We start from the raw sequence: 259,288 nt of genomic DNA on the forward strand, positions 1-259,288 counted from the left end.
TGTGATCTTAGTTGTTTGTTAAGCTTTTAAGCTATTTGGCCCAGGATAGCTCCCTCTCCAGCCTGGAGTCTTCAAGACGTGTCACGTGGCATCTGGAAATGTGGCCCCCCACTCTCTGAGATTGCTGAGCTTTGCTCCCCTCCCTCTCCTTTGCTTGTTCCTTCTCCTTCTTGTCTCTGGTCCCTGTCCTGCTCAATTTCAGCAGCTTCCTGTCAGTGTGGACCCCGACCTGGAGGGCGCCCCGGCAGTTCTGAGGGTTCGAGGGGGCCCAGCCCCCATACCTCCCTGCAGTCCTTTCCACCTGCCTTCAGACAGGTGAGGCCCCTTGTGGTTCAAGCTCCTGTCCTCAGATGGCTCCCTATGCTGCAGGTGACCATGGGCATGGCAGGGGGTCGTTTGGGGCTCACCTGCTCTCAGGCCCTTCAGCTGCCCACTCATGTCCTCCTTCCTCCCACTTGGATATAGAGACCTGACATGCAGATCTGGTCTCCTTTGGAAAAACCTGGTCAACTCACCTCCCAGGCTGCCCCAGGCTGGGGTGGGTGGTGAAACTGCAGATAGATTTAGGTAAACTGAGATCAGAGGGGCCAGAGCCCCCTTTCCTGGGTAGAACCTGAAAACCCTAGAATTATTCCCACCTACTTGTAATCTGGGCCTTAGAAAGCATCACTACGAACAAAGCTAGTGGAGGTGATGGAATTCCAATTGAGCTATTTCAAATCCTGAAAGATGATGCTGTGAAAGTGCTGCACTCAATATACCAGCAAATTTGGAAAACTCAGCAGTGCCCACAGGACTGGAAAAGGTCAGTTTTCATTCCAATCCCAAAGAAAGGCAATGCCAAAGAATGCTCAAACTACCGCACAATTGCACTCATCTCACACGCTAGTAAAGTAATGCTCAAAATTCTCCAAGCCAGGCTTCGGCAATACGTGAACCGTGAACTTCCTGATGTTCAAGCTGGTTTTAGAAAAGGCAGAAGAACCAGAGATCAAATTGCCAACATCTGCTGGATCATGGAAAAATCAAGAAAGTTCCAGAAAAACATCTATTTCTGCTTTATTGACTATGCCAAAGCCTTTGACTGTGTGTATCACAATAAACTGTGGGAAATTCTGAAAGAGATAGGAATACCAGACCACCTGACCTGCCTCTTGAGAAATCTGTATGCAGGTCAGGAAGCAACAGTTAGAACTGGACATGGAACAACAGACTGGTTCCAAATAGGAAAAGGAGTACGTCAAGGCTGTGTATTGTCACCTTGCTTATTTAACTTATATGCAGAGTACATCATGAGAAACACTGGGCTGGATGAAGCACAAGCTGGAATCAAGATTGCCGGGAGAAATATCAATAACCTCAGATATGCAGATGACACCACCCTTATGGCAGAAAGTGAAGAGGAACTAAAAAGCCTCTGATGAAAGTGAAAGAGGAGAGTGGAAAAGTTGGCTTAAAGCTCAACATTCAGAAAACGAAGATCATGGCATCCGGTCCCATCATTTCATGGGAATTAGATGGGGAAACAGTGTCAGACTTTATTTTTGGGGGCTCCAAAATCACTGCAGATGGTGACTGCAGCCATGAAATTAAAAGACGCTTACTCCTTGGAAGGAAAGTTATGACCAACCTAGATAGCATATTCAAAAGCAGAGACATTACTTTGCCAACAAAGGTCCGTCTAGTCAAGGCTATGGTTTTTCCAGTGATCACGTATGGATGTGAGAGTTGGACTGTGAAGAAAGCTGAGTGCCGAAGAATTGATGCTTTTGAACTGTGGTGTTGGAGAAGACTCTTGAGAGTCCCTTGGACTGCAAGGAGATCCAACCAGTCCATTCTGAAGGAGATCAGCCCTGGGATTTCTTTGGAGGGAATGATGCTAAAGCTGAAACTCCAGTACTTTGGCCACCTCATGTGAAGAGTTGACTCATTGGAAAAGACTCTGATGCTGGAGGGATTGGGGGCAGGAGAAGAAGGGGACGACAGAGGATGAGATGGCTGGATGGCATCACTGACTCGATGGACGTGAGTCTCAGTGAACTCCGGGAGTTGGTGATGGACAGGGAGGCCTGGCGTGCTGCTGCAATTCATGGGGTCACGAAGAGTCGGACATGACTGAGCGACTGAACCGAACTGAACTGAACTTGTAATCTGGGGCTCAGGAGGAATTCTTTGGCCAAGTCTGTTTGTAAACACTATTCTTTTGGGGGTTTTCTAGCTAATTATTTGTCCAGTTCAGATGCCTCTGCCATTTATACCCCCTGATCGCCCTGCAGGGATGATCAACCAGGTGCCAGGCTCAGAGAGTGGAGCAACTTGCCAAGGACCCTCAGCTGGCGTGAGGCCAGGAGGACTCTGCCTCCAGAGATGACATCGTGGGCTGTGAAAGCGCCTGCAGCACGCCTGACACCGAGTGGGCCAAGAGGCTCCCCTCACTTACTGAGCTCCTACTGTGCGCCTGGCACTGGGCCAGGATGGAGGTGGGGGAGGCGCCTGATTCTCCCAGTAACTCAGACTGTACTGCCCCTCCCTACTGAATCTGCACTCAGACCCCTCATCCACCTGCCACTGCCCAAGTTAGGCTCTGTGCCCTCTCTCCCTGGACCATCAAAGCACCCCCCCATTCAATATCCATGCAGGCTTCCCACCCCCAATAAGAACAGGACTGGCCCCTCAGAGAGGGGATCGGGCCCCTCAGGAGCAGTGCCTGGGCTGTCCCTTGTCACCCCCGTCTCTCTGGCCACATCTGAGTCGGTGCTATAAATGGGCTGATATTCTTGAGATATTAACCACCGCGGGTTTCCCCAGACTTCCTGCACCCACGAGCCTTCCCGGATCTGCTACAGCTGGGGTGAGTGTTCAAGGTTCCCAGCCTGGGGAAGGGATGACAGAGCCACTCACAGGGAGATGAAGAGCTGAAGCAGGGCCGCTTCTCACCTCCAGGCTCAGCAGGGCCCCATAGATGAGGCGTGTGTGCGCCAGGCTCCACACCCGCCCCCTGGGATGTTCAGGCAGAGGCAGGGCCAGCTCGCCCTGCCCTGCCCCCAGCCAAGTCCCTGGTGACAGCACTGCAGAAAACCCGGAGGAGACTAAGGGCAGAGGGGAAGCTGGGCCTTCACTCCAGGCCTGAGTCACGTCTGTATCTGGGCGCTTCCCGGGCAGCCCAGGTGGTAAAGAATCCATCTGCCAAAGCAGGAGACCCAGGTTCCATTCCTGTGTCAGGAAGATCCCCTGGAGGAGGAGATGGCGGCCCACTCCAGTGTTCTTGCCTGGAGAATCCCATGGTCGGAGGAGCCTGGTGGGCTACGGTCCATGGGGTTGCAAAGAGTCACGACTGAGTCACACGACTGAGCGACTGAACAGCATCACCATGATAGAGCACAGGTCCCCAGGGCCCAGGCATAGCAGGGGCAACCCCACAGGGGTTCCGAGGTCCAGCCCCGAGTGCACGGCCAGAGGTGTGCACCTGTGCCCAGAGGTGACCAGAACAGGGCCATCTCCGCATTTGTCAGCCAGGACAGGTGTGATCCAGACAGGTGAGACGTCTGGGCAGACCCCATGGCCTGCCCCTGGGGCAGAGTCTAGGACACAGCAGTGGCCCCAGAGGGACTAAGACAAGCACCAAAGTCAGGAACCACCCACGTGGCGTCCAGCCCCAGAGCTTTCCCCAGAAATATCTGCAGAACTGGAAACCCCACTAACGACCACGGAGGATGGGCTGCCTCTGTCCGACATATCGGGGAGCCTGGCGACTTGCCAGGATCACCCAGCAAGAAAATGGGGGCGCTGGGGTCTGACCTGGGGATTCTCTGATCCAGGAGCCCAGCTTCTGCCACGTGTCCACTGAGCACCGCCCCCCGGCCCAGCCTGCCTCCTGGCTGGTCCAGATGTGGCCTCATGGTCTGGGCAGGCCACAGGGGCACTGGGGTCAGACCAAGGTGCCTGATGCCACTTGGGAAGGGAGCGGGGTGGAACTGAGGTTGCGGGCTGCAGGGCTCAGCTTCCAGAGTTTTGAGGAGAGACCCTCCCCAAAACTGGAACAGGAAGAGACTCTCAAACCAGGTCCCCAGGGTCTGGCCTGACCCAGTTGTTGGCACTCCTGACCTGAGCCAGGCTGAGCCAGGTTTGACTTCCTGCTAGATGGGAGAGGCCCTAGGGCTACCTGGGCCCCTCACACTCTAAATTCAAGCCCAAGAAGCTTCCAGGGGTGGCTCATTCATTCCACAAATTCTGTGTGTGCATCAGCTGTGAGGGGGCCTTCCCAGGGTGAGGGTGCGGTGGAGAGCAGACTGAGGAGGGTCCCGCCCTGGTTGGGGAGACGGATGACCAGAGAGACTCGGCATTAACGCTCACAGTTGGGAGGATGTTTATACTAAGTCTTGTGACTGTCACAGCACAGTAAGGCGGTGCATTCCTATCCCCTCTCAGCAGCTGGTAGATGAGGCCCCCGAGTGTGGGAGTTCCCGGTTCACACAGCACCAGTACAGCTGGTACACGGCTCTTACGGCCTGCCTGCTGTGTCCCCTAAAGTGAACGTCATTCAGGCAGGTCTACTCTTTGGACCCCATGGGCTATACAGTCCATGGAATTTTCCAGAATACTGGAGTGGGTAGCCATTCCCTTCTCCAGGGGATCTTCCCAACCCAGGGATAGAACCCAGGTCTCCCACATTGCAGGCGGATTCTTTACCAGCTGAGTCACCTGGGAAGCCCCTAAAGTCTGTGCCAAAAGTTTTGTGTCCCTTAAGTTCTGTGCCAAAACCCTAAGCCCCATGGAATGGAATAAGGACCTGGGACTTTGGGGAGGTCATAGGTCAGGAAGGCGGGGCCTCCACCAAAGAGGAGGAGGAGCTAGCCTGTCTGCACACCTAGAAGGGGCTCACCAAACCCGGCCATGAGGGCAGCCTGGCTGTGGGCTGCTTGTACCCAGGACCGGGCAAAATAAACATTGTTGCTTAAGCCGCCAAGTCTGTGGCATTCTGTTACAGCAGCAGTGGCGGAGCCAGCCTATGGTCCCGGGAGGTGTGAACCAGAGTTTGTGAAAAATACGCAAAATAACAGTGTGTTAAATGGTGACACATGCAGAGCAGAAAAGTAAAGCAGCAGAGAGGAGTCTGTCTGTGTGTGCACATGTAAGTGTGTACATATTTGTATCTATGTGTACATGTATGTGTGTCTGTGTGTACACATATGCCTGCTTGTATGTGCGTGTGTGTATACATATGTGTCTGCCTGTGTATGTGCCCGTATGTACATCTGTGTGTGTCTGGCAGTGTGTGTGCATGTGTGTCTGTGTGTGTGCATTTATATCTTGTGTATGTGTATACATATGTGGCTGCCTGTGTGCACATGTGTGTGTGTGTGTGCACATGCGTGTTCATAGACCTGTTGGCCAGTTTGGTTGAGGGATTTAGGAACTTGATCTCGGGGCTGGCACTGGCCCTCTGGGGATGCTCCCTCGTGACCCTGCTCATGCCTGGGGTCTCCCCCAGACCCTGGGGGCAGACTCTGCACCTTATTCATTTCTGGGCTCTTACATGCCTGGCGAGGGCACCTCACAAGCTCTCCATCAGCCTCATGCTGGAGGGGTTGCGTAGACGGCCCCCGACAGTGGGGACTGGTGCAAACGAGCATCCGTAGGGCACCTGCCACTCGGGGACGTTGCGTTTGGGGCCTTGGGGGCATCTCATTCAATCACCCTGAGAACCCGGGGAACCTCACCCAGCGGCCTGCCAGATGGGGAAGTGGGGTAACGTGACCGAGGTTGCAGAGAGCAGGCTTCCGCTCAACAGCCACCCCTCCCAGACCTGAGCATGCGGACCTGGCAGCCGGCCACCTTCTTGTGCTGTGGCACAAGAGCCAGGGCTGCAGGGAGCCCACTCCTTCATTCATTCACTCATTCATTCTCCCGAGGGGCTCACCCTGAGCCCAGAGGGAGCAGACAGTGTCGCTGGGACACAATCGGACCCTAGGCCAGCTTCTGCATCTGTGACTGGGGGCCCAGAATGCCCCCTGGGAAAGCTGGCCTGGGGTTGGGGCTGCACTGGGTCCTCCCCTTCCCCTGGCGCAATCATAACCACATAGCCCCCAGCTGGCGCTTTCACAGCCTGGGGGAAGGCCTTGACCCCTCCCTCCTGTCCTGGGTCTGCAGGGGAGCCTTGGACCACCCCTCACCCTCCCTGCAGGCCTGGGTGGGGGGCTGGCAGCCCACTGCCTCTGAAGAGGAGATGCCCGACAGCAGAAGCAGGTGCCTCAGATGGGCAAAGTTGGGAGGGTCCCAGAATGGGGAACCACAGCCCAGAGGAGGGCAGTATGTCACCCACACACCCCAGACTCACCCTGACAGCTGGGCTTCGCTCCGGGGCAGATGGGATTGTGCCTTGGTGCACTGGGCCAGGAGATCTGCCATGTGGTAGCCCCTCCTGCCCCCTGTCTAAATGACACCCACCAGGGAGGTTCCTGGGGGCCTTCTGCTTTGAGATACCCCTGGCAAGGCAGCCACAGGCTTCCTAGGTGGCCTAACAGTAAAGAATCCACATGCCAATGCAGGAGATGCAGGAGACGCAGGTTCGGTCCCTGGGTCAGGAAGATCCCCTGGAGGAGGAAATGGCAACCCACTCCAGAATTCTTGCCTGGGAAATCCCACGGACAGAGGAGAGTCAGACACGACCGGGCGACTGAGCACGCACACACAGGTGGCACGCCATGACGTATTGTCGGATGAGGTGACGTCATACCAGAGCCCCTCTCTATACATGAATGTTTGTTTTTTCTGTTGCCATCCCCTCCAGATTTGACAATGCCCAGCACATAGTAGGTCCTCAATAAATGTGGATAAACTCTGAATGGATAAATAAATGAACAAAGGATTTTTACCACTGGGTGGCAGTGGGATTATAAGCGATTTTTTTTTTGCTTTAAAGTATTTTTTGCAAAAATTATATAGAATTTCTAACGTGAGAAAAAATGCAGTTATTGCAAAACCTGCACAGCTGGTGTGGCCACAGGGAAATGAAGGGGCTTTTGGCTGAAAGCAGTCCTGCAACCTAGGGTCACAATGACTAATGCGACCTCCACACGTGGCTTGGATGTGGACAGAGCCCAGAAAGAACCAAGCAGTGGGGAGCTGGGGTGGGGCTTCTCCTTTCTCGTCTCTCTCTCTCATTTCCTCTCTGGTTATCACATCGCTGGGCAATCAGTGCAACTCAGGAAGGAAAGCAGGATGGTGGTGCAGCTGGTCACAGTGGTGTTGGGCTATGGGGTACGAGAGATGCAGGGGTCCAGGCAGCTCATTTTACCTTCAGGAGCTTCCTCAGTTTTTCCACCTGTAGAATGGGGTGAAGGCATGGACCTCTGGCTTTTATGAGGAGTGCTGGCTCCCCTCCTGCGCTTAATACTCACCATGTCCTCAGAGCGGCCCCGTTTCCTTCCCTTTTTCCTGCCCCGCTGCTCACAGGGTTAAGCAAGACTTTGCTGGTTCTTGTTTGCCGGCTGCAAGATCAAACCCTGTAGCAGCTGGCACCTAAAATAGGCCGTTGCTGAAGCTGGCCCTGTGAGCAGAGGAGAGGAGCATCCCAAGGAGCGAGGGTCTTCGGCCAGGAACGGGGCTCATCCCTCAGCCTGGGGCCGAGTCTCAGCTCTGTCACTTAGCAGTGGGCACTGCACCCTCTGAAAGTGGCACAGCAGGGCCCGCCTCCCAGCACTTTTGACAGGGCTCACTCTTCCGACGGGGGCCGCGCCCAGAGGACCCTCTGTCCCCAGTCCTTCCCTGCCACGCAGAGCAGCAGCTCTGCCCCCAGCCTCTGCCTCTGGGGCCCTGCCCCCTCGTCCTCCACCCCTTTCCAGAAGGCCCTGAGCCGGCCCGGAGCAAAGCTGGGGCTGTGCTCTTCTCTCAAAGCTGAAATCAAAGGCTTGAATCGTGGGAGCATCTATGTTACTTGGAGAGTCAGGGCCCATCTCCATGTTAAACTGCTCTGAGCCTTTTCTGTGCCAAATATCCTATAGCATGACCCTGCTGTGATATCATTGTAGGTAAGCCTCACCTTACAGAGGAGACCAGGTTTATCGCACAGTCAGCACAGAGTCTGGCTCCTAATAGACTTCGAAAAACATTTGTTGAATTGGTAGATGGATGAATGATGGATGATGGATGGACAGAAATGTGGATGAACGGATAGATGAGTGGATGAAAGGTGAGTGGATGAGTGGCCAGATGGGTGGTGAATAGCTCGGGGGATGGAGGAGTGGGTAGTCAGGTGGATGGGTGGGTGATGAATGGATAGGCAGATAGGTAAGTGGGTAGATGGGTGGACGGGTGGGTGAACAGGTGGGCGGAGAGAAGGTGGATGGGCGGATGATGGATGAGTCGGTAGATGGATGGGTAGGGATGGGTGACTTGGTGGATGGAGGGGTAGATGGGTGGACGGCTGAGAGTTGCCTCTATGAGCTTGTCAGTGGCAGAGCTGGCAAGGGTCTGACTTCAAGGGCAGACCCTTCCTACTCGTCTGGAGTCTGTCACTGAATCTACGTCAGCAACTCGCACACGTTTACCCCTCCACTGAGTCCCAGCACCCTCTGTATAAGGATATGTTTAGTTTCTCCTCCTGGACGTTTCGGGACAGGACCAGTTTCATGGACGTGCAATGCGCCCAGTCACACTGACCCCACCCCCACAGCTCGTCTGCTGTCACCATCACGAAATCATTCATAATTTTTCCTTTAAGCTCGTGTTTCAAGAGTGAAGTGTGGCGGGACGGTGGAAGGGGCACAGGAGCAGGGGAAGCCCAGGCAGGACACGTATTTGTGGTGCCCTGCGTGCACACGGCGTCTGAGCACAGAGCTATGGTGGACGCACCCTCTGCCCATCCACCCACTCGTCTCCAGCATCCGTCCATCCTCGCACCCTCCTGACCACCGTCCACCCGTCCACCTGTGAGCAGAACGAGCGCCTGCCAACTGAAACGGTGAGTGAGTTCTATGCACTGCTCTCCTGGTGAAAACGAAATACATCTGCACATACAAACAAATACAAACGGTGTAATTTTGATGAGCCCACGTACAAGCTAAACACTTCACAACACAGTGTGCATAGCGCAACACAGACGAACAGCAAAAAACGCGAAACTTTGTTTTACTAGTATTATTAATTTTATTGGTGTTTATTCAAAATGCCAATGATGTCAGTTTTTAACTTTTCTTTACTTAGAACAGCACTAAATAGCAAATTCAAAACATCCCGACAAGTCAGGAGGAATAAAAGGGAATGGATGAGGCCCCCCAGAGGGCGGGGACCCTGGGTTTGGCCCTCCTGGGGCGCGGGCGGACCCGGCCCCCATCTTGCCCAGGACAGCAGGTGAGGGTCCAGTTGGAAGGGCTTGAGGAGGGCCAGCTCTTGGACTCGCACCTTGTACCGAGACCTGCCGCCCCAAGACCAGCCCGCACAAGGGAAGAGACCAACTGCTCTCTCCAGCTCTGGGAAGCCCGGCCCCGCCTCCCCGCCCCCGCCTGCCCTTCCTACGGTGGGACGCTGCGCCCCCTGGTGGGGATGGGGAGAAGAGCCAGGCTGCGTGAACCTGGGGGTCGTTCAGCTCTGAGCCCCACAGCCCAGATTTCTGGCCCCTCTGACCCTGCCATCCCGCTTCTAGGAAAGCATCTCCACAGGCACACGGGCCGCATGATGGAGATGACATGTGTGCACGATTATCATAGAATGAATAAGCAGAGTCAGGTCAGCACAATGGAAATAACGCCATGCCACGCAGGGGCACTGGGGGTCTTGGCTCCTGTCCCCAGCAGTGCCCCCTGGACGACGATTCCTGGGGACGCGGGGGTGGGAATTGGGGGGGAGATGCCAGGCGGAGGGCTCTCAGGGGATGTTCCAGGAGGGGACTCCGGAGAGTGATACTCATAACCCTGGGGATGAGTTACACCCGCCTCCCCGCCACCCCCCCCACCGCCCCCCACCCCCCACCGCCCCCCATCCCCCACCACCCAAGGCCCGGGAGGAGGGCTTTGATCTCCCTTACCTCTCGGTCATTGCCCCAAGGTCAGAGCTCCAAGTAACGGCCCAGGGCAGCCCTGGGGACCCTCCCACTCTGCTGGTGAGAGGCTTGGTTCACCATTCCCAGCCTCAGGAAAAGTCAGCCTAAGATGGGCTTTTGAAACCCATGGATCTTTTTTTCATTATTATTGAAGCAAGATATACATAACACAAAAAAGTGACAGTCGCTCAGTCGTGTCCAACTCTTTGCGACCCATGGACTATACAGTCCATGGAATTCTCCAGGCCAGAATACTGGAGTGGGTAGCCATTCCCTTCTCCAGGGGATCTTCCCAACCCAGGGATCAAACCCAGGTCTCCCGCACTGCAGTTGGATTCTTTTCCAGCTGAGCCACAGGGGAAGCCGGCATAACACAACTGTACAGTATGTCTCAGTAGCCATCTCAATGGCATTAAGTACATTCCCATTGTTACTGTAAAAAGGCTATCCACTTTGCTGTGCAGCCCTCATCATATCGTCCTCCAGAAACTTCCCATCTTCCTAAACTGAAACTCTGTCCCCATGAAGTACCAACTCCTCAGCCCACCTTGTCCCGTCCCCTGGCCCCCGTCATCCCGCTTTCTGTCTCCGTGAACAAGACTACATTGGGTCCCTTATGTAAGTGGGATCCTACAGCATTTGGCCTTTTGTGACCGGCTTATCTCACTGAGCATACTGCCCTCAAGGTTCATCCAGGCTGTAGCATCTGCCAGAACTTCTTTTTTAAAGGCTGAATATTAATATCTTCTAGTGTGTGTGGATCCCTGTTACTCATCCGCTCATTGGTCTGTGTGTGGACCCTCTTTGCTTATCCATTCATTGGCCTGTGGGTAAATAGGGTGTCTCCCCTTTGGGCCATTGAGAATAACGATGCTGTGAACAGCTGCACAGACATTTGATTGAGTCCCCGCTTTTAATGATTTTGGGTGTATACTCAGAAAGGGGGTCTGTAGATCTACATTTAGTTTTTTGAAGAATTCCCATACTGTTTTCCACGGTGAAGCCAAGGGATATGGAGGGCTTCATAGACAGAGCAGCTCTCCTGGATCCTCGCAGGAGGGAAGGGGGACTGTCCCCTGCCCGGCTGGGCTCAGCTGGTCAGAGGTCATCTGTAGGGATGAGGACCGTGAGCATGGACTTGGCATCACACAGATCCTGGTGCACAGCTCTGCCACTTGGAACCAGGAGCTCCGTGGATCTGGTTCTCCGGCCTTGCACAGCTCTGGGAGATTTAAGCAAGCCGGTGTGTGCAGGGGCCCAGCCGGCTCCCTCACTGCCGAGGACCAGAGCTGTTGCTGATTTTGTTGAATCTCCTTCAAAATTCAGCCAGCCAGACAAAACCAATACTCACAAAGCAGGTTAACAATAAACTGACCACATGGGACACCTCTGAGGGCGTATAAACCAAGTCATGGGATATGAGGCCACTGTCTCCAGCGACATCTCCAGCTCTGTGAACCAAGAAGATGCAAAGGCTGTGGCAGGATACAGGTCCTCAAATCAAACATGAAATCCTAACCTTTGCTGGGCAGCTCTGTGACACAGCACACTGGCCTGGAGTTTCAGGGGGTTCAAACCTAGTTGAGCACTTCTAGGTGTGAGCCCTTAAGCTTTTCTCCTCCTCTCTATGTGCGTGCACGCCAAGTTACTTCAATCATGTCCGATTCTTTGCTGCCCTACGGACTGTATGTAGCCTTCCAGGCTCCTCTGTCCATGGGATTTCCCAGGCAAGAAGACTGGCATTGGTTGCCATTTCCTTCTCCAGGGGATCTTCCCGACCCAGAGATCAAACCCAGGTCTCCTGTGGTTCCCACGCTGCAGGTGGATTCTTTACCACTGAGCCACTGGAGAAGCCCCATTCTCTGTAAATTGGAGCCAATAGCAGCCACCTAAGGGGCCGTCATCAGAGAAGGCAATGGCAACCCTACTCCAGTACTCTTGCCTGGAAAACCCCATGTACAAAGGAGCCTGGTGGGCTGCAGTCCATGGGGTCACGAAGAGTCGGACACGACTGAGCGACTTCACTTTCACTTTTCTCTTTCATGCATTGGAGAAGGAAAATGGCAACCCACTCCAGTGTTCTTGACTAGAGAATCCCGGGGACGGCGGAGACTGGTGGGCTGCCGTCTAGGCAGTTGCACAGAGTCGGGCACGATTGAAGCGACTTAGCAGCAGCAGCAGCAGCAGCAAGGGGCCGTCATGAAGGTTAAATGAGGAGACGCAAGTGACCGATGAGCTTGAAGCCCACCTCTGCATCAGGGCTTAAGCCCTTGGCCTGGTATGACCCCATCTGGCCTCTCCAGGCTCCTAGATGACCCCATTCCCCCCAGTGCCTCAGCCCCAGGGCATCAGGCCTTCTGTGATGACCCCCAAACATCTCTAGCATCTTCACTCACCTACTCTGCCTCCTTGGCTCTCCCCAATTTGACCCCCAATCTTCTCATATGTGAACTAGTCTCCCCAACCTCCACACCTTCACTTACTGTAACAAGTCCAATTGTGTCTCCTCCCCGCTAAAGGTACCCCCTGGTACCTTGAATGTGACCTTATTGGGAAGTAGGATCTTTGCAGATGATGGGTTACAATCCATGGGGCCACAGAGAGTCTGACATGATGGAACCACCGAGCACGCACATGCACAGATGGAATAAGGAGGACCCTATAAGGTGGATTCAGAGAAGGCAATGGCACCCCACTCCAGTACTCTTGCCTGGAAAATCCCATGGATGGAGGAGCCTGGTAGGCTGCAGTCCATGGGGTTGCTAGGAGTCAGACACAACTGAGTGACTTCACTTTCACTTTTCACTTTCATGCATTGGAGAAGGAAACGGCAACCCACTCCAGTGTTCTTTCCTGGAGAATCCCAGGGATGGGGGAGCCTGGTAGGCTGCCGTCTATGGGGTCGCACAGAATCGGACACGACTGAAGCGACTTAGCAGCAGCAGCAGCATAAGGTGGATTTGTCCTTATAAGGGGGATTTGGACACAGGCACACACGGAGGAAAGAGAAGGTGGAGTAACGACTCCAAGGCAGGAACTCCAAGAGCCGCTGGCAGCAGGCAGGAGCCGGGAGGAGGCAAGGGAGGATCATCTCCCAGAGCCTTCAGAGGGAGCACAGTCAACATTTGATTTCACACAACCAGTTTCTGTTGCCCTAAGCCACCCGGTTTGTGGTATTTTGAGGGCAACCCGAGGTGAGCAGCTCCCTTACCCAGTCCCCTCCATAGCATCACCAGCCTCCAATATGTCCCCCTTCCCGGCTAGTTCCAAAACCTACCCCTTCCTCCAAGAAGCCTCCCCTGAGCACCTTCACTCCTCCTCCTCCGTTGCTGTTTCTGCAAGTGACTGCCCCCACAGCGCTTTGTTTGCAGCGTCTTCCCCTAGAGTGAAATGCGCTCGGAGACCTGTTTGAAGGGTTTCAGAATAGGCTTCCTTTCTGGAAGAGGTGACCCTGAACAGGGATTTGACGGATGAGTAAGAGTTTACTAATGGGAGAGACGACAGCTGTGTGCCAGTCGCTGAGTACACTTACTTAGCCGTGTAGTCATCCAACCAGCATACTGAGTGACTCCTGCGCTGACTTGTTCACCAGAGTGTGGCCCCAGAAGCAGGACAGCACCTCATTTATCTCTGGCTGCACTGACCCTCACTCTCCAGGAGCTCCTAGCAGCCCTGGGTTGGCCTGAGTTCATGCCCAGCCCAGGGATGTGACTTGGGGGGGCCTTGGGATGGGCACATTTGGCAAGAGGAAGGGAGGGCAGATGGTTTCCCAGCTGGCACTAGTGGTAAAGAATCCTCCTGCCAATGCAGGAGATGTAAGAGATGTAGGTTCAATCCCTGGGTTGGGAAGATCCCTGTAGGAAGAAATGGCAACCCACTCCAGTATTCTTGCCTGGAGAATCCCATGGACAGAGGAGCCTGGTGGGCTACTGTCCCTAGGGTCGCAAAGAGTTGAACACGACTGAAGAGACTTAGCACACAGGGAAGGCAGAGGGACTCAGAGCTTCCTGGGGAAGCAAAAACAGGAACCCTCGTATCAGCTGGGGCATCAGTCCTGATTCCAAATCCAGGCTCTGCCACTTTCCAACTGAGTGAGCTGGCGGCTCTAAGGCCTGCTTCTTACCTCCGAAGTGAGGACATCTGGCCAAGGTCGTCATTCATTGGTGAAAACCTTCTGCAGTAAAGAGCACCAGCCACCAGGGGACGCCGGTCCCTGCTGCATCAGGAGAGACTGGAGACTGGAGAGCTATGGGGGTGGAGACCGCAACAGTTACGGTTTGGGGGTGGGGAGGGCATGGGAGGCTGGAAACTGGTTTGGAGTCAGGCGGTCACTGCGCTGCCCAAGGCCCGTCCCCCTTGCCACATGTGGACAGGTCCCAGTTGAGCTCTGGGGTGCCGCTGGCCTCAGGACCAGGCCCTGCGCACAGTGCTGGGAGAGGCCAGGGTCTGCCTCCAGGAGGTCCCCGTCGGGGCCATCATCTCCCAGGGCCACAGGCCGCGGGCTCTGATGGTAACAACACCTCATGCTCTGCAGAGCTGCCCAGGTGCAGACACACGCCTAACTCACCACAGCCGCCCGGCAGCCCGTGGGGGCAGTTATTCTCACTTGTACCCATGAGGAACCGAGACACAGAGAGGTGTGGGAGCTTGCCTGAGATCGCGCGGTAAGGGGCAGAGTTGGGGTGAGCACACAGGTGGTGTGGCAGCACCCACACGCTCACCGTCCTGCCTTATGCCCCGTAGGAGCGGCCTGGCTTCGAGGACAGGTGCTGATGATGGGCAAGGAGGTGAGGAGGACAGGAAAGGCGTTCCATCAGAGGAAACCACATGAATGGAGGCCCAGAGGCATGAAAAAGTGGGCAGAGGCACAGGGCGTTCAGAATTGCTGCCCCAGGGGGAGGCTCCGGAGGGGCGGGCAGAGGCTGCTAGTCACGGAGAACCGCTGGCGGGCTGAACACAAGGGGGTATATAGGCCAGGGCTGGGCTTGGAACCTTTCTGTGGCCTAGGGTTGGAGAGGGACTGGAGGGGGCCAGAGGGGAGACAGGAGGACCAGCGAAAAGGCCAGTGCCATCCAGGTCAGGGGCAGAGAAGCCTCTGGACCCTTCAGCTGCCGTCGGCAGGCTCCTTGGTCAGGCCTCTCTTGGTGACCGGCGACAGAGGTCGGCCAAAGACAACTTAGTGAAAGGCCGCAGGGGGACCTCCAGGGGCAGCAGGCAACGGCCCTGGGAACGAGATCAGGGCGCAGAATGCGTGGGGACCCTCTCGTCTACGGATCCCGCCCTCTCCTCCCCAGCAGGAGCTGCGGCTCCTCCAGGGGGCCGGCTGTCAACTCCACCAGGCACCATCTCTCCTCAGTTAGTGCAGGAAGTCAGCTGGGTGGTTTGTGCAGAATCCAGAATCCATCTTCTTTTCAAGGTAAAAAAAAAAAAAAATCTGCCAGAGCAGCAGGCAAGCGGAAGCCAAAGAATAAATAATGGTCTTTCGTCATCTGAGCCACAGATGGAGAGGGAAGGGGGCAGTCTCCACATGAGGCCCCCACCTCACCAGAGCCAAGGGCACCAGCTGGGGGGACACGGCGGGACAGAGGGCAGACTGCCAGGTGCCAGGGTGAGGGAGGGGCTTCCCTTGCTGGGCCCAAGCCGAGGCCTGCTCTGACCCAGCACCCCAGTATCTCCAAACTGTCAATGGTTAGGCCTGCACAAGGGTCCCCACTCGGCCGTCAGGGGGCGTAGTATCCGTTTGCTAGGAGAGTGCAGCTCCAGGTGGGTGGGGAGCGGGATTTCACAGGCCGCCCCGCCCTGGCCACCCGCTTCCTGCACAAGAACCAAGGAGAGCGTCTCAGGACCCAGACGGTGCGCCTGGGGCTGAGCGGTGGGCCCTGGTGGGGGCTGCTGTCACTGTTAGCGCTGACAGGGATGGGGACCCGGGGCCAGGGGAGGGCGGCTGTGCAGGGAGCGCTGGGTGTGGGGAGGTTGTGGGAGGCCAGGTGAGAACCTGGGGTGCCCCGGGCCTCCCCAGATGAACTTGGCCTGGGAGGGGCCTGGCAGCCGGGAGCTGGACTCCTGTGGCCCTACTGTGTGCAGCCCACGTCCGCCCGGCTTCACAGGCCCCCACCTGCCTCATTCCGCCTCGTTCCCAGACGTTCCTGGGAAGGGAGGAGGAAGGGAGGCAGTGGGGTGGGCCGGGAGCTGCCTGTTCTCAGAGTTCCACTGGGAAGACCCGGAAACTGGGGCAGGAGGAGGGCGGGAGGGCAGGAGAGGCCCCATGCAGAAGAAGGGGAGGAGAGCAGGAGGGGCTGGGGAGGGGCTGGGGAGGAGAGCAGGGGGAGGGGCAGGGAAGGAAAGCAGGGGGAGGAGCTGGGGGAGGGGCTGGGGAGGAGAGCAGGGGGAGGGGTTGGGGAGGGACTGGGGTGGAGAGCAGGAGGAGGGGCGGGGAAGGGCTGGGGGAGGGGCTGGGGAAGGACTGGGGCGGGGCTGGGGAGGAGAGCATGGGGAGGGGAGCAGGGGGAAGGGCTAGGGAGGAGAGCAGGGGGAGGGGCTGGGGATCGGAGTAGGGAGAGGGGCTGGGGGAGGGGCTGGGGAGGGGCTGGGGAGGGGTGGGAGGAACTGGGGAGGGGCTGGGGGAGGGCTGGGAGGGACTGGGGAGGGGCTGGGGAGGGGTGGGGGAGGGGAAGGGGATGGACTGGGGAGGAGATGGGGAGGGGCTGGGGAGGAGATGGGGAGGGGCTGGGGAGGGGAAGGCGGAGGGGAAGCGGGGAGGGGAAGGAGGTCTGCACCCGGGGCTCTGCCTGCTCAGCCCCGCATTGGGTGGCCCCAGCTTCTTCACAGGTCCCTCATCCCTCCTGGAGCAGGGCTGCTCCTGGACTGGAGTCACTCCCAGTCCCCCTGTGGAGCCTCCAACCCCTCACAGTGTTACCCCATCTGGCTGAGGAGGCAACTGCGGCTCCAGGGGGGTAGCCTGGGGGGGCACACCCCTTGTCGGGCACACCCCTTGTCACCCACCCCCTGTCCAGGTGAGGCACCCACATTTCTGGGCCCAGGGTCACACTGGGCCTCAGAGTCACTGGCTGGGGCTTGGGAGGAGCCTCCAGGGACAGCAGGAGGGAGGTCCTGGCCGTGGGGGGCAAAATGGGAAATGACACTGCCCTGTGTGCCTGTGTGTGCATGCATGTGTGCATGTGTATACGTGTGTGTACATGTGGGTGTGTGTATACATGTACGCATGTACGTTTGTGTACATGTGCGCGCACATGTGTGGACCTGTGTGTGTTTGTGTACATGTGGGGGGGTGTACATGTGGGGGGGTGTACGAGTGTGTGTGGCAGGGTGGGCAGGTGGGGCAGGGACCCTCCTGGCTCAGTCCCACCTTCTGTCTGCCAGTTCTTTCCACACACACACACTGACCCGCTCCCACCTCAAAAAACAGACTCCAGCCCACGTTCTGGGTCCCCTGATCATCACCCCAAGGGCCCTCCCCAGGACCCTAGCTTCACACTGGCCTGGGGCTCCCACCCATGCTGCCCAAATGAGGCTTGTAGTGGGTTGAAGAGTGTGCCCCCACAATTCATGATCACCCAGAACCACAACATGTGACTGTATGTGGAAACAGCCTTGGCAGATGTCAGTGGTTAAGGTGAGGTCAGATCGGGTGGGGCGGGAGCTGGATCCAGGGACTGGTGTCCTTGTAAGAAGAGGAGGGACAGAGACCCAGGAGGAGGCCACGTGAGGACAGAGGCAGAGACTCGAGTGAGGTGGCCTCAGCCACGCGACATGGGGAGCCACCAGAGCAGGGAGGGGCAGGGAGGACCGTGCCCTGGAAGCTTCCGGAGAGAACTGGGTCCTGCTGGCACCTTGATTTCAGATTCCTGCCTCCAAAGGATGAATTTCTGGGTTTTCAAGTCCATCTCAGGCATTCGTTCAGCAGCCCCAGGACAGACACAGGGCTCATCCCTCTCCCATCTCCTCAGCCCTGGTACTCTGGCCAGGGGGATGGATCTGGGTAGTGGGGCGCCCAGGAGACCCCCACTCAGACCTCCAACTGTGGGTGGCAGACCGGGACCCGCCTGCCCTCTCTGAACCCTGGCGCTCCATTCAAGCCACACCCCGTCTCCTCTGGGCTCCTGGGCCTCAGAGATGAGCCCAGCGGGTGTGGAGACTTCTGTGTGGCCACGTGGCTCAAGGTCTCCCCGATGGCGATGCCCTCCCCTCCTCCGCCCTGAACACTGAGATTCAGGGAGGGGAGGGCTGCTCAGGGTGCTCCCCTAATTAACCCTGCTGGGATGTCTGCTTCCCAGAGAACCTGGGCTGGATACTGCATTGTTACCCCCATATTACAGACCCCAAAACTGAGGCTCAGACAGGGGGAGCGGCATGCCCAGCCCCCAGAGCCGCCCTCTCCCTCTCCCTGGGCTGGGCCGGCGGGGAGTGAGAGCAAGAGGTCTTTGCCCCCAGCCCGGCTCACCCCCATCCAAGCAGCTCCAAGGCTCCCACCCCCGCAGGCAGCTCCCCCAGCTGCAGCCTGGTTGCCATGGTGTCGGAGGAGGAGCAGATTCCTGAACGGAATCCAGAACTTCACCCCAGCCCCTCCTTCCTCACTCCCTTCTCCAACATCAAAGCCTCCTTCTGTCAGCTGAGGCCTGGCTACTTCCTCCCCAAGCAGCCAGGGAGCACAGGAGGTCAAGGAGGCAGAGGGTCCCGGATGTGAGTCACAGGACTCCGGCCCAGCCCTTTCCCGGAGCAAGGGCTCCAGACCCCCACCCCCAACCTCCCCACTGGACCGGCCTGACTCCCCATCACCAATCACAGGGAAGAGTCCTGGGCAGTTTGCAGGCCAGGCGGGCTCCTTTCAGCCTCTGTGCCTGCAGTTCCCTCCACCTGCAATGCCCTTCCTCGTCCTGGCTTCCCTGAGTCCAGAGGCTCCCGCTGCCTCCCACACCCGCCTTCATCACAGCCATTCCCTTGCTGCACTTGGACGCGACGCTCCCATGGGATTGGGAGGTCTTAGGGATACAAACTTCCATGTCGGCCTTTTCCTGAACCTCCAGCCCCTGGGCCAGGCAGATGCTCAGTGAAGACGCAAGGTGGGAAAGGAGGGAGGGAGGCAGGAAAGAGGGAGGGGAGACGGGAGCTGTACATCCTTCAGGCCACCCTCCCCCATTCACACGGACTCACCCAGGCAGGCTGCTCCTGCTCACCAGCCAGGCAGGCTGCTCCTGCTCACCGCTGCCCCTCACACTTGCCAGCACAGATCTCACCCCTCTGTGGCCGACGACAGCTTCCTCCCCGGTCCCGGCTCACTGGGCTCTGTTCCCTGAGGATCCAGAGTGGAATCAACAGGTTATAGACTGTCACCATGGTTGGATGGCATCACCGACTCGATGGACCTGAGTCTGGGCAAGCTCTGGGAGTTGGTGACGGACAGGGCTGCAGGCCATGGGGTCGCGAAGAGTCTGACACGACTGAGCCACTGAACGGAGCTGAGACCGCCGCTGGGTTCAGGAGGCTTCTGTAAACGCACACATTCATCAACACCTCGAGACTTGAAGCACAAGCAGGCCTGCTACTTCCAAGCCCATCATAGGTCACAGGCGGGCTGAAGGTGGGAAAAGGAAGTAAAAGATGGGTATTTATCAAGGTCTGAGCCGGGTCTCAGCCCCCACAACCACCCTGGCAGTTAGTTTGAGGAGTTGCAGATGAAGAGATCAAGGGTCAGGGAGGCAAGGTCACTGGCCACGAGCAGACTCTGCGCCAGCCACCTGGAGAGGAGGAGCAGGTTATGCCCAGAAGCCCTCGGCAGTGGGGCCGGCCAGCTGGGGCACAGGCAGCGCTGAGAGGGACACATGGGCCAAGGCAAAGGGTGTTACGTGTGCACCTCGGAGCCCCTCTTGCAAGCTGGACCCATCTCAAGTGGGGAGCAGAACTGGTCAGACCCATCGGTCTCCCCAGACTTTCCACTGAAGACAAGTAGGTCCAGCAGAAGTCACCTCTGAAGACAGAATGGGAACCAGGGTTGGGAGGAAAGAACAGTGCGTAGCACTCACTTTGCACAGTTCTGTTACTACCTGAATTTTACCGAGAATGTCATTATTATTACTGAAAAGAAAAAGTGAAAGTGTTAGTCACTCAGTCGTGTCCAACCCTTTGCGACCACATGGACTGTAGCCTGCCAGGCTCCTCTGTCCATGGGATTCTCCAGGCAAGAATACTGAAGTGGGTCACTATTCCCTTCTCTAGGGGATCTTCCCCACCCAGGGATTGAACCCAGGTTTCCTGCACTGCAGGCAGATTCTTTACTGTCTGAGCCACCAGGGATCAGAAGAAAATGAACATCCGATGACCCCGAGGTGCTTCTGCACCTTGAGACAGTCATGGCAAAGCCCCAGAGAGGCTGCCTTCCCCCGGCCCTCCACCTCCTGTGGAAGTGCATCCCACAAGCTAGGCCCCAGACCCAAAGGTGGCCTTCCATCATTCATTCTTTCACAACTCTGTGTTAGGCCCGTGCCCCCCAAAAGTCGCTAGTCTAATGGGGAGACAAGCACAAGGACCACACACCACAGAATAAGGCAACTGGCTCTGATGAATGTGGTGCAGGAGTGTGCCTGTGGGAGCAGACAGGGAGGGCTGCACAGAGGAGACAGCTTTGAGTGCACACCTCATAGGATCAGCGATCTTGAGCGTGAGGACCTGGGCTCTGGGCCGGCCGGAGCGGAGCCCCAGCAGAGCTCGCCCCCTTCCTTCAGCCTCCACACACTCCTGGCCGCCTGCACGTTCTGCCTCATCTGTTTGGAGCCAGCTCACTGGGGAGTTTTCCATACCCGCAGGCCTGTGTCTGCTACCAATTAGGAGGCAAGGTAATTACACCGTGATTACAGACATGCTCTTCCACTTCTTAATGAGCTATGTGGGCTTAGGCAGAAAGGTCTCTGCTGTCTGAAACTCGGGGACCACGCAAAGCTGCAAGGCCCGTGTGCTAGCCCAGGGGAGTGGTTTTCCAACTGCTTTCAACCCCCTTGAAACAGATGAAACCGAAGAAAACCAAGCTATTTGGGTTGGGGTGGGGGTGTTGAAGGGGGCCCTGGGAGAAGGATCCAGGGTCCCCTTTGCTCTGTAGCTGTGGATCCTGGGGAGACGGGGGCTGGGACTGGTCCTGGGGGTGGGACCAGGGTGGCCAGGACAGGGGGAGAGTGCTGGGGAGAGGGTCCACCGCCCACGTCTCCCAGCTGGCACACACAAGGACTTCAGGATCTTCAGAACTGTGTGCTCGTGCCCACGTGTCTGGCCCAGTTAGCTCATCTTTCACAGCAAGCAGTGAGTCTATACAAATAGAAATAGAAATATGACCTTGAAAGATGTCATAAAGGACTTCAACCTTTTAATAACTCCACAGTTTCCTTTCTTAAATTTAGAGGGATGTTTAAGGGAAAATGTCTCTTCTATAGAAGGAATATTTATATGAATTCAACAATTCTATGAACTCCCTTTTCTTTTTCTTCTGTTCAAGTCAAGTAAAATTAGATTAAAAATAGAATCCAAGATATGAGTCTTCTGGTTTTATAAAATCATTTCCACCCATCTGTCCCTTACTCACCCTTCTGGTTTTTGTGTATTTGTGGAGTTGTTCAAAATGATGTTCATCTAATGTTAATGGGTCTTTTTTTTTTTTTGGCCCCACGCAGCACTCGGGGTACTAGCTCCCTGACAAGGGGTCAAAGCCAGGCCCGCTGCAGTGGAAATAAGGAGTCTTAAGCACTGGGCCCCCAAGGAAGTCCCTTCTAATGGTTATTTTCAGCTGGTTGGATTTGGGTTGGTTTTTTATTTCTGTTTTGGAGATTTACAGCATGTTTTGAATTCTTTATAATGAACCGGTGTCACTTATTTTTTAATATGACTTTTTTTCCTTAAAAAGAGAGATGGGAAGGAAACTTATCAAACTTGTCAGCCAGAATTAGTAGTGGAAACTGAGTACTGAGATGACGAGATGATGGATGATTGCTATTTCTCCCCTTTAATTTCTAAAAGAAAACAACTTACTTTTAAAATAGGGAAAAAAGAAATCATGGGCACTGTGAAACAAGACCAGTGGCAGACCACTTGGCAATGATCTCTTCATATTTACTGAACAACTTGATGCCAGGTTCCAACGTTTACTGTCTCTCTATTTAGGTTTTTGGTTACTCGGTAAAACGTCCTCATACACTCTCCTTGCAATTATATATGCCGCCACTAGTTGGCAGTAGGCATATCAGTATTCTGGAAGGTGTGTGTTTTGTCCGTGTCTCAGATAAGAAGGCATCTATTACAGTTCGACTTTTTTGAGAATTTCTTTACAATTGATAGCCCAATTGAGGCCGCTCAATTTCTTGTCTTCCTCAAATAAATACTTCAGACACAAGTCAAGTTCAGTTCAGTTCAGTTCAGTCGCTCAGTCGTGTCCGACTCTTTGTGACCCCATGAATCGCAGCACTCCAGGCCTCCCTGTCCATCACCAACTCCCGGAGTTCACTCAAACCCATGTCCATCGAGTGGGTGATGCCATCCAGCCATCTCATCCTCTGTCGTCCCCTTCTCCTCCTGCCCCCAATCCCTCCCAGCATCAGGGTCTTTTCCAATGAGTCAACTCTTCGCATGAGGTGGCCAAAGTATTGGAATTTCAGCTTTAGCATCAGTCCTTCCAGTGAACACCCAGGACTGATCTCTTTTAGGATGGACTGGTTGGCTCTCCTTGCAGTCCAAGGGAGTCTCAGACACAAGTCAAACAAGTGATTAAAACAAGCAAACGTGACGCCTATTACACATGAGACAGGGTAGCCTCCAGGTAAAGCACCCAGCTCTGGAAGCAGACAGATCTCAGTCCAAACCCTGGATTCATCACTCACTGGCTTCATCATCTTAGTCAAACTACCTCAGCTCTTTTGGCCTCAGCATCCTCATTTAAATGCTGGGAATTTAACAAGCCCACATCACAGGATTGTTGTAGGAGTTGAGTGATGTGGTATAAGCAAAGGATTCAGGAAATAGTTCTTATTATTCCTGCTGTAAGTCCATCTAGAAAACTCCTGCTCAGCCTTGAGGACCCAGCTGAAACCCCTCCTCCTCAGTGAAGCCTCTGTTAACCTCCTGGCAGCAATTAGTTGCTGGCTCCTCTAATCCTATATCCTAATCCTTAACTTTAGGGTGCCAGTTTTTTCTTTATATCTCTTGAGGGTATGTTATCAGGTGAGTGAAAATGTAAGATTTTACATCTTAATCTTGGGTCATGGAATAACCCGAGGACTTGGACTCTAGAGCCCACGTTCTAGTCCTGGCCTCCCTGACCCAGGGCTGTGACCTCGAGTTCCCTCTGTAAGCAGTTGTTTCTCCATCTACAAAACATCTCCTGGGGGTTCAGAGGCTCAGATGAGGTAATCAATATGGAAAGATTTGGAGACAGAAAAACTGCTGTACACATGGTGAATGCCAATGTCCAAGTAAGGGCCGTGGGGTCAGAGCCTTGTCGGTTATTCTGAACAAACAGCAACACACACACAGCACATATATACACACACATTCGCACAGTACACACATACACACAACACACGCATCACATGTATGCACACAGCACACATGCACACAACGCACACATCGCGTGTATATACACATAGCACACACACATACACGCATGCACGCACACAGGCATGAGCAGGTCTCTTAAGCCAAAGCAACTTGAACTGCCCTTGGAAGCTGCCCAAACCAACCTTAAGCACAAGCCGTCCACGCCCAGTGCTTGGTGCTGGCTTGAGGGCTAGCCAGGCTCCGCTAGGTTGTCTTCTTTGAACCACACATGGTTATCATCACCTCGTATGTCAGCATTTGGCGCTTGCTTCCACCCCAAGACTTAAAAGAAGCCTTTACAGAGCTCAACAGGTGAGCGACGGGGAACAAGGAACCTTCCACCGAGGCTGCCTAAGCGGGGCTGGAAGGACACGCGCTGGTCCGCCGCCTGCGGTCCGGAGTGACAGGGGGACCCTCTGTCTGTCTCTCCCTCCCTCCGTCTTTCTCCCTCCTTCTCCCTCCGTCTCCTTCCCTCTCTCTCCATCTCTGTCTCTCTCCGTCTGTCTCTCCTCTCTCTCTGCACCCGCGCCTGCAAGAGCTGGAAAGCCAGGCCTGGCTCAGGGCCACTCCAGGTGACCAGCCAGGGCCCCGCCGCTCTCCCTCGTGAGCGGAGCTGCTCAGCACCCAGGCTGGCTGTGCACTTAACAGACACTGCCTGAGCGCCCACTGTCTGTCAGCCCTGCTCGGCCCTGGGGGCACAGACTGGATGCTCAGGGTGGTGGAGGCCTGAGGAAGCAATGGAAAAGAAACAGATGTGGGGACCTCCCTGGTGATCCAGTGGCTGAGACTCCGTGCTCCCCATGCAGGGGGCTCAGGTTCGACCCTAAGACCCAACACAGCCAAATAAATAAACATTAAAGAAAAAAAATGTGTGGGCTGCCCTCTCCGGCCAGGCACTGTGGTGTTGCTCTCAACATTGGACTTAATTCCTGCACCAGCCTGTGAGGTATTTAAAGGTAAGAGGCAAAGTGTTAGTCGCTCAGTCATGTCCAGCTCTTTGTGACCTGCCAAAACTGTGGCCTGCCAAGCTCCTCTGTCCCTGGAATTCTCCAGGCAAGAATATTGGAGTGAGTTGCCATTCCCTTCTCCAGGGAATTCTTCCCAATCCAGGGATGGAACCCAGGTCTCCTGCATTACCGGCCGATTCTTTACCATCTGAGCCACCAGGGAAGCCCAAGAGGTATTTACTTACTTAAATAGGTTCCACCAAATCTACCAGCTTAAGATACAAACACAGCTATTTTAATATTCAAATTATTCTCTCACCAGCACCTCCCACACCAACAGAAAGGCCATCATTTTTCTGTCTGTCTTTCTCCATCTTTGCCTCTGTCATTGTCTCCCCATCCAATCCAGCAATCCCACTTCTGGGTCAAAAGAAGTGAAAGCCGAGTCTCAAAGCTACAGGCACCCCTGTGCTCACAGCAGCATTATCCACAGACACCCAAAGGTGAGACAACACGAATGTCCATGGCTCACAGAAGTGGGCCACACCGAGGAATATGACTAAGCCTTTAAAAGCAGGGGAATGCTGGCACTGGACTAGCCTTGAGGTCACTATCCTCAGTGAGATGAGTCAGTCACCCAAGGACTGACACTTGTGATCCAACTTATGTGAGATCCCTAGAGCAGACAAATTCATGGAGTCGGGAAAGAGGATGGGGCTGCTGGGAGTTGTATGGGTGGGGAGCCAGTGTTTAATGAAGACAGAGCTTCAGTGTGGGAAGATGGAAGAGTTCTGGAGGTGGAGGCTGGTGCCTGCTGCACGAGGTGAGTGCACTCAGCGCTGCGGAGCTGTGCGCTTAAAATGGTGAAAATGGCAAATTCTATGTCATTTGCATTTTACCACAATTAAAGCAACAACAGCCATGGTGGTCTCTGTCGGTGTGGAGGGTCTGTGGGCGTGGGTGTGGGAAGAGGCCCCTGAGGAGTTCTGGACGGTTCCAAGTGATCTAGCCCTGGGGTCTTCCATCACAGCCTTATCTCCTAACTGAGTCACAGTTATCTCAGGGTCCCCAGCCTGTGTGTGTTGACTGACTAACCGACTGACTGGTTGCATAATGCACTCCCCGCCCGGGAGCCTCCGGAATAGTCCAGACCCTGGGCAGCTCTGCAACCCAGGCCCCCTGCCAAGACGGAAGTGCCAAACAATAGCCCTCAAGAGGCCTCCCTGCAGCCAGCCGGATTTGCACCTCCATGGATAAAGCAGGCTTCCTCCGAAGGAAGTGATACTCGAGGGAGGGGAGCGAGGGAGGGGAGCACAGCTTCCGCTGGAGCGAGCTGGAGAGAGGGGCCCAGAAGGACAGGCAGGAGGGTGGGGAATCCTGGATGCCCACTACCCCTGGCCCTGAGCACCACAGGCCGCAGCGGGCAGCTCCTCCCCAGGGCGCTAAGGACACCCTCGTCCTGTGAAGCGCTGACTTTTTTGAGCCTGAAGGTCAGAGTCAGCACAGGAGGGTTGGGGGACGTGCGCAGCTCCCCATTGAGGGCTGTGTGGCCCCACGGCCCCAGCTGCACCCTCTCTCCCCTTGAAGGGGACAGGCGTCACCCTGCAATCACTGTGCATCTAGGCGCTGCCACCCCAAATCACCCAGACCCAGGGCTGCCCTCTTGCACCTCTTCCTTCTCTATGGCGAAAACAGACAAAAATAAACAGAGACAGAAAAAGAAACAGCCATGAATCCCAAGGTGGGGTGGCTGACGGAGGTGATTACTCCCCCGCCTCCCCTCCCCTCAGCGTTCTGAATCAATTGAGAGCCTGAGTCGGGAGGCGGAGAGGGACCGAATCTGTTGTTGGAAAGCAGAAGTTCTGACTCAGAACCAGATGGGTCCCTGTGTTCCAGGTAACCACCCGGGAAGGAGCCAGGAGTCCTGCTGCCTGGAGGGGCAGAAGCGGGGTGGGTTCACACCCCAAGAGTGGAGTTGCCGGCCTCCATGGACCCCTCGGAGGGGAGAGGCTGCCTGGGTAACAGGTGCAAGAAAGGAGCTGGAGCGTTCTGGGACCTGAGGTCTGGAGGGAGGCTAGGGCAGGAAGAGGGGGGTCACTGAGCTGGCAGGGAACTGCTGGGCGTGCTGGGGGTTCAGGAGACATGCACCGATGGAGGGAGAAGGTGCCTCAGTGAGGTCAAGGGGTGCTGACAGAGGGGAGGCCGGCCCGGCCCACAGCAACCTAGTGACCGAGGGTGGCTGTGGCCAGAAGCTCAGGACAGGGTGACCTTCCCTCCGGCCTTCACTACCACTGGGGGCCTCCCAAGAGGGCTCCCAGCAGACAGCCTTCACCTTCTGCCTGGAGGAAGAAAAAGGGGAGAGGTCAGGAAGGGGAGCTGAGAGAGGGCAGGGGGCGAGGAAGGGAGGAGGGAGACAGCCGGGAATTTACAAAGGAAGGGGAACAGTTGGAGCAGGGAGAGGGTGGGGCTGGAGCCCCTGCACAGCTGCCCCTCCTCACCCCTTGCACAGAGCTGCCTGGAGATGCACCCTCACCCCCCACCCCCCAGGAGCACGCCTTCTGTGCAGACAGGCAGAGGAGAGGCAGGGCAGGCAGATCCGTGCCTGGCGGACCCTGGGGTGGGGGGTGGGGGGGCTGCTGCTGGGGGAGGGGGACACTGAACCCCTCCCTCCTGCAGGTGTGGAGCAGCCCTCTTGCTTCCCGCCCTGCCCCCTCCCCATCCATGGTGGTGGTGGTGGTTTAGTGGCTAAGTCGTGTCTGTAGCCTGCCAGGCTCCTCTGTCCGTGGGATTCTCCAGGCGTCAGATCATTGTCCCCGCGTGCAGGGGGCTGAAGTGTGTCTCCCCACAGATATGTTCAAGTCCTAACCACCCCTCAGTCCCCGTGAACATGGAAAAAGCCTGTCTGTTAAGGATCTTGAGATGGTCCTGTATTTAGGGTGAAACTTCGATCCAGCGACGGGTGTCCCTGTGGGAAGAGGCAGGATGCAGACCCAGAGGGAGGAAGACCTGTGAAGACGGGGAAGAGGCTGGGGTGACGCAGGCCAGGAGCCCACCCTGGAGCCTGAGTCCCGAGCCCGAGCGTGCTGCGCACACTTGGTCTTGGATTCTGGCCTCCAGGTCAGCGGCAGGACACAGTTCTCAGGGTTCGTTACAGCAGCTTTGAGGATGGATACTCCTGGACTCCCAGGCCCATTCCTGTCACCAGGCTACGAACAAGTGACAGAATGCAGGTGTCCCTGACCCCGCTTTCAGCTCCCTTCCTTGCACCCTGCACGGGACAGAAGCTGGCCCAGGCTGGTGCAGCTGCAGCCAAGCCAGCCGTGAGCCGGACTGCCCCAGCTTCCTCGCCTCTGCAGACCTGCCCACCTCGAGGGGAAGCAATCTTGGTGAAAGTGCTGTCTGCGGTCGGTCGCGGTCAGAGCCAGGAGGAAGTGGGGAGATGACCCAGGCCTCGCAGCCCTGCAGGGAGTGTCTCTTTGCACCTAAACCCACAACTACACTTCTCCCAACAGAGGGGAACTTGCTGCCTTGCCCCCGGGGCTCACTATGACTGGTCCCAGTGTCGTCTCCAAGGCTAGGGTTTTCGGAGCAGGTTCCCATGGACATAGGAGCCAGGTGGGCTACAGTTTCATAGGGTTGCACAGAGTTGGACACGACTGAAGCAACTGAACACGCACAAAGAGAAAACAATCCTTCCTGGGTGTCTCCCTCTGTCCTGCTTCCAGCAAGTTCTGAGTGCTGAGTGAGAACCTTTCGATCCCTGGGCTTGGACTTGGCCGTGGGCTCCCCACTACTGGGTCCTGGGTTCCAGGAGGCTCTGGTTGGCTGCCACACCCAAGCTTGGTGCCCGGAGGTGGTCCTCACCAGACCCTCTTCCAGTTCCACTCCCAAGACCCTTCCCCACCCTTGCCCCTGGTCTGTCTCTGGGTCAGGTGGGGCGGCCTAGGGGAGGGATGTGGACATGTGCAGGCCCTTGGGCTCCAACTTCAGGGTCATTCTCAACCGCCTGCTCCAGACCTTGCTATCCGATCAGTCTCCATGTGCTGTGGAAGGGGCCCATGGTGCTTCTCAGGTTTGGGTTTTGTCTGCTTGGGGGCCACGTTTCCAGCAGATGGGGTCACAGGTCATGCACACAGAAGCGGGGTTCGCTTCACCCGTGTTTGCACAAGGAGCCGACTGGGCCCTGGGAGGCTGCACCTTCCCCCAACCTTTGTCTCATCTCGCTCTGGCAGCTCAAGCAGGATTCAGGCTTGGAGAAGGGTGAAGGGGGAGACCACCAAGTAGGGCCTGGGCTGGCCTGTGGGCTCCAGGAGAGCCACTTGTGAAGGGATAGGCGACCTGATGCAGAGCAAGTCACTGCCGCGGGGCACCGTGTCCACAGTGCCGTCCAGCTGACTCTCACCCTAGCATTCTCTCTCCATCCCCTTAGAGTGTGTGCTACAGCCTCGGGGTCTGCCAGGCTGGACTTCAGCATTCCCAGACAGCTGGCCCCTCCATCCGCAGCGGCACGTGGTTCAGGAAGTCCTCCCAACACACAAGAGAACTTCAGAGGTGAGTTTGTACCAGTACATCAGTCAGGTTGCTTTGACCCCTTAGTGACAGTCAAGGGCTTACGCTGTAGAGCAGGGCGGGCTTGCCTCAGCTCCTTCTTCCCTTTCCTTCCAGCTGGATGAGCCTGGGGATTTAACACCTCTTAGCACCCTTTCTCATCTTTAAAAAGAAAATAATTGTGGTTCCTCCTCCTAAATCCATTGCAAAGAGTGAGATAATACATGTGAAGGGTCTCTTGGAGTTCCCAGAACATGCTATATATTCTGTAGGAAAATGATTATTATTGTTAGAATGAAGGGCAGGCCTATGGAGCCCCAGAAGTTTGAATATATTGGGGCCTTTGATTCAAATATACAGATTTTTTTCACCTCCATGGAAAGTAGATGAAAGTAGGGGATTGATGGGCTTGAAAATGGAATCTTGGAGATAAACTAACAGGACCGATGTTTTTGTATGGCGAATCCCCGCCCTTGTGGATGACACAAAATCCCATCACTAAAACCTACCTTGCCCATCAGTGCAAATCTCGTCCCTGTTGCTTCTTCCTCTTCTGTCACTCTGGGACAGTAAATGCACACTTTCAAGGGATTTCACAGGCGCCCACTGTTTACTCTTATGCCGCTGAAACGTCACCTCTGCTTTGTGCAGAAGTCCCCTGGACGTGAGCACGAGACGGGGCAGCATGTGGAGGGTTTGGTCTCCCAGGTGGTCCGCTCTCTGGGCTGGCAAATTCCAGCCTGGCTTCCTCTGCTGTTGTCACGGAGTTGCGGTTGCCATGGCGTCTGTGTGTGCGGGAGACAACTCTGCATCCCTCCAGCTTCTGGAACACTCATCCTGAGCCTTGAATCAGGTGGTGGGAAGTCTGTGTGCAGAGAAAAAGAAGGAGGCGTGGCGTGTGGGAGGGAGTCGATCTGGGCCCTGCACCTGTGTTAGTGGAGCTGCGGAAGGAGGGGCGATGCCTCTGAACCGGGAGAGACGCACGGAGGCGGAGGCCGCACTGGCCAGGGGGGCTGCAAGGCACGCTGGGAGCTTCCGCTGCACAGGCCGGCGGGGCTGGGGAGCCAGGCCGAGGCCCCCTCTCTGGTTTCTGTGGTTCTCTGCTGCTCCTGCCTTGACAGCCACTTCCGACTGCTGTCCCAAAGTCACTCTAAGTGCAGCCCCCTGATTGAACATGTGCCCCTAATAAATAGATGAATAAACATTTAACGAGCTGCCTGCGATGCTCTTGTCTCCGAGTTTTACCCAGCTGGCTTGTTCTTAATATTCTGTACTTTGCTCAAAAGACTTATTTGAGAGAAGGCTTTCCTGACCGCTGATCGGTCCCCGCCAGAGTCCTTTGCCATTTCTTACGGCACTTTGTAGCATCTGAAACCACCTGCATAAGCTCCAGTAGCGCCTGTGTGGCATGTGTGTGGATATCTCCATGACTAGCTCTTTGTAGATACTAATAACATTGGGTGAATAGAGTAGTGAACTGGCATGTTCTGAAATCACCGTAGGTTTCCGGGCAGGTCCCTCGGAAAGAGATTTCTCTATGGCCACGTGGCCCTGGGAGAGTCACCTACCTGCCTTCCTAGCCTGTAGAATGGGGACAGTGTAACTACTCAGTAAGGCGGCTCTAAAGCACCCACGAGGACCCCCGCACAGCGCTCCCCAGCCCCCTCGCCTTGTCTGGAGGAAGCCGGGCTCCAGTGTGGCTCAGCCCCAGAGGCACCACGCACACACCCAGGGATGGAGCAGGGCGTGGAGCCAAGGGCGTGAGTGAGGAGGGCCTTGGTGGTCACTGCGGGCAGCAGGGACGGCCTTGTCTGTGTCGGGGGAGCGGGGAGGCCATCAGGACGAGCCTGCCCGTGGGTTCCCTGCTCTCCCTCCTGGCCTGGTCTGCTCATTGCGTGTCTCAGGTCGCCAGGACCAGCACCCTACTCTGGCTGCCAAGGGGCTGGGACCAGGATGGGACACAGGAACGCCAGGAGGCTGAGGAGAGCACGGAACCTTTGGGCCTGGCTTCTCCAGAGCCAGGAGGGGCACTCAGGGGCCCCCGTCTCCCCCCAGGGCTCCTGCTGCCAAAAGCGGCCTTCTCACCCCAGGTTTCCTACACCTGCTCCTTCCTCTTGGTCTATCTGCCCCTCCTGCCTCAGGGTTGCTCGCTGTGGAGCCTCTGAACTCTGCTCCCACTACTAGCGCCAGCGCTGTTTCCATATCTCCAGCCTCAGCTCCTGGGACAGACCAGCCGGCCTGCTTGGACAGCTCTAGGTACAGCAAGCTGGCGGCATGGCCACCCCACGGGCTTGTCTCCGAGTGTGAGCTGCCCACCCTGAGCTGCTCTCGCAAGCTGGGGCTTTGACAGGCACCGCGATAGGTGTGCCTGTGAATCCTCTCTACTCTCCCGATGCACACTCAGCGCCTCGCTCTCCCATGGCAGCCTCGGCCTCCCCACTTCCACATGCACCTCGGCTCGTGGGTTGCCTCCTGCCCAGAATGCTCGCCACTCTGTCATCTCAGCTCAGAGACCACCTCCTCCACGGAGTCCTCCCAGATCGCCACAGTCAAATGTCACGGCTCCCTTTTTAGACCACTAAATCCCTTTGTCCCACGTTGATACTTTGACTTGTTTGTCATCCTGAGTGCAGTAGACAGTGATAATCCTCCAAAGAGGTCCGTGTCCTAATCCCTGGGCATGTGGAGATGTGGCCTTACATGAACGAAGTGCCTCTGCTGATGAGAGTAAGCTACAGACCATGAGGAGGGAAGATCACCCTGGATTATCCAGGTGGCCCAGTGTCATTACAAGGGTCTTTATAAGACGGAGGTTAGAGGGTCAGTCAGCAAAGGAGATGTGATCAGAAGCAGAGTCTGGAGCGATGCATTTGGAAGATGGAAGAAGAGTCCATCAGTCAAGGACTGCAGGCAGCCTCTGGAAGCCGGAAAGCCAAGGAATCAGAATCTCCTCTGCAGCCTTTAGAAGGAACCAGCATCTTTAGAAGGAACCAGCATCTTTAGAAGGAACCAGCATCTTGATTTTAGCCCTCCGGGACTCATATCAGACATCTGACCTCCAGACCTGTAAGAGAATAAATTTGTGATTCTCTAAGCCACTAAATGCGTGGTCCTTTGTTATGGCAACTGTAAGAAATGAATATAATCAGCACATGTGGGATTGTTCCTTTACTAGAATGTCAGCATCTTATGGAGAGACTGTGTCTTATGCATCTTTGCACATCCATGGCCATATTTGAAAACACCTGTTTATGACTGCACAGCTCTACCAGTTCCTGACTGTGTCGATCATCCATCCATTACCCTCCCTCGACCCCTCCCTGGGCTTCTCCCCCGAGAGGAAGTGTTTCCTAGAGGAGAGGAAGGTTTTTCTCCCCTGGAGCACCTGCATCACTCTGACCTTCCAGATATTTTTTATAATAAAACAAAGCTCGGGGCTCTTACGCAATACGACTCACATATTTGTCAGGAAACGTTATGAAACTTCAAGGAAATGTCTTGTTTCAATAAAGCCACTTTGGCCTCTGCTCCTGGGCGGCTGATGAAGTTTGAGATCTGGCCAGAAAGATAAAATCCAAACTTCTGTGGCTCTTGTGTAAGGCCAGGCAGTCTGGGCCTGTCTTCCTCCGCCCCGTCAGCAGCTTCCCCTGCCATGTAGCCTCAGTCTGGTCCAGCCCAGCACCGGATGCCCTGAACACCAGGAAGGTGCCAAGCTTAGGAATCGAAGCAAGTGTTCCTCCAGCCTGGAGAGCACCTTTCTCAGCCCGGCCAGGCACTGCTCCTCCTGGAAGCTGTAATGTAGTCTGCATAGGCCCTAGGAAGCGTCCTTCTGCATGTGGACATCACCCAGTGGTGGCTCCAAGCGGAGGCTGAGAAGTTTACGGGATGAGCCACGCTGTTGCCCTGTGGAGGGGCAGAGGGTGAGCCCTCCCTCCTGCGGGGGACAGCACAGAGCCGCCTTTAAGGTGGTGGCTCCTCTGTCTCGCCCCAGCCACACTGGGCCGGCTAAGCAATTTGCAGGACCCAGGGCAAAAGGAAGGCAGGAAACCTCTCTCCCCTTCCCATGGGCCATCACCCCAACCCTCACAGGAGGTACCCTCAGCACGGGGACACATTTGGTACTTAGAGCAGAGGGGGATCCTGTGGTACTGCCAGCTGAGAGCAGGGACAGCCACCGCCGTGCCCCACCCTTGGGGGTGGGGGCAGGAAGGATGTGGCTGGACTGGGCCCTGGGCACTAAGAGGCAGGGAGGTGCCTGGGGAAGCGTGGGGCCCAGGGCGGGGGAGTGGGCAGGGATGAGCCTCTCCCCGGAGCCTGCTTTGTTATCCCTGGACCTCACTTACAAAACACAGGTTCAAAGATAAAATTATTGAGAATTCAGCACGGTGACTGCAGAGCCTTGAACCCCAGGCATGAATCCCCCTTCGGTGCACACGGCCCTCTGGGACTGCACCGGTCACACGCCAGGGAAGCCAGCCCTCCAGCCAGCCTTCTGCCCGGATAGGGTGGGCCTGGGCCGGGCCACCCACCTCCTGGGGCCGTGGCCCTGCCCATCGGTCAGGGTGGCAGCGCCAGGCCAGTGGCCAGGCCCCCGTGGCGCTCTGTGAGGGCTCGTCCACGCGCTCCAGGAGGTCACTGTTTGCTCGGGCCTCTCTGGCTCCAGGGGAACAACCAGGGAGTCTGAGGTCCTGCTGGAAACACTTCTCTTTTTTTTTTTTTTTCTCTAATTTTATTTTATTTTTAAACTTTACATAATTGTATTAGTTTTGCCAAATATCAAAATGAATCTGCCACAGGTATACATGTGCTCCCCATCCCGAACCCTCCTCCCTCCTCCCTCCCCATACCATCCCTCTGGGCCGTCCCAGTGCACCAGCCCCCAGCATCCAGCATCATGCATCGAACCTGGACTGGCAACTCGTTTCCTACATGATAGTTTACATGTTTCATTGCCATTCTCCCAAATCTTCCCACCCTCTCCCTCTCCCACAGAGTCCATAAGACTGTTCTATACATCAGTGTCTCTTTTGCTGTCTCGTACACCGGGTTATTGTTACCATCTTTCTAAATTCCATATATATGCGTTAGTATACTGTATTTATGTTTTTCCTTCTGGCTTACTTCACTCTGTATAATAGGCTCCAGTTTCATCCACCTAATTAGAACTGATTCAAATGTATTCTTTTTAATGGCTGAGTAATACTCCATTGTGTATATGTACCACAGCTTTCTTATCCATTCATCTGCTGATGGACATCTAGGTTGCTTCCATGTCTTGGCTATTATAAACAGTGCTGCGATGAACATTGGGGTACACGTGTCTCTTTCCCTTCTGGTTTCCTCAGTGTGTATGCCCAGCAGTGGGGTTGCTGGATCATAAGGCAGTTCTATTTCCAGTTTTTTAAGGAATCTCCACACTGTTCTCCATAGTGGCTGTACTAGTTTGCATTCCCACCAACAGTGTAAAAGGGTTCCCTTTTCTCCACACCCTCTCCAGCATTTATTATTTGTAGACTTTTGGATCGCAGCCATTCTGACTGGGGAAACACTTCTCTTATCCCCACCCAGTCTGACCGGATTCCATCCCGCCCCTCGAACCACACCCTCCAGACCTGCAGGAACAGTGAGGCCACAGTGGCAGCCGGTGTGGAGCGCGCTCTAGAGGGCCCTCCCCCCAGATGGAGGCACTGGAGGTTCCCGGTCACGCAGCCGGGAGCGGCAAAGCCGTCAGACCTGCCCAGCTCTGCGCTCCAGGCCCTCCCGGCTCGGGCCAGCGAGGTCACAGCACAGCCTCTTCTCGCTGCAGCGACTGCTGCTAGTCCTTCCTGTGCCTGTGCACCCGGCCGCTCGATTTACATTAATCGGACCACACGCTTCTGAATAGCGAACCTGTCTCCTCGGCATTGGGACTTCCGAGGTGCTTCCTCCCAGGACTGCGGGGTCCCGGGCCCCTGCTCACACTGCTGCCGGCCTTTGGTTTGCAGTGACGTTTCCCCCCTTTTCTCTTCTGCTGTATTTCCATGTGTTTATTAAATTTGTTCACAGTGGCGCTTGTATTTTGAAGTCCGGTTGGTCATTTCCGCCTCCAGGCGTGCAGACGAAGGGGGGACCCCCGGGTACTCCTGTGACCCCTCTCTCGGGACCTACCCGTCTCCTGCTCAGAGTTACCCTGATCCTCACTGATGGCAGAGTCTGCCAGACCCAGAGCTCCAGGAAGCACGTGTTCCTTATCTCTTTCCTCCCAGCCTCTGCTTTGTCTTAAAAGAGGGATATATATAAGACTAATGTATTCTCCAGGTCAAAATGCTTGGTGGATTGAATCAATGTTAGAGGAGCAGTGGCAAAGAGGGTGGATTCGGAGCCGGGCCTGGCAACTAAAAAAATTGTCACAGCCTAAAAGTCGTGGGCTTCCTCTGTGGCTCAGACTGTAAAGAATCTGCCTGCAATGCAGGAGACCCAGGTTCGATCCCTGGGTCTGGAAGATCCCCTGGAGAAGGAAATAGCAACCCACTCCAGTATTTTTATCTGGAGAATCCCAAGGACAGAGGAGCCTGGTGGGCTACATACAGTCCATGGGGTCACAAAGAGACAGATATGACTGGGCAGCTAACAAAAGTTGAGAGTTAATGTTTTATTTGGTGGGAGTTTTTAGGACTTCGAGTCTGGGAGACAGCATCTCAAATGACCCTGAGAGAACTGCTCAGAGGAGGCGGGGGAGGAGTCAATTTACATAGAAGTTTGCAGCAAAGGGCAGGGTGTCTGAACATCAAAAGTATTTTGTGAATTAAAGAAAACCAGATATCTCAAGTTGAGGAATTTAGTGCTTTTCTATGTATGGGAAGATGCAAGAGTCTAGGCTCAGTGAAATCGGTCGTCTCATATGCATCTTCCCTGATGGCTGAGGTGGTAAAGAATCCGCCTGCAATGCAGGAGACCTGGGTTTGATCCCTGGGTTGGGAACATCCCCTGGAGGAGGAAATGGCAACCCTCTCCAGTATGCTTGCCTGGAGAATTCCATGGACAGAGGAGCCTGGCGGATTACAGTCCATGTGATCACAAAGAGCTGGACATGAATGAGTGGCTAACATTCACACAAGCATATGCATCTCGGCTACCTGGGGCCAGTATCCTGTGTTTTGACATCCTGAGTTCCTCAGGGCTCACCATAGGGAGTGGCTACAGCCCGAGAGCTGGCTGTCAGATAGCGCAGGTATTCTCCTTCCAGAGTGCCCTTTGGGCTCAGGAATTCACATTTGGAGGGCTGGAGTCACTGATGACTGTGACATCCTTGTCTACTGATATGGCAGGAAATAGCTCCTTTTCACAACTTCCTGGGTTCAAACCCTGGCTCAGGCACTTCTGAGCGCTGGGCCCTGCAACCAGCTGCCCTCTCTGGTCCTCAGTGTCCTCATCTGTAAAATGGGGGTTATAGTACTAACTATTAATACCTCATAGGCCAAAAAAAAAAAAAAAAAATTGGAGAAGGAAATGGCAACCCCCTCCAGTATTCTTGCCTGGAGAATCCCATGGACAGAGGAGCCTTGCGGGCTACAGTCCATGGGGTCACAAGAGTCAGACACGACTGAGTAACTTTCACTTCACTTCACTAGGCCAAAAATGGGTTAAGATTGCTAAAGTGCTTAGAATAGGGCAGGGCACACGTTAACGCTATCCAAGCAGTTGCTAAATCAGTGACACTTTCCTCTTTCCCTCCTGAGTTCAAGACCAAGTGAGAAAGACACTGGAGATTCAAATAGCAGGTTTATTATGAATAACACTGAACATGAGTAGAAGGCTTGACTCACGGCCACCATTATATACCCTGGTACGAATTACACTTGGTCACGCCCCAGGCTTCCCAGGACCTGTCCTATAACCCTGCATTGTCCACTCCTCCGTCTCCTGTGACCAGAGGGCAGGGTGGGCCAGGCAGAGAAGGAGAGTGGGAAGCAAGCCTGCTCAAGGCAGCGGCCAGCCTCCTCGCTCCTCGCTCAATGGGAAAGGCTGCGGAGAGGCCAGAGTTGCCCCAGCCCTTGTTTCAAATGCCCGGATGAAGGGCGGGGGGTAGGAGGCAGACGGTCGGGGAGTTTTCCCATTTGCCAAGGACCAGTCATGGCTGTCATTTGTCAAACGCCTTCTGTGCACCTCATGTGACCTTGCTCCCTCCTCATAACTGTCTTAAAAGAAAGTTCCACTAATTTTTCATGGGACTCAGAAACCTTAGGTGACTGTCCAAGGTCACACAGTTAAGAAGCAGCGAAAAAAAAAAAAAAGAAGCAGCGGAGACAAGATGCACTCTTCCCCTTTGCCAGGCTGGCTGACTCTGGCTCCCCGGACAGTTGCGCACGGCTGGTTAGCTATGGTTCTAGGGGAGGTAGTGGCTTCAGTAACTGGTACCCCCCGGCAGCAAGGACTGTCTATTTCCTTGGGAGAATCTGCCTGGGCACTGACGCTTTGTGAGGCATGAGGTGGGTGCAGGTGACGGTTTTATCTACTGCCATCGTGCCTTAGGCATGTCTGGGCACAGACTGATGGGAGGGGTGCTCGTAGGGCCCTGAGGGGCTCCTGAGAGGCAGAGTCCCCCACTGAGTTGACCAGACTGAGTCACAGAAGCCTTTCTGCCTTTGAGATCTGGACACGGAGTGACTGTCGCTGTCCTAAGGAAGCAGGAGGAAGAGTGAGGCAAAGAGTGAGAACCCTGAGTCTGCCAAGAGACACAACGACTTGCCAGGTGGCCAAGCTTGGTGAGGGCTCGCTGTGCAGGGGGCCTGAGAGGGAGCTGATTCTGGTCATCTGGGCACAGGCAACAGAAAGGGACTCTGGATGACTTTAGTGCAAAAGGAGTGTACTGGACGGATACAGATTAGCCCTCATGTCAGGGGACGATGCAGAGACCCAGGCCAGGAACCACACTGGCCCTGGGGAATCCAGGTGGGTGACCACCTAGGGATGAAGACAGCGGGATGGATGAGAAAAGATTCTGGGGGTAAAAGAGACAGAGACTGGTAATGGGTTGGGTGGAGGGAACTGGGGCAGAGGGAGGAGTTGAGGATGCAGGACAGAGGCTTTGAAGAGAGGCTGTTCCAGGAGCAAGGACCACCTGGTGCGAGAGGAGGGCTTCCTTTTGGGATACGTCGAGTTTGATATGCCCCTTGGCCTCTCAGCTAGGCATTCTGGCCAAGAGCCTGGTCCAAGGTGTCAATATGAGGGTCGCCCCGCAGGGTGACCATGGAGGCTGAGTGAGAACCCACAAGGAGCCACAGAATGGAGGGGGAGGGGCTGGGCCGAGGACCGCGCCGCTAGGAGCGGCTCCCGCCTGCCCCATCCCACCAGCTGGTGCCCCTGGGGTCCGCACAGGCCTTGGGCACTGCAGGTGGCGGACTTCCTTGTCCTTCCACGGCACTCGGCCTAGCGTCTCACACCTGGCAGGTGTTCAATGAATGTTTGTAGCTCAGTTTAACAGTTGGAAGGAGAGCTGGAAGCAGAAGTTGCCCCAGGTTTGACAGGCCTCAAGGATGACACAGAAGGCGGCGTCTCAGTGGTGCCTGGGGTCCTCGGAGGTCACAGCTTCTGCTTCCCGACCCTTCAAGGCAAACGACCAAGCTTCTGTGAACGGGAGCCCTTGACTTGGGTATCGGTGCCCAGAGAGGAGACAATGGATGACACATCCCTCCTGCTCCAAAGCCTCTGTTCTCTTGAGGAATGCAAACAAATCCCCATATTTAAATACAGGCCACCCACTTGCATCAAAGTGGGTGGATCCCCTGGGAGATAAGTACACACGGTTCTGCCTGGGTTTACATCAAAGTCCTTCCCACAATCCCTCATTCACGGCCGCGTTGGCCTGCCACGGTCCTAATTCAGCATCCTTTGTTCCAGATGCCCGTGTCAAGGTTGCCTTCTCATGGGCCGATTTGGGGCTCTGGTCTAATGTGCATAAGACCTCAGCTGGTTTGTAACATCAAGTGCCTCGTGATTTGTTTGTCCTCGAAATCTGCCCGCTGCCGCAAGTCAGTCCGGTGGAGGTGTGGGAATTTTCTTAGAGCATTGTTTTCAAGCAGGCAAAATGGCTTATTTATGGAGCACTCACTGCCGGCTTTGTGATTTGTGTGAGAACAAGGCTGTCCTTGCCCCCGGAGAGCTCCCTGTGGGGGACTGCTAATGCCTGTCACAGACTAAATGTCACCCTTTTGTGAATTCACAGGATTTCAGAGCTCAAGGCCTCCCCCCCTCCCCACCGCCCTGGAGCTCACGGAAGTCCATGGACAGAGGGGGGCTGAGGGACTGCTGGGCGGGAGAAGCAGCTGGCAGCTTCCATGCTGTGCTCTTTCCTGCAAAGCACGGGGAGTCCGCGTTGACATCCCCAGGGCGCTGCCTCCAAGGTCCCAGCTCTTTTCCTGTCCCCGAGGCATAGGTGGCATCTCCACCCAGCTGAGTCACCAGGGTTTTTTCCAGGTGGAGATGGTAATTACCAACCCAGGCCAGCCTGGATGTCCTCAGCCCCTAGTGGAGGCATCTCTGGGTTGCCAAACGAGTCTCTCCATGTCAAAATGTATCTTCAGAGCCCATTTGTAGGTGGTCAGAGTCCTGGGCGCTGTGGATGAATCACAAACTATGGACACAGTAAAGCAAAAATGATGATTGCTAACATAGCATTCCTGTGTCCATCCAACAGGAATTTTAGGTGCCTCCTATCAGAGGGCTTCCCTCATAGCTCAGTCAGCAAAGAATCTGCCTGCAATGCAGGAGACCTGGGTTTGATTCCTGGGTCGGGAAGATCAACCCAGGGGGAAGATCCCTTGGAGAAGGAAATGGCACCCCACTCCAGTATCTTTGCTTGGAAAATCCCATGGACAGAGGAGCCTGGTGGGCTACAATCCATGGGGTCGCAAGAGTCGGACACAACTCAATGACTAAACCGCCACCTATCAGAGGATGTCATGCAAGTGAGAGGTACCATGAGGAAGCCAGGAGTTCTTTCCCACGCACATGTGGTCCACTCGTTACAACACCCCTCGGAGGCGGCTGGGACAACGGTCTCCATTGTGAAGACAGAGGAACTCCCTTTTCTTTTTAGGAAGTTCAAGTCACTTTGTTTCTCCTCCTAAGGATTTTACAGCTTAGGCAAGTTGAGAAATACAAAGTCAGAGCACCTAAGTTCAGTCATTCAGGAAACACTGGGTTCAGCATGAAGTGATCCCTGTTCTTGGTTGGGTTTTGCCCATTTCTCTTATCCCCCTCGTGTCTCTGGTGCTAATTTGCTGATGCCCTCAGGGAGCCACGGACCTTGCCCGGCCTCAGCCTCTGCTCAGAGTGACCTCACTACCAGCTATACTGTTGACAAGGAGGCTGTAAGAACCAGGGGATGGTGTTTGTGGTATGCGTCTTCCGAGGGTGGGGGCAGGCCTTTCTCCTGTTACTTAGCTTTCGCTCTGATACTTGTGAATACCTTCCAACCCCGCTGCTGAAGTGTGTGCAGGGCCTGTGGGTTGTCACGCACATTCATTATCCATTGAAGGTTAGAGAATACCACTGACTTTGGCTTGATAACTTTACAGAAAAAGCCGTTATCGCTGTCACAGTTAAATGCAAGAGCACAAAGCTGGAGCCGATGAAAAGGAAAAGAGCCTCAACCAAAGGATAAATGACATTTCAGGAAAAGCAGAAGCGGTAGATGCGAAGACCCATTGTAATTCAAAGCAGTAACATGTCCGATGACTTTTAGGTGGTTTCGGGTTAGAAAGGGGCAAGTACACGCCCAGCCACATGGGGGGCCCTGTGGCAGGAGCAGATTTGACCTTGGGCAGTCTCGCAACCTCTCTGTGCCTGTTCTCTCCTCCATAAACCGGGATAATAATAACATCTAACTTGAAAGTGATGATAAGAGATTATGGATTCATATGCCTAGTATCTAACAGATGCTTAAAACTGTAGCATGATTATTAAGAGGCTCACTAAGAGAAAGCAAAAAGTGGGTACAGAATTGACAGGTGCTTAGAATGAATTTTGTTTTGTCAGACTAAAAAGAAGCTTTGTTTTTTACATCCTCGTGTTATTTGTTTCCAAATCTTGACAATATCATCTCATCAGATGGAACAGCGTATACACAGAGAGTGGTGTGCTACCAAGTGTTCAGCTACAGGCTCCTGGGAAGGGGAGAACCCTGACTGGCAGGGTTTGCCAGTTTTCACGGTGTAACTATTCCCACCATGGCCGAATTCAAGTTTCCAGTGTAGTGTCAGGAGACGATAACTAAATGCAACGTGGGTTCCCACAGGGGACCCTGGAACAGAAAAATGGAGAAAACAAAGGAAGTCTGAATGATTATGGACTTCAGTTAATAACAATGCATCAGTGCTGGTTAACGAATTACGACAAATATACTAATGTAAGATGCTAATAACAGGGGAAACTGGGCGCAGGGCATATGGGAACTCTGTTCTATTGTTCTGTAAATCTAAAACTGTTCTAAAAATCAGACCCGAAGAAGAAACGATGTCAAAAGACACTTTGGGAAGAGACAGTAGTGTTAATATTTATTTTTAATTGAGGGCTTGCTGTGTGTCCGTAATTTTACATGCTGACTCTGGCTCACGTAAGGGAGGCATGAGCAGCACATCCCCAAAACTGAAAGAGGAACGGCAGGCTGGTCAGCAGTGAGCTGTCTCCTAGGCTGGGCCTGCTTCCCACTCTGTTGGATGCCAGGGCTATATCCTGGGAGACAGCCACCCGCCTGGGGAAGAGGGGACCACAGTCCCCGGACCATGTGAAATGTGGGCAGTGCGTGTCCTGAGGGGCAAGCGGGGTCCTATGACCAGAGGAGAGGGGTGAGGAGGAACAGTTGCTGTTCTGCCTGCTCACAGCCCTTCCCTTCGCACCACCTCTAGGTCTGGTTTGAGCGAGGCTGCTTGCTCTCCGTTCCGTGGTGGGCATGGGACCTGGCAAAGCCTGGCCAGCCAGACCCATTGAGACTTGGGTTGAAACTACAGGAAAAGGGGCTGGCTCTCCTCCAGAGTTTGCTGAGGGGACAGAAGGGGACCACTTTGCTATTACAACAGAAAACCTATGTGAGACCAGAACCTGGAGCTGCAAGGCATAGTCAGGCCTCGTCACCCTGAAGCTGCAGTTTCAGGACCTGAAGTGAGTCGGATCCCTCTTTTTTTCATGAAAAAGTATAATTCAATGTCTTTTAGTGCCTTCAGAGTTGTGCGATCATCTCCCCATCTCAGTGTGGTATTCACAATGGTTCACAAAGAGGTTGAAGAATACTTTGCCATATTCCATCATTTCTGGTACTCTAACTGTGTAGATGTGTGTATATGCAGATATCACACATGTTGAATGGATGCAGAAGCACCGCATATCAAAAGAGATACCAATTGTTTATACTGGTGACTGGAAGAACAGGGAAAATGTACATATTCTTTTTTGGATTCTTTGCCATTACACGTTATTACAAGATATTGAATATAGTGTTTGGTGCTATACAGTAGGTTTTGTTGTTTATTTTATATACAGTAGTATATGTCTATTAATTGGGCTTCCTAGGTGGCACAGTGGAAAAGAATTTGCCTGCCAATGCAGGAAACACAAGAGATGTGGGTTGGATCACTCAGTCAGGATGATCCCCTCGAGTAAGAAATGGCAGCCCACTCCAGTATTCTTGCCTGGAGAATCCCATGGACAGAGGAGCCTGGTGGGCTACAGTCCATGGGGTTGCAAAGAGTCAGATATGACTGAGCATGCACACGCATTTATCTGTTAATCACTTATTTCTAATAATTTATTTTTGTTGCATTTTACAAAAGTATCAGTTCACATGGACTGGAAGAAAAAAAAGCTGATCTTTTACTTGAGGTAGTTTTCCCAAACTATTGCTCTGGATCACTGAGAATTAGCATAAGTCAAGATCTTGATGGAAATGGAAAATATGAGCATGGAGCTGGGAACTCAGTGCCTGAGAGCAGCTTCAGAGCCACACAAGCTGGTTTGGGTCCTGTGTCTGTCACTTACTTGCTGGGTAGACTTGAGCTGGGTAGCCGTCCCCTTCTAGCCTCAGTTTATTCATCTATAAAATGCACTTACTGGGATGTAGCCAAGGTGGTTGTGAGAATTAAATGAGATTATAGATAGTCTGGGGGCAGAATTTCCCAGGAAATATGGCCCCCTTTCTTCTGTGGAGGCTGGTGAGGGGCAGCAGCTGGGGCATGGGAGCTCTGGACACTCTGATTTGAGCTTTAACTGCCAATTCTGGGCCAAAGGGCTATCTCAGGTCAGGAGGGGCAAGGGGTTGTCCCTGGCCTGGGCCTGTTCAGCACCGTACAGGGGAAGGGTGTCCCCTCTGTGTGTGTGTGTGTGTGTGTGTGTGTGTGCCGTGGGGGTGGGGGTTGGGAAGTGAGCAGGGGGCCCAGGCCTGAGAGCAGAAGCCCTGGGACGCGGCACCACACCTGTGTCTGCTGCTGGACGCAGGGTCCCTTCACTTTCACTAAGAGGGGAGGCTGAGGGTGTGGAGTGGAGGCGGCGCCTGGAAGAGGTCCCGCTAGAGCTCCTTGTATCAGAGGAACCAGGAACAGCCTGAGGGTGGGGTGGGGCGGGTGATCTGTATGAGCAGGGGGGCTGGGGCGCCCCTAACTTCAGCTGGGGACACTCCTCCCATCTGGGATGAATTGCTCCCAGATGCTCACAGGAGACACGTGCCCACTGCAGGCACTGCTGGGGGGCGTGACCCTTTCTCCCCACCCTAGTGGTCGAGAAGAACCCCACATGCCTACTTCCTACATTAAATTCCCTAGGGAAGTGAAACCTCAAACATGTAGTGAAACATGCGTACACTGTCTAGGCGTCCTGTGAGCCCAAAAGTTTCCTGGCAGGAGAGCCACACCCTGTGGTGGGGGCCCATCTCGTCTCTACTTCGGTCAGAGCGTGGAGGACGGACTCTGCCTTCTGGCCACTCGTGCTGCCTCTCCTTTGGCCTGCTTCCCCTCGGGACATCTTTCCTAGGGATACCCCCGACCCTTTCCTTCTGGTCTTGCAGTCACCTCCCCTCCCCATTTTACAGATGAAGAGGTTGAGGCAAAGAGGTTGAGTGGCTACTTTAGGACCACTGGGTAGTCATGTGGGGGAGCTGGAATTTGAACCCAGGTTTCCTGGCCTCGTCTCTTCTTCCCCTGCTTCCTGCTGCCTGGTCCCTGAGTAGTCTCCGATCCTTGGCACTCCAGGGCCAGGCCCACAGCTCCCAGGGGCACATCTTAATGGGCCTAGTGGTGGGCCAGACACCTGTCTTCCGGGTCCCACTTTTTGTCACCGCAGCCTCTTTAGGCAGATGGCAGGCTGGTCAATGCCACGAAGTGGGCAGAAACCTGGGACTCGGTCATCAGCTTGCGTGCTCTTGTTACCGTGCATCCACCTTCTGACCTTAAATCTGTTTCTGCTTCCCTGTGGTGAGCGAGTCCCTCCTGGGGGCAAGCGCCCTCCAGATGAGAGAACCAAGGGGCTTCTCCAGGGAGACCTGTTCCCAGGGTCGGTGCAGCTGCTCTGCCACCACACAGGAAGCCCTTACTGAAAGCTTCCCACACAAGGTCAGCGCTTGGCCCATCTGGCGCAGTGCAGAAAGGGAGAAGCCAAATGGCGTTCTGTATTTTGTTTTTTGTACAGGGCCGAGTGCAGCAGAGGCTCGCGGGGAGAGGGAGGAGCACAGACTTCACAGTTGGACAGATTGGGGCTTTGAATTCCAGCCGTGCTGTTTGTCTGATGGCTTCGCTTTTTTTCTGAGCCACAGTTTTCACATCAATAAAATGGGGATGATGATCACAGCATCCATGGGGCAGAGTTGCTAGGAGGTTTGGAGAGTGTCTACAGGATCTGACTCACAGAGCCCAAGTACAGTTGACCTTTGGCAACACTATGCTCTGTGGGGTCCTTTGGGTATCCTGTCTGTGATCAAGATTGGTAATCTGTACATTGATGCTGCAGCTAAGCAAGAACACTCGCTGAGGGTATACAATGCCAAGCACTTTGCTGAATGTTTTACGGGATGGTCCATTTGCTCCCCATCCTTTGTAAGCCCCGGTTACAGAGGAGTGAGGCTCAGAGATGCTATGCAACCTACGGCATCAGACGCTGGTGAACTTGAGCCTGGGTCAGCTCTGTTGTTCCTCCATCTCCAGAGGTTGAGCACTTAGGCACCGCAGGTATGCTCCAGGGATAAGAAGCGTCTGTTAGACAGTGCGTTCCTCACTATTTACCTTCCTCCTTTTGTACCTCTTTGCCCTTCTTATTTGCATTGCTTCTTCCTCTCACCCTTTCCCTATTTTCTTTCTTTATTAAGTGAGAGTTAAACATCAAGTTCAAACATATCATGATAAAGTTGAGGAAACAAAGTATCAGTTGTCTATGGCTGTGTAACAAAATGAGAGACTTAAAACCACAATATTTTATTTTATTGGCTTATAACTGTCTGGCTAGGCAGTCTGGGTGCAGCTGGAAGTTCTAGGTTTCTCTGGGTCTCAGGTGGCTGCAGTTGTCAGACAGCTTCTCTGGGGCTGGGTGGCCCAGTGCAGCGTCATTCATCTTCCTGGTGGTTGGCAGCCTGTTGACCTGGGTGCCTCAGTCACCACTCAGTAGGCACACTTGGGCTTAAGACAGTGAAAACTGCACGGCCCCTTGAGGCTTCAGCTCAGAAATCATACATCACCTGTGACACATTTTAGTGGTCAAAGCAAGTTAACAAGATCGGTCCAAATGCGTGCATGCTCAGTCGCTTTGTCGTGTCCGACTCTTTGCGACCCTATGGATTGTATCTTGCTGTGCTCCTCTGTCCAAGGGATTCTCCAGGTAAGAATACTGGAATGAGTTGCCATGCCTTCCTCCAGTGGATCTTCCTGACCCAGGGATCGAACCCGTGTCTCTTATGTCTCCTACATCGGTAGGCGGGTTCTTTACCACTAGTACCACCTGAAAAAGTAGATTCCACTTCTTTCAGGGAGAAGTATAAAAAATTTGGTGCCCATTTTTAGTCTACACATTAAGCACAATCCCCCAAAGATATCATTAATATAACTCCTTTTTGTCCTTCAGTCCTCTTCTATTCTCATTCCATCCTTATACTTCTGAAAATAATTCCTTACTTCACACCACGCAAAGCTTCATTCACCACTCAACAAATATTTTATTATGTGCCAGGGTCCCAGAAGTGAACAAAACAAATCCGCTCTAGAGAATCTACTATTCTAGTGGAGGGAGGAGACAATGCAGAAATAAGCAAGCACACACTGTAGGGCTGTGATGTCCAAAGCACAGAGCACATGAGGCGGTAGAGCCTGTGTGTCAAAGGGTGGGGGGTGGTGGGTGGTTCCTATTACAGAGAGAGAGGGTTGACATCTAATGAGGTGACATCTGAGCCTAAAGGAAGTGAGGGAGTAAGATCCAAGCAGAGGGGAAGATTTCCAAGTAGAGCAAACAGCCAGTGCAAAGGCCCTGGGGCTAACATCAAGAGACACCATTTCTTAAGATCTTAAATGTAGTTTTAAAAAAACCTTACATATTCACGAAAGAACGATAAAAGGAAACGTTTAAAAATTGCAGAACTCTTGCTAAGCGAAAGCATTTTATTCTACCTGATTTAGTGATAACGGGATTACAGCTTCTCAGAAGGGAACAGAGGGTCACCTCTCTGAGCTTCAGGGAGTTCACCTTTCAAAAGGAGAACTGTGTGCCTATCCCGCCTCTCGCCTTGTGGCGGGGATCAAAGGGACACTATGAAAAATGAAAGTTGCTCTGCTTCTGGTTTCGTTTCCTACCGCAAGGGTGCCCGTGATTTTTTTTTTTTAAAGAACACAAATCAGATTATCACTTCCGCTTAAAATCTTCCAAAGGATCCCTGCTGCCTAAAGTATAGGAGATCCAGGTACCTGAGCAAGATTGCGAGGCTCCTAGCCATCTGCATTTCTTACCCAGCACCCCCACCCCGCCACTCCACACCCCCGTCGTACTCCTGGCAAAACCTGCTCTCATCGCAGCTGCCTCCCTGCCATCCCCTCGTGAGTCTCAAGCCTCAGCCCCTCGGGGACCCGCGCCATCGGGGTTCCGGGCCCAGGTCAGCGCCCCGCGGGTGCTCAGGCAGAGGTCCACCTTCCAAGATCAAACCTGGGTCCGCCCAGCACTAGCTCTGACGCCCCTGAACCCGCTCCCTCTCTGCAAAGGGTCCCCAGTAGGGTGGGCGTGAAGCCTGGAGGGGACCCGGGCCGGCGCGGGCACACAGCGGGGCTCCACACCCGTGCCTCGGCCCCTGGGGACCGGCTGTGGGGCTGCCGACCGGGGGAGCGGTGCCTCCAGAAGGGCTGCGTCTGGGGCTCCGGGCAGGGAAAGGGTGCGAGGGCTCCCCCGTAGTCCCCTCAACTCCGTCGGCCCAGAGCTGCTGCCTCGGGGCGTCCGCTTGGCCGGGTGCCGCTCCCGCCCCCAGCCAGGGCTTCCCCCGGGCCTGCCGTTCGGGGTCGCAGCCACGCCCGCGGCCGCCCGCAGCCCGGCTCCGGCGTCTCCCCAGCGCGAGCCCGGTGGGTCGAGCCCGGCCGCGCGCTGGGCATGCGCGGGCCGCGGCGCGCCTGCGCGGTACTCCCGGGAGGCGGAAGCTCGGGGCAGGGACGCGGCCGAGCGCGCGCAGCGGCGGGGGTGGGGCGGGGGCGCGCCTCAGCCGGCCGCCGCGCACGCGCGGCCCGCGCCGACGCAGCACGGCCCCGAGGGCGCGAGCCCGCCGCCGCCGCCGCCGCCGCCGGGCCGGGACCGCTGTGCGCCCGCGGCGTGAGGCGTGGGAGGGAGCGCGGCCCGTCAGCCGCGGCGCCGCCCGGTCGTCGTCCGCTTTCGCCTGCCGGCACCGCCGCGGTCGGAGTGAGTGAGGGGCCCGGGCCGGGGCCGGGGCGTGGGGCCGACTCGCGGAGCTGCTGGTTGGCAGGGCGGCGGCCCCAGGGCTGAGGGGCCGAGCGGGGCCGGACCGCCCTGTCCCGGCGGCGGGTGCGGCGGGGACAGGCCCCTCCCGCGCCGGCCAAGGCCCGGGGAGGCAGGGGCGTGAGGGAAGCCGGGGCGCCCCGGCGGGCCGAGGGGTGCGGGGCCCGGACAGTCTGAGGGTCTCCAGGCCAGGGGCTGGTGGGGGAGGCCGGGGGCTCCGGGAAGCATGGGCTCTGGGGGGACGCAAGGAGGCCGGGGGTCCGCGGGCTCGAGAGTCCGAGGGTCTGGAGGCCGTGCGGGCTCGGGAAGGGAGGCCGGCTGGCCTGTGCCGGAGCGGGCCGAGGGCCTCCACAACAAAAGGGCCGGGAGAGGACTCGGCCGGGGCCGGGCCGGGCGGGCCTCGAGCCCGCGTGCGGGGCGGCCGGCCGCCCGCGGCCCCGCGGCCCGCGCTCAAGTTTTCTGCCGCCCGGAGCTTTTCCGGCGGCCGCCGTAGACCTGGCCGGACTCGCTGCGCTTCCCAAGTTTCCTCCTCTTCCCGCCCCAGCCCCCAACTCCGCTGCGAGCTGGCTCTGTCTCTGTCTCTCTCTCCGGGTCCTTCCCTAGCACCTCTTTCTTCCTCAGAGGAGGATGGATGTGTGTGTGTGTGTACGTGTACGCTGCTATTAATACTTGGTTTTATTTGACTGCAGCATTTTGTAGCTTAATGCACTAAGGGTAAAGGTTTTTTCCTGTTGTTGATGTTGTTTTTTGAGCCATTTCAGCAGTCTTCTTGTTCAGTTAGCCTGCAGCTGGGTTTTTGGCAGTGAGACTAACATAATAGTAATATTGTGGTAATATGGGAACCGCTTGAAATACGGTCAAGTTGAAGGCTGTGTCAGAGTTTGAGAATCTGCACTTATCTGAATCTGCACGACCATCATTGGGATTCTTACTTAGGATGTAAACTTCTTCGTGGTTGGAAAAACAGGCCATCACTGTTCGAGATGAAATACCAGAGCCTCACCCTTAAAACTTTTTGTCAAACGGGTAATGAAAATAAGTCTCTTCTTTGAAATGACGCAGCCAAGCCCTCAGGTTAGTCGTCCTGTCTTTTGACAACCTCTGAAAAGCGGGAGGAAAGTATGTGGATGACGTGATTTAAGGTTCACAGTAAGTTAGCATTCAGCTTACTTTGTTGAGCTGTAGTCTGGATAATATTTTGGTCCAATTGTGCTGTTCAGTTAATTTTTAAAACCCTGTAGTATTTAAACACATGAAACTTTGAAAGGAAGTTTGTGTTTCAACTTTCAATTCATAAAAATACTGTCTCAGTATCTTTATGAGTATATGGTTTCATGTTTTTGGCTGTCTTTGGAGGGGAAAAGCTAGGCAAGTTTACCATTAGCATCTTCTGAACACTCATGTACTAAAGATAAATATTATAGATTCTTCTCTGGAGAATTTTTCAGGTCATTATCAAATAATCCAGTTTAATGATGAGCACCGGAAAATACTGTTTAAAACACATGTTCCATTTTAAACGCGCCCGCACATAACACTTAAGGAAAGGACTAAACAGAAGGACTTGTACATCATTCAGAGGTGATGCATTGAGGAGCAAGTGCTTGGCTAAATAAAGACCCTGCATCCAAAACTTAGTATTTATGAAGCTGAGGCCGTGGGTCCCCGAAAGTGAGTCATGAAGTGTTAGATCAGGAGTGATGTTCCACTAGTGTAATCGTCTAAAGTGTCTGGGAAAGGTGGGAGTTAGGAGTAGCAGTAAGGGTCATGAAAATGTTATTAGTGAGTAGTGAAAGTCGCTCAGTTGCGACCCCACGGGCTATACAGCCCATGGAATTCTCCAGGCCAGAACACTGGAGTGGTGGCCTTTTCCTTCTCTAGGGGATCTTCCCTACCCAGGGATTGAACCCCAGTCTTCTGCATTGTGGGTGGATTCTTTACCAGCTGAGCCACAAGGGAAGCCCAAGAACACTGGAATGGGTAGCCTGTCCTTTCTCCAGCAGATCTTCTTGATCCAGGAATCGCACCAAGGTCTTCTGCATTGCAAGTGGATTCTTTACCAACTGAACTATCAGGGAAGCCCAGTTTAGTTTTTAACGAAACTCATTTCTGTAACGCTGTGTCCTTTGTTGGAAAGTACAGACATTAATGTTCCAATTCTCAAAACTAGGTTCTTCAGCTAGATAACTTTTCTTACTAGAAGGTTGGCAAAATTGTCTAAATAACAAAATTGTATTGTTAAAGCCTACCCTTTTAAGAGAAATACTGGTGAGTTCCCTCAGAAGAAATTACTCTGTTGTATTTTGTGATACATATGTAGTCTGTGATGTAATAAAGTGGTATGGATAGTAAAAGAAAACTTTGAAAGTTACTGTCTTTGCATGTTATTTTGAATTAGGGAGGTGGGATCTTAGCTCATATCTCTAAAGGTTTTATGGAAACCTTTTTTCATGTACTTTGAGGTGTCTTAATTTTCAAAAAAATAATTAAATATTGTTTTAAGGATAACAAAAGATGCAATTCAAGTAGCTAATACAATATATAAATCTTTAACTTTTAAAATAAAACATTTTCAGTTTAGATATATTTTCATCTAGAATAAATCTGGTTTTAAATTTCAGTGGCATGAAAAGTTCTATTATTTTTTATTACTGTAGCTTTATAGTATAGTCTGAAGTCAGGAAGCCTGATTCCTCCAACTCTGTTTTTCTTTCTCAAGATTGCTTTGGCTACTTGAGGTCTTTTGTATTTCCATACAGATTTTTAGAATTTTTGTTGTTATTTTTGTTCTAGATCTGCAAAAAATGCCATTGGTAAAACGTTCTGTTATTTTTATCATATTTGTGAAATGAGGTTTTTTTTTTTTTTTTTTTTTTCTGGCTAGTAAATCAGAAAAATTTAGTTTCTGAAGTACTTTACTTTGCCTTAATGCTCTAGTTTAAGAACATATTTTCATTAGTTTTCCCCTTACTAAAATCCCTTAAATAATTAGCAAGAAATTACTGTAGGAATCTTTGAGAATTTTCAATGCCATCTGTATAGATTATTTAAAATGTTCGCGTAAGAAAGTTTGGGCAAAGCAAATGGCCTTACTTGAGTCGATAGTACTAAGCTCCAAGAAGTTTATGTACGCACAGAAAGCTTCAGATGCTGCATTGCTCACCCGTCCTCAGAAGGACCCTGGGTGAGGGAGGTGGGGGGAGAGCAGGTGTGGGTCCCCTTGGGCCACCTGTGTTTTTCTCGCTCACCCAGCCACGTTCAGGAGTTAGGGTTTTTTTCCCCCTTCTTTTCAGTGTTTGCTGCTGCTGCTGTGTTGCTTCAGCCGTGTCCAACTCTGTGTGACCCCGTAGACGGTAGCCCACCAGGCTCCCCCATCCCTAGGATTCTCCAGGCAAGAAAACTGGAGTGGGTTGCCATTTCCTTCTCCAATGCGTGAAAGTGAAGTCCCTCAGTCATGTCTGACTCTTCGAGACCCCATGGACTGAAGCCTACCAGGCTCCTCCGTCCATGGGATTTTCCAGGCAAGAGTACTGGAGTGGGGTGCCGTTGCCTTCTCCATTTTCAGTGTTTACTAGTGGATTTATTTGAGTCTTTTATTGCTTTTTCTCTCTACTGACATTTTGGCAGATTTTTTTTTTTCCCCTTTTTTTCATGACTACCAAAAGACAACTCAATGCAAGAGAAATGAAATTCATGTCTACCAGTTTCTGGTATTAATTTCTAGGAATTCTGCCAAATCTTACCATTTAGAATTACACAAGTGTGTTTCTGATTGGAAATCTGTAGAGGAACCCCCTCTGTTCATAGCTATAACAATTGCATTTTTTTTTTTTGATTAGGCTCAATGATGGAAATAAAATTCAGATGCACAAATACAGTTACAATTTCAGTTTAAATAGAATTTTTAGGGAGTTGCCTAGTGGTCTAGTGGTTAGGACTCCATGCTTTCACTGCAGAATACCTGGGTTCAGTCCCTGGTCAGGGAACTAAGATACTGCAAGCTACATGGTGTGGCCAAAAAAAAAAAAAAGGAATATTTTAGCAAAACTGTTAAGTCTAGTGTGCTTTGCATAAACACTAATGAAGTGATTTATAGACAGAAGTAGGAAGTGTTTCCCCAAGTGGCACCGTCGCCACTCTTCAGCAGTTGGAAACCTCAGAGGGAAACGCTCGTGGCATCACCACAAGGACATGAAGGACGTGCAGGCTTTTGCTTACACACTTTGCATTTAACTGAAGCGGCCCTACCTAAATCTTACTTACGTACCTTGCCGTGTACTGTAAACTCATTTTTCAGATCCAGAAGAATGACTTAAGTTATATATTTGAATATTATCCAGTGAGAGGGGAAGAACATCGCTGGGCACCTGGTGGGTGCCCATGTTGTTGGTGGGTGTCACTGCCTTTTTATAGATGAGTTAAGTACTGGAGAAGCTCTGCCCTGTAAGCTGCACGTGTTAGACGCCGTATGCCAGGGCAGAGCCAAGTGCTGTAGTGCTCTATCTGCTTTATTCCTTGAGAAAACTAGAGCGGTACTTGGGTCTGCAGCTTCCTTTTGCAGATGAAACAGTGGAAGCCTAGAGGTACAGTCGCTCATTGTGGGTCTTCAGCCCACAGGGGTGGACCCAGCTTGGCTGGACCTGGGGGACTGCAGTGTGAGCTCCTGACAGCCTGCGTGCAGCCTCCCTGGTGGGAAGAGCAGCAGCCAGTAAAACTCTAACCCGGTCTCCTGCGGTGGGAGTAAATAGAGTGCTAGTGTAATGACCACGTCTGGGAAAGTCTAGGTAATTATATTTTCACTTGAACCTGACACTTTGGATTATGAAGTGCTCATCTGGTTAACATAGTGTAAGTAACCATTTTGATGAATATACCAAGATTGTTTCATTATTTGACATCTGTTTAGAATCAGGTAGATAAAATGTATAATGCATGATGCAGTGACTGATCCTTCTTATTTATCAAAGGATGTGCGTTAGTAACCTCCACGTTTACAGTTTTTTCATTGGTGACTTTTTTTGAAGGGTGGGTGTTGTTTGAAGACAGTTTTGTGGGAAGCAAGGGGTATGTAAAGGGAAAAACAAATTGCACATGTCTCACACAGGTATGAGCCCCTTGTGGTAATCCTGGTATTTATAATCTCTGACACACTGCTGCTCTATAAATGTTTCTGAAATTAATGTGCTCATTCTCACCAACTTAGAATTTTCCATTCTTCTTTTAAGAGTCGGCACATACTCTGCTCCTTTATTTGGGGCCTGTGAACCAAAACCAAGGGTTAGAAGGACCTAAGCTTTCCTGTCTGTGGGCTCTCTGTGCCTGGGATCTCCTTTCTGCCTCCATTGTCTATACTGAAAGTCCTGTAGCTTGGATTCTGCTGTGAGCCGTGGTGCTTGTGTCTACTGGTAACCAAAGCACCGTGTAATTGTCTTTGCTGGCCTGAAGGAAGAGCTTACAGTTGTACACATTATATATATTTAGTGGCTTGTGTGTCTTCTCATGAGAATTTAAGCACCATGAAGGCAGACACTTGGTTTTTCACACTGTTGGGTCACCAGTGCTCAGCACAATATTTATTGAGAAGAACTGAAACTTGTTAATAGTTGTGTGTGTGTGTTAGTCACTCAGTTGTGTCCCACTCTTTGCGACCCCATGGACTATACCTTGCCAGGCTTCTCTGTGCATGGAATTCTCCAGTCAAGAATGCTGGCGTGGGTTGCCATTCGGTTCTCCAGGGGATCTTCCCATCCTAGGGATCAAACCTGGGTCCTCCACATTGCAGGCGTATTCTTCACCACTGAGCCACCTGGGTTGGAGGACAGCTATTACATCAGCCAGTCATCTGTGGCTTTGCTTGCCTTGGTGAAGGACCTCCCTTTAAAACCATGTAAAACTCGATACTAGGGAAGAATTGGATTATCTTTGTTTCACTCCGTCTGCTTTATTTTAGATTACTGCTATCATCATACTTGGACTAGGGAAAACATACTGCTGTTCCCCTTTACGTTTTTGAAGTGTTCTTTTATAGAAACTTATCCTGTATTAATTGATCTTGTGTTCATTAGGAGGCATCCTAAATTCTGCAGGCATAGAAGACTACTCAAGGTGACACAGAATGAGTGGGGTTTATAAAAGCTCCTTGATTACTGGTCCAGAAGCTCTAGTGTGTCTTTTACTAATCAGCTGGATTCATTGGCTGCCGTACAAGAGTTTTACATTATGCCCTGAAACCATTTTTAAAAACCCATTTCCTGTTGCTGCCTGCCAGTTATATAGTATGCCAGCTTTTGCTTGCCATGACAGGTCCCTTACCTTTCGGTCATTTGGGGTGTCAGCATTTGGATAGCAGAGAGTAGTTTGTTCTGCTTCATCGAGTTCCCCCTTAGTCCCGCTGTACCGTGGGGGGAAACACACACTTGCAGGGTCTGGGGAGCTCCAGGTTGTTGGCAGTGCTTCTCAGGGTTGTCCCAGGTCAGAAGTGCAGAGGCTCCAGCCTGATTTCTGACCCACTGACTCCGGCTCTGGGGGCAGGGCCGGCTGTCAGTTCCAGCTTGCTGTGCTTTCAGTGCGTGCTGTTTGTGAACCACTGCCTTAGAGGGCTTAAGAGAAACACAAGTTGTAGCAGGCAAACATAAGCCATAAATGGCAGAGGTATGTATGAGTATGGTCTCTTTGACCTCTTTAGATTTGCTAACAAGGTTGTTTTCCGAACAGTACTCTTAAATATGTTTTTGGAGTCTTGAGAAGACCTCATAGTTCCTTTTGTGTAGAGATTTTGAAGGTTTTCTGCTGAGCCCACTCAGTTCTTTTGAATCCTGGTGTGGATTTTAAATGAACAATCTCGTGTTGCAGTAGCAGTTTGTATGGCTCCTGGACTTGTGGCTTTTGGCAAATAGCAGGGGAGTGTGTGCATGCGTGCATATAGCAGGGGAGTGTGTGCATGTGAGTGTGAAGGCTCACGTTCCTTGGTGGTTTTGTTTTGGTGCTGAAGAATTGGCTAGCTTTTGCTAGAATCAGGGTGATTGCCAAGTCTTGGGGTGACTGATGAAGTGGTATTGTGTGAATTGATTCTATGCCTAGCATTACATTTGTACCTGAATTTCATGAATTTGGTTTTGCCTCTCTTTTTTCTTGAGAGGCAGCCTGAGTAAAAGTTAGTGTACCACCGTGGGATCGACCCTGGGCCTTGTGCAGAGTTTGATGCATGTGTTGGTAAATAGCATATTGTCAGCCTGGGAACAAGGATTCTCTGTTGTCTTTTCTCGTGCTACGTGGTCGGTCAGTAATTGTGTAATGATGGAAGGAGGGTACCTCCTGCTGGGGTCCTGGGAGGAGTCAGTCACCCAGACTAAACCAAGTAGCTCTGTTGTGGGGGCTTTGTGGGAAGGGGGTCTGTAACTGTGAAAGTTGTTACAGAGGTAGAGAAGCACTTATCAAAGGCGATGGAATTAAATGTAGTCTCAGAACACTGAGGAGGTTGTTTGCATGTGAGTTCTGTCCCCTCCCTGATCTTTCAGTCAGCTGTGCAGCTCCATGAAGGCAAAAATAATAGAAATGAGCTGGTGGAGAGAGCTCTTTGGAACAATCTCTGTCTCCTTAAAATTGGCCAAGTGAAATTAAAGTTCTCGTTAGTAGTCTCCCATTAATGTGACTCTGGTTAAATGTACAGCTGCCCGCTCCTGGGTGTCCGAGGGGTTGGGACCAGGACCTTCCTTGGATACCAGGTTCCTTGGGTGCTCAAGTCCCGTATATACAACTGTGCACACCGTCCTGTGTACTTTATAAACGTCTCTAGATGACTTACAGTACCTGGCACAGTGGAATGCTGTGTAAATTGCTGCCAGTGCGGCAAGTTCAAGTTTCCCTGTTTGGAACTTTCTGGGCTTTTCCCCAGTGTTTTCAGCCTCACATGGAGGACCTGAGGTTGTGGAGAGCTGACTGCCCTTGGCATGCCTGGCTGAGAGCAGCTTCTCAGTGGGTGTCCGTGGATGGCCCTCCTGGGCCCCTGAGCAGCCTCCCCTCTGATGACAGCGTGGGCTCCTGCCGGCTCCCCTACCCGCCTCTCCTGGTGGCTTCTGCAATATTACCGCCTTGTGGTTTTAAACAGCCTTTTCCTGGTTATAATGAGGTTACACATCTTTCTATACATTTACCGGCCATTTGGATTCACTGTTTTGTGAAGTGCCTGTATTTTTATATTAGTTTTAAAAAATATATTCATAGACTTTTTTATATGTTCAGGACACAGGTCCTTTGTTGGTTATATATTTTTCCACTTTCTCTCCCCACTTTGTTGTGCAGTTTCACTGACACAGTGGGTTTTCTTTCTTTTTTTCTTTTTGTCTTTTGAATGAAGAGAAGTTCTTTTTACTTTTATTTTTTGGCCGCACCACACGACTTGTGGAATCTTAGTTCCCCGACCAGGACTTGAACCCCGGCCTTTGGCATTGAAATCGCAGAGTCCTAACTACTGGACTGCTGGGAAAGTCCTCAGACATTCTTAAGTTTATTGTGGTTAAGTTTATTACTGGGAATTATACTTAATTCCCAGTGATCAAGTTAAAATGTGAGTTTTCAATTTTATTTTAAAAACTTTGTGGAAGTTTTCAGACATATGCAAAAACAATGTTGTAATGATCTCTCCATGTTCATTACCACGTTTAATGATGGTCTTCATTAAGATTGTTAACTCGATCGGTGGTACTGGTTTACATTTAAAAGACATGAAGGAACTTGCTTTGAACACATATGCTTATGTTGGCCAGATATCATGGCTTTTGCTGAAATGTGACATAACAATTTATGACACATTTCTTTTGGAACAGAAAGGGATCAAGTGTCACTGTACAGCTTTTTAAAGTTGGTGATGCTCAGAGGCATCTAATAGTCCTAACCAGCTGGGTGTTAAGCAAGGCCGTGGATCTCTCCACAGCCTCAGAACCTGGGGTGGAATGGCCCCTCCTTCTTTCTTCCCTCCCTCCCTTTCTCTCTTTCTTTCTGTTTTTCTTGTACTTGAGTCAAAATACACGTTGCTTGCTTTGCAGTGTTCGTTTAATGCTCCTGATAGCAGTGTGTCTTTTTTTTTTTTAAAACTTAGTCATTAGGATGGAGAAGCAGCATGAAGCTTTAATAGAGCAAAACTCATCAGAGAAATGCGCTTAGTATGTTAGTCCTTTTCAGGAGATGCTTTTGTTAAACATTGAAGAGATAGAGAAGAACATGTGTGAGGTGTGAGTAAGCTGTAGACCAAGAGTGCTCTGACCTCCCAGAGAAAGGCGCCCGAGGCCACAGAGGTGCTGGCCGCTCTGGGGGAAGAGGCCGAGGCAGGAACATGTAGGCTCTGAGGGCATCTAGGCTTCTGTCTGTGCCCAGGACTCGGCCCTGCTGTTGTGGTGCGAAAGCAGTCGTGAACTCTGGGCAAAGGGGTGAATGGTCTGTTTTCCAGTACAGTTTTATTTCTGGACCCTGAAATTTGAATTTCATGTAATTTCACATGCAACAAAATGTTATTACTCTTTTTTTAAAATTTAAGTTTACTTTTGGCTGTGTTGGGTTTTTGTTGCTGTGCAGGTTTTTCTGTTGTAGAGTGTGGGCTCTAGAGAACAGGCTCAGCGGTGTGACTCCCGGGCTCTAGGGTGCAGGCTCAGCGGTGTGACTCCCGGGCTCTAGAGAACAGGCTCAGTGGTGTGACTCCCGGGCTCTAGAGTGCAGGTTCAGTGGTTGTCACTCCTGGGCTTAGTTGCTCTGAAGTATGTGGGATCTTCCTGAATCAGGGATTGAACCCCCATCTCCTGCATTGGCAGGAGGATTCTTTACCACTTAGCTACTACGGAAGCCCGTTATTATTTTAATAATTTATTTAATCATACGCAGTTAAAAACCGTTCTTAACTCATGGGCCGTACAAAAACAAACGATGCAGCCACCCTGGTTTAGAGAAGAAAGCTAGCCTGGCAGCTGTGGGCCAGCTGCAACAATGGAGAATCCCCTCCCGCCCTGAGCCCACCTGTTCCCTACCACGGCCCCCTCTTACTTTGTAAGCCTGTGTAGCCGTCTTCCTTCAGCCTTCTGAGTTACCACCTCCTTCTTCAAGCCCTGCTACCACTGTTATTTTACTCACCTTTATTTTCTTTGTCACTTGACCGTGACAGAAGATCTGAGAGCAAAATGTTCACTACTGTATCCCCAACATTTAAAACAGCGGTCACTGAATGAATATGGCATTTATCATTTCTTTGTGTCAGTTTTGTTTGTGTTGAACTCTCTACTAGGGAATCACACTGCATTTGTTTTTCTGCGACTGGCCTTCTTTCCGCTCAGCACTGTGGTTAAGACCTGTTGGAGGGCTGTCCGTGGTCAGTGTTGGTTCACTTTCTCTGTTGTGTAATGTGGTCTCCAGTTGATGGGCATTTGGATTGTTTCCAGCCTCTACTGCCCACGTGCGTGGATGTCTCGCCTGCCCACGTGGGGTGTGATGCCGGTTCTGGCTGGCCAGCCTTCAGCTTGCCTGCTTCCTGCCAGATTGCTCTCAGGGTACCCTGCCAACTCGCATCCCACTGATGCAGGGAGGTGACTCCTGGCTGCTCTGCATTCTTGGCAGTGCGCTGTAGTTGATTCTGCCTTCTTCAGTTTTGCCGTTCTGGTAGTTATGTAATAGTATCTGTTTGTGGCTTTACACTGAATTTCTCTTTGTACTAATTAGGTTAATAATCTTTTAATATATTGGTTATATCTCTTTCTTATGAAGAGAAGACATTGGCCTGATTTTCTTCTTACGTTTTTCTTATTGACTAGTAGCTGTTTTACATGTGTGGATTACTGTCCTTTGTCACTGTAAGTTGTGAATATATTTTTCCAGTTTGTGTTTATCCTTTTGAGATGTCTTGGAACTAAGGTTCTTAATTTTAACATTGTTGATTCTATCAGTCTTTTTCTTTATGATTAGTTTTTTTGTCTTATTTAAGGAATTTTTCTTTACTGAAGGGTTACAGTTTGATATGAGATATTTTTATTATTTATTCATAAAGCATGTATTGTTCCATTCAGTAAATATGTTTGATATTTAGGTGTTTTTTCTTCTTTTTTTTTTTTGGCCATGCCACACGTCTTGTGGGATGTTAGCTCCTCCACCAAGGATGCAGCCGAGGCCCTTGGCAGTGAAGGTGCCAAGTCCTAGCTGCTGGACCACCAGGGAAGTCCCTGTGTTTTCTGACTGCCATAAAGATTCCTTTGATAACTTATAATTTATTTTAGTGTTTGATAAATTCCAAATGAATGACTATTCTTTGATGTACCTTGCTGTGATTTATTTCTAAAATGGGACTGTAGTAAGAAAATGTGTTCTGTATGGAACCATGTCTTTGAAATTAATGTTATCTTTAATAGATCCATGTGTGCGCTCAGTTGCTTCAATCATGTCTGACTCTCGGTGACCCCGTGGATTGTAGCCCCCAGGCCCCTCTGTCCATGGGATTCTCCAGGCAAGAACACTTGCGTGGTTGCCATGCCCTCCTCCAGGGGGGTCTTCCCCACCTAGGGGTCGAACCTGTGTCTCCTGTCTCCCACTCACGCCACCTGGGAAGCCCAAAATCCTAGTTCAGTTTGGCTGTATCTTGACCCTAACTCTCAAAGTTCTGGACACTTAGGTACATCTCACTTTTGAAAACTCTGGAAACACTTGTTTTATTTCCAGCCTGAAGTCGAGGTGTTAGTGCATGGTAGCAGCTCTTGGACTCTGAAGCTTGAGGACAGGTGACTGCCTCGACTGCCAGTTTGTTTCAGCTTAGCCGAGCGGCGGGGGTTCACGCTGTGCCTGCAGCTGCTTCCTTTCAGTGGCATTTGTTAATTAAGCTGTTTAATTTTACCTTCTCAAGACTGAAAGAAAGAAAAGGAAGAAAATTTTAGTTTGTGGTTATAGCAGGGTCTTTTAGCCAAGTGCTTACTTTGGGTATTCATTTCATTTTTGTTTACAAAAAGTAGCATTGACTTGAAAAGTATCAAAATTAAATAATAGGTCAGAAGTTAAATTTTATTCCTCCCCTAATGTCTCAGGTATTGGCAGCTGAGAGGTTTAGGCATCATGGTTTGTGTAGAGAGGCAGCTCTTTTAGCAGGAGTCTCTCATCTGGGAAGCAGAAAGGCCTGGGTTCAAATGTTACCCCTATGCCTTTTGTCCTGTGACTTTTGACTAGTTGTTTAGTTTGTCAGAGTCTCAGTTTCAGATAGCCCTTATCTATAAAGTCTAGTGTCTATAATCTCTGCCTTTGCGGGTATGTGTGCGGCTACTTTGTAAAGTGAGGCAAATGTCAAGTGCCAGGATCAGGGTCTTTTTCAGACTTACATAGTGCTGGATCACTACAGGCCTAGCCTTTCCACTCACATGTTTCCCTGGCTGCTTCTTGAACGGGTCAGTTGAACTCATTCATTTGTTTAGCATTTGTGAACCCCTGCCTGTGCCTCGTGCAGCACTGAGCCCTGGTGATGCAGGCGGGTGGCGTGGGGCGGGCTCAGGTCAGCGATGGGCACGGCCGGTGCTCCGAGGGTCGAGGATGCGGCCCCAGTGCCGGTGAGGCTCCGGTGTCGGCAGACTTCTCTGTTCAAGGCCAGGCAGTGGATGCCTCAGGCTTTGCAGGCCACAGATGGCCTGCCACGTATTTCTTGAATTTTCCTCTTACAAAGGTAAAAAATACATTCTTAGCGCAGGGACCTTACAAAACCTGGCTGTGGACCAGATGCATTGGCCTCTGCAGGTGTCTGAAAGGATCTGTAGGAGTTCAGTGGAAAGTGGGAAGCAGGAGCGCCCTGTGCAGAGGCGTGGAGGTGTGAGGGCCGCAGGGGTGGAGTGGGCTGTTCCTGTCAGATCTGGAGCTCAGCACGGGCTGGGGAGGAGGGCGGTGAGCTTGGTGTGGAAGGCAGGATGTTTGCACTTGCTTCTGATCCAGAGCAGATGTGTGGGGCCGGAGGAGGCTGGGACGGGATGAGCGCTGTGGCCCTACAGAGATGTGCTCTGGAGGGGAGGCAGGAAGCAGGCGCTTGTCACTCAGGAAATGGCTGCCCAGCTGGCTCACTTGGAGGGGAACCGGCGGAGGGCAGGGTTCAGTTTCAGTCTGCGCTCCTTTGATCATATAATGATGTGGTACAAATAAGTGAGGAAAGCCTCGATCAAGGGTGCAGCTGAGTAGCTGGAGAGAAGGGGGTGATTTGAAGCCGTTTTCTGAGTTAATCTCTGGGTCCTGACCAGGCGCATGGCGTGGCCGGGCGGCAAGAGGGGTCCCAGGTAACTCTCCTGAGGTGACCCGCTCATGAAGCTCTGTTTGCTCTGAAATACGAGCAGCCGCGGTAGCTTTGAGGAGGAAACATTCTTTCCTGGGTCCATGAGCCCCAGAAATTAAGTTGTAAGCAGAATTGTGTGTTTTTCCCTGCAGAGAGAACTTCAGGGCTCTTGGATTACTGAGGAGGAGCCCAGCACCCAGGGGAGCCACTTCTTAATAGATTGTATACATCTGGCGCTCCTCAAAGGTTTAGGCTAATCATCCGAATCATGGTTTTACTTTCCATGTAATACATCGCAAACTGCCAGGTAAACCCCAAATGCATGCAGTCCCATTAGACTCCATATAGACCCATCTCAACTGGCTGTTAGAATGTTCCCCCACCTCTCCTCTCCTCCAGAGACAGACAGCAAGACATGTATTTGGTACATAGGAGGCCGACCAGGTGTGTGGGACTCTGACAGGCACAGAATGTTTTCAGCACGCTGTTGTAAGGTGGGCAGAGCTGAAGTTTACAGTTAGGCTTCTCTTCATAGTCACATACCTGTGAGAGGTGGGCACGTGTCCCTTTTAAGTAGGATTTGCCATTACCAAAATTGAGGGTAGTTTCTACCTAGGAATGTGTGACCTCAGGCCCAGCTAAACTGCGGCAGCCTCATCAGGCAGGAGGTGCCGGGGCGCAGAGGTGACTTCCTGGGAGCTGTGTGTGGCCCTGGCCTTTCCTCTGGTGAAGTTCACCCTTTACTGTGTGAAGCCTAATTATCGTTAGACAAGTTAATTATTTCTGTCATGACTAGGGAGTTCAAGAAATTACTGCTTTTAGGGATACGATATATGTTGCAACCACATGTGGTATAATTTACCACAAAACTAGAAAATCAGAATTTCTGCTCCTAAGTGAAGATGTCTCCAAAAGTGTGCCACACTTGACACCTGTCCTAATGTTTTCCTTTGGAACTTGAATAAAGATCAGGAGTCATGCTGGGAGATAGCTCATTTTTAGAATCAGAATTTTAAAATATTTTGACAGGTTGTAATGAAGTGCTAAAATCATTAAGGTAAAATTAAAATTTATTAGGAATAAATGTAAAATGGTAGACTTAAATCAAAAAGAAAATCAACGGAGAAGGTTGAGGGTGGGTGAAATATGTCCTAACTGTTCCTGTGTGCAGAAGACGGGGTGGTGGAGGATGTTGGTTGACTAAAACCGGGATTGTCAAGCTTTTATGTGAATGGGCACATGAGAAATAGTTTAGGTTTTCCAGACTAATAGACAAAATCAAGGATATTATGTAAATACTTCTATAACAAGAGAGAACACAGAATTTTTTTCTTGGACAGAATCCAAATTATAAGTGCGCATGATTTTTTATGATATCGGTCCCCTGATGAGAGAATGGGATTCTCTTTCAGGGGCGGAAGTGGAGGGGGGGGTAACACTTTTTTAAATTGAGTTTTAAAGCTAGTGCTGCCTGTCATCAGAGTCAGTCACACATGTTCGTCTCCTAATGCTGATCTAACAAGGAGGTATTTCATCTTTGAAAATGTCTTTATGCCGATCGGTGCTCTCAGATCCTGATACCGTGCAGGAGTATATCATTTTAATTGAGCATATTCATTACTTGGAAGGCATTTATAGAATTCTCTTAGATTCTTCTTGATATTTGCCTTTTAGCGTGTCGTCGTATTGCAGATTAATCACTTCCGGTTGATGGTTGGAAGGGGGGGCCTCAACTGCATAGTTAAATGGATTTTGAAATATGTAAATTTTCATTATACTTGCATCAAGGTTCAAAAAATGCTGCTGGAACTGTAGCTTAAACTCAGAAAATACATCTGCTGTGAATTTGTGTGGGAATGGAAATCTCACTTCTCATAACTTCTGGTAGCTTGGGGAGTGTGTAAAGAAGCGTGGTGTTCCTTGTGATTCAGATGTTGGCTGTCATTGAAATGACTTTACTGCAGTAGAAGGGCCTCATATAAGCAGCCTTGGAATTTTAGGTTGGGTTCATTAAGAAATGTTATCAAGTCTTTTGTGCATGCTAAATAGCTTCAGTCGTGTCCAACTCTGCGACCCCATGGCCTGTAGCCTGCCAGGCTTCTCTCTTCGTGGGATTCTCCAGGCAAGAATACTGGAGTGGGTTGCCATGCCCTCCTCCAGGGGATCTTCCTGATGCAGACATAACCTGTCTCTTAGGTTTCCTGCATTAGCAGGTGAGTTCTTTACCACTAGCGCCACCTGGGAAGCCCTTAGCCAGTCTTTAGTTAAAGCTAATTTCATTGACTACAGTGTTCAGTAACAGTAGTAGTCGACGGAGGGTCTCTTTCAGAGCAATTTCAGTCATGCTTCTGAGGTCAACAAGTCACAACAAAACCTACCCCAAACTGCTAAACTGCTGTGTGGAAGGACAAGTCAGACTATTTCAGTGAACTTTGCTGTTGATGCTGCTGGTTCAGCAACACACAAGAGATTAGAAAACTTTGCACAGGGTACCTGCAGATGAAGAACCCAGTGAATAACTGTAGTTGAAATAACCATGTTTAAATGCTTTAAACATCCTAACGTTTTCACGATCTTTGTAAATTTGTCCAGCCAGCCCTTTTCCTGCTTCCCATGTACTTTCAGTCAGCATTTGTATTCTGCTTCAGGTAATACTAAATTTAGTGTTTTGTCCAGTTCTTTGAAAATATTCTCCCTTGTAGTCCACATACATTGTTCTTGGAAGCCAGTTCCTCAGGACCATCGACTCCTTGAGTAACATTTGTTGACAAGCAGCCAAGGAAAGCCCCCAGAGTTGTTTGCCTTGTTCTGTGACTGACTGTTGATGCTGTTTCCTGCACCCTCAACTCTGAGCATCTGTTCTTACTGATAGTCCTGAGCAGGTTTTTTCTCAACACATTTCTCTGGCCGTGCGAACATCGGTGTAAACCGAGGAGCCATCTAGGATTGTGAGCAGAGGCGTAGTGTGTCTGACTGAGATGCCGAGTCACCTACTGTGTTGAGAACAACCACTGGGGTGGCTGGGGCAGGCGCAGGGGTCCTCTGTTCCGCGCTGTTCCTGCTCGGGTGAGTGATGACGGCAGCTCAGGTCGGCATAGTGCTGGTGGCCATGGCACCAAGGGCAGTTTCTGGGCATGTTCTGCAGGAAAAGCCGACAAGATTGGGTGGGGAGTGTGGGAGGAAGGGTCAGGGGTGGTGTCCACTGTTTGTGGCCTTGGCCGTTGGAAGGCAGGGCTCATAAACGTGGAGGACTGCACAGGAGGTTCGTGAGGGAAGATCAGGCCTGAGCTCTGTTGGGCATTTTGAGCAGTTCCCTTGGGCAACCTTTCGCTTCTCTGAGCAGGCTTGCAGCTGGTCCCAGATCCAGTATATCTGTCAGGGTTTGGTCAGGAACTCAGAAGCCACTGTAGATGTTTTTTCAACATAGGAATTAGAAGCCATCACTTGTGTTGGAAGGGCTGGCAGGGTCAAAGGTCAGGGAAGCAGCCCTCACACTGAGTGCGTCCCCGGGTTCCTCCGGGCTCAGCGGTGATATGGACAGTTGGTGCTGCTGCCACTGAACTCAGTGTGTTGAGGCAGGTGGTTCTTGGGGTCTCTCTCTGGGGCAGCTGAAATTCTCCTTGGAACGTACCTGAGGTCTTGGCTGCCATATCAACCTGCAGCTATGCTCCTGCCCACACCTGCCTCTGGGGAGTACTTTTCTCCTTCATCTTATCAGTCTTGCAAGAGTTTCCTCCAGCCCTGAATTGGGGCAGGAAGCAGTTCTGGCTTCTCTGTGGTGCTGGGATGCAGGGTGACAGCAGTCAGTCCAGGACGACAGCCAGGCAGCGGGTCTGAGCGAGAAACACACATTGTAGAGCTGTTGGCAGGAGACAGCACTTCTGTTCAGCTTGCCTGAGAGGTAAGCGCGGCCAGGAGGAGAAAGGACAGCGCCTTGGGGGCTCTAGAATGGACTGGTTAGAGTGAGCAGGAGCCATCTGAGCACTGAGAGGAAAGTGGGGCAGTCTGTTGGTGGTGTTGTGAGTGTTGGTTTTTCAGAACTTAGTAACTTCGCCTCTTATTTCCTGTTACTGTGTTCACTTAGTGCTTAGTACAGATGGATGGCAAACCCTGTGTTCAGCCCTGGCGCAGATGCCCGAGACATGGCATGCCCACCTGTGAGCAGCGCCACCGTGCAGTATTAGAGTATTTTTGGCTAGAAAATTAGTTTGAAGCGTAAAGAAGCTTTTGTTTGCCCAGATGATTTTCATAATATATTCACATTCTTTATATATTTTTGGTTTTTAGAAAGTTGGTTCTGACCTTTTTTTTTTTTTTTTAAGAATACAGGTTCCAGCTTGCCTAAGTATGAAACTGTTGGTAGACTGAGCTTAGAGGAAGGGCGATGCACATGAAGAGGTTGTGTATTTTGGACATTGGAGACCTTCACAGTTAACTCACATTATTGCAGTGTTGTGGGTTAAGAAACGGTGGGTTTGGGCCTTATTTAACACTTAGCATCAAAAAGACCAATTCTCCTCCAGGGGTGCAGCCTATATGTTCGATTCGAGCCAACTAGAATTTGTCAGTGTCGTGTTGAATGTTACTGAGCTTTAGGAAGAATTCTCTGTCGTGGTTGCTTTGGAAAGCCCAGATCTTGTTCATTGTTTTAACAGTAAATTATCTGGTTACTTTGGGAAAGCAGAATAGCACCATCAGTTTTAAGAGTGCTGGTAAGCTAGTTTTGAGCTTCCCTTGTGGCTCAAACGGTAAAGAACCTGCCTGAAGTGTAGGAGACCCAGGTTTGATCCCTGGGTCGGGAAGATCCCCTGGAGAAGGGAATGGCAACCCACGCCTGTATTCTTGCCTGGAGAATCCCACTGACAGAGGAACCTGGTGGGCTACAGTCCATGGGGTGGCAAAAAGTCAGACACGACTGAGTGACTAACACTTTCAAGCCAGCTAACGCTTGAATCCTGATTGCTCCCTTGCTTGCTGTGTGACCTGGAGAATTTAATTCGTTAAGACTTAGCTTTCTTATGTGTAAAATGGGAACACTGATAGTAACCAGTTAGGACTGTGAGGAGCTGGTACTTGCAAAATGCTCAGGAGAAAGGCTGAAACTAACTGTATGATGATCAGGCTTGATTCTGAGGCTTAGTGAGAGGTGGGTGTCAGAAAGCTGGCCAGGTTGGATTGTGCGTTGAAATGAGAACAAGATGAACAGGGTGGTAGAAGGAAATATTTTACCTGTTATTGAAACGTAGGTTTAGAGTGTGTGACTGGTGGAAAATTTTAGTTCACATTGTTAGAAAGGGAAAGGGGTTCAGAGTATCCCAGGTGTCTGTTTATACCCATCTTAAAACACCTGTTCGTGCCAGAAAGGTGTAGCTTATCCACCTTACAGCCATCTTCAGGGACCTGGTAGTATATTTTATTATATAATGAGGCAAGTTTAGTTTCTCTTTATCTGTCTGGAGCAAAAGATTTTACTTATGCATTTTAATTATACAGCTTGGGAAATGTTTGATTTTCTGCTCTTATTGAACTAGTTCAATTTTTATGCTTATATTTTATCAGTTTTGTATGTTTGCTAAGATGCAGAGCTTCATATTCTTAATAAAGATAGATTAGCTCATGGGATAAATAGGAGTGGGGGCACACAGCGGGCGCTGAGTCGCTCACTACTAACATGACAAGTGAACAGCCCTCCGGTGATAAAATGGAATGTTGTTACCTACTTGAATTCTCCTTACAATGAAACAAAGAGCAGTTGTAAAGCACTCAAAAGTCAGTGCATCCATTCATTTATTCATGCATTGTCACTCAGGCATCAAGCATATGTTTATTGATTAAGTGCTCTAGGTGTTTGATACAGTGTATATTATCGGGGTATACAGTCGGGAACAAAAACCAGACCTAGGGAATAACTGGGATGTTTTGCCTTTCACAGCAAGGAGAAGAAAGACAGTTGCAGGAGACTTGCATTTTAATGAATGATGTTTTCAGGTTTGTACTCCTTTAACAGAAAAGAAGCACGCCCCACCCCACCCCACCTCCCCACCCCGCAAAAAAAAAGAAAAAAAAAAAAGCAGAGAGCTTCTAAAGAGCACATGGGTTTTTTTACCTCTTGCAACCAACTGGAATCAGAACTTCACTCTGGCTTTATTTAATAGTGCGTAGGTCCTGAGGCTGCAGAGTTGAAGGAGGCTGTCTTGCTCCTAGAATCTCGTATTTGAGTGGAGGGAGGGGCCGACACGTGGGGTCGGATTTGACATCCACACTAGTGGGTGACCCCTTGTGGCTCAGATGGTAAAGGGTCTGCCTGGGGTTCAATGCCTGGGTCAGGAAGATCCCCTGGAGAAGGGAATGCCAACCCACTCCAGTATCCTTGCCTGGACAATTCCATGGACAGAGGATCCTGGCAGGCTACAGTCCATCAGACTGTAGAGAAATCAGACACGACTGAGTGACTAACACACACGTGTTAAACCAGAAGCTACACCCCAAGGGTGCTTGGGCGCAGAACCGTGTCTCTGCTGTTCACTGATGTGTGCTCCAGTGCCTGGTGCTGTGCACGGCCCGTCAGTGACTCCAGAGGCCCCTCTGGTGAGTGACAGGACTGGGGGAGCGCAAGAGAGGGGCGTGGCCCCCTCCAGACACGCTCCTGTTCAGTGCGGGCAGGAAGGCCCTGGTGGACGGACTGCCGGTGGCACAGAGGTGTGAGGGAGGGCGCACGTGCTCTGTAAACTGAAGTAGCTTAACTTCGCCCGAATGTAGGCTTCTTCAGAGACACCGATGAAAGATGTTAGACTCTGGAGAGTTAGACTGGGCTTGATCCAGAAGGGTCTCAGGCCCTAAATACAGGAAGCACGTTCCCACTTGAGGTCGACACTTCATATTACACGGCACATGCCGTGTCAGAAAAGCTCCATTGTGTCTTGGGGTCCCATTCTGTTAGTGGTAGCTGGAGTACTGAAATTCTGTGAGCCACTGGTGAACTTTTCATCTTTGGGGGAAGATGAGGATATAGGATAAATAATTGTTTTCTCAGGAATAAAAATAGTCTAAACTCTTGAAGGACAGGAGTCTTCTATTTCTATGTCTTGATTTCTAGTTCCTTGGAGGAATGCCAGGTGTGTTGAGTAGATTCTCAGTATGTGAATAAACGAAGAACACCCTTGGCTCTTGTGTGCACTGTTGTAGCGAGCGTTGTGGTGGGTTCTGGAAGGTGACAGCTGAGAGATGGCCTTTGGCAGGTCTCCAGGTGAGCGCGGGGCAGAGGAGTGTGGGTCACTGACGACAGGACGAGGGTGAGTGCTGTGGACAGACCACAGGGAGTGCGAGGGGTCATCGCCCCCCTCGGAGCACTCAGTCCCGGGCTCTTAGTTCTCTTTATACCTGCTGCTTATTTCCACATCCTCTGTGGCAGCCTTTTAGTAAACCTTCCACAGAGTCAGGCGCACGGACTCTCCATGTCCTCTTTCTGGGCTCGGCTTCCTGGAGGTCTCTGTTCTCCCGTGTTCTCAGCTGGCTGTTCTCGTGCCTTCCCTGCAGCGTTGCCCCGGTCGTCCTTTGCTCTTGCCCTTCGGCTTCTCTCCAGGGTTGGGTTTCATGTTTGGGGTACCCTTTGTCTTCGTCTTCCTTGACTGACTTCTTTGTCTTGGTCGACCACTGCGTCCAGAGGTGAACCACTTGAGAAGGATGATCGGGGTCTTGGGGGGGGCCGGGTCGCCTCCCACCTTCCCTCCTCCTGAGCCTCTCTGCTCCGACTGTCCTCCTCTCCTGGCCCACAGGAGCTCCTGTTCTGGAAGCTCCTTCCACCGTCAGGTCCTTGCTGAAGCTCCTCTTCTCCTGTGATTGCCTCCTACTTCGTTATGCTTACATTTTGGGGGAGGACCTTCTCCAGTGGCCTCCTGAGGTAGGACGCTTGGGGCAGAAGGTTAGGGCGTGAGCGTGATTGAGGAGGGTGATTAAGGTGTGGCTGGTGTGGAGTTCTGTTGGCATCGCTCTGATCCATTGCTTCCTGTGCTCCATGTTACTGGTTTTCAGTTCAGAAGCTTATTCTAATTTCTTATTCAATGTAACTTTTTCCCCTCCCATCTTTAGAAGCTTGTAGGAATTTAAAAATTCGGCCAGCTCTTTTAAAATGCCATGAAGTGTGGGTTTCTTTCCATCTACTGTTCTGCTCATTCACTGGGGACCTTCATTCTGGTAACTTCATTCCTCAGTTCTGGGAAAAGTTTTTCAAGTGATTGTGCTGATGCTTTTCTCCTTTCTGTTTCCTTGTTCTTTTTTTCTGGAAGTGTTGTTATCCACGAAACTGTCTTGGCTGATGTATTTTTCTTATTCTTTCTCTCTAGTATACTTCTGTCCCACCGTCCTTCCCTTTCTTCCTTCATTTTTTTATCCTGCTCTCAGGGAGCTGTCTTGAATTTAACTTAACCTTCTTTTTAGTTTTTTGCTTCTGTGTTCAGGTTCTTGAATATTCATGAGTATCCTATTTTTGTTTATTGATTGCAGCATCTTCTTACCTCTAGGTTTTTGATTGTAGAGTTTCTGTTTCTCTCAAGTATTTCCTTACCTCCCAATCCTCCAGAACCCTTTCCTTCTGTTTGCCATGGGGAGGGCCTTTTGACTTTTACATCAGGGTATTAGGGGTGGACGATTTGTTGGGGGATCCCCAGTGTATTTTCAGGTCTTTCTTCTTGGTCTGATTATATTCCCCAAGAATATTCTCTAGTCTCTTTCGTGTGGAATTCTGACTACAGAAATCTGGGGGCTGGGTGGGTGTGTGAGGGGTGGGGAGCGCGAGGACCCACCGTTGAGTTTTGTATGGTGATGAAGTTCCCCTGTGTGTAGTCCAGCTGGGCAGGGGGCCTTCAGTTGAGAGCCACTCTGCTTTTCCTGGGAGTGGCCATCAGGGATGGGGCAGCACTCGGACGCCTGGGGCTGAGCTTCTGGCTGCGGCTTGAGCAGACTTGCTGCTCCCTGTGGCCAGGCCCTGGAGAACGCAATGGCAACCCACCCCAGTACTCTTGCCTGGAAAATCCCATGGACAGAGGAGCCTGGTGGGCTGAAGTCCATGGGGTCGCTAAGAGTCGGATAAGACTGAGCGACTTCACTTTCACTTTTTACTTTCATGCATTGGAGAAGGACATGGCAACCCGCTCCAGTGTTCTTGCCTGGAGAATCCCAGGGACGGTGGAGCCTGGTGGGCTGCTGTCTATGGGGTCACACAGAGTTGGACACGACTGAAGCGACTTAGCAGCAGTAGCAGTGGCCAGGCCCTGTCCTGCCCGCCCCGGTGCTGCCCGCTCTGAGCCTTCTGGGACACCCCGGTGGAAGTGGAATCGGGTCTTAGTTTTTCCACTGCTGGCTTAGAACCTGGCTTTCTTGGCCTGCTGAGTCATTTACTATGCTTCCAAACTTTCATAGTTTCTGTTTCCTCCAAGTTTTTTTTTTTCCCCGTTTTTAAAAAATTTGTTTTCGTCTTTATCTTCCGTGTGAGAAGCTTTTCTCACAGGCTCCAGAATTCTCTTTTTCCCCTGTCAGTTCTGCCTGAGCTGTGTTTTGTTATTCAATTTTTTTTAATACCTCTTTAGTATAATTTTAGTGGGAGAGGGTGAAGTAGATGTATATATTGTTGGTGATCTTTCCCTGAGCTTACTAGCTAACTCTGTGTCATATTAATGCGTGCTTGTTGATACGTTTTAGTAGTCTCCAGGTTTTCACATGTATTTTCTTGACTGAAATGTAGGTTTGAAGACAGGGACTTGATGGCGTGTTTTTACCCTCATGTGTCGTAGGTGATGAGACTGGCTCTGAGAGGGGTGAACACAGTGGCTCTTTGAAAAAGTGGTGGAGAGGTGGTTTTGTAAATGCATGTTGTCTCTCCTTGTCAGGTTCTCGGTGACTGCTATGGAAAGAGGAAGGAGAAAGGAGGAGTGTTTGTAAGTCATCGTGCGACTTCCTCACGGAGTTTTGGTGGCCTTCTGAACTGTGAGTGATTCTCTTGCTACACTTGTGTCTTGGTGTTTTGTTTTGTTTTGATTTTTCTTTCCCCTGTCATAGGGTTTTTTTGACACACAGTGGAAACAAGCAAGAGGTAGTGAATTTTGCAGAGAAGGTGGGAGGAAAAATAGAAGTCATTTAGTCCCTTCTGTATGTGTACCTTCTGTACTTTATATACCTTTTTGTATATATGGTTAACAACTACAGTAACATCACATGGTTTAGAATAGGGCCAACTCTTTGCAAACCCATGAACTGTAGCCCACCAGGCTCCTCTGTCCATGGGATTCTCCAGGTAAGAATACCGGAGTGGGTTGCCATGCCCTCCTCCAGGGGATCTTCCTGATCCAGGGATCGAACCCATGTCTCTTATGTCTCCTGCAAGTTCTTTAGCACTAGCGCCACTTGGGAAGCCCGGAATGGGGTCTGGTACCTTATAATACCAGGATATGCCTGCTGATGGGTCCTCTCCCCTCTCACATTTGCGTCACTGAGGGACAGTGAGGCTACAGGTCCCAGTGCAGAGCTGGGATGCACACTGTGTCTGACTCAGCCTGTGCCCTGTCCTCTGATACCTGGTTCTCAGGGGCTCTGGATTCAGATGGCAGCTTAGCTACTTACGCTTTACTAACTGCCTACACCTGGCTTTCCCATCCAGCAGGGCGTGATGATAGCCCTTCCCCAGGCACAGGAGGTGAGAGGTATGTGACGTGCTCACAGATGTCAGCAGTGGTCACTCCCTGGGAGGGAAGCTGGGCCCGAGAAACTGGGCTCTTTATGATGTGGCCGTTTGTAGCTGTGGGGTTTGTTTCATGCCCCACAGTGGGGAAGTGGTAGAGTTGAGGTTCTATCCCAGTTTGTCTGATGTCTGAGGACTGCTCTCTGGTGAGTCTGGTGGTGAATTGAGGACAGGCAGCCAGAGAAAATGAATGTGTGTCTCCTGGGGTGCTGGCGTTGGTCAGCACTCTGTTGTACCAATATGTTGTGTTGGTAAAAGCCTCATGAACTTGAACTTGATGGATTCAGACCTCATGACAGTTTATAACTGTGTTGAATTCCACTTTGGCCAGTGTCCTTGTGTTGGATGTCCAGGTGGCAGGGCCCTGGTTAAAGTTTTTCCACTTCCTTCTGAGGGTCGGTTCACTTTCCTGCTTTGTTCTCTTTTCCCCCAAGCAGCTTCTGTCTCTACAGAGGCTAGGTATTAGGGAAGGGAAATTATGTCATGCAGTTTCAATTTCCGAGCAAGGCCCGGAAGTCTTAGTCCTGTTTTTCCAATTCACCCCGCTCTTTACTGGCTGTGGGAGGAGCCTGAGCTGCGTGCTGTGATGGTGTTGCAGGTCATGAGGTCACAGCCCAGCTCTTTGCATCCCCCTCCATCCAGATGATACGTTTGTTCCTGTGACTGTAACGTCCATTTGGGTGCAAATCTGTTTCTGAGAGTCTTGGAAATAAAAAATTTATTTCACTTCTGCATCTTTTGTTTGATTCATAGGTGGTTTGTACTAAATGCTGAATGAAGGAATGTTTAATGCTTGCCACAAAATAACTTCTTTTAGTAGATCCAAATAAGGCAGAATATCAAGTGTAGCTTTTCAGCAACATTAGAGCTTAAAAATACCTCATCTTGGTACAGGTACAGCACAGGGGACAATATTTACATGAGGGCGCAATATTTAGTAGAAGGCACTCAGAATTCTTCTTGAAATACGATGGAGCGGAAGAAAGGCCTGGTGGGAGGGCAGTGAGACGTCAGGCAGGCCCCTGATGAGCCAGGGGCCTCTTCCCCAGCTCATTGGAGCTTTTAGCACCAGGACTGCTGATAATCTACTGATTCTGGCTTGTCCCCTCCCCACCAGTATTTGAAAATACTTAAGCCCAGAAAGATAACCGTCTAACTGGTGTTGCTCCAGACAGATGGTCAGACAGTAGGAGTCCGTCTTGCCTCCCCCAAAGTCAGCCTGGAGCTGCGATGCTAAGAGCCAGACCCCCATCCCCCTGAGTGTTCCATCGTGAGCTCCTGGTCTTCCTGGGCCCTGCAGAGCAGCTCTGCTTCTGGAGCTGCTTTGCCAGAGTTGGTTCTTGGTTCTTGTTTGATTTGGTGTGTGTGTTGGAGGGCAGGAACTTGGGATGGAGGTGTTTTGCAACCTTAATTCTAGGAAGGTGCAGAAAAGTTTTGGAGGAGTTGAATCACTGAAATATGTGTGGAGATCATTTTCAGGGTTAACGTTTGTGGGAAGGTGGTAGACAGGAAGGAAGGCTGCCTCAAGACCCTCTGAAGACCCCCATTTTGTTAATAAAGATGTCTTTTAAGCATCAGGACAAGTGAGTACAACTAAGATAGATTGGACTCTGAGTTCTTGGGGCCGTTTACTCAAAAAACCTGTTTTTTAGTGTCTGGAATTCCAGATATCGTCCTGAGACTTCCCTAGGTGCTAAGCAGGATGGACATGGTTCGTGTTCTTGTGTGACACCGGTTTTGTTGGGGTGCTGACCTCTGCCATGGGGAGAGAGTGTGCAGAGAGCGCGGGGGTCCGTGCTCACAGGCCCGGGACCAGCCTGGTCGGCACAGGCCCCCAGGGGCTGCAGTGCCCACGTGGACCCCGGAGGATGAGAGTGTGTGGCCCAGCACACAAGTGTTCAAGGAGCGAAAACGTCTCATGCAAAGGCCCAGGCGAGAGAGCTTGGTCTTTGCGCATATGTGAGTGTAGCTTACTTAGAGCAGTGATTGCAGGTGTTGACAGGTGAAGTGTGTGCAGGTGAGGCTGGAGGGTAGTCAGCAGCCTGACTGTGAAGGAGGGTGCGGAACCCAGGTAAGGAGCTGGAGCTTTATCCTGAGGGCTGTGGGGAAGGACGGCAGGGTGGATTTTTGTTAATTCATGTAATTACCAAGATGGTAGCAGGCGAGATCATGCTGGAAGCAGTGGTTCCCTAGCCTCCCCAGCCCCCAGCTCCACTCTGCATCACCCCCCTTTGTAACTGTCTTCCCTTGTGGACTTTCTGGAAGTTACCTCCGAGACGCCGCATTCCAGGTGGAACCGTGTCATCTGCGGCTTCAGCGTTGGGTGGTTTGTTCGTTTTCTGATGTGGGGTGTGTGACTGAGCCTAGTGGTGCTGTGCGGAGCACGGGAGAGTGCCTTCCCAGAGGGGCCTGCAGGAGGATAGGAATGGCTGGCTGTAGCAGGGGTGGGTGCTCGAGGGAAGAAAGTGCACAGAGGTGGAGCTGGACGGTGTGGAGACTGCACCCTTCAGAGATGGAAGCAGGCTTCATGGGAAATGTGGCATTCTGATTGTTTAACATTTGTTATACATTTTTAATGTCCCCAAATCTGAGCCTAGGAGACACCAGAACTCCTGAATCCAAGTGATAATCTGAAACTGTTGATTTTGTGTATTGACTCCTGGGGAAAAAATCCTTATAGAACACCTGTCACAAAAACTTAATACAGTTGGCATCCGTCTGGCTGTACAGAGCAGTCATTGGAGCCAGGCTGTGCTATTGAGCTGCTCTGGTTGTCAGGCATGAACAGGGCATTTAAGAAGCTGCTCCGTGTTTGGCTTCACCAGGGCGTGTGGGCATCAGAGAGGTTGGAGATATCGCCAAGGTGTGTGAGCACCAGTCCCACCTGTGTGGCATAGTCGTAGCATCCTGGAGGGAAGGAAGCGTTCATGACGAGGCCATGCAAGACCCAGGGTGGTTAGATTGGAGCCTTTTGAAAGAAGTATCACTGCATTTGAAGTGCTGAGGCAAAATCTTGACAAATAAGGTCCACAAAGACTCTCAGTGATTGCCAGCTCCAGGGCAGCTCTTCTGAAAATGCCTGGCGGTTCTCGTGTATGATCAGGACCCTGCGTTGAGTTCAGTGGGTCCTCTGCGTGCACGTTACCTGCTGTGTGAGGCCTCAGTTTAATGCTCATACCTCTGTGAAGAGTGTGTCTTTATGTTTCCAGTCTTACATTGTGATTCAGAACTTTGGGTGAAGGAAATAGTCATAATCATAATAGCTGCCCTTTATGTGTCAGTCATTGTGTCAGATTAGTATTTAATTTTTTATAATAGTTCAGTAAGGTAGCACTTACTGTTCCCATTTTATAGAGAAACTGGACTTGGAGACGTTAAGAAACTTTTTGCCCAAGGTTTCATATGGTGGTCATCAAGTTTTCAAGTTCCCATGCCCTGATGGTCCTGCGGTGGGTCTTGCTTTCGTAGCGGAGAGTCGCAGACCCTTCCCTAAGCGCCGCGCCTCCTTTCTGTGCTGTCAGCCGCGCATCGACCGTGGTGCGTGTTTTCGGCGTGTCTGTGTCACCTGTGCTGACCTGCATCACCGCTGTTTGTACAGAGCTCTGCAGGTGGTTCATAGTCCGGGGTTCCCGGCTCAGACTGAGCAGAGAGGTGGTTTCATCAAATACTGGGAAAACTAGGGAAATGGGTCCGTTCCTATCCCTAGAAGTGGGGAGACAACTTTTCCTGTGGAAATTTTTATGGACTTTGGTCTGCTGCTGCTGCTGTTTCTGCTAAGTCGCTTCAGTCGTGTCCGACTCTTTGCGACCCCATAGACGGCAGCCCACCAGGCTCCCCTGTCCCTGGGATTCTCCAGGCAAGAATACTGGAGTGGGTTGCCATGTCCTTCTCCAATGCTTGAAAATGAAAAGTGAAAGGGAAGTCGCTCAGTCCTGTCCGACTCTTAGCGACCCCATGGACTTCGGCCCAACAGGCTCCCCCGTCCCTGGGATTTTCCAGGCAAGAACACTGGAGTGGGGTGCCATTGCCTTCTCTGAGACTTTGGTCTACTCCTCATGAATTCTGAAGTCAAAATATACAAACTCCTCAGCATTTCTTCTTTAATTGTCTATTAGAAAGGGTAGACGGAGAAGGCAATGGCACCCCACTCCAGCACTCTTGGCTGGAAAATCCCATGGACGGAGGAGCCTGGTGGGCTGCAGTCCATGGGGTGGCTAAGAGTTGGACACGACTGAGCGACTTGACTTTCACTTTTCACTTTCATGCATTGGAGAAGGAAATGGCAACCCTCTGCAGTGTTCTTTCTTGACTGGAGAATCCCAGGGACGGGGGAGCCTGGTGGGTTGCCACCTATGGGGTCGCACAGAGTCAGACACGACTGAAGTGACTTAGCATCAGCAGCAGAAAGGGTAGATGTCTCTTAAAAGAACATTTGCAGCAAGGTGGATGAACTTGGGAAGTATTATGCTAAATGAAATAAGTCAAAGAAAGACAAGTGCTGTATGTTATTACTTATAGGTGAAACCTAAAAGTACAACAAAGTAGTGAATACAGCAACAAAAAAAGCAGACTTACAGAGAACAAGCTGGTGGTTACCACTGGAGAGAGAGGGTATTGGGGAGGGACAGTTGAGGGCTGGGGGTGTAAGAGGTACAAACTATTAGGTATAAAGTAAGTTGCAAAATGAGCAATATAGCCAGTGCTTTATAATAACTATAAATGGAGCATAACCTTTAAAAATTGTGAATCACTGTATTGTACACCTGTAACTTAGATAATATTGTACAGCAACTATACTTCAGTTTTTTTAAAAAGTTCTATTTTTTGACCATATGACATGTGGGCTCTTTGTTCCCCAACCAGGGATTGAACCTGCACTCCCTGCTTGGCACGCACGAGTCTTAACTGGTGGACAACCAGGGAAGTCCCTATAATTCAGTTTTAAAGAAAAGATCTCAGTGAAAATTTCAATTGAAAATATGGCCAAAAGGTTTGAGTAGGTATTTCGTTCATTTCATAGGATAAGAATAAGCACACAGAAAGATGCTCAGCACCGTTACTCACTGGGGAAGGGCAGACAGCAACTACGTTGAGGGGCCATTGCAACGCAGTTAGAGTGGTTAACAGTAAAACTAGACGGCACGAGGTGACAGTGTCCAGTGACAAAGATGTGAAACAGGACTCTTGCCTTGCTGGTGGGAATGCAAAGTATAACCACTTTGGAAAATAATTTGGCAGTTTCTTATAAAGTTGAATATATACTTATCATACAATCCAGTAATCCTATTTTGAGGTATTTATCCAAGAGAAATGAAAATTTATGTCCGTGTGCCTGAATGTTTATAGCAGCTTTATTCATAATCGTTTAAAATGGAAAACAACTTGAATGCCCATCAGCTGGAAAACGGATGAGCAGATTGGGGTCCACCCCTGCAGTGGAATCCTATCCAGCAGCAGCAACAGGAAGGAACTAAGTACCAACATAGGAGCAAAGTGGTGCGTCTCCAAAGCATTCTGCCCGTTGAGAACATGAAGCGCTCGTGTTGCTGGGGTTCCATTGATGTAACATTCTGGTCAAGGCAGAGCTCTGAGAGCAGAGATGAGGTGAGTGGCTGCCTGGGGCTGCCAGAGAGAGACTTGTTTTCCGGGGACATGAGGACACTCCTCTGGGCGACAGAAAGCGGCCGTTCCTCCGCCTGGCGGTGGCCACGCCACAGAGGACGTTCGTCAGAGCTCCTGAGCCGGAGGTTTTCCTGTATGGAAATTATACCCCAGGCTTCAAAGATAGGTGACTTCTGTGTGTATACACACAGATACTGTACGCACTTGAGCTCAGGTTTTCTTTCAGGCTGGATTAAACTTTATTTTTCTGGACAAGGTATCCTGGAAGTTTAAGTGAAGTAGATTTTAGCCATAGACACAGCTTCTGAAACCATGTAACCTTGAAGTCCTTGGCTGAGTTTTGTATGCTAAAGCCTTTGTATGTAGTGTATCTTCATATAACATGATTGTATATTACAGATGTGTAATTAGCATAAGTTAAAAGTGTTTTAAAAGTTAAATTATTTTAGGGGATTTCAAGTTCTTGTAGCTCTGGAGAAAAATAGTTTTACCAGTGTTTACAATTAATAAATAATGTTTTCTCTGGTTAATGAGACAAATTTATGTAGTCTTCAGCTGTTTTGTTCGGTCAGCTGTAATTGTAGGATACAGGTATATTTTACACTGCTAGAAATACCAAGAATGCACACAGAAAATGATACACATAGGCTTCGTTGAGCTTAAGACTTGCAATTGAAGTACAGTTTTTAGAAGCACGCAGGAGAGTTGCTTGTTACTGCTCTGTGGTGCTTTCTGATGTCCTCCAGAGCAGTTATTCAGCACTTTTTCCCAGTAGGCCCTTGTTTATGTATAGAGTGGGGAGGGAAATTAAAGTGGAAGTTGGTGTGTGAGGGTTTTAATTTTTATTTACAAATCAAAATTTGTTTGATTTTGGAAAGTAAGAAGGCCACTATTTTAAATGATGACTTCATGGTTTTATGACGGGAGGTGCCGCTCTGTGTGGTCACAGCAGAGTCAGTGGTACAGCGGAGCGGGCTTCTGCCCCTTGTTGCATGCGCCCCTCTGTGTTTGCGGCCCTCCTTGCTCTCCCCTGGACACGTGAAGCTTCCCACCGTGTGTGTCCAGCCCCGCTCAACCGCAGCTCCCGCCTGCCGCCCTCTGTACAGTGAGCACATGGCCCAGATCCGCTAGTGGCCTCTTGGCAGCACACTGAGAGACAGAGAAGAGAGTGGAGTTGTCCTGCTTACTTTTTGCTGTCTGGCTCCATCCTTGTGTCTTCCTCGGGACCCCGCGGTAACTTAATCCTGGTCCAGAGGCCGAGGAGAAGGCTGGGGTGTTTGCTTCAGTTGATGGCATTTCCAGGTGCTGTGGGGCTCCTGTTGCATGAGCTCGGGGATGGTTTGCGGGGTGTTTGCTTTGATTTGGCTCGTGTTGTTGCTGCACACGTTTGGGGTGTACCATGCAGTGTCTCCTGAGAGGTTTTGGTATGATTTGCTTAAAGTTACTGTATATGCAGAATAGGAAAAAAATAGTGGATTATACACTTAAAAAATATGTAACCGTGTTTATTTCCCTATGTATTTCAAAGGATACTTACAGGTCTTCTTAAACAATGTACTGAAAGTCATCAGACTCACTTTTAGCCTTTCTGGGTGACTTGGGATCTGCAGTGTGAACGCTTGTCGCCTTCAGTGTGCGGTAGCACAGCTTTTGCCTTTCTGTCTGCGGTAAACCTGTTTCTCTCCCTCGGATTCCAGTGTTCTGGTTTGCTGGGCCTCCCTGTGCTATGGGCGCGTGAACTGGGCTCAACAGCAAAGTGACAGTGGTCTGCGCTGGGCTGACTGCCTCAGAAACCCTCCAGCACCCTTTCTAGTTTGCTGCTCCTTGGGTTTTGGTTTTTAATTGTTTAAAATTGCAGTATAGTTGCTTTACAGTGTTTCAAGTGTACAGTGTGTTTTGTTTTTTTAGATGAAAAAATTTTTTTCTTTTATAGAAAAGTTATAAGATGTAGTAGTATAGGGAACTCCTGAATATGGCACTTCACCTAGATTCACCAGATGTTAAACTAACGTTCTGTTGCCTTTGCCTGCAGGCCCTCCCCAACCCTGTTTTCCTCTTCTCTCCCTTCCCCCACCCCACCCTCTCTTTCTGTCTTTCCAGGTACGTGCACACGTGTATTTACTGTGCGAGTAGGTTGCAGCGCTCACTCCCTTTACCGCTTAGATACTGCGATGAGTCGGGACTGGGGAGACAGAGACTTGGGAGGGCACAAACGAAACCTTGTGTGCACCAGGAGAAAGGGGCAGTGGCCCCACAGGAGACTGAGCCAGCCTTGCCTGTGAGTGTTCCGGAGTCTCCGGTGGAGGCGTGGGTCCACAGTACCTGCCGCGGGGCCAGGGACACTGACTGCAGCAGGCCTGGCAGGTACAGGGTGCTGGCATAGGCCCTTTTTTAGGAGGTCACCGTTACCTCTGCCAAAGCAGGGCTATAGGGAGGGAACAGCCCCACCCGTCAGCAGAAGATTAAAGATTTACTGAGCATGGACTTGTCCACCAGAGCAAGACCCAGTTTTCCCCACAACTAGTCCCTCCCATCCGGAAGCTTCCACCAGCCCCTTATCCTCATCCATCAGAGGGCAGACACAATGAAAACCACAATCACAGATAACTGACCAAACTGATCACGTGGACCACAGCCTTGTCCAACTCAGTGAAACTGTGAGCCGTGTCACGTGGGCGCCCAAGATGGATGGATTGTGGTGGAGAGTTCTGCCAAAACGTGGTCCACTGGAGAAGGGAATGGCAAACCACTTCAGCCTTCTTGCCTTGAGAACCCCATGAACAGTATGAAAAGAACAGAATGACCACGATGTAATTCATGGAATTATCAAATTACCAAATTTACAAAAGTTAACATTGCCTTTGCAGCTCATACACTTACCAAAATGTAGACACCATTGTCATTTTCTTGTTGAACCCAAGTTTCTGTGCCTGACGCACACGGAGGCCAAACAAACTAAAATGCTGGAATTTGAAGGAGAGAAAAGTTATTGCAGGGCCAAGCAAGGAGAATGCTCAAAAGACCTGAATCCTGGGTGGTTCTTGGGGCAAAATTCCAGGGGAGAAGGCGACTGCAGGGTGTGTGGCCCTCCTCTCATTGGCTGGCGAGAGGTAACAGGTTGTGTTCAAGGAATCTCAATCATCAGTCTTCCGCTTCCATGCAGTTTGGGTTCTGCTCAGCCTGAAGTTACAGTCCTCTACCTGGGTGGGGCCCTTAGTTGCTGTAGAAGACCTGTGTCAGATGTTACGTGTTATCTACCCTTTGAGGAGGAACCAGGACCCTGCTTTATTCACACACTGATCTTTCTACTGCTCCTCCTCTAGTTCTGCATTCCCCTAATTAGTAACTGTTTGAATCTGCCCTTTGCAACTCAGGGAAGGTTTTGGAGGCTGAAACAAGAAATGGAGGACACAGCAAGGCTTTATAGTGCCTGGGAAGGGCCCCAGGGCCCCAGAAAGTTCCTTCATGCCCCTCCATGGTCACAGTCCCTGCCCCAACCACTCGCTGCTCCCCTCCCCCCATAACTTCTGTGTTCCTTCCACTTCAGGTCACTTTTGCCTGTTCTAGGAGCTCATGTCAGCAGAGTGGTACGCTGCGTGTAACTGTGAAAGGTGATTTTTAGCCCCATGTAGTAGAGATTCATCTATATTGCTGTGTGGTTGGTTCCTTTCTGTTGCTGAGTATAGTGTTCCCTTGCAAGAGTCTATCCTGTTTTGTCTATCCATTCTTTCTCCATCAGTTCAGTTGTGTTGCTCACTTGTGTCTGACTCTTTGTGACCCCATGGACTGCAGCACGCCAGGCTTCCTTGTCCATCACCAACTCCCAGAGTTTGTACTCAGACTCATGTCCATTGAGTCGGTGATGTCATCCAGCCATCTCATCCTCTGTCTTCCCCTTCTCCTCCCACCTCCACCTTCAATCTTTCCCAGCATTAGGGTCTTTTAATTTTTTTTTTTTTTTAGGGTCTTTTCAAATGAGTCACTTCCTCGAATCAGGTGACCAGAGTATTGGAGTTTCTGCTTCAGCATCAGTCCTTCCAATGAATATTCAGGACTGATTTCCTTTAGGATGGACTGGTTGAATCTCCTTGCAGTCCAAGGGACTCTCAAGAGTCTTCTCCAACACCACAGTTCAAAAGCATCAATTCTTCGGTGCTCAGCTTTCTTTATAGTCCAACTCTCACATCCATACATGACCACTGGAAAAACCATAGCTTTGACTAGATGGATCTTTGTTGACAAAGTAATGTCTCTGCTTTTTAATATGCTGTCTAGGTTGGTCATAACTTTTCTTCCAAGGAGCAAGAGTCTTTTAACTTCATGGCTGTAGTCACCATCTGCAATGATTTTGGAGCCAAAAAAAATAAAGTCTGTTATTATTTCCATTGTTTCCCCGTCTGTTTGCCATGAAGTGATGGGACCAGATGCCATGATCTTCATTTTTTGAATGTTGAGTTTTAAGTCAACTTTTTCACTCTCCTCTTTCACTTTCATTAAGAGGCTCTTTAGTTCCTCTTTGCTTTTGGCCACAAGGGTGGTGTCATCTGCATATCTGAGGTTACTGATATTTCTCCCGGCAATCTTGATTGCAGCTTGAGCTTCATCCAGTCCAGCATCTTGCATAATGTACTCTTTCCATACAAGTTAAATAAGCAGGGTGACAGTATACAGCATTGATGTGCTCCTAGCTACTGACTTTACTATCTACAGAATCTCAGGCAATTTCCATTTTGACAGAGGGAAGCTTGTTCTTTTTTTTGGTTTAATTTCCATTTTGTTTTGTTACTGTACTGATATGGGATATTTGGTGTATTCTGCATTGTGTTTCATGCAAAATAGCTTTTCCTGCCTGACTTAACACACGCTGTGTTGTTTGTCCTGAACATAACCGTTAATCCCAGCTCCTTCAAGCAGAGGTCATTTTCTTCCCGCCACTTGCCCATCCGTCAGCGATGTGTTAGTGTAGTGAGCAGTGAGTGTATCGGGGCCTGGTGAATGAGCGTGAGAAGGGAGATGCCTGAGATCTTCATTGGCCAGCAGAGTGCCCAGCACCTGCGTGACCCCAGTCCTGTGCTCTGCACCGCTGAAGGAGAGGTTTTCCCCCAGTCTTGCAGATGATTGGTTGAAAATTTGGAATCATTTTTGGCTCTTCTTACAATTTTTGATGTACATTTGAGTAACAATGTCGCCCTTAAAAAATATCTTTGTTAGTTTATGAAATTGAGATTACTACAGCATAAATACTGATTTTTCATTATGTGAGCCTTATGAAGTGACGCGTCATAAGATGGAGTGTGTGCCTACTGCGTAGCTTCTGCCTGCTGGTGACAGTGGTTTTGAAATAGAAAAGCTTGATAGAATAGTGGTGTTTGGGTGTATGTATGGCATTTTCTCATAACCTCTGTATCACAGTAGACATATCCTGGAACAGACTCGTTCTTTAGATTTAAATGGGAAAGATTGGGGGTCTTCCAGTGGTAGTTTTCTTCTGGACCTGCAGCATTGATGCAGGCTGCCTGTTGCGCTTACGTGGAAACTCTGTCACGCGAGTGTACGTTCCTCGGTTCTTTGTCTGGTCACAACAAAGATTTGGAGCTCTCAGGTCTTGGACAAACCGTGTTATAGCTCTTAGGCAAATCAGTGTTACAGCTCTATTTTATTTAGAAGATAGCAGGAGAGAGAGAGAGAAAGAGAGTGCACGCACGCAGGAGAGAGTCCGTGAGAAAGCGCTTTGGCTCCTCCTTTTATATGTTTTTTCCTCCACCTGGGCCTGCCCTATGCAAATTGGGCTTAGCCAGGAGTGCTGTTTGTTCTGCCTGAAGTCTTCACTCTGGTCCTCGGACCTTCCTTTGACCTTCCTTGTCTTTTAGCCACCGCCATTTTGGACTCCTTTTCCCTATTCTACCTACCTAACACTCTTGATCCTAAATTGATCCTCTTTTGGTAGCTGAGGGCAAGTGAGACTTGGTCAGTCTTGGAGCTGCATTTTCACTGTTCAAAGCTGAACTTCACTGCCTTGTATGTCAGTAACAGGGATATTTAACATGTTTGAGAAAACGGATTACATATGTGCTTAATTTTGTCATAATTTATAAAAGATTTAAAAAATTACTAAAAATGTACTTGTTCACTTGAGTGTGACTTTTAATCTTCAGAGTAAATCTTTAGTTTGGGCTTCCCTTGTGGCTCAGCTGGTAAAGAATCCTCCTGCAATGCAGGAGACCTGGGTTCAATCCCTGGGTTGGGAAGATTCCCTGGAGAAGGGAATGGCTACCCACTCCAGTTTTCTGGCCTGGAGAATTCCATGGACTGTATAGTCCATGGGTCGCAAAGAGTCGGACACGACTGAGCAACTTTGACTTGACCTGACTTAGGTGCGAAGTTCAGCATAAACTTGCACTCATTGGGCACTGAGGAGTTTTCCATGTGACGCATACTTCTAGATGGCTGAAGAAAACGTATCTGCCTTTCTTTTTTATCCCAACCCCACCGGTTCCCCAGACCTTACTTTTATTCAGGTAAGAAGATGGGAAAGGGAGCAGGGTGTAGCTTTTCTTGCAGGATATTCTGATTGTGAAAGTGGTGTCAGTTCTTAAGTGGATTTTATCTGGAAGAGGGTAGAAAGCATGGTGTTTGCATGGCATTTGTGCAGTGATCATGATGGTGGTGTTACTCCAGGACACGTTGCGGCTGCTGTCGGGAGCTTTCCCAGACGGCAGAGCAGAGTGGTTTCCTTAGCTGTGCAGCAGACGCCAAGGGTGCCTTCTTTTTGCAGTGCCTGACTCTGTAAAGGAGACAAAAATGGGTTTACTGTGGATTGTGATAGATGTACAGAGAGGAGATTGTGTACAGAAAGGAGACTTGGGTTTCTTAGACAACTGTGAGAGTGAGGTGGAGATTGACTAAGTTTGTGGAATGAGATTGTCCTGAGTAGAGTTTTCAGCAGAAGAAAGAATTTCAGTCAGCAACTGTGTGTAGAGATCATATTGTAGCAAGTATAGGTGGTAACTTCGAGGTCACATGGAAAGAGCTGTAAATGCCCTGGAAATCTTGGGACTAGGAATGTGTAATTACATTTTACAGGAAACGCTGCAGGTGGTGATGCTGTTATTTTTGTGTTCTCTTTTGTTCTTGTTAGATGAATTCATACTTCTGTTTTTTACTTAAAGATAATATTTGATTTCCATTTAAGGCTTGGGACATATACATTAGGAAATTCCTGTACTCTGAGTTCTTAGGTGGTAATTCAAGGATCCCAGTGAGAGGACTGTGCTTTAAGCCACCTGTAATCATATCCAGACTGTGTATGTAGAGCAAAAAATAAATGCATGTTCTTTCATAAATTCTTTAAGTGCATTTTATACAGACATATTTATTTCATAACTTTTTTTTTTTAAAGCAAAATCAGATTTGGAGTTACTTACAGGCACAACTCGGAGAAGGCGATGGCACCCCACTCCAGTACTCTTGATTGGAAAATCCCATGGACGGAGGAGCCTGGTGGGCTGCAGTCCATGGGGTCGCTGAGGGTCGGACACGACTGAGCGACTTCACTTTCACTTTTCACTTTCATGCACTGGAGAAGGACATGGCAACCCACTCCAGTGTTCTTGCCTGGAGAATCCCAGGGACGGGGTATCCTCGTGGGCTGCCATCTACGGGGTCACACAGAGTCGGACACGACTGAAGCGACTTAGCAGCAGCAAAGGCACAACTGAAGTAATTAAAATCTCCCCAGGAAATAACTATAGAAGTATGCAGTAATGATTATAAAAAGAAAATTTAAAGTATTTTTGCAGATTTTTGGCCCTTCTTCTCCCAATCGCATAATGGGAAGCAAAATAGATTTTTTTTAAATGTGTAAATTTGATATATATATTTTAAGTAACTGTTTTATTATAGGAGACCCGTGTTCCTATGTTTTATAATTAGATCTCATGTTTCCCCTACAGTCAGAACTCGAATGTCTTCAGTTGTTCTTGTTAGATACCTTTTCATCTGTTTCTGATGTTTAGCTTTCTGCTTTTGAGTGAACCACTTAATATTAGTTAAAGATGTGTGCACAGGGCATATTCCCAAAGAAGAATAAGCTGTATAATGGCTTTATTTAACTGAAGAAATTTCTTCTCTAAAAGATGATCTTTCTAGGAAGTTTTTTAAAATGTTCTCTAGAATATCTTACGGATTGAAGAGCTGTAGGTAAAGGTAAAATGTTTAAATCATTTTTTAGTTTAAAACTTGCGTGGGACTTACGTTGAAAATTTTATACAGTGTTCAGTATGCACGTTAAACACTTTTACGCTGGGCTTCTTTCACTGAGCATGATGTTTTCTGATTTCGTCCACGTTGTAGCCTGTGTCAGTACCTTCCTTTCATTGCCGAGTGATGTGCGGCAGGAAAGACACGTTTGCTTGTAGGTTGTTAGCTTGCCAAAGCCTCTCATGCTTCTCTGACCCCTGGCGGCAGTTTTCTGTGGATGCTGAGCCAGGGTTCTCAGCCTCCTCCTTGTTCACAGGATTGGCAGATAAACACCAAAGTTCAAAGGAGCTGCAGGAGACCCGCTCAGCTTTGTGGTTCTTCGCCCTCTGAAGTCTTAGCCCCCCTTGTTCTCACTCCCCAGCATCTCTCTGATTACTGTACTTTATGCACTTTTCCTGTTTTTCTAGGGGACACACTGTTGCACCTCCCTTGGATTCAGACATCTCAAAAAAAGGGGGAAGGAGGAATCTTTGAATAAGTGAGTTGTTACAGACTCTCCTCTCCTGTGAAGCCGTCATGCTCTGCCCATGTGGCTTGTGAATTTGAGCGGTTGCTGTTCTTATTCCAGCTCTTAGGACCTAAATAAGAAGGGTTTCTGCTGTTTCTTAAGAGGTGCAAACAGCCTTAAGCAAGCATGGATTTTGCTTACTCATTTTTAGGGCTTGCCTCCTCCTTTTAAGGTCAGACATTAATGAATTCAGGAGTTTGTTGGTTCAGTGTAAAAAATGGCATCGCAACTGTTTCCAGAAAATAGATATGCTTTTACAGTTTAGTTACTGTGATTCTCGTGTTTAAAAAGAAGTATTGAATCCTTTTATTGTTCTCAGAGGGAACTTTTAAAGTTGAGTGACTGTACTTAACATGCCTTGGGCAGAAATGTTTCTAGTTTCACGAAGCTCTAGGTGATTGCGCTAGATGTGGGGAGCCTTGGGATTATGGCGGGTGGGCCAGTGGGCGGAAGTGGAGTGTGGGAATGGGAAGGTGTGGGCAAGACTCTGGTAAGGCATTTCTCAGGGACCCCAAAACTCTCAGTCATCAAGATAAGTGATGTTTTAGCAGTATTTTTAGAAGTCAAGAATCAATGCAAAAGGTCCCTGATGGATAGAACCAAACTTTTAATGAAGACAGGGTCATTATTACTCATTTTTCCTTTTGCCCCAGCGCTGCTCCTTGTTCTGTCTTAACTTCTACTTACTTTGGGTTTAATTTGCTAATGCTTTTTCTCATTTAAGGTAAAAAAAAACCCAGACAACTCATGTTTTCGCCCTTTAAATATAAATGCTTAAAGTTAAAAAGTTCCTCTGTATACTCTTTCAACTCCATCCTAAAGATTTTGATCTTCTGTTTTTAATTGTCAATCCTGTGCTGAACATTTTTTCAATTTCTCTTTTGATGTGTTGTTTGACTGTGTGTTATTTAGAAAAATAATGGGAATTTTACTAGATATCATTTCTTTAAAATAGTTATTTTTTGTGTTAATTTATTATTTTTATTACTTAAAATATATATCTTGAAAATCCTTGCAGTTTAGAACTGGGAATTACCTTAATTCTCTATAGAACATGTTCGTTTTTTTAAAAAATTAATGAGTATTTTCGGTATCAATGAAAAATTTTCAGCAAACACCGTTTTTTTAAACACATGTATGTAGTCACTCATCTTTATTTGCTCATTCCCCTTCTGTCAGCATGGAGGCAGTTCCCAGTTGTTTGAGTTTTTCAGATAAACCTCTGAATTGTTTAAGCCTCGAATGGCACAGGAAGTTCACTGGGGGTTTCCCCAACCAGCCTGCCGGGGGCGTGCTTACTGGGACCTGTGTGTCTGTCCTCTGGGAGCTCTCAGCTCCCTGGGGACCCGGGCTCTGTCCTAGGCATTCTTGGGTTCCTGGCGATTCTTAAGTCACTGTGCCAGCCCAGAAGATGCAAAGGAATGCCCTGATGATGTCAAAGCCCTTTATGTGATGGTATTTAATTCTCCTAACAGCTGTGAATGGTAGATGCCATTTTAAAGTTCGTTTAACTGATGAGAAAACCAAGTCAAAGAGAAGTTAAAAAAGAAAAACAGTGCCCCAGGTCACATATCTACTGTGTGGCAAGGTCAGAATTCAAGGAATATTTCAAACAAACTGAATGGACAGCTTGGGCTTTCAGGCTTAAGGAGATGGAAAGGTGACTGTCTTGGCTTTGGAGTCACGTGTGGCCTTACTTTTACAAAGTCTCATCGGATCCTCTGTCCTGCACCTCTGTAAGCCCGTTTCCTCGTTCTTGCAAATGGCAACACTAGTGGTGATCCCAGGTTTTCTTCAGGGGTGTTTTGTGAGCCGCGCAAAGCCCGCGTCCCGTGCCGCACCAGTGTCAGCACTGCTGGGCCTGTCTCCAGCCTGGTCCAGGATAGGCTGTTGTGTCTCTTTTTCCTTCCTCTTGCGCTTCAGGCTCGTTCTAATGTCTCCATACTTTCCCCCTTGTCCATACTGCTGCTGCTAAGTCGTTTCAGTCGTGTCCGACCCTGTGCGACCCCATGGACTGCAGCCCACCAGGCTCCTCCGTCCATGGGATTTTCCAGGCAAGAGTACTAGAGTGGGGTGCCATTGCCTTCTCCGTCGACAGGTAGACGTAATTGTGTCACGTTTGCGGATTTGTTGTAAAACGTGAGATGCGTTCTTTTAAAGTGGTTTTAACATTTTAAGTTTTTTATTGGGATAGGCAAAAAATACAGAACATAAAATTTGTCATCTTAGCTGTTTTTAAGTGTGCGGGTCAGTGGTGTTAAGTGTATGAACATCTTGTGAAACAGATCTCTAGGCTTATCTTGCAAATCTGAAGCTCTGTACCCCTTTTCCCCTCTTCCCCGCTTCCTGGTAGTCACTGTTCTACTTTCTGTTCCTATGAGCTTGGCTACTTTAGGTGCCTCGCATGAGTGGAAGCATACAGCACACACACAGGCCCTGTGCTCATGTCCCAGGCCACAGGGTTTCCTTCCTTTCAGAGGCTGAGTGATGCGCCGCTGTAATCACACTGCACTTCTGCGTCCCGCCATCGATGAACACGGCGGGTGCTTCCTGCTTCTTGACTGTTGTGGATACTTGCTGTGAACAGAGGGGTGCGGTCTCTTCAGGACTCTGCCTTCAGTTCTTTTGGATGTAGGGCTCCCCATGTGGAGCTGCTCGATCATGTGGTAGTTCTAGTTTTGACTCCTTTGAAGAACCTCCATTCTTTTCTGTAGCAGTTTCACCATTTACGTTCCCACTGATGTATGCAAGAGTTTCTGTCTCTCCACATCTCTGCCAACACTTGTTATTTTCATATTTTTTTAAAAAAATAGTAATAATCATCCTGATAAGGGTGGCGTTGGTTTTAATAACTTTTAAAAAACTGAAGTATGGTTGATTTATAATGTGCCAGTCTCTACTGTACAGAGAAGTGACTCAGTTACACACATACATACATTCTTTTTTTAGTAGTCTCTTCCATTATGGTTTACATGGGATATTGAAGATAGTTCTGTGTGCTGTACACTAGGACCTTGTTTATCATTCTAAATGTAACAGTCTGCATCTGCCAACCCAGACCCCCCGCGGCTCCTCCCTCTCCCCTTCCTTCTGGCAACCACAAGTCTGTTCCCTGTGAGCCTTTTCTTTAGTAGATGGTTCATTTGTGCCATATGTCAGACTCCACGTGGAAGGGGTATCGTGTGGTATTTGTCTTTCTCTTTCTGACTTCACTTGGTATGGTCATCTCTAGTTGCATCCATGTTGCTGCAAATGGCATTGTTTCTTTCTTTTTTATGGCTGAGTTTAATAACTTTTTAATGATAAAAAATTTTAGGTAGAATTGAAAAAGTGACTCTCTATGCTTCTACTGAGTTGGAATAGTGTCTGTTGACACCAGTGTGACAAGACCAGAGGCTTGGAGGCGGGAGATGGACAAAGGAAGCCAGCCACTGTGCAGCTGTGTTTGGACGGAGAGAAGCCTCAGTGGTGCCTCTTACTCAGTATGACTGGAGGAGGGACTGGATCCGTGCTGGGTGCTTCTGTTGGATTACACTGTAGAAACACCTTCTTTTTCCAGGCCACTGTGAGGGATAATTTAAAATGTCGGTGGTTGATGTGTCCCTCTTTATAGCTGAGGAATGTAGGTTGTAGAAGAGGCTCATTTACCACCAGGGGTCCCCCTGGCCCCAGCGCCCCCTTTAGCTACAGCCGTCTGCTCACAACCTGCAGCCGCACGGCCTGGTTTCTAACCAGACGCCAGAGGTTCTCTTGGGCTCTTTCTGCTTCAGTTACCTAATTCGGGAGCCAGTGCTTTGATACTGTCACTGTTTGCTAAATAAGGTGAGTGGTCAAACTATGGATAAATTGGATTTGTAGGGTAAAAAACACATGGTGATGAAATGATGAGGTGATTTGGATATGCATATGCCTGTTCAATAAAAGTTTCACAGTTGAACAGTTTCAACATTTTAACTACTTGATTGCCTTTGATTATTTGTGTCTTTTTGGTTAGCATACACAAAACCTGCCCTCTACTTCATAACATGTTATATATATTTAGGTCGAAAATTTCGGTTCGGTGAATGTCTTCTCTCACCCTGTGTTACTGTGCCTCTGCTGCCCATTGTATTTTGAAAAACTATAGCAGCATCTTCTCACACATTGCAGGGTCCTTTTTTTCCCTCATAAACTCTCAACTGATTCTTAACCTGGAATTTAGTGCTGATGTTTGATGTGGGAAAATAAATAAGGAATGGCTATGAACTAGTGTCTCTGGGAACTCTCTAGTTCAGAATTATTTAGATTAATAATAGGTTCAGGGCTTTCTGCCCTTTTAGAAGACATTTTCCCTCTGTCTCATCTCTTGAGTGTGGGTTCATCCATTAGGATGGGTGGGTGTCTCCTGGTGGTTTGGATGCGTCTCTCAGGTACCAGCTGCAGGCTCAGCATCTCGTCTGAGTGTGTTCTGGGCAGGATTGCTGACACCAGGGACCACTGTGGGGTGCTGTGTCGGGGAGAGAGGGGCCTGTCTGTCTTGTGTTCTGCCCCCAGGCACATTTCTTCTCCTCCTGCTTGTCCCTTTGGTCTTCACCGTGACCCAGTAGTCATCCTCCGGAGGCCAGGTGGGGCCTGCCTCCCGCCCCTCTCTGGAACGCTTTGCAGCCTCTGCAGGTAGCATCCCTGGGGTAGTGATTGAAGGGTGTGGTCTGGCTGGTATCCGAGAGCTGGTGCTATCCCAGCTCCACCCAGCTAGCCTGATGTTAGGTATGCTACTTCCTTTCTCTGCTCCTCAGTTTGTTCACGTGTCACTTGTGGATTTAAACATCACCTACATCATTGGTTGTGTTAATTGAGAAAATAGGTGTAAAGCACTTAGCCAGTTGGGCTCCCCAGATGGCACAGTGGTAATGAATCCACCTGCCAGTACAGGAGACGCCAGAGAAGCGGGTTCAATCCCTGGGTCAGGAAGGTCCCTTGGAGAAGGAAATGACAACCCACTCCAGTATTCTTGTCTGGAAAATTCCATGGACAGAGGAGCCTGGTGGACTACAGTCCATGAGATCATAGAGAGTTGGACATGACTGAGCAACTGAGCACGCATGCACACTGAGCAGATCGGCAGGGAACACAGACTGTGGGCCTAGCTGCTGAGTTTGATTTCCAGCTCTGCTCCTAGAAGCCCTGTGACCTGGAACAAGTTCTCTCTCTGTGCTCCAGTTTCTTCATCTGTGCAGTGGAGGTGATAGAGTCTGCCTCGTGGGAGTGGTTTTTAATAACTAAATAAGTCAGTATTTTAAAAGTACTTGGAACTGGGCTTGGTGCATAGTAGGCATTAACTTGGCATCCTTATTATCATATTTTCATTACTATTCGTGTTGCTGCTCTGCTGTTTTGTGACTGACATTTTCACGCTTCAGTAAGTGATAGTCGTTGTCCTTGTTTTTCAGGTGAACACACTGAGGTTCAGGATGGTGAAATGACTCTTTCTTTGTCCCACGGGTAGAACTGGGGCTCCTTTGCATCTTCCAGTGGCAAGTCAGTGCCTTCCTCAACTTCCCCAGAGCTCCTCCAGGGTATCGGAAGGGAGGTATGGTAATTGTCATGAAACTTGGCTGGGAAAACAAGTAATACCAGTACCATCACCTTTTGGAGTATGTTGTGTTTTGAGACCTATTGTCTGTTTGTCTTCAGAAGGTAATTATATCCATTGTTAAGACTAAGTTTCTTTAGTTCTTACCAAGTCATAATTTTTATTGATATTAAAACTTTAAGAAAAAATTTTTTCTGTGTTTGTGATGGAGACAGTGAGTCACAGTGACATTGAACAGATAATTCTCTGAGTCTGAATGGAAGTAAGCTTAGAACAGGCACCCAACTGACGGAAGTTGGGTATATTGTACTTATCAGTCGCTAATGGACGTACCATGTGGTAAAAGTGTTGATTTTATTTAAATCTGTAACTTTTGATTAATGAGGCATAAAGAAAGGCAAGAGAAGATAAATTTTGAATTGTGTATATAATGTGAATTACATTATATGTTTTTACAAATTCTTCTTGTTGGTTGACATAAAACCATTTACCAGTGCTTTACTCTTCTAAGAAGTACTGCCGAGGAGTTTTGGTCTAACCTAAGGCAAACTGTGGAAACTGTGAGAAGTGTATGAGAACTTGAACGTCAGGGTTGCATCTTTGTGAGCTGCTGTTGTGACGTTTGTAAGCTGTTTGTTTCTTAATAGTTCTTTCCCAGTGACTTTCTTTTCTTTCTTATTTTAAAGATTGTTTATTTCTTAAAAAATTTTTTTAAATCTTTTTTTGGCTGCACCATGGGTCATGTGGAATCTTGGTTCCCTGACCAGGATCGGACAATAACGCCCCCTCCCCGGCATGGAAAGAGCAGAGTCTTAACCACTGGGCCATCAGGGAAGTCCCCCCTGGTGACTTTCTTATTTCAGGCCAGGTTTCTGTAGGGAAGCCAGAGTGGGCAGACCTACACAGTATGTGAAGTGTTCTTTTGCTCACGAACTTTGTTTATAGCATTCTTTGCTAGCCTTCCGGTGGTTTTATCTAATCTTACACACTAGTATCATTTGGTTCTATTAACATCTGCAGTGGAAGTTCTGTTCGGAGTATCAGAATACTTCAGTTGTGTGGTTTATTTTTTATGTCAGATGGGGAAGGACATTTCCATATGGTTTTCCTAAAATTCATATCAGTTTTTCTTTTTCCATTCTTATTGGGAGGAAAAGCAAGGTTTGCAACAAGTATGATGCACGTATTCATTCTGTGGATATTTTTCAAACCCCTGTGCTGGGTCTTGGAGGTGAAGCAGTGCCCAGGACCAAGGCTGGCCATGCTGTCACGGAGCTTAGTGTTGGGCTCTGACACCTAGAACCTAGACTGCCCCTCTGCCATCTCCTCCTTACCTACGGGGTGAGAAGGTGTGGAGTGTGGCCTATACATTGTACTGACCGTATTAGCAGTGAGGCCCTGGGGACAGTGCACAGACTCAGTGATGTCCTTCCCCCTGTGGAGAGCACGTTGTGGTGGGGTAGCTGGGCAGGGGACAAAGGGCAGGAACAAGTCACGGGGGGCTGTAGGAGGTGTGTATGCTTTGGGGCAGATGGAACTGGAGTTAAGAGTATGGCTGTGGACTTTTAGACGAGGTGAGTGGAGTGAGTAACATTTGAGCCTTGTGGTTATCTGAGACAGGAGTGTCCCACCTAGAGGGACAGGCCGTGTAAAGGCCCTGAGGTCGTGCACGCCTGGTGTGGGCTCAAGGCAGAGTGGAGGTCAGTGTGGTTGGAGCTGAGAAGACCCTGGTGGTGGGCTTGGTGAGGACCCCAGGTGTGGGTGGGAGGGCAGCCTTCAGGGTTTTGAAGACCATGCTCAGTGTGTAGGCTACCTGCTTGGGGATCTGGAGAACTTTTGGTGAGTTTTAGCAAAGGAGTGAGAGAAGGCAATGGCACCCCACTCCAGTACTCTTGCCTGGCAAATCCCATGGATGGAGGAGCCTGGTGGGCTGCAGTCCATGGGGTTGCTAGGAGTCGGACACGACTGAGCGACTTCACTTTGACTTTTCACTTTCATGCATTCGAGAAGGAAATGGCAACCCACTCCAGTGTTCTTGCCTGGAGAATCCCAGGGATGGTGGAGCCATAAGACGACTGAAGCAATTTAGCAGCAGCAGCAGCAGCAAAGGAGTGAAATGGTGTGCTTGATTGTTTTGAAAGGAATGGTCAGTTGCAGCTGCTGGGTTGAGAGTGGAGTATGGGGCAGCTGGATTGGAGATGGGGGAGCGGGGTTGGCCTGTGGCTTTGACCCGTGTGCAGGTTGGCAGCAGACATAGGGCAGTGGGCAGGGAGAGGTCACGGCCCAGGTATAGTTTTAAGGCAAGGATAATGGGTTTTGCTGATGGATTGCTTTGATCCTCAGAGACAGAGAGAGGAGTCGGGGTGACTAAGGCTTGGGGCCTGAGCAAATAGTAATCTTTCTTGTAAAATTTAATTAAGAGTTTACATGTTAAGTGGACTTACACTTAACTAGTTGTTCTTAGCTGGACAGATACTACAAAGAAGTTGTTTTAAATATCAAAGAACTTTCTGTATTAACATGTAGAATTTCATAAATAAATAAATCAGAGCTTAAAGGGATTGCTTACTTTTTTCACTTCTGTTGCCATGAACTATAGGCCTTTCCTGTTCTTTTCAAGATGTCACTGATTGGGAGTTTAAAAGCAGGAGTTGTTTTAATGTTTAGCAAAAAGAAAACAGGAGTAGAGATATCACCAACCTGGCTAGGACTCGTCCTTTTTCAGCTCTTCGGCCTGAGGCAGGTCCACCTGGACCTCAGGATCCCCTTCTGTAGACACGGGGGAGGAAATGCTTTGTTGGGGTTGTGTTCAGGATTGAAGTCAGGCGTTTCCTGTGAGAGCAGCTGGCACAGGCCTGACTCACAGGTGCTGCCCTGCTGTTCCCAGAGCACCTGCAGCCTTCTCTGCTTTCATACCCTTGGCTTTTTCTTTTTCTTTTCAGCAGCCCTGAGGCTGCTGAGAACTTCCCTTGTAGCTCAGTTGGTCTGCCTGCAAGACAGGAGACCCTGGTTCAGTTCTTGGCTTTGGAAAATCCCCTGGAGGAAGAAATGGCAACCCACTCCAGTATTCTTGCCTGGAGAATTCCATGGACAGAGGAGCCTGGCAGGCTACAAGTCCATGGGGTCTCAGAGTTGGACACAACTTAGCGACTGACCCACCACCACCAGAGGCCTGAACTTCCTTGTAGCTGCTGCTTCGTCAGGCTGCCTCTGGTCCTGTCCTGGAGAAGTTTTGCTTCTCTGTATCTTTCCAGCTTTTAGACCTTGCACCCCAGAAGGTGACATTCGGATACTGAAATAAAGTATCAGTTAGCTTGGTTGGAGGGAGAGAAAGCCGCTGCCGCTGGTTGTCTCATCTGGACCATAGGCTCCCCCCCTCACACCCTCTCTCCCTGGGCGCCATGTCCGCCCCGCCCCCGGCTCTGGACAGCTGCCGCCTCGCCTTCTGGGCTGTGGGTGGAGACCCTGTTCCGGGACGGCGGGTGGGCTTAGTGGCCATGCCTCTGCCTGGTTGAAAGGCCCTGTCTTTACTCATCTTTTGAAGCAGTGGTGGCACTGTTTTTGCTTCGATGTGAAAATTAGATGTGATCAGTATCTGCTGTGTGGAATACAATTGGTGACAAGGAAAGGTAGCTTTGAGTTGTTTTTGACATTTTTGAGAATCTTACGTACCAGGAGAGACTCCCAGTTTGCTCGGGCCATTTGTAGTCTGTTGGTTGATGGTTCAGATTAAGCCCTGAGCCCTGCTTGTGGGGCTGAACCGGACGCCCAGATACCTGGGATGTGCCTCGACGCACCCGTGGCGGCAGTAGGCCTTTCTGTCCTCGGCTCACCTCAGTAGCGGGGCAGGCTGGGCTGGTTTTCAGGACAAACCCCGGATCTGTCCGCCTCTTTCTTCTGCTCTCTTTCTGGCTAGCTTGCTTGTGTTTCCTGGAGCCCCCTTTCTTCCCACTGTTGCTTGAGTTCAGAGTTTTCTGTGGTAAATGATAGTTTTCACTGTGGAGTAGGGGCAGTCACTTGAGTTAGGCCTGCAGTTAGGAGCCTGAAGGTAAAGCCTGCAGACAGAACAGCATCTCGAGCTGTTGAAGCCCAGCACCCGGCCCTGAGGCATCCCTGGACACAGCCTTTGTTCAGTAACCCCGCCACCCCCAGAAGTTAGTGAAGTCATAAGATCCTGTTCACAGTTAAGTAGAGTACTTGTCTTTTTATTAGCCTGTGGGGTTGTCTACTAACAAAATTACCCATATATTAAGAGGGCTAAACTGTGCTCAGGCAAGGTTCTAGGAGCCTAGTTACTTATTATCTTCCTGCTAAGATAATATTATCTCACTGCTCAGATACTAAGTGTGGCATGTGTTCAAATAGCTGGCTTTTTTAGATGACCTTGATTATCTCTCAGTTTGAATGAAGAAAGTAAGTAGCTTTGCATTTTTAAAGAAAGTTGCTCTTACAGGTTATTAGAGTGTTTTTCTCTCCTGCTTGTTCAGTATGAGTTTACCATTATATTTTCAAGCTAAAAAAAGAAATGCATCTTGGATCCCTCAATATTCCATTAAACTAATTTTGAAAGTACCTAGCAACCTCACATTCTTGTTTTTATGTGTTTTCTAGATAGTTTTTATAAATTTACAAACTTACTTTTCAAGTATCAGTCTGAAGAAATACCTTAATCTCAAATATATTTGGGTTCCTATGGACATAGTTTTTACAGACTTGTTTTAGTGTTGATCAGGATTTTATTTTCAGAATTATTCTTACTTCATTAAGGTAATTATTTTTAACTGTAAGGTCAGAATTAGGCTGGTAAAATGCCAGAAGCACTACTTTGAAAACAAAAATGGTTTGCACAGGCACCTGAAGACCTGATCTGGGTCAGACTTGATTTGCAGCTTACCCAGTTTTAGAATCGCCTGTCAGTTCTGTAAACAGAAGTCAGCCAGATGAATTGAACAGAAGGGTGAGATTAGCATATTAATAAGGCGCAGGCTCCCGGCTGCCCGGGGCTCCTCCCTCTGTCCCTCCTCCTTCTGTCCCCTCCTCCCCGCCCTCTCGCCCTCCTTCCCTGAGTGAATCTAGGAACAGAGATCCTTGGGGTCACGTTACTTGCTGGTTTCTTTCTGTTTAGGAGCTTAATCCGGCCAGGACGGTCTGTGTTTCAGATTGCAGAAGCTTGAGAAGATTCTGTAACTGAGAGGCATTCTTCAAGCTGCTGGAAAATATTACAGAAGGAACACCTCCTAAATTTTGCCTCAAGCTCTGAAAAAAGGAGCGCAGAGGGGAAGCTTAGTCTTGAATGTGGATCGAAGCAAGTCCAGTGGGAGTGATGAGCCGGGACTTGGTGTGCGGACTCCTGGCATGGTCTCTCTAGGACCGAGCTTATGTTGTTGGGAGTGGCGGGCCGAGGGGCCCTGGAACCCCAGGCGCTGTCTATGGAGAAGAGCGGCTGTAGTCCGTTTCCAGTGTGTTGGGCTAAAGGTATAAATAACTTAAAGATCTGTTCAGTTTAAGTTTTATTTAGATACATGCTTTTGCACTAAAAAGGTGGATAAGAGTTTATCAGGACTTATTTCAAATAGATTTACAGTTAAATTTAAGGAAAAATGGAAATTATTTGTTAAGGGTTTGCAACTATTGCATAAAACCATTTAGAGAGCATTTCAAATAGTAAATAAAATTGTTTTTATGAAAATGCATTTAAGTGAGTAAAATATTTTTTTTCTATAGCCTGTCCTATGTCTCTTAAAGTTTCATGTTTTATTTTGAGTTTTAATTAAGATGTCCTCATTCATTCTTCCATGTGGAAGTTTTTAAAGGATAGAGACTAATTTTTAGTTTAAACAGGACTATAGGAAAAGGAATAACATAGATTTTCCTATTTCAAAAATTGGTTTCCTTTACTCACTGTAAAGATTGTATATTTATTTGGAAACTCCTTGTTGTTGCAAGGTGGGCTTGTCTCTAAGGATTGGCAGGGCTGTGAATAACTAGCTTTCCCTTGTAATGTGGTTAGAGGCTTCAGTTATATAAAAATCAAAACACAAAATGTAGCATTTCATTGTAACACGTGTTTGAGGAACACGTTTAGAAGTTAAGAATGCATATAATTCACATATGAATAAGACCAAAATGGGTACGCTGCTTTACTTTACTAGTGAATATTTTATTATTGAAAAAAAAAATCTAAATATCTTACTAGAAGTATGAACTTTGGAAGAGATTATAGTGTTTTTGCTTGTCCCAGAGCAATCGATTGCAGGCAGTTATTTTTCCATTATGTTTGCTGACTGCAGAGTAAATAAATAGAGGTGTTTTTATTGGAATATCATTCTGATAGAGGTGGGCTGTGGGTGTGAGAAAAGAGCTCACCTATACACAAGAGGGAAAAGGTAGAGAGGGTGTTGAGGTCAGGTCCGCCTGCCTGTAGGGCTGGAACAGGCATCTTCTCAGGTGGCTCATTGCAGAGCAGGTTTTAACAGCGCGGGGGGCGGGGGCGGTGGGGGGGTTGTGCCCTGTCCACTCCTGGGACCGAGTCCAGGGCCCCGTGGGTATCAGCGCGAAGGCGCGGTCTCAGGACAGGCCACTCTGCCTTCTTTCCTTACTCTCTCACCCGTAGGTGTTCATCCCGATTATTTTTTGCTGTGTGATACAGACAGCAGTGTTCCTATGCAGGAATTGGCTGCATTGGTTATTTTCAAGTGTAAAATCACTACTTTTAGATAGAGACAGACCTCAAACCCAGAGACTGTGTATCCAAAGCTCGGTCTGCAGTTGGATGTCCTGAAGCTCACACTGGCTCTGATCGGTCACATTAACTTCATAGAACAGCCATGGCCAGATATAAGATGGGTGAGATCCTTACTAGAACAGGCTAAGAGTAATAGGACCCATATTCGTGTACTTTGACCTGAAACCTTTATCCTTAAAAGAGTCTGGAGTCTTTTCTGTAATAACATTATTGTACTGATGAAGTTAATGTTAGGGAACCCGCCTTAGATTGCACCCGAGGAAGAGTGTATTTTAACATGTTTTAACATATTTAAGAAGACGTTGTTATAAATTGTATTCAACTATGTCATAATTTCCTACGCTTGAAGACAGTTTGAATTCAGACTATTGAAGTAAGTGTAAATGTTTACAGTGCCGTGTAATTGGCTGCAAGGCTACTAAGCACAGAAAGTCCTCCTTGGAAAGTTCTTTGATTCGCTCAGTGTGTGCATTGTTTGTTTTGTCTTTTTGAAAGACTAGGAAGGATTGAGAGGTGTCAGATTTGGTTGTCAGGAACAAATGTGCTGTTGATTCCCCCCCACCCCTGTCTTTCAGTGGGAGATTGAAATTGAATATACTATTAATAGTTCCTTTGTGTGATTCTGGATCCTGTGGTTAAAATCATGTTTTTTCTATATCAGTATTTTAAACATCCATCTGTCCATCTCTGGGAATAACCCTTCTTCTCTTCTGTGTCTCAGAGTCCAGGGGTCAGCTGTCTCTTGATATCTACATGTTTTTCATAAGCATCTGATACCAGCCACAGAGGAACTTCTTATTTGTTGCCACTGAAATCAGTTCCTCCCCAGATCCTCTGTCTAATAAACGTGTCAAAGCTCCGTCCACTCAGTTCATCATGCCACCAGACCCAGGGTGCCTCTCTGATACCTTCCTCCGTGTATAATGGATCCATCTTTTTATCCTGACGGTTCCTCACCTTCCCCCGCTCTGGGCTGTGGAAGTTGCTTCCTGTCTGTCTTCCTATGTCCTCACATGTTCAGCCTTCACATACCTGCTGGAGGGATTTTGTAGAAACATAAATCTGGTGATATTATTAAAACTGCCTGGTGGCTTCTCTCTAGAATGAGGTGAAGCTGCAGCCCCTTCACCTGGCCTGCAGGGTGCCTCGTCTGGCTCTGCCCTCGTCTCCAGCTCTGGACCATTGGCCGCTCATCCCTGTTGACTGTTCAGCGCCCAGGACACCCAGAGTCTTTGCTCTCGTGCCTCCTGCACCTGCCATTGCCTCTTCTCTCGCCCCTCTGCCCAGCCAGCTCCAGCCTGCCCTCAGGTCTCCGCTAAACCAGCTTCTCTCTGATGCTGCCTCCTGAGTCTTTGCTTCCGTCTTGTGTTTACTGTTATTGATCATAGTGTATTGCACTTGTTTGATCTTTTTGCTGGCTGGTAAACTTCACAAAGTCAGGGGTTGTGTCAAGTTTCTTTGTGCTTGGCAAGTAATTGGCATACATAAATATTACCTAATGAATGAGCAAATTCTATGTAGAGTCAGCTAATCCACTTGCCTTAGAAGTTGCTCAACAAAAGCAGTGAATTGGTCTCTGCGTTTCCTCTTGTAGCAGCACACGTGCTGCATTCTAGTTCTCTCAACAGATGGGTCTGGGTCGGCTCCCAGGGTCTGATGGTTGCTCTGGGAATTACCTCCTGATCCTCTGCCATGCCTGTGGGACCACAGCCATGTGGTCTGACAGCTTGAGGAGCTAATTGACTTGTGGGGGAGATAGGTTAAAAGTATATTTTTATATAACTGTATAAACCATTTTATAGTTACAGTGTAACTATCTAGATATCTGCATCTTTACAGTCAAAGAAATCAGGTGCTTTCCAGAGGACACCTGAGTTTCTGAGTGCCCAGCACAGGGAGCAGTGCCCCCATGTAGCAGCCCCCAGTGCACATTGACCGCAGTGGGTCCCGTCCACCCTGCACATGCAGGAGGCCCTGCCCGCCTCTCCTCCGCTCTCTCTTCCCCTCCCCAGCTCCTGCAGGCCCCAGCCTCTCGCTCTGTGCGCACCTAGCTTTCTGAGAGGCCCCTGCTGGGCTGGCCTTGTTGGCCTCTTGTGCTGTTGCTGTTCCTGCTGGAACTTTCCTTCTTCACCCGTGATGCCTTCAGGCCTCTGCTCCGCGTGTGGCCCTCTGTCTCTCGCTGGGCCCTGCCCTCACACAGGGTGAGAGCTGGTGACTCACACAGCTCTGCCTAGTTGCTTGTCTCCTGTTACCTGGTTCTTGCAGCCAGGCTCAGGTCTCGTTATTTTTTGATTCTCCATGGTGGGACATATTAACAGCACTCAGCAGTTGTTTGCTTAGTGAAAAAGAAAGCTGAACTGGTAGAGTCTGGGGCATCTTTGATTCCAGCTGAGAGTGTGGGGAGGGTCCTCCGTGCTGTAGGGATCGCACACAGAGGCACTGAGAATGATGTGGGCGTGTTCTGGAGAGCCTGGGCTTCTCCACTGACGGTAGTTTGAGCTGCGCAAGGCCATTGGAGGGGGTGAGGAGGGAAGCCTTGCCCTGCACCATGTTTCTCTGAGGGCTCTCCTTGCTAATTCTCTGCCCACCTCTGAAGCCCAGGACTCCGTGGCCGGGCCTCGGGCCTTGTCGCCTCCTCCCCAGGCACCGTCCTCCCCTTACCCCACCCCACGGGAGGCACACACCGTCTGCCTCTGCCCCCTCACCCTCGGGCGCCATCCGCCAGTTCTTTGAACTCCTCCTCAGGTGTGGATGCGAGTCCGCCTCCTGGGACACGTCTCCGGTCACAGTTCCGTCTGTGAAGCCCCAGCCACCCGGCTCCGATTCCCTGAGTGTCTCCCTGGTGCTGGTCCCTTTCCTCGCTTCGTAGGGACTTCACTGTGAGTGTCGGTGCAGTTGTTTGTGTCCCCCGCAGGGAGCAGGTGTGTCTGGTGTATGGGCTTATGGTAAACCAGGAACACGACAGTAACAGGTTTCTGCTGCTGCAGGGAGGGCAGGGAGGGAGGGGACGGTGAGGAGCAGGGGTGCGTTCCGTGTCCAGGATTCTGATGTCGTGGCCGGAGCATCGCCGTGAACCCTCTTCACTCCTGTTTAGAGTCCTGTTGGCACTGCTTCCCTCACCCACAGGGCTGGTCCAGTGGGGATTCAGACCCTTCACTCATCCTCATTGTGTTTGGGGAAGGGGCCGCTCGTTCTTCCCAGGATTTTCTCCACACGTGGCTCTAGAGCTTTAGCAGGACATGGGGTTTTGGCTTAGATACGCCCTTCTCGGCAAGGTGGGGAAAGTGTGTGCCCCGGTTTATCTGTTTAACACTCACCACCCCCAGCCCTGCCAGTTCTCCTGGTTTGGGCAGTAAGACATGAGTGTACCCCCTTGACCACCTTGTGTGAAATGGGACCCTCCTGCTACTCCCCTGCTTGCCCTTTCACTCTCCTCACCAGCGCATGCTCCCCTGCCCCCCTGCGGTGAAATGCACACCTAGGAGGGAACCGGTCTGTCCTGCTCTCGGCCTCCTCCTCGCTCAGGAGGTCAGGAGCCTCCTGGGCAGGTGACTGCCTGCAGCAGCCGAGGTCTGCGTGGACAGAAGCCTTGAGAAGGGTGGTGCAGAGTTTTTGAAAACTAAATAACTACTGAGTTCTTTCTAGTGGCTTTATGGTTAGTGATACTGATCTTTAAAAATAGTGTTTACAATTAATTTTTAAATAATACTTGTTATAGCGGTCATTAGCCACATGTGTGAGACAGAGTGTGTGTGTGTGTGTGTGTGTGTGCAGCTCTCCTAACTAGACTGAATACTCTTCAGGTTAGAGTTATGGCTTTTTAAATCCATACTAGAGGAGAAGGCAATGGCAACCCACTCCAGTACTCTTGCCTGGAAAATCCCATGGACAGAGGACCCTGGTAGGCTGCAGTCCATGGGGTCGCACAGAGTCAGACACGACTGAAGCGACTTAGCAGCAGCAGCAGAAGTTGGCTCAGTAAATGTTTGTGCAGAACCCGTTACTCTCAGGGAAGTGTGTCCCCTGCGTTTGCCCACAGGGGCCCGGCAGGAACAAGTGGCCGGGGCAGCTGGCTGTGAGAGAGCAGGCAGGAGCAGCAGCCCCCTGCGGCTGGCTCTCGGCAGAGCCTGCATGGGGGCGTGGGGGTGGCAGCGACGGAGGGTAAGGACGGCTGCTCGGCTGTGTGCTGCTGTGTTGCCAGGCAGCGCTGCGGCCTGCTAGTGACCGAGTTGTCAAGCGAGGGTGCGGACTCAGCACACCTGGGCGGCAGGCCTTGCTGAGCAAAGGCTTGGCCTCTGCAGCTCTCCTGCCTGGTTGAGCCCTGTTCACCAGGCCTGTGGGCTTGGGCAAATTGCTTCTCTCTTCCAACATCCAGAAAGTGGGGAATAGAAGGTTATTAAGAGGATTAAATGATTTAATTTTTAAGTGCATAGAACAGTCCTGGCATAAATGCGGCATGAATAATAATTGAAGTAAACCTCTGAGCCCTGGCCCCTGTCTCATGAGTGACCTTTACAATAGCATGTTTCAAATCAGACAGTCGAGATCAATCTCTGCATGTTATGACAGTCGCTCTTCATTTGTGAACAGCAGGTCAGCTCTAGATGGGGAGTGCTCGCCTCATGCTGTTTAGATTTGCCCAGTGCTGCGCTGCCCCCCCGCGCCCCCCCTCAACCACCCCCCCCCCCCGCCCCCGCCGTGGGAGAGAGCGCACCAGCGGGAGTGTTTTCCCCAGGCAGGTTCACTCCTCTTCCTTAGGAGTGCAGCTGGGAAATCTGTTTGTGTTTTAGACGGCTTAGAGAACCCGCATCACGATGTCCGAGGCGAGTGTCAGGCCCCCTTTCCCCAGCCTGCGAGCAGCTGTGGTGGCCCTCGCCTCATCCCGCTTCCAGAGGAAACGTCCACAAGTCCCGGCTCCCTGGTTCCCTCCTGTAACAGGAGGCATGAAGTGCCTCCTTCATCTGGCTTGTTGTTCCCAGTAACAAATACCAAGCGGAATTGATCTTTTCCTTCCTGCCCAGCCCCTCCACCAACAGGTCTGCCCCTCTTATGTTCCTTATCTCGGTGGAATGCTATCACCTTCCCACTTAGCTGCCCAAGCCAGAAAAATGGCCACTGTCTCCTTCAGTCTTAGAAATGCAGTTTGATCAATCCTGTCCTCTTGGATTTTTTTTATAGCTTTCAAATCTTTGGTCTCAGGCCATAGTCAGTCCTGTCTGGGTTATAACAGAAGCCTTCAGATTGGTCCGAACAGACTTGAATGCCTGCCCAGGTGCAAATCCTAACAGCGGCCAGGCTCTGAACCTGCCTCTGCAACCGGGCCTTGTCCTGCTCCCCTGCTGATTGAATTTGAAGCCTCTCTGGCCCCGTGTTGGCTCCCGGGGCGCTCTCGCCACACCAGCCACCTTGTCTTTTGTCAGGTTTAGGTTTTGATGCCCGCTCTCAGGACCCCAGCTTGGAACTCACCTTGTGTAGGAACCCTGACCGTGTACCAGGTCTGAGCTGGACCTTTCCTTTCCCTGGCCTCTCCCCAGCACCGTGTGCTCAGTGCACTTGTCTGTGGTGGCTTTTCTCAGAGGACCTCTCGTCAGGGGTTCCTGGAAGAGTGCATTACATGTAGGGCCAGGGAAGGCCGAGTTCGTAGGTGGAAAGTACCTGATACACTAAATAAAATTAGAAGGTAGTTCAGTGCTTTTGATGCAGGCAACCTAGCTGACCGAACTTGCCTAGGGATCGCATGGTGATACTGGTTGGCGTGGGGTCCATTTGGGCAGGGGCTTGCACACCCTCTGTGTGCTGTGCTGAGGCTCTGTGGCTCGCCCCTGGACCGGCTGGGATCTGGTGTGGAAGTGAGCATGCACACTCGCAGCTGTGTGACTTGGGCAGTTGCCTAACCTCTGTGCCTTAGTGACCATACATGTAAGTGAGGTGACTGATGGGCGCCACCGTGTAGGGCTGCCGTGCGAAAGAGACAAGTCAACTGTGTGAGAGGGGCGATCGGGTCCTGGCGGTCCTGCTGTGTGAAGGACTCCTTGAGGGAATCTTTTCCTAAACAGGCGAAGCTTTTTGATGCTGTATGTGTTGTATTAGACGTGAACTTAGAAGTGCTGAAGGAATAATTTAATGTATGTTTTCTACATTGATTTTGATCATCTGCTTTGATGAATTCTACTTTAATTTACATCATTAAGTATTTTAATTATAAAATAATACAGAAAAACATTTTAACCATGTTTCTTTCATCTGGGAGATTTAGTGACAAAGAAGTGTTTGAGAAAGTCTGTCATGTTTAATGTGTTCAGTGGTAATTGGGAGTCACCTGGCTCCAGGGCGACAGGCTCAGCGTTGCTGTTCCCAGGAGACCTGCGGGGGGTTGTGTTGTGTGGCACGGGTTCACCCAGGCACCCATTCTGTCCAGCGCTCCAGCCAGCCACACTGCCGTCCGTTCTTTTCATCCCAGTAGCTGCTTATGGAATGCCACTGGCAACATTGGGGAGATGGCCCTCCTCCTGTCGTGTGACTCCACCATGGCCAGTCGACACCAGAGAAGTTGTGGCAGACGTGTGCCTGCGACAGGAAGTGCAGTTCACAGGCTTTCTCCCTGACAGTCCTGTGCAGGCTGGGGTCCTGCTTCACACAACATTCTCCCTGTCATTCGTGATCCGTCGTATACATTCGGTGCTTGCCAGTGTTGTTGGGACGCAGTGGTGAAGAGCTGTGTGTCCGTGCCTGCTGAGAGCAGTGGACTGTGTCACTGAGCTTTAGGATTTTAGGGGCAGAGAATGTCGTTAGGCCACTTGATGGGCCCCTACAGCGTACCTGAACTGAAAGAGTTTTTCAGAGCTTCAGTCTCAGACAGTCACAACCCAACCACTGAGTAGCTTTGTGTTCCTGGACTATGGTGACTTTTATTTTAGACTTTATACCTGCTAATGGAGCTAGGACTGTGCGCCTCTAACAGTTGTGGTGAAAATGAAATTAAATGAGACTCTGTGTTTATGCCTTGCATGTAGAGCCACTCAGTAAGTGGCAATTTTAATTGTTTGTAATGAATGTTGGTACTGGCTAGACTGTTAATCTTAGAGCTAGGTTTCATGTGTCAGTTTTAAGGAAAAATGAATTTTGCAGCCACGTGTAAAAATTTGTGCTTATAAGTATCTTTGCATTTTTTGGTGATAGTGTCCCATATTTTTCAATAGAGTCTTAAAGACATCTGTCTTGAGTATGCGTACATGTGTATATGTAGGGCCATATATCATAAATGCAGTTAAAAACTCCTTTCATAAAAAGATGGTAAATGAGTATTTTCATATTTGCAAACATCACATATTTTACTTGTTTTTCAAAATAGCACATTCATGTGCCAGTAAGAGAGTGGCAGAGGCAGAAATGCAGATATCGAGAACAGTTGGCATTTATAAAATGTGTCCATGTGAATTGCTTCTGTGCTGGATTTGTGACTGTGGCTCGAGCAATTAATTTTAACTAGTGTGCTTTGGCACTGCATGTTTCTTTTGGTCAGTTGTTGGATAAGAGTCTTCTGACAAACCTTTTTTGTTCTCATATTTGTAAATAAAGATGTGTAATTGAAGTTACAGCATCCATACAGTAAAGTACATAAATCCTACATAGCCTGGCCCAGGTTTTCTGCCCCCTTCCGAATCCGTGTTGGAAGGTTATCAGCTCCCTGCAGCCTCCCTTCTGACCCCTTGCAGTCGGTGCCCCCGGAAAGGAAACCTGAGTTGATTTCTGTCACCACGACAGGTCACAGTTAAAATATAAACAAATAGGTTACCATACTCTGAATGCTTTTAATTTTCAATCTGAAATACATTTATCTTATCAGCACTCTATTAATTTGGATTTTACATATATGTTATATTTTGCCATTCTTGATTTCCTTAGGATTTTTTTTTTTTAAGTCTCCAATATTCAGTTACTTTTAAGGTTTCTAACTAATTAGGGATCTTAGAAATTAAGTACACAGTATGGCAAAAACTTTAACTACCTGGTGGAAATAACTTGGTAGAACTCTAATCGAACATACGTGAAGTTACAGGAAAAATAGCCAACTCTAGGAATGTTGACTTTGCTTTTGAGCCAGACGTTCTGGATTTGCAGCCAAAAGAACTTAGTAAAGGTAGGTGTCTTTTATGTCTTATTGACTTAAGTGAAGAAAATAATTGTGACAGGAACAGATGTCACTGAGGAAGTGACATGGCAAAAAGTTTGCATTAGAGAAGCACTCAGGTGTTTCATGACATTGAAATTACAAAGAATAAAATGTAGAAGGAAGGTGACCCAAACTTAGGAAGGCATGTGAGATTTGTCCAGGCACTGAAAAGACACTCACTCTGTATCTTTAACAGTGCAAAGAAGGAGCAGGCATTCTGGTTGTCGTTTTATGTCCCACACTTCCAGGTGAAGGAAGAATCACTGCTGCATACGTTAGTTGAACATACACCGTATCACTTGTCTGTTGCTGAAAACAAGACTTCTGACACGTGATGGCTTCAGATGATGTGAGCTTTTTGTTCTGTTCAGGTCTGCAGTCTGGGCAGGGCTCAGCAGGGCCGGCTCGTCTCTACTGTATGGTGTTGTCTGCGGCAGCACAGCTGGGAGCCCGTGGGTCTTTCGAGGGGGCTCTGTCTCAGTTTTCCAGAGGTGATGCCGCCCATCAGTGGGAAGCTCAGTGGAGCTGTGGTTCTTGGAGCTCTGATCTTGGGTTGCTTGCACTTCTATCTAGTGTGGTGGTGGACTTTGTGAGTGAGCATCCCAGGGCCACCGTGGGAACCTCGGTTCCTTCTTTCCTTTTTTTTTTTTTTTGGTGTTGCCTTTAATGACCTAGCTTAGGGTGTATCTTAGCCTAGTCTTAAGCCAGTTCAAGTTTGAGGGGAAGGAACATAGACTGTGCCTCTTGAAAGAGGCGTCAGAGTCACATTGGAAGAAGAGCACTGGGAAAGGGGCGAGTTTGAAAATACACAGTGTAACACACTGACATAATACCAAGTTCCGTTCAGTCCAGTCGCTCACTTGTGTCCGACTCTTTGTGACCCCATGGACTGCAGCACGCCAGGCTTCCCTGTCCATCACCAACTCCCAGAGCTTGCTCAAACTCATGTCCATTGAGTCAGTGATGCCATCCAACCATCTCATCCTCTGTCGTCCCCTTCTCCTCCTGCCTTCAATCTTTCCCAGCATCAGGGTCTTTTCCAATGAGTCAGTTCTTCGCATTAGGTGGCCAAAGTACTAGAGTTTCATATATATCCTTCCATGTTACAATATCAAACATTTAAATAATGTTAGCTTCTCTGTCTAGTAAAATCACTGTGGGACATTTAGGATACCCAGGTTAGTCATTTTATGAGAAAACAAACCCCAATCATGGGTGAAAGAACAAAATTAAGGAGAAAACTTTCACACTTGTCTAGGTTGTTTAAGGATTTACTTTAGGGTTATTATCAAATTCTTAAAACTTTTCAAGCTAGTTGATGTCATTAATTAAAAAAAAAATTTAGCTGTAGCAATTTGCGTTCTTCACTTCTCATAATTTGGCAAGCATCTCCAGCTTTATTAAAGGGCCAGCTCATCACAAGCTTACTGAGATTACTCTCTTGGTGGGATCTTAGTATGTACAGTGAATGTAAGCCAGGCAGCTCCGGAGTAAGACTTGTTGTGGTCCTCGTCCTTTTCTTTCTTTTTCTAATGTGCTGTCTCACAGAGCGTTCATACTGGGTTGTGCAATGAGCCTTGGGGTCAGTGCCAAGGCTTGTCAGCTCCTGTGTCCTCACACCTACCTGCCTTGGGATTGCCTTGGTTCTCCCAAGAAAGAAGTTAGTGTGTGAGTGAAAGGGAGTCCTGAAGCTGGAAGGTCGGCAGCCACCACTGACAGGCCGTCCGCTTTCCCGTTTCCTAGTCCAGCGGGCGCTGGCCTCTTGCTGCCCCAGGCAGCCTGGTGCCTGAGTGGGGAATCGACTGATGGTGGCCCACAGACTGGGGCTCTGCTGGGACTGTCCACAGTGTAGGACCAAGTACGGGCAGAATCTGGCACAGGCGTCTGGAAACCATAGCAACTGGATGGTAGTTTTATGTTCACTGACTCTAATGATAGAAGTTTTGTTCTTGGCTTTTGTATGTCTTCTATTTTTAAATTTCATTTTTCTAGAAATTCCTCTCCATTGTATTTTACAAAGTATGGTTTGTGACAGGTTGGAAATGAAAACAAAGCTGGTCATTTACCACTGATGGTTTGAAGAATAGGGGTCTAAATTACACAAGTAAACCAACTTTAAAAACCTTTTCATTTCCTCTTTGATAGTTTTTTGAAAAAGATATTCAAAAGATATTAACCAGTTACAGGTGCCTGTAACAGGTTAATCTTGAAAAGGTCAAAAAAATGCAGCCAGCCACAGATTGCAGAGGGCTGCAGCTACAAACTCCAGTTGGAGCCCACCTCTCTGGTGAAGGAGGGTGAAGGCTCTTCTCACTTAGAGACAGAGAGTTGGCAGCCCCAGTTGTATGTCTTCAGCCATGGGCCAAAACCAAGTAGAGAACCACACCAACAGCAGAGAATTCTCTTACTTGTTTGGAAGCAGAGGAGTCAGTATAGCAGAGAACAGCACTTGGGACTGCTCTGTCCATAGTGGGCAGTGTCCCACAGACTGACCGACCCACATGCCAGGCTCTCTGAATCCTCAGTCCTGCAGAAAGACAGACAGGAACACCACCAGTAAGGGTGGGTGGTGGTGAACAGACTTGCACATGGAGCTGTCCAGAAAGGTCGAGGAAGGCTTGATAAGGTGGAGGTGTTGGCCAATTTGAGAGTTTATAGCACAAATGGAATTTTGACAAGCAAGTCAAAGCTTGAATTGATAAAGCAGAACCACATGCTGTCATGGAAAGCAGCTTCTATCATGGTGACATCACAACGGTTTATCCTCCAAAAAACTTTAGACCTACTTTTTAGAGGTTTAGGATTTTGCCATTGAGTTTTGGCCACAGGGGTATCTGGATTGTGCATTGTTTCTGGTTTAGCGCCTCCCTGACACGCTCCCTATCGCGCATCTTGCTGACCCGGGAGCAGCGTAGGGTAAGGGTGCCAGCCCTCGTGCAGGGAAAGTCCGTGTGTAACTTGTGCTCAGCCCCCTGTGTGAGGGCTCCTCTGCACCTGCGGTTCCACTTCTGGGGATTCAGCCAACCAGGGATTGTGTAGGTCTGTAGTGTTTATTTACTATTGAAAAAGATCTGCATAAAAGTGGACCTGGGCAGTTCAAACTTGCCTTATTAAAGGGTCAACTGTAGTGATTTTTTACCACTAGTGTATCATTTCTTCTGACCACTCGAAAGATGGCATGTTTCTTTTCAGGAAGCAATTGATACTATATTTATTCATCCTTACGGTCTAATTTGGGGAGCAAAATAGATCACTAAAATAAAAGATTTTGAAAATAGGCAGTAAAATTAACACCTTTTGCTTTCCTATGAGATATTTCTGACAGATTTAGAGTCTGTGATTTAAAGGGGGTGGTGGTGTTACATTGTTTATAGATAACAGCAAGTTTTGAACAGAAGTGAAATAAGGTTCCCAGACTTGAAGTAATTTGTTTAACAAATATTTATTATGCTGCTGTGAATCAGGTGCTGCTCTGGGTGGAGGTGGGGGGAGTGGCGGCAGGGGGCTGGTGGTGGGAAAGAGTGATTATCCAGGTGCAGGTCTCAGGTCTCCTCAGGCTCACCTGCACACAACACATCATAGGGAGAGAGCAAAGAACAGTGTTGTTACATTAGTGTATCAGTAAAATCCGTTTTAACCAGTAGATTTCAAATATTCTACACTGATAAAACTTATTTTCTTTTCCAGAATATGACAGATACCTAGCATCTAGCAAAAGAATGGCTGCTGCTTACCTTGACCCAAACTTGAATCACACGCCGAGTTCAAGTACCAAGACTCACCTGGGAACTGGTGTGGAGCGTTCTCCTGGGGCCATGGAGCGAGTATTAAAGGTCTTTCATTATTTTGAAAGCAACAGTGAGCCAACCACTTGGGCCAGTATTATCAGGCATGGAGATGCAACCGACGTCAGGGTGAGTATGTTTTCCTGGGATACACCCTCAGTGTGTGTTTAGGTTAAATGTTAATGGCACACACCGAAAAGGCAGGGTAATAATTGTTATTCCAATATATCAGCGATGCTAGCTTTTCTCTGTAGTACTTACTGAGTTAATATGTGACTGACTAGAGTTTTAATTTATGTAAAATTTCTTAGAAAAATAACTGCATCATATATAATGCCATTGACTTGTTTTTCTTTCCTGTTTTTTAGAAAAAATTTTTTGAAGTATGTAAGGAAACAAAACAATTAAAATAGCCTCTAATTCTGTTAAAATAAATTGTTTTCTAGAAAGTGTAATTTTGAATCTCTTTGCACGATTCCAGACAGGACAGATTCTTAAAAAACAAATGTCTCCTGTATACACACGCCTGACGAGGTTCTGGGGATGTGAAAGACCCTGCCTGGATGGCCTCCAGTCTGTTGCGGGTGGGTCCCGGGGGCCAGGCCCGCGGGGCGTCACTGCATGTGAACGTGGGAGTCGCTGGACGAGCTCCCTCCGGGCGCTGGTGAGAGTGGGTGGTGAAGAGCTGTGGGGCAGCACTGCGTAGGCAGAGGTGGCTGAGAGGAAGGAGTGATCACCAGACTCAGAAAACCAAGTTCGGAATGCAAGCTGTCAGGATGTTTATTTGATCCAGTGTTGAGGAAGCCCCTCCTCCCTGCTGCTCCTCTGCTTAGTCCATATTCATCTTTAAGGAGGACAAGCATCCAGTGAGGAGGACCATCAGATATACTCCTTCCCTTTTATTATAACGAGATTAATTTACTACTCGTTAACTTACACGCCTTAACTATTTTTAAGTACAACAAAGGAAGTGGTAGAACTTAGACTTAAGGCTATATATTACGTATAAACTATATGTAATATTGTTACATCTGTGGTACTGTAATACTGACTATTCAAATGGATTATTAAAAGAGTCATTCACTTAGGATTGAAATAGGCGTCACTATCTACCCATGTGCTGTACTTGAAATAGTCTCTTTTCACAAACTTTTTACGATACTTGCTGACTTTTTCTAGTTTATCTATAGCTCTGTTTCATATTTAACCTTATAAATGCAATCTCTGGAGAGGAAACCTTGTACATGTAACGTCTATGGGAAGGCTGTTAGGGCATTTTGTAGTTGTATAAATTTCAGATACAAGAGAGGAAATTCTTTAAACCATTGCATCAACCTTAATAGATTTCAGAGTATTGTGCAGGAGGGGAGCCTTTCAAAGGTTATGAATTTCCCAAGACATTTAGGAGATGTTAAGAATTTCTTATATCAGGAGTTTCACTTTGGGAAGGCTCCGTGACAGATGTGCTGTGGTTTTAATATGCGTGCTACACATGAGAGGATTTATACCGTGGAAAGAACCAGTGATCACTGGGCACGTGTCGGCCTTCAGCCAGTGTTAGAACCTTACCAGCATCAAAACATTCGTATTGTGAAGAAAAATTTAAATCAGATAGAAACACATAAGTTATGAGAACATATTTCTCAGACTTCTGTGAAGATCAATATTAGCAAATCTATGAGGCCAAAGAGCAAGTTGTTCTACTTCACAGTAATTGATCAGTGTTTAGAATTTAGCAAGTCTTAGCAGTTGGTGATTGATTTTCAGCATGAGGCAGAGAAACCTCGATTGGCATGGATTGACCCCAGCCCTCCCCGGGAATAGCATGAAATCCACATGATACTGGATCAATGTGATGGCAGGTGGGAATTACTCATAACCCACTTTTATCTAGTGCTGTAACATCTGAAAATGCAGGATTTTCATGTAAATTAAGATGGATCTGAAGGCCAACCATTTTCAGAAAGGAGATAGCTTATCGTTATCTAGAGTTGCTTAGTAATTAGATTGAGTCTCAGACCCTGTCGTTGCACTGCCCAATGTGGAAGCTGTATGCCACTACTGAATACTTAAGTGTAGCTAGTCTGACTTGATGTTTTCTAAGTGTATTGGAAAGGACTGAAGCTGAAACTGCAATACTTTGGCCACCTGATGCGAAGAGCCGACTCAGTAGAGAAAGACCATGATGCTGGGAAAGATTGAAGGCAGGAGGAGAAGGGGGCAGCAGAGGATGAGACGGTTAGATTGCATCAGTGACTCAATGGACATGAGTTTGTACAAGTTCTGGGAGATAGTGAAGGACAGGGGAGCCTGGTGTGCTGCAGCCCATGGGGTGACAGAGAGTTGGACACAACTTAGCGACTGAACAGCAACAACAAAGTAAAAATAAACCCTAGATTTCAGAGATTTAATATGAAAAAGGAATGTAAAATATCTCATCAGTAATCTGTTAGTTTTGTTCTTGGCATACTAGGTTAAAGGAAATGTATCATTAAAATTAAATTCACTTGTACCTTTTTGCAGTTTTTTAATGTGGCCATTAGAAATTTTTAAATGGTGTACGTGGCCTGCGTTATGTCCCTGCTGGACAGCTATGCTCCGTAGAAAGTAGTTTTCTGAGAGGCTGCTTAACTCAGGAGAACCAAAACCTCTGCAGATTCCTTTTTACCAGGAAAACTCAGGATTCTTGTTATAATTCATTACAGAGGTTTTCAGTTTTTTAATTAACAAATTTTACTCCTATTACATATATGTGCTAATTACACACTAATAATATAGTGGTTGCTGACAGGATTCACAGGCCTCCCCTGTGAATAGGTGGAGTGTATAGAGCAGCCGCAGTAGGAGAACTGTGCTCATTGAAAGGCTGTGGACATCACAGGCCTGGGCCTCGTGGCCTTGACACTCCGGGCTGTCACCAGCCACGTGTGCAGCTCCTGGGTGTGAGGAGGTGGGGTCTGTGAGATGGGCACACGGGCACGCTCCGTCTCCATAACCAGCCTCGCCTGTGGCCATGTGCCGCCAACATCAGGTGCAAGTTGTAAATGCAGTCATGATTCCTAAGCAGGGGTACAGGTTCGTGTGTCCTGCCCGAGTAATCAGTAGCTCATGGTCACAAACATCACTTCTCTTGACCATAGGCTAGTGTCAGCGCCATGTTCCAGGCAGCTCTGGAGATAAGTTTGGGGTCAGTGCAGAAGAGCCAAGGTTAGTGTATGGAGAAGATCCAGATTCTACCAGAGAAGTCTCCTACTTAGGAAGAAGGGCGATATTTACATCAGACTGTTACCAGCGATGCCAGATGCAGGGTAGCACTGAAACAGGGTCTTCAGAGGCCCTGGGGGACACACCTTGTGTCTCTGAAGTCTAAACCAGGTACATTGTCAGCCACCAACATGTGGGATGAAGGTGTCTATAAGAGCGATAAGGACGTGGAAAGTTCATTCTGTAGGCTGTCTTTGAAAACTCAAGTAAATGACATATTGGAGCGCAAAGAGATGTGGACCCGGAAGGAAGTCCTGTAGTGAATGCCAGAGGCTGGCCCAGGCCCAACCTGCCAGCCCCTTCTGGCCTCTTAGGTCTTTGTCAGTCCTTACAGCTGTGGCCGTGGTTCCATCCTGCGCTCTGCTTAGTCCACACGGCACCCCGTTCTGGTTGGTCTCATCTTCAGTTGAAGACCTGACACTCCCACACTGTGTCTCTGCCTCTCTTCTCTGTCTTCACTTTTCTTCTCCAGAAGAGCCATCCAGTGCTTCAGATGAAGGGTTTCCCCTTCTTTTAGGTAAGTAGGCCCTGTGCAGCGTCTTTCACTGCTTTTGCTCACACCCAGCGTCCAGTATGTTAGCTTGTCTTGTCCATGTTGTCTTTATATGTACCTGGAACCCACACCTCCCAGGGCCTCCCCTGCACACCTTTCTTGGAGCCCTGCGGTCTCCTGCTCGCCTTCCCCGTTGTCCCTGCCCCGTCTATTCACAGCCCGGCCACCTGAGCCATCCTGTTCACACGAGATCCAGAGCACATCACTCCTCCACTCGGAGCCTTCCACACCGTCCTCTCTGGAGTGAACGCCAGCCCTGCAGGAGCCCCGCCTGCTCCTCTCCCGCTGTGCCTTGCGGCCTTCTGTCCTGGCACCACCCCTTTTACTTCCTGCTTCCTGTCTTTCTCTCACGTGCCGGTCTTCAGTCTTCTCGTCAGTAATCTGCTCAAAAGTCCCAGGAGCTCCCTGTTCTTCAGGGGCCCCCAGGGACCTATGGGATTGGCTCCTTGTCACCTGTCCCGGACCTTCCAGAACACAGCACATCCTTGCTGATGCCTTGTCTTAGTTCAGTGACAGCCACTTCAGATTTGTGATCTGCACAGCTGGACAGTCACACACTTGTGTTAGTTTAGTCCCTGAGTTTGTGGCCATTTGTTATGGCAGCAACGAGGAACCGAGGGTGACTGTAGATCATGAAAACAGAAGTGCCTGCTTTGTCCTGAGGACCGTTAGGAGGGCCCCGCGTCTGCTGCTGGACCAAGGGCAGGAGATGTGCTGCCTTCTCCAGAGCAGGGCTGGATTTCTGCATCTTGTTTTGCTGAGTGATGGTAGGTTCCGACCTGTACAGGTGTGGTCAGAGAAGATGGTAGGAACCTGTTGGTTTCCTGAATGTGAAGAGCACCTGAAGGAGAGCGCACTGAGAACAGTGACCGCTGGACATAATAAAAGACACGTCGTCCTGATGAGTGTACTTGGCTGTTCATAGGAATGATGAGATGGGCAGTGTTGAGAATTATGCTCATGGCCTCAGATGTCTCCTCTAATAAACAGTGAAATGCTTCAGGTTATCCATGAGGAGAGAGCTGAACGCATCAGATACCCCTTTTCTCTTGTTCCCTGCCTTACCTTCTTCACAGACGGATTCTCTTGCTCCGTTGTTCATTGTCACGTCCTTCTGCTCAGCTCTTGACTTTCAAGGGTCAGGCTCACATCCTGCCATCGTTGCATCGCTGGCACCAGACCAGAGCACCTAGCTCTCTAGGTGATCACTGAATGAGTAGGGCAGGGGCACACATCATGAGTAAATGGACGCGAAGGACAGAGCTGCACGAGTGCTCTCCACCCAAGGAAGGAGAGGGTCACTTCCTTTCAGAGCACTGTCTAAATGATAAGTGGCCAAGTTGAACCAAGCAAATCCTAACAGTAACTTCCAGAAAAAACAGAATGACAGCTTCATCTCACTAGTTAGTAACCTTGGAAATTAAAATTTTAACAACAAAACACCCCCCCCACCCAACCCTGCCAATCTTGGTCCATCAAATTGATAAACTTTTTTTTTTTTTTTTTTAAGTTTTTCAGTGTTCTCTTTTTCTCTCTCTCAGTATCATTTGCTATAAGGAGGAGACACTGTTTAGGTTAGATTCATAATACAATACACTTACAGAATTACAGAAAAAGTCTCCATATATGACTCAAAGGAGTGTAATTCCTTATATAAATGGAAATGATTAAAAGCCACAGGACCTAGCAAAGATGTTCACTGTTGTAAAGGAAAAAAACAAAAGAAGGGAAATTTTACAGAGTCTGTTTGAAGGAAGTGGTGGTTAAATAATAACGCTGTTTGCTGATTGTGCGCTACAAATTCAGCCCGCTTACGGAAGTGGTTATAGCTTCAGGTGCCACTGCCATTTTCCCTACCTTCTGCTTCCAGTTTCCAAACCTCATAAGGATGGTACTGTGTCTGCCTTCCTCAGAACCCCACATCTGCAAGAATGTTCAGACCAAGTAGCTATCAGTGAATCCTTATTAAATGAGTGAGTGACTAGAAATGCCCTGAGTTAGCCTACTTAATAAGAGTATACTGATCCTACCCTGTGATTAATCAGTTAACATACTTTCCTGAACTCCAGACCCATATAACCAAGTGCTTACTGGGCACTTCTACTTGGATATTCTAAAAAGCTGAATCCATCGAAATGTACTTGTCATTTCGCCGTCCTGTTTCCAAACCGCTTCACATGAGTTTGTGTTTCACTGAATGACATAAACATCTTATCTATCTGAGGCAGAATGCATTAATCTCCTTTTCTTTTATCCTCGTGTTGGATATCTTCTCAAGGTCACCAAATCTTGGTTATTCTACCTACAAAATATTTTTAAAGTACATTTATTTCTATCCATTTTTGTGTCTACTCCCCTTATTCAGACCACCACTTTTTCCCCTTAAAATGCTGCAATTATTTTTATTAGGTGTCCTTAACTTTATTTTTTAGCTATTTCTCCTCTCTAGAGCCAGAATGATTTTTACTGGGACGACCCAGAGGGAGGGTATGGGGAAGGAAGAGGGAGGAGGGTTCAGGATGGGGAACACCGGTATACCTGTGGCGGATTCATTTCAGTATTTGAGAAAACTACTACAATACTGTAAAGTTTAAAAATAAAATTAAAAAAAAAAAGGAAAAATAAAATGTGTACCTGGGCATTTCTGTTTCCTCTTGCTTCTCTGGCAGAATCTGTCTCTTCTCTCATTTTCACACTACACCCTTGCCTTCCTGAATTTCTTTTTTCTTTTTCTTTTTTTATCAAAGGATAATTGCTTTATAGAATTTTCCTGTTTTCTGTCAAACCTCGACATGAATCAGCCATTGGTATATATATATCCCCTCCCTTTTGAACCTCCTTCCCACCTCCCTCCCCACCCCACCCCTCTAGGTTGATACAGAGTCCCTGTTTGAGTTTCCCGAGCCATACAGCAAATTCCCATTGGCTGTCTATTTTACATATGGTAATGTAAGTTTCCATGTTACTCTTTCCATACATCTCACCCTCTCCTCCTCTCTCTCCATGTCTGTAAGTCTATTCTCTATGTCTGTATCTCCATTGCTGAGTCTCCCTGTAAATAAATTCTTCAGTACCATTTTTCTAGATTCTGTATATGTGCGTTAGAAAATGATATTTATCTTTCTCTTTCTAACTCACTTCACTCTGTATAATAGGTTCTAGGTTCATCTACCTCATCAGAACTGACTCAAATGCATTCCTTTTTATATGACCCACTTTCTAGAGTAACAGAAATAAAAACAAAAGTAAACAAGTGGGACCTGATTAAACTTAAAAGCTTTTGTCCAGCAAAGGAAACTATAAGCAAGGTGAAAAGACAACCCTCAGACTGGGAGAAAATAATAGCAAATGAAACAACTGACAAAGGATTAATTTCCAAAATGCACATATATAACTCAATGCTAGAAAACAAACAACCCAATCAAAAAGTGGGAAAAAAACCTAAACAGACATTTCTCCAAAGAAGACATACAGATGGCTAACAAACACATGAAAAGATGCTCAACATTGCTCATTGTTAGAGACATGCAAAGCAAAACCACAATAGGTGTCACCTCACACCGGTCAGAATGGCCCTCATCAAAAAGTCTACAAGCAACAAATGCTGGAGAGGGTGTGGAGAAAAGGGAACGCTCATGCACTGTTGGTGGGAATGTAAATTAATACAGCCACTATGGAAGATGGTATGGAGATTCCTTAAAAAACTAGGAATAAAACCACCATATGACCCAGCAATCCCACTCCTAGGCATATACCTGAGGAAACCAAAATGGAAAGAGACACATGTATCCCATTGTTCATTGCAGCACTATTTATAAAAGCTAGAACATGGAAGCAACCTGGATGTCTGTTGTCAGATGAATTGATAAGCATTTTAAGATCAGTGTTGGCGTAAGATGAAGCACAGTCTGTAATGTTGTCAGTTGTAGTTGGTATAGTGTTGTTGGTGTGCAGCTTGGCTGTACTTATCAAAATATCACACTGTCACTAGCTCTTGACCCCGTGCATCTGTTTCTAAGCAGCACTTGTACATGTGTGTGGCCACAGCTGGAAGGCTGCTTGTGGCAGGATTACCTGCACTTCCATCCCCATTTGGCCCCAAAACAGGGAAGCTAAAAAAGAAAATAACCCTTCCCCAGTAGTAAAATGGCTGAATTGCTGTGTTCGTGATGAGATGTGAGCACCATGCAGACACTGGCTTCTTTTATTTTCAAATTTGGGAAGAACCCTGTGAATATCTAACATGAGAATTCAGTCAGGAAAATTTATGTGTTTCCAAGGCCTGGGCTGTGATATAAATGAGTCAACAGAGGCTACAGAGTAGCTAAGTATTGTTCTGTGTATTGTAGGACTAGTTTATCATGAGCCTTTAAAGCCAGGATGAGAAATTTAATTTGGATCCCATGAGGGGCATATTAAAAGCCCTCATCCTGTCAGTGCTCCAGAGACAGTTCCTTTCCTAAAGATACGTATTCCAGAAATCATACACACGTATACTGACGTATGTGAGTGTGTTGTGGATATGGTGGTGTTGGAGTATTTAGTTCTTAAGTTGTTCAGTTATCCAGACCGAATCGTTGGTTCTCAGAATTACTTACTTAGTTACTGAGTACTTACGTGCATTCAGCATCAAATATTTAAGTACTTCCTATACTCACAGTCTTGGCTGCTGTCCCTATGGAATGAGAAGTGACATTTCTGAGAGTCCTGGAGAATGAGAAGTAGAACCGAAATCAATATGGAAGCATAATGGAAAGCAAAAAGTGAAATAAAAGAAAATGTCTGTGTTTATTGCTCTTTTTTTTTTTTTAGTGGAGAGTGAAATTGCTAACTGTAGGATCAGGTTTAGGTACCAGATCCTACAGTCTGGGGACTCTGGTTACACAAGCCTAGGCTTAAAATTATTCTGGTGTCTTTTGGCAGTGTGATCAAGTGAACTGACGGAAATACTGTCTGTTCCATTAAGACTTCAAGACTAGGAACCTACTTTCCCCCCTAGTCAGCACCACATTTTTTGGATCAAATCCCTGTAATTTACACCGCTTCTCTGCAGGTGGGCTCCAGTGTGTGTGCATGAGTCAGAGACATGAGGGTAACCTGTGCGAGAGGTCACCAGGGCAGACACCCAGGGAAGGTGGGGTTGCTCCTGGGGTGTCAACGGCAAGCATGAGCGTGAGGAATGGTTTGCACCCTGCCTTAACCCCCTGCGTCTGGGTGTGGAGGGATCGCCCAACCAGGAGCACAGCAACAGGACGAGAGGCGCAGGTGTGGTGCGGAGCCCTCGCAGGAGCAGGGCTGCTCTGGAGCTGTTGCCGCTGGGGGACGTAGAGTCGAGGGGCGACGGCCGGGTGACGAGAGTCTGTGTGCTCTCGGTAGTGAGCTGGCAGAGCAGCAGCAGGAGACAAAGGCACTTTTGTGGGAGCTTGAAAGAGGCGCCAGCTCCTGTCTTTTGCCCCCCAGGGATTTGGATGTTGGCAAGGAGAGGCTGCACAAGTCGCCTTTCAGAGAATTAGCAGAAAAAGATGTCCCTTCTGTAGACAGAGCTCACACCCCAGAGCACAGGTTTGCAGGCGAGCTTGGGGCTGGATCTGGGTTCTGTCCTCCCAGTTCCCCAAGTGCCCCTCAGGACGCCCTCTAGTAGTGCTCAGCCTGCACTGAATTCTCAGCGGCCCTGAATCCAGAAGCCAGAGGGATGCTTTATGCTCATCCCAGTCCCCCTTCCCTGGTGGCTCAGCTGGTACAGAATCCGCTTGCAATGCAGGAGCCCCCGGTTCGATTCCTGGATCGGGAAGATCCCCTGGAGAAGGGATAGGCTACCCACTCCAGTATTCTGGCCTGGAGAATTCCTTGGAACATATGGTCCATGGAGTCGCAAGGAGTCGGATGCGATTTTCACTGTCAGTCCCCCTGCTTCAGTTCTGTAGGCTATAGATCCAGTGAGAGTTCTTCTGAAGCTGTGGATGGCTCTTCAGCCGGGTCCTTTCTCTTCATCTTCCCCCCTCCCGTCCTGGGCTGCATACACAGCCTTGTGCTGGGGACTGAGGAGTCCATGAGGGCAGTCGGCAGGTGTGGGAACACGGCGCACACCCTGTCCGTGGTGTGGACTCCCTAGGTCCCTGACAATTTTGTATACAGGACATGTTATTGTTTATCTCTTCTTTGGGGTAGGGTTGGGAACACCCTTAATTGTTTTATCAACAGCATTGTGTCACAGAAAAGAAATACTAGTGTGTGCAGAACTTTTATATTGTAAGTTATATGATAACTTCAGTTAATTGCTAATTGTTAGAAACCAGTGCTTTCTCTAGTAGACAGTACTGATTTTTCTTAATAGACATTTTCTTGTTAATATCCGCATCATTTAAGAAAACTTATTAATGGCCTAAAAGATTGAGCAGAGTGCAGTGGACTGTGATTCACACGCCCTCATGGAAGGACGGGGTGTGGTTTCCGTCGTATTCCCAAGTGGGTCTGCCCACGTGTGCTGCCCACTTACAGACGTGTGCACACGACTGCCACAGCTTGGGATAAATGCCATCTTCTCTAGGGAGCGTTCTCTGATGCCCTCCTTCAGAGGTTGCCCCTCATCTCCTCTGAACTCATGGACATACATGTTGGAAGCATTAGGTTGGGGGCTCTTGGAGATTGCTGTATATTAACCAGTAGAGAGCAGATGGTTAGCCTCAGCTTGAGGTAGCTTCTTATGTGTCATCAGTGTTATCAGAAATATGACTTTAGTTATGTATTCCTAAATATGTATTTAAAAAAACAAATGATACTAAGGTTGCAGCTTGTTCTCAGCAATACTTTGGTTTGGAAAGTATAACCCTCCCCAGGTCTCATTCTTAGGAAGCCCCCCAAGGGGTGGCCCATGTGGGTGGGTGAGTTGGGGTGATGCAGTGGTGGAGCTGCAGAAGTCAGTAAAGAAAGGGGCAGTGCCTCTTCTTGTGGTTTAAAAACACTTTTCTGTGTTCATAAAAATACTGTGTGTGAAAAAAGATTCCTAAGTAAAATTAAGTGATGTATTTAAATTGATGCTCTTTTTTACCAAAGATTTCTGATGATTAACTGAAAGAAATGAACATTGCATTAATTTCTAGCATGCAGTTTTTGTTTATAACAGTCATTTCTGTGGGGGGTATGTTTTAGGGCATCATTCAGAAGATAGTGGACAGTCACAAAGTAAAGCACGTGGCCTGCTATGGATTTCGCCTGAGTCACCTGCGGTCAGAGGAGGTTCACTGGCTCCATTTGGATATGGGTGTCTCCAATGTGAGGGAGAAGTATGAACTTGCCCACCCACCAGAGGAGTGGAAGTAAGATTACAAACCTACTTTGGGGCGACTCGGACGTGGTTTGTTTTGCATATAGAAGCACACATGAGAGGATGGTTATCTGTGTTTAATTTTCTCACTGATGGTCCCTGGGACTCCCGTACACATAGAGGTGGCCGGTACTTGTTAGCCAGCGCTCCCTTCTGCACTTCTGTGTAGCCCGTCTTCGGGCACCCCTGGCATGGGCTTGCTTGAGCCGTCTCCTTGCTTTCGTTATTCTGTGACGGTCTTTTGCCCTCACCCTCCTCTTGCCAGTGCTGCTCTGTCCAGCCTCTGCTCTGAGCACTGCCCACTCTGCCTCTGTATCTAGCCTCTCAGTGTCCAGCCTCTGCTCTGAGCACTGCCCGGGTCCTAGTGCTTCTACTTCCTGTGCTGCTGGCACCCTTCTGTGCCTGGAAGTGACCACACCTGATTACCGTATTAATGTGCTGCAGAGCTCACTCTGTCATGCCCAGTGATCGCAGCTCACCTGAAAGAGTCAGTGTCTGTGTGATGTTCACATACAACATGGATGCTGGAAAGTGAAGTCATACTGACTTCAATGAAACTAAAATCATTCGAAGTGAAATAAAAGAAGTCCCTATAATTGTCCTTTCCCTGGTTCTCTCCTAATAATTTTTTTTCACTTTTCAGTAAACCATGGTGTTTGTAGGAAATTGTGTACCTAAAACACTTAACGTTTGAGGGAAGTATAACGGAGCTCTTCCACAGGAGCCCCTGTTTTTACAGATAGTGCTACAGAAATAAAGATGATTATAGCGTAAAGAGGGCATTCAAATGTCAGTAACTTTCACTTCAAGGATCTAAATAGATAAGATGAGACATTTAAAAACAAAAACATTTTTAGGTGAGTAAATCTTTAGTTGAATAAAAATACTATCCCAATTACAGCTTATCAGAGAAATATAATTTTCAAATTTGTCAACTAGCTGGAACTGACCTAACAAAATAGTCTGTAAGAATATAGTTTGGTTACTTTTCAACAATGGCTGAAAAAGATTTGATCTCCATCTATTTGGTCAGTTAATTAAACAAGTGTTTAAAAACTAAGAATATCTAAAAGTTACCTGAACATATCTCTAGGTATTTTTAATTAAAACAATTCTGTTAAAAAAATAAAAAAATAAATAAAACAATTCTGTTAATGTCCTGAATTTATGAGACATGTCAGAGGCAGCCTTCATTATAGCAATAGTCTTAGTCCTCAGTAAATTGTTGAATGCAGATCCTGGGGTATCTAAGCTTTGTTTTCATTCTTTTAAGCCAGCTTATTTAACCTTAATAATAAGGATGTAGGCACTGTTTTATTCAGTGGAGCCTGGATCCTCATAAGTAAGGAAAATTTGACTGACCCTCCTCGAATAAGGGGTGGTGAAGATGATGACGTTGGTGTGTTGTCACCATCGAGTGGCTGTTAGGAGCCAGGCACTGTGCCAGCTGTGTGCTGTTATAATTCGTAAACTCTGTATTTCATTTACCCAAACCCGAGGAGGTAAAGACTTGTTATTCTTATTTTGTAGATGAAGACAGAGGCACAACAAAATGGATTTAAATTGCATTCACATAGTTTGTGGCACAGGTTCCATTTGGATTTAGCCATCTGACTTCACAGTGTGGGTTTTTAGAATCAGCATGCCCATCTCAATGGGAATAATGTGATCTTCAAAACTGAGAGTGTAGCTGGGCTTCTGAGATGAGTGAAGGTGCACAGGTTGTCGGTGGAGGTGCTGAAAGAAGAAGATGTGATCAGAGGTACCAGTGATACGTGTGTGATAGCTTCAGGAGGGTGAGGATTAATACAAACTGTTCTAACATATTAGTGGGAATAGGAGGCTGTTAAAATAATCAAGCAGACTTGAAAAAGAACAAAACAGAAGTTCTGGAAGTCATTGGATAGATAAAGCAGCAGATTAGACATAGCTGAACAATTAGTAAACAGGAAGATGGAGCTGAGAAAACTTGCCCAAAACATAGCACAGAGATGAACAGATGGAAATTATGAAAGCAGATTTATGTAACATGAAGAATGAGAAGGTCAACCGTTTTCTAACAGGAAGTCTGAAGAAGAGAATAAAAAGAATGAGGAAGAGGAAATAATCTGAAGGGAAAATAGCTGAGAACTTTCTAGAATCAGTGAGTAACATCAGTCCTTAAATGTAGGATTAACAGAAAAATCTCAAATTGGGTAAATCTAAATGCATACTTTGACAGATTATAGCAAAATAGTGTTGTATAAAAGAAAATGAAAGGATGTCAAAAACAAGCAGAGAAAAATTAGACTTCTCACAGCATCATCGATGCCAAGAAAATGGTGGTATAATATGTTCAAAGTGGTGAGGAAATGTAACTGGCAGTCTAGATTTGTTTGCACAGTTAAATTACCTCAAGAACAGATATCAGTGAGCACTGGCTTCATGAAGGAGAACTAATGATAACAGATTATTTTATACTAAAAAAGTAGAGCTCAGTACTGGGTGCAGGTTGGAACAGGGGTGATAGAGCAAAGCTTTGTCAGCTAAATGTGAGGAACTGGAACGGCCCTCGGGCAAGTAGATAGTAGAGAGATGTGGGGGTCAAAAAGAAGGAAAGAAACAGAAGCGTGGGGAAGCAAGATGGGTAGAAATCACAAGTGAGATGCACAGATGCTAACGGTGAATGATTGTCAGAGGTTACTGCTGCTGCTGCTAAGTCGCTTCAGTCGTGTCCGACTGTGCGACCCCATAGACAGCAGCCCACCAGGCTCCTCTGTCCATGGGATTCTCCAGGCAAGAACACTGGAGTGGGTTGCCATTTCCTCCTCCAATGCATGAAAGTGAAAAGTCAAAGTGAAGTCGCTCAGTCGTGTCCGACTCCTAGTGACCCCGTGGACTGCAGCCCACCAGGTTCCTCCATCCATGGGATTTAGAGTGGATTAAAACATAAAATCAAGCTATCTGCTGTTCACATGATGTATCCAGACAGTGACGTTCAAACATTTTTCTCTGACTTGGAGGAAACCACGTGTTTTGCCGTGAGATCTAGCACACGTGTATGCCTGTGTGTGTGTCTCAGAGCTGTTTATGTGTCCCGGACCCACACATTTCACCAAACTATACTCAGCGCTGTTATTTACGCTGAGGTCTAAAGGCTTTCTCTGCAGTGTTCTGTTTTGTTCTACGTTAGTAAAATGAATTAATAAATGAATAGTGAAAAGAATTTTCCTGCCTTCTAATGAGCCCTGACTTTCAATTTGAAAAACTCACATAAAACTTGAGTATAAATATACCAGGCAAATAATAACCAGGAAAAAAAGATCAGTATTGTGCTGTTAACACCCTGTGAAATAAATTTTCAGGCAAAGAAGCTTTATTATGGATATAGAGGGCAACCACGTAACAGTAAAATGCTCATTTCACCAATAATTTAATAAGTATAGAAATAGATGTAGCTCTTAAACTTATAAACTCCTCAAAATATATAAAGCAGAACCAGTCTTAAAGGAATAAGACTTACCTTTTTAATAATTAAAGGGAAGAACACAAACAATAGTAAGTAAACAGTAGTTTTTAAGTTATGTATTTAACTGTTTTTTCTAATACAGAAATACAGGATCCTGCATGTAACTGTGTATTAAGCAACTTAAAAACATGTTTCTAAGTAATTTATGGTTCAAAGGAAAAGGCCCAGCCTCCTGACGGCCTGGCTTTGATGGGCTCTGCCCCTTCACTGTCCAGTCTGCCCTCTGCAGAACCTCCTGGCTACAGCCAGTCACTTAGTCCTGTCTAAGTACAGCCACCCCTCAGTATCTGTGGGTTCCCTGGTTCCACAACCAGGGAACCAGGCTTCAACCAACTACAGTTCCAAAATTCTGGGTGTGAGGGTGGCGGGGGGAGGGCGGATTCCAGAGAGTTCCAAAAAGCAAAACTTGAACTTGTTGTGCCAGCAGCTGGTTACGTAGCACTTACACTGTATATTGCATTGTAAATAATCCCGATGCTCTCAGTGTGTGAGGGTTTGTGCCACGTTGTGCAGCTTTCGTGCACAGACTGTACCATTTCACACGAGCATTTCAGGCTCTCGGTGTCTGTGGGGTTCTGCAGCCAAGCCCCTGTGGATACCAAGCGTGCTTTCTTCACTCAGCCTCCTGGATACCAGACTCTCTTCTGGTGAAGGTTTTCCTTCTGCTTCATTGACCGTCACTGTCTTCTCCTGCTGACCTTGATATTTGGGGCTGCTCCACTGACCTCTTCCTAGCCTCCCTAGACCTGCCTTTGGCGTTAAATTCACACTTTACTTGGATAAACTCAGGAAACCAATGGACAGGTTACTACAATAACCCAGGAAAAAGTCAGAGAAGATGATGGACCAGGAGAGTAGTACTTGGAGGAGCGAGAAGCAGCTGTACCGAGATACATTATAAGGTTGAGCTCACAGAATTTGTGAACAAATCTTTTAAAATGTAAACATCCAAAGAAATGTGTAAACCATTCCCGCTCAGAAACTTCCAGGAGCTACCCCCCCACCCCCTCCCCCAGCCCCCACTCACCTGGAGCTCACTCCAAGTTTGTGGTTACCTCTTGGTCTTTTCTCTACCTCTTGCTCCCCTACCTTCACTCGAGCAGCTGTGGTCTCTTTGAAGTTTCAGTGTTCATAGATACTCGGGTTGGGGTCTCATTTGATGGTCTCTTCTCTGTTGCCTGCCTTCTTGTTGAACAGAATAGCTCTTATCTCATTTCTCTCTCTGCCTTTTAATTTTCCAACTTTGCACTTGCTCAACCTTGGCCACACTGGCTCTTAAACACGCCAAGCGGATTGTCCCTAGTGCCTTTGAACTCGATGGTCAACTGCTGTATATGCTGCTCTGCTGTTGCTGGCATGGCTTGGCCCTCCCCTCGTTAGGGCAGGTGCTCCACTGTCGTGTCCTCCCAGGGCCTTCTCCAGCCTTTCTGTCTGCAGAGCCCACTGCCTGCCTGGGACAGTCTTTCTCCCTCAGGGCCTCCATCGTATTCACTGCTCTACTGCTGGGTTCTGGTCATGCCTGGGACAAAGTAGGCACCCGGTAAAATACAGTTTAAGTGGAAGTGAATCAATGATAATGAAATTACCAACTAGGAACCAAATAGTACTACTTAGTAACAGTCTTCTCATATTAGCTTGCTGCTTATTGGGCGTCAGACATTGTGTGAGAGGCTTGATAACCTGCCCACAGTCACACAGCTTAAATGGGTGGCAGAGTGGAAACTGGCTTCGTGTACCAGCTCTTCTCCCTGCCTGTGTTAGGTGTGTGACTACAGGAGACAGAGCATGGAGATCTCTTCTCTCAGTCCATGAGGGCGGCTGCAGCTCTGGCTTTAGTTCTGAGCAGGGCGTGAACCCTGAAACGAAAGTGCCAGGACTCATCAGAATAACGACGTTAGTTTCTACTCCTATGAGGTTTTTTAGCATAGATTTTTGTTTTTCGCACTACCTGCTATAGGATCTATTCATATTGTTAAGTAAACCTGAGATCTAAGCTTGTTTAATTGAGTCTTCAGTTCTTCAGATACCTCTGTAAGCACCTACAGCACACATTTGGTAGTAACTGTCTCAGGCAGGGTGGCCCTACAGAGTTGTCATGACATGTCATCGGGGAAGGGAAGGGCTGGTTTCATACATGGCTGTCCTCATAGGAAGAGGAACCACAGAATTAGATCCTGCCTTGAACAATACACAGAAATCCCCCTGAGGTGGATCAAGTTTTTAAAAAAGTTTAATGAAACATACAGTGAATGTGTCTTTAATGGGGCATATAGTGAATGTGTCTTTGGTCCTAGAGCAGGAAGATTTTCTTAATCCCCCAAAAACGTTCACTCTTAAAAGACGAGAATAGCAAATTTGCCCTTTATGAGATGAAAGCATTCTGTATATCAAAAGATGTATTTTTAGAAAGTGCAGAAAGGACAATTCCTCAGTGTTCCGGTGGTTTAGCTGCTTTTACTGCTGAGGGTCTGGGTTCAATCCCTGGTCGGGGAACTAAGATCCCACAAGTTATGAGGTGTGGCCAAAAGGAAAAATGCAGAAACAAGTTGCAACTCGTGTAATTGACAGAAGATGGTGTCAGGAGTTCTGCTGATAAATATAAGGATTGTAAATTCCTCAACAAATGGGCAAGAAACATGAAGGTATTTTCATAAAAGGGTAGACAGGTTTGACCTGTCATCACAGGAAGACACTGTCAGCTTCCTTAGTGCTCAGGGAGGTATGAATCTGGACCAGTAGATTCCATCTACACTGTCTGGTTAACGAAAAGTATTAATAAGTTGTCCAACAGTATTAATAGTGGGAAAGGTTAAGGATCTGATGATGATACTGAAACACCAGTCTGGGTGCCCAGCGCACTGTGAAGCCAAACAAACTGAAACGTCAAAGAGTTTGGAGCAGAGGAAGGCGCATTGAGGGCGATGCAAGGAGATGGGTGGCTCAAGCCTTTAAAACCCCAAGCTCTATGAGAGCTTTCCGCAAAGCCATTTTCTAGGAAAAGTGAGGGAGGGGCAGGGCTAGCTGCTGCAAACTGCGTGGTGTCAGATCCTTTGTTCCTGAGGTCAGGTTGTGGCCAGGTAACAATGCTCCTGTGAATCTCCACCAGATGAATGTTATTCTCTGTTCTGACAAGAAAGGGCCAGGTTCCCAGGCACAGCTTTCCCTCTCCGAGGTCCAGTTCTGGCTAAGAGGAGGTGAGCCCAGCTGGTGGCTCCCTCAGGGCCAGGCCCCCACACCTTGCCCAGCTGTCATCACTGAGGGAGCCAGGTGCCCAGGACCCAAAGGGCCTTCAGGCTCCTCCGGCCACCCAAACAGGCAGGGAGGGGCAGGTCCTGCAGACTACATGCTATGCAGGCTGCTGCTACCATTAGGTCGCGGAGGCAGGGATGGGGGAGAGGGTCGCTGCCACCTCAAGGCCTGGGCCCGGCCAGTGGGTGTCCTTGATGAGGACTCTGGAATCCTGCAGGACACAGCCTGTGGCCTGCCCCCTGGGCCCCCTAGCTCACCATCTGGGCTGACCAGTGGCTGAGCGGGACCACTAATGGTCGCTCACTGACCTTTGGTCACCTGGGCCGGGGCCACTGAAGCACTGACCGATGGCTGAGCTGGACCTCTCGAGGTCGCTCACTGACTGTTGGTCTCCTGGGCCGGGTCCCACTGAAGCACTGACCATTGGCTGAGCGGGACCCCTTGAGGTTGCTCACTGATGTTTGGTCACCTGGGCAGGGGCCCACTGAAGCCCTGACCATTGGCTGAACTGGACCTCTCGAGGTCACTCACTGACCGTTGCTTGCCTGGGAAGAGGCCACGTAGTACCAACCAAAGGCTGAGTGGGACCACTAACAGTCACTAGCTAACGGTTGGTCACCTGGGCAGGGGTCCCTGAAGCACGGACTGATGGCTGAGCTGGACTATAAAGGTCGCTCACTGACCGTTGGACGCCTGGAGAAGGGTCCCTGAAGCACGGACTGACTGATGGCTGAGCTGGGCTATAAAGGTCGCTCACTGACCGTTGGACGCCTGGAGAGGCGTCCCTGAAGCACGGACGGATGGCTGAGCGGGGCCAGTAACCGCTGCCTGAGAGCGGGTGCAGAGTAGCATCAGGCACCACAGCTGTGTGCTCAGGGCTGCGTGTGGCTGCGCTCTTTCCAATTCAGGATCTTGCCTGCAGCTTAGCCTCCGCATGACATGGCCTCGGTCCTGCTGTTCCACTTCAGGTTCTGTCCTTGAGAGACTTGCGTTTCTATACTAGGCTGGAGACCCGAGGACGTTCATGGAATAGCCAGTGACAGAATATTCACAGTGGAGTGTTGCGCTAGTCAGAACGAGGAAAGCATCGCAACCTGGAACTCTGGACGAAACTTAGCCAGGTGACGGTGTGTGACAGAAGGCGGTCCCGGGGCAGCGTTGTGGGTGCAACTAAATACTGTTGAATTGCACACTTTAAAGTGGCTGCTTTGGGGGAAGTTAGGGATGCCATGTGGCTTGTGAGAGCTTATTTCCCCGACCAGGGATTGAACCTGGACCCTGGCAGTGAAAGGCCCGAGTCCTAACCACTGGGCCACCAGGGAATTCCCTGAAATGGTTGCTTTTTATGTGAATTTTACTTCAGTTAAAAAAACAAAAAGTAAGCCCCAGAGGATGACATACAGCATCATACACAAGTAAAAAGCAAAATAAACATAAAAGAATGTTGTTGGGAAAACATGAGGTGGGTGAGACAATATGGGGCATGTCGATACAGGGTCAGGAGGAGATGGTTAGTCCAGGGCTTCTGCGGGGACCGCGCCAGCCTCCAGCCTCGTGAGCGCCCTCAGGAGCCTGTGTGGAGCCTGGGTCTGTGGCAGAGCCCACAGCCCCTGTGCTGCACGCAGCCTGCTTCCTTCACAGTCTGCTCGCCTGTGCCCAGGGTCCTGGGAGATGCCGGCTGAGTGGGTGGTGGTTGCCAGGCTCTGGAGTCAGCCAGAGAAGTTCGAATACAATGCCCTTCCTAGTTTGTCGTGTAGCCAAAAGTGCCATGCAGTTTTGAGAGCTTTACCCCAAACAGATTTAAACTTTAAAGTTTCGTACCTAGATAATGGAATTCTAGCTAGCTAAATTTTGGTGTTCTGAAAGCATTTACACCGAGTGGTCGGACTTCTGAGCAGGTTAATCAGATATAAAGGGCCTGGTCCTTTTGGTGTGGGATTCAGGGCTTTGAGAGCCAGGCCTGAGAGGAGGCTCTGTTGGCTTTTGAGAGAGAACTGTGGGGCTTCTGCAGAGTGAGTGAAAAAGAAAGTCCTTTTCTTTGTTATCAGATGTGGTTCACATTCTCCTGTTCACGGCCGATGAACAGCTCCTCGATCTGCAGACATGATTCTTTTTTCAGACCTTTTGCAAGAGGAGGAAAAAAAGTCTTTTATTTAGATGAAAGGTATCTTTTTTTCATAGATGACAAAAGAAAATGACTAATGATAGCTGAGGAAGTTTTAGATTGTATTTTGATAGTTTCCTGTTTTATCTTGAAATGACATTATCTGTGCATATACCTTAATTTGAAAGGCTAGTCTTTCATTATGACACTGAACTCAACAAGAGTTCTTTAGAATATTTAAATCAGTAAGACAGTAAATAGAGGAACATTCTGACAAGTTTGGAAGTGACATCTTTTAAAAAAACAGGATGGACTTCCAAATTTGCTGATTGATTAATTAAACGTTTACTGGATACTTCTGCACCAAAGCACAAAAATGAACAGATTTCTGGCTGGTCTGTGGCTACAAAAAGCTGATGTTCGTTGACCAGGCTGGTTTAAAACTGGCTCTGGTGGGTATTTTGTTAACACATCTACAGGACAATCTGTCTTAAAGTTTGTGAGAATTTATTTATATTCTCAACGTGTTATCAAAAAGTTGCAAAAACAGTACACAGAAATCCTGTGTACCCTTCAGCCCTCCTCCCCTAAATGTTAAAACCTTAGTTAAGTACAGTTCAGTTATTGAAACCAGGACCTTAACATTGCTGCCGTAGTACTAACTGACCCACAGACGTCACAGGGTCCAGGGTGCCCGTCTTCCAGCCTGGGATCCCATCAGAGCATCGTGCACCTGCGTGTCCCGTCGCCTTGGCTCTTCTCCCATCTGCGGCAGGTCCTCAGGCTGCCTCTGTCTGTCGTGACCTTGGCCCTTTTGAAGTGCATTGGCTGGTGGTTGTGCTGTGTTCTTCAGTTTGGGTTTGTTCCCATGATTATATTGAGCTTAAGCATTTGGGGAAGAGCACCACAGTCAAGCTGTTGTTTTCACTTAGCATTTTATCAGTGAGTCTTTGATGATGATAAGATTCATTTTACTGGTGGCTTTAACTTGGATCATTTGATTTAAGGTGGTGGCCAGGTTTCTCTGCTAGAAGGTTGTTTTCCCCCCTCTTTGTAATTAAGTAATATCTTCTGAGGAAATACAGAGACTCTGCAGTTTCTCATTGTATTTTCGCCCACTCAACATCATTGATTCTTTTTTGCAGTATTATTAGTGTAATTTTTGCCAAATGGTGAATTTCTATTTCTATCCTCCCTTCTAGGCTTTTAAAATTGAAAGTTTGTGTAAGAAGAGCTGTCCACACCCCACTGTTTCCAAGGGTCATCTGTGTAGTTTCCTGAAATTGTACTTTTGTTTATTTCACTACACACAGTCTGACTAGCTGAGCCTTCTCAGTATTAGGGTTATCTGAATATTCATCCAACTCAACTTTCAAAAACATTTCCTACTCTTCCCCATCATTAGTTCATTAGTGAACTAATGGGTATCTTGGGGAACTTGTGGGTATCTTGGTGCTCACAGTTGGAGATAAGACTGAAGAAGTTAGGTGTTGGCAGCGTCAATGGTAATGTATTAACTTAGGCGACAGAGGATGAGATGGTTGGATGGCGTCACCGAGTCAATGAACTTGAGTTTGAGCAAACTACGGGAGATAGTGAAGGACAGGGAAGCCTGGCGAGCTACAGTTCATGGGGCCGCAAAGGATCAGACACGATTTCAGTGACTGAACAATAACAATTACTTAGAAGCAGAAGCCAAAGGATAGTCTTATCTGGGGCATGTTGTAGTTAGCCGCTGTTCAGAAATCATGGAGTGGCCTAGAGCAGGGACGTGGAAATGTTTATCAGGACACAGCCAGGCTCTTAGAATAGTAGTGGAAGTTTCACTATGAGGAAAATGGAGAGTTTCCTGGAGGAGAAAGGAGAGAGGATGCCGGCGCGGCTGGGCCGGGACGCAGTGGGCGCCAGGTATGGGGTTTAAGGACTGGGGTGAGGTGACTGGACTGGAATTGAACTCAGACTTGAGCGGAGTTCCAGTAGGGCTGTGAGGGAGGAAATGCTAGATTGTAGTGGGTTGAAGCAGGGAACCCGAAACCCCATCACAATCTAGAGACCTTGCCCAACCCCACAAGCAAGACCCAACCCACGTACACTCCTCTGTGTTCTAAGCATAGGTGTCTTCTCTTAGGTTCACGCTGCCTCTGGGCCTTCAGGCGTGTTTCTGCTGAAGTGGAATCCCAGGGCTGCCTGTTAACAGCTGTGGGACCTTGACTATTACCGGATGTCCTCAAAGTCTGTTCTCCCCCATCTAGGAAGATGGGGTGAACTGGACACCTGGTCACTATTACTGGTCCCTTCCCGGCCTCCTTGTGGCCCTGTTGTCTGCTCTTCACAGCCCCGCCTGGCTGGGCACCAGGTCTCTGCTGTTACTGCTCTGGCCACAGTGCCCCTGGGCCCCCTTTCCCACCAGGATGAGCCCCGGTTTGTGACGAGCAGGGTCCTGTGTGGCCTGCCCGCCTCTGTTCCCCCCTCCCTGCAGCCCTTTTACTCACAGGGGCTGCGGCTGCATTCCTCCAGGCAGCCTCTGGCCGCGGGGCATTTACTTGTTTTCTTCCTGCCCTTACTGCCCTGATTCCTTCCTGTCTTCCTTTAGATCTGTGTTCAGGTGTCCTGAGTCAGCCTGCTTCCCTGGCTGCCTTTACAGAATGTTGCTTCATCATCTTTTACTCCCCTTACCTCGCTTTTGTCTTTATCACATTACCACCTCAGAGATACTTAATGTATCTGCTGTCTGGCTGCCACCACAAAAATAGAAATTTTCTGAAGGCTGGTACTTCCTGCCTGTTTTATTCACCAGTGTCTTCCCAGACTCTGGAATTGCGTCTGTAGATGACTGGTGCCGAATTATTTGTTGAGTAATGGCTAATACGGTGGATCAGCCGTTGAGACGGCTGTGATGTGTGCAGTGACAGCCCTTTCACTTCTCCCAGCATCCTGACGAGGGCTTCCCTGTCGGCTCAGTTGGTAAAGAATCCATCCACTTGCAGTGCAGGAGACCCCAGTTCAATCCCTGGGTCGGGCAGATCCACCAGAGAAGGGAACGGTTGCCCACTCCAGTGGCCTGGAGAATTCCATGGGCTGTGTATAGTCCATGGGGTTGCACAGAGTCGGGTGAGGAAATTGAGGCGCAGAGAAGTGATGGCAGACAGCGAACAAGGAGTGGAACCAGAACCCAGGTGCAGGTGGTCTTGATGCAGAGCTTTCTTTCTGCTTCTCCTGGGGGTTATTGCTGATGAGAAGAGGTCATCTGGTTAAAATGCTTGTCATGACTTCTGTGACATCCCGAGTAGTCCCTGAACGTTATTTGTTATCATCATCATCGTCGTCGGGATGATGTTAAAAGCCTGGACGTGTAGCCAGGCTGCCAGTTTTTTTTTGTTTTTTTTTTTCTTTAATCATTAAACTGGGGCAATGTTAATACCAAAGCCTCCTGCAGACTGTTGATCCTGGAGCTTCCAGCCTGGAAACTGGCTGCGTACTGCTTATTCTTGCTGAGTGTCATCCTCCTACTCTGCTGAATATGAATAATTACGCTCTTGTTCTCTGATTATTATGTCGATTAAGAGAAACGGTGCCTATAAGGTGCATGCTAAGTCCTAAACTCAAAATGAAATTATTCTGCTTCTGTCAACAGTTGTCCAATGAGAATGCCTGCAGAAAGTTATTGAACTCCTGAGATTCAAAGTACAATGGAACTTTATTGTTTGACAGTTGTATATTTTAATAAGATAGACCCTTGAAAATCTCAGCAAAACTTGTGTATGTGTACCTTGCATTGAACCACCCTTAACTGAACCAAAAGAATTGTATCGATTCCTTTGTGTTCTTTTCCTCATGAGCTTAATACAATTTTAAAAGATCAATTTATGAAATTTTTAGAAAAAAAATCTCTAACTTTTGTGTAAGCAGATATTTTATAAACAAAACACTAAAAGAATTTACTGAAAAGAAAAAGATAAATAGGACTGCATAAAAACAAAAGATACCATTAAAATTAGAAGATTGAAAAAATAGGTTTTTAAATTATCGTTAAAATAGTGAAAGGCAAGCTATAGAGCGGGAGAAGATGTATCTTCACTAAGTCTAACAAAGGCCTCACATCCAAAATTTGTAAAGAATACCTACCAATCAGTGGGGTGGGGGCAGACAGACAGCTTGGCAGGAACAAAGGACAAAAGGCCTAACAGACACTTCACTAAAGAAGATAACCAAAATGGCCGGCTGCCAGAGACATGCCCGTTCTTGTTATTACTGACTGAAACCAGGGTGCGCTCTTGCAGTGAACGTCAGGGCGACTAACACGGAAAGACTGGACATGCGGGGAGAGGTGAGGGGTGTGGAACCTGAGCGCCTGTGCGGCTCCCGCGCGTGGAAGTGGAGCGCACTGCTACAGCCCTGCAGCTTGTTTTCCGTCGTGTCTGCTCTGCACAGCATGTGTGTTGTGGTCCAGTGATGTGTTGCTGGTGTACCCCCAGCAGAGATGCGTACGTGCCTGCGAGAGTGCATACGGGTGGACACACACGTACATACAGAATGAGGTACAGAGACAGCGCTCTGGTGAAATTTCTTTTGGTCATTCTCGAGGTTTGGCTTCGTGAGCAAAATTGCTTTTTTAGAGGACTATAAAAAGTGTTCATAGCATTATTCCTCATAGCCCCGAGGTGGAAAGTGCTCAGCAGCCTTCAGGGTAGCGTGGATGAGTCACTGGGGTGTGCTGCACAGTGCAGGGCTGGCGTGCTGCCGTGAGCAGGAGACGGAGCAGTCTCCTGAAGGGAGCAGACACATCCTGTGTGACTCCAGGCAGGGAGAGCTCGCCTTCAGGCGCAGAGCATGGTGCTGCCCCCGGGTGGTGGGGCTGGAGGGACTTCGGGCGCCCTCTGGGTATCTCGTCAGGTTCTGTCTCCTGCGGGAACCTCGGGCTGTAGCACGCTCACATGCACATTTTATTTTTTTATTTTTTGCAGCAAAAGGAAACATTTACAGGTTATATTTAAACTTATTTTTAGAGTAATATTTCAGTAATTGGCAGTGCCATACTCAATATTGTTTGGACTGTGAAAAAGAAATGACCTATTTCTAATTGTTTTCCTTTGTTAATTATTTTTTAGATATGAATTGAGAATTCGTTATTTGCCAAAAGGATTTCTAAACCAGTTTACTGAAGACAAGCCAACTTTGAATTTCTTCTATCAACAGGTATAGAAGAGTGCTTTAATACATTTTTTTCCTTTGTTTCTTTGAATCCTGTGTATTTCGTGGTTTTGTTTTAGAACTAGATTAAACCTAACATTTGGGAGAATATAAATTTGTCACTGTATGGCAGTGAGATTCTTATACCTCATAAGAAATTAGGAGTTTTGTTACTTTGTGAATTTTTGTATACTTGGGCAAATCTTAAGACTTATTTTAAGTAGAAACAGTAAGTCCTAAGTGATACAACCTTTGCTCTGTCTTTAATTCAAGTATAATTATGGTGCCTGAATATCAAGAAACTTGTCAGATGTTTATCCAGAGCCAGCTGTCCCCATTATAATTTCAGTAGCAGTTTGTGTAAAACCAGAAGTGACTTTTTAAACTAAAAGTAGCTTTCTTACTGCCCATAAGGGTAGAATACATACACGTGGCGTAAATTCTGAATTCCCTGTAAGGTTTTAGTTAGGCAGTAAATACGCGTGGCGTAAACTCTGAATTCTCCGTCTAGTGGGCTTCCTGAAAGCAGTTGCTTTGTGTTTGGTCCTATGCTGTTGGGAAGCCCAAGTGACGTGATGTCCCTTGGAGGGGGTGCTGGCACAGGGGAGGTGTCGAGTCCAGGCGGCTCCCTTGCCAGATGTCGTCTAAGGAACTTTGTAGCTGAGGAAGAGATGAGCTTTATAAAACACAGTACATTGAAATCTGTGCTAAAGTGGTTTGAAAGGAAATGGGCGAGAGAGCCGGGACCACACCGTGTAAGGAGAGGTTTTAGGTTCTCTCCTGCAGATTGTTGGGAGTATTTATAGAATTTAAGTAAGGAATGTCTTGATCGGAATTTTTTTTTTTTTAAATAAGCCCACCCCAATATGGTGGCAGTACTCGGGGTGGATTGGATCTTAAAAAGGCTGCAAGCAGGTTGGGGGCTCTTTAGCTATTTAGGCAAGAAGTTAGAAAGTTGGGAGGTAGAACGGTGTGGTAGTAAGCAGATTTAGTGGGTGGATTTGATGGACTCAGAGACTGAACAAACTGGAGCAGGAAAGTAAGAAGGAAGAGGCTGATGGGTTTAGATAGGCGACATACTTCTGTTCTTCTCTCTTGTAGATGATTTGAATCACTGGTGTAATTTCTTTGAAAAATTAATCCACCCACTGAAGGCATCTGTGACTACTTCAGTGATATTGATTCCAGGATGCCTGAGATGGGCCTAAATAGCTCTCAGTTATTCCTTTTTATAATTTCTAGGCTAACCTGAAAGTCAGCAATGTTTTTGTTCCTTTCACAATGTTACTAGGTTGTCCTAGTTTTTCCTTTCAGAAGCCTTTGCTTCTGTGTATATGATTAAAAGCTAGCACCCGCGCCGGCCTATCCCAGATTTTCCCTTACTGATGGGACGTGTCTCAGTGCAGTCTCTGTGACTCAGGTGAGTGGTCCCTGTAAAGCCCGAGGGGTGTGAGGCGTCTTGGAGGTGTGCCGTGCCGGTCATACATGTCACAGCTCCATGATGCCAGGTGCCTCCATGAGTTTCTTCACGGGGTATATGACACCTCCTGAAGAGAGTCTTTATGTTGATGAAATGAGACCCTACTGTCTGCCACCCTGGAGTTCCGGTCTGTAGACAGGACCCAGCTTTGAGGACTCAGCACATCACGCACGAGTCCCGATCTGAGTGTGCGCAACTTGCTGTGGGATGGGACACACCTCGTCCTGCCCGTATGCTCCGCATGCACACCTTCCTGCCCCGCCACCCCCCTCTGCTTTCATCCATTCCTAGAGTTTCTCTTCAGCCTGAGGTGAAGTGAAGTCGCTCAGTCGTGTCCAACTCTTTGCGACCCCATGGACTATGCAGCCTGTGGAATTCTCCAGGCCAGAATACTGGAGTGTGGGTGGCCTTTCTCTTCTCCAGGGGATCTTCCTAACCCAGGGATTGAACCCAGGTCTTCTGCATTGTGGGCAGGTTCTTTACCAGCTGAGCCACAGGGAAGCCCAAGAACACTGGAGTGGGTAGTGTATGCCTTCTCCAGCCAATCTTCCTGACCCAGGTGTTGAATTGGGGTCTCCCGCATTGCAGGCGGATTCTTTACCAACTGAGCCACAGGATAGCTCAGTTGGTAAAGAATCCTCCTGCAGTGCTGGAGGCCTGGTTTCGATCCCTGGGTTGGGAAGATCCCCTGGAGAAGGGAACGGCTACCCACTCCGGTATTCTGCCCTGGAGAATTCCATGGACTGTATAGTCCATGGGATCACAAAGAGTTGGACATGACTGAGCGACTTTCACTTTCATCCTAATAATTAGTCTAGTCCCAGGTGGCTCAGATGGTAAAGAATCTGCCTGCAATGCAGGAGACCTGAGTTCAGTCCCTGGGTCGGGAAGATCCTGAGAATTCTTTTGTTTCATGTATGCTTTTATAATGTCCTACCAAGTACCTGTGATTTACAGGAAAATAGAAGCTAATGCCCCTTTCCTGTGTTGATGGCCGGTGTTACTGCTCATTTCGGCCCGTGGATCAGGCTTAACTGATGCTACGTGGGGCTAGGTAGATGTGCTGAAATTACCAAGATGGAAGAAAAAAGAAAAACGCTATGATTTGTCGGAACTAATGAATTGGCAAGAATACCAAGAGCTTTAAATAGATTCAGATTTGTATGTGACACCATTGACATTGACAGTTTTGTAAGTTAAGTTGCATACTGGCAGTTTCATAAGATTGGAACTAATAATTCCACTTCGGAGGATTCATTCTAAAGAAATAAGATGCACCTGTGTGCGTATGTGCAAGGGTGCTCATGGGCACATGTCAGTAACAAACAGGAAATTGGGACTGTTGTGTGAGCTGTGCTGACTCTTATTCACAGTTGGCGTGTTTTCTTGCATGTGTTTTATGAACCTGGTATTTTGTTGAACTTCACGTGTGGGAATCTTTAGGGTCTACACTGGGAAATAGTGAACACTTCTGAGTGTTTTTTGTTATTGTGTTTTAAAAGAATTCAGTTTATTTCAGTTCAGTTCATTCGCTCAGTCATGCCTGACTCTTTCTGACCCCATGGACTGCAGCACACCAGCCCTCTCTGTCCATCCCAGAGCTTACTCAGACTCATGTCCATTGAGTCGGTGATGCCATCCAACCATCTCATCCTCTGTCATCCCCTTCTCCTCCCACCTTCAATCTTTCCCAGCATCAGGGTCTTTTCAAATGAGTCAGTTCTTCACATCAGCTGGCCAAATTATTGGTGTTTCAGCTTCAACATCAGTCCTTCCAGTGAGTATTTAGGACTGATCTCCTATAGGGTGGATTGGTTGGATCTCTTTACTGTCCAAGGGACTCTCAAGAGTCTTCTCCAACACCAGAGTTCAAAAGCATCAGTGCTTTGGCATTCCGCTTTCTTTATAGTCCAACTCTCACATCCATGCATGACCATTGGAAAAACCATAGCCTTGACTAGATGGCCCTTTGTTTGCAAAGTAATGTCTCTGCTTTTTAATATGCTGTCTAGTTTGGTCATGGCTTTTCTTCCAAGGAGCAAGCATCTCTTAATTTCATGGCTGCAGTCATCATCTGCAGTGATTTTGGAGCCCCCCAAAATAAAGTCTGTCACTGTTTCCACTGTTTCCCTATCTATTTACCATGAAGTGATGGGACCAGATGCCATGATCTTAGTTTTCTGAAAGCTGAGCTTTAAGCTAACTTTTTCACTCTCCTCTTTCACTTTCATCAAGAGGCTTTTTAGTTCTTCTTCACTTTGTGCCATAAGGGTGGTGTCATCTGGATATCTCAGGTTATTGATATTTCTCCTGGCAATCTTGATTCCAGCTTGTGCTTCATCCAGCCCAGCGTTTCTCATGATGTACTCTGCATATAAGTTAAATAAGCAGGGTGACAATATACAGGCTTGACGAACTCCTTTCCTGATTTGGAACTAGTCTGTTGTTCCATGTCCAGTTCTAACGATTGCTTCCTGACCTGCATACAGGTTTCTCAAGAGGCAGGTCAGGTGGTCTGGTTTTTCTTTATCATTTATTATTATTTTGGCTCTTTTATCAGAATAGAAAGAAAAGAATTATGTTAAGATTTTCTCTGTATCAGTTCCATCCCATGAAAGAGAAAGAAAGCTTATAATAAACTACTGTAATTTTATTATTCCTGTTTTGAAGCCTTGCCCAAGCCCCTGCTCATCACGCCCCTTATTTTGGGTGGAGTCGTGAGGAAAGCGACGTGTCAGTGGACGTAGAGTGCCGCTTTCCTGGTGGGAGATCAGTCTGTGGATGCACACGGTTACATTTAAAGATGTCCTAAACGTGACTACAAGTGAGACATATCACAAATGAGCCACTGTGTGCTTTGACCCATTTTAGAACATTCTGAAAGATATTAATCAGCACACTCTAAAAATAAACTAGAATCTTGTTATAACCCTGTTCACTGTAGAGCAGGAGTCTGAAAAAATAAGTTTTCTTGGCTGCATGGCATGGCATATGGGATCTTAGTTGCCCGACCAGGGGTCAAGCTCATGCCCCTGCGCTGGAAGTGTGGATGCCGAACCCCGCCAGAGATTCTCTGATTTTTTTATTGTTTATTCCTAAACAAACAATTTTTTGATGCCAAAGCTGATGACTTATTATAAAGCACGAAAGTATGTTTTGCCTTGAATTTCAGTTTTTCCTTTGCCACATAACATTTTATTCTTCTTTATCTCTCTGACTTGTTAAAAGTGTATTTGACTGGCAACCTTTTGCAAATTGTGGTGGCCATTAGTTTGAAGGGCCATGTCCCTGTTCGGTCAAGAAGTTGTTATATTAACTAGGTTTGCATCAACAATGCTGATGTCATGTCGGACCCATTTGGCACCGCTGACACTTTGAGCTTCTGAGATGCCTGCGTCTGTTGTCACTGTTTCTTCCTACAAGTATGTTAAGATTTAAAATGAGTGTATCCATTTAGTGGCTCTTAGAAAACATTAAAGGTAACAGAACTCGTGGCTTATTTGGCAAGAAGAGTTGCAGTGGGAAGCTTTATGGTAATTTTATGGTTTAGAACCTAAACTGCAGAAAGGTGTGAGGGGCCAAGACACACTTGTTTTGTTGATCAACCTTTCTGATATTTTTACTCCAATTTTTAGTTTTTACACATTTTTATTCAGATAATTATCAGAAATGATTTTGTTAACTGTACTTTCTTGGCTGTAAAGCTTTCTGTCAGTTAAAACATTTTGAAATGGCAGCTGCAAGTGGGAAATTTTATTTCAAAACGTGAAATGTTCAATGTGGCAATTATCAGCTGTCCTGTTCCAGAAAGAAGTTAAAATTAAATAGAAGTCTAAGTCTGACTCATTAGAAGATGTATTTTCTGTACGTCTTTAAGTAGATTTAATAACGTACATTTTTTCCCTGTTTTTCCACTCCTGTTTTTGGTGATTAACAAAGTTTTATCGTTGTCGTTAGGTAAACTCTGTCATGCTTATATTGGGTTGGCCAAAAGGTTCATTTGGTTTTTTCCATAAGATGGCTCTAGTAGCACTTAGTAGTGTTTAACTTCATGCAAAAAAGTTTTGTTATGTTATATGTGACAGCTATCATATCAGCATGCATTTAAAAAAAGATAACCAAATTGGTGAATTTTTGTGTACCCATTTTAATATTGAATATAGAAGAAAAAAACAACATTTTCAGCATGTTATGCTTTATTATTTCAAGAAAGGTAAAAATGCAACTGAAGTGCAGAAAAAAATTTGTTCAGTGTCTGGAGAAGATGCTGTGGCTGATTGAACGTGTCACAAGTGGCTTGTGAAGTTTCTTGCTAGAGGTTTCTCGCTGGACAGTGCTCCACGGTCGAGTAGACCAGTTGAAGTTGATGGTGATTAAATCAAGACATTATTTGAGAGCAATCAATGTTATACCACATGGGAGTTAGCTAGCATACTCAAAATATCCAAATCAAGCATTTAAAGTCAGTTGTACCAGCTCAGTTACGTTCATCACTTTGTGTTCGGGTTCGTTCGGGTTCCACATAAATTAAGCAAAAGTAACCTCCTTGACCGTATTTCCACGTGCAGTTCTCTCTGTGTAATGAAAGTGTTCCATTTTTAAAACAAATTGTGATGGGTGATGAAAAGTAGACACTGTACAATGATGTGGAATGGACAAGATCATGGGGCATGCGCAGTGAAACATCATCAACCACACTAAAGGCCAGTCTTCATCTAAAGAAGGTGATGTTTTATATATGGTGGAATTAGAAGGGAGTCTTCTATTATGGGCTTCTTCTAGAAAACCAAATAATTAATTCCAACAAGTACTACTCCTAGTTAGACCAACTGAAAGCAGCATTGGACAAAAAGCAACCAGAATTAGTCAACAGAAAATGCATAATCTTCCATCAGGGTAACACAAGACTGCGTGTTTCTTAATGACCAGGCAAAAACTGTTACAACTTGGCTGGAAGTTCTCATTCATCTGCCGTATTCACCAGACATTGCATTTCCATTGATTTCCATTTATTTCAGTCTTTACAAAATTCCCTTATTGGAAAAAATTTTAATTCCCTGAAAGACTGTAAAAGGCACCTGGAACAGTTCTTTGCACAAAAAGGTAAAAAGTTTTGGGAAGATGGAATTATGAAGGTGCTTGAAAAACGGCACAAGTTTGTGAAATAAAAGGGTGAATATGCTGTTCAATGAAGTTCTTGGTGAGAATGAAAATGTGTCTTTTAGTTTTAGTTTAAAACTCAAGCACTTTTTTGGCCAACCCAATACTATTCAACCCATATTTTTTTGTGTATCTTCTCTATATAAGACTTTACAAATAGGAAGCAGAAATGATTATTCGATCAGTCACTCTTCCCTGCTGGTATTTTTAGCTTGCCTTTAAACGACTACCTATTATTAATAAATGCTATGTGAAATGACTTAGTAAGTTGTTGAAAAAGCATTTGACTTATAAGATAGCATAATTCTTTATATATTTTTTAAGCTTATGTATTGAAGAGAAAGATCAAAGAATTTGTTTTAGTTGAGAACTGCCTTTGAGTTCCTTTGTACGTAGACTCTCCACCCTTCGAACTGGAAGAACACAGGGAGGAGTGCTTGACGGTCGAGCCAACTTGGCTGACGACCTGGGATCTCTCAGGTGGCGTAGCCTATGAATGGTGATGTGCAGCAGGCAGTGATGGTTCTCTGCACGTTGGTCTGCCCTCGGCCCCATCTTCTTTACACACGCCACTGAGGACTTTCAGGTCTGTGTGATAAATTCATGTAGCTGACAAAGCATTCAGAAGAGACCAAAATAAGACCAAAAAAAATCTCATGAGGTAGCCAAAGCATTGATGTGGCGCATGAAATAAATCATGGAGTAATTTAGGATTAGATGGAGAAGGCAATGGCACCCCACTCCAGTACTCTTGCCTGGAAAATCCCATGGACGGAGGAGCCTGGTAGGCTGCAATCCATGGGGTCGCTAAGAGTCGGACACGACTGAGCGACTTCACTTTCACTTTTCACTTTCATGCATTGGAGAAGGAAATGGCAACCCACTCCAGTGTTCTTGCCTGGAGAATCCCAGGGACGGGGGAGCCTGGTGGGCTGCCGTCCATGGGGTTGCACAGAGGCGGACATGACTGAAGTGACTTAGCATAGCATAGGATTAGAATTTTTTATTAGTAATGTGAGAGGTTTTTATAGTAAAACCTGTGCTTAATAAGATGAAAAAGCTCATGAATGTAAATATAATACTTGCCCACAGAAGGAAGTCCAGATACATCCTGTTTTTTAAGTAGGAAATTGACATCAACATGGAAACAATTTAATACAGTAAACAACTTTGAAAGGTCTTTGCTTGGAAAAAACTTGCAAATTTGCTGGATTTGGAGTTCGTAAACAGTAGTAATCCGTGGTATAAGAGGAGAACACGATGGAAAGCAAGGGGTAAGATGGAGTAGGAGATCGTGTGAAGCCATTGTGTTAGACTCTGGGCTACCGGGGCGATGCGCTGTGGTCCTCACTGGTCATTAATCTTCCTTCTGGTGGAGAATGTCTGCACTTTCTCAGAGTTCACAAGGAGGTGTAGGTACACACTGCAGCTTGAGTAGTGAGGGTCAGTGGATGGGTTTTGAGTTTTAACTTTAATGCTTGCTGTGTGACCTTGAGTACATTAATTTTGAGTAATTAAGTTTTCTGGTCTTCATGTATAAAATAGGACCAAAGCCTGTCTTAAGAAAGAGTCATTGTACAGACTACAAATAATGAATCTAAAACAGCGTACTACCTAGCCCCTGAATATAACACAGTACCTCTGCTGTCACCGTCAGTCTTCTTAGGCCCTTTCTAAGGCTCTAAATTGGGAATTATAGTACTGTCCTGCTCACAGTGGTGCTCTGAAGATTAAATGAGAGTCATACGTAAGTCTATCTGACGTGGCAATGAGTATCTTTACTCGAAGCAAGTATATATCACACACATGTAAATCTTCAATGAATTGCACTTATTTCACAAAAGAAAGCAATGAATTCTGCCGGTAGTTAGTAGGAGATGAAAGTTAGTCAAGAAATGCTTTGTAAAGAAATGAGCACTGAGTGTTAAAAACCCTACGTCTTGCAGAAAATTTCACGAGCACACAGCATCAGGTCGTGATGTGCACAGTGGTTCAGAGAACACACCCTCTGGAGCTGGGGAAGGGGGAGGCTCTTCTGAGATGGCTCATTCCACGTGGATCAGCACGCCTTGCAGAGAACACAGACTCAAACGGACCTCAGGCCGTGGGCACGCAGCTCTCAGTCAAGAGTAGTAGGTCATTGCTGTAGGAAAAACAACTCTCAGAAGTTTCAAGTCATGTTTGTACATAAAGGGGTTTTCCATAAAGATGGTTGAAGTAATTTTCCCTCTGTTTTTTTTCCAACTAATATGAGTGTGCTTTTGATGAATGAATAAAACATGTGATTACACTTTCCCACCTTTGAATAGCGTTTGAAAGTCCTAGTAATTTATCTTAAGGCAGTTTTGTAACCGTGTGTTTTCTTCAGCGTGCAGTTGATGCTCTGCTGTGGTTGCTTCCAGGTCTGCACCAAACCGTAAACTGAGAGCCCAGTGAACACGTCGCTCTGAACAACTGTGGTGTCTCTCTAACTCACATAGATACTGTTTTTATCTCTTTATTTTTTTGTGTTCAGTAATAAAACTCTTTATGAATTCAGACTTATTTTTTGCTGTATAGAAGAAGCCAGCTGAAGTGTAAATAGAGTGATTCTAGAATCAAAGCTTTTTACTTACTTTAGTGAGATGTTGAGTAATTCATTTCCATTGATTCATTCCATTGAATCATAGTAGGCATCATTAAGTGCCTGCTATGTATAAGGAACAGAAATGATCAATGCTTGTAACTCTTTCATGGAAAATAGCATTCACACACAGAGGTATCCACATCCCAGTTTGATGACTTTATTCTTTCATTCATGGGTTCTCTCTTCAGTCAGTCAGTATTTCTCGACTACCCAGGTGTGGGTGCTAAGGCAGAAAACAGAGCAGAGGTTTCAGAAGAAATGGTGTTTAGATCAGAGCCAGGTGGCTGCCTGCTGCTGGCTGAGCGGGCCTCGCTCCCGTCCTGGGAGAAGGCGTGAGTAGGTGAGCACAGCCGCCCCTCAGGTTCTAGGTGCTGGAGCTTTAAAGAGAAGACTTTCATTTTATCTTTAAGAAAGGGATGTGGCAGGTTGACTGGAGAAAATACGCATCTGTGTGTTGCCAAGCTTCATGGGCAGGCATCGCAGAGCTTCCAGGCAGTTTCTGGTGCCATTTGAGGTCTTTCATCATGAATTTAAAGCCAAACACACAGCAGGGCTTCTCTAGTTGCTCAGCAGTAAGTGTGCAGAGGGAGAGGGCGGTGGGCTTCAGTGTTTGCTGTTTTTACCAAGCAGTTAAAGTGAAGGGGTAAGGGAGATTGGGGAGCTGGGGGTCTTCTCAAGGGGACTTATCATGATGAACTGTCAGTACGAAGTGGACGGAGTAGTTAACTGGGGAGTAGAAATCTTTTGAGCAGGTGAACTGACAGGCTGGGTAGCAGTCGTAGAGGAAGAGGATCTTTGGAATTTTTCCTAGAGCAGAGATCAGCACTCTTTTTTTCTGGAAAGGGCCAGAGGTGAATGTTTTAGGATTGAGGCTCAAGAGGCAAAGTGGAGGGTATCCTGAAATACTTGTGTAACGAGACAAGACTGATTTACACTGAGTTCTGTACTGGTGATATTCATAATTTAATAATGGAGTGCAGTTTTTTGTAAGATAGGCCTACTAACGAGAAGAACGAGTTCCTTGTGAGGGGAGAAGTAACATTTCACTTAACTGAGGTTCAAAATGAGTGCTCTCTGCCATCAAAGTCAGTTGCAGATGTTGGTCTCCTGATGCTCGTCTGTGAGATTTTACATGTCTCATCTTTGAAAATACTTTCACACTGATAAGCACCCTCAGATACTGACCTCAGTCCCTCATAGTCATTGCTCGGAAGACAGCTGTCACTTTCTGTTAGAGCCTTCTCTTTATGTCCCGCTTCAAGCACCAGGTTCACGAGTTACAGTTGATGGTTAGGTGGAAGCATGTCAGTTGCAGGATTCAGTGGATTTTGAAACAGTGTCAGATTTCCTTGCTCCTGTGTTGAGGTCCAGAAATGCTGCTGGGGCTGCGTCTGAGTTCAGAAAATTGAACACAAGTTTGCATGGAAAGGGACCTTCAACAGCATGCGAGGGTACAGAGAACCGCTTGATGTTCCGTGATTCGGATGACGTTCAAGTGCTCATGGGTGATAAAAGTTCTTCATAATAGAAGACTGACTCACTGTTCTCTGACATTGCTCATTGTACACCCAGCATCAGGGGTCATTATGGACACAGTGCGTATGAAGTGTGGGGACGATGCCCGCACACATTTACTAGGTCTGCAGCATACTCTTACAGTGACACTGTTGTACCCATTCCTTTCTGTTGTAGGTGAAGAGCGATTATATGTTAGAGATCGCTGACCAAGTGGACCAGGACATTGCACTGAAGTTGGGTTGTCTAGAAATACGGTAAGAAGATGACTAGACATCAAGGTCTTTATTCAGCAATGTTTTCCTTTATTTCTAGGTATTTTCCTTTTCCTCGTAAAGATTATCAATAAAATACTGAATAAAAACTTTGGTAAAATTTAAGAATATTCTGAATTAGGTTAAGTTGCTAATTCTAGAATCTTTTAAGATGATATTTCATGATAGTTAGAATGGAATGATAAGAGCACAAGTGTGTAAGCAAGTCTAAGGCTGAGCTCCCCAGGAGAACCTTTTGTGATGAAGGAAGTGTCTGAGATCCCCGTGCCAGCCACTAGCTGAGGCGGACACTGAGTACTCAGACGTGCAGCTTTACTGCTTTAAACTTGAACGTGAACCATCACCTGCGTCTAATGGCTACCATTGTGGGGAATGGGAAGCTGAGAAGGCATTTCTTATTTCTGTTAGCATTTGTCATGTATTCTGTGCCACCATTTTAAACTTTGAATAAAAGAATATTTCTACCTTTGTCAGCTATGATTTTAATTAAAATTTACCCCAGGCTGCCAGTTTAAGATGAGTTGGTTAAATTAGCTAAAACTTGATTATGTGTACTCAAAACAGTGATACTTTTCCCAGGAGATCCCTGTTTTTTATATTGTATAAAGTTATGAAATAACAGTTCCTGTAAGACCCACAGATCATTAAGTATAAGTGTCAGCAGCTTCATGAACATTTGTTTTCAACCTTAATTATATATCCCAGGGGCGGCGGGGGGGAGAGGGGGGGAAGCCGTCTCTCACTGGTCTCCTTTACAGTTTTCTCTTGGAAAGCGAACTTGGACCCTTTGCTTCAGTGTGTTAGCTGATTGCTGCTGCCTAATGGAGGACGAGTAATGTGGAGACTCAAGTCTATTGTTTCCTGGTAGTTTACTGTCAGAATGTTTGTGACTGAGCTGCGCAGTAGTTTTTAGTCATTTAACATCGCAGACGCTCTCCACGCAGATCTGTGAGTGTCTCTCTTCTCTGCTTCAGGCGATCGTACTGGGAGATGCGCGGCAACGCCCTGGAAAAGAAGTCTAACTACGAAGTGCTGGAGTAAGTGTGGCGTTAGGTCTGCCCGTGCATGTTCAGAGCTGAGTCGTTTTTCAGACTTAGATTTTACTAGTTTATCTTTACTTAAAAAAAAATCTATTATTGAATTCTTGATGACATTAATAATTAATTGGGTTAGCGAACATTAAATTTGTTGATAAATGTCTTAAGACTTGTTAACAAGTCTTTGGCTTGTTAACACGTAAATAATAAACTTTTCTGTCTCTGTAGATTTAACCATATTGGGATGGAGTTTCACTTCTAATTTATACTGAATTATTATTTATAGTCTCTCAGTTTATTAAGTTTGTTTTTCTTTTTTGCTTAGTTAAAATATGGGAGTTATTTGTTGCTCGTGTATCAGAGTATTTAGGATAACTGAACGTTTTTCCAGTAGTGAAATTAGTGGGCATTAGACTGTTAGATTGTTTAAAATGCATAAAGGACAAAGTGGGGCTTATGTCTTGGGAAGCTGAAAGTTCTGCAAATTGTCTGTTGATAATTAATTCAGCAAAAATTTTTGGTATTTGTTATTTCCAGTTTTATTTTCATTAGCGATGGTGCAGCTTTTTGCCAGCACTTTTTCCTGCCATATTATTACTGAAATTCTTGTGCTGTTTGGAGGATGTTACTGCAGTGAAGTGAAAGGCTGTCCATAAGACTTGACATGGCAGGTCAGCCAAGCTGTGTCACACTGTGAAAATGTAATCTGCCATCATTTTGGAAACAAGGTTTTACAGGGGAGATATGCTCATTTAAAATAAAAGTAGCAGTGAATGTTTGGGGAACTAGTCTTGAGCAGATAGAACCGTGTGAGATGATAGCTTGTGGTAGTAGCTGGGATAGTTATCTTGCAGTGCCTTTTTTGTATCAGTTGTGACAAATGAGTTAGCACCCCGAGCAGTTTGTCTTGTTTTAGTTGGAATTCATCACTTGACTTCTGAACCTAATATATTAACATAGTGTACTAAATATTTGTGGTTGTGTGTTTATGGATACACATGTCCCATATGTTCTGCCTCTTAACAAATTAAATAAGGACAGATAAGGATTGTGCTGTTTATTTCTTCAAGCTTTTCATGCCAGCCATTTTGTGTTCTGTATCTGACAGTGACTTTGGGGGGCTGGACTGTCTCGATCTGCTTCCTGAAGCCCCCAGGTGGCTGCTGAGGGGGCTCCAGCGGCGGTGGGGATGGGGGCTTCCGGTGAGAGCCAGGGCGTGAGTGGCACAACTGGACGTCCCGGTGCCTGCTCAGCCCTGGCGCCGCATCCCCACCTGTGGCTGCCTTCCGCCCCCAGCTCTGTGGGGTGTCAGGAGGAGCCCTGCGGCCTGCTTGTGTCACTGTGTTGGCTGGACTCTGTCTTGTAGCTCAGCCTGTCTTCTAATAAAAGGACCCTTTTTCTTAAAGCACATTTTTTAGAATTTCTTTTTTAATGTGTCTTTGGAGGTGAAATTCTGCTTTTGTCATCTTGTCATTTCCTTTATTTTGCCTTGTTCTTGGAGGGTAGCTTTAGTCTATTCACAGTTCAGTTGCTCAGTCGTGTCAAACTGTTTGGAACCCCATGGACTGCAGCATGCCAGGCTTCCTTGACCATCACCAACTCCTGGAGCTTGCTAAAACTTTTGTCCATCCAGTCAGTGATACCATCCAACCATCTCATCCTCTGTCATCCCCTTCTCCTCCCCCCTTCAGTCTTTCCCAGCATCATGGTTTTTTCAAATGAGTCAGTTCTTCGCATCAGGTGGCCAAAGTATTAAGAGTTTCAGCTTCAGCATCAGTCCTTCCAATGAATATTCAGGACTGATTTCCTTTAGGATGGACTAGTTGGATCTCCTTGCAGTCGAAGGGACTCTCAAAAGTCTTCTCCAGCACCACAGTTTTAAAGCATCAGTTCTTCAGCACTCCGCTTTCTGTATAGTCCAAGTCTCACATCCATACGTGACCACTGGAAAAACCATAGCTTTGACTAGATGGCCCTTTGTTGGCAAAGTAATGTCTCTGCTTTTTAATATGCTCTGTAAGTGGGTCATAACTTTTCTTCCAGGGAGCAAGCGTCTTTTAATTTCATGGCTGCCATCACCATCTGCCGTGAATTTGGAGCCCCCCAAAATAAATTCTGTCATTGTTTCCATTGTTTCCCCATCTATTTGCCATGAAGTGATGGGACCAGATGCCATGATCTTAGTTTTCTGAATGTTGAGTTTTAAGCCAACTTTTTCACTCTCCTCTTTCACTTTCATCAAGAGGCTTTTTAGTTCTCCTTCACTTTCTGCTATAAGGGTGGTGTCATCTGCATGTCTGAGGTTATTGATATTTCTCCCGGCAATCTTGATTCCAGCTTGTGCTTCATCCAGTCTAGCATTTCTCATGATGGTACTCTGCATATAAGTTAAATAAGCAGGGTGACAGTATACAGGCTTGACATGCTCCTTTCCCGATTTGGAAGCAGTCTGTTGTTCCCTGTCCAGTTCTAACTGTTGTTTCTTGACCTTCATACAGATTTCTTAGGAGGCAGGTCAGGTGGTCTCTTGAAGAATTTTCCACAGCCACAGAGTCAAAGGCTTTGGCAGAGTCAATAAAGCAGATGTTTTTCTGGAACTCTCTTGCTTTTTCAATGATCCAGTGGATGTTGGCAATTTTATCTCTGGTTCCTCTGGCTTTTCTAAATCCAACTTGAACATGTGGAAGTTCATGGTTCACGTATTGCTGAAGCCTGGCTTGGAGAATTTTGAGCATTACTTTACTAGCATGTGAGATGAGTGCAATTGTGTGGTAGTTTGAGCATTCTTTGGCATTGCCTTTCTTTGAGTTTGGAAGAAAACTGACCTTTTCCAGGCCTGTGGCCACGGCTGTTTTCCAAATTTGCCGGGATGTTGAGTGCAGGCCTTTCACAGCGTCATCACTCTGTTTGCAACTCTAGTCTAACTGTGGTCTTTCCTCTGTTCTGTCTTCTGCTGCGGCCGTTGAAAGGCCCGTGCAAGGCTGTGGTCACGGTGAGGCCGGGGGTGGTGCTCTGTGCTCGCTGAGGCAGTCCTGCCCGGGGATGGGTAGCCAGGCGTCTGGCTGGTCGGCACTGTCCTTTCTACTGTGTTTGTTAGTAGCCTGGAGCCACTTAGAAGTGTGAATGTTTTTTCTCGGTATGGAAAAGAATTATACAGGAGTGCAGAATGTTACTTGTTCTTTATTAGTTTTTTCTGGGTTCTCTTTTTCCTTACCCATAAGGAGAAAAACTGAAATAGTCCATATAGCTTCTTGGTTTATGCCAGAAAATTTATGGACAATCTCAGTAATTTATAACATAGTGAACCTTCAACTTTACCACATTTCAAAATAGCTATTTTCAATTATGCAAAAAAAATCAGCCCAACTTTGGAGAGTGGGAAATGTAAAACTTTCTGTACTTTTTCTTTAAATCATCCAGAGAGTTAATCAGTGTTTTTTTCTATGTCTTTCCCACTCTGGAAGAACCATGGTGCCTTTTCTGTAGGCAGAGGGGAACCCCAGCTCCCAACCCCAAAACTTGGCCTCCTGGGGTCTCACAGTGCAAGGGCGCATTCTGGAGTGCACACAGATGGTTCTTTTACTTATGTCTCTTATAAATCACAGACAGGAGTCAGATGGGATGTGTTAAGAAAAATGTTTTGTTATCTAGCTGAAAAATGGCATTGCTAACGATGACAGATGAAACCAAAATAAGCTAATAATACAGTGTTAGAATTATGGTTCCTAATGTAACATTGTAGAAGGAAGACTTACGTACCGATGATTCTTCTCCACAGTACAGAATTGTACTGTGCAAGTATTTTAAGTAAATCACGTAACTTTTCAGTTCTGCTCATTTCCTTATGAAGTGGTTTGCTCTTTAAAGAAAGGTGTCTTGCTGTAGTTGTTGGTGTGACTGTCTCTCCTCTGTTAGAGTAAGCTGTGTTGATGTAGGGAGCTCCTGGTGTTTCTGGCACTTTGCAGAATATTAGATATTCTGTTGCTATTTCCTCAGTGAATTGATTTAAAATTAGCTGAGGTTGATTCTAATGGTGCGTTGCTTTCATTTCTTTTTTAATTGTCCTTCTTGTCATTGGTGATCTAATGCTTTCTTTAGTTGGCTGTGATAATATATTGATGAAGGGAAAGCTCACAGATTTGGCATGAATTGATTGACAGTGGCTTAACCAGGATAGAAGGTTATTTCTCTTTGTGCCAGGCAATCAGTGTTCCTTATCACCAGGGTGCCAGGCCCCTTGAATCTTGCCATCCATCCATCATCCATAGATGCCACCTGGTAGCCTAGGGTGAGAGGTTTGTTAGGAAGCAACGACAGTTTCTCCTAAACTTAGAGAATTTTAACATTTATCCATTTGTAAAAGACTGTAAGGTATCGTTTTAGAGGTTAAGGGACCTTAGTAGTATTCTTAATGATACTCAATTCTTGAGAGTTTGGGGATGAGGATAAGATAGGGATACTGTATGATAATCTGCATTACAGTTATATTTTAAAGTTGATTTTGGTTTGCTTTTTTGCCTGAGCTTTAAATCTAAGAGGAATGATGTCCACAAAGTATTAATTAAAGCAACAGACAAGGTCTGAATCTTCTCAGAAGTAGTGCCAAAGGAGAAACAAATTAATTCCTTGACATGAGAATTCATTTATAATAAGCTTAACGGCTTCCCTCATAGCTCAGTTGGTAAAAAATCCGCCTGCAATGCAGGAGACCCCGGTTCGCTCCCTGGGTCGGGAAGAACCCCTGGAGAAGGGAAAGGCTACCCACTCCAGTGTTCTGGCCTGGAGAATTCCACGGACTATACAGTCCACGGGGATGCAAAGAGTTGGATACGACTGAGCGACTTTCAATTTCACTTTCACTTAATATGTGTGAATAAGGTTTTTCCAGCCTTGGGCCTCCCAAAGCTGGCCCTGGCCTTCCTCGTCTCCATGCATCAGCCTTCCCCGTCCCCATGCATCAGCCTTCCCCGTCCCCATGCATCAGCCTTCCCCTATCACCTTTTCCTGAGCACTGCTTTGCATCCAGAGCACCTCCCGAGTCTGCTGTCCACTCACCCACCTGCCTGTGTCCCCGGTTCTTCCCTGTTCCGCTCACGGCAGCATTAGGTCACACCTGCCTCTGCTCAAGACCACGGCTGGTCAGGCACGTAGACCAGACTCTCACCAGACAGCAGGGGCAACCGTGGTATTTCCAGAGGAGAGGAAGCTGCCCCCATAGGGTTCTAGGTCCCTAACACCTCCTCGTTCCTCTCAGCACCACTGTTGTCAGTAGGAGTTAGTGGGCCCCATGTTACACGTAGGTGTCACCTGAGGTCGACAGGCATTAAGTCACAGCCCTTAAGATCCACCAGGCATTAAGATCCATCCTTCTGCAAAGCCGAAATTCCAGGGCAGAACTCTCTGCATAAAGCAAGTCCCTGACAAGGGAAACAGGGAAGAAAATGCTCTGTGGTGTTAGTTTATCTTTTATGTGCTTATTTTGCCACTTCCCATAGTGATTAGCTCCGAAATCCTTAGAATGCTAAGTTCCTGTCTTGTTAGGAGGCAGCAAGAGAGGGAAGAACTTGGGTGGACACTTTCCCCTTGTTCATATCTGAGAAGATAAGAAGGGGAAGTTATAAGCAAGAGTGATTAGAAGAATGGCAAGCCAAGAGTTATGTGAATTTGCTGATTAGTAAAACCAGTAAACAGTGTGTCATGGGAGCTGAGCAAGGATTTTGTAAGGATGTGCTAAACATCGTCATCGCCATCATCGTCATAGAATAATAAAAGGATATGAGATCTGAGACCAGAACTTAGCAAGGAGTTCGCTGGTCTAGGTTCTAACTAGTAGAGTGTGAAATAGGGGATTAAAATGTTTGGATATGCAGTCAACCACATAAATTCTGACTTGTTTTCTGTGGTTTTGTTTGTAGTACCTGCTCACTTATAGTTAAGGGTGAAGTCATCCTTGTTTTATTTTTTTATATTTTATATTCATTTTATTTTTTTAATGTAAAAGATACTTATATTTCACTTTTGTCCATGATCCTTTTATATCTTCTATGTCTCCTGATCATCTTTCATGTCCAGAGGCTTTGCTTTATCTTACTAGCGTGATTGCCACCTAGTGGCCAAAAAGCCTGGCTCACTTATATCCAAAGTATCAATAAGTAGAAACTTTGTTGTTGCTCAGTTGTGTCAGACTTTTTGTGACCCTATGGGACTGCATCTGGCTCCTCTGTCCTTCACTGTCTCCCAGAGTTTGCTCAGATTCATACGCCATCTGTGATGCCATCCCATCATCTCATCCTCTGTCGTCCCCTTCTCCTTTAGCCTTCAAGTCTTTCCCGTGAGAAGGATCCATTCTCTCACCTGTTTTCTCGGTCAGAATGCCGTGAGGCACTTGTTATTAATGGTTGGTTTTGTAGCCTGATCTAAAGAAAATCACTGGGACTTCCAACATGTCCTCACGTTCAGTTTTTTGACCTTAGGCCAATCACTTAATTTCTCTTTTTGTTTTGCTTTCTGTGTGAAACTTAGATTTTAAACATTGACTAATGTTTATTTTTAAGGATCATCAGATTTTAGGATTAATCTAAGGTAATTTAAGCATCCCTGGTATAACTCAAATCTTTTTCTAATCAGGCCAGCCTACTTTCTGTATAAATATAGCATTATCCAGCTGGAATTGAGGTTTATAAGGCTAACTTTCAAAGAGTGTTCAAAAAACTGCAGTTTATTTACACATTGTAAAAGAGGCAATATTTAGAGGGTTTGTAATAGTTAAGGGTTACAAAAACATTTTCTGCCTAAACCAACTTGTCTCAATGTTTTCTGCACACATCTAGAAAATTACTTGTCCCAAGCGTTCCATGACTATGCCAGTCATTTGGAGCTTTAATATATGTATTTCCTTCTTGAATAATGTGTGGAAGGATAAATAAACTTCTTTTATGTTCTTGCAACAGTGTCATTATATGTGCTGATTTGGTGGTATCATTTGTTAATTCACTTCTTTCTGTATTTCAGGAAAGATGTTGGTTTGAAGCGGTTTTTCCCTAGGAGTTTACTGGATTCAGTCAAGGTAATTAGCATCGTCTTTATCATACTCAGATGACCGTGTTAGGCAGATACCTCCCCCGTGCCACGTGCTCTTCCCTCTTACCTGTAAAAGTCTGAACATAAGAAGCTGACAGTTACTCTAGTCGTATTCATGGGAAGTAGACTTTTAAAGGTGGAGCTTTCTCCCAGAAAACCGTGGTTTTGTGTCTTGATTGTGTGTGCACTCAGTACAAAACCAGGAGCGTTGTGTTCACAGTGGTGAATGCATCACCTCAGTCTTCACAGTCTCAGTTTCAACTCAGAGAAGTAAAGCAGCAGCACGTGCAGAGCCACAGGTGCTGCTGTGTGTGTGTGCGTGCTTGCTTGCGTAGACGTGCACTCTGAAGGTCTGTCTTCTCTTGACTGGGGGACGCTCCTTCCTGTTAGTAACTTCTTGCAGAATGTCAGCTCCTGCCTCTGTTTGCAGCTCCCACCGCAGGGGAGGGGACATCGGGGATATGATGTGTGGCTCCCCAGCCCTTCCAGAACACGGTCGAGTGCGTTGTGAGAATAGAGCTTTGTGTCAAGTTAGAGTCCAGCTCAGAGGAGCTCTGCCATTTCCTAGCCTCATGATTTGGGACCTGGTTTCTTATTTCCACAACAAAGGAAATAGGGTAGGTAGGATTGCTGTGGCTTTTTAGCACATCAGTGTGTGTGTGTGTGTGTGCATATGTGTGTGTGTGTTAGTCGCTCAGTTGTGTCTGACTTTGTGACCCCATGGACTATAGCCTGCCAGGCTCCTCTGTCCATGGGATTTCCCAGGCGTGAATACTAGAGTGGGTTGCCATTTCCTCCTCCAGGGAGTCTTCCTGACCCAAGGGTCACACACACATAACACAAGCACCTGTCGCAGTCTAATTTATAAAGTCTGGAACTGTGGCTGTTGCTGCTGTGACTTTGTGTCACAGAGGTCACGTTCCATGCTGGAGCAGCCGTGTGGACACCATCCCGTCCACTGACGCCCAAGCACAGTGGTTCAGAAGCTGGCTCTGGAGCTGGCTTGCGTTGGTGAAGGTTCTGACCTGACACCTTGAGTCGCGTGGGGCTCAGTTTGATCTGTAGCTTGAGGCCCTAGCATGGGCACAGAAGCTTGCCCTGTGCACCCGTCTGCCCTTTGCTGGGTGGACTGGAGGGGAGGTGCTCACGAATGTCAGACACTGTTCTTCAGGGCGTCTGCCCCGTCACTGGACAGAATCTCGCATGGCCCAGTGCAGCCTTAGAAAGCAGGAAGGGGTGTGAAGGTGGCTGGGTCACGTTGGTAGGCCCTCCAGTGGTCATGTGTGCATCCCGGGGCGGCCTCAGAATCGTGCAGAGTCTGGTCAGAGCTGTGTGCAGGGAAGCAGTTACCCCCAGAGGCATGGCTGCTGGCATTTGGGAGTTCAAGAAATTATCCTGCTTTTAAAATGGGTCCTCATACTCAAAATAGGCCACCCCAGGTGCCGGCCTCAGGCGCTGCGATACACGTGTAGCTGAGGTGAGAGACCCCCGTGACACACCTTCTTGTTTCTTCTAGACTAACCTATAGAATGGCCTGATCAGTTAATATTTGGTTCTCCAAGAGCCCCTTTGTCTTCTGTGCCTTTCCCCTTCATATCTGGATTTCTAGAAGATCCTTTGTAGTTAATGCTGACCCTGAAGTGTCAAAAGTTTACCTTATATTTGATGGAACGAGGCCTGGCGTGCTGCGATTCATGGGGTTGCAAAGAGTCAGACACGACTGAGCGACTGAACTGAAAGCTATGATTGATTGATTGATGGCAAATAGGATTGGGGTGTATGTGCCTGATTATTAAAATTAATTTATAAGATATTTAAAACTTCTCTCTCTTTGATCTTAGTGCCAGAGGCACGTTTTTAAAAACACCGGACCAGTAAAACTGAGTCAGTCGCAACACGAGGGAACTAACTGTCTACGAAATTGTGATTATTACTCTTCACAAGTATCAGGGAGCTGTGACAGCTGTGGGGGCGGGGGTGTGCGTAAGTGTGGCGTGGGGTCTGGGAGCAGCGGGGCGTCCGTGGGCAGACGGGAGCGTCTCAGAGAGGACCTCCTGGCAGCACTGCTTTCGTGTCTAACAGCTGCGTCAGTGTCGTGTGAGTTGTTTTCTTCAGGGCATGGGGTGGGGCGGTCGATGGGAATTCTGCACTGTCTTTACAGCTCTTCTGTAAATCTAAAATTATGTCACAAATAAAAGAGCCAGATTTCAGCTTATTTGAGTATAATTCACAGTAGAAATTTCATTTCAGGATTAGAAATGTTACGAGATCCACAGTTAAGTATCTGTACTTCAGAGTAATAGAGTGATTTCCTAGGCCCCTCCCAGGAGCATTTAAGTTACTCATCATTCCCGTTCCAGTGGTGAGCACAGAAGTACCCGGCTCAGCACTCACTCAGCCTCTGAGTCCTGGCCTCTGCACGGAGAGTGCCCCCCTGGTCTAGACCCCTGTAAGGAGGCTGGAAAGGAGGCATGCTTTAGACACACGCACGTGTGCACACACACACACACGCACGTGGAGGCTGGAAAGGAGGCATTCTTCAGACATACACACGCGCGCACGCACACACATGGAAGCTGGAAAGGAGGCATGCTTTAGTGACCCACACGTACACACACTGGAATAGGATCAGCTGTAAAAAGAAGGAAATCTTGCCATTTGCAATAACATGGATGGTCCTTAAGAATGTTGTACTCAGTGAAGTCAGACGGAGAAAGTTATATGAAAAGAAAAAGAAAAAACATCAAGCTCCTAGATACAGAGAACAGGTGGTGGGACATGGGGGGAGTGCGATGGGTGCAGGGGTCACCAGGTGCAGACTTTCAGTTACAAGTGAGTCCCGAGGATGTGATGTAAAGCACGCTGACTAGTTACTAGCACTGTGTCGCATACTTCAAAGTTGCTGGGAAGCAGGTCTTAAAGGTGCTCATCACAAGAAAAAAAAAGCGTAACAGTGTGAGATGGTGTTAACCAGACATTGTGGCAGTCGGTTCACAGTGCTGATGTGTGCAAGTACTGAATCGTTATGCTGTACACCTGAAGCTAATACAGCCTTGTATGTCAGTTACAACTCAATTTAGAAAAACACACTTGACACGCACTTGTTAACAGACCTAGAGTTGGCATCTGGGAGAGGGGGAGATAACGTAACTCCTCGATTCCTGTTTCTTAGTGTATTTTTCTTTTCTGGCATATTTTCTTTAGGATTATATTAACCTTTTCATCCAGGAGGCCCTCAGAGGCCATTGTTCTACTAAGAGCAGCATCTGATAAATGTTGTTCAGAAGGCTGAATAGCAACAATTTCTGATGCTTCATCCTAGTAATACTGCCTTCTCTGTGTATGGACTTGTTGAAAACCAACTAGCTGTCACTGACAGATGCCTTGTTTCAAACACAGAGAGGATATTGAAACCCTGTAAATAGGGAGGTATATTTATTAATATCAAGAGATTCTAGGGAGTCAGTTTTTGTAAAACTTTTTCCTCACTGAAAAAGAAGGAAAGAACTGATGCTTTCTAAGACATCCTTCTTAGAAATGAATCTGGGGCTCCTCTCAGACAGCAAGCGTTTTCTAGTTCCTGCCCAGCACTGGTGCTGTATGTGAGATCTCTTGGTCCTCTTGGGTGGCCTCACTGAAGCAGAGACCCTGAGAAAGCTTAGGTACTCCTGACCAGGCGCCCCTCTTGGCTGGCGGGAAGCCAGGGTGTGGCCCTGTGTCCCAGGAAGCTAGCCCGAGCCGGCACGCCAGCTTGTGCAGCCGCTGCTCGCCACTGTGCCTCCCTGCACCTTCGCCTGGCGGCGTGCGTGCACAGCGAGCCAAAGTGAGGGCTGGGGTGGGCGCTCAGTAAGCATGCTGCGCTTCCCCCAGGTTCAGCTGGGCGAGCAGATCCGTAAACTATAGCTCGGACTGTCTGCTAACACTGCATAATTACTACTTTCAAACATCTTTGCTCAGTTACTCGGAAGTTTTCTAGCAGGTTCAGTGATCAGGTGTGCTGTTAGTTGACCCCATGCGTGTCCTGTGGCTGAGGGTTTTGGAAAAGAGGACAAGCCATCGACTGGACTCTGTTTGGTGTGGGGCAGATGACTTCACCCCTGCTCGCCAGGGGCAGCACACACGGCCCTTTGTGTCTCTGACATGGGGACACTGCAGCGGAAGTGGCGAGGGGGCAGAGCCGAAGAGGTTGGGCACCTCGAGGGACGTCGGGGTGCAGAGCCAATCAGCACAGTCTTGTTGGCCCGGCCAGTGGGGAGGGAGGTTCTCTTGGCGGCCCATCAGGTTTCAGGTGTCGTGGAGATCTCAGGTGGGTGAGTGTGATCCTCCAGAGGAGAGTCAGAGACTGTTTGCACAGCCTCGAGTTAGAACGGTGGTTGGACGCCATCTCAGCCATGGTGAGAGTGGCCCTTTGCAGGCCCTGGGTTTGTGGCCCAGAGCTTGGATGGGTCTTCCCCAAAATGCACTCCCTGGATTTTTTTTGCAGAGCATCCACGACTGACCACTCACATTCTAGGCAACATCTGAGATTCAGTCCTTGCTGCCCTGGAACTCACTATGCTTCTCCTTGGTTTAGCCTCTGTGGCCTCTTCAGATTGCCTGGGATCCCATCCCTGGCTTGCCTGTCTGAGCCCCGGCCCTGGCTACAGCTAGCTGTCGGCCTCCTGTGCAGGCTTCCACCCACGCAGCTCTCCCGCGGCCGCTTTACCTGTGGGAGCATCTCGGCCCCATGCGCCCAGGACAGACGTGCCGACCCACCCTGCCTCCCTCATGCGTGCCCCCCGCTTGAGGCCCGCCTCCTGTGCGCTCCTGTGACTGTGTCTCCACCACGCCGGGCTGTCTTATTTTCACATGTGTGTGTGTGTGCCCCGACATGGGGTCCTCTGCACACTTCCGCACGGAGCCTCCTCATTGCTAGGTCTTCACCTAGTTCTTTCATTATTCCCAAAGGATAATCTCTCAAAGGCTGTAGTTGTAAGGTATTTGATTTCTGTTACCAGACTGCTTCAGAAAGGACGTGTTGACTGCCCGGGAAGTGTGGGGTGTGTGAGGGCTGTCATCCCCCTCCTCTGCCAACCGCAGGAACCCCCGATTCCGATGAGCCAGAGCTGAACTGTATACTTTAAAATAGTTGAAAGTGAAGTGTTAGTCAGTCGTGTCCGACTCTTTGCAACCCCATGGACTGTAGCCCACCAGGCTCCTCTGACCATGGGATTCTTCAGGCAAGAATACTGGAGTGGGTTGCCATTTTCTTCTCCAGGAGATCTTCCCGACCCAGGGATTGAACCTGGATCTCCTGCATTGCAGGCAGATTTTTTTTAACCATCTGAGCCACCAGATGGTATATTATATGTTGTGTGTATTTTACTATAATTATTTTTTTAAAAAGGACCAGACTCTGATAAATAATGATGTTTGGTGAATGCAGGTGGTATTACGTGGTGCTGGGGAAGAGATGTTCCTGGGTGTTGGGGGTTACTGCTGTGGTCTTCACTTACTGTTGACTCTGAAAAGATGTTTGTGGTTTTATCACACAGGCCAAAACACTAAGAAAATTGATCCAACAAACATTTAGACAGTTTGCCAACCTTAACAGGGAAGAAAGTATTCTGAAGTTCTTTGAGATCCTCTCCCCGGTGTACAGATTTGATAAAGAATGCTTCAAGTGTGCCCTTGGTGTAAGTATGGGGATTTGCAGTAGGGGACTAGGTGGAATCTCTTTGTCTTTTCCATGAATACCTCAGTTTCTGATTGGGATCTAATTTGTCCCGTGTTTAACACGAGAATATTGTACCACTCTACAGTGGGAGAACAATACAAAAAGAAAATATGTCAACGTGAGACTAAAACAGTCCTTTTTTAATAGCTTGCCTGTGTTCATATTTAGATTTATTTTAATCCCATCCCAGCGATTCGTTGATTAACTGTTCTCTCAGGGCTAGTTTACCTACGCAGATAATCTTCCCAAAGAAACTGTTGGCTTGAGGCTCACCGGAATGAGCTCAGTCTGTCTGTCTCTGCTCAGGCTCAGCAGATGCTGCACCATGGAGTTGTACATGCATGTGTGCACGCTCAGTCGTGTCCAACGCTTTGTGCCTGGACTGTAGCCCACCAGGCTCCTCTGTGCGTGGGATTCTCCAGACAAGAGTCCTGGAGCTGCAGGGGATCTTCCCACCCCAGGGACCGAGCCCCTTTGTGTCGTGTCTCCTGCCGTGGCAGGCAGGTTCTCCACCACCAGGGCCACCAGGAAGGCCTGGCGTTGGGCACGTTCTGTGTTATTTGATGACAGAGATGAGTAGAAGCTTGTCTGGCCCCTGCTTTGGTCCTTTAATGTTTCAGTGGTTCTTCATCTAAAATACCTTTTTTTCCTCCTGGTGCCTTTGCCGTCACCTGTTTCACCTTCAAGTCAAGCTGGATTATTTCAGTAGAGCTGGCGATTGGCCCCGAGGAAGGAATCAGTTACCTCACAGACAAGGGCTGCAATGTAAGTGTGCTTCACCTCGGCAGGAAGGGGCTGGCACTTGTGTCCTGAGAGGAGGCGGCCCTGAGCAGGCCGAGAGTCTTGAGTAAATGCGTGGGATTTGGCCCTGCAGACTGACGGCTGTCATGAAATGCTTGAGGGTGGGGACTGATGGGCACGTTGTGTCTGCATGAGAAGAAAAGCCCACTCCTCTTGGGAAATGAGCTGGTGGTGTGTCCTTGTGGGAAGGGTCCTTTAGATGCCCGCTGTCTCCCCAGCACCAAAACCCTCAGAAGAACCCCAGAACAGGTCAGAGACGTTCCTTGCTCATGGTGTGTTGGGAGTGGGCATGGGTCCCTCTCTCTGAGAGAAGCAGGGCAGAATGCTCCCTGAGACCGAGACTGTCACCCGGAGAGTCAGGTCAGGGGCTCCCTCCCTCCTCTGCGTGTCTTTACGCTGGGGCACGGCGCCCCCTCGTCCAGCCCCTGAAGGTCGAGCACCCCTCTGCCTCCAGGAGCACAGAGGGCAGACACACCCCTGACCGTGAGGTGAGCAGGCGGCCCTGGCAGGTCCACGCCAGCTCCTCAGAGTGAGAAAGGCCCCCTCCTCCTGGGCGAGGTCGACAGTCAGGCTCCCCAGACACCCTGTCAGCGGGGTGGGGTGGGGACCACGGAGATTACACGGGATAGTGCACGAGTGTCTGGCATCTGTGGTCAAATGTTTGCCTTTTCTTCCCAAAGCCCACACACCTAGCCGACTTCAACCAAGTGCAGACTATCCAGTATTCAAACAGTGAAGACAAGGACAGGAAAGGGACGCTGCAGCTGAAGATCGCAGGGGCGCCCGAGGTAAGGGGGATAAAGGAGATAGCCTCTGCTCATGCTGTGTCTGTTCAGTCCTGTCTGACTGTGTGACCCTATGGCCCGTAGCCCACCAGGCTCCTCTGTCGATGGGATTGTCCAGGCAGGAATACTGGAGTGGGTTGCCATATCCTGAAACAATCATTATTTCTAAACTAGCCCTTTATTGAAAGGATTGTTTCAGGATATAGATGAAGTTTTCATGGATCATCAGAATCTCAGCTCTCTCTTACGTAATGAGCATCACATAACAGATGTGTGTGTGTGTGCTCAGTCGCTCAGTCACGTCCGACTCTTTGCAACCCCACGGATTGTAGCTCGCCAGGCTTCTCTGTCCATGGTGATTCTCCAGGCAAGGATACTGGAGTGCGTTGTCATTTCCTCCTCAAGGGGATCTTCCCGAGGGCTCAAATTTGTGTTTCCTTCTTGGCAGGCAGATTCTTTACTGCTGAGCCTCCTAGGAAGCCCTGCATAACAAATTGTTGTTGTTTACTCGCTAAGTTGTGTCCAACTCTTTGTGACCCCATGGGCTGCAGCATGCCAGGCTTCTCTCTCCTGCACTGTCTCGCAGAGTTTGCTTGAATCCATGTCCATTGAGTTGGTGATGCCATCCAACCATCTCATCCGCTGCTGCCCTCTTCTTTTTTTGCCTTAATCTTTCCCAGCATCAGGGTCTTTTCCAGTGAGTCAGTTCTTTGCATCAGGTGGCCAAAGTGTTGGAGCTTCAGCATCAGTCCTTCTAATGAATATTCAGGGTTGATTTTCTTTAGATTTCACTGATTGATTTGATCTTGCTGTCCAAGGGACTCAAGAGTCTGTTCCAGCACCATAGTTCAAATGCATCGATTCACTTAAAAACTAATGTAGTCTTTCTGTGGAAAAACTAGAATATTATCATGAATTACCAAGAAAATCAACCTCTTAAAATTATATACATTCTGTAAACTGTGCTACTGTCTTATTTCCTGGATGGTGTTATATGTGATGTTCACTGTGGGGGGGTGGGAGCAGCGCACACAGGGTTACTTCTGCATGAAGCCCATTTGGGGTGCTGCCCTGGCCCCACTCTCACCCCTAGGCTCTGTGCTGCTGCCGCCCCTGCTAGGGCAGGTTTGTTCTCAAGGCTTCTCTCATCTCATTCTTGCTCCTCCTGCTTTGGAATCCTGGCATTTCTCAGGCTCTGGGCAGTACACTTGAGTCTCAGAATTATACCACTGATGCCATGAAATATTGAAACCTTCAGATTTCCTGAAAATCTCTCAGAAATTTCCTGTCTGCACCATGATTTTCAGGCTGTCCTCCTTTCTGTTTGCTGCCCTCAAACAATACTTGGGATGACTCAGGTGAGCTGAGTTGTTCCTTTAGAAGGAAGTTATGAAGACTATGTGAGTTAGGACGTAATTGTGTTTGAAAGTAAAAATACCACTCTGATTATCTCCTGGATAACATTTAATGACAGGTCTTTTAGGAAATGTATCATAATTGTGTGTTTTGCCTTGAAAAAAGTGATTTCTAAGCTCTTAGGTAGAGCATGCTCTGCATGCTCAAAATAATGAAATTCCACTAATTTTCTTTAAGGTTAGAAAAATTATGATGGATGGTTGATAAAAGTCTACTCCACACTTGTCTAGTTTCTAAAAGAAGCCATAATTGAACTTACTAATTTTCTAAATTCTTAATTAGAGTATGCCTAAGGAGCCAGACCTTCTGTAGGAAACATTTTTTTTCCCCCACCTCTTTGTTCTAGAAAGTGACTCTAAGCGATTTAAGTGTCTTTTTCTTTTTTGTCTGGCTTTGCCTTCTGTCACATATTCTAGGAATAAGATCCTTAAATACCACCCTCTCTTCTCACTGAGACCTGATGACAGATCTCGTCTCACTCCCACTCTCCTCTGGGCTCAAGTGCTTCTCGATCTGATGTCATGGCACAGCTGGCCCTCTGAGGAGCGGAAGGAACAATGACCGCTCTCTCTGGCTCTTCTCCCCTGTCCAGCCCCTGACGGTCACGGCCCCGTCCCTGACCATCGCCGAGAACATGGCCGACCTGATCGACGGGTACTGCCGCCTGGTGCACGGGGCCACGCAGTCCTTCATCATCCGGCCCCAGAAAGGTGAGCCGCCCCTGCCCTAGCCTTCCGCGCCGCCACCAGGCTCGCCCGCAGCCCGAGCCCGTCCTTCAGGCCACTCTGAACGTGAAGAGTGAACAAATAATTCAGCCCAGCAAATCTGTATTCCTGCTTTTCTAGGGCAGCGACTCAGCTCACAGCCTACGAGCTGGGTTTGGACAGAGCTTAAAGGACACATGGTTTGTGTTCAGACCCTTTTGATTTGAGCGACAGCCTTAAAGTATTGTCTCAGTTACCATTAGTGTTTTTTAAATAAACTTTTGGGATTATGTTCAAGGGATTTTTTTTTAAGCCCCTATAACTCATATAGATAAAGTCTCCTATTTGTTAAAGCTCTCAAAAGCTTAGAGCAGTCAGAGAACAAACTCGGTCTGAAGCATGATGTCTTGAATCCTCGGAACGGGGCTGAGTCTCTGTAGCCTTTTGCAAAGGGTTAAGACACAGTGTTTCTGAGGGTCTGGATTTCTGAAACAAAGCAGGAAAAAACCAGGCTTTGGAATTACATTGACCGATGGGTTCACATCATGAGCGCGTGCCATCTGCTAAGTACTTAGCTTCCTGCGCCTCAGTTCCGTCCAGGAAGGCGAGAAGAGTGGTACTTGCTTCTGTGGTGTCTGCGGGAAGCAGGATGGGAATGGCCTCCATTGGAGGTGGCTCAGGGCACCCACAGTGTCACACACTTCAAAGATTCTGCTTGTTCCCATGTGATCATGACGCACTGGATGAGCCTGGGCTTGGGGACTTCTCATCCTTAAGGAGGAGCAGTACCTGCTCTGTAGCGTGGGAGGTGGGTCCGTGTCCACAGTTGCCCCCATCAGGCTGCCGCTCTGGGCAGGCAGACACAAGATCCTTGCCAGCACACCCCCACCCCGTGGGAAGGACGATCAGAGGAGGAGTCGGGGAGACATGAGGGATGCAGATGAGGCCCTGCACTCCTGGTGTAGACACTGCAGAGTCGTGCTGCCCAGCGGTCCAGTTCTCTGTGCTGACAGCAGGTGGAGGGCGTGGGGGTGGGGGATGAAGCAGAGGCATCGCTGGAATCTTTGTTTAAACCTTTGTTAGTGTTAGGATGTCATACTAAAGCCATCAGCCAAAAGGCCAGTAAGTGCATGAATTCCAGGACATGAATAATCTGGCAGAACTGTTTCTTTCCACCATGATCAAACCAATAAAATCTATTTATTTATTTTCCCCCTAAAATGGAGTGTGTGTTATGATAGCTTTTTTAAATGTGAAATACAGTAGTGAAGTTGCTTTTAGAAATATCTAAAGGCTCCTTTCATTTAAAATTTTTGCATTCATGAGCTCTTGAGTTTTCATTTTGTGCTTCATTTAAATGAAGGTATATACCTTGCAAGCATTGTTTAAATGTTTTGGGAAAGTTGCTTCACATAAAGATAGTATTCTGTTAAAAATGTTAAATGTACTATAGCACCTATCTTCTTTTTGGTAAATAATTGTTTTATTTCACCCTAATTTGCCAAAATATTGTTCATCAATTTGTTGGTATATGAAAAAATAACATTCAGACATTAGGCGTTAAATGTTTGAGGCTTTAACATCTTCTTGGGTTGGTTTTTAGTTGACTTTTTTCCCCTGTTGGAAGAAACATTTTGATATCAAATCTCATGAAATGCGACACATTAAATTCTTCATTCATATGAAGACAGCATAAATGAAATCGCTTCTCATAAAAACGTAGTGGGTCCGAGGCTTTTATCAATTTTATGTGGTCTTTATAGATGATTAAGCCTGATAATTTACTTTATTCTAAATCACAGCATATGTGCTTGTGACTATTTTATAATAGATTCCTAAAGTTAAGTTATATTGCCTAATTGAAATAATATTTATTTATTTTTTTTAAATAATATTTAAAGTCAAATGTTTTTAATGGATTATAATTAGAAATATGTGGACAGGAGCATATGTACACTTTCTAATTTAGTTTCTTAAAATTTCAAATAAGTGTAAAATATGTTTCTACAACTCTGATGCACCATTTTCCTGGTACACGCGTTAAGGAACAGTTGCATACATACCCGTCTGTTCTCTCTAGGTTATGAGCTGCTTCATGGTAAGCAACACGCATGTGTTTGTGAGTGTAACAGTTCTAAGTGACATCTCAGTTCTACACGTGAGCGCTGCTCTGCCCAGGTGCACTTTGTTAGCTCTGTGATCCACCATAATTGCTTCAATTTAGAAAGTGCTTTTATAGGTGGTATCACTGGGGCAGAAAACTGTAAGAGTCAGAAGCCACGTGCCCGAACCAGCTTCTATCAGAGTTGCTCTGTTACCCCGGACCTTCTTGTGGGGCCTTACCTAACTTTTCCTTTAATTTAGAGAAAACTCAGTGGCAGTTTTTCAATTTTTAGTTAAATTCTCCTCAGAGGAAAGAATTGTGCAAATTAGGGTCATAATTTCACATTACCAAGACAAGAGTAACCCTTTTCCCAGGCAGCCAGGGGACTGGTGGGAAATTAACCTGGCTTTACCACCAGGTTAATCCAGATAAGAGAGGTTAAACCAGGGGCTCCGTGCTTCCTGGTTCACTAAGGACAGCTGGGGAACGCGTCTCCCCAGCCCCTGAGCAAGTCCTGAGCTCCCCTGTGATGCCCCGGCCGGAGCCCAGCCGTCATCGTGGGGGTCGGCCCCTGTGTAGGGGCCCCAGCACCTCCCCCAGCTGCGTCCCTGGGCCTCCTCAGGCTCTGAGGCTGCTGGCCCCTCGGCTGCCCGGGACCCACGTTCCTCTGGCAGCTACAGAGCCGGTGGGTTTGTTTCCTTTGAATTTCTGTGTTCCCTGTATAGGTTTTGGAGTAGCCAAACCTATGCAGGGTGTTCAGTCTTTGTAAAGAATGTTGGCTTTGATTATGAAAAATTCTTTCTTCTCTAACGTCTCCTGGGAAGAACAGCTTTCTTCTGTTTATCCCTTAGCCTGGTTTTGAGAGGCAGTGCCTTTCCTGTAGTCTGCACCTGCAGACAGCATGTTTGTCATAAATACTGAAAATAAAGCTGTGTTAACCCATCACAGGCATATAACAGCTGCGTTTAAAGGATTATTGCTAAAATTCTGGGATAGGACTCATCTTCTTTGGTTTCTACATACAGTCTTTTCCAAAGGAATCTCATCTCTCTCTTTTCATTTTTTTCCACAGAAGGTGAACGGGCTTTGCCATCGATACCAAAGTAAGTACCACTCTCTGTGCCTTGTTAGTCCATTGCATTAGAGACTGAAAGTCTCCATGCTTTATTTTACATTTGCCTGAGTAATGAAATTTCTACATGTATGATTAGGAAATCAGAAAGCAAGTATTTCCAGAAAGAAATCAGTTGTAAATCATCTAAAGTATTTAGGTTTTTTTTTGTTGTTGTTGTTTTAATTCATTTATTTTTTATTGAAGGATAATTGCTTTACAAGTATTTAGGTTTAGTCAGAAGTGTAAAGTGAATCTTCCCTTGAAGTTCAGTAAGAAGCTCAAGAATAGTAGTGATAACAGGAGAGGGGTCTGTTGTCAGATGGTTACTATATAGGCAACGGCAGTCTGCACAGAGACCTGAAAGTCAGTACCATTCTGGCTATTTTACAAGTGAGAAAATTAAAGATATGCAACTTAGGTTAATTTTAAAACATGTTTGTGTCATGGATTTCGTAGTAGATACTTTAATCTGTAAAAGTGAAGAAGGCCCGAGCTTCTCTGTCCTCAGCCAGCGTGCTAGGGATTGGGGAGCACATGAAAGGCACCACGCTCACAGTCAGGTATGCAGCTGGGTGCCGAGAGCTCAGAGGGAGGGACTTGAGGAGACGCCCCTGGCACTGCACAGGGGCTAAGGGAGCAGAGCCTGGGCGCCTCTGACCTGTCACTCCCTCTCCTCCACTGCCAGTCCCTCCCTTTCTGCTTCCGAACTGTCAGGCCCATGCACTTCACCTGCCCACCACCCTCCCCGGTTGTTAGCTGTTAGCACCTGTCTGGGCTCTACTAGCAGACGCCTGTGTCGGGGTCCCCTGGACCACTTCGTGCAGGGATTCTCTAGAAGGAATGCCCAGGACTCGGCACATAAAGGCTCTCATGGTTGCAATGCATGACAGCCCAGGGAGAGTGCGACGGCCTGGTGTTCAGAGGGGCCGGGCAGCCCCGGGGGCCCTCTCTCAGGGGCGCAGGCAGGACACATGGAGAGTGGTCTCCCAGGGAAGCTCGTGAGAGACTCAGCGCCCCCCCTTTACGTGGGCCTGGTCCCGTGTGCACCCTGTGCTTGGCGTGTGCCCAGATTCCAGTCTCCCAAACGGAAGGCAAGAGCTCAGCATGGGCCATATGATTTGCACCATTGGCCTCAGGACAGGGAGCTGTCCTGATCAGTAGGGATGGTGGCAGCCCTCCTCGACACCAGCCAGGGGTTAGCCTCAGAGGACAGCGCCACAGACCCCTGGCTCCCATCCTCTGCATGCCTTTGCCTGTCTTCTCTGCAGCATCGGGAGGGAGCTTTCCTCTCAAAGTCCTGTGTGGATGCTGCTGCTCTTGGATAAATGCCCATATCCTTCAGCCGTCTGGGGAGAGGCTGTGCGGCCTCTCCAGCCTTGCTTCTGCTCCCACACTCAAGCTTCAGCCACACTGAATGCCCTTCGGCTCCTGGAGCCCACGTCCGTCCTTCAGCAGGGCCCTGCTCAGGTCTCACCCTGCATCACTTCATCTGAAAACCCCCCATCACTCCAGTCCTGGAAGCAGCCCTGTGTTTTTCCGTAACTTATCTGAGTAACAGTCACCTCTCTGCTGCTCTCACTCTTGGGCTTCACTGATGGCCGGGGTCAGGGGGCCTGTAGGCCTGACACGGGACAGTAGGTGGCACCCAGTAGGTACATAGTTGCTGAGCAGGCAAGTGGTGGGGGGGTGAGACCATTTCTCTCAGCTTTTAGGCATTGTTTCACAAACCCAACAACATTTAATAGATATGTATTAATGTTATGAATTAATGGACATTAATTAAAATTATTGTTTATTAACTATAAAATCAGGCAAGAAATTCGTGCTCATAATAGTTTCAGTTGTAGAAAGTCTTTGAGAGATGACTGTGGATTAAATGCACAGGAATTGTAAATATAGACGTAAAAGTGAGGAGTAAGGGAGTAGATTAGAAGTGCTAACAGATACTAGAAAGGAGCAGAATTTCCACAAATCACAGAGCGGCAGACGTGTTGTTACCACTGATCAGAGAGGTGTTTGTGAGCAGGTTGATTCAGAAAAGTGCCCCAGCCGACAGCAGAGCACGACGCAACATGCTGTCTGTGGGACAGAGGCAGAGGACCGTGGCCTGTGGATGAGGAGCGTGCACCTGTGGCCTCCCACTAAATGCAGTTGAGAGGGAGTTACGGTCAGTCAGGTGGCTGCAGTGGAAGAGGAGCTGCTGGTTTGTTAGAACACTCGGGTTAAACTTTTAGTATAGACATAGCATTTCAAACGTGTAGCAAATTCAGTAAAAGACTGATGTGTGTGGCTTTGTGCTGTAAACCTTCCCCGGTCACTCAGTGGGTAAAGAATCCACCTGCAATACAGAAGACCCAGGTTCAATCCTTGGGCCAGGAAGATCCCCTGGAGAAGGGAATGGCTACCCACTCCAGTATTCTTCCTGGAGAACCCCATGGACAGCGGAGTCTGGTGGACTGCTGTCCGTGGGGTCGCAGAGAGTGACACAACTGAGCGACTAACACTTCTAGAGGTTGTGCAGTTGCACATTGAATATTTCTAGTTCTCAGAAGGGATATATTAAGCTCCAAGATTTCCAATATAAATTCTGTTTACTAAGGAAAATTCCTGTTCAGTATTTCTAGAGTAAATATTTATGTATCAGAAAAAAAGTTTTCTTTTATGAAAAGAGCAAAATAATTTTGACACCTGAAGACTGTAGGGTTCCTTTTTCCTCTCTGTTTTATGCTTTTTCGAAAAGTTTGAATTGAACTATACTTGGATTTTTTTTTAATGTGCTTAAAACCTTTGACCAAAATATGATTTTATGTGGATGTGTGTGTAAAACACTACCATTGTTGAGCCATTTCATGAAATGAATAACCAGATGTGTTAACCTTACCTGTGTCAGTCTGTAAATAATGACAGTATGTGTCACCATCCTGCCTGCTCTTGATCACGCTCTAAACGGCGGCAGGGCCAGTGCCGTGTCCAGAGGACTCCTCAGTCGCGGGCGTCTCCCCTCGGCAGCCCAGCATCTGAAGTGATTCAGGCCATGCGCACCACGCTCAGCAGTGTTGTGGCTCAGCGTTCCTTCCCTCGTCGGCCTGCACTTCTGGTCTTTAAAACGTTAAAGCAGGCTTTAAGGACCTCGGGTGATAGAATCTGGTATTTCACAAAGTCCCCCTCTGGACTGTGCCGTCTCCCTGGGAGAGGGCACAGCCGTCCTGGTTCTGGGCAGCTGGCGTGCATGTGAATGCCAGCAGCGTGGTCTGGAGAGTGGGGCGCTCACGCTTTGTACCTCTGTTCCAGGCTGGCCAACAGCGAGAAGCAGGGCGTGCGCACCCATGCGGTCTCCGTGTCAGGTAAGAGGCCACATGGGCGGCAGCGGGGTGCCCACAGCGGTGGGAGGGGGCCCCGTGTGTCTGACCTCTGCTCATTCTTAGGAGGATTATGTCTTTCTAGGCTAGATTATGAATGTTAAAGATTAAAGTTATTTAATTTTTAAAACTTAAAAGTAACTTTAAAATTTGTATAATTTTACAGTAGTAGATTACTCACAAATTACTTAGAATTCCAAGTTATGTTTCAGTTTTAATGCCATGTTAATTGTAGAGTGAAAATGTTTGCTTTCGAAGCTGCCATTATAATTTATGCTTGCAGTTCAAAAATTAACATAATATGCTTTGTGTATTTATTATTTTTTGAAGTTCAAGAGATGTGGAATATTTATAAACAGCTTTTTTTGTTAACAATTAACATAAAATGGTGTTTGAATATTGCTTTTTAAAAGATACAGTTAAGATACTGACATAAGCAGTATCTTAACTATTTACTGGTGTGATGAGCATGGTGTGCTTTCTCTGATATGTTTCTCAAAATACATGTGCCTTTTCCCCCCCATTTAAAAATGTAGAAAATAGAGGAAAGGTGGGAAAAAGCATCTTCTATGGACCCAGGTTTGGCATCTTAAAATACACATGCTAAACGTGTGTATATACATGTATATATACACATGTATATCCATATGCACACATATATAGTATGTTCTCATCTATGTCACATTTCTAAAATAATAGATTCCTAAAACTCTACTGTCTGACAGTCTGACTTAGAAGAAGTCTAATTCTTGTTAGTTTAATTTACCTTGAGTGAATTTTTACCTAAAATTTAGTTTTGTGCATTTGCCTAGTTGATGACTGAATTATTTGTTAATGTTCCAGCATACAAATATAATTGCTTATTTTTTTTATCATCCATAAACATCCAACAACCCTCTTCTCAAGAAATATTTGTGTTGGTATTCATGCTTTTGTGCTTAGCAGAGGTCCTCTAGTGAGGAACCTCGTGGGGCAGGTGTGTAGGGGGAGCCCTGCGGCTCAGGAGTCAACCCCTTCCTGATGTGGGGAGAGGCCTGTTCAGTGCCGGAGCTTGTGCTGCCGGGCGGTGCCGGACGCCGGCAGCCTCCCCTCAGCCCAGGGTGACGCACGGGGGCTGAGTAGCTTGGCATCTCCAGTCTGTGGTGGCGCAGGAGATTTGGCAGGCAGGGAGCAGGCCCTTCGGGGTTGTGATCTAGTTGGAGAGACACGCCACCGCCCACCCGAGTGGCCTGGTGGCGGAGAACTTGTCAGCATCAGAGGGTGTTTTGTACCGTGCTCCACAGAAGAGGAGCTATCCAGCCAGCGCTGAGTCATTCCTAAGTGCTCCAGTCCTTCCCCGCTGGACTGGAAGCGAGCCTGGGCGGCCAGCTGGGAGGCACCGGTGGTCCTCACCGACCTGGGTGCCCCTGTGCTCTGCAGGCGCTCTGTGCGATGCTGAGCTGACACACCCTGCCAAGCTCATCACAACTCCGGGTTGCGACAAAACACGACAGGCCTCACGGAAGCTTCGGGTCTCATTTCTTCCATTTCCTAATGTCCTCAGCGTTTTTCCACAGCTGCCCGTTAAGACACTTGTGGGTGTCACCTCTCCCAGCACCCCCATCTTGATCCGCCTTCACTGTCCTCCCCAGGCACCCTGGACTGGAGTTCACGCTGCAGCCCCTTCTCTACAGCAGCTCTCGGGATACTCCCCCCTTTACTGAATGTAGGTAGGCAATTCCCTTGGCAGAATCTTTCCTCAGCTTGGCCCCGAGGCTTCCCAACGTCTCTGCGTAGCCCGCCCCCGTCCTCCATACAGGTCTTCACACAGTTCTGTCGAGCGTCTGGCCCCTCTGTTCACCTCCTTCCCCCTGTAGTTCTGCTCAGACTGCTCCACCGGCCAGCACAGCCTTTTCATCATCACACGTCAAAATCTTTCCATTCTTCAGAGTCAGTGATGCTGTTCCACACGTGGCCACCACTTTGGTGGTTCACGGAACCACCAAACCTTCATTCACAGGCCACAAAGAACGTTGCATGTCCCATGAATATTTAGTGACTGGACGTACCTCTTAGATTCCTGTCACTCCTCCGTCACCCCGCTCATGACTTGCTCCCTTCCATGGAGTTGGACTCACAGCGTGCAAAGACTCTTGAACACGCCATCCCAGCAGTATGGCTGGCCAAGAGCTGCGCCTTGCACTTAGCTCTTAAGCTGTTAAGGTGACACCTAGATGACCAAGACTTCTGCCAAACCTCAAGATTCTTTTTTATCTGGTAGCCTGGAAACCACGCGGGTGTGCTGTGGTTAACCTCAGCCACCCGCAGACTCAGTGGAGCGCCACGCCGGTTCCCCACACCACAAGCCGATCTGTCTCCAGGATGGTGTGGTGTGGTGGCTGAGGCTCAGCCTGACTGTGGCCAGCAGTCATGACCTGCTTTTCTGTCATAGTCTATCCTGTCCCACCCCAGCAAACCCCTGCAAGGTGGCTATTAGTCCAGTCTTAGAAAGTCCATCATCAGGTGCTGCTCAGTGCCTGCTCTGTGCTAGGCCTTGTTCCAGATGCTGGGGTGCACTGGTGGACGGAGCCAGCTTGCTCCTGTGCGGACCTGATGTTCTGTGCAGGAGACGGAGACGCTGGATGGAAATCAAGCAGGCAGATGCAGAGTGAGGGTAGAGGTCCAGGGACGTCCCTCTGAGCAGTTGACTGAATACAGTGAGACTTGGGGCCTGCGGACACTGGAACAGTGAGCGCCAGGCCCTGCAGTGGGAGCTTGGCAAACTCAGCACCAGCCAGAGAGCTGAGAGGCCGGGGCAGGGCAGGCAAGGGCACACCCAGCAGAGAGGTGACAGCTCTCTCCTTATTAGGCACTCAAGGTGCAGTGCATAGCATTAGACATTACCTTGTTAATCCTTGTGACCACCTCCCAGGTCTTTATCGTCTCCCCATTTCACAGACAGGAGGAAAGACAGAGAGGGCTTGTTCAGTGTCACACAGCTTGAAAACGATGGAGCAAGGACTGAACTCAGGTCGTTATTGCCCTCTAGGTTATGTTGCCTTTCAGTAATAATTTAAGGGAGATGACCCCAAGTACAGATGAAGAATCAGCTGGGAAGATGGAGAAAGTGGGACTGCCTGATTCCCCTATTTTTTATACAGTCACAACTGAGAAGCTCTTCCCTAGTCTTTAAGGCTGGCTTCAAATGCCACCCCCTCCTGAAGCCCTCCCTGCCTACTCCAGGACCCTCCTTCCTCAGAGTTGTCTCGCCTGCCATACATGCCACTATTGTGGATAATCTTTAAATAGATACGAGCTTAGAAACCTTCTTATCCCCTAGACCACAACTCCATCATAGACAAAGACATGTTCTGTTTGTCGTTCCTGTCTAGGACAGAGTGCTCAGGGATTGTTTTTAGGTGAATCGGCTGCCTGAGCAAGGTGCGGAGATTGGTGCTAGGGCTTGGAGGACTGCACTTTGGTGGGGGGACAGGGAGAAAGGCAGGGACCCTCAGAGTGGATAGTGGCCTCGAGAGCTGCTGGGCTCACAGACTCCCCAAGTGCTGGTCATGATGAACCCTTCTGCATGCACCCCTAGGGAGTTTGGGGCAAGGGGTCCAGAGGCCAGCCAGTGGGAAGGCTGAAGTCTGGATGTCAGCAAACAGTCCCCAGCTCATGATCACGGGTTCCAGGCCCTCCTGTGTATCTCTTTGTGAGGAAGTAGAGTTTCAGACCATCCTCAATAGGGTCCAGTTTCAGTCCATGTTGAATATACGCAGTCTTGTTTCTGAGAGCTGGAGTTTCTAATGTTAGTTTGAGATGAGCCAGTTTACAGTCCATGTCCAGTATATGCAGTCTCGTCTCTGAGATCTAGAGTTTCGCTCTAATGTAAGTGTGAGATGAGCCAGTTTACAGTCCCTGTCCAGTATATGCAGTCTCGTCTCTGAGATCTAGAGTTTCGCTCTAATGTAAGTGTGAGATGAGCCAGTTTACAGTCCATGTCCAGTATATGCAGTCTTGTCTCTGAGATCTAGAGTTTCGCTCTAATGTAAGCGTGAGATGAGCTGGTTTATAGAAATAGTCCCCAGAATAGAGCATTTCCCTGGGCACCTTCTCAGAGGGCCTAGAGTCAACTTTTCTAGCCTATGTGTATGATTTTAGGAACTGTGTTTCTTCTGGAGCGCAGTTAGCAGTACATGGAAAGGCCTTCGCTTGTCCTAAGGGGTCTGTGTGTGTCAGAGGGGCACCTGGAGTAGGTGGGGGGGTTGAGCAACGTTTGTGTGGATGAAGATTCCCCGGAATGCAGGTGCTTTGTTCACTGAATGAAGCTGAATTTTAAATATTCCAAAGGCAGAAACTTTGGTTTTCGGTTGTTTTTTGTGTTTCAAGGTTCTGTTTGTCTGTTTTAAATAACCAGGCCTCTAGTGAAGCAGTGGGACCTTAAGTGTAACAGAAATGCTGATGACCTGTGACAACCACTTCACTGTGCCCATGGCTCCTGTCACATGTCTGGGTTGTGGTAACGGGGCTGGAGATCAGAAGACTGTGTTCTCTCTTCTGTGTCTGTCACCACAACCAAGGCCATGACCTTTTCCTTTTGTTAGAAATGTTTGGTTTGATTGTCTCTGCTGAGCCCTTGGTGGTGAACACATGTATCACTCTGTAGTGATACTTTGCAATGGGATGTTTATTATAAATTAAAAAAAAATTTTTTTTGCTTTGTAACCGATTCTTCTGGTTTAGTTGTTAACCTTGCAGCATCATTCTAGCTATTTAAAATTACACATAGTGACTAAAAATTATCCTAAACTAAAAGTTGACAAATGTCATTTGCATTAAGCTGCTTCGTTACAAATTCTAAAGCAGCTACTTAATATATGTAGAAGTAGTTTGTGAAGTTCTGTAAAATATTAGGTGGTATGTGGGTTGGTGTTCAGCCGCTAAGTCATGTCTGACTCTTTGCGACCCCATGAACTGCAGCACGCCTGGCTTCCCTGCCCTCCACCGTCTCCCAGAGTTTGTTCAAATTCATGTCCATTGAGTCAGTGATGCTATCTTTAATAATTGCGTTTTTTTCTCCTTTTTTCTCACTGTCTCTGAAGCACTAAGCCTGCAATTCATTCATTGCGCTGCCACTGCTTTGTAAATACAAGTAGTTACTTAGCTATGAGTGAGGCTCAGAGATTATGCACACTCACAAGCATTGTCTTGTTTAAGCCTCAGGACAGTCTTCCTCCTTTTCCCACTTCACAGGTGAGCTAGGGTGGTGAGGTGTGGCTCACGTAGCTAGCCAAAGCAGAGAGTCTGGTGGAAACCCAGATCTGGGCTCTGAAACCCACTGTCTTCTCATCAAATCACACCGAGATGTTGGAAGGCAGGAGGTGTCGATGTGAGAAGGGAGGAGTATTTTCCTGGAAGAGTCTGAGTCCGATTTCAGGGTGGTTTTTCTTCCATTTATCAGGAATAGCAATAGCATAGTGTTGACTCATTTCTGACTGTTCTGTTGGAATCCAAATATCTGCCCTACCTGCAAGTTTGAATGAGTTTTTTTCATCTGGTTTACAGCCTAGTTTCACTTTTGGTAACTGATTTAGAAGGCAGTCTCCATCTATACTGAAAGCTTGATTTTAAGTGAAAGCTTTCAGGAATTGTTTAAGTGCCCTAATTTAGAGTACTGTCACCTAGTACAGGGGTCCCCAAGCCCCCGGGCTGCGGACCAGTCCTGGTCCTTGGGTCCTCAGCTTGTTAGGAACCAGGAAAAGGTGAGCCGCAGGCAAGGGAGCCAGGCTTCACCTTCTGCCCCCCTTCACTCAAATGACCGCCTGAGTCACCCCCTACCTTTGAGTCATAGAAATACCGTCTCCCTTAAATCTAGTTCTTGTTGCCAAAAAAGTTGGAGATTGCTGGCCTATTACCTGTGAGGCTAATTTTTGTAAATTATGTGTCTTATGACATAATTTAATCAAACTAATGCAACTGATGGTTTTTATGTGCACTGGTGGCTTACCTGGTAAAGAATCCGCCTGCAGTGAGGGAGACCTGGGTTCAATCCCTGGGTTGGGAAGATCCCCTGGAGAAGGGAATGGCTACCCACTCCAGTATTCTGTCCTGGAGACTTCCACGGACAGAAGTCCATGGGGTCACAGAGTCGGACATGACTGAGCGACTTTCATTCACCCACTCATGTGGTAAGTATTGGGGGTTTGACTTATTCACAGTACTTGTCTTACTGGAAATGCTTCTGATTCCGACAGTCATAACTAGAGTCCTGCGGTCAGTGTGGGGTTAGGAGAGACGTTTAGAGGTCTCTGGCTGGGTGGGGGCAGGGTGATTGATTGTGTTGTACCTGAATGAGGAAGTCATGATCGGCAGAATACCTCTGCCCCCACCCCCCACCCCCTGTGCTGTCTCCTTCCTCCCAGGACCTCTCCTTGCACCATTGTTACAGCATCTGGACTCTCCCTCCTCGCACCATTGTTACAGCGTTTGGACTCCCTTTGCCTCTCTTGAGATTTGAGGCTGCTGCCTGATTGCAGCCCTCTCCTCTCTGGCTTCTACGAGAGTCCCATGGGTTCTGAACTACCCACAGCGTGTGTTGTAGGCTAATGCCCTGAAGAAGCACCCAGAGCCAGGCTGGTTTCCTGCTCCTCAGCTGCAGGCTGGAGATGGGCAGACACATGTAGGACCCCCCGCGGGGACACTTTCAGATGAAAAAGAATCCGAATGAGATCGGAGCAATCATGAGTGCAACAGAAATTTACAGAGGATATTTACTCGGGTAAACTTCCAGGCCACAGATCTGTCCTCAGGCCCTGTGGACGCAGTTTCCAGAGTAGAGTGTGCCCTGCTGCTCCTTGTTGGCCCCACTCAGTGAGGGGCTGTGTGCTGCTGCTTCCTCAAGAGCACTCGGACCTGTATGTTCCAAGCTCTGGCCTGTAGGAAAGCGTCCCTCGTGGTGGCCAGGGTTTGGGAGTATTTGGCTGATGAGCCATCTTATTCTCCTTGCTCCTGAGAAATCTGTAAGCAGGTCAAGAAGCAACAGTTAGAACTGGACATGGAATAACAGACAGCTTCCAAATCGGGAAAGGAGTACGTCAAGCCTGTATATTGTCACCCTGCTTATTTAACTTATATGCAGAGTACATCATGCGAGATGCCAGGCTGGATGAAGCACAAGCTGGAATCAAGATTGCCAGGAGAAATATCAATAACCTCAGATACCCAGATGACACCACCCTTATGGTGGTGAAAGCAAAGAACGAAAGAGCCTCTTGATGATAGTGAAAGAGGAGAGTGAAAAGTTGCATTAAAACTCAATATTCGGAAAACTAAGATCATGGCATCCAGTCCCATCACCTCATGGCAAATAGATGGGGAAACAATTGAAACAGTGACAGACTTTATTTCGGGGGGGCTCCAAAATCACTACATATGGTGACTGCAGCCTTGGAAGAAAAGCTGTGACCAACCTAAGTAGCATATTAAAAAACAGAGACATTACTTTACCAACAAAGGTCCGTCTAGTCAAGGCTATGGTTTTTCCAGTAGTCATGTATGGATGTGAAAGTTGGACTATAAAGAAAGCTGAGCACCAAAGAATTGATGCTTTTGAACTGTAGTGTCGGAGAAGACTTGTGAGAATCCCTTGGACTGCAAGGAGAGCCAACCAGTCCATCCTAAAGGAGATTGGTCCTGAATATTCATTGGAAGGACTGATGCTGAAGCTGAAACTCCAATGCTTTGGCCACCTGATGGTGAAGAACCGACTCATTGGAAGAGATCCTGATACTGGGAAAGATGGAAGGCAGGAGGAGAAGGGGAACAGAGGATGAGATGGATGGATGGCATCACCGATGCGATGGACGTGAGTTTGAGCAAGCTCCGGGAGTTGGTGATGGACAGGGAATCCTGGCCTGCTGCAATCCATGGGGTTGCAAAGAATCAGACATGACTAAGCGACTGAACTGAACTGAATGAATAAACTTTGATAATCTTAAAATTTATTATTATTAATACAAGAAGCCCAAGTATCATCGTATTAAATATAAAAACAGATATTGTCCAAAGACCCAATTTTGGGGATTGGTTGTTTTTTTCTTTTTTTCATTCATAGAGAAAAATTTTAAAGGAAGGCTTGAAACTTTTAAAATATAAATTCCGGAATTTGACCTCATGGCTTTCTAGTCATGTGTCATGGATGCATAATAATTGTGGGATTTATTAAAAATCAAACTGCATGATATAAGATAAAATGTATATGATATTTTTACATGCAAGGGATCATGTGAATGAATGGATATTGTTGTGCTTTTGAATTTTTAGCTTCTTAACTCTTTATCCTGGGAATTTCCAAATATAATGCAGAAGTAGAGAGAGTAGAACGAGGTAGTGAATCTCCAGAAACTCATCACCCAGATTCAGTAACTAAAATCCAGTCACTTCATCCCTGCCTCCACCCTCTTATTCCTCATTGATTGTCTTCCCTCATAGCTCAGTTGGTAAAGAGTCTGCCTGCAACGCAGGAGACCTGGATTCGATCCCTGGGTTGGGAAGATCCCCTGGAGAAGGAAATGGCAACCTACTCCAATATTCTTGCCTGGAGAGTCCCATGGACAGAGGAGCCTGACAGACTATAGTCCATGGACTCGCAGAGTCGGACAAGACTTAGAGACTAAACCACCGCCTCTGATTGTCTTAAAGCACCTCTAAGGCATAGTCATCTGTAAGTGTTTCTAGAAGGTGAAGACTTTTTAAAAGCAGTTTTATTATACTGTAAGAAAGCTAACAGTAATTCCTTAATGCCAACTGTCATTCCGTGTTGTGATTCCTTAGTTTTAAGGCCTTGTCACTCTTGGTGGTGTCCAGTTGGGGGTCAGACAGGCGGTGCTGGATGAGCTTGGCTGTGTACCCCTGCAGTCTCTGTGTACTGTCTGTATGTATCTGTGGAGGAAATCACGTCCCTCACACTGCGCCCCACGCCCTGAGTCTGGCCGATTGCAGTTCTGTGACGCTGTGCTGAGCAGGTCGCTCTCTGGCCCCTGTATTCCTGAATTTCCTGTACTCTGGTCGTTAAGGTTGAGAGGAGTTTGGTCAGGGAGTTGGGTATGGGCTGAGGGAGGCAGGTGGGCAGATCTCAAGGACTCACGTTGTTGAGATCACAACACACCCTGCGGAAATGTGACCAAATTGTTTCCATTCTTCTCATTTCCGCTCCTAACGTGGACTGATGGCAGCAAGCTGCCGCCATCCTCATCCTGACCCTGCCCTCCCCGGGCCCGCCCCTGGAGTCCTCACCTTTGTTGACGGGAGCCTGTGGAGCTGCAGCTTCTCCGTCACGTGGTGTCGCCCGTGCATATCAGAGGGTGGGGCCGCCCTTGTACTGACCCCACTGCCACGTGTCCGCTGTTGCCCTCACCGCATCGCAGTTGTCACGTCTCCAGCTCCAGGAGGGCTGGCATGTGTCTCGTTCATCCAGCAAGTGCCTGATAGAGAGTTGACTTTCAAGAGAGTTTTCAGTACGTGAATGACAGTGAATGAGGAGCGGATGCTGGTAGACGGAGGGCTTCGGAGCCTTGTGTTCAGATACCCTGGCTCCAGTTTTTTATGTGAAAGCAGTTTATTTGAGGTGTACACTTAAGGTCTGTGTCTTTGCTGATGGTTTGGGGGAAAGTGCTGATAAAGCTCTTTTACAAATCAAGAGCTGCTAGTTCTCTGCACTGTTCTTTTTGCAGTTGAACGTTAGCTGCTCAGGAGAGCCTGTGTCCATCGGTCTCTGTTGCTTGTGCCGTCGTGTGTCAGCTTTATTCTTCGTAAAGGCATCTATACCTTTGCTCGCTCCGCTGGCTTCGTGGATCTGGCTGACCTCTTCATGTCTTGCTTAAAGTTTCAGTATCTAGTGCTACTCTTTCCTAAGAGAGAAAACTGCATTTTAAAATATTAATGTCTCTCAAGTCAATTATATTAAGAAATCAAGTGTACCAGTAGTCACATAAAAGAATTGCAACTTTGTACTTGTCTTTATAGCTATGCCTTACAATGTAACATAAGTTTTCTCTGGTATTGAAATAATGTGTTTCTGTTTTTCTCTTCCTTCCTCCTGCCTCTGTATAAGGAGTCAGTCACTGCCAACCTAAGATTAAGAAGGCTAGGCGCTTCCTCCCCTTGGTCTTCTGTGCCCACGAACCTTCTTCTGCGGGTACTGCACTCAGCTTTTGCACAGGCTCTCCTCCTAACCACAGCTGATTACAGCGGCCAGGCGGCAGCCTAATGATGCTTATAGATGGTGCCTGCCCCGGGGTCAGTGTAGTGCTGCCCGGCAGGGGCTGTGGGCTGGGGTTCAAGGTGACTGTCTGTGGGCCGTCCTGATAGAAGACTCTGTTTGCCTGTTGGCTGGTGTTTAAATGCATGACAGGGCGAGGAGTCTCTTCCTGTGTGATCTCAGTGTTTTCCCAAAGGGGCTGGCAGGTACCACACCTTTGCCTCATGGGTGTCCTAACACAGCATGTGAGTGATGGAGGAGGATGGTGCCAGTGAGCCCTGGGGTCTCCTCGCCTGCTTCGTGGGCAGATATTCAGGGATGCTGCAGAGGACGGGCAGCCAGGGCCCCGGAAGCGTTATCTAGGAGAGGGAGATGGTGAGGGTGTAGCAACCTGGACGGTTCTTCTGCAGACGCTGTGTAGATATGAGTGGAAGTGCATCGGCAGAGCCCCAGGAGGAGCGGCCGGAGCCCCGGGGCTCCCTGCGGAGGCCTTCTGAGGGCTGTTCCCTGCGCACACACTAATGACCCGCGGTTCCCATTTCTGTCCAAGAGGATGCACGTTCCTTTGAGGATAGTAGACTTGTCTTTAACATTTAATGGTGAGAAGCAATCAAATTAGCTTTGCTTAATGCGGCAGAAATGCACCTAAACTGCTGTTTTCCTGGGGTAATGTGAGGAGGCTTCACACTTGCACTAATGCCTTCAAGTCAAGTAAACATGCTGACTCCTCCATCCTGCAGTCTTTCTTTTACCTTCTGAATTAGACTGGGGTGGGGGTGGTTTTTGTGTTTTCCTTACACTTTGATTTGCTTGTCATTTTAATAGTGTTTTCCCTTCTCTCCCCCTCCCTTCCTCTCTCTCCTCCCTTCCCCTTTCCCTTCCTCTCCCTTTCTTTGCATGCCACCCGGATCCACAGATGAAATTAGTGGGGACGGTAATATTTATTTTCACGTTTGTGTTACTAATGTGAGATGATTATTTATGGATATAAATACCACTCAGTTTTTAATGAAAGGCAAAATGTGGCTTAGATCCAACAGAGCATGTGTGAAACCAGTGATGGTGTGAACTGGTGATCTCTTTAGAGTTGCTCAGGGCTTCAACCGAAGAAGGGTCACCGTCGGCTTCTTTACCACGTCTCACTGGTAAACTTGAGTTGTGCATGTTCATAGAGAATTTTAGGGATCTCATTATTAGAACTAAAGGTAAAGGGAAATTGTCAAAACTGTTTGATTCCTCAGTAAATGGGAGAGGGTCACACACTTTGCCACATTCGTGTGTATAGTTGGGAGTGGCGTGGCAGGAAGGACAGGAGGAAAAGTATTTCTAAGAGTCACAGAGACTGAAGCAGCTGCGGAACTGTCTGCAGCGGTTGTTTTTTCAGGCAGTCGAGGACACCACTCCATAAACTAGAAAGTTAAGAGTCACGTGCAGTGTCTTGTTTTCATTTCCCTTGTGTGCTGCCTGCATGAAGCTTTGTACTCTTTTATAATAAGGAGTGAGATTTTATAAACTAAAATTAAGGGGGATTACACTTTTCCTCACTATTCAATGAGAAAAATGCTTTGACTGAAGCTTCCGTCTGTGCTCCTGTCTGTTGGGTTGGTGACATGATCCTTATGGGCAAAGTGCTTGCAGCGAAAGGTCTGAGCTACGTGTGACGGGGAGGGTGTCTGCCTCCCGGGCCTTGCAGCCAGAAGCTCTGCGCTCTGTGTCCTGGCTAATTGCTTGGTGGTGGCTGGCTGGAAGCTCCTCCGTGGAGGGTTCCCTGTGTGTCTGCCCTTTATCTGTGTGACTGCCGAGTCCCCCAGCAGGGATTCCGAGTGTAGCTAGGTGTTGTCTTCACTGGTGAGCAGAGGGGTGAGAGACTGACTGTCCAGGGCTGCTGGATGGGCGGCAGGGCCCAGGCCGCAGCCTCGCCAGCTCACCAGTTGGGTGACCTGCAGCAAAGCACTTGCCCCCTGGAGGCTTCATGTGCAGAGGCCTCGGTGGTGGTTTGAGGATTACTGTGAAAACATACAAATTTAAACAGATGAGTACAAGCAAGTGGTTATTACCACGTTGTTTATCTAAAGAAAACTTTTTGGTGCACTTTCCCCACATTTGGATTTCCCAGTACTATGAATCAGGGTGAGTATTATCCTCATTTTACAGGTGAATCTGCTGAGCCCTAAGGGTTTAATCCCTGAGTCTAAGGCAGGGATCCACAAACTAAGGCCCAAAGTCCAATTATAGCCCACCCCTGTTTTTGTATTGCTCCTTGAGCTAAAAAGGATTATTATGTATTTTTTTATTATGTATTTTTAAATGGTTGAGAGGAAAATCAAAGAATGTGGCATCAAAACTATGTGAAATTCAGATTTCCGTGTCCATCAGTAAGTTTCATCGAAACACAGTCATACCTTCGGTCATGACCAGTCTGCTCACCCCTGCAATTTAAGCGGCAGAGTTAAGTGGTTGCAGTGGAGACTGTGAGCAGCAAGTCTAAAATACCTACTCTCTGACCTTGTACAGAAAAAGTGTGCCGACCCTGGTGCAGGTCACAGCGCTGGTTAACGTCACAGAGCAAAGCAGCACCCTTCCTGGCTTCCTGAAGGCCCTCCTCCCCCGGCCCCCACCCCCTCCGCCTGCTGTCCGTGCAGCCTCCAAGGCTGACCGCAGGTTCGCCTGTCCAGGTGGTGTGAGGAGCTGTGATCGCTCAGTCGCACTGCACTGCTGGGCAGTGGCGTCCCCCTGCACGCGCTGCTCTGGGGGCGGTGCGTCCTCAGGCCCCCTGAGGGCAACAGGCCCGGCCGGTGTAAGTGGGGACAGACTCGCACCGCCCGCCCCCTTCCCCACCAGGGGACTGAGGGCACCCGGGAGGTTGGTGGGCTGCAGATCCTGGTCCAGTTCTGATATTTACATCCAAGTGTCCGCTGCCCCGTCCCTCCTGCTCTCCAGACTGGCCCTTCCCAGGGCCTCCAGACGCATCAGGCCTTTGGGTGACAGAGCAGAACCCGTGTGCGTGTCCAGGTTTCTGGAGCGACTTTACTAGGTCTCGCTCACCATCTTTGAGAATGAGAACTTGATACTTTTCTTTCCTCATTTCAGTTGTCAGTTTCTGTCCTTTTAACATGTCTTCACATCATTTTTATTTTACCACATACTGTGAAAACAAACACTGTAAATTACAGTGTTATCCAGGGTTTCAGAGGTCACCATTTTTCAAAGTATTTATTTTGAAATATTCAACTCATGGTCTGAAAAACCTTTCAGATTACAGTGTTACCCATGGTTTCAGAGGCCTCCATTTTTCAGAGTGTTCATTTTGAAATATTCAACTCATGGTCTGAAATTGTCTCCCAAGTACACACACCCACAAAAGCCTACCTGGGCACAGCCCTGGAACAAAAGCTGGACCCACATTGGGGGTGAAGTCCCCAAGCACACTTAGGGGAGCGCACTGAGGTCTCAAGACGCAGGGGGTCTGGTCTCACAAGACGAAGCCCCCAGAAATGCGGAAGGTGACAAAGAGCAGAGCTTGGAACGCAGTGGCCCGGGCGCCCTCCTACAGGGCCCCTCCAGGGCCTCTGGGGGCCTCAGGTTCCAGCCTGGGAAACAGGATGATGAGAGCAGGACCCACCATGTACGATTTTCCCGAGGTTAAGCAATGGTGCGTGTATTGTTTGTGATGGTGTCTGGCAGGTGCCCAGGTCTCCGTTAGCCGTGGCCACCATGATTAAGTGGAGCACACTCAGCTCTTCCCTTCATTTGTGTCGAGATCTTTCAACCTGCCTCCTTTTCCCTTATGTTTTCCTCCTACTGTATTTGGGGGCCAGATGGTTTCAGAGTGGACTCCAGTTGTTCAGGGACCGTTGAGTATGAAAAAGTACCTCTCATATCAGTGTCGTACTAGCCCATCATCCTAAAAACCAGGAAAGAAAAATGGAAAGTAGAACCAAATCCATATCAAGAGTTCTTGGGGAAATCCGCCAAGTATCTCACTTGAAAAGCCCTACATAGAAGGTCACGGTAAACCTTTGTAGGTGCATGCGCCTTCACCAATGTTGGCCCTGCCCCGTGAGAACCAGCCTGAGAAGAACACAGCAGCGAGAGCTCCCTGTTCACCTGGTGTCACAGTATCCACACCCACATTCATCACGAGTGATGCCCGGGTGTTTTGGATAATCCCCAGAGCTTTTTTTGTAGCATTCACATCACACCAAGACACAAAAACTGCAGACTCTTTCTTGTGATGGTGTAAACAAAAGTGTATGCAGCTTGTTTTTTTCCCAAATCAGTTTTGTGTGCCAGCCTGATGTATGAGCCTTCTTCTTCTTTCTCCCTGAGAGCAGTTCAGAGGTTGTCTGTTTGCCGAGGGTTTTATAAAAAGAGGCAGTCCTGGGAGCCGCTGCAGCCCCACCCAGAGGGCTCCTGCCAGGGAGGCCTCAGAAGCAGAGGGCACCAAGGAGATCGCAGCCCTCAGTCACCCGTCGTCTTCAGGGCCCACCGCAGCTTGATGTGTGTCTCTGTGATCCTCATGACAATCCCCGCAGGCAGACATGTTCTCATCGGACACGTGAGGGCACCGCTGAAGCACAGACAGGGCTGTGGGCGCCCGCATGCAGCTCTGCCTGGCCTGGCCCCGCCGCCTCAGGCTTGCAGCCCCCCTTGCGTGCCTGGAGTGCACGCCTTGTTTCTGTTCAGTGAGCGCTTGCCCGGCACCTCCCCAGTGCCAGCTCTGGTTTGCAGGCTGAGAACAGGACAGTGGATGAGCTGCAGCAGGGCCCGCTGCCCGGGGGCTCCGCTCCCAAGATCCAGAGGACCAGCAGAGAGCTGGTAGTGACAGGCCCTGAGCAGAGCACGTTGGGCAGCGCGACTGAGAGTGGCTGGGGGCCAGGAGGGGTCTCTGAGCAGACGGCAGACACTGTTCTTTAGGGAAACGAAGGACAGGCAGACAGTGGCCCCAGCGGCCCTGGGAAGCCCGCTGAGTCCTGGGCCCCTGACATCTTAGTGGAGCCAAGAGCCCAGGGCAGGGGCTGACGATGACTCCAGGGCAGCTGTGGTAACAGGGCGGCTGAGGGGGGAGGCACAGCCAGAGTTCTGGGCAGTTTTGCAGCAGAATCCAGCCTCCTCAGGGTCAGCTGATGTGTGTTGCCCCTGAGCGGGGTGGGTGTGTGGTGTATGTGAAAGAGGACCGTGGGGGTGGTCTGTGGGTGCAGGAGATCAAGTCGCCACACTGCCGACAGTGTGGACAGTTGAGGTCCGCCTGTGTGGCCTTAGCCTGACACGGTCCCCCACTTAGTCCTCTTCCTCACCCCAGCCTTGGCGGCACACTCTGTCCCCAAATTTCATTTCGCAGTTTCCGCTCAGCCACCTTACCCAAAAGCAAGGCTTTGGACCTAGAAACCACCACCACTCCTGGTATCCACTGAGAACAGGATAGGAGAGAGAAATGTAGGAATGTAAGGTGTGGGATAGATTAAGTATTTTTTTTCTTTAATCCTGAAAGTAGTAATATTTATAAACACATAAGAATAATATAAATTATCCACCTGTTATACAGGGCTTAGGAATAGGTCACATTTGCCAAATACCTAAAGGAATGCCTGTTTATGGACTTTATGTTCTGCCAGTTGAATTTGTTGTTACTTGAATTACTTTTAATAATGATGACAAATTGAGAAATGAATTCTTCGAACTACTTTTACATTTGATCTCAGTTGTTAGCATAGCAGTATGCAGAATAGTTGATGCTCTAGTGACTATAAACAGTATATAGTCTCTATTGTCTTTGGTTTCTATAATTTTAATATCTGAATGAAGTAATAATGGAAGCACAGAAGAGAGAACTTTTAATTCTTTAGAACTTATAGCCTCTCCTGGCCCAGCAGCTTAAACCCTGTGCACAGAGCTACTCAAGGTTTTCCTCTTTCCAGTACGAGAAAAACATAGAAGACCCGAGTGATTTTCCAGTGTAATTATTATCCAAGTGAGTTCGTGTTTACCTCAAAAGGAGTTTTCCCACCATTAATATGGAAATGGGTCGTTAAGTTCCTGCATTACTGAGAGGAATTGGTGGAAGCATTGGAACTTACACCAGAGAAGAACTCGGTTTCTATGCTATTCTGATTTTATTATTTTTGACACATCTTTTACCCTTTTGACATGAATAGACACTGTTCAAATATCTGAGTGAAAAGTTACAAGAGCAATTCCTGGGTTGCTTTCACCCTGAACAGATAAAGTAAGGTATCTCAAACGTCCACATGCCATTTTGTTTTCCGAAGAACATGGAGAATATGCTGTGAGGTCTGGTTGCGAATGAAGTCTGAGCTGTGCTTGGAGAAGCCCCAGCAGACGGCGGTGGGGCTCTACACGTGTGCTGGGTGTAGGGAGGCGGGCTTCACGGTCAGCCCAGCTGCTCGGTGCGTTTGAGTCGTGCACACAGTCGTTTCCTGTCTTCTGTTTTCCACAAGGGTTTTCTGTGTCAGTCTGTGTGCTCTCTGAGGAACAAGTCTGTGTATTATGACATGGTGGACCATGATGTCACCTTTATTTCCATAAATGACTCATGTGTGCACAAAAATTGAGTCATAGTGTTGTAAGAATATGTCAGCATAGCAGGGGATGCAGGCAGATCATTTTGCCTTCTCAAATTAGTTCAAGGCCAGGGGGTCGGAGATTTAACCTCTTCCAACATACATGTTTCCTGTCCTACAGAAACGGACGATTATGCCGAGATCATAGATGAAGAGGACACTTACACCATGCCCTCCAGTGAGTAGCTTTTGGTTTTGCTCCTGTTCAGATTTGACAGAGTTTTAAATATCTTGTGTTTAAATGTTTTAGATGTTTATTGTCCTTTTAATAGCTTATTGAGTTCATAGTAGAAATACTCTCTGCAGCCTTCCGTGCCCACTGCCAGGTCAGAAGCCTGAAACTCAAATATCTATCGTAAGTCAGTTCAGTTATGGGGATTTTGTAATCTTATGTTCTTGCTCTGTGATAATATATGACCTTTAATGATTAAAGCATTTCCTGTCTGTAGGAAATTAGTATTTAAACACACACACACATACAGTTCTTTGAATGCACACCTTTTAATGAATCACATTTCCCCTCTGAGGTTTCATTTCTTATTGCCCTTGACTAAGCAATTACAAAGAGCTTCCTGCGTCCAGTCCTTCCAGCTTGGGGTGGGAGGTGTGGGGAGAGCAGGATTCCTCGCCACCCCTCGCCCCGCAGCAGCCTGGCAGTGTCACCCTCTGTTTCTCTGCCATGCGGCATGCTGGTGAGGAGAGCCTGGGAGCCCCAGCTCTCCAGGTGGGGTGTATATAGTCCCAGCTCTGGAAAATTTCAAGGGCGTGTCTCAATTAAAAAAAAAAGTTAACCCTACCTGTTAAAGAGGCCTGACTAGGAGTCCTCATTAAGCCTTCGAGGCCTAATAATTCAGCATCTAATATCCTGGTTTTAGTAAAGCTCTGTGTGTTTGTAAAATGTTTCAGGTGCTTTACCCTGTTATATAAATATTTTGAAAGTTGTTCTCAATAGATTTCCTACACATGTTGAGATATACCAAAATAGAGAGAAATAGCCCAGTCCAACTCAACCCTGTGGGTATCCTGCGGGGAAAAAGGTGGGGGTGGGGGGGCTGAACTTCTTTCTAAGGGCTCCTGGGTTGGTGATTTGAAACGGAGGCAAGAGTTGAGACTTAAATGGGTTTACTGTGACTCACGGTAGCAATTTGGAGAAATGTTTAAATTTTGGTTTCAAGGTTTGGTTAGCCACTTAGTCTTTTGTACATTCTTGCAGACTATCCAAATTTTTATTAGTATATTATTCATAGTTGAGTAGTAGATGTCCAACATGATAACTTTTATCTAAACCCCAGAAAAACGGGTTATGGTATAAGGAGTTTGTGGGATAGAAATGCAAAGCCTTGCGTATCGTATTGCGTTAGCTTGAGGATATTGTGTTGTCACTCGTGTTTGGTCCTCTTTTTTAACTCCTGTTAGTAGTCAAAATATTTGACGAAGTAAATATTGAAATGTACTCTCCAAGTTTGTTGTTGTTAACCTGATTGCTATTAGTTATTTCTAAGCAAGGTCTTCACTTTTTTTCTCTCTTAATTGCTATACAGAAAGCTATGGAATAGATGAAGGTAACAGGATTCCTTTAAAATAACTGCATTTGCTTGCAATTGCAACCCATGGAATGATACGGGATGTCTCAGTTTCCAGTTAACTTTTATTTTTAAACTTTTTCATTGGTTTACTCATGCTGTTAAATCAATGGAACTACCAGCTAAAGTGATTTTAAAGAGGAAAATGACCATCTAAAATTTGGGTTGAATTTTCCATGTGATTTCTAATTTGACAAATTATAAGAAATCAAAATACCAAGCAGGTCATTGGATTAGAATCATCACCTAGGTCCCCAGTGGGTAGTTTCTTTCCATGTGCCTCCAAATAATTGGATTTGTATAAATCATGACAATTGATTACATTAATTTGAGGCTGATGCTGTCAAAAATATAAAATACTCGTAATCTATTATGTGATACATTCAACCTTGTTCCCAAATTTTCTGACTTAAAGCTGGTCCTAGAAGCTACCTCTTTAAACTCGTTTAGCTCTGTGAATAATATAGATAGGATTATAATGAAGTGGAACACTCTTAAACTTTTAAAAAACAAACTTATTCATGCCACAATTTTTTCCTTCCATGTCTACAGACTTTAGTTACTTGTGAAATAATTGCTTTAAATAACCATTTTTTAGACTTCATATATTAATACCTGAACTAATAGTATATATTAATCAAACATATATAAACTTAAAATTGGAGCAATTATTTAGCAGACTATTGAATTAATCAACTGAATCAGACATTCAAAAATATGAAAAAAAAACCCTACCTTGTATAAAACTCATCATTTTGATAATTTAAGCAGTGCCGTAATAGTTACATAAATTCCTTTTAAAATACTCGTTTAAGAGAATTCCACTCTGTTTAAAGCATTTTCATAGAATGATGTGCCACCAGTGAAATTCTTACTCATCGATGGTGATGAAATGTGTCCCATGTTTTCTGCACTGGGAATGTTGCACTGAAGTGTCTTCTGGTGTGTGGATCGTGTTTTGCAGCCAGGGACTACGAGATTCAGAGAGAAAGAATAGAACTCGGCCGGTGCATCGGAGAGGGCCAGTTTGGAGACGTGCACCAGGGCACCTACACGAGCCCGGTAGGTCCTGTCGGGCGGCTCCCTGCCGTGCCTGCTCCGCCTCCTGCATGGCCTGCTCCTGTCTATCCTCATGAGGCCCTGCTTCTTCAGGGTATTTGCCATTGTCCTCTGCAAGGCTTATCATATACGTCAATTCACTTGCTATGTTCAGAAACCCAAACTGGCAAAATTAGCTCCTAAGAGCTGGGTCTGTCTTTTATTCGTTCTAATCTTTCATTCAGCCTCTGTCATCAGTAACAGTTCTATAGCCCTCTGCCCACATGCTGCCCCGAAATCTCAGGCTTAGCATCCATCTGAAGCCATGCATCTTTAGAGGGCAGTGCTTCTTTTGCATTTCTTTACTGTCTTAAGAAAGCACCATGTTCAATATTTGAGTGTGAATTGACAGGAGTGACTAATCTATGGTCTTACAAAAGTTTCTGTTGTTTTTCAGTTCTCTTGTAAAAATGGGCATTTTGTATCTTTTCTGAAATATATCAGTCAGCCTTAGGTTCACACAGAGGTAGAAGTCATGGTTCTGGTCCTAGAAGTTTGCCGTCTCAAATTCGGAGCAGCGTGGTGTGTCACTGGAGACTGTCAGAAGGCCCCAAGCTCAGGCGTTCAGCAGACAGACCTCTCCTCTGGGGGCCTGGCGACTGCTCCCTCCAGGGTGGTCCTGCCACATGGGCACACCTCCCTCAGGGTTGGAGAGGGACTGCGGTCCCCCGAGTCTGTGTTACAGTCTTGTGGCCATTTATGTCACTCTTGCTTGAGAGCATGTCCTAGAATCACAGTGTGCAGTTAGCATGAAATCTAAAACAAATTAATGCAATTGAGGGTACTTTTAAGATATGCAAAAAAAAAAAAAAAGACACACCCTGGCCATGACTTGTAAGTGAGCCTTTCCATTTAAAAGAATAATATTCAAAGTGTTTGTTAATTCCACAAATATTTATTGAACACATACTATGAATCAGGTTGCTGTTCTAATGAGGAGGTTTTTTTTTTTTTGAGGGTGGTGAACAGGGCACCTGAAATAAGAGAAGTAGATGGTTCTGGAAGGGACCACCCAAAGCCAAGGATAGGATAAACACATACATTTCCAGTTAAAATCTTCCCTGGTGTTTTTTGAATTGATTTGCGTGAAGTGACCTCTTATTTCTTGCTTTTCTTTTGAACTTGGATGAGGAAGTTCAGCTTCTTTGGCTCCCAGGGTGACGTGTTTTCTAGGTTTCTCGCCACCCCCTGCACCTTGGCGTGTCGCCCCTCTCCCTGACCTCTCGGTGTGGAGGGGCTGGGGGGTGCCGTCTTCACACCCTTTTCTCCCTGTGGGGTTTGTCTAGCCTGTGCTTCCAACACTGTCTGAACTGTGGCTGCCTCCAGGACCCGTCCCTGCCCCACCCAGTGCTGACGCCCACTCCCCAGTGTGACTCGCTGTCCCAACCACATCTCAAGCCCGTCACATTCAGAGCTGGGCTTCTGGTCAGCTTCAGAGACCCCAGCTTGCCCTCTCCTGCCCAGCCTGGCATCCTCTCCCCCGTTACCCCCCAGCCCTCCACATCCACACCTCCCCTCACCTCCCTGGAGTGTTCCTTCCTGGCCAAGGTCAACAGGGCCCTCCTCTGCCCAGACCCTGCCCCGGGACGGGGAGCTCTCACTCAGGGTAGAAGCCACAGGGCCACCCCTGCCCCTCCAGCAGGCCTTTGCCCTTGTCCCCCCTCCGCTCTCTCTCCAGGAGCTTACCTTCTAACCTCTGCGACGTCTCAGCGTCTCGTTCATGGTGTCTGTCTGCATCCTCCGCTGGGACATCAGCTGGCGGTGCACAGGGTTGCCGGCCCTTGTTCCAGTGCAGCCTGAGCCCCTGCAGGAGTCCCGGAGGCACCATGGGTGAGGGGGGTGGGTGTTTGTGAGACATGAGTCACCTGCAGCATTTCACTTGCGTGTCTGCTTTCTGGGGATTTTTTACAGGGGATTTTAAGTGTTCCTCCCACTGTTAAGATTTTATAGTTCTGATTCTGTCTGATCCAGAATCCACAGAGTTGCAGAATAAACTGCCTTTCCTAAACGTGCCCACTGATTAACACAGAGACCTCTTGTTCCATGTGTCCCCATCACAGGAGAATCCAGCTTTGGCAGTTGCAATTAAAACATGTAAAAACTGTACTTCGGACAGTGTGAGAGAGAAGTTCCTTCAAGAAGCCTGTAAGTTTCTAGACATTTCTGTGGGACTCCATTTTGACTTTCTGTCTGTGAAATCCAAACGGTCTCTGAAGAAGTAAGAAAAACAATGTTTTTTACTTTTATGAGGCAGCTACATTTATTCTGTTGCCATGCAGTTCATACCTGTATTTGTTGAGGCTCATGGGTACAGAGTTCTCCAGGGCAGCTGTCACATTTGGGGTGTGAAGGCAGATTGACTAACTGCCCCTTCATCCCCTGGCACTTTGTACCGTAACTATCTCCACTCTGGGCTTGGGCAGACGTAGTGATGCCCGCAGGTCCAGGAGTTGGATGGTGAGCAGGACAGACAGTCCCTGCAGGATGGAACCCGAGGATGAGTGGGGAACAGGGCCCAGACCATCCTGAGGGCCCGCTGTAGAGTCAGGTCCTCTCCTGAGGACAGCCCTGTGGAAAGCAGGCCCTGGTCCTGCCTGTGTGCACCTGTCGGCTCCTTCCCGCCTGCCTCTGGCTGGGTCCTTCATCCTGCTTCCACTGGGCTTGTTCCTCCCGACCAGCAGAGTTGAAGGGTCTCTCGTTCAGAGGCTTTGTCACGGGAGCCTGGTCTTTCCCTTCCCAAGTGTCCATAATTAAATACACGATGCCTCTCTCTCCCTCTAGACTGTAAGTCCCAGTGGGGACAGGGACCGTGTGTGTTTTGCTCACGGCTCAGCCCCAGAGCCAACACAGGGCTTAACTCACAGAAGGTGGTTGTAGCTTTTGGTTGCATGAATGAATCTTGGTGTCTTTCATCACATGTACATGGAATTTCAATAAATAGTTACCACCCAGCAGCCCAATAAGTGATAAGTCATGGAATAAACCAGATGGTCACTTCATCAGTCAAGTCAGAGCAAGTCCTGATCCTGTTCTTTGATCTTTGACTGGAGTATGAGACAGGGCCTGGCGATGACTTCCATCTCAACTAGTGTGCTTCTTTAGGGCGTCGAGGCTGAGAAAACATAGACTGTGTATCAGCCATCATTACCTAACAGCCTATGTGCTTTTCCTTTGGTGGTAAAGTGCATTATATATTTTCAAAATTGCACATTTTTAAAAATTGCTTACCTTTCTCTAAAATTTTTGCGAGTAGGTATTGTGATTTTTGTAAGACTTTGGAATCATTATTACAAAAATCAATTTTAGCATTTTGTAAGTAGTCAGGTCAAACTAACCTTGTTCTTTCTGAAAGGCTGTAATTTCAGAGAAACATGCTACAGGCAGTATACCTAAAATTCTGTAGGGCTTTGACAGGCTGTACATGTAAGTGTGGCAGCGTGGACTAGATCGGGTCATTAAACTCTTTCTATAAAGCACCACGTACCAAATATCCTGGGCTCTGCAGGCCAGGTGGTCCCTGTCGAGGCTGCTCAGCTCTGCCGTCAGAGTGTGGAAGAGCCACAAACAACTCAAAAAGGAGCGAGCAAGACTGTTGCAGTGACTCTGGTTTGTGGAAGCCAGCAGCCACCCTGGCCCGCGCTCCTGGCCCTGGGTGAGTCAGACTGCTGCGCCTGGCAGGCTTCAGTCCCGCGGATAGAGTTTCCTGGCGGCCGCCGTCTCCTCTTAGCCCTGCTCTGTGCAGTGTTCTTAATGATTACCCCGAGGAAATAGAAAAGCTTGTTAACTATATGTTAAGGGTAGCACAAAACTGAAAGAGATGGTAAGTCAATTGAAAATAAGAGTAAATGTGCCGGGTTCCTGAACGTCTGTCCCAGGCCATCACGCTGCACTGAAGTGATGAGCTGTGCTGACGAGGTGGCTGTCAGCAGTACATTGTGGGTTTTGCACCAGGTATTGATGTGTGTGGTGTTTTTTGTTTGTTTCTCTGGTTTAAACTAACAGGTCCTATTTTGGGGATGTGTGGGAAAAATTGAGGGGAGAATACCTTAAGGGTTTGAGTTCTCTTAAGTGAGGGTGTGGTCAATCTGCAAGAAGAGCCAGTGTGGTCCTTGGGTGCAATGGCAGGATATCTATATCTATATCTATATAGATATAGATATAGATATAGATATAGATATATAGATCTATATATATATAGATATACAGTCTTCCATATCTACAAGTTTTACATCCACAGATTCAACCAACTGTGGGTTGAAAATATTGAGAAGAATTCCAGAAAGTCCCAAAAGCAAAACCTGGCTGTGCTGTGCTCTGGCGCCTGTACACACGGTGTTTACGTTGCATTAGGTGTTACAGGAGGCACAGTGCATGGAGGCTGTGCACAGGCTACATGCAAATACTCCGCTGTTTTCAGAAGCGCTTGAGCGTCCTCAGATTTTGCTTCCCCTCCAGGGGTCCTGGGACCCATCCCCTGTGGATATGGAGGGTCAGCTGTGTGGTGTGCAGAGTGAAAGCAGAGAGGCCTGTCTTCCCCAGATGGAGCCGGCACTGAGCTGCAGTCCACACTGGGCTCCGTACTAGAGTGGGTATGACGAGACAGTTTCTCCTGCTCTGTTGCTCGTGTCCTTGCTTGGCAGCATAAAAGTCAACCCTGAATTGGTCCCCAAAGTTAAAAAAAAAATTTTTTTTCATTTCAGTAGGCTGTGAAATCCAGGTGCTTTGGAGGGACCACTGCACTAGGTTGCCTGTCAGGTTGCTTCCAGGTTTGAGGTTCTATAGTTCTAGGAATGTTGTCCTGCATCTCAGTCATTCTAGCGTGCTGTGCAGGTGACTTCCTTAACCTGATGTTAGAAATGTGTACATGCTTAAAAATAGGTCCCCACATCTAGGTATGTGTACGTGTGCAGGGCCCTCTTGGTCATCCTAGGCTCAGCAAAGCAGTCACACTCACGTGACGGCCACAGGCCACGTCTGGCGTCAGACTTTCTGAGAGGAGTTCAGGCCTGGAAGCCACATGCTGGCATTTCCCCACAGGGAAGTCCTCACAGTGGTCCAGGAACTGCTTACTTAGCCCTGATAGTGCTGGGAGGTGATGCGGCCACAGCGATGGATGCCAGAGCCTCTCGGGTCAAGGAGAAATCCTCTCAAAGCCACTGGCATGGACTCTGGGGCCCTGCAGGGGACGCCCAGCGGCACTCACACTGAGGAAAGCGCCTGCTGCCCCACCAGCAATTTACCAATCAGGTGGTTTTACCATGAAGGGTATTTCTTAGAAAATGAATCACACATTCCAGCTCGGTCAGCTTTCCAGAGGAAAACCTGGAAAGTTAGCCTCAGGTCAGATTTGTCCCTGGAAAAGAAGAGGAGGTTTTCTCAGCCAGTGAAAAGCATTGAGTCCTAACCACTGGACCCCCAGCGAACTCCCGTTAGCCCCGAGTCTTAGCTGAACTCGTCTTCAGGAAACTGAAAGATCTTCAAAAGAATGACGGTGGACACCTGTTTCTCCCCAGTAACGATGCGTCAGTTTGACCACCCTCACATTGTGAAGCTGATCGGAGTCATCACAGAGAACCCGGTCTGGATCATCATGGAGCTGTGCACACTCGGAGAGGTACCCGCCCCCCACCTGCTGCGCCTGCACCTGCAAGGGAGTGCATGACATACACTCTCACAGTATATAAGAGTGTCTGTGTGTGTGCGTATACTAGTGCACACTCGGAGAGGTACCCGCCCCCATCTGCCGCGCCTGCACCTGCAGGAAAGTGGGTGACGTACACTCTCACAGTATACACAGGAGAGTGTATGTGTGCGTATACGTAGTATAGTAGTATGGTGTAATAGTGTAGTTGCTCAGTCGTGTCCGACTCTTTGTGACCCTGTGGACTATAGCCCACCAGGCTCCTGTGTCCATGGGATTCTCTAGGCAAGAATACTGGAGTAGATTGCCATTTCCTTCTCCAGGGGATCTTCCCGACCCAGGGGTCGAACCCAGGTCTCCCACATCACAGGCAGATGCTTTACCCTCTGAGCCACCAGGGAAGCCAAGGGTCTCCCCTGGTGGCTCAGACAGTAAAGCGTATGCCTTCGATGCGGGAGACCCGGCTTCGATTCCTGGGTCGGGAAGATCCCCTGGAGAAGGAAATGGCAATCCAGCACTCTTGCCTGGAAAATCCTATGGATGGAGGAGCCTGATAGGCTACAGACCATGGGGTCGCAAAGAGTCAGACATGACTGAACGACTTCATTTTCACTTTCACTATAGTAGTATAGTGTCCTCATTAAGTTCCCAAGTAGTCCCCTAGCTCAGTGCAGGCAGCAGGGTCTTCCCACCCCAAAGCTTTGTCAGGACAGGAAGCAGCAGGTGACCAAGAGGTTCTCTTTATTCCCTCTCTCTTGCTGTTGCCTAAAGAACACACCCACTGATTTGAGTGTGAAAAAAACAATGTTAGTGGAGTTTGGGTAAATGAGTGCTGAATTTAGGTAAATCAGAACTATTGCTTCATCTTTGGGGGAATTCACTTTGCAGTGTCTTTCAGACCAACTAACGTGAGTCCCGGTTTCTTAAAACGTAGCAGAGCGTGAGCAGATGTCCTTATTTGACTTCCTCCAGGATGCAGACGCTCCTTGGTGTGTCACCACCCCCTGGACGCGGGGCCCCACCCAGGCCACTGAGTCACAGATGGGCGGGCCGGCTGGGCCCCGCCCTCTGTCCGTCTCCAGGCTGCTCCCTGGGCCCTGCTTGGGGTAAACCTTCCAGATGTCTGCACGTGACGTTGGTGCTGAAATCTACTAGTTTAACCGTCTAACACATTGTGCACATTACTTGTTTCTGGAAGGACACCAGGCAGTTTTGCTTTTAGTGAGAATCGGGGTTTTAGTTTCCGGGAATCAGAGATGGCCTGGGCCCGTCGTCCTCTCACGATGGTGTCGGCCCTGCCTTCTGGGAACAGGGCGCTGCTGGTGGCCCCCCTGATCTCCTCCCCAGCTCTGATGACAGCTCTGTGAGGCTCTAAGAAGAAACTGTGGCTAACATTAGATGGTCTAAAAGACACTGCAAAGTGAAGTCCCCCAAAGGTGAAACAGTGGTTCTGATTTACCTAAATTCAGCATTCATTTACCCAAACCTCTCTAACATTGCTTCTTTCACTCTCAAATCACTGGGCATGTTCTTTAGGCAACAGCAAGAGAGGGGAAAAAAATAACCACTTGGTCACCTGCCACTTCCAGTCCTGACAAAGCTTTCTGGTGAAGGAAATATCTTAAGGCCTCTAGGATTTCTCTTCTTCCTTTCCTACACCTTTCCAAATAAAATGGAGTGTTTACATAGTAAATTGTTTTGTTCACATTATTTTTCTGCTTTTGTTTTTGGAGAATTTGCTAATTCTTCTGGCTTAGATCATTAGTAATGCTAGAAGGAAATGGCAACCCACTCCAGTATTCTTGCCTGGAAAATCCCATGGACGGAGGAACCTGGTTGGCTACTGTCCATGGGGTCGCAAAGAGTCAGACACGACTGAGCGACTTCACTTCACTTCACTTTAGGTGTAGGGAGATTGTGTAGGATTGGAGTTCATCTCCCTTCTTTGCTATATTAGCATTTAGCCGAATTAGTCCTGTTGGTCATAGTATGGACCCGTAAGCCTAGTGCTTAAACACCTGTAAACACGTAACCATTTTACCCTTCTTCATCCAAGATGCCCTGGCGGCGAAGGGGGGACTTCTTGCCTCCCCTTTGTCCTCATACCCTTGTGCTCAGGTCGGCCTGGGGCGTGGGGTGTTCTGGGGAGGTGGGCTGACCGTGGTTGTGGAGGAGGCTTGTTTTGTAACTAGATTTTTTTTTGTTCTCCGGCTCTCATTATCTGGTGGTATTTTATACCACAGCTTTATTCATTCCCTGGAACCATCTTTCTGTATTTTTCCAGAAATGTGTCTGTAATCATGAGGACTCTAATTTTTGCAATTGGATCTCAAATGAAGAATAATTAGGCATGATTTCTGAGATGATGTGTCTCTTTCATTATGCCTGTTTTTTTGGGTTTTTTTTCTTTTCTTTTAGGATAGAATTGAAGGCATTCTCATAAAAACGCATTTGGACCTTTCCAGATCATTGTTGAATGTAGCTCTTCTGCTGTTGATTTTTAGTCTCTGACACTAATTATTTTTCTTGTTCCTTTTGGTCATTGTTGAAAAAGCTGCGGTCGTTTCTGCAAGTAAGGAAATACAGTTTGGATCTAGCGTCTTTGATCCTATATGCCTATCAGCTTAGTACAGCCCTTGCGTATCTGGAGAGTAAAAGATTTGTACACAGGTGAGACCAGTCATGAAGCTGGTGAGCTGCCTCTGAGTGGGGGGGTGGGCGGAAGGAGGTTCTTACGGTGCCTGAGACCCTTTGCCCCTCTTGACTCCTACACAGACGGCGCTGAAAGTCCTGCTGTGTAGTGCCATGGCATGGGACTCATGGAGTTGAGGGGTTTTCCTCACATGGAGTTGGAAGCACATGACTGGTTCCTTCCACAAATACTGTTGACAGCCTCTATGTGGCACTGTGGACCTAAAACATATTGTCATGGAACTTTCTAGGACACCATAGCGTCATAAGTAACATCTGTTGGCTTTGTGCAGAATTTCTATTCTTAATCTGGGTCTCTCATTTGAGTACAAGTGAAAGCCCTTACAGTTCATTTGCCTAGTATTTTTTGTTGGAAGTGTTCTGAAGATCATTTTAATTGTATTTAATGAGATTTGTTAGTAACAGTAGGGTTACACACCCTGCCCTGTACTGTCCATCAGTTATTGCAGTGGGCAGTGTGATTGTATGAAAAGTAGTAAGTGGTTTCATTATTTGAGAGTTTTCTTTGCCATTATTCAGGATACTAATCACCATATTATTGAGTGAGTAAATATCTGCCAAAAGGAATATATTTGAAGTAAAACAATAAAAGCATCTCTCTTTTTCAATGTATAATAAAGTTCCTGTTTGTATTATATATAAGCTGTCTTTCAGAGTACCTATGTGTCTTTATATAACATAGATCAATTTGTGGGGTTTTCCTCTCGTATTAAAATTTATTGTTCCACATTCTTCCTTATCAGGGACATTGCTGCTCGGAACGTTCTGGTGTCCTCAAATGATTGCGTAAAATTAGGAGACTTTGGATTATCCCGATATATGGAAGATAGTACTTACTATAAAGGTAAGAAACCAGAGCGACAAGTAGGAAGTATGTTCAGTGATTTTTAGCTCTTAAAAAAAAGTACCTTTTAATGTGCTCGGCTGAGCTTTGACGTAGGTGTGTAGTCAGGTCCGTGGAGCAACGACAGCCTTTTCGGTGAAGGCGCTAGAGCAATTGGTCATCCCTGGGCAAGAAACGGCCCGCAACCTACACTCACTCTCCATTAACTCAGACCCATCATAGACTAGTTACAAGACCTAAGACTGTGAGACTTTTAGGAAGAAAAATAGAGGCAAATATTTTGAATCTAGGGCCAGGCGAAGAGTCCCTGGATTTGACACCAAAAACATGCATAAAAGGGAAAAAATAATAACTTGTTCCTCATCAGAAGTTAAAACCTTTTGTTCTGCAAAAGACCTGGGCAGATGGATGGAAAGACCACCAGTTACAGAGTGGGAGGAGATGTTTGCTAACCACATCCCCAACAAAAGACTGTTACCTGGGCTACAGAAAGAACGCTCAAAACTCACAGGTGAAAAGGGAAAGAACACAGGTAGAAAAGGGGCAAAAGATATGAAGAGAGATTCCTCCGCAGGCTATTCAGGTGGCACAGGGCACGTTACCCCTGGGGAAGTGCAGAGTGAGCCACTGGGGGTGTTGGGCACACCTGTTGGGGCGGCCATGGTCATAGTAGTGGTAACATGGAATGCTGGCAGACATGGAGAAGGCAAGGCGAGTTACTTGTGAATTGTTTGTGAGGGTGTTAAATGTCAAATGATACACCCACTCTGGAAAAGAGTTTTGCAGATTCTTAAAAAACTGAACATGCACTCTCATTTGACCTAGAAAGAGACACCCAGCCATCTCACCCAGAGAAAGGAAAGCCCACATTTACACAAAACTGGTGTTTGTTCATTGCAGCTTTATCTCTAGTTGCTGACAGCTGGGATCAACTCAGATGTCCAGCCCCCGACCTTCTGCCTGGTAGACACAGCTCGCCACCTCCCAGCGGAGGGGTGGGCACCCTGGCTCAGTGAACACAGTTCCTCCCAGCCTTCCTACAGAGCTCCAATCTACTGACTCTAGAGACTTCCATCCTTTAGTTTTTGAGCTGAAATTTAGCTGATGTGATTTTTTTCTTTAATTTTGCCAATCTCAGAATCAGATTGACTTGGTTCTTCAAGTTATTATTAATTTTCATATTCTTAGTACTTGAGCTAAGGTTTGGACTGTTAAGTCTGTTGGCTGTGAGCTCTTGGCTGCATCCTGCCCTGCTCCCCGCCTCCCCACATCACCCAAGTGACTAGCATTGAAAGGAAGGGAAAAGTGGTTCTCCCAAAGACCCCATAGTGGAAATCTCAGGTGGCTCTAACTGTGAGGTCCCTAAGCAGATAACAGGGAGGTTTTACTTTCTCAAATTAATCTTCCAGCTTCCAAAGGAAAATTGCCTATTAAATGGATGGCTCCTGAGTCAATCAATTTTCGACGTTTTACCTCAGCTAGTGACGTGTGGATGTTTGGTGAGTATTTGAGAACTTCTGTGGTTAAAATTACAGTTCGTATGTTCTACGGAATAAACTTCGCGCTGTCTGGTCAGAGTCGGAAGTTGGTCTGCCCTTCCCTGCCCGACCCCCACCATCACACACCGTCCTCACCCATCTAGCGCGGACCTCTTCCTCCCTCATGGGGTAAGCTCTTTGCTCCCTTCCCTCCTCTCTGCAGCCTTCTGTGTGGCGTTACTTTTACGTGAGTGATGTAAACGGTTGACCTGCCCGTCGGGTGACGTGATGGCCCCCAAATCCAGTGTGTCTGAGACTGACTGCCTTTCACCTCTCTCTGGAGTCTGACCTCCTTCCCAGCTTGTCTCAAGGCTTGAAAGCTTGTCCTTCGCGTCCTGTAGCGCTGCTGCTCCGATGTCCCCCCTGCCAGCCCCAGTGGTCCCTGCCGCCCCCCTCCTGCCCTCTGTGTCCCTGCAGAGCCCCCAGGCATGCGTGCGTGTGGCTGACGTTCATCCTGCAGCACTTCTTCCCTCTTCCCAGCCGCATTTTTAAATGACTCACCTTTTTGGTGTGGATGATGCTCCGTCTCCGCCCTACTTTCCAGACACCTCATCCTGACATCCTTTCCTCCCATTGAAACTGGTTCTGACCTTCAGGGTCACCTGACTGTCCCCTTTCCACGTGTGCGGCAGGTGTGCCACCCCGACGTGGGCTCCCTTTCTCCGCTCTCCCTGCGCCTCCTCTCTCAGTCACAACACTCCCACGTCGATCCTGTGCGTGGTCCTCTGTGCATATTTCCTCTGCTGGATTTCAGACAGCTTCCCAGGAGGTGATCTGTTAAGTTTATGCACCTTCTTTTTCCTGTAAATAAAAACAACTTTATGTTTCTCAAGTATGTGTTCTCATTTTTTTCTTCTGCTTCCTTGCTGTTGCCTTTCAACAACCATTTAGTGCCTTAACCCATATTAGGTGAAAGAAGGAATTCAGTCAGACAGGAGACGGTGCCCTGAGATTGGAGAAGGGGCTGCAGTCCAGTTGGCTTCAGATCCTAAGACCTCACTGTCTGCTTTGCGACCCATGGAGCAGGTTGCTTAACGTCTCAAGGGAATTCCTCATTTCGGGGCCTGAGATGCCTATTTGTTTTTTGTTTTTCTTCACATTTCTGGAACTAGGATTTGTGATGCATCAGTGGCACCTCACAGTTGGTGTCACTCGGGGTGTTTATGTGGTTACTCGCATGCACGTGTGTAGACTTGGTTTTGTTCATATCAGTGCTACTTTCTTATCTGAATGAGTTTAAAAGAGCTCTTTGGTAAGAGTAAAATAATTCTAAGAGGTAACAAAGGATCACATTATAATTTAGTTGGCAGCATATTCCCTCCTTTTCTGGTAATATAATAATGCATCTTAAAATCCATAGCATCTTAGATTTCATAAACAACAGTTTTTAAAAAGATGTACGGTGTGAGGATTAAGGATGATGTAAATTTCAAAGAAGGGTTCCAGACACGCATTGAAGTCTCAAGAAATGATACCCGGTGTTGTCATTAGTAGTGATATTGTCATAATTACTGGTGAGAAAAAAAACAGAAGTAAGGCAGTTTTTTTGAGGGGGGCGGTCATACACTGTTCAAAATCCTTGGCTTTTGGCTAATTTCAGATCTAATTCACATTGATGTGAAGTTGTGCCTTCCTGTCTGAGGCACACACCAGCTTAGGTGCTGAAGATGCCGAAAGACAGTCACAGCCCCTCTGCCCCTGCCCTGGCAACAGGTGTACAGGCCACGCTTGTGGTGGGGCAGACGGGAGTTTCCAGGGTCGGGGGTGGCGGGCAGGGCGAGGAACTCACAAAGGCACCTGCAAGAGGAGAGCTGTGATGAAGATGATGAGCAGTGTTGAATCTAGAGAGTTCAGCACCAGCAGAAGCTCCAAGGGGCGTGTTCTCAGGCACATCTGCCTGGCCAGTGCGCCAAGTGATGGGGCCTTGAGAGGAATCTGAGAGTCTGAACGCGTTAAGACTTGAACTGTAGGGTTTTCTCTGTCAGGCCTCGGGTCAGCTGCTGTGGTTGTGAGCAGGTTGGACTAAAGTGGAGGGAAATCTAAAATGCATTCAGCCTCTTTAAATTGGTTCACTGAGGTATGCTGTGAAATACCACTGTAGCTGGGGGGCGGTGTGTCTTCTAGTGTAGATTTTTTTAGAGAGATAAACCTCTTACAAACCTCTTTTTTTTCTTGATAATACTGTTTCATCATTCCCATCCTACTAAACTAACGTTCCCGTTTCTGTTTGATAGCAGAGCTAACTGAACGCTGCTTTACTTGGCCCGTGTGCCAGCTCTGAAGTCACTCCTGAAACATGGGAACTGCCCTCCTCCTGCTAAGTTCACGGCTGTGTTTTTGCTCCTGCCCCACAGGTGTGTGTATGTGGGAAATCCTGATGCATGGCGTGAAGCCCTTTCAAGGCGTGAAGAACAATGACGTGATCGGGCGCATCGAGAACGGGGAGAGACTGCCCATGCCTCCCAACTGCCCTCCCACTCTCTACAGCCTCATGACCAAGTGCTGGGCGTACGACCCCAGCCGGCGGCCCCGCTTCACTGAGCTCAAGGCTCAGCTCAGGTAGGAGTGGGGTAGGGGGCCGGGCTGGGGCAGGGGTAGGGGCAGGCCTTGGCCGCCTCTCCCTGGCAGATCCTCTTCTCAGTACATCTTGGGCAAGCACGATTACGTTACTGATTTGTGTTTATTTACACCTCGTTAGTCTTAAGCACGTGTCTTAGAGTCTTTCTAAAGTTGAGAAGGTGATCAGATCTCCTTGGCCTGACTGCTCGGCACCGCTCCTGGGTCCTTCCTGACCTGGTCCCCGCTCAGCTCTTCATCTCTCTGCACACACTCTGCTTTCCGCTCTAGCCGCACCCCGCCCCTGACCGCCTGGACCTCCCGCATTGTTCTCTGCCTTTCTTTCCACCCCCCTGCACCCCCATGGCCCCTGGGGTGCCCCTCTTCAATCTTCACAGCCCAGCTCAGGTGTCGCCTCCCTAATCCCACCCACCCCCAAAAGAGACAGGCCCACCCGTGTGGTGTCCTCTCAGAGCTTGTGTTATCTACCGTAGCTCAGACGCCCACCTTGCCCGCTCCGGGGCTGCCTCCTGCGGCCCCTGCTCTGTGCCAGGTGCCGCTAGACCCAAGCCTACAGCAGCCCCGTCCCCGGGGGGAGCACACGGCGCTCCTCAGTGTGCTGAGTGTCCAGAGGGGCTGTGCAGAGCTGACCGTCCACTGGGCGGCCTTTGTGCAGCTTACGCATTCCTGTAGCCCCGAGGCAGAGCTTAGGACCAGTACCTCATCCGTGCTCAGGAAGCAGTTGTTGAATTAAGTCTAGATTGAGGCTTAATACTTGAGTCAGCAGGACACTTTAATATAACACATAAGCCAGCCAGCCAGTACCATGGGTTAATGTGCCAAATCACCTGCCTCCTATTTGGGGTACTCCCTGATCTTAGGTAAGTTTCTTTATTTGCTGTATTTCAGTCTTTTTTCATAAAACTCACTGAATGTCAGGGTGCAGAATCCCGGGCAGCTCCTGTAGCCTGCCCTTACCACCAGGGCTTGAACCCTCCAGCCTGGCTCAGTACAGGCGGCTCAACACAGAAAATGATTCCAGGAGGGAGCAGCAGGGCCTGGGTGCGAGGTGGAAGCCAGTTGTCCAGTCGGCAGCTGTTGTGCTGTGTCTCCTCGTTCTAGGCTAGGCTCTGTGGGTCCAGAGGGAGCGTGCACAGTCCTGACCCCGGATCTTGAAGTCCGGCGGAGGCGGGGGCCGATGTCCTTGGCCGCACCGTGACTCCCGCGACGCCCACCACCCGCCCACCTCCGTCCTGCTGCAGGGCCTCTCTGTGATGGCCCCCTCAGGTCTCTTGAGACAGCTTTCTCCAGGCTGAAAGTCTCCATACGGTTCAGCTATATGCACTGCCAGTGTTGGGGCCCACTTTGAAACATGCTGTATTTCATGATTTGCTCCTACATGTGTTTGGTTCCTTGTTGACCTTTTCTCAGAGTTTGACAGTTTCTGTCCCTGAACCTCTCCACTTTGATGCTGGACTCCGCGGCGCATCCTTCCCCGTCATTCAGGGTATCGACCAACTTCTCCTCATCCCCTGAGCCCCTTCTGGGTTCATTGTCTTAACCCCCTGTGGCTTTGCTCCCAGCTGCATCTGCCGTTGGCTTCTGTTCTACCTTTTCTCACTGGCCCCAGGCCTGGGCTCCCCGCTGCAGGGCACTGTGTATCCTGGAGCACAGCTGCTGTGGCTTCTCCTGCCTGGCTCTTGCCCATGCCTTCTGTGGGTCATGGTGGGGCCTTTGTCTCCACCAGCATCGGGAAGCCATCAGTAATTCCCTGCCTGCCTGCGCACACCAGCTGACCAGCTAGGGAATCCTCACCTCCGTGTCTACAGACCTACTCCCCTCGCCCCGCACGCCTCACCCGTCAGTCTTACCCGAGCTCCCTGCTTAGGACAGCTTTCAGTGGGTTCCTGCCACCCCGTCAGGTAGAGGCTTCCAGAGTAGCAGTTGGGGCTCCTCGAGTCTCAGCCGGTGCCCTCCTGCCCTTTCTCACACCGGGGCCACGCTAACCCACGTCTCCGCCTGGAAGGCACCTGCCCGCACCTGCCGAGATGGGCCCTGGCATCCTCCTCGGCCTCCTCCCTGCTCTGCCCGCAGGCTGCCCGGAGTTCTGGCTGCTTCTGGCCATGCTCGCCCTGCGCAGCCCCAGGCGGCCGTGGCCCGGTCCAGCCAGCTGCCCCAACACTGGGCACCACGTGGCTGGGCCAGTGCTGGTCACTGGGCAGGAGGACCAGACACTTTTCCTGCCCTCGAGGAGCTCACAGTCTAGTACGTCTCATCCCCTACTAGACTGAAGCTCCTTGAGGACAGGGATCGTCATACTCACCTTGGTGTCGCCCAACCCCCAGGCCAGGCTCTGGGACCCAGTGAGGACCACACAGCCGCCGAGCCCATGCTCGGCACACAGCAGTGCTGACGTGGCCGGAGGATGGCATGAAGGTGGGGTAGCTCCCCAGAGCGTCCCGGGTGAGGGTTGAGGGCGAAGCGCAAGTATTTTATACGCACACACATGCACGTGTATAAAAACATCAGGTCCCAGTTTATAGATGTTTTCTTGTGAACAGGTAGCACAGGTCCTTGAGTATTAGTTTATCCTGTTTGTTTTGTATTAGTCAGAAATGAAACTTAACTTTGTATTTGAAACGTGGAATATGGCTACCAAATAAGCCAAATAAAATACGACTTTCTAACATAATAGCTTGCCTGGATAGCTATATGTAACAATGAATCACAAAAAAATAGAATGTTGGTGACTTTTCTGAAAGTTTTATTATATGCAAGATTCAGAGAAAATAATAAATTTTGGGTAATGCTTATCCCAGGTCACTTAAAAATGTTCCCCAATCCCATTCTCCTTGTCTGCCGTAAGAGAAACACTGCAGACAGTCTCGGGTTCTCAGGGGCTCCTCTCCTCTGGGAAAGGACTGCTGCTTGTTTTCACTGTGTCCTAAGTTAAGAACAGTGGCTCTCAGAGACTCTTGTTGGCAGAGGGGACCTACTGGGATGGCTCAGCTCTGACCAAAAGGCTGGTCTTCCTCCTGTCCTGGGTCCTTGTTCGTAAATGTGCCTCACTGAGGAGAATGAGATCCAACTCTCAGCAGCCTGTTGGCAAGTGTAAGAAATCCCTCAGTAGGACATTTCTCATAGTGTATGCCCTAGCACTCCGCACTGTGTTCCTGACAAGTTATAAGAGTGCACTGAGTATTCTTTGAGTGAAGGAATCATTTAGTCCCTTGCTGGTTCAGTTCATCATGTGGCGGATGCTGTGCCAAGGAGACCACATAAACCTCGGGTGTATTTTCCCCTTTGGAGGTTATGTTCAAAGTTAGCATAGTGAGCAGTGCTCTGTGTGACTTAAGACATCTGTGCTTCCTTATAGGAAGAGATTGTCAGCTTTATCGCAGGAAAGCATTTAACGCGTGGCTTCTTAATCCCTTTTCGACAAATGAATGCAATAAATAAAGTTATCCATTTAAATTTTGTACCTTAATTTTTGTTATTTAAAAAATTTTTTGTTGACATGCAAAGATGCGAACTTAGAGACATGCCAAGAAGTAAACTTATTGAATTTTCATAAATTGGGCATAGTAACCAGAACAAGAAAACAGCACTGCCTGCACCCCAGAAACCCACTAGAGACCTCTTTCCAATTAGCGCCCCCTCCGAGGGTAACCGCTCACCATCGATTGGTTCTGCCTGTTTTGAGCTTTACGTAAATGCTGTCATTCAGTGTGTACTTCTTTGTTTATGACTTATTTTTGCACAAGACTTAGTTTGAGATCACTGTGTTATTTAGCTGGTTGTACCTCATTCTCGTTGCTGTATGTGCACCAATTATGACTACCGTAGTTTCTCTCTTCTACTACTTTGCATCTTGGAGCTTTGAGACACAGACAGCATCAAGACTGCTGCTGTGTGGACATAGCAGACGTGTCTTTGGGGAGCACATATGCACAAGTGCCTGGTGGGTGCATGTTCACGCATCTGCGTGCGTGCAGGCTGTAGCTTTATGTACCGACAGCGCCTGTTTTTCTAAGTGGATGCGCCTGTGCAGCATCCCCAGCAGTGATAAAACCTCCTGTTGCTCCAGCCGTGGTTTCTTTGAACCTTTGGGAATTGATCCTTGTTTCTAAGCATGTCACTTTCACGTGTGAAGGGTAGGTTAAACAAACAAATATAAGTGGTATGTAAACAATTTACCTGATCTTTTCGATCCTAAAGAACACTGCCCTAGTAAGTGTCTGCCGGGAAGGCTCCCCAGTCCCTGGGCGCTTCAGGAAGCCCGGTAAACCGACACTGTGTTCACTGGGAGCAGGTCTCCATCCTCTGCAGTCACCTGTAGAAATCACAGCGTTGAAAACCAGTGTGGACTGAGTGCCATCAACTCTCACACAGTACTTCAGCTGAACCCTCATGGTCCTTGGAGGTGTGGATGATGTTGTCATCATCAGTTTACAAGTGGGGAAATGGAAACAGGCCAGGTGGCTGACTGACCGCGGGTCACGACCTGGGATTCAAGGCAAGTCCACCTGAGTCTGGGGCACAGGCTGTCAACTGTCACGCTCTGCACTTTGATCTGAGACCCAGCTAAAGTCAGTAAGCTCCCTGGCTATGATTATGACTGGTGGGCAAACTCTTAACACTGTTTAGTTTAAAAGGAAAAAGAAGAAAGAAAAACACTGTTACACGGAATGCCTGCAGCTGGTTTTCTTAAATTTGCTTGAGTGTCAGAGAAAGTCCCGCAGAACAAAGGCAGCGTCTCTGGCTTAGGCACAGGGGCCCCCCCCAAGGACTTTGAAGGGTGGCATAGTTCCCATGGGCCATCACTGTTGTGCTGTTGCGTCTTGCGTGTGCTGCGCTTGGCTGCTGTGGCCCTCTGTGGTCCCCGAGTCCGTGGGAGCAGTGCTGTCAGTTTCCGTGAGGGTGAGTCTCCGGGGGCCCTGTGGCAGCTGGAGGCAGCCGCCCGGTGTGCGTCAGCCTGGGCCTGCACTTGCCTGCTGGGTCCTCATCCCGTGTCCGCAACACATAGCCTTGTCTTCAGCTTGGGTCTGGGGCAGTGCTGGCTGTTGTGTGTTTGTTGCTATAACTTGATATTGTCGTGTTTGCTTCTTAACTTTATTATACAAAACTGGCCTTCGAGAAATCTGTTTGACCTGGAGGAGGGCATGGCAACCCACTCCAGTATTCTTGCCTAGAGAATCCCCATAGACAGAGGAGCCTGGGGGGCTACAGTCCATGGGGTCACAAAGAGTTGGACACAACTGAAGCGACAGCACACATGCATGACCTTGGGCGAGTGACTTAGACTCCCTGGAAGAGTGGAATCAGGAGTCCTACTATACTCCAGAACTAAATAAAGTCATCTAAAATGCATTTAGTTTTCATACTTGTGGTGGGCACACATACTTGGTAAGTAATAGTAAAAACAAAGCTTCATCTGAACATCCACAGGGGACCTGAAAGTCTTGGGCACAGAAAATGATCAGTTGCTGTTTTAAAAAACATAATTATTCACATTTAAAAGTGGTAGCTATTGTTGTCCAGATACCAAAATGCAAGGCACATCTTTTTGACATTTTGTAGATGTCTTATGGACGTCTTCTACAGGCGTAATTTTTTTTTAAATCCTTTCTGATTCTTCATTTATCCTAAAATGTGAACTCTAGATTAAAAACTCTAGGTTTGACTAATAACATGAGATTACTTGTGCTTCTTCAGTGTATTTTTCAGGTGGTTTTGTATCTGCTCCCAAAATTCCTCTCAAAGGTGGCGTCTGAATTCCCCCTTAGTCATCATACCAGCGTCTTCCTTCTCGTTGCCATCTTGCTGGTCTTGATCTTATTTAGAAGAGTAGCCTGTTTTTCAATTATTCCTGTATTTACAGTGTAAAGTGTCTGGGGCCTTAGCCTTCCCAGTAATAAAAAATAAATAGTAAATATAAACTTAATAGGAACTTAATGTACAATTTAAACTGTTTTCCATGAAAAATTAATCATACCTGTTCCTTCCCTGTGGGGACCCCATACCCTGATGTTCAGACCTTTACAGGTGTGGCTTTGCTTTACCTTCAGCTCCGCAGCTTGGTTTTGCATGAAGTAAACAAATTTCTGGTGAGATTTGAACTTAAATTTCATAAAAGTTAACCCTTTGTGTTTACGTGGCTTCACAGACCATTTACCTTGCTGATCTCACAATAATTCTCAAGGATGAGATACCGTTGCCCTTTTCACTCAGGGCTCAAAATACCCTGTGACTTGCCTGGATCATGCAGCCAACACAGGATGGTGCAAGACCCAAGCCCTCTTCTCCCCAGCCCAGGACCAGTGTCCTGGTCTCTACCCTGGGGTGGCCCCTCCCCACTAGGGGGGTCGCTGGCTGCCCCGCCCCTGCACTCCTCCTCACTCTGTTGGCTTCCCCGCCTGGTCTTGTTTGTAAGAGAACTTCGGATGAAGCTCCCCGCGCAGCTGGAATCCACACGTTTACCCGTTACTATCCGAAGGCCGCCCCTGGTGCCCACAGCGAAATCCTCACACTCTCGGGGCAGCTGCCGTCACCCCTCCCTTCACCCCTGTTTCTGGCACAGTTCTCTTCTCTCTGTTCCTAATTCCCTTTCCCCGAATGCCGTCTTCAGGGTTCTCCCTGAAAACCTGGAGAAGGAATGGAGCAGACATGGACATATGCCCTCCTGTCTGGACAGTGGAGGACCAGTGGCTGCAGGTTAAGGGGGCAGGCAGGTGAGGTGGGTGCAGGGGCTCTGGGACCAGTGGGAGCAGCGCTGGCTCCTTGTGGGTCCCGGGTCCCCGGGCACCTCACCTAGACTGGAGGACGCAGCAGCCCCTGGGGCACCCAGTCCGTTCTCGGTGAAGGGGGCTGGTGCTGCAAAGCCACGGGCTTACCTTCTGCAACTCTTCCTCTTGTTTAACGCCCCCCCCTCCCAAACTTGCAATTTAGAAATACCATTTGTGTCAGACTTTAGTGATTGCTCTAAGTATTACACTGTACATCTTTAACTTTTCACCATCTTGTTGTTCAGTCACTCAGTTCAGCTCAGTCGCTCAGTCATGTCCGACTCTGTGACCCCGTGGACTGCAGCACGCCAGGTTTCCCTGGCCTTTGCCGTCTCCTGGAGCTTGCTCAAACTCTTGTCCGTTGGTTGGTGATGCTGTCTACTTAGACTTAATCTTTGTATTTCACTTGAAATTACCGCTTCAATTCTTTCTGCTCTGGATGTCATATATATTCATATTTGTTAGTAATCTCATAAGATTCCACTTTGTGTTTTAAATAGCATTTCAAGGAAAGTAAGGGGGAAATCGAGTGAAGAGGAACTAAAAAGCCTTTTGATGAAAGTGAAAGAGGAGACTGAAAAAGTTGGCTCAAAGAAATGAATTCAGAAAACGAATATCATGGCATCTGGTCCCATCACTTCATGGGAAATAGATGGGGAAACAGTGGAAACAGTGTCAGACTTTATTTTTGGGGGCTCCAAAATCACTGCAGACAGTGACTGCAGCCATGAAATTAAAAGACGCTTACTCCTTGGAAGGAAAGTTATGACCAACCTAGATAGCATATTCAAAAGCAGAGACATTGCCAACAAAGGTCCATCTAGTCAAGGCTATGGTTTTTCCAGTAGTCATGTATGGATGTGAGAGTTGGACTGTGAAGAAAGCTGAGCACTGAGGAATTGATGCTTTTGAACTGTGGTATTGATGCTTTTGAACTGTGGTGTTGGAGAAGACTCTTGAGAATCCCTTGGACTGCAAGGAGATCCAACCAGTCCATCCTAAAGGAGATCAGTCCTGGGTGTTCACTGGAAGGACTGATGCTAAAGCTGAAACTCCAATACTTTGGCCACCTCATGCGAAGAGTTGATTCACTGTGGGCAGGAGGAGAAGGGGATGACAGAGGATGAGATGGCTGGATGGCATCACCGACTCAATGGACGTGAGTTTGAGTGAACTCTGGGAGTTGGTGATGGACAGGAAGGCCTGGCGTGCTGCAATTCATGGGGTCGCAAAGAGTCAGACACGACTGAGTAACTGAACTGAACTGAAGGGGGAAATCTTATATTTAACTCCAAACAGTGCTCTTTGTTCTTCCCTAAAGACCTTTCTTGAATTATCTATCGAAGAACTTCTTTAGCATTTCTTGTGGTATGAACCTGTTGGTTAATTTGGAGTGGTGGTTTTTTTTTTAATCTGAAAATGAATTGAGGTTCATTTCACTGTATACAGAACTCTGAACCGATGGCATTTTTCCTTTTTTTTTTTCCTTTCACCACCTTAAAGCTTTCTTTCACTATCTTCCAAGGAAAAGTCACTGGTCTTTCAAATTATTCTTCAACTTATGTCATGTGTCATTTTTTTTCTGGCTGCTTCCGTGATCTGCTCTTTATTTTTGGTTTTCACCAGTTTATAACTAGGATGTGCTTGGGTGTGGTTTATTCACTGTATTTGGGCTTCACTGAACCTCTTGAGTCTGTAAATGTGTCATTTCTTCAGCTGTTTTTTTCTGTTCCATTTTCTCTCTACTTTTAAAACTCTGATTCTGTGTATGTTAAATCTTTTGATAGCGTCCTTCAACAGAGTCCAGAGACTCTGTTCTTTCTCTCTTTTCCCCCAGTCTTTCTCTAAGTCCCTCAGACCGGATAAATTTTGTTGATATATTTATCCTTAGTCTCCCTGACTCTCCTCTCATCTCCATCCTACTGATCATCCGGTCCCATGGAGATTTTATTTCAGATATTCTGGTTTTCGTTATGAAATTCTCATTTGACTCTTTTTTATAGTTTCTATTTCTCTGTTGACATTTCCTATCTTTTCATTAACTATGAACGAATTTTCCTATATGTCCTTGAAAATAACAGCTCTTTGAAGTCTTTGCTTGCTAATTCCAATTTCTGAGTCACCATTGGAGTCAGCTTCCTTTAGATTTCTTTTCCTGTTGGACTGGGTTACATTTTAGTGTGTGTTTGTGTATCACGTGGTTTTAGATTATGCCCTGGACTTGTGGCTGATAAGTTGTGGCAACTCCGGATTCAGTGTCATTCCTCTGAAGACCAGTTGGTTGGTTGACTTAGCAGGCAGCTAACTAGGCAGGTCTCAATTGCAAGCTCTCTCCGTTCTATGAGCTCCAGTCTCAGTTCCGCTGAGTTCAGTCTCAGCTGGGCCGCCTGGAGCCTGCCCTATATGTGCATGGTACAAGGGTCAGCAAGTGATTCAGGCAGAATTTATACTCAGAATTTGAAGTACCCCCTCCCTGGCTGTCTTCTTCCTGGCATTTCCCCCCTCATTTTCCACCAGCTGTGGTGACCCAAACTCAGTCCTCTGGTTCTTCAAACCACTAGGATGGCTGCCGGTTCTTTGGCCAGCGGCCATCATCATGGGCCTCACCCGGTGCCATTCTTTCCTCCTAGCGTCCCTCCCCCCAGACCTGACTGCTCAGTGCTGTCTCAGGTCCTAGGTGTTGTCTAGGTTCTCTCTTCTGACCTAGTCTCTGCAAGAGGAGGGGTCACGAAGGAGCTTCTCCAACTTGCCCAAAATACCAGAGAGGTTACCATTTTAAAGTAAGATTTCTAGTAGAAATAACTTTTAAAAATTTTGAGACGTGTGACACAGTAGCCAAGCAGAAGTGCATAACTTCCTGAAGTTTGAGACACATAGTAAGTAGAGCGAAATGCAGATTTTGTGTTCGTGAAACGAGATGCTGGGTCTGCTGTGTGTGTTTATAAGAGAAGGAGAGGAGAACCCCGTGCTGCAGAGGTTACTGTGGCTGCAGAGACACCATCCCACAATCCCAGCCTCGTCTCAGGCCTCCAGACTTGTTTTCTGCAAAGATCCCCAGGCGGGGGTGGGGGGAGTGCTTGTTGAAAGGTCAATTCCATTCCTTTGTGGTGAGGCAGTGTTGGGTAATTATAAGAGATCATGTTTCAAAACTGGTATTCCCATGAACTTGCTAAAACAAGCCATTTCCCTCTTGGCTTTTTTTTTTTTCCCCTTCGGTTTCTTGGTGCTCTTTCTCTGGGTATTTTCCAGATTAGCCTAAGTAGCTATGAATCCAGACTGATTTTCTATCCAAAGCAAATTTTGTGATGTCATCATAAAATCATTATGTTTAGGTGATCAAAGTGCAATCTTTTTTTTTTTTTAAGTTATTTAAGCATAGAAGAAATGTGGTTTCAAAGGAAAGAATAGCAGTGTAATCGCTATCAGGAAGAACACTGTAGAAATGAAATAGATTGAAAAAAAAAAAAAAAACAAGGCATGTAAAGATACAGAACTAGATAGCATTTACTGAAATGCCCTACTGGCTTCCTTCCCCTGCTTTCTCTCTCCATCCTAACAGTGAATGGGATGGGCAGCGTCGTTGTTCTTTATGTGAGGACACAAGTTGAGATGCCCTGGCTGCCTGTGGTTACCCAGCTCCCAGCTCTGTCCCTTCTGCTGGGATGGTGGGAGCAGCTGGTCCCCCCTCAGGACCGGTCACCCTGTCCACTCGAAAGCTCGCGCTGGAGATTTGCTTTAGTATCTCCACTTCGTGGTGGGAACGAAGTAGCTGTCAGACCTCTTTCTTGCTCTCCATGAAAATACCTTAGACGTGAAGTCACATCCTGGGAAAGCGCTCCACGGCAGCTTGCGGAGCCTGGGAGGCCAGGCTCGCAGGGGTGCTGCCCGGAGTCAGAGCGTGCTTTCACATGTTCACGTCCTTTTACTCTGAGCCGGCGACTGGTTTGACTTTTTTTCCTAAAGTGAGGAAAGTAAAAACAAAACTCACGTTAAATAGTTTTTTCCCTCTCTTCCCAATTCTCTTCCTAGATAAGGCTCGTGGATAAAACGAAGAATGATTATCACATGCTCTAATGTTTGTTAAATGAGAAGTCTTACTATCTTCTATTGCTTTATCTCTCGGCGGGTTTGAGACTTAGAAACCACCGTCCCAGGAAGAACCATGTGGGCTCCTTGCCAGTTCACATTAGGCAGCTAAAAGCTCTCAAATGGAATGTATTGCTACTAAAAATATTTGTAGTTTGGGAAAATATGTTTAAATTTGACCTCCTTGACACTGTGCGCATTCCAGTTTTTTTGCTCTGGGTTCCGCAGCGACTGTAAAGAGAAAAGCTCAGAAATGTCTTCATGGGCACTCTTACTCCATCTATGGAAGAGTCTTTCCCTTGTAAAACCAGATTCTTTATGAGTTATTTATATTCTGAGCTGCTCTAAGCAACAAATTACTTCTTCTCAGAAACACTTTGACATGTTATCTTGGTTACGAGGCCACCTGGTCACCCTGCGTTCCTGTCCAGTGTAGCGGGTGGTGAAGGATTGAGGAGGAGGACTCAGAAGGGAGTCAGTGGGTCAGAGAAGAGGGGCACCGTGAGTGTGGGTGCAAGGGTCGGGGTGGGGGGGCCCGAGGGGTCTCCCGACGGCAAGGGCCTCCCACGACCCATTTGGAGGTGTTTGTGGGGGGGCAGTCACCTTCAGGTCACGGTGACCCAGTCCAGAAGACAGACGTAGAGTGCCTTCATGGGGCTGTTTGAAGTAGAGTTCCCATTGCCTTTAAAAATATGTCACACTTGGCCTTCTCACAGCTTGCCTTATTTTAACAATTTGAGGAAGTTAGAAATAAGGACAGTTTGGTTTGCTTTTGTTTTTTGCTTGATTTTTTTGTTTTGATTTTTGGGACTTTTCAGCTGTTTAAAACTACAGAAATTTTGGAAATTCTGATTTGGAGTCTGTTACTTATTTTGAGGGTCAAGTGATTGAGAGCAGGGTGCTCGTGATCGGAGGGGGCACTCTCTCATACCGGTGGACGCCTGCTCCCGTTGGCCTGCCCGTGTCCCCTGTGAGGCGTGGGCCTGAGGCGCACCGTCTTCCTCGATGGCCCACGCGCACACTCGGCCCGTGCTGGCTTCAGTGCCCACCGTCCCGTCGTCACTGCAACGGTGTGATCCAGGGTCTGTGCTCATTCTGGGCGCGTGGGAACGGGGAGTTCTCAGTGCAGCAGGGGCCACAGCCTCTCAGACAGGCATACACGGCGCATTTTGACCCGTGAATCGTGGGATCTTAGCCAGGTCCCCACGGTCTTGGCTCTCGGGCACAGCGGCCTCGAGGGTGCCACCGGTCCTGCCCTGTCGTTTAAAAGTTTAGTGTTGTTTTCTCAGCCACGATCGTCTACATGGAGTGGGAAGGAAACCGAAATCATATTTTGAAGAGGGGATGAGCTCTTCTGACTAAATTTCGCTTTTCTCTATGTGCTGATGTGGTCATTGAGGAAAACATTCCCTTCCCTTTAAAAAAAAAAACCTCCCATGTGTAGTGAGGGCTTGCTGACTCAGGGCGGTCGGGAGATGGATTGTGCATCTTCTCCTGCTGTAGCTGCGTGAGAAGCAGCCTGCCCTCACCTCGAGCAGGGCAGCCAGAGCCTCTTCTGCAAACAGGCGAGCGATTCCCAGATTAGAAGGGGAGGCTCTGGGGCAGCTGACTTCACCTTCTCACGGACGCCTCCCTGGGAGGCTGGGGCTGAAGCAGCCTCCATATGCAGCTGCAGGGTGGCTGGTGGGGGCCGCTGTCTGCGCCCGGAGGACCGAGGTCCCTGCCGCCCGGGGCCGGGGTGGTGGGGTGGGGGTGGGGGGCCGGCGCCTGGGCTCCGAGCCCTGAGCTGCCTGGCGGGTGAGCAGCCGCGAGACCCTGTGCTGAGCTGCGTGTGCAAAGGCAGAAGGAATTTCAGAAGAGTTTCCTTTCTTCCTGACAAGACGAAGTGCTGGTTAAAGTGAAAGCTGGCAGGAAGGTCGTCCGGGCCGTTTGGGGCGTGTCTCCTACAGCGCTGATGTGGTGCCTCCGTGGGGCTTGCTCGGGGAAGCAGTCCCGCTGAAGGGAGCTGGACGTCTAGACCGTCCATCCTGGCTCCGCTCTGGTTTTTCAGCTTCTCCCTTCCCAGCCAGCTGTCCTTCCTTACCTGGGCTGTGGCTGTAAGCGGACCTGCCCTTTGCATCCAGGCTTCTCTGGAGTCCTTCTGGGAAGCTGGAAACCCGATCCTCTCTCCCTTTCTCATTGGGGCTCCTGGCGGCAGGGCGGGTCCTGAGTGTTCAGCTCCTGGCAGCAGCTCCCTCACACCCTGTGTTGTCTCCCCAGCACAATCCTGGAGGAAGAGAAGGTCCAGCAAGAAGAGCGCATGAGGATGGAGTCCAGAAGGCAGGTCACCGCGTCCTGGGACTCTGGAGGGTCCGACGAAGCACCACCCAAGGTAGCGAGGCCCCCACCCCACCTTGGCATTCCTCCTGCTGACTCTTGAGGGTTTGGTGTAGGCAGCTGCGTGCTATCTGTGGAGAAAACCAAACAGCAGGTTATTCTAAGAGTCAGCACTGCAACTTTGGTTTCTTATTTGCTTCTCTGAGTACCACCCTCCTGTGCACTCATTTTCCTAATCTGTGCTGCAGCCTCCAGCTGTTTGAAGCCACGGATGATTGGATTAGATGTGACCTCCCAGCTCCCTGACCACCCGCCCCCCGCCCTCATCGTCAGGCTGAAGTGAGCATGCCTGGCTCAGGGGTTTCTCTTTGCAGAAGTTGGGGACCTAAGCCGTAAATGCTTTGCAGTTTGCTTTGTTTTGAGAGGAGTCTGCTTCCACCTGACCTTGTCCCTTGGGGTTTGGTTTTCTTCTGCTGAGAACCTGGAGCACATTTTCTGCCCTTTTCTTGCCTGTGGCCAGCAGCTGGGTTGTCTGTGGAGCAGGCAGCGCGTTGCATCCGCTTGTTGAGGTCGGTCAGCAGCATCCCGGCCCTGTCCTCCATCCTCCCGGCCTGCAGCCGGTGACCAGGCCTTCGCGCTGCACAGCCATGCTGGGGCTGGGAGGCCCTCGATCGTTCCCCTCAGGTCAGGATTTTTTGTCCTCCTTTTGCCGTGGACAGAATGGTGTTTTCACACACCAGCTTGTTTGCAGAGAATAATACAGCTCAGATCATTTTCTGGACAGTATACATAAAAGGCTTTTTTGCAGTTAATGGCGAACTGCTATTTGACATTTGATGAGCTAAAAATATATTAAAAGAACTCTGACAGTTCATTCCCTTTTTGAAAAGTGTTCAGAAATCTGTTTTAACACAATGTGCTAGTAAATATTGTACCTATTTTTTTTCTTGGTCATTGTTTTAAACTGTGTAACAGGAAATATTATTACACATTTACAGTGAATGCAGGTTATTGACCAAGTTCTTCAGAACTTTAGAGGTGAAGGGTTCTGTAGTCTGGCTTCCTCCACCAATGGGAGAACTGAGGCCCAGGGAAGGAGGGCCACATGCTTTATTCTGAGGGGTCCCTCTGAGGCAGTTAGTGACGAGACCAGAAAATTTCTGTCTCTCCTCATTTAGCAACAACAGGTACCCACCAGAAAGCTATAAACCCCAGCTCCTGCGGCCTCCACAGGCCTCCTGCATGTATAGAGGTTTGCCTGTTTTCTCAGCCACAGCTGTGGAATGGTTCGGCACTGGAGAGCCTCGGAGTTCATTTCTCAGGCCCGGAAATCAAGTGGATCTACTCACAAGTGGCTCAGATGACCGAGCAGGTTCCCTGCTTGTTCCCGGCCTCACTCTCTTCATCTGTGAAGTGGGGGTACTAGTGTTCCCTGCCTCTTAGGGGTGTCGTGACGACCAGATGAGATTGTGTGTTCTCAGCACGTGTTTTGGTTCCAGAAGTGTGAGGAACTCTGTGTGGATGGTGATGAGCACAAACAATACAGCAGTCCCCGAAAACTCACAGAATTGAAGAACCTTTTCCACCTAAACGTGATTTTGTATCTCAATCTCTGTGATTTTTAATAATTTTCACGTGACTTGAGTTTTGAAAGCTCGGCTAGTAAATAAGTTCTTGGGCAGAGGTGGAGGCAGTTTGGCTTCCTTGTATTACAGAATAAAGGTGAAGCCAGCTTAAAATTTTAAATAGCCTCACATTTCTTTCTTTAGGACATTTTCAAAGTGTATATTTTGAGGCTCTTTTCTGTAATCAGAAATTGTTCTAGCCTTTAACACGGGTCAGCAGACTGCCCCACTGCCTGTTTGCTGTTGATGAAAATTTATTCTGTTGTGTGGACTTACCCCTTCCCTTGTGTTTGTTCATGACTAGGTCCCCCTACACAGTGAACCTAAGTGGTCCAGTTACTGTGTGGCTCAAAAAGATTAAAAAACTACTCTATGGGAATTCCCTGGCAATCCAGTGGTTAGGACCTGGCGTGTTCAATCCCTGGTCAGAGAACTAAGATCCCACAAGCTTTCTTCCATTCATGAGTTGTCTTTTCACTTTTTTAACCTCGTTATTTATAATGCGAAAGTTCTTAATTCTGACCAAGTTCAATTTATCTTTTTTTCATTTGTTGACTAGCTTTTGGTGTCCATTGCCTAACCCGGGGTCACAAAGGGCTTCCCTTGTGGCTCAGTTGGTAAAGAATCCACCTGCAACACAGGAGACCTGCGTTCAGTCCCTGGGTTGGGAAGATCCCCTGGAGAAGGGAAAGGCTACTCACTCCAGTATTCTGGCCTGGAGAATTCCATGGACTGTTTAGTCCATGGGGTCACAAAGCCTCGTGATTAGCGACTTTCACTTTAGGGTCACAAAGATTTACTCCTGAGCCTTCTTTTTTGAAGAGTTTTATCGTTTTAGCTCTTAGGTTTGGAGATATGATCCATTAGAATGAATTTCTGTGTATGTTGTGTAGACAGGATCCAGCTTCATTTTCACATGTGGTATCCTGATGTCCAGCATTATTTGTTGAGAAGACTGTTACCCCCAATGAAATGTCTTCACACCCTATATCATTCTTTCCAACTAAGCTCTTATATAAAATTGTTCTTTTCTGTTCTTTTTAACAAAAGGCAGATTCACCAAAACAATCAGAACACTGTTCATATGATGCTCTGTTGGTCTGTCCACAGCCCAGCAGACCTGGTTACCCCAGTCCGAGGTCCAGTGAAGGATTCTACCCCAGCCCGCAGCACACGGTGCAGACCAATCACTACCAGGTATGCGCCCACGCCAGGTGCCAGCTGCGTTCTTTCGTTCTTCACATTCAGAGTGGGGAGTACGCTATACACGCTGATGTTGATAGGTTGACATGTATATCTTTGTCATCAAACAGATGAACAATTCTCTGCCAAGCGCCAGGTTTCCTCACCTTGATAAGAACAGTGATAAGGCATTTCCCGCAGGCCTTTTTGCCTTGATCCTTTGCCATTTGATCCTTTCACGTGGTTAGGAGTTATATAGAAAAACTGCCTTAGATGGTTTGAAATCTCTTTGTTGTGAAAATTCCTAAAAGTTCTCTGGCAGTATTTTTTGATTAAAATATTCAAATAAACTGTGAGAGCTGTCTATATAAGTTATTTAAAAGTTTACTGAGTGTCATCAGTATGGAATTTTGATATAAATCAGCACCTAGAGATCTTCACTGAAGGATGTATTGATGTTTGGAAATGCAGACTTGACTGCACTTTATCTCATTAAAAAGTTGCTGACAGTCCTGCCATCCAGAAGCAGCCTGATGAGTTAGGGAAGCAAAAGGAGAGAGATTCCTTTCTCTCTCCTTCTTTTGACTGAGCGAGAACCGTACAGAGAAACGCCTCCTATTTCCTTCTGCCTTGCCGTTTTTCTCCACATCCAACTAAACACTCTTTCTCTGCCTGCGCCATCACTGTCAGCCTGTGCAGCCGTGTCTCTCCCACCACCTGCCCTGGTTCATGAGAGGACAGGCCTGCGGGGGTCTTGTTTCTTCTTCGCTGGGGGCGTCACGGTGAGCTGGGCAGGAAGGGGCCTATAGAGCGACAGCTTAGCCGTGTTTCTGGCCTCCTGTTGCTTCTGCATCCGAGGATGGTCTGCGCTCAGCATTGTAAGAAGTGTGCAAAGTAGAGAATGTGTGCTTTCCTAGTGTACATTTGCACTGGCTGTCTAAGCTAACAGATGACCTTTCTTGAGGCCATAGTTGAGAGTCCATTTCCTTGCTTTACTGGCTTTTAGAGGTACCTGCACTTCTGACTCATGACCCCCCTTCTTCCATCATCCAAACCCCAGTATCTCCCTGACCATTCTTCAGTAGTCACACCCCCTTTTCTTTTCCCTTCTGCTTCCCACTTGCATTTTAGGGACCTTATGATCTCCTTGGGTCCACTGGGGTAGTCCAGAGCAACCTCCCCGTCCCAGGAGTCCTGACTTATAATCACGTCTGTGCGATCCCTTTGCCGAGTAAGGTGTTGACAGGTCCCAGGGATCAGGCCTTGGACATCAGGCCTCTGGGGAGCCGTTTCTCCGCTGCCACACTGTCCTCTGCAGTCTTGGTTACTTCCTGTCACCTGGAAGCCGGACCATGCAGAAGCCACACTGTGTCAGAGCGTGACCTAGCCGCTTCGCTCATCCGCAGGTCTCTGGCTACCCTGGCCCACATGGAGTCACAGCCATGGCTGGCAGCATCTACCCAGGTCAGGCATCTCTCTTGGACCAAACAGATTCGTGGAATCACAGACCACAGGAGATATCCATGTGGCAGCCCAGCGTGGAGGTAAATTGGACGTCCTTGGGCTTTGCCTTGTTAATTGATGAGGCTGTACCCAAGGCACCTTTCATTCTGAATCCTAAGATTTCTCGGTTTAGATGATTCTAAGATCAGATGTTCTCTGGGTCTGTGAATCTTTTTAACTAAAAAATAAAGAGATGCTACCATCATTAGTCCATTCATTTGAAAAAACAGAGCCCTACATGAGGCCAGTGGACAGACAGAGCCTCCAGCTCAGCCACCCATGTTAATTTTTACTAAGTTTTCCTGGTGAAACCAAGAACCACTCCTGTAGTGTTAAAAAACACTTCTTTAAATCCAAGAACGTCTGTAGCTGTCTGCTGTTCATGTTCTTTCCCTTGGAGTAAACATGCCTTACACTCATAACATGCGTGTGTCACGTTTAACCCTCCTCCCACTGTTTTACTTCCAGATCGTTTCCACTTTTTTTGCTCTATTTAATGAAGCGTTCTGTGCACACATCTTGGATTACTTCTTTAAAATATATCCCTGCAAGAGAACAGTTGTATACCTGTTAAAGTTGTGTCAGCCACGTTAACCTGAAGCCCAAGGAAAAGCGGCTCCCACAAGCAGAGCATGAGAGCCTATTTCCCCCACCCTTGCTGCTCTGCTTAATTTTTTTTGGAAAGACATACAGAGAAAAAGTAAGAGCACCGTACGTGGACGCCTGAGAGTGACCCTCCTCACCGCCCCTCCCCCACCCCCAGGACTCGGCGGCGCTGGACCTGCGCGGCCTCGGGCAGGCGCTGCCCACACACCTGATGGAGGAGCGGCTGATCCGGCAGCAGCAGGAGATGGAGGAGGACCAGCGCTGGCTGGAGAAGGAGGAGAGGTTTCTGGTAACTGACGCACGCGCGATGCTTCCACTCCTCGAGCCCCGGGGCACCCGCTGTCCCGCCAGATGGCAGGAGGGTCCATCTTGTCCAGAGCAGGAGCGTTGGTGCACTCAGACTTGTAGTAGTGGGTTGTTTGCTTGTTTGCTTTTTCCAACTGACTTTTTCCGGGTAAATTTCTAGGACGTCAGCAGTGGCATTGCGGGCTCAGACATAGAACCGTTTCTGTGGCTTTCCATGGCTGCCATGCTCACACAGAAACAACTCCCGCTAAAGCGGCCGCTTGCACACAAGACACTGCCTCTAGCCACTGCAGGCCGGTGGCTAGACGGGCAGGCCCCAGGCTTGCCTTCCTGGGTCCTCGAGTTCACGGTCTGAGGGGCACAGCCCTCCGCCCACACACCTCTGGGGTTCCTGGCAGGAAGCGTCTTCCTGGGACACCTCTTGCCAGCAGCGCCTCAGAAGTCCCTGGGGACAGAGGAGTGGTGACAGCGGTCTCTGTGTGTCACGGGGGCCTCAGTCTCCCAAGCCCTCCCCTGTCAGCCCTCCTTCCCGAAGTAGCGGAAGAGAAGGATGGCTGGATGGAGCAGGACTTGGGGAGCCTTCACACAGCCCCACATCCGGGGGTCCAGGACTGGTCCCCTGGGCTGTAAACATCCCCTGGGGCCTCTCATCACCCTCTGTGCTGAGGGACAGGACACCATCGATGAGGGGGATACAGCCGTGTTCAGGACTCTGGGAGTCCTTCAGGCACAGAAACACTTAAATCAACAGCCAGTTGTTTATAAGACAGATAGCCTATTTGCCCTCATTGATTTGTATTTTAAAAGTGACTGTCACAAACTCTCCAGATTAAGCTGAATGTATTGCAGTACCGGTGTCTGGTCTGTGGTTGCTCCTGGGGGCTGAGGAAGGCCAAGGCTGTGAGCTGCTCTGAGCCGGGGTAGCCGGGGGCACTGTGTGGAGCTGGGTGCATGTGGTGCCCAGGCGCACACAGATTGGGGTTTCAAGGCGGACAGGCCCAGGAGGCGTGCTCAGCCTCGTGAAGAGCTGGTCTGTGGGGAAGCTGGATGCCTAAGCCCAGCTCCACTGTCTGAGTGATGGCAGGTGTCCGGAATCAAGACTGGAGACTCTGCCGGCTGTCAGCTGTTGGGTCTGTTCCTTCTAACTGAGATTTTACATACCACAGACATGCAGATCCTAGGTGTACAGTTGGATGAGTTTTGATAAATGTGTAAGTCCGCATACCCTCCTCTCCGTACGTAGAGCTTTTCTGTCAGTCCAGTAGCCTCCAACTCGTGTTCAAGACACATTAGTGAGCCGTGTAACCTGCGCCACGGGGCTCCAGTCAGTGCCGCGTCCTGTGACAGGCGTGGTGTCCTGGTCCCCTGAACTCATGACACTTGCGCCGTTTGTTCCTGACCCTCATTCCTCCCGTACAGCCTCGGAATCTCCTCTAAGTCCAGCTCTTGCCTCGCTAAATCACTGCCTGTTCATTCAGAGTTCCCCTCACTGGCAGCTTGGTGTCTCATTCTCACTGACTGTTGTTTTAGTCACTCAGTCGTGTCCGACTCTTGTGACCCCATGGACTGTAGCCCGCCAGGCTCCTCTGTCCGTGGGATTTTCCAGGTGAGAATACTGGAGCGGGTTGCCATTTCCTTGAGGGGATCTTCCCGACCCAGGGATCAAACCTAGGTTTCCTGCATTGCAGGCAGATCTTTACCATCTGAGTCATTCTTAGTTATTATTTTTGTATATGAATATGCATTGAGTTTTAGGAAGTTACCTTGTATATAACAATATTTATCACATGAAATCTTTTTGACTGACTTCCTTGGGCTGTCTGAATGCACCATTGTCACTTTTTAAAAACATTTTTTCCCTTTATTTTCAGTTATGTATCTCATATTGCCTGAAGCATCTGTTGCCAACTTTGGTGTTAAATAAGTCCTTGCCTGCTTTTCTTGCTTTTATTTTTAAAGTTAACGTCTATAATATAATGTTGGCTTTATATTTCAAAAAATAACTTTTAAAAACCTTTTAAAAGGTTTAACATGATGAAGTGTGTGAAGCATTTTGCTTGGTTTTATGCTGGAATCACATTCCAGAGAGGAGTCCCCAGTAAGTCGTGGTTGACATCCTTTTAAGGTCCTGGTTTATCTTGTTTGTGATGTTTCATTAGAGTTTCCTGTTGATCTTCATAAGCAAGAATGGTTTATCATTGTCACTGTTACGGTTTCAAGATCAAAACAGTGTTGGTGCCATGAGACAAGTTGCCTAACCGCCGCCGCATCAGCTCTGGGTCAGGTAGCGGGGTAGGGGCGGGGGAGCTGAGAGCAAGCAAGTCGTCAGCCTGGGTGACTGGTGGGCGAGGCGCAGCCCCACCGACCGGGGAGCAAGGTGAGGAGGTGGGGGAATGAATGCCACGCCTGGCCCCTCTGCAGTCCTGTCCCCTCCCAGCTGTGTCTCCTGCCCCAGCCGTGGTGATGTTTCTAAAACTTGGCTCTGATCCTGTCCTTCTCTGACTCAGAGTCTGCTGGTGGCCACCAGTGGGTGACCGCCCGGGGCCCTCCATCCTTCCTGCCGTCCGGGCCTACCCCCCAGGTCAGCCCCTGATTGTGGCAGAGAGGACGGAGCCGGGGAGGCGTGCAGGGCCGGCCTAGCAGCTGCAGAGCGTTCCGGGGCAAGGGCACACTGAGCACAGGAGCCTAGACTCGGGGTCAGCCGGATGAGGGCTGAGAGTCCCAGTTGTTGTGACCCACATAGCTGTTTACCGCTTTACGCTTTAATGTATTCATCTGTGAAGTAGCTACAATGTCCTCTGTAAAGGGCACTTTTCTGTTGGGTGGAATTGAGGATTAAGCATGTAACCTGTGAACAGTGGAGCGGGGGGAAGTACGCCGTTAATCTCTCCAAGGGCTTTTCTCTCTATCAGCCGGGAGGCGGTGCTGCTGAGAGTCTGGACTGTGCACCTCAACCAGAATACCTGCAGGCCGCTCCCAACCTTTTTTTTTTTTCTAAACCATGATAGACCTGATACTCTAGTGAAATAAAAAGCAGTTACTAGAAAAAAGGAACATTTTTTAAAGATACAGAAAGTTTTATTTTGAGCTCCAAAAGACCCAAAAATTACTATTTAGATTGCTGTAGAAATTTCCGAAGATGCTCGTCCTCTTGCTTCTGTCTCATAACGCCCTGGTACCAACAAGTCTTTTCTGACCCACCCTGGTCCTCGGTCTGTGCCGGGTGCAGAGCTGCCGTGCCGTTCCGGGGTCAGCTTGCATCCTGGTGGAGGAGTCACCTTCTTCTTTGAAAACTTAACATTGCTTTGTCAGTAGTGATTCCCAGATTCTTTTCTAATAGATCAGAATCAGCAGCTGTTTATGGAAGCATCCAATTTTAGGCCCTACCTCGTTGTGTGAGGTGACTTTTTATCGAGCACTTTGGAGAGTCGCGCATCCCTCAGGTCCCTCCCCCTCTGTTGGCACACATTTGTCAGGGTGGCAGGCTCTTGCCTAGAGCACAGGGCCGCGACCTACAGTGGAATCTTGGTGGCATGTCCCCACCTCCTTCTCTGATGTCATGCAGCCTGTGCAGTTTCTGAGATGGCTCCACGGCGGTGGAAGCTGTCCTGCAAACTGGCAGGAGAGAGCCAGCAGCCTTGATCAGAGCCTCAGCGCGCTGGGCGGTCCTGCTTTCCTCTTGGGTGCTGCTTTCAAAGAGAAAAGCTTTGCTCCCTGTTTGTTTTGCTTGCTGTGTGCACGGTCATTCTCTAATGCAGGGCTGTGCTGAAGGCAGGGTTTTAACTTTAAAATGAGAACGTTTTGAGTATATAAAAGCTGCTTTGTGTTCTGAGAAAGGAAATGAATGTTGGAGCTGTTTTCCCCCTCGTGGCAGAGTCAGCTAGCGGGAGTGAAAGATAAGCATCAGGACGGGGTCACAGGGTCCCAGACAGGACTCTGCTCCCACCCAGGACACAGCCCTCCGTGTTTCCTCCATGGTCCAGGTCTGAAGACAGGGTGGTGCACGGGGAGAGGACTTCAAGTTGGAAGCCTTCCTTCAGCACATATTTGCTAAACATCTCATATGTGCCCATTTCTGTGCCAGTTCGTTCAGTTGTGTCCAACTCTTGCATCCCCATGGACTGCAGCACACCAGGCTTCCCTGTCCATCACCAACTCCCAGAGCTTGCTCAGACTGATGTCCATCAAGTCGGTGATGCCATCCAACCATCTCATGCTCTGTTGTCCCCTTCTCCTCCTGCCCTCAATCTTTCCCAGCATCAGGGTCTTTTCCAAGGAGTCACTTCTTCACATCAGGTGGCTAAAGTATTGGGGTTTCAGCTTCAACATCAGTCCTTCCAATGAATATTCAGGACTGATTTCCTTTAAGATTGACTGGTTGAATCTCTTTGCAGTCCAAGGGACTCTCAAAAGCATCAATTCGTCAGTGCTCAGGTTTCATTGTAGTTCAACTCTCACATCCATACATGACTACTGGAAAAACCATTTCTGTGCCAGACACTTACTTAGTCCTTGTAATAATCATACAGGTGAACTGGATCAGGAGAAGTGAAGCCCCTTGTCCGTGGCAGCTTAGCACCTGTGTGGTGAGAAGAAGCAGGCGTTGTGCCACGTAGGGAAGGGGCGGGGGAGTCCCAACAGGTGGCACTTCGCTTGTTGACTGGCCGCGGGTTTTCAGTGAAGTCCAGCGGTGCTGAGGCACAGGGCCTCATGGACAGAGGCAGGCGCAGGACAGAGATGCAGCCTGGTGGCTGACACATTCTGTTTTTCGCATGTTCAAACCCTGTGGCTCAGTAACTCAGCTGTCAGAAACATGTGCCCAGGAAGTGCTCAGGAATTTAGTCAAAGGTTTGTACACAGAGCTGTTCACCCAGAGCCTGTTCATGCACGTGAAATTTTGAAAACGGCCCAAATGTTCAGCAAACAGCAGGTGAGCCGTTTTATTGTGCTTCACACATACGTGGCGGTCTCAGTGCTTTGCCAGCACTACCTCGCTTAATCTCGACGAGGATTGGGGTGGTATGCAGCGAGTGGTGTCACCTACTACCCGTGTTACAGATGAAGAGGTTGAGGCCCAGGTCTCACAGCTCGAGAGCGCAGGGGCCTGACCCAAGTCCCACACCCTACATACATACATTGCTCTGCTTTGGTGGCATTTTCTACTCTGAGGACAGTGGAGCTTGAGTACTTTTTTTCCTTTGAGAGTGAATTTGTACATCAGATGGCTAGTGCCAGCACCCAGGCTGCTTCCACCTTGTTCTGTGTGTGACAACATTCACACTCTGGAATACTGTGCAACATTTCCCATGTTTGCCAGTTTCCGCTGTGTGATGTCATATGAAGGCTCCGGAATTATATGACATGGTTTCACTTTTGAAAACACATCTAAGTAAAGCGAGAGACCAAGCTCATCTCTCTGTCACCACCTCTAACAGGCGCCTGTGGCTAGTGTCCTCAGCACCTGGCCCTCATCAGGACGTTCTTTCCTTTACAAGAGTCGTTTTTCCTGTGTCATCTCTGCCAAATACAGGGTTTCTGAAAGAGACGGTGCACTGACGGAGACCAAGAAATGAGTGGTCAGCCTGGAGAGGGCAAGGGGAACGTACCTTGAGATGGGCTTCGGCCAGTGTGTCTGGCACAGAGGGGCAGGTGTCGGCGCGTCTGCCTGTGGGCTGCGTGAAACCCGCACTGTGGTGGGGCAGGCTGGGGCCACTGCGCGGCGTTGTTTCCGTGAGGAGGAAACCAACCAGGCCCCACACCCTCACAGCGTGTGGCCTACTTTGTTTAGGCTTCTGTTAGTGACATTCACCCACTCTTACTAAGTCGAGATTCCTCTGTCTGGTTTCGAATTCTGGGTGCACCATGCGGTGGGGGGTACCCGTCACCGGACCATTTGCTGGTTTGGCAAGACAGCCAAGTAGGAATAAGCCTCCACCTGCCGGGAAGACGTCATCGGTGCCTGCTCCCGGGGCAGGGGTTTCTCGGGAAAGAAAGCGTGCTGCTAGGAAGAGAGGTGAGGCCCACATCTTCGTGTGTCACGTGGGGCGGGGCGCAGGCCAGTTCTGTTAGCTGTGCACACGTGCAGAGAAGGGGGCTCTGCTGGGCCCGCTGACTTGCACTTGTCACCCATGGGCTTTGAGAGTCTTTCTGAAACTCTGGAACTTTCAACTCTTCAAGACGCTTAGTACAGAAGTACATCAGTGGTTTTCAAGCCGAAAATGAAACTGTGTGGTTTGCTCTTGTTTCTCCAGAAACCTGACGTGCGGCTCTCTCGAGGCAGCATCGACAGGGAGGACGGAGGTCCTCAGGGCCTGGTAAGCAGCTGCCTGCATCCTTGTCAGGACTGGGACCTCTTTGTGTCTTGGGGTGTCCACGCTTTTTAGTACTTGTCATACAGAACACAGTGACTCGTTCCGTAACTGAAACCGGCATTCCAGCCAAGGTTATTAAAACATACAGTACACAGAATTTCTCCCCATCACTAACACAGTCTTTTCAGTAGTAAGCTGAAATACTGAAATACGTGCACACGTTAACTGTTACTACAAGTTGTCATCTGGCCAAATTTGTATACTCTTATTTCGTGTTTTATAAAAGTTTCCACAGTCAGAGAAAATTTGTTCAATCAGGAAATTTTTCTCCTGGATGTTGTAGGAGAAAATGCCTGAAATTCTCTTTGAAGACCTAGCTTCTTATTATTCTAAATACATTTAAAGCCTGCTAGAAATATTCCCTGTTCTTTAGGGGAGAGTAGTTAAAATTATTTTATTAGGATTTCCATCAATGGATATCTGGTTAAAATAAGAGAAAAATAATAATAAAAGAAAAAACTTAAATTCCCAGTAAAAAAGGGAAACTGCCACTTGCTGGGTAATGGAATTAAGGAGATAAATTTCCACCCTAATAAGGCTTTTGGGTATATATAAACCACTTCATTTCTAGACACATGCCTGCCTACATACATACACACATGTGTGCATACATATGTAAAAACATACATACATGAGACCAGGTTGTCAGCCAGCTGGAGAATGCATAGTTTTCCCTAGTCTGTGCTATAAAATCCAGCTCCCCTAAGACCTGGCCCCTGGAAGATGTGGCCAGTCACCAGCATGTGAGGGTTTGGCCTTTCCCATCACACACACGTGTGCACACACACACACACACTGGGCTCTACAGAGTGTTTGGTGTTCACACACACACACACACACACACACACACACACAGTGGGCTCTACGGACAGAATGTTGGGGTTCTTTAGTCCACGTGTGCAAAATCACACAGTCCCCCATTTAACATCTCCACACACAGGGCTCCTTCCTTATGTTGAAAAGATGACACACATCTGAAAGCATTTTTCTCTAAGATCAGAAACACGACGAGGATGCTTACTTTCCTCACATTTATTCAACATAGTATTGGAAGTCCTAGCCACAGCAACCAGACAGGAAAAAGGAATAAAAGGAATTCAGGTCAGTAAAACTGTCACTGTTTGCAGATGACATGATACTATACACAGAAAATCCTAAAAATGCCACCAGAAAGCTATTAGAACTCATCAATGAATTCAGTAGAGTTACAGGATACAAAATTAACATAGAGAAATCTGTTGCATTTCTATACACTAAGAATGAGCTATCTGAAAGAAAAATTAGGGAAATAATCCCATTTACCACCACATCAAAAAGAATAAGATACCTAGGGATAAACTTAACGTAAGGAGACAAAAGACGTGTACTTTGAACACTAGGATGCTGATGGAAGAAACTGAAGACAATACAAATGGCTGAAAAGACCCGCTGTGGGTTTGGACTGGAAGAAGTGATGCGGCTAAAACGACCAGTGCAGCCCCTGTCAAGACACTAATGGCGTTGTTAGCAGACCCAGGACAGATACATTTAAAACATGTATGGAAACACAAATGACCCTGAGTAGCCAAAACAGCCTTGGGGAAGAACAGAGCTGAAGGAAGCACCTTTCTTGGCTTCAGACTATACTGCAAAGCTGCAGTAATCAAAACAGTAAGGTCCTGGCACAAAGACAGACACGTAGGTCAGTGGAATAGAACAGAGTACCCTGAAATAAAGCCCCATACTGTGATCAGGTCGTCTTCAAAACAGGGAGTGTTCAGTGACCTGGCGGGAGCTGCTGCAGTCCTGGGTGAGGAGCAGTTGTGGCTCTGTGTGCTGTCTCCTGATCCTTGTGTTTTAAAGAAGTGGGTCTCTGCTCAGTAAAAAGGAAAGCACCTTAAAATACTTGTATTGTAGCCAGTTTATTGTTTTAGAGTAACCAAGGCAAGTCTGTCTTCAAAAGTAGGGTAGGGTTCTGAACATACTTCTTTTCATTCAGTCAGCCTAGGATAGGTGGCTCTGATCGCAGCTGTAGGCACGGCGGTCTAGACGAGGGCTAGTTGTCTGTGCGCCTGCCTGGGGTGGTCTGGCTTCCTGGCTTGGCCTCTGGCTAGTGCAGAGCAGAGGGCGTGTCACCCCAGTTCCTTCAGGCGATAGTGACAACATAGATGTCCCAGTGCTGTGAAACCTCTTCTCGTTGCTGTCCTCAATAGCTCCCCTTCTTGTGATGGGGTGGGGCGCAGGGGGCCGTGCATCCAGATGCAGACACAGATTTCACACTCCTGTAGGCCAACTGGAGACGTCTGTGGACATAATTTCTTTAAAGAAATGCTGAAATTGTGACCACCTTGACCCCACACCCCCTGGATGTTAGGTGCAACCGTCTCGTTAGCCTTTGAACCCAGTGTTTAGCTCAGGCGTCCTGGACGGGGCGGCTATTGCCTTGTGGCGCAGCACCCTACTGCACTGACCCCGTGTCTTTTTTCCCCACAGACTGGAAACCAGCACATATATCAGCCTGTGGGCAAACCAGGTAAGTTAAGAAATGGATTGCGCATCACACAGTTTGTGTAATTTGAAGGGAGTGTAGTTTCTTAGCTTTGGAATGCCTCGTGATGTGTTCATGCTTCTCCCGCTGCAGACCACAGCATGTGTGATGTTTACCAAATTCAGCCCACGCCTGAAGTACTGGAAAACAGGAGTTACAGCTCTAATGCGCCAGAAACACCCCACCCCCACCCCTGCAGGGGGCCCTCTCTCAGACTAGCGCCTGTTGTAATAACTCCGTTTATTTGGGAGTCGTTTCCATCCTTTCCATTAACGGACGTTACTCAATGGGGCTCATTCCTTTACCAGATCCTGCAGCACCACCAAAGAAGCCGCCGCGTCCCGGAGCCCCCGGGCACCTGGGCAGCCTGGCCAGCCTCGGCAGCCCTGGGGACAGTTACAACGAGGGCGTCAAGGTGAGCAGCTTTCATCCCAGGTGCCGACCCTGCAGTGATGTGCGGTGGGGTGGGGGGCTCCTCCATCAGCTCCAGACCCCGCTCGGAGTCAGGACCAGCCTCACTGGGAACTCTTTTTCTGTGTTCTCTCACGTGATAGTCCAGGGCCTCAGTCAGACCCTATCTCAAGAGTGTTTTCTTATCAGACAGGATGTTTCTTTGAGGTAAAGTGCTAGGATACCTTCTGATGGTACAGAGGAGTTGAGCCAGACACCTGGGGGACGCGAGACCTTGAGCAGGCACAGTGTCTCCAAGTCCATCCACGTGGCTTGGGGCGGCGGGGGAGTGGGGTGTGGGTTTCGATCCTTCCCCGACCGGAACCGCAACTGTGTATGCCCAGCAGCGTGTGCTGCGGCTGCAGCTGCCTGCTGTGTGCCCACTCAAGCGGAGGGGCACCTCCACTCCCCATTAGGTCAGTTATCTCTCAGAATATATCTCTAAAATCAAGGTGGTGTGTTGACTGGTATTTTTTCCTTCTTCATGGTGCCTAGAAAAAGGTACATATTAGAACCCAGTAGCTGTGATCCATCCTGATAAGCTGTGTTTCATTGACAACCACCATTTATTGAGTGCCAGCTGCTGTGGCAGAACTTGTCCTGTGTAGTTTAAAGCTCACATCAGCCTCACGGGATCGGTGGTCTTACTGTTTTTCTCAGCTTTCACGTGAGACACCCCGGTTCCCAGAGGTTAAAGGGCATTTCAAAGGTACAGCCTCCCTATAGCTGACCCAGCATTTAGCTGCAGACCTGACTTTCCATCCACATGCTGTGTGCTGCCTCTCCAGGTTTACACCAGAAGCCAAGGGGCTGATTTCCTCATAGAGGCAGGAGAGTCAGAGAGGTTGTCCAGGCAGAGAAAACGTCATGTCCAGGCGCGCATCTGCCTGCAGCCTAGAGGCTGCTCTCTCGGACCACCCTGGCCCCTGCAGGGGCAGTGTGGAGGTTAGCATGGGCCCAGAGGCACCCCTGTCCAAGGACAGGTCACCAGCTCCCAGAAACCAGAGTGCTGGTCCTGGGGACGGCCCGGGGCTTGGCTTCCCCAGCTGCCAGGCCTCCGGGCCCATAACTCCGCTAGCAGCACAGAGGAGCAGAAAAGGACAAACCCTTTCCTGATGTGGTTTATTTACATAAATTTTAAAAACGAAGAGAGAAATTGGGTTAGGGAAATTTTTTCATTCTCATAAGCAAAAGAAGAAAATTTCAAAATGGCCTGTATTGCAGTGAAAAACCAACTTTAAAAGTAGATCAGACACCAGCTTAGACCTCTGACCTGTGTTCATTTTTAACATGTGGACTAACATTATGAATAAATATAATGGGGAAACAACCTTGTTACAGGGTATATATAGGATATTGAACAAGTAGAAGTCTTTGTGGAAAGAGTGTGCTTACTTAAAATACACTCTGATTGATAAGTGTGAAGTATTTATCTCTATTATCAAATCCAGTCTGAAAGAAGCTCTCTCTTTAATACAGAAATGCTTACCTTTACCTGGTATAACTGGTATTCATCCAAATAATAGCCAGAAACCAGTCTCAGTTTCTGCTTGGTGGCTTTACATTTCGGCTCTGAATTACCAAAGTCTTCCAGGATGACCCCTCCCACCGCGAGTGGTTGGATTACCTGTGTCTCTGTGGGTTGGTGGTGTGTCCTAACCTTCTTCCAGGGGCCTCCAAGTGGTCAAGCTCAAGAAAATAGGAGGCCAGTGTCAGCTGTCTGCAAAGCAAGCTGGTGCTGTGGGAGGGTCCCCGGGAGTGGCCCCTGGCAGTGTGATGACAGTGCTGCCCTCACAAGAGCTGGGCAAAGGATGAACACAAAGGAACGAGCTTTGAACAGAGTAGGACGGACCGCCCTCTCCTCCAGGAGTCCAGTCGTGGTTCTTTGTCGGAGCCCCGGCTGCCACACCTGAGGAAGCCCCCCTCTCCATCCTGATTGATGCCCTTTGAGCCGGCTCTCCCGCCACATTCAGCATCTCAGTGCCAACGCTTCTGCTCTCGGAAGTGATGCTGTTACTAACAACTTCCCCCTTTCCTGCGCACACAGCGTGGAGGATTGGACCTCAGAATTTAGGATTCTGCTGAATTTCTATACCAAAGGGTATAGAATTCAGACAGTTCTAAAGAAAAGTCAAGAAATCCATATTTCTCTCAGTTAACTTTGTCGGTCATATTACAGTAGAATAGCTCTAAAGCTATAGAGAAAAGAAAACATTAAATAAAATTTCTAGACTTAAAATAAAGGAAGAACCCAGCCATAAGAACTGGTTCAAATGAGGGGTATTTTTTGTTCGTTTGTTTTTAAATGAAGCTCCTGGTATCTTTAAATACAGCCCCCAGTCGGGCATCTCTGTCACAGCGGGACGGCTGGGTCGAAGCCTGTTTCCGAGGATGTCGGGTGTCGGGGGCGCTCAGGGACTGAGGGTGTGCCGTTCCTCCTGAACCTCAGGAGTCCAGCGGGCAGTGTTGTGTGAACACAGCATAGATACGCCTCTTTCTTTATAGAAGACCCCCAATTCTGTGGATCCTTGCACGGCTGCCGGATTGTCACGCTCGGGCTTTGCATGTTGTTTTCCTCATTTATTCATGAAAGCAAGCATGGTGCATGGCAGGCCCCTACTGAGTACGCGGGTGCCCTGAACAGACCGCCCGGCGGCTGCGCTTGGCTGGCCCGCGAGCCAAGCAACAGGCGGAAACCTGCTCCTCTTGTTCTGCTCGTGTGTTTTTACGGGGGTTTTGTCTGCTGCCTTTATTAATACTGTTTTTCTTTTTTCCCTCTCTCTGACAAATTCCTTTAACTTGTCCTCACCTTCCGTTCGACAATAGCCATGGAGGGTAAGCACATGGTGTCTGCGTGTCTGTCCAGCTCTCCGTCACACCCTGCTCTGCATGCTCATCTGGACCAGGAGGCGGGAAGCCCGGGGAGGACGCGTTCGCTTGGTTTGCCCCCAAAGCAGCACGTGTGTTTGCCGCAGAGTGACCACGAGCATCTGTGCAGTGGTGGAGCACTCCTTCGCTTTCTGTCCCGGGGTCAGAGATGGCTGAGTGCTGGCAGCAGGTCCACACGGGCGAGTGCTGCTGCTGCCCCTCGGTCTCGTCAGGATAGACGCGTGCTGTCCTTCCGTGCCTGGGCGGCCGGTTTGACTTTTAACGCACTGGCGGTTCCTCCGGGGCCTCAGCGCAGCCTTCAGGGCTCGGGTTGTCTTGGGTAGCACTTGCTGAAGCCTGTGTGCCCATGCCCTGTGGTGGGCACCTTCACATGTGCTCCTTCGTTTCACCCCCATCTCGACTGTGGGTGAGGGAACAGGGGCCCCCCACAGAGCAACACCCGCACAGCTCCCGCTGCAGCAGCGCTCAGCACACAGAGGTTGTCCGTTTAAAGGAGACTTGCACTTGTCCACTTGTGATAACCATAAGTCCTCAGAGAGGCGTGGGGTTCCCGGGTTCTTCCTCTTCTGGTGAATGATTTTGGGGGTTCAGGGTAGTGAATCACCTCTCTGAATGAACTGGGGCTTTGAGTACAATGCGTGCGATTCCCTCTCATTTCCTTTAACTGAGCTCAAAGTTAGAAAAAGTTGTGCCTTAGTCATTTGTCACTTGGATGAACTGCTTTCCATCATCCTCAGACTGAAGTGTGTCCCCTAAGACAAGATCCCTTAAGTGATCTGCTCTGATCTCAAAGACCCTTCCTAGCCGCATTGCGGTGATACGTTGCCATCTGCTGGACAAGGGAAAGATAACTGGCTTCTGTATTGGCAGCTTCAGCCCCAGGAGATCAGCCCCCCTCCCACGGCCAACCTGGACCGGTCCAACGACAGGGTGTATGAGAACGTGACAGGCCTGGTGAGAGCGGTCATCGAGATGTCCAGCAAGATTCAGCCCGCCCCGCCGGAGGAGTACGTCCCCATGGTGAAGGTGAGCTAAGCCCCGTCACGCGCACGGCTGCGGTCCCTGCGGCCCTCAGGCCAATCCATCCCGCCGCTTCAGAAGGCCCGTGCCGCGCGGTGACCACTGCTGTTCCCGACCTCGGTCCCGGAGCATCCTGTGCAGAGGAGTCATCAACAGCGGCTGCTGGTTCAGGGGGTCTCGGGTGAGAACAGCGGCAGGAGAACGCCGACAGTCTGGTGCCGCCATGGCAGGGCAGGTGGTTACGTTTTAAAGGGCCAGACAGGTAATCCGGGGAGACCCTGCTTTCAGCTCTGTAGGGCGTTCACCTAGAAGTGGAATTGCTGGATTGTGTGGTCATTCTGTTCCCGATTTATCTTTTTTGGAGAAATGTCTGTTCAAGTCCTTTGTTCATTTTTTAACAGGATTATTCCTTTTTCTGTAGAGTTCCAGGATTGAACAACCTTTTTAGTGTACCAGTGAGCCATCTCTGGAACAGCTGTTTTTAAACCCCAGTGTGGAATAGCTGCTCGGAAGTCGTGCTATTTTGTGGGCAGCCCAGTTAATCCATTCTGGCTGAGTTTGTAGCCTACTCCCATAGCAACTGTAGGCAGCGTTCTTAAGGGTTAACTTGCAGGAACCACAGGCATTTTTTTTTCCCTAAATACTAATAAACTCAACTGTATACAAAAGCAGCCAGGATTTGGTACATAATAAAGCTTTTTAGGGTGATTTTATAGAAGCTGCATCTTACGCTGTGTGATACTTCTTGTCGGTTGATCGAGCGGTAATAAGCAGCCTGTCCTCACTGGTCTCACCATGCTGCGGGCATAACCTAGCACCTGAGTCCTTCCGTAGTTGACCCCGTGGCGTCATACCACCTTTGATTATACTTGATCCCTTTAAACCCTGAGTGGCCAGGGGAGGGCTGTTGTGCCCCGTGTGCACAGTGGACGAAGCCCCGGGGTCAGCGAGGCCCCCAGAGCTGGTGCCACCTGGCATTTGCTCCCACGTGTAGCAGCAGCCACAGCGTTCCCGGCTGGCCCCTGAGGCTGCGGAAAGCACCGGGGAGGGAAGAGAGTCTCTCTGCACACGCGGCCCGCTTTCCCTGCCTGAGCCCCTGTTCCCCGGACAGGACAGCAGTGGGTGTCCAGAGATCTGAATCTGCCTCATAACGAGATCAGGCTCAGGACTGTGGAAAAGAAATACAGAAATTTCCCCCAAAGTATTGAAAAGGAAATGAAAGTCCTGTCGCTGGAAGGAGACACCGTCACGGCTGGCGTGGAGTTGCCTGGTGTGCATCCTAACGCTGGTGTGGTCTCCTGTCTGTTAGGAAGTCGGCCTGGCCCTGAGGACGCTGTTGGCCACGGTGGATGAGACCATTCCTGTTCTGCCCGCCAGCACCCACCGAGAGGTAGGGCCTCATCCAGGGGGCAGCGTGTGGGCCCTGGGGGGCTGTGGTGACTGCTCTGCAGGGCGTGACCTTCCGGCCAGCGCCCCAGTCAGGGACTCTGAGGACCACCCGTCCATCCTGGGGGCTGCGATGGGTGACTGGCGCCCACGCCCTGAAGAACGGGCCGTCCTGAGGGCGGGTAGGAGCAGGGGTGCAGGACTGCGGGCCCCGTGGAGTCCTCGGGAGCACAGACGGAGCAGCGGGCTGGGCGGAGTTTCCTCGAGTTCCTCTGTGAGCGGTCCTGGATTCCCGCTGAAAGCCGCGATATAAAACCTGTGACCAGTAAATAAGTAGCGTCTGGGGACCCGCACCTGGCCCTGCTCACTTCCCATGCCTCGCCGGCCCTGTCTCCTGTGTCCACTTTTCTGCTTTCTGTCTGGGGGCCCATGGTCTGTCCTTCAGCCCAGCAGGCCTTGTTTTTGTTTTGTTAGTTTTTTTCTTTACTTTTTATTTTGAAATGATTTCAGACTTACAGAAAGTTTCCAGAACAGCACCAGGAGTTTTCAGGTCCCCCCGCCCCAGTCTCCCCGTTGGGCCACGTTTGCAGTCTCTGTGTGTCTGCTCGCTGGCGTCTGCCTCTCTGGGGCCCCCTGGGAGGGGCTGTGTCGCCCCCCTGCTTGTGGTGTTTCCGCTCGCCTTTCCTGACGGCGGGGCTGTTCTCTTACTCGGCACGGTCGCCACGACTGGGGTTTCACACCTACTGGCAGGCTCGCGTTCTGGCTTCTCCCTCTGGTGGGCGACAGCCCGGGGCTCGCGGGGCCCCTGACCCCAACGTGTCTGTGTGCTTCTCCTGGGCCAGCTGCTCAGGCACTCGCTGTCCCCCACGACGGGACCAGGCCTCAGGGCTGGGGGTCCCCCCTCCCCGCTGCATCCCCTCGGGAGGCCATGTCCCAGGCAGGTGTCAGGATGTGCGGGGCAGCTGGGCACAGCTCCTGCGCGGGTCTTCTGTACGTGACATCGATTCCCTTGCACGACACCACTTAATATCATTTTGGAAAATGGTTCTGACCGGTTGTCACCGTGTAGATTTATGTTTCTCTCCAGTTAGATTAGCTCTCTTGTCTGCTTTATTAGAACTTTAATTGGTTTTCTACAGTGAGCAAGAATTCTGCATCAGAATGAGGAAACTCCAGGTACCAGAAGTGAGGAAACAGTAGCCTGCCAGGCTCCTCTGTCCCTGGGATTCTCTAGGCAAGGATATTGGACTGGGTGGCCATTCCCTTCTCCCGGGGATCTTCCCCACCCAGGGATCGAACCCGGGTCTCCTGCATTGCAGGCAGATTCTTTACCGCCTGAGCGCCCGGGGAGGCCCCACATGACCAGGTCTGACCGCAGCCGTAGCTGCCAGGCCTGCCACGGCCCCGCCCTGTCGCTGGCTCTCCTGTGCACAGCTCCCTGCCTCCTGCTCTCCTGCTTCCTCTCCCGCCTTCCCACCCGTCTGCCTGGCCGGGTTCTTCTGGACCCAGTGTTAGCATTTATCTACTTCTCCTGCCGGGGATCCTGGAGGCCACCCCCCGTCCCCTGCCCCCAGTCCTGACTCCCTGGTGAGACCCCTGGATTTCAGAACTTCCCTGCTTTCAACCTTGCTTGCCCCCCACCCCCACAGCTCTTCTCTGCTGCCTTGAGTGTGACCACCCCAAGCTGCCCGCCAGTGTGAGTTCACAGACACCTTTTCTCCACGGCAATTCTCCCGACACCTACAGGTCCCGATGTTTCAGAGCCGCCCCTCTGCTGTCGGTGGGCGCCCCCCGAGCCCTGGGCACCGGCTCTCTGCGGGAGTCTGCCCCTACCGCACGTTCTTCCTGCGGCGTCAGTGGGACCAGTGTGCACCCTCCACCCTGCCCAGCATGAACCACACATGCACGTGCACACACACGCACGCACACGCGCACAGACAGCCTGCTGTCCCGTCTCGGGTCAGGCCTTGCTTCTCCTCCTCATGGCCTCGCCCCTCTTCCCTGAGGAGCCACAGCTTCTCTCAGCTGCTTACGCTGCCTCCGAGCTCTCCCCACCTCGGTTCAGTCCCTTCACGCACCAGCGCCCCTTCTGGGTTACGGCATTCCCCCTCCTGAAACCCCTTGGGCCTCCCCCTGCTGCGTTGCGCAGGAGCACGGTGAGTGGGGGGCCGTGAGCCCTTCACGGTGGAAGCCAGCAAGCGGGTGCAGTCCCGGCCGGCTGAGGGGCGCGCCCCCCGAGGCGTCTCTGTTGCTCTTCAGAGCTGGGACCTGCTCTTCTCCGGGTCCGTCTCTGTGGGGTGGTTTCTCTCATCGTCCCTGTGTCCACAGCTCTGGGGGCCTTGTACACAGGAAGTGCTCGCTGACTGTTTAAAGAGCAGGTGGATAGATCACTGCGACCCCCACTTCGCCCTCTGATCTGTTCGGAAGGGTCTGGAGTTGACATCCAAGTGGGGCGGGCCTCCTGACACCCTTGAACCACCTCCCGGGGAGCAGAGGAAAGTCCCGCGGCAGGTGCAGTAGAGGCATGCAGGCCTGGCGGCGGAGACCCGGTTCTGTCTCGTTTCCAGGGAAGAAGGAGTCTCTTTCTTAGGAGGCACCTAAGAAGAGCTCCTGAGACCCCTGAGCAGTGGCCACAGGCAGCTCTCCTGACCCTCTTGTCCTTGCAGATCGAGATGGCCCAGAAGCTGCTGAACTCCGACCTGGGGGAGCTCATCAACAAGATGAAACTGGCCCAGCAGTACGTCATGACCAGCCTGCAGCAGGAGTACAAGAAGCAGATGCTGACAGCCGCGCACGCGCTGGCCGTGGACGCCAAGAACCTGCTCGACGTCATCGACCAGGCCAGACTGAAGGCCCTGGGGCAGCCGAGGCCGCACTGAGCACGACCCGCCCTTGCCCCACCCGCCACGAGGCCACCCGGCGCAGGCACACCCAGCGCCAACGTTTTGACTGACGGCTGCTTGGAAATCTCACATAAGTTTAACTGCGTTTTGATTTGGGTTGTTGTTGTTTCAGCTCTTTAATCATGGTGTTCAGAAAAGTCCGGGATCCACAGTGCAGCATTTTTCTGAGAGTAAAAGTTGTATGTGAGAAGCTCTTAAAGAACGATGAAGGATAGGCTGTGCTCACGTCAGGATACGCTTTCGTGGAAATGGCCGAGGCGGTGACACGCTGATTCCTGAACTGGCCAGACCTCGCTTTGGAAGAAGAGGAGGAAGCGGAGGGTTCCAGGAACCACGGGGCTGAGAAGCCCTTTGCCAACCGCAGACTTGCTATCCAGACTGGAGTTTTGTCGTCAGAACGCTCTCCAGTTGCAATATGCTAATACCACTTTACAGAGGAAGGATATAAAAGCTATATTTTGAAGACTTGAGTCATTTCAGAAAAAAAAACTACCCTCTCCTCCTTCCTGCCTTTTACTTTCATGTGGGTGTGTGAAACATTTGGTTGGAAACTAGCTGTAGAACACACTAAAAACTTTTGTCTTTTTTCACCAGAATAATGTGCCAGTTTTTTGTAGCGATGTTATTTCTCTTGGAAGCAGAAATGCTTTGTACCAGAGCACCTCCAAACTGCATTGAGAAGAAGTTCTGGAACCATCCCTGTTTTCCATTTTTATATAATTTATAAAGAAAGATTAAAGCCATGTTGACTATTTTACAGCCACTGGAGTTAACTAACCCTTCATCATGTCTGTCTTCCCAGGAGAGAATCGGGTGAAACAGACTTGGTTTCCCTTTGATGTCCAGTTTTACCATCCATTCTGTTACATAATTTTGAAAAATACACCCTCCCTTTAGTTTGTTGGGGGATATAAATTATTCTCAGGAAGAATATAATGAACTGTACAGTTACTTTGACCTATTAAAAAGGTGTTGCCAGTAAAGTTCTTGGTGTAATATCCTTTCTTTTGGTTCTGTTCCTTCAGATCGTTTGAAATTTCTCAGATAACTTGTCAGATCAAGTAATATACAGGCAAGCTCCCAAAAATTATTCATTTCTTTTACTCTCTGTCCTCTTGACAAGTCAGGAACACCACTCAGAAGAATGGCCCGGCCTAAGTTAAGCTTTTCCTCCATCTTCATGGTGAAACGGGAAATCAAGCTCTGCAGGCTGGCCGTGCCTACCACCTGTTTAGCACTGTCGGGAATCTCGCTCTCTCAAGGGGACCGTCAGCATGAGGCCCCAGGCCCAGCCTCATCTCCTGGAGCCTTTGGGCTGCCAGACTGGGGTTTGTAGTGCTGGGGACCCCAGGGGAGAAGGCAGAGCCCAGTGCGGGGACCCGAGGGCCCGGCAAGCAGGTGGACGCAGGTCCCTGGGGTGTGGCGGGTCCCCGGGGCTCGGCCCCTCCCTCTGGGCTGCAGGGCGTCCTCCGCACCTGGAAGGAAGGTCAGGGATGTTGCCCGCCCGAGTCTCTTTCGGGATCTTGAGTCCGCACGTCCTCATGCTTAAGCTGGTGATTGTAAGGTTGAATACAACACGCTGGGGTGGTCCTGCCTGCACCTCGGGTTCAGCGGCGGGGCTGTGAGCCCGGCCACAGCGCTTGTCCTGCGCCTCCTGGCCTGAGTGTTCATCCCTCCAGCAGCACGAGCTGCAGGTGAGTCTGGAGAGGTCCTGTCGGTCAGGAGATCCATCTTGTTTGTGAGAGTGGGTGGAGACAGACTGTGGATGTGTTGGGCGCCTGCTCGGGGCCCTGAGGTTAGAAGGCCTGTCCTGGGACTCAGCCTCACTGTGCTGCAGGCAACGGCTGCCTGACCAGGCAGCTTGATGCTGGTCCACACTGGGCGGGAGAAGCAGTGAGGGAAGTGAGTACGCACCTGCTCACAACCTCACCTCTTTCTCCAAATGCATGTGTTTTAACGCTATTTTAATTAAAGAGTAATTTAGACGGAGAAAAGGGCACAAATACATTGAGGTTATTGAATTCTTCACAAAGGAGCACGCTGGTGTCACCGACACTGAGACTCAGGAGCAGGACAGCACCCCGAAGTCCCAGGGCCCCCCCCAGCCACTGCCTCTACAGAGCGGTTACAGCCCCCCGTTTTCGGTTCGACTCTTCTCAGACATAACCGTGCACTGTCAGCCCGCTGAGGGAATAGGTGGAGCGCTGTCTTCAGACGAGCACGTCCAGCCCCCCGGGCAGCCGGTCCCCACACCCCCGAGGCAGCGGCTGGCCAGGTCTCCCGCACCGGAGAGCTGGTCTTGCCCTGCATGTAGCTTCTGGAACTGCTGCTCACACCCTTCGGTCTCTGGCTTCTTTCCTCAGAACCGTGATTTAGGATACTCCTGTCGCTGCTCATCAGGGTTCGTTCTGTTTCTGATGATGCTTCGTGGTCTGACAGCCTCGCAGCTAGTTCACCTGTTCACCTATTGGTGGAGGAGACATCTGAGTTGTTTTCAGTTCCCAGTTCTTTTTTTGGCTGTGCCACGCGGCATGTGAGGGCAGAGTTCCCCGACCAGGATGGAACGCGTGCCCTGTGCGTCGGGAGCGTGGAGTCCTGACCTGTGGACCACCGGCAAAGTCCCGGTCTCTGGTTACTGTGAATGAAGCCGCCGTGGTCGTTGGCATACAAACACGTGTCTTTTCACTTCTCGTGGGCAGACACCTATGAGTGAAACCTCTGGAACTTAGGCTAAGTGTGAACTTGATTAAGAGCTGCCAGTCTGTTTACCGTGTAGAAACCGTTTCCACCCCAGCCAGATACACGCAAGGCTTCCTGTGTTCCATCTCCTTTTAGTTTGTGTTCATGTACGATAATGTCAAGCAGGCTCTTCCTATACTTACTGGCCGTTTATATATCTTTCCTGGGAAGTATCTGCTCGGATATTTTGCCCTGTTTAAAATCAAGCCGTTTGTCCTTCTGCCCCTGGGCAGTAGGGCTTCACGGGTGTCCTGGATACTCGTCTCTTAGATTCTTGTGCCCACACATTTTCTCCCAGTCTGGGACATGGCTGTTTACTTTCTTAACTATACGCCAGTGTCAACTTACCCAAAAATTTGGTGAAAGAATGGTTGTCGTTGGAACTATATTGACTTTATAGGTTAGTTTGAGGAGAATTTTGTCTTCAAAAAATGTGAACTTAATATGTCTGTTTCTTTAAATCTTTGATTTCAGTAACGCGTTGCTATTTTCAGTGTGAATAGAGGTCTTAAATACCTTTCGTTAGTGTATTCCTGTTCTATGTTTCTGATGTTGTTGTTTCAAAATGTTCTTATTCTTACTTAACATGGGTGTGCACATCATGTTTTCTGTTCCCTTTTTTAATTGAAGTATAGTTGATTCACATTGTTTCACACACAGGTTGTTATTGTTGAGTCACGAAGTTGTGTCGGACTCTTTTTCGACCCCATGGACTGTAGCCTGTCAGGCTTCTCTGTCCATGGGATTTTCCAGGCAAGAATACTGCAGAAGGTTGCCGCTTCCTCTTCCAGGGGGACTTTCTGACCCAGGGATCAAAGCCACGTCTCCTGTGTTGGCTGGCAGATTCTTTATCACTATATATGTATTCTTTTTCAGATTCTTTTTCATCACAGGTTACTACAAGATACTGAGTATAACTAAGATAACAGTGGGTCCTTGTTGTCTTATCTATTCTTATGTATGAGAATCCCAGGGACGGGGGAGCCTGGTGGGCTGCCGTCTATGGGGTCGCACAGAGTCGGACATGACTGCAGCAGCAGCAGCAGCAGCAGCAGCAGTGTGTCTCTATTAACCCCAGACTCCTAACTTATCTCCCCTCTGGTGACCGTAAATTTGTTTTCTAAGTCTGTGAGTCTGTTGCTTTGTAAATAAGTCCATTTGTATCACTTTGGGGGACCCCACATGTAAGCGATGTTACACGGTGTTTGTCCTTCCCGGTCTGACTTAGCTCACTTAGAGTGATCATCTCTAGGCCCATCCACGTGGCGGCAGATGGACTTTTCAGTTGTCGGTGGCTCGGCTCACAGATGCGCAGTCATTCACCCTGTATCCTCGGTGGGCCAGCTCTTTCCTGCTGCCGCACGCCTGCCCCCGCCTGGAATGGTACTGCCCCTCAGACCAGAGAGCGGGCACCCTCAGAGGAGGCGGGCTCAGCTCAGCCTCTGTGCGGGGTCCCATCGGTGGGGCTGACTGCCATGTTCCGAGCCCAGGTCTGACCAGGTTTGTGTACCACCGATGAGGGCTGTACATCTGTTAAAGCTTTTAAATCATACTTGACATTAGTTTGTTATTTTGCTGAATTTGACAATAAAAACAGACAGTCGTTTTTTAGGTTCTTTTCCCCTCTGGAGGAAGGACGGTCTTTCAATTTACCCAAACATTTTTAGGCGTTGACTTGTTTTTAGAAATTCATCTCTCTCTTTTTTTTTTAATTACACAAGTGTATGAGTGGTGCATGTACACTGAAGAAAATGAGAAAATTTGGCCAAATCAAAATATGTTTAATTGCCTCAAGGTCAGGAACAAAACAAAGATGCCACTTTCATGACTTTGGTCAACCTGGGGCTAGAAGTTCCAGCCAGAGTGGTTGGGCAAGAAAGGAAATACAGGGCGTCCAGGCTGGAGAGAGGGAAGCCACTCCAGCTCTCAGGTGATGTAGACACAGAACATCCTGAAAGGCCCGCAGGGACTGGAGACAGTAAATTCAGCAAATGGATAATCCACGCGCGCTGTGTCCACACGGTGGGGTGTTATCAGCCATAGAAAGAGAAGAAGCACGACATGGGCAGACCCAGAACACATCAGGTTGGGAAAGAAGCCAGACAGGAGGCCACAGAGATTCCATGTGACTGTGTGATTCGTAAGGAAGAGCAATTTGGGACTCTTCCTATGATTGAGTTAAAGGTATTGATACGGATCTATCACCCTGGACTGTGGGGCTGGACCCGGTGTAATTCAGGGGCCCTTACGAGAGGGAGGGTTTGTCTACAGAAGGCGCAAAGCCAGTGTGACAGCGAAAGCGGGAACTGGAGTGGGGCACCCACAGGCATCCTGGGCGACTCTGGAAGCTGCAAGAGCTGAGCGAATTCTCCCCTGAGCCTCCAGAAGGGGCCCTGCTGGCCTGGCCTGCATTCCCGCAGGACCAAGCGCAGACTGCTGGCTTGCACTGTCGGAGAAAGCCTGTGGTGGTCTAAGCCAGCAGCACCTGGGGTCTAAGGTGCATGGGCTGCTGTTCAGTCACTAAATTGTGTCTGACTCTGCAACCCCATGGACTGCAGCACACCAGGCTTCCCTCTCCTTCACTATCTCCTGGAGTTTGCTCAAACTCATGTCCATTGAGTTGATGGTGCCATCTAACCATCTCATCCTGTGTCAACCCCTTCTCCTTCTGCCCTCAATCTTTCCCAGCATCAGCATCTTTTCCAATGAGTATTCAGGGTTGATTTCCTTTTGGATTGACTAGTTTGCTCTCCTTGCAGTCCAAGGGACTCTCAAGACTCTACACGTGGACATCACTAGGTGGTCAGTATTGAAATCAGATTGATTATATTCTTTGCGGCCAAAGATGCAGAAGCTCTATACAGTCAGCAAAAACAATATCTGGAGCTGACTGTGACTCATATCATGAGCTCCTAATTGCAAAATTCAGGCTTAAATTGAAAAAAGTAGGGAAAAACACTATACCATTCAGATATGACCTAAATCAAATCCCTTATGACTGTACAGTGGAGGTGATGAATAGAGTTGCCCTTGGACGAGTGCAGCCCAGCTCCTCCCTGCTGCACCTTCTCCAGGCCCGGGCCCCAAAGGACCAAACTTCCCCATCCCCAAGCCCTCACCTCCCCAGGGATCCCCTGGGGGCACTCAGATACTCTCAAAAGAGACCTCACTTCCATCCTTCGTCTTCCCATCTCGCCCTCAGCTGGAGTCACAGCCCTCCAACAACTCGCCCCAACAAGGGAGGGGGCTCCTGGCAAATCGCCCCTCCCGCAAGAAGCCTCATAATGGAAGAATAAGTCAACCTCCCTGGGTCTCAGCCAGGCCACCTCCACCGCCTGGCTTCCTGCTCGGACCCCGGCTTATCGGTTTCCCAACCTTGGGAAGTAATCTGGAGAAGACGGCTAATGAGTCACTTCCCAGGAAGTTATGAGACGTCTGCTGCCAGAGTGAGTCACCGGAAACGAGGTGGGGGAGTCGGGGGGTGACCCCCAAATGCACACGCGCAGTCACTGAAAACCCAGTGCCAGCTGTGAGGGCATGAGTGGGTCACTGTGAGCGCGTGAGCGGTGCCTGTGCCTTCTGCTGTGATGTCTCTTTTGAGCTGTCTTCTCTGCTCCTGATGGAACATTTTATTGGAATTCAAAGTCCCAAATCTTTTTTTTTTTTTTTTTAGCTCTTTAAGGTCAAAAATCATTGATTTTTCTGTTTACTTATTCTTCCATTACTTTCAGATATTACTCAGCTACAAAATTCCTACTTGGAATCTTAGTTTTTTGAACTCCATGTCAAGTCTTTCCCAGTCTTGCTCTGAATGACTTCCCAGGACTTCCCTTCTGGTGGTCCTGAGATGCTGTCGTTCAAGGCCACGGAGACTGCCGTTGCCTCCCTCTCTCCTCTGCCTGCCCCTGCCTGATGGACCCGGCTGCCCGGCTCTGAGGGGTCTTTCTCTAAGACAACCCTCAGGGGCAGGTGTCTCAGGGGACAAGGGTCATCTTGGAGCCTGTGGGGCTCCACCCCTGCCCCTGTTGTTGGGGTCCCTTGGGATTGGGGGTGGGTCTGGAGAGGGCAGCATCATATCCAGTGCACACCGCTCAAAGGTGGGGGGCTTCACCTCCTGTGACCCCAGGACAGGTCAGATGTGGCCAGACTTAGGTCCCTGTTCCTCTGGGCAAGAGCAAGCCAGGCCCGGCCTTATCAAGACTGTGGACCCAGGACAGCCCTGCCCCCAAGCTCACCCGGCCCAGATTCCACTCTCAGGGATGGAAGCTCTGCTTTGCAGCTGCTTGATCCACATGCAAGCAGGAATGGCCCTGACACTTGCCACACCGGGTCTTATTAGTAACAGACCTTGAATAAGAAATGATGGGAATCCCTGGCTCCTTGGGCTGAAAGAGACCCGAGTGCTCAGGCTGGTTCACTCAGCATCGTTTTCCCTCACGAAGGCCAGAGAGACTCCAGAGCTGGGCCAAGCTGCTCCCAGCCCCTGGATGGTGCCCTTGCTGGACGTCCTGGGCGTGTGACGGGCGAGGGGCTCTGGGTGCTGGACCCGCCTTCACCTCCGTCACAGTCGCACCTGGAAACCAACGATGGGCACATCACCCTAGAGATAAAAAGGGCCCTCAGGACGCCAAGGGTCAAGTTATGGTCCGTGCCAGGAGGCAGGCACACGAGGCCACACGCTCCACGACTCCATCCACACGCCTGCTCTGCAAGGCTGGACCCAGAGAGCAGAGTAGCGGTTGCGGGGCTGGAGCGGGTGTTGCTGAGCACAGGGTTCCCGTCTGGGGCGCTGACAGAGTTCTGGGCCTAGACAGAGTGATGGGAGCACAACGTGATGAGTGGACTTAATGCCGCCGAACGTGTACTTTGAAGCGGTAGCTGTTACATTATGTGCACTGTGTGTTCCGTGCACTTTACCACAGTAAGAAAAAGAGATCAAGTGCGGGGGACTGAGGCTCACGGTCACGGGTGTCCCGTAGGGATTCACCTGGGAACTGACCCGTCTGCGTGGCCCAGACCGGGCCCCTTCTCTGTCCGCCACCATCTTGGAAGCGCTGGGCACAGCTGTCCCAGCCCTGTCCGGTCCTGTGGATAAAGTTGGAGGCAGAAACCTAGCAGTTAAATTTCCCGGATGTGGGTCGTCATAACACTCAAGTGCCCTCTTCGCATCTTGTGTGGGAGACACGGACCACAGTCCCTTCCAGCAGCGACGTGGGAATGGCTCGGAAGCCTGCGTCTCGTGCGTGTGGCTCCCACATTTCCTGACCCGGGGAGCCTCGTCCAGTGTCTCCAGGGCGTCGTTAGTCTGTGTCCCAAAACCTGGATGAACCACAGTCTCCGAGCTGGGGGATAGCGCTCTGAAGACCCCTTCCCGAGGCTCCACTTCCCCAGACGCTTCTCCCTGTGAAGAAGGAAAGCCCCTCACCAGCCCAGGTCCACCCCAGGCCTGGACTTGAACTCAGAAGACCGTTCACCACCAGGCCAGGACTGGGGGCCCTGGGATCCAGACTCTGACGTGTCCGGGTGCCCTGAATCCGGGGCGGTGGTGGAGTGGGGCTGGGGAGGGGTGACCTGGACTGTTGTCCTGGTGGCCCCAACATGCCCTGAGGGGCATCTCATGAAAGCAAAGCAAAGACATTGATAAGGAGTGTAAATGCCAAAAATGCCTTTGCAGATGTATGTCAGCAATTCTGTTTTTTTGCTAACCTGAGGACTCATCTCAGTTGGCATGTCCTTAGGTGGAAAGAGAAGCCCCTTCACAGAGCTGGGACAGTCTGTGATTAAGCTGGAGTATTTTCTGGAACTATCCCAGTTTTCAAGATCCACTGAGTAAAACCCACATAAGATGTCTGCACAGTCTCTTTCATCATGAATGAGCATTAGTCCGTGAGGTAGCTAAAACCAATTTATTAAATCATTTCAAGAACTTCTCTAATTTTGATCAATCCTTATCTCGTTTCATTATCTCCAACCTTCCTATTTCCCATTTCCAACAGCAAAAAGAAAACACAGCACGTGAGCTGGTAAACTGATTGTTTTCAAGCAGTACATGCCTTTCTCTTTCTTTACATTCATAAGAAAATCTGATCGTGATGTTTGACAAAATAAATGGATTTATTTCTGGTTTTTATACTCGATCCTCAATCTCAAAAGCCAAACAAACACATATCAGTATACACGTTCACACACATTTATCTAAAGAATGCCATGCTTCCTGTCAAGCTCCTTGCCTCATAAGTGCCTTATCATGCTAGGTACACGTCACATGGTATTATTATAAATTAAATAATATTAAAGAGCATATTGGGCTTCCCAAGTGGTGCTGGTGGTGAAGAAGCCACTGCCAGTGCAGGAGACGTAAGAGACAGAGGTTTGATCCCTGGGCCGGGAGGAAGGCATGGCAACCCACTCCACTCCAGCATTATCCACAAATCCACTCCAATATCCACAAAGAGCATATTGATCCATTTTCTTTCTCCGGAAACACATAAAATAGATACATTAATTATATTAGACCTTTATCAGTTTAATTTTGACTACTCTTAGTAATCTGTCTTACAAAATGCATTCCTTAATTTCATCCTCGGTGGGTTCTGTAATATTCCTGGAAACACGTATTAGCATTTGAATTGTGAAACGAACGAAGTCACCTTCTGACAGCAGCCTGCCTCTTTGGCCAACAGATCTAACAAGGAGGATAGGCTCTACCAATCAGATTCTACAGCAAATTTTTGCATAAAATGAATACACTAAATCTCCAGCTCTGAGTTTGACAAAAAAATTTATTTAAAGAAGTGATAAAAATTGTTTAATTAAAAAACATTTTATTGGCAAAAGTGTAAATGAATGAACAGTATTGTATGCCCCTCAAACCTTGAGTTGAACTTGGTGCCTCTAAGAGAAAGAACAGTCATCTTCTGCCTGGGCCATGTCACCTGAATGACTGTCACTTTATAACCAGTGTTGAAGTTACTGGCGTGAGTCACCTAACCTTGTTCTTTTTTCCGGGTATCTCCCTCTGGCTCTTCTAACTCATGTTCAGTTATATATAAAATCTGAGGGCATTCTCTGGGAGTCCAGTGATCAGGACTCCGGGCTTTCACTGCCGAGAGCCCGGGTTCAGTCCCTGGTCAGGGAACTAAGATCCAGCAAGCCGCATGGTGTGGCCAAAAAATATGGAATCAGTTTGTCAGGTTCCCATTTTTAAAAAGCCCCTTGGGGGTTTGAGTTAGCTTTCATGGTGGAACCTCAGGCAGTGCACAGCTCCACACCAGCTGACGGCCAGCTGAGCCAGCTCCGCTTGGCCCGGAGGCTGCTCGGCCACCCAGGGGCCAGGACGTGGAGCAATCCTGGGCACGTGGTGGGGCGGGGGTCAAGCTCCGGGCCGAACCCCACAGCCGCACCTCAGGCCTCTTAGGACAGCTCTGCTGACATCCTGGTGGCCTAAGCGGGTCACGTGGTTGAGCCTGGCCTCCACGGAGCGAGAAACACGCCGTCCCGTGGGAGAAGGTCCGGGAGTGCTGATTTTGGTCGGTGTCCGGGCCCGCCAGGCCTTTCGTGCAGCCTCTGCTGACAGAGTCGTAAAGGCCCCCGTGAAAGCCAGGTGCTTTCCAGCCCGGGGCTTTCCTCACCCTGAGGGCAGAGCTCACTGAAGGGCCAGCCGGGGACCGTCGCGCAGAACTGTCGCGGGGAGGTCGCTACTCGACTTCAGCATGTCATCTGTGAGGGGTCAGGGCCGCCACGCTGCTGAGAGAGCGCTCTCCACTCGCACCACTGACATGGACAGTGTCAGCACTGACCGCTCCAGAAACGAGCCTCGTCTCAGTCGGGCCAGCAGTCCTTCCTGGGTCCTGGAGCTATTCCCAAGGGAAGCCCCATTCGTTGCTTTAAAAGACGTGTTTCCATCAGGAGTGCGCTTTTCATGGCTAAGAAATACTCCTCCAAATGTATGATATACTTGTGTTTTGATCGGTTGTGAACTGATAATTGTGATGATCAATAAATCCAGAAGAATTGTGTGTGTGTGTTTTTTAACACTTAGAGCCTCACAGGAACTAAAAAAAATTCAACATTTCAATTAATATACATGTTTGTGTTGTAGAGAAGTATGTCGTAGAGTGAGCCATATGACTCTCAAATAGTAGAGATGATTTCTGTGGGTAACAAAGATGTGGCGGGTCTGAGCGATGAAGAGGTTCCTCGTGTGCTGTTTGTAACGTATCGTGGTGAATGTCAAATCGATATGGTATTCATATCCCATCTGGTTACATTTAAAAGTGATACGACAGTTTTATTTTTAAGTGTCAATATTTACAGTATGCCAGAAATTGTATTCTTTGTAGCTATTTAAACTTATGCACTCTTTTAGGTGTCAACTTAATGTGTGAAGGGGATAAAACATATTTTAAATGACTTTAGGGAGTATGTGAACAAAACTGGGGACCAGTGCGTCAGTGAACCTCATGGTCAGAGGAGACCAGGAGACGGGCTACGGACCCCTCGGCGGGACAGCCCCTCCACGGCTGCTGTCAAGAATCAGATGAAGCTGCTTAGTTCAAGTTTGGCCTGAGGACTGAAGGAGGAGATACACGTGGTGCCAAGAACAGACCCTGGGGCCGGAGGAAGCTCGCAAGGCCGGGAGGTGAACAACAGATCTTCGCTCAGCTCTGCTTTCTCACGAAAGGCAGAACGAGACTCTTCTCCTCAACTCGAGAGCCCAGCAAGAAGGTGGATTGAGTCCCTGTCCTCTGTACTGCGTCCAGACGTGCCCCAGTTCTGGTCGGCCGGTGTGCACGGCCGTGGAGAGAGGAGGACACGGGCCCTCTGGTGGGTGCCGGGGGACGGACCATGACAGAGCGCCCACTGGCATTCCAGGCCCCACAGTAGGAACAAAATCGGTGTCCTCTCGCCATTGACCACACCAGCCCAGGAGGTCCCAATGGGGATGCCACGCTAATCCCACCAGGTTCAGGGTCCATGAGGCTCCACCCACGGCCTCTTCAGAGAAGACAGGCCATCTAGCTTCACCAGGATGACCTTCAGGAGACAGAAACCCGAGCACGGCTTGAAAGTGAAGGTGTTAGTAACTCAATCGTGTCTGACTCCTTGCAACCCCATGAACTGTCGCCCACTGGGCTCCTCTGTCCATGGGATTCTCCAGGCAACAATACTGGAGTGGGTTGCCATTCCCTTCTCCAGGGGAATTTCCCAACGCAGGGATTGAACCCGGGTCTCCTGCATTGGCAGGCAGATTCTTTACCAATTCTTTACATTGACAAAGAGCCTGGTTCTAGTCAGAAGCAGAGGTGAGGTTCTAGATGTGGGCAGAAGACAAGCATGTGGGCCTGTGACTTCCTCCAGCGTGAACACCCAGATTTACCTCTGGGCTCACTTTTCCTAACTCCCTCAAACCAGGCTAAGAGCAGCATGAGGGCAAGCGGTAAGGGCGGTCAGGATGGCCCCACGCAGAGCAGGGTGGAGGGCTGAGGGATGTTCCCAAGGAGGCAGGCCACACCCGGCTGTGTCTTTACCCCCACCAGCAACAGGATGGCATGTGAAGCTTTTCACGCTTTGAAAAGTGTGACGGCTGGATGAGGGCAGGCCCAGGGGCCTCGGGGGCCGATGTCAACAGGTAGGCCAGGAATTCTCTGATGTTGAAGAGCTGACTTCTTCAGTCATAGAGATGGGTTGGCCAGTGATAGAGAAAAATGTCTCATATGAAACATTAAGGGAATTCCCTAGCGGTCCAGTGGTTAGCACACAGTCACTGCTGGGGGCTTGGATTTGCTCCCTAGTCTGGGAACAGACCACAAGCCGTGCGGTGTGGCCAAAAAAAAAAAAAAGAAAGAAAATGTTTATCTACCCCATGAAAACAGCCTCCTGTGTTGCTGTGTCCGACTCTTTGTGACCCCATGGACTGCAGCACGCCAGGCTTCCCTGTCCTTCACCACCTCCCGGAGTTTGCTCAGACTCGTCCATCGAGTCAGTGAGGCCATCCAACTTCACTGTACTGTCTTACAAAGTTGTTATTATTTCACCTTCCATGTGAGTCTGGAATGTCCCTGGAATTGAGTTGCGATGCATTTTTCCTTGTGGATCCCTAACTGTCCCAGCGCCGTTTATGAGAAAGCCATGGTCGCCCAGTGCTCCGTGGTGCCCGCTTCCTCATCAGTCAAGCCTGCTCACGTGCGGCTGCTCTCTGTCTTCTCCCATCCGTCTCTGTTGACAGGGCAGTGCCACTCTGTCTTAATCACTACGGCTTCATAGTAAGTCCTGACCTGAGAGAGCAAACCCTGCCACCTGGTTCTTCTTCTCAAGAGTGACGCGGCTGTTTTTGCCCTTAGTGTTTCCATACAAATTGCGAAATAAGCTTGTCAAGGCCCGTCCCCTGCCCCCACCCCAACAGCAACAACAGGAACAGCCCACTGGGATTGCGGTGAATGTACAGATCGGTTTGGGGACAAGTGACATCTTTACGTTAGTGAGTCTAGGAAATGCTGTCTTTCTCTATTTATTTAGGTCTTACTAAATGTCTCAGTCACGTTTTACTGATTTCTGATGTATTTTGCACATCTTTTATTACATGAATTCCTAGATTTTTTGATGTTTCATTCTGCTTACATTTAATTTTAAAAATTGCCCCCAGTACATAGAATTGTGGTTAATCTAAAAATACTGACCTTACAGCCAAAAACCTTGGTGAATGAGATAGTTCATCAGTAGATTATTTCGAAGAAACATCACACTAAAGGATAAGAATGAGAGTCTAAAGCTGTTGTGGTGTTGAGTTAAAAATGTATAGTTGTTAGCACTTTATGTGCTTTAATGTTTGCTAAATGGCTTCTCCCTATAGGAAAAATAGCTTGTATTTGTTTCTTTTGACTCCAGGAAACGCTACAGGTTGCATACACCACATCCGTGTTCACCCCCAAGGTCTTGGGAGAACATGCATCAGAAGTTGCAGCAGAAATGAGTCGGTGGCCTGGTGGGGACACGGTGGTCCTCTCCAGACACCTGGGCTGTCCTCAGGCTGGGGCCAAGGGAGTCAGGGCCACCCACACCTGGCAGGTGGGACCCGGGCTCCTTCAGAGAGGACCTGGATCTTGCATTATGTTGAAGGGGTGTCAAGTAAGTGTGCCTGCTGGAAGGTGGAGATCAGTGGACATCAGCGAAGATCAATGTCCATGTCAAAAATGCAGCAGCTTAAGGAGAGACCGTTCATAAAGCCAAAAGGACTCACCTTGTCTGGGGAAGCAGAATGTGAGCTCACAGAGGGCAGAATGTGACGTGCAAGCCCTCTACCCCGTCCCGCTAGGCACCAGGCCGTCAGACCCCCAGAGCGTGGTGGTGGCAGGTCAGAAACAGGCCCTCAGCGTGTCACCATGACACCAAGTGGTCACCTCCATGGTCTTCCTGCTGGTTCACCTCCAGGCTCTGTGGGGTGGACAGAGCTGAGGGCTCTGGAAGGCTCCCGTTGCCCAACCCTCTTGTCTCTGGTCAGACAACGAGGCTATCTTTCGGCCGCTTCTGTTACCCTCCTAATAAAGGTGGCAGTCGGGAGAATACAGCCTGCACAGTGTACTAAGTAGCCGCGCGACACTTTGGGATGTCACGTATAAAGACATGCCAAACATCACCTGGGTCGCTGAGCAGCTCAGCTACTAACTTAGTTCTTCCGGGAGAGCATGGCATCCCCGTGGCGTTTCAGCTCTTTTCAGATGATCAGCAGTTTGCACTCGATGGGTAATCCCATAAGACACCCAATGGGTCTGTTTAGTATTTCAGTGACAGATGAAGGAAACCAACAAATAAACAGGTAGAACTCTGCCAGTGCATGTATGTTCCTGGTATTTTTTTTTCCGATAGTCCTTGATGGTAGGGATGGAACTGGCTACTTGAGCAGCGGGGAACGGGGGTTACAGAGAATGGGGGTGACAGGGTTGGTAGTTGACCTACAGCCCCCATCCTTGAACCTGAGGGGGACCAAACAGGTGACACGCACACAGCTTCCGGGAAAATGACCTTGCTTGGGAGTTTGGCTTGTACTGTAACTCCCCAGAAAGTACTTTCAAACATCTTAGAAACTGTTTTTTTAGAGGTTTAAGTCTGGGACCTGACTTCTCCAGGCAGGAAAGAGACGTTTCTTCCAAGATGCACTGGCATTAATCTAATTCTGTCCTATGGTATCTGTGTGTGTTTGCAGGGGTGGGCTTCTAGCACACAAGAGTGTTTGTATTATTAACCTTTTTGCTTTGAGATTATTGTAGATTCACGTGCAGCTAAGTAAGAAATAAAATGGAGAGATCCCAGGTACCCTTTATCCATCTCCCCAAGGATAATAGCTTGCAAAACTACTGTACAATATCACAGCCAGCATATTAACCTTGACAAAGTCAAGATGCAGAACTTTTCGACCACCAGAAGGGTTCTTCAAGGCACCGTTTCATAACCCACCATCTTCCCTACCACCCGTCCCTTTTCAGCTCCTAGCAACCACTAATCTGTTCTTCATTTCTATTATTCTGTCATTTCAGGAGTGGCATATAAAAGCAATCATACAACATGTACGCTTTTGGGATTGGCTTTTTCTCCCTCTACATAATTCTCGAGAGTCCTCCAAATGGTTGTGCATCATTTGCTCCTTTTTACTGCTCAAGAGTGTTCCATGGTGTGGACCAACCACAGTTAGTTTAGCCATTCATCCGCTGAAGGACATCTGGGTTGTTCCCAGTTTTAGGTTATACAAATAAAGCTGCTATAAATCTTCATATTACAGGTTTATGTTGTAAACACGAGTGGTCACGTCTCCGGGAGAAATGCCCAGGAGTTTGACTTGCTGGGTCATGTGGTAGCCGTATGTTTGATTTTTGAGAAACTGCCAGACTACTTTCCCTGAAGACTCTACCATTGGACGTTCCCACCAGCAAAGCAGGACTGATCCAGTTTCCCAGGTTCTCCTTAGCTTTGTCGCCGTCACTGTTTTTAATTCCAGCCACTCTGATAGGTGCACGCTGTTCTCCTATTGTGGTTTGAATCCCAGTTTTTCTAGTGGTCAGTGATGTCGAGCCTCTTTTCGCGTGACTGTATGCACGGGCATCGCCTCTGTCGTGAGCGTCTCTCCGTTTCTATCGCCCACCTTCCACGTGGATTGTTTGCTCCTCTACAGTGGAATTTTGAGAGTTCTTTCTATTTCTAGATCCTACCCTTTGTCAGATGTGCGCTGTGCAAGTATTTCCTCCTACTCTATAGCTTCTCTTTTTATGCTTTTAACAGAGGCTTTCATAGACCTTAAATTTTGATGAAGTCTAGGGTATCCACAGTTATTTTTATGGATTGTCCCTAAGAACTGTTTGGCTAGCCATAGAGCCCAAAGATTTTATCTCTCCATTATTTTTAAAGTTTTATAGCTTTATGTTTACATTGAAATCCTTCCTCTTACTTTGAGTGAGTTTTTTCGTGTCAGTGGCATCCTGGCTGCTCTTTCCTCATTACGTGGAGGAGCAGACATGCTCCGCAGTAAAGTTGTGTCTCCTGGACACAGATTAGGTCATAGATTAGGAAGCCCAGACTTCCGAGTTCCAGGGGATGACAGCTGGCAGTGGGTGCTGCAAGGAGGTGGCCCTGCTCGTTTGTGTATTCAGGATTCTTGACTTAGCCTCTGTTGAGTGCATAAATGACAAAAGTGATTTATGTATTCATACTAACTGGTTTCCGTTTAATGTCGGGTTAGTGTGATGAAATTGCTTAGGAGTGTAAGCACATTTTTCCTGAAATGAAAAAATGTGTTTCATTTGTTCCTGAAATGTTCATTTGTTCATTTTCCCCCCAAATGAAACAAATGTGTTTCACTTATTCCTGAAATGATAGGATTCAGGGAAATCCCTAGAATCAAAACTCAACACTACATTCAACGCTCTGAGAAGGGCCGCAGCCAGTGCGCCTAGTCAGTGTTGCTTAACTCGGTGCTTCCCAGTTTATGTAACCTCCTAACCCCTCATTTATCACAGCAGAACATGTTTTTGGAAACTGTTTTATTTCAGTGCCCACGCTTTAGTCTTGAAGAGACAAAGGAACCCTGCATTGAGCGCCTATGGGCCTGATGACCACAGCAGCAAGCCTGGTGTTTACTGAGTGTCTTTTGCTTCCCTGCGGGGTTACTGCTCCAGATCCAGTGACTCCCACATGCAGACCTGGGGGATCCCTGGCTGTGACTACAGCCCTGCAGGTCTAGCCAGGCAGAGGGATCCATATAGGATTCAAGTATGTAGGGAGCAGTGAATTACATCAGGGAGAAAGACTGGGCCCCAGAAGACCCGCGAATCCACCCTGTGTGGTCAACACCCAAATGTTGGATGAAGACCTGGAGGAACAGAGATGGGCCTAGAAGCGTTTCACACACAGCTGAGTGGACTGGACTAAGTGGGTTAAGTAAACTCACTCCTCAGGGGAGAGGCAGAAGGCAGAGGGGCCTGGATTTTTTTTTTTCCCGTGGATGGTGAATACTGGCGTACTGGGGACACAGGAGAAAGAGCTGGGAGGAGGAGATAGGAGAGGGACGTGGCTTCACAAGGTAGGCCTGGAACTAGTGGGACACAAGGAGAGAGAAAGCAGCCGGATGCCCGCCACCCGGAGAGGTGGGCGAGGGGGTCCCCTCGAGGGGGAGTGGGAGTGGTGGGCAGACTTGCGCACTCTCTGCAGAGAAGGGCTCAGGAGACCTGGTCTGGCTGGACTTTCAGAGGAGCCCTTGCAACAAAGTTACCGAACACAAGCGATCAAAGAAGCGGAAGGCAGAGCTCAAAGGAAGGGAGGCCGAAATTGTAGCAGAGTGGTGAGGCCTAGGAAGCTGAAAATAGTGTGGTGGGAACTCGAGGGAGCCGGGCGGAACCGAGCAGTACTAGGCGTGAAGGGTTCCTAACTAGAGTGACAACATTTATGATTATGATTTTTAAATGTCTTTATAGTGGAGAAGGCAATGGCACCCCACTCTAGTACTCTTGCCTGGCAAACCCCATGGATGGAGGAGCCTGGTAGGCTGCAGTCCATGGGGTCGCTAAGAGTCGGAAACGACTGAGAGACTTCACTTTCACTTTTCGCTTTCATGCATTGGAGAAGGAAATGGCAACCCACTCCAGTGTTCTTGCCTGGAGAATCCCAGGGACGGGGTAGCCTGATGGGCTGCTGTCTATGAGGTCACAGAGTTGGACATGACTGAAGAGACTTAGCAGCAGCAGCAGTGAAATATAGCAAAGGTACAGAAAAGTATATACAAATAAATGGGCAGCTTAAGAGACTTGCATAATGAGCAGTGCCGTCAGGGGCAGGGCGGCTTCAGCCCACAGCCCCAGGCCTCTAGTGGTCTCAGCACCCCTACCCCTAGAAGGACCCCCGTTCTAACGCTTAGGTAACCACCTTTTCCTTACTTCAGCGTTTTGCTGCTCAATGATGCTTCCCTGAACGATGTAGTTCGATTTGCCTAGTTTTAGAACTTTCATAAATGGACTCATGCAGTATCTTTTCTGGCTTCTTTCACTCAACCTTGGAGAGATTCATCCACTTTGTCCTACTTCGATGAAGGGTGTTCATTTCCATCGCTAGATTCCACCCGGTGAGCAAACATCACCTGTTTTAAGGCTGATGGCACATCTGGGTGGTACCCAGTCCCACCCTGGCGTGCCTTCTTACCCAGGCTACCTGGGCTCCTAAACACACATTCAGCTGAGCGAGTAGCTGCCTAGGGTCACCGTGGATTTGTGTTTCCACAGCATGACGGTCAGGTGGAGAGGTGGTCTGGGTCCCTATGAGGATGCGGGTGGTGGACAGAGGATTAGACAGGGAAGAATGGACACCTCTGAGGCTGATGCCATGGGACCCCTTCATTCATTTGGTGAAGATGGAAGCCCTTTTAAGTTTCTTTCTGGAGGACAGGTGGATTCTCTTGCATTTATTTAAGAATGTCCTTGAGCATTGCAGAGAGAGAAACAAACCTATTGGATGCTTGCAGGCAGAACTCCTGTTCATCTTTGTACCATCCTAGGCCAGCGGAAAACACGGTCACAGGCACTGGGTGTCAGATAATACTTGCTTACCCGAGGAAGAAAGGAGCAGGCAAGTATGTTAAAACGATGACAAGCAATTTCGGATTGTATTTCACCTTCCGGTTTCTAATCCCTCATCAAGCAGGGGAGAAAGGTGTTGACCTATGGCTGGCCTGCCTGGAAATGGCTCCGAAAAGCAGAAACTGGATGCAGGGGTTTGGCTGGAGGGAGAACGTTTCTGCACGAGGGGGGCGAACACAGAGATGTACGGGGGAGCACGAGGGGGTCCGATATAGGGTCCCAAGTAAAGGAACAGGGGAGGCCCCGAGGGCTGGAATGAGGAGTTACAGTTTGATCTGATCACTGATAGCGGCTAAAATTGACCAAAACCTGAAGCTCTTTACAGGAATTCTCTAGGTAGGTTCTTCGCCGGGAGGTGGCGGTGTGGTAGTGTGCTAGGACCCGGGCGCGTTCAAGTTCAAGCTCCGGGTCCGGAGGAACCTTCGCGACATTCACATTTCCTTTATTGCATAAAAGAGCCCAGCTGCGATGCCGGGGCGCCGGGGTGCGGGCGGCACCGCGTCCACACGGGGCCCCAGCTCGCCCGGCGCGGCGGGGGCTCGGAACGGGGAAGGGTCGGCTCGCGCGCGCCGGGGAGGGGAGGGCTGTGTTTTCTT

The 259,288-nt window shown here is 48.6% G+C and overlaps 1 protein-coding gene across 30 annotated transcripts; it reads left to right on the forward strand.

Moving 5' to 3' along the window:
* The first annotated feature begins 47,849 nt into the window (after nucleotides 1-47,849).
* On the forward strand, nucleotides 47,850-240,824 carry PTK2 (protein tyrosine kinase 2). Of its 30 annotated transcripts, XM_027560729.1 has the most exons (37): nucleotides 47,881-48,006; nucleotides 71,218-71,314; nucleotides 91,884-92,023; nucleotides 97,152-97,501; nucleotides 110,632-110,858; nucleotides 121,696-121,862; nucleotides 135,840-135,927; nucleotides 146,880-146,959; nucleotides 147,952-148,014; nucleotides 155,026-155,080; nucleotides 160,629-160,769; nucleotides 161,498-161,575; nucleotides 162,292-162,399; nucleotides 164,405-164,522; nucleotides 167,693-167,723; nucleotides 171,026-171,078; nucleotides 182,247-182,264; nucleotides 188,033-188,089; nucleotides 189,453-189,473; nucleotides 190,459-190,556; nucleotides 192,653-192,737; nucleotides 196,106-196,206; nucleotides 198,788-198,903; nucleotides 199,689-199,789; nucleotides 201,199-201,288; nucleotides 203,682-203,886; nucleotides 217,014-217,125; nucleotides 219,806-219,892; nucleotides 221,284-221,421; nucleotides 222,144-222,275; nucleotides 228,544-228,606; nucleotides 231,136-231,175; nucleotides 231,499-231,605; nucleotides 234,467-234,475; nucleotides 235,400-235,555; nucleotides 236,859-236,939; nucleotides 239,602-240,824. In XM_027560729.1, exons 4-37 carry the CDS (start codon nucleotides 97,405-97,407, stop codon nucleotides 239,812-239,814), a joined length of 3,336 nt encoding a protein of 1,111 aa, XP_027416530.1. In that variant the 5' UTR covers nucleotides 47,881-48,006; nucleotides 71,218-71,314; nucleotides 91,884-92,023; nucleotides 97,152-97,404; the 3' UTR covers nucleotides 239,815-240,824. The 30 variants fall into 30 exon arrangements, with proteins under 30 accessions (XP_027416548.1, XP_027416557.1, XP_027416546.1 ...); XM_027560731.1 differs by lacking the exon at nucleotides 234,467-234,475; XM_027560740.1 differs by lacking the exon at nucleotides 221,284-221,421.
* The last annotated feature ends 18,464 nt before the right edge of the window (nucleotides 240,825-259,288 follow it).

The sequence above is a fragment of the Bos indicus x Bos taurus genome, chromosome 14, assembly GCF_003369695.1.
Source record: "Bos indicus x Bos taurus breed Angus x Brahman F1 hybrid chromosome 14, Bos_hybrid_MaternalHap_v2.0, whole genome shotgun sequence".
NCBI lineage: Eukaryota > Metazoa > Chordata > Mammalia > Artiodactyla > Bovidae > Bos > Bos indicus x Bos taurus.

What these genes read in the sequence shown, in the direction of transcription:
- PTK2 (XM_027560729.1), top strand. Translation starts at nt 97,405, where the DNA reads ATGTTGTTGGGAGTGGCGGGCCGAGGGGCCCTGGAACCCCAGGCGCTG. An exon ending in GCTTCAAGTGTGCCCTTGGT is followed by an intron (nt 160,770 to 161,497) that starts GTAAGTATGGGG and finishes TTCACCTTCAAG; the next exon opens with TCAAGCTGGATTATTTCAGT. An exon ending in CACTTACACCATGCCCTCCA is followed by an intron (nt 188,090 to 189,452) that starts GTGAGTAGCTTT and finishes ATTGCTATACAG; the next exon opens with AAAGCTATGGAATAGATGAA.